A 255,555-nucleotide genomic window follows, 5' to 3' on the forward strand; every position below is an offset into this window, starting at 1 on the left:
TATAACAGACATTCTCTGCCCACAAGGAGTTTACGGCCTAGATTGACACAGGTACAGTGATTTTTCACCTAAAAGATATCACAGTCCAGGCAAGAAAGAACTTGGAGAAAAACTGGAATTATGATTCACCACACCAGCACTAAACTTCTTCAGTTCAAAAAGATCATAATGAGAGGTAACTGAACAGGCAAAGCCACTGCTTAAGAAAAATTTACAACTTGATCCTTTTTAAAGAGATGTTTGTTGTTTCTGCAATCTTGCAAATTAGCTCAATCGGGTAGTTTAAAAAGAGCTCCACAAAGGCGGGAGGAGTATCCATGCTGTGGCTTGTATTTTCATTAGAAGTTTAAAGTGTGACTTTTCAAAGTCTAGTTTCTTCGGGCTCCATCTGCTAGCTTGGAATCTTAGAATTATCGACCTAGTAAACCTTTTAAAAAACGATTCCTCCCCCACCACCCCTCATTCTTTCTTATTTATTGTCTTTTATTAGATACGCTAGAGTTACAGCTTCACTCTATTGCATCTTACAATCTCTCATTCGAAACAAAGAAAAATGATTAAAATGAAAGAAGTCCCCCAATGATAATAAAGAGAAAAAGGACCTAAGTCACACTAAGGGAGTCAGAAGGACACACCACATGTCTGCTGTGTACTTGGGTAAGTCACTTCACTTCTCTGAACCTCAGTTTTCTCATATGTTAATGGGGATTAAGACTGTGAGCCCCACATGGGATGTGGCCTGTGTCCAACCTGATTATCTACCCCAGTGCTTAGTGCAGAGTCTGGCTCCTAGTAAATGCCTAGCAAATATTTTTTGAAAATTGAGTCTATTCCCCTGCCTCCAGTTAGACTCTGTCTACTAGCTGAGCAGATGAGCAGCTTCGCTCTGTTGAAACCTGTCAAGCCCAAGAATGTCCACAACCTCTCACAGTAACTCGGTCCAGTGTTTTACAACCATTGTAATCAGGAACGCTTTTCTTAAGACTAACCGAAATCCTCCTTACTGTGACCTAAGTCCCTTTTCTCTATTCTCACTGGGGAATAGAGTTATTCGTTTGTAATCATTTTTCTTTGTTTCTAATGAGAAACTATAAGATGCAATAGAGTAGAGCTCTAACTCTAAGGTATCTAATAAAAGCAGTAAATAAGAAAGGATGAGGGGTGGTGGGGGAGGGAGGGTTTTCTCAAAGCAGGAAAAACTGAAGAATTTCCAGAAGGCTTTTTGCTTGCTTGTGCCTAACATCACTGAGTGGATGGTGGAAAGAGAAATGAACATTACTCCCCAAGGTTGAACTATAGGTTGAGGAACCCTGCTAAACTGAGAACTCGCCTCTAGACTGAGAGCTCGTTGTGGGCAGCGAATGTTTCTATTTATTGTTATCGTTGTACTCTCCCAATAATAATGTTGGTACTTGTTAAGCGCTTACTGTGTGCAGAGCACTGTTCTAAGCGCTGGGGTAGATACAGGGTAATCAGGTTGTCCCATGTGAGGCTCACAGTTAATCCCCATTTTACAGATGAGGTCACTGAGGCACAGAGAAGTTAAATGACTTGCCCAGAGTCACACAGCTGACAAGTGGCGGAGCCGGGAGTCGAACCCATGATCTCTGACTCCGAAGCCCAGGCTCTTTCCACTGAGCCACGCTGCTTCCCAAGCGCTTAGGACAGTTCTTTGCACAGAGTAAATGCCCCCTAATGCAATTGAATGGATGCACTACGAGCATACCTTATTTTTCTTCCATTTTTCGAGCCCACCAAGGTTGTTGGTAACATCCCCGGGGAACGAGGGAGCGGTTGACTTATTCCCCCTTTCACGACAGTTTGAAGTGAGGCTGTCTCTGGGAGGAGCAGGGGGACACCCTAATTTTTCCCTAGCTGAGAGCCTGGAGGTGGAGGTGGAGGAAGGGAGGATCTGGGGCTCTGGTGGCAGGGCTGGATGGATGGATGGATGGATGGATGGATGGATGGGTGTGTGTGGGAAGAAAGGTGGCTCCTCCTGGTGTTTTTCAAACGAATAACTTTCAGGGGCATTAGTCGGCGGAGCAGACTCCCAAAAGGAGGATAAGGGATAGAAAGATAGGCAAGTTATAATAATTGCGGTATTTATGAAGCATTTACTATGTACCAAGCACTGTACTAAACGTAGATCCGAGATAATCGGCTCACTCGTGGGACTCACAGTCTAAGTAGGTAGCGGGTATTGAATCCCCATTTTGCAGATGGGGGAACTGAGGCCCAGAGGAGTGTTCGTGGCTCAGTGGAAAGAGCACGGGCTTAGGAGGTCAGAGGTCATGGGTTCTAATCCCAGCTCCGCCGCTTGTCAGCTGTATGGCTTTGGGCGAGTCACTTAACTTCTCTGTGCCTCAGTTACCTCATCTGGAAAATGGGCATTAAGACTGCGAGCCCCTCATGGGACCCGATTACCCTGTATCTACCCCAGCGCTTAGAACAGTGCTCGGCACATAGTAAGCGCTTAACAAATACCAACATTATTAAATGTTCCTCAGGATATTACCATCAAGCGTGGTGGGCTCGAAGACCTTCTGATGGAAGAATGATAACGTATGCTTGTGGTTCATTCGTTCAGTTGCATTTAGTGAGCACTTACTCTTTGCAAAGAACTGTACTGAGAGCTCGGGACAGTACAGTGAAGGGGACTTGCCCAAGGTCACACAGCAGACAAGGGACAGAGCCGGGATTAGAATTCAGCTCTTCTGACTCCCAGGCCCGAGCTCTTTCCACTAGGCCACGCTGCTTCCGTCGATGCGTTGTTATTGTACTGAGCGGCTGGCAGCTAGGATTGGACTGGATCATCTCTTCAAATTTCTTCCAGATCTCAAAAAACAGATAAATACTTGAGATACTCTGTAGCTTGTAAACGACTTGTGGGCTGGAACTGCGTCTACCACTTCAATTGTACTGTACTTTCTCAAGTGCCCTGTAAACAGTAAACACTGGCCTGGAATGCCCTCCCTCCTCACATCTGCCAAAACAGCCCACTTCCCCCTTTCAAAGCCCTACGGAAAGCTCACCTCCCCCAGGAGGCCTTCCTAGACGAAGCCCCCTTTTTCCTCTGCTCTCCCTCCCCTCCCCACTGGCCTGACCCGCTCCCTTTTCTCTACTCCCCTCCCTGCCCTACGGCACTTGTCTGTATATGTACATTTTTATAATTCTATTTATTTTTATTAATGATGTGTATAGATCTATAATTCCAGTTATTTGTAAATGATGCTACTGATGCCTGTTCACTTGTTTTGATGTCTGTCTCCCCGCTTCTAGACTGTGAGCCCCTGGTGGGAAGGGATTGTCTCTATCTGTTGCTGAATTGTACTCCCAAAGTGCTTAATACAGTGGTGTGCACACAATAAGCGCTCAATAAATGCGACAGTGAATAAATACCACTGCTGGATTGAAACACTGGGCATTCCTTCACCTCCAGCATATCTTCCCCGCTGTGTTATTTTGAGAAAAGTACAGCTTAGAGAAGAGCATACCAAGAGTTAACAAAATTCAATTACCATTGTAATTGTAAGCTGTTCATGTCAAAGCATCCCTGAAATGTTTAGGGAGAGAGAGCCTTCTTTGTCTGAATTCCTATGTTACAGACACCGTTCAGATCATCATCATCGTCATAACTGGGGTATTTGTTAAGTGCTTAACAGGTACCAAGCACGGGGGAGATACCAGATCATCAGGTCTGACATAGACCCTGTTCCCATGGGGCTCGCAATCTAAGCAGGAGGAAGAACTGGTATCAGATCTCCATTTTACAAGATGAGGAAACTGAGGTACAGAGAAGTGAAGTGACTTGGAGGTGGGAAAGGCCAGAGCCAGGTACCGTTAGCTTGGGAGGAGTGAAGAGTGTGTGGGGGTGGGGGGATTAGGGAGTGAAGAGAGCAGAAAGCTCCTTGAAGGCAAAGACCCGGTCCACTTACTCTATTGTTCATTCATTCAACTGTATTTATTGAGCACTTTCCGTGTGCAGAGCACTGTACTCGGTGCTTGGGAGAATCCAATACAGCAGTAAACAGACACATTCCCTGCCCCGAACAATTGCTCTCTCTTAAGCAATTAGTGCAAAGCAAGTACTCGATAAATGCCATTAATCAATTGATTGGCAGTAGATATGTAATATGAGGCAAAGTGGTTGAGAGCCTTGAAGCTGAATGTCAAGAGTTTTTGCTTGGAGGTCAAGCAAATTGACCCAATTTACCCTTTCTCCATCCCTCCGCGTCCCCTTGCAGGACATTCCAATATGAGAAGACAGTGGACAGATAATCCTGGGCATAAAAAAATCTGATTTATGTTTTCAGTCCATCCTCGAACTGTATTCTCCAGCTTTCATTTTTTGAAGCTTCGTCTTCTGTTTTGTTTTTTAGCGGAAACGAAAAGTTCATTCTGAAAGCATGGCTGGCGTTGAGCTAACAAGGGATGTGCAGGTTGGGGATGGGATAGAGGATCTGGGCCCGGCGTGAGTCTCTGCGCGGCGGAGAGCCCATCGCTGATTAACGTGAAATAATAGCGTGGGTGGACAGATCATGAAAGCTCAGGTTTCACTACAGCTTTAAAAGGCTAGAGTAACGCCTGAGGTTGTGGCAGGAGGGAAGCATTTTCCCTCACAACGTCTGAACGGAACCTCTCGGGCAAGTTTCAGCTCTGTGGATTAAAGCAATTAATATTAATACGCTCCAAGGGCAGACGAGGCCCTCCATTAAGTCCCTCGCGTTTACTTGTCATGGCTGCAATTTGGTTGAACCACATTCCAAGAAAGTTTTTACTGAGGTTGATTTCGGGCTTGAATGGTCTGTGACTGCCTCTAGTCTGCAAGCTCACTGTGGGCAGGGATTGTCTGTTTACTGTTGTGTAGTACTCTCCCAAGCGCTCAGTACAGTGCTCTGCACAGCGTCAGCTCTCAGTAAATACGATCGAATGAATGCAGTATCGGTCCTCCTTAGACCGTGAGCCTTGTGTGGGTCAGGGCAGTGTGACCTAGTGGATAGAGCACAGGCTTGGGAGTCAGACGGACCTGCGTTCTAATCCCGACTCTGCCACTTGGCTGCTGTGTGACCTTGGGCAAGTCACTGAACTTCTCGGTGCTTCAGTTACCTCATCTGTAAAAAGTTGGACATGTCCTGTGTCCCATCTGATTACCTTGTATTAGCCCTGATTACCCCAGTGCTTAGAACAGTACCTGGCACATAGTCAGTACTTAACAATGAACATAAAAAACCCTAATTCACTCGTATCTACCCCAGCGTTTAGAACAGTTTTGCCACACAATAAGTGCTTAACAAATGCCATGAAAATAATGTAATAATAATAATAATAATGTTGGTATCTGTTAAGCGCTTACTCTGTGCACAGCACTGTACTAAGCGCCGGGGTAGATGCAGGACTATCAGGTTGTCCCACGGGAGGCTCACGATCTTAATCCCCATTTTACAGATGAGGGAACCGAGGCACAGAGAAGGTAAGCGACTTGCCCGCGGTCGCACCGCTGACAAGTGGCAGAGCCGGGATTCGAACCCATGACCTCTGACATGTACCGCTGGAGGTAGAAGTTTCTACTGTCCAGTTGGGAAGGCCTACACTGTGTTTCCGATTGCAGTTTTCTCTTGCCAACCCCTGAGGTTTGATTGTCAGACTATGGGAGATAAGGGCAAAGACCGAGGTACAAATGGGCCTAGGGACGTGGGGCTTCAGTCACACCGGCATTGATTTGAGCCCTGTGAGTCGGTTGTAAAGCTGAACAAGTTAAACAAGACACCCACTCACTTCATTCTTGCGCATGTTGCAGTGACCGTTTCAAGGTCACTATCCCCGGAAGTTCAGGGCTGGGTACTCAACCCTCTGAATCCATTGTGCCTAGCTTCCTTTCTGTGTCAGTAGTTTCTGAGCCACACAGGGAACTCTCTGTAACGGGGACAGTGTGTTCCCTATAGAACGCTAATCGATCACTGATACAGCGTTGGCTTGGAGCACAGTGAGGGCCAGGGGTAGGAGGTGAGAGGGCAGCTCCCTTGGAACTTGTGGGAGCGTGATGCAAGGGCATGAAAAATACGTGATTTGTCAAAATTGCATGTGAAATGGCCTCTGTGGAATAGAAGATACTAAGAGTGGAGATTCAAAACCACAGTTGGAAAAGCCGGTGAAAGAAACCCGCCCTTCACATCCAAGGGGAAACGGAGGTTCCGGCGGCTAGTTAGTTAATTAAACAACGTCAAAGCAGCGGTTGTTCCGATCCACTATCACTGGCTGGGGCATCAGGAGGATGGATAACAATGTTGTACCCTATAGTTTGCCTCTCAGGGTCCCACCTGGAGAGATTCCAGCACTCTGCCAGCCTCGACTACGGGAAGGAGAGTCAGGCAGAGGCCTGGCCATTCCGTTCCTAGCTTGGCCAGTGGCTAGCGAGTGGAAGGCCATCGGCTACGAGTCAAAACACCCCCGTGCTGGGCAGCAGCGGCGCGGGAGAGAGTCGAGGGTGGAGACTCAGGTTCAGTGGGCGGAAGGAGGCAGTGATAAACTGCTTCCGTATTTTTACCGAGAAAACTCTCTGGATACACTACCAGAAAGATTGCAAGTAACCTTGAGCAAGTCATTTCATTTCTCTATGTCTCACTCTGGTGTGTCACACCTGCAGCCCACCGATTTAAGAAGAAATCAGGGAGAGTGCTTGGACACAGTCCCCATCTCACTGTGGGGCTCACAGTCTCAATCCTCATTTTACAGATGAAGTAACTGAGGCACAGAGAAGTGAAGTGACTTGCCCAGCAGAAAAGCACGATCCCTGCCCTCATTTTCAAACTGAAGGGCGTGGATGTCTGTGAAAATTTATATATGTATGTATGATGTCATGTGAGTAGCACTTGGTACAGTGTCTTGCACATAGTAAGCGTTTAACAAATGCCATAATTAAATACCATAATTACTAGGCTAGGAGGATGTTGGGAGGGGGCAGGGCTGCGGATGCGGGCAGGGTAGGGATTTGGCGGAAGAAGAAGCCACAAGGTGAAGGGCAACATTTATGCTCTTTCTTCTCCCCCTCTCTCACATCTCCCTGCGGCGCAGCCGAAAGCCACACACCAACTCCCTCCCTAGTACGGGATTCGGCATCAAGATAGCCACATTTCTCCAGTGAACTCAACTCTTTGATCTGATGACCAAATGCATTAATACTCAAAAGCCCAGAGAGCGGCTGACAGTTTTCCTTGGGCTTTAAGAGATTCACTCTTTGATTTATAGCTGCGTCAGCACCAAAGGACCAGAAGCCTTTAGACGAAGTCCGGCACCACATTTTCAAACCGTTCTCCTCTCATCGACATCCTGACGTGGCCCGTCCTTCTGGGAGTGTGGGAAGATGTCGGATGTCGGGGGGGATGGGTGAGGACCAGGACCAGGAAAGATCAGAGGGGAAGGCGGTAGAGTGTAATTAGCTTCGGGCTGGGGGGATTGCTGACGACACGTGAAAAGAAAAAGTGGACAAATCTTCGCTCCACGTCCCCCAGTCAAGCCATTTGCCGTTCCGGCGGCTCATAATCTTTGGAGGACATTAAAGAAAAGGGAGGGGTGTGGAAGGAGGAGGGAAAGCTCTATAATTTTAAGAGAATTCATGAAGCGGTTACATCTCTTGGATTAATTGTTTCCACCAAAGCGATTATGCTGCAAAGTGAATCATCCACCTGAGCCTATGTTTGTGTTTCAGTGAGCTTTCGTTAAAGGAACATTAAACCGGAGAATCGCTTTCCCCTCCCTGGAAAGAATGAAACAGTTGAAATTGTCCTCATCCCAGCTTTTACATACAAAACTAAGGTCTCACACTTTTACCCTGCATTCATTCTCTATATGGGGCACAAACCCTATATGTGTGTGTGTATAAAATAATAATGCGTACTTAATATATATTTAATCTCACTATACAGAATCTCACTATACACACACAAACACACGTTAAATAAATTAATTTCTTGTGCCCTGAACAGTCTCTCTTTCTCTTCCTCTCTCCCTTTTTCTCTCTCTTCCTCTCTCACCTCCCTTTCCCTATCTCCCTCTCTCCCTCTTTTAGCTCTCTGTTCCCCTGGGTTCTGAGGACTTTAGCCAGAAAACGACCGTAGGTGTTGCTATTCTTGGAGATGGCATGGGTGACAGAGTGCGGAGAATAAACTGCAGAGTGAATAAAAGCAATTTCCAGGTCGGTCTTGATTAGGGCACGAAAAGGGGATGGTTTCTATGGTAACAAAGAATCGCAGTTCTGGGCGGGCGACGTGTGTAGGTGGAAGTGAAAACCAGCCTAACTCCCCGAGAAAGTGGTTAGTCGCTTTCAGATATGCTAACTTCACCTTAGATATCTTTTAAAGGGATCCTTGTTTTCCGGATGGAATGTCCCAGTTATTTTACGGCAGGTCCTGAGGGATGGAAACATATATAATAATAATGTTGGTATTCGTTAAGCGCTTACTATGTGCAGAGCACTGTTTTAAGCGCTGGGGTAGAACCGGGGTCATCAGGTTGTCCCACGTGAGGCTCACGGCTAATCCCCATTTTACAGATGAGGTAACTGAGGTACAGAGAAGTGAAGTGACTTGCCCACAGTCACACAGCTGACAAGCTGTGTGAACCCATGACCTCTGACTCCCGAGCCCGTGCTCTTTCCACAGAGCCACGCTGCTTCTCTGCCGCGCTGCTTCCTTTCAAGGGTGTGATTTGGACCCTTTTCGGGGGGACTCAGATGACCGTCCCCTGACATGTCTCATATTCATTCATTGAATTCTTTCGATTGTATTTACTGAGTGCTTACTGTGTGCAGAGCACTGTATTAAGAGCTGGGGAGAGTACCTTCTTTATTTGTAGATGATTCTCCAGTGGCATACGCCTAATGACTCGGGGTGGCCTCCTTCTTCCAAGGGGCCTTAACCCGCCCTCCTAAGGGAGTAGGGCTGCTCACACAAGACCCCTGAAAGAATCCTCTGCCCCCTGCTCCGAAGGCTACCGCAACCTCAGCCCCAGTTCTCCTCGCGAGAGCCGGAGTTCACCCGGGTCTTATAGGCAGTAAACCTGCGAGCAGGGAATGTGTCTACCGACTGTTCATTGGCCTCTCCTAAGCGCTAAGTAGAGTACTCTGCACCCTGTAAGTGCTCAGTAAATACCATCGATTGATTGACTGATGGCAGCCAGGTGTGATGGGACACGCCGAGGTGTAATTCTCATCCCCAGAAGTCGTTTTCAAACGGCTGCCCAATCACAAAACCCAGTAGGTCAGAAAGAGAAGTTCCCGGCCCTGTATTTTCATGCCTCCCTTCTCTGGTTTTCCTTTTATATTCTCTCCATCAGTTTCCCTTCTTTGCTTCAGGACTCATTCCTCTTCTTCCCCAGGATCCCTACATCCCATCCGCTCCTATCCTCCTGACCCCCTCTCTGTGACTGAGTTTGTGTGTGTGTGTCTTTGTGAGTCCAGGTGGGTGTCCTTGCCTACTCCTGCCAGCCTGTGTGCGCCTGTGTCTGTTCCTGGGAGTCTTCATGTCGTCCAACCCACCCGTGCAAAGGATGAGTTAACAAAATGTTCTGAGGTCATTCCTTAGTGAAATTGATCCGGAGCAGTGGTAGCAAATGCAGATTTCATGGCCAAATCCCCAGCTTTGGGAGAGGAAAGTCTCACTGGTGCGGTGAGGTAAAGATAGTTCTTGGCTGACTGTGAAAATGTTCTGACTGGTGTATCTGCCTGATGTGGCTTAGGGCCTAAAGTCATCACTAATGGACTCTGTCTTTCTCTCATGTTCTATGGGCAAACGCTGTTCTGTATTATCGAACGCCGCAGCACACGATCCATAATAATGGCCTAAAAATAAGGTCCCTAGCTGCCTCTCTTGCAGCGGTGTGCAATTTCAAAGGATGCGGCAAGAGCCGCATCGCATCCACACAAACCTCAAAAAGCGTGACAGTTTACCCCAAGGGTACGCCTGACTTCTCAGCAGTAGCCATCCCCCGGGTGGTTGATCTGACGATGGGATTTAATGCTGCCCCTCATTTTTGTTCCTTATTAATCTCGCCTGTTATCCCCATCCCCCTTCCCCCTCCTCCCCTCCTAGCAACTGGACAGCTGCCGTGAGGCTGCAGAATCCTAGCTTCGGCTCCACCCCCTCCGCTGGGGCCCCAGGAAACCAGGAGCAGCAGGCTGGAGAGGGGCATTTGTATTTATTGAGCGCTCGCTGTGTGCAAAGCACTGTACTAGGCACTTGGGAGACTACAAGGTAACAATAAACAGACACATTCCCTGTCCACAAGGAGCTTACAGTCTAGAGGGAGAAACAAGGTTGCCTGCAGACCTCCTTTTACCCAGCCCAGAGCCCCCGTTCTTCCCACTCATCTTCCTCCCCTCTTTGGGTCGGACATAATGCTCCAGATTAAGCTCCTCCAGCTAATGCTGATAAAAATTAAAAACAGCATGGCTTAATAATAATGGTAATTGTTAAGTACTTACTACGTGCCAAGCACTCTTCTAAGCTCTGGGTTAGATACAAGTTAATCAGGTCGGACACAGTCCCTGTCCCACTTAGGGCTTGGAGAATAGAGCCCGGGCCTGAAAGGCAGAAGGACCTGGGTTCTAATTCCGCCTCTGCCACGTGTCTGCGGTGTGACCTTGGGCAAATCGCTTCACTTCTCTGGGCTTGTTACCTCATCTGTAAAATGGAGATAAGAGTGTGAGCCCCATGTGGGACAGGGACTATGTCCAACTTGATTAACTTGTATCTACCCCAGAGCTTAGAACAGTGTTTGATATATAGTAAACACTTAACAAATATCTTAATAACAATAATAATAATTATTATTATGGCATTTATTAAGCACTTATTATGTGCAAATCCCTGGGATAGGTACAAGGCAATCAAGTCTGCCCCAATCCCTGTCCCACATGTGACTCCCTTTAAGCATCAGCCCTGCCCCTGCCCCATCACGACAGCAGCCTGTACAGTCTCTGTCCAGGCGCTAAGCTATTTGAAGATGGCGTCACTAAAGCACGGCTGAAATAGCAAGAAAACCAGATCACGCTAGAAGCAGCAGGACGCATACTCCATTTGCATACCATGATATAGGATTAGACAACATATTTATGCCCCTTAAGCTCAGAGACAGTAAGCTTAGCGAATGCTTTTTATAATAAAATCAGTAGTTATTTCATTGGATCGTCTTACTGCCATATTTCAAATTTCTGGTTGATCAGGTACCATACCTCTCGCATAGCACTGACAGCACATCTCTGCTCTCTCGACAGACTTAAATGTCTTCTGAGAAGCAGTGTGGCCTAGTAGAAAGAGCACAGGAATAAGAATCGGAGGCCTGGATTCTAATCCCGGTTCTGCCACTTCATTATCAGTGGTATTTTAATAATAATAATAATAATTTTGGTATTTGTTAAGCGCTTACTATGTGCCGAGCACTGTTCTAAGCGCTGGGGTAGACACAGGGGAATCAGGTTGTCCCACGTGGGGCTCACAGGCTTAATCCCCATTTTACAGATGAGGTTAACTGAGGCACCGAGAAGTGAAGTGACTTGCCCAAAGTCACACAGCGTGGCAGAGGCGGGATTCGAACCCATGACCTCTGACTCCAAAGCCCGTTCTCTTTCCACTGAGCCACGCACTGCTGCTATTTTACTGTGTGCACTTGGGAGACTACATTTCAACAGAGTCGGTAGACACGTAACCTGCCCGCAGCAAGCTTACAGTCTAGATGGGAAATAACTATGTTTTATGTTCAGGGCTTACTATGTACCAATCAGCGCTTACTATATACCAAGCACTGTACTGAGCACTGGAGTCGATACAAGATAAGTAGGTCCCCCATTTTAAGTAAGAGGGAGGATAGGTATTGAATCCCCATTTTGCAGATGCAGGAACAGAGGCACAGAGAAGTGAAGTGACTTGCCCAAGATCACCCATCGGGCAAGTGGAATAGCCGAGATTAGAACCCATGACCTTCTGACTCCCAGGCCCATGCTCTGGCCACTACACCTTGTTGTACTAAGCACTTGAGAGGACACTGTATAACAATCAGCAGATACATTCCCGGCCCACAACAAGCTTACAGTCTAGAGGTGGAGAAAGACATTAATATAAATAAATAAGTAAATACACGACAGATATGGAGTCTAATAGGAAAGAGTGGGCTCGCCGCGCTGATGCGGGAGTGGCTTTACTCTCCTTGAGGGCAGGGACTGTACCAATTCCATCGTATTCTCCCCAACGCTCAGACCTGTGCTCTGCACAGAGGAAGCACTCAATGCCCACCCCCCAGAGTGGTAGTTAGGGAGATATGGAGAGCTGGTAGGAATTGGGGAATGGCCCAGTAAACCGTAAAACAGTACAGAGGCGCAGAACACCCAGCACCAGGGCTACCAAAGGCAGTTCCAAAGGTTCGGCTAAACCGGGCCCTCCATCTGTGCTTCATTGTCTGCTTGATCAGTCGCCATTAGAGAAAAGCAGGACTGACCAGAGGGGACCAAAACTTGGGAGACCACAGGGTACCCAAGGAGGAATGCCAAAGATACCCCTCCCACCTCAGCTGTTTCCCCCATCCTTTCGCTTTCTGCCAGGAACAATTCCTTATAGTGGTTACAGAGCCTGTAAGGGGTGAAATCTATAGCTCAGAAGAGATCAAAAGGTCCACGAAGGCTGGGATAGCGTCTTTTACCTGTAATGCACTCCCTCAAGCACAGAGTACACTCAGTGTCGGTTGATTGTTAGACACACAGAATCTTCAGGATGATGGGTCAGGTCAGTTCACTTGCTTGGATAGAGTCCTATTTGGGGATTGACCCAGAAAACTGTAAATTCCTTGAAGGTCTGTTAGCTCTATTGCACTCCCCCAACCACTTAGTACAGTGTTCTGCACTCACGAAGCACTCAATAAGTACGACTGATGATGATGATGACGAGAGGTTTGTAATGATGATGGTATTCGTTAAGCACTTAACTCCGCTATGTGCCAGGCAATGTATTAAGCTCCGGGTAGATACAAGATAATCGGGTTGGACACGGTCCCAGTCTCGCATATGACTTCCAGTCTCAATCCCCTCAATTAGTCTCAATTAGAGAAGCAGCGTGGCTCAGTGGAAAGAGCCTGGGCTTCGGAGTCAGAGGTCATGGGTTCGACTCCCTGCTCTGCCACTTGTCAGCTGTGTGACTGTGGGCAAGTCACTTCACTTCTCTGTGCCTCAATTACCTCATCTGTAAAATGAGGATTAACTGTGAGCCTCATGTGGGCCGACCTGATGACCCTGTCTCTCCCTCAGCGCTTAGAACAGCGGTCTGCATATAGTAAGCGCTTAACAAATACCAACATTATTATTAATCCCCATTATACGGATGAGGTAACCGAGGCACAGAGAAGTGAAATGACTTGTCCGAGGTCACACAAGTGGCAGGGTGGGGATTAGAACCCAGGTCCTTCTGACTCCCAGGCCCATGCTCTAGCCACTATGCCTCAGAATGGAGTTCTAGAGGCAGGGCAGTGGCTGAAATCCCCACTTCTTCTCCTTTGGTTCCAAGGCAGACTGTCCCCCCTGTGCCATTACAGGCCTGGACAAGCCAAGCTGACAATCTGATCTTACCCTGGTCCCCAAGCCCTTTGTCTGTCTTCCTTTGTCTTATTGACCTCTTCCCCGAGCGCTAACTGTGGGCAGGGCCCTCACTGTACTAAGCGCTTGGGAGGGTAGAATGCAACAGAGTTGGTGGACGTGTTCCCTGCCCACAGCGAGCTTACAGTCTATAGCGTGTCTGATATATAGCGTGTCTCTCCCGACCGCTTAGTGCAGAGCTCTGCACCCAGTAAGCGTTCAGAAAATACGATCGATTGACTGAGTCTTTTCGGAGCATCTCGTCTGAACCTCCGCCTAGGACTGCTCCTGTCTGCTGAGTTAATCCCGCGGGAGTCCTAGGTTCTTAAATGCTCCCTTCGTGGTACTTCTGTAATTAGCCAGGATGCACTGAGGCAGGATTTAATTAGGTTTCAAGAGGCACACTAAAAAGGCAAGTGATTGGAATCATTCCAGGATGAGGGTCAGCCAGATAAAGTTAGGAGAGAGCGAGTCTCTGTCTCTGCAGGCCGATAGAAAACAACTCTTGTCTCTTCCAATTTTCAATCCATTAACTGTATTTATTGAGTGCTTACTATGCTCAGGAACTGTACTAAGCACTTGGGAAAAAAGCAGCATGGCCTAGTGGACAGAGCACAGGCCTGGAAGTCAGAGGGGCCTGGGTTCTAAAACCGGCTCCACCACATGTCTGGTGTGTGACCTTGGGTAAGTCATTTCACTTCTCCGTGCCTCAGTTGCCTCATCTAAAAAATGCGTATTAAGTCTGTGAGCCCCATGAGGGATAGGGACCGTGTCCAACCTGATTAGCTCGTACCTATCCCAGTGCTTACAGCAGTGCTTGACACATAGTAAGCATCTAACAAATACCATTATTATTATAATTATAATTACTATTATAATATGACCTTATAACAGAGTTGGCAGACACATTCCCTGCCCACAACAAGCTCATAGTCTAGAGGAATCTCTCCTTGACCTCCTCCCATTTATTCATTCATTCAATAGTATTTATTGAGCGCTTACTATGTGCAGAGCACTGTACTAAGCGCTTGGAATGTACAAATAGGTAACAGATAGAGACGGTCCCTGCCCTTTGACGGGCTCACGGTCTAATCGAGGGAGACAGACAGACAACAATGGCAATAAATAGAATCAAGGGGAAGAACATCTCATTAAAACAGTAGCTTCTGCTCCCTTCCTTCTATAGAAACTGCCCTCTCTAAGTTCACCAACGACATCCTTCTTGCCAAATCCAAGAATTCCTATTCCATCCTACTCCTCCCGGACCTCTGAGCTGCCTCTGAACTTGGAACTTTATATCTCGCTCCGGCTTCGCTAACACCGTCCTCTCCCGTTTCTCCTCCGAGCTCTCTGGCTTCTCATTCTCAGCCTCCTTCGCGGGCTCCTCCTCTGCCTCTCACCTCCTAACAGTGGGAGTCCCTCAAGGTTCAGTTCCGGGTCCTCTTCAATTCTCCATCTACGGCCACTCCCTCGTAGAACTCACTCGCTCCCACGGCTTCAGCTACCGTCTCTAAGTGGATGATTCCCAAATCTACCTCTCCATCCCTGACCTCTTCCCCACACGTCGCACCAACAGCTCAAACTTAACATGTCCGAAATAGAGCCCCTCATTTTCCCCCCAAACTCTGTCCTCCCCTTGTCTTTCCCATCGCTGTATCCCAATACCAATAATAATAATGGTATTTGTTAAGCGCTTAATATGTGCCATGCGCTGTACTAAGCGCTGGGGCGGATACCAGCAAATCGGGTTGGATAGTCCCTGTCCCACATGGGGCTCACAGTCTTCATCCCCATTTTATAGATATGGGAACTGAGGCCCAGAGAAGTGAAGTGATTTTCCCAAGGTCACGCAAGCAGACAAGCGGCGGAACCTGGATTAGAACCCATGACCTTCTGATTCCCAAGCCCGTGCTCTATCCGCTACGCCATGCTACTTCTCACTACTATCCTCTCTGTCCCACCAGCCCATAACCTTGGCATTATCTTCAACTCAGCTCTCTCATTTAATCCATCTATTCTGCCTGTCAACAACTGCTGTCTGTTCTGTCTTCACAACATCGCTAAAATCTACCCTTTCCTCTCTAACCAAACTGCTACGATGCTGATCCAAGCACCTGGGCTACTGTGCCTTGACAACTACATCAGCTGACCTCCCTGCCTACTGTCTCTCCTCACTCCAGTCCTTTCTTCACTCCGCTACCCAGATCATTTTTTCTAAAAAAAAAGTTCAGTCCACATCTCCACACTCCTCAAGAACCTCTTATGTTTGCCCATCCACCTCCATATCAAACATAAAATCCTTACTATGGGCTTTAAGGCTCTCAATCGTCTCACCCCCTCCTACCTTCCTCTCTGTTTTCCTACTGCAACTCACCTCATCTACTTCACTCCTCTAATGCCAACTTATTTCACCGCACCTCAGTCTCGTCTATCCCATCGCCGACCCCTTGCCCAAATCCTCCTTCCGGCCTGGAACTCTCTCCTCCTTCCTGTAGGACAGACCGCCACTGTCTCCACCTTCAAAGCCTTGTCTATCACTCCCTCTGGAATGCAAATTCCTTGTGGGAAGGAACGTGTCTACCAACTCGGTTACATCGTACTCTCCCAAGTTCCTAGTTCGGTGCTCTAAAGTTAGTGCTCAACAAATACCATCGATTGATTGTTGACAAGGAAAGCGCTGAGCCTCTAGAAGGGTCCTTCATAGGGGTTGTTCTGTGTGTCAAGGTGCTCAGGTACAAGTGCATTAACCATGCTTCCAGTTAGGTAGGCAGGGAGAAAAATCAGAGAACTAGACCTGGATCTCCTCTGGCCGGCGACCATCACTTTGGATTTGTGGGCAATCAATGAAGTCACTGTCCGGTGCCCTCTCTGGTTCACAGAAAGACTCCCACCTTCTGTACTTACTTATGAAAAAAAGAAATAATTGGTGTGGCGGTGGAAGGCAGTGATATCAGCCTTCCTACTTCATAGTAGTCCAGACAATTAACGCCTGAAATTCATAATAGGAAGAGGAGGAGGAGGAAGACTATTACATATATTCATGGAATGCCCTTTGGGTGTAACACACTGCACTAAGCACTAAACAGTCTCCTCCAAAAGGCTTACCTTGATTAAGCCCTCTTTTCCCCGGTTTGGTCTCCCTTCTGCATCGTCTCTGCACTCGGATCTGTGAACTTCGGACGTTCCCCACGACATTTATGTAACATATCTTTAAATTGCATATTATATATCAGAAATGAATTACTCATTCATATTAATGTCTGTCTCCCCCTCTAGACTGTAAGCGTGTTATGGGCAGGGAACGCGTCTGCTAATTCTGCCGTATAGTACCCTCCCAAGTGCTTGGTAAGTGCTCTGCACATAATAAGCACTCAATAAATACCACTGATTCATTGATTTGGAAAGTATAACAGCATGAGACAAGGTCCCTGCGCACAAGGAGCTTACACTCGAATGGGGGAGAGAGACAAAAATGTTTACAAATGAGATATTCAGAATAAAGAGACTGTAGAGTCAATCATAGGGATGTACCTAATCAATCGATCCATCAGTCATATTTACTGATTGCTTACTGTGTGTAGAACATTGTACTAAGTGCTTGGGAGACATAAGTATATATAAGTGTTGAGGGAGATTATAAATGAGTAAACATGAAAGCACCAGAAGCGACTGATGGATTGATGGGTTTGGGGAGTTAAGAGCTGGGATTGAAGAAGGTGGGATTTTAGGAGGGTTTTGAAGGTGGGGAGAGCTGTGATCTGTTAGATTATAGTGGGGTGGGGTGGGGTGGGGAGGGCTTGGTTAGGCCTCTAGATTTGCTAGAAAATTGCAAAACAATAGGGCAGTCTAAGAATAGCCCTGTTCAAAGCCTAACCGCATTCACTGAGGCAAGTTTTAAGTAGGCCTCCCCTGGGTTTGTCTTGCGGACTCTGTCTTTAGCGCTCCTTTAAACAAGCCTCTCTTTGTGAGTGGGACTTGTTTTCTCAGAAGATATTTCAAAACAGGATTGGGAGAGTAGTATGAGGGGGGCAGGGAGGATGGGGTAGATAAATAAGAGAGGGGAATGTTTCAAACTGCATGGGAAAAAGCAAGGGAAGGAGTGGGAATTGAAGTGTGGAGACTACTTCTGTGAAGGTGAGGCGGGGCGAGAGGAAGAAAATATGGGAAGGATTTAGGAAAGACATCCATGACTGATCCCTTTTGAGGGTTTCATGGAAATATTTATTCTGGTAAAAAAACTTAATCGTCACCATAATTGCTACCCTGCCTAGGGGGCCTCTGAAGAAAGCAGACACCTAAATCCCAGTAATGGGTGTTCGTGTAGACTAGGAAGACATTGTGGTTTGGTGAGGCTGAGAGTCAGGAGAACTGGGAACAACCCCACCTCCATTCATTCATTCAATCATATTTATTGAGCACTTACGGTGTGCAGGGCACTGTACTAAGCACTTGGAAAGCACGATACAGCAATAAAGAGAGACAATCTTTGCCCATAGCGGGCTTACAGCCTAGAGGGACTCCACTCCACTGACTTCTTGGGGCCCCTGGACACTTCCCTCTCTCTGGGTCTTGGTGTCTCCAGGGTGCATAAGAAAATGATAATGCCTAAAATCAATCAATCATATTTATTAAGTACTTATTGTGTGTGCAGAGTATTGTATTAAGTACTCGGGAGAGTACACTACAACAGTTGATAAAGGCTAGGAAAGACAGAAGGGAGGAAAAGGGAAAGGAAAGATAAGAAAGGGCAAGGGAAACTAGGGAAGAAAGAGAAAGCAGGAGGAACGTGGGTGAAAATCTGCTGCCTGATTTCCATTAAGCTCACGGACTGAACCGTGGCGCAGTCAGGAGTCATTTGTCTTGCTGCCAATATCTGTGTGGCCATGAGTCAATGATTGACCTGGGCCTCAGTTTCTCCATCTGTATAACAATAAGGGAACGACAGCCATTGCGGAACACACGAAGATTTTGTGACCATTCACTGGGATGGTATAATTGAAAGTGCTTTAAGTTCTCAGGAAAACAGACACTGAATGAATTGCAGATAATGATTGTCCCAACAAAAGACGGAGGGACCCTGTAGCTTTCAGTGTGGGGCTTTTTTTGGAGAGATGAAGGTAAAATTACTTCTAGAAAATTGCCTCTGAAACTTGTCCCCAGAGCAATGGTTCCATGAAGAAGTTCCAGTGAAGCTCACAGAAAGTTACATCATTTTTTAACAGTATTTGCTATGTGCTTACTATGTGCCAGACACTGTACTGAGCGCTGGGGTAGATACAAGGTAATCAGATTGGACACTGTCCACATCCCATATGAGGCTCACGGGCTTAATCCCCATTTTACTGATGAGGTAACATTTTGTCACAATTCCCCACCATATACCATAATAGTAATAATTGTGATTTTTATTAAGTATTCGTTTGTTCATTCACTCGTATTTATTGAGCACTTACTGCCTGCAGAGCACTGTACTAAGCGCTTGGAAAGTATAATTCAGCAATAGAGACAGTTCATTCACTCATTCAGTCGTATTTATTGAGCGCTTGCTGTGTGCAGAGCTCTGTATTAAGCGCTTGCAAAGTACAATTCAGCAACAGATAGAGTTAATCCCTACCCAACAACAGGCTCAAAGTCTAGAAGGGGGGAGGGCTTACGGTCTAGAGGTGGAGAGACAGACATGAAAACAAGTAAACAGGCATCGATATAAATAAATAGAATTATAGATATATGGATATATACATGTATACATAAGTGCTGTGGGGTGGGGAGTGGAGGGGAAGAGCAAAGGGACCGAGTCGAGATGATGCGGAAAGAAGGGGGAACTGAGGGAAAGGGGGCTTAAACACTTACCTTATGCCAAGAACTGTACTGAGCTCCAGATACTAGACATGATATAATATTAGACACAGTTCCCTGTCCCACACGGGACTTACAGTCTTAGAAGGAGGGAGAAGAAGTGTGTTATTCCCCATTTCACAGGTGACGAAACTGAGATCCAGAGAAGTTAGGTAACTTGCCCAAGGACACACAGCAGGCAAGTTGCAGAGCCATGATTAGAACCCAGGTGCTCTGACGCCCAGGCCAGTGACTTTCCACCGGGCCCTGCTGCTTCTCCACTTACATCAGCTAATGCTCCTAGATTAGGTAGATTTTTCTGAAGAGCCTCATGAATATTTTAAATGTAGAGTAATATCGATTTCACTTACCACCACCACCAAACTCAGTGAATCTCTCTCTGGCTTTACTTCCAGCTCTGATTACACTTAGGCGTCAAAAAAAAGACAAGCTCTCTACAGGCCAAAATCTTGACCAGCATTGAGGCTTAATCCCTATTTCTCAATAACTGCCAAATAAATGTAAATAATGAATTCTTCCCCAACCTCTCTGACGGGGACCTTTTTGCAGTGGAAAAAAACAGCTTGAATTCTCGAGGAAAATAGCACTGACGTCCTAAAAACAGCCTTAAGATCATCTGTGGGCAGGGAATGTATGGGTTTATTTTCATACTGCACTCTCCCAAAAGCTTAGTACAGTGCTCTGCACACATTAAGCGCTTACTATGAATCAGACCGCTTTATAGTCTCATCCTTGTCCTCACATGATGACCCTTGGAGATTTCCACGTTCCCTCTGATTAACAATGCCGAGCGATTGGATTCCAATGAACCCGTCTCTTCAAGCGTAAATTTCCTTAGCCTTCAGGTGGAGCCAACAGTCGATAGCTCAGGTCTGAAAATCAGTGAGACCCTTTTAAATTGAGAAGTCGAGAGGCTAGTGGGCAGAAGACTAAACTGAAATAATAATAATAATTCGGGTATTTGTTAAGGGCTTACTATTTGCCAGGCACTGTACTACGCGCGGGGGTGGATACAAGCAAATTGGGTTGGTCACAGTCCCTGTCCCATGTGGGGCTCGCGGTCCCCATTTTACAGATGAGGTAACTGAGGCCCAGAGAAATGAAGTGACTTGAAGTCACACGGCGGACAAGTGGCGGAGCCGGAATTAGAGCCCTTGAAAGTTAGCAAGTCACACAGCAGACGTGGTGGAAGTGGGATTAGAACCCATGACCGTCTGACTCCCAGGCCCGTGCTCTATCTACTAAACCATGCTGCTTCTGCGATAGGCCATGAACACAGCATAAGATACGAAGTGGTTTTGGCACTTAGCACTTAGTTGACTGTGCTGTATTAGATTGATAGAGTATTGGCTTACGTTATCAAAAGCTCATATTGAGAAAATTGAGTATCCCTACTTAAGTCCCATATTAATGGTTCTCCTCCAAGCACGTAGCTCAGTGCCGTACACACGGTCTTGTCTCATGCCGTCGAGTTGTTTCCCACCCACGGAGACACCGTGGACACATCTCTCCCAGAACGTCCCGCTCTCCATCCGCAATCCTTCTGGTAATGGATACGGAGACTTTTCTTGGTAAAAATACGGAAGTGGTTTACCATCCCTCCTTCCATGCCATAAATTCGAGTCTCCACCCTCGACTCTCTCCCATGCCACTGCTGCCCAGCACGGGTGAGTTTTGACTTGTAGCCGATTGCCTTCCACTCGCTAGCCACTGGCCAAGCTAGAAATGGAATAGGTAGGCCTCTGCCTCTCCCTCCCATAGCCGAGACTGATAGAGTACTGGAAACTCTCCAGGTGCGACCCTGAGAGGGGCCTGCACACAGTAAGTACTCAATAAATACGATTGAAAGAATTATTTTTTGTAACTGTTTCGGCAGAAGTAGGTAAAACTAAACTTTTGAATTAATTCACTGGATTCAGTAACTAAATGAAAGCTAGGAAATATCCAAATCCTTTCTTACATACCTTTTGACTTCATTTAGCTCACTTTCTTCTTTTAAGAGAAATGTCTCAGGGAATAAGAATTGGAAAAAGGATTGGAAATTGGATGATGATTCACTCACTTGTTCATTAAACTGTGAAAGTAGAGAGAGAATAATAAGTCTATTCAAATCACCTTAGCTCCATTTTTTTCACGCCTGTTTCTTTATCACTGGGCAAAATTTCATGTAACCCAGAGAGAAATCTGTTTTTCCTTTGTCTTGAAATTCCCCACAGGGCCACCCTGATCGTGGTTCAGAACAATTTAGTCCAATTACGTAAGACAAGCTGGGAGCGCAGTAATGATTCCAACCCGATTACGTTGTATCTACCCCGGTGTTTAGAACGACGCCCGACACATAATAATCATTTAACAGATGTCATCATTGTTATTAATATTATTAACGGTTTATTATCACAAAGCCGCTGGGATCAACTAGAGGATGGAATGTTCGATTTACATCCTTGGGGAGAAATAACTTCTCAATTATACAACACTGTGCCCAAAGAAAAACAAAACAAGAAATTTGCATGGAGCAATGGGAGTAGGAATTTGCAAATCAGCCATCTGATACCTGAATCAGGGAGAAGTGGAATTCTGTTCTCCAGAAATTCTTAGTGAGTTTGTCTTCTGGCAGGTTGATTTCAGTAGAAGCTGGGAAATCAGGGCTTCTGGAACCCAAACTGGCCACCAGTAGCCATCGGTAGCCACCCATCTCACCAGCCACAAGGGCTGGTTCTAGCTGTATTAATAATAATAATAATAATATTAGTGGTATTTGTTAAGCACTAACTATTTGCCAGGCACTGTATTAAGTACTGGGGTGGATACAAGCAAATCAGGTTGGACACGGTCCCTGTCTCATGTGGGGCTCACGGTCTCAATCCCCATTTTACAGAGGAGGTAAATGAGGCGCAGAGAAGTGAAGTGACTTGTTCATTCATTCATTCAACCATATTTATTGAGCGCTTACTGTGTGCAGAGCACTGTACTAAGCACTTGGAATATACAATTCGGTAACAGAGACAATCCCTGCCCAACAACAGGCTCACAGTCTAAACGGGGGAGATAGACAATAAAACAAAACAAGTAGACAGTCCAAGGCCACAGAGCAGGCAGGTGGCAGAGCTGGGATTAGAACCCATGACCTTGTGACTTCCACCACTGCAGTTTTGCTTGTACTGACAAGTTCCACAGCTCTGTTCTCGAAGAGCCCATAAACGTGTTTCAGCCTCCAAATGGATAAACACTTGTTTAGCAGGAAGATGTATTCGCTCATACTAATGCTCCTTCACCCCACCCATCACTTACGTGCATATCTTCAAACTCTGCTGCTTCTCTTTCCCGTAATTTACTGCAGCATCTGTCTCCCCTGTTAGATTTCAAGCTCCTTGAGGGCAGGGATCATATGTACCAATCCTAATATACTCTTCCACGTGCTGGTACCAATCTCTCGGTCGAATTCATCGAGCGCTTTTTGTGCACAGAGCTCTGTACTAAGCCTCGAGAGAGTGCAATCTAACAATATAACAGAGTTGGTAGACACGTTCCCTGCCCGCAGTGAGCTGACAGTCTAGAGGGGGTGATCAGTACAGTGCAGAGAGGAAACTCTGCTCAGTAAGTACCATCGATCGAGCCACTGATTTCCATTACCCTCCGTATCTCTGTGTTTTTCTTCGGAAGCGAGGATCGGTGAGGCAGTCTGCAAATCTGCTGTTATTTCTCATCCCACCCAATTCTCAGGGAGAGGTTCAGTTCTGACTCGGAAGAACGCAGCCTGCCGAATCATACCCCGACCGATTCCTTTCGACAGCTCTGTAGGTTTGGGGAGAATGGAAGCTTATCCCAGTGCCATTTGATCTGGGAAAAAGTAGAAGCGGCCAAGAACCATGTGATCTAAGCATCTCGGTTAAGAGGCGGGGCCTCGTTAACTGTCTTAATAACCCACGGGCTTGACAGTCAATTCCTAGAGAGAAAAGGAGGCTCTTAGGTTGCGAGCTTCCCAGCTGAGAAGCCGCTAGTCATCACCTCTATTATTTGGCTGCATTAATATTTATAAAGTTCCTAATGGGCTTTGGCTGTTATATTCAAATGGAGAATGTGCTTCCTTGAGATATTAAATATTAAATAAGTGACATCTAGATGCTTTAATTAGGATTCCTACAGCATCAAATACCGGAAGCAGCAAGGCTTAGTGGATAGAGCCCAGATCTGCGAGTCAGAAGGACCTGGATTCTAATCTCAGCTCTGCCACTCATCTGCTGTGTGACCTTGGAAGTCATTCGCTTCCCTGGGCCTCAGTTACCTCATCTCTAAAATGGGGATTGAGACGGTGAGCCCCCCATGAGATAGGGATTGTGTCCAACCCGATTTGCTTGAATTCACCCTAGCGTTTAGTACAGTACCTGGCACGTAGTAAGCACTTAACAAATACCATTATTATTATTTCTAAGAGTAATAGTATTTTCTGGGCCTCAGTTACCTCGTCTGTAAAATGGCGATGAAGAACGTGAGCCCCATGTGGGACAGGGACTGTCCATCCTGATTAACCCCGATGCTTAGAACAGTGCTTGGCACATAGTAAGCACTTAACAAGTACCATTATTATTATTATGTATTCTTCAAAGATTGTACTTGGATCCTAGCAAAGTCACTGTAGAGAAGAAACATCGCTCAGTGGAGAGAACAAGGGTCTAGGAGTCTGAGGAGCTGGATTCTAATTCTGGCTCCACCACCCAACTGCTGTGTGACCTTGGGCAAGTCACTTAACTTCTCTGTGCCTCATTTCCCTCACAAAATCAGGTTTCAATATGAGTTTCTCCTTCCTACTTAGACTGTGAGCCCCATGTGGAATCTGATCATCTTGTATCTGGCCCAAAGTGCTTGGCACATAGTAAACACTTAGTAAATATCATCATCATCATCATTATTATTTAATAGGCATTTATATGAGCTATATATAAGGCTTGGCTCAATTAGAAAAACACTGTCCCCTGGACAGATGGTTTCTTGATCAGAGTAGGATGTCTAAGTTCTATCTCCTATCTAAATTCTCTTTGGAAATATACCTAAAGAAGGGCAAATACCTCAGATGGTAGATTGCTGAAATTCAGGTTGACATTTAGGAAGTTAGGTTGACGGATCTGAATGGTCATGGTTTAATAAAGAAAGGTAAATACAATTTTTCTACTGGAGGATTTGTGAGACCTAGGAAATGACTGTCCCTTTACAATGAGCAGGGAAAAAATCAGGTAAGACAAGAGAATATTTGATGAATTTCATTTCAGCACTTCTGCACAGAAAATAAAGATCGCAAATAAGAGTGAAGAAGTTTGAGATTTCATGGCAACCTATTTTAGGTTACACATATAAAAGCACTTAACAAACAGCACAGAGTTTAGTGCTAACTAAACTGATTCACAGATATACAGAGAAGTTAAAAAAAATCAAGTAGGTCCTTTAGGAAACGGATAGAACTGGGGGACCTGTGGAATCAATCATCATGTCTGATTGAAGGATTACAGAACAATTTGATATTTATCTTTCAGACAGTTGTTAAGAAGAAACTATCACAGAGATCACATCTGACTTTTTCAGCATTTTCATCCGCATTGCCTCTATGCCAAAACAAACATATATTTGGACAAGGCAGGTTCGGAAACAATAGGGGTGTTGTAGGATAGCCAATCTGATAGCATCAAAAGACACCACAACAAAACTTCACTGGTTAGGCTTTAAGAAGATGAATGAACAGCAGGAAGGCCTAACACCTATCATCAAAAGGGAGGGGGGAAGGAGATCAGAAAGGAGGAGTGAGAATCTTCATTCTCTGAAAAAACCCTACAAACAAAGAAATTTAACCACGTGTAGCCATCCCTCTAGACTGTGAGGTTGTCTTGGCGAGGATTGTCACTGTTTATTGTTGTACTGTAATAATAATAATAATGTTGGTATTTGTTAAGCGCTTACTAGGTGCCGAGCACTGTTCTAAGCGCTGGGGTAGACATAGGGGAATTAGGTTGTCCCACGTGGGGCTCACAGTCTTAATCCCCATTTTACAGATGAGGGAACTGAGGCCCAGAGAAGTGAAGTGACTTGCCCACAGTCACACAGCCGACAAGTGGCAGAGCTGGGATTCGAACTCATGAGCCCTGACTCCAAAGCCCATGCTCTTTCCACTGAGCCACGCTGCTTCTCCAAGCACTGTACTTTCTCAAGCACTTAGTACAGTCCTCTGCCCACAATAAACGCTTAATAAATACGATTGATTGAATGAATGAATGTGTCCCAGCATAGGTAGGACATTTTTGGACTTTTTTTAAAACTGATCCAAAAATTTTAGAACGATATACAGATTTTCCAGAATTGGATTTTTCCCAGACAAACTAATCAGGCTACCTGGCACCAAATCTTGGCCATTCTCGTTGGCTTTAAACTCATCGATTTCCACCTCCCACTGGAACCGACGTGTGGGCTGCCGGCTCGGCACTCCTCGTCTTGGGCTTTAGCCTCCTCCCTAGCAAACCTTCTGGTTATTTCTTGACACTCCGGCTACTCCGGTCCATTACTCATTCCTTTCTCCCTGACTGGAATATCCTTCTTCCTCAACTTCGCCAGACAAGTGCTCTGCACACAGTAAGCACTCAATAAATACGATTCAATGAATGAATATCCCTCCCCTCTTTCCACTCCCCCTCAAAGAAAGTCACATACCCCAAAAGACATTCCTTAATGAATTCCCCCACCTAAGCATTTGCACATTTGTCTTTTCGCTTACTAGATACTGATATATTTTGTATCAGGCACTGACACCAATTTTCTCATTCATGTAATACTAATAATTAATAATTATGGTACTTGTTAAGTCCTTACTATGTGCCATGCACTAGGGTAGACCCAAGTCAATCAGGTTGGACACAGTCCCAGTCCCACATAGGGCTCACAATCTTCACCCCCATTTTACAGTTGGGGCCCTGAGGTACAGAGAAGTTTAGTGACTTGCCCAAGGTCACACAGCAGACATGTGGCAGAGCTGGAATTAGAACCAGATCCTTCTGACTCCCAGGCCCATGCTCTTTCCACTATGCCATGCTGCTTCTCATAACCAACATTATTACATGGACTGGGTCCAACCTGACTAGCTTGTATCTATCCCAGCGTTCCACACAGTATCTGGAATTTAGTGAAGAAAAGCAGCATGGCCTATGGCAAGAGCACGGGCTTGGGACTCAGAGGACACGGGTTCTAATCCTGGCCCCTCCACTCGTCGAGCGAGTCACTTTACTTCTCTTTGCCTCAGTTGCCTCATCTGTAAAACTGAGATTAAGACTGTGAGCCCCACGCGGGACAGGGACTTTGTCCAACTCAGTTACCTTGTAGATGTACCAGTGCTTAGAACAGTGCTTAGCACATAGTAAGTGCTTAACAAATACCAGAATTATTATTATTATAGTAAGCGGTGCTTAGAATAGTGCTTGTCACCTAGTAAGCGCTTAACAAATCTCATAAAAAAACTCCTGACCATCAACTTTAAAACACTCACTTAGCTCTCTCCCCATTACTTATCCTTACTCCTCTCCTACTACAACCAGCCCACTCGCTTTACTCTTCGCAATCCAACTGAGCCCGTCACTGGGCAGGGATTGTCTCTATCTGTTGCCGAATTGTACATTCCAAGCTCTAGGTACAGTGTTTTGCACATAGTAAGCGCTCAATAAATATGGTTGAATGAATGAATGAATAATAGTGGTCATATATATATTATCTTAAACTAGATCCCAGCACACTCCCCAATAACTCCATTTATTTCCTGTTAATCACAGAAATCTCTTTCTTTGAAAATCATTTTATTTTTACCTGTTTTTTAACTCTTTGAACCTCTCGGGGCATAGAAGGTAGCACTTTATCAGAGCATGGCTATGCAATAGTTTGAGCTACAGATGAATTTAATAATGTTGGTATCTGTTAAGCGCTTACTATGTGCAGAGCACTGTTCTAAGCGCTGGGGGAGATCCAGGGTCATCAGGTTGTCCCACGTGAGGCTCACAGTTAATCCCCATTTTACAGATGAGGGAACTGAGGCCCAGAGAAGTGAAGTGACTTGCCCACAGTCACACAGCTGACAAGTGGTGGATCTGGGATTCGAACCCATGACCTCGGACTCCCAAGCCCAGAGTCTTTCCACTGAGCCACGCTAATTAGGTGGAATTTCACCAGCTTGACCTGCATCTAGAATTTATACACATTTTCTATTTCCCAAGTATATTCTCCTTACCTCATTCAGGCATGCTTAATCTTTCTCCACAGGCTTCAGGTCCCAACCTTGCTCTGCCCTATCAACTGGAAATTCATAGCCGGGTCTCTGCGATATTGCTTTAGTTCTCAAGTTCTTTGTGCAATTAAAAAAAAATCAATTTATCCACTGATCAGTTAATCAGTTGTATTTATTGAGCATTTACTGTGTGCAGAGCTTGGCTTTCAATTCACCTGGAAACTTCCAGCACCTCAGGCCATGAACATCATTCCATTTTTGGAGAGGCATTCTGGAAATGCTGAATAATTACAACTCTCTCTGGATGCAAATATGCAAGGACACATGGAAATTATTATGAATCCTTTCACAGAGTCAGCACCATGCTAAAGACTGACAACAAGCCTGAAGAAAACCGAGATCATATCCGATCTATACACATCTCGAGGTATTTATTTGCCACAAGAATGGGACATTCATTCAGTTGTATTTATTGAGCACTGACTGTGTGCAGAGCACTGTACTAAGCGCTTGGAAAGTACAATTCAGCATCAGATAGAGACAGTCCCTACACCATTCATTCATTCTTTCAATTGTATTTATTGAGCGTTTACTCTGTGCAGAGCACTCTACTAAGTGCTTGGGAGAGTACAGTGTAGCAGTAAGCAGACATATTCTCTGCCCACAGCAAGCTTCCAGTCTACAGAGGTGCTTAAGGCCTGAAACTTCTGGCTGGAGAATAATAATAATGATAATGCTGGTATTTGTTAAGCGCTTACTATGTGCCGAGCACTGTTCTAAGCGCTGGGGTACATACAGTGAATCAGATTGCCCCACGTGAGGTTCATCCCCATTTTGCAGATGAGGTAACTGAGGCGATGAGAAGTGAAGTGACTTGCCCAAAGTCACACAGCTGACAGGGTGCGGAGCCGGGAATAGAACCCATGACCTCCCCCAGTTAGACTGTAAGCCCGTCAGTGGGCAGGGATTGTCCTTATCTTTTGCCGAATTGTCCATTCCAAGCGCTTAGTACGGTGCTCTGCACAGAGTAAGCGCTCAATAAATACTATTGAATGAATGAATGACTCCTAAGCCCGGGCTCTCTCCACTGAGCCACGCTGACTGATGCAGAGGAATTAATTCCAGTGCTGGTGGCTTGCACAGCAACACTCTCACTGTCTGGTCCCTGACAGCCATGTGGCCACGGGGGAATGGAGTGCAAATTAGCAGCACGCGGCCTAATGGATAGAGTACAGGCCTGGGAGTCAGAGGACCCGGGTTCTAATCCCAGCTCCACCACTTGTCTGCCATGTGACTCTGGGCGAGTCACTTGGCTTCCTCTACGCTTCGGTTACCTCATCTGAAAAATGGGGATTAAGACTGTGAGCCTCATGTGGGACAGGATCGGTGGCCAACCTAACTTACTTGCACCCACCCCAGTGCTTAGTACAGTGCTTGGCACATAGTAAACACTTAACAAATACCATAATGATTGTTATTATTACTTCCTCTATGCCTCAGTTACCTCATCTGGAAAATGGGGATCAAGACTGGGAGCCTCATGTGGGACAGGGACTGTGTCCAACCTGATTTACCTGTGTCCACCCCAGTAATAATAATAATAATAATGATGGTATTTGTTAAGCGCTTACTATGTGCCAAGCGCTGGGGTAGATACAAGGTAGTCGGTGGGACTCGCCGGTAGTCCCACGTGGGACTCACGGTCATAAATCCCCATTATACAGATGAGATAACTGAGGCACAGAGAAGTGAAGTGACTTGCCCAAAATCACACAGGGGATAAGTGGTGGAGCCGGGATTAGAAACCACAACCTCTGACGCCAAGCTGGTGCTCTTTCCACTAAGCCACGCTGCTTCTCACTGTACTTAGTACAGTGTCTGGCACATAGTAAGGGCCTAACAAATACCACAATCATTATTATATTATTATTATTATTAAGCCCAGAGGCTGGAGAGCAGCATGTGACTAAGGGTATATGGGGTCTTTGTCGTCGGTAGCCCGTTGTACACAGAACCAGGACTAGAAGCCAAACCCTCCTGTTGTCCGGAACTGGGCTCTCTCTTCAGGGCCAACAGAAGACCTCTAGCACAGATGTAACGTGAAGAGAGGGCCTCCCGATTCATTGTTCGGAAAGATGTTTTCCTGGACGTCCGTTTATCAGGCCAACCGCCAATTCCAATGGAGAGAGGAACAAACAGGCAATTAGCAAGTCTGTTTAACAATTCCGTGGAAGATGTCCAACGTAGCTCACCCCTACGTGGCCGGTTTGCCTCAGTGAGGAACTGAGACTGCTTTGAGAGATGTGTAAAAGATGGAGAAATGGCTGAATTTATGGTAAGGAACCATTTGGGAAAACTGGAGGCCTTCCGTGGATAACAGAGCAAACCATTCATTCATTTATTTTTTGGTATTTGTTTTAGCACTTATTACGTGCCAGGCACTGTACTAAAGGCTGGGGTAGATACAAGCTAATCACGCTGGACTCGGTCCTTGTCCCGCATGGGGCTTATAGTCATAATCCCCTTTTTACAGCTGAGATGACTGGGTCACAGATTAGTGAAGTGACTTGCTCAAAGTCACACAGCAGACAAGAGGCAGAGCTGGAATTAGAACCCAGGTCCTTCTGACTCCCAGGCCCTTACTCTATCCACTAGGCCATGCTGCTTCTCAATAAACCATCCTGGGCTTATTCTGGTGTTAATTCAGACGAAGAGATTTCTAGGACCTGGGTTCTAATCCTACCTCTGCCTCTTGTCTGCTGTAACTCAAGGAAGTCACTTAATTTTTCTGTACCTCAGATACCTCATCTGTAAAATGGGGATTAAGAGTGTGAGCCCCATGTAGGACGGGGCCAGTGTCCAATCTGATTAGCCATTATCTGCCCCAGAGTATAGTGCCCGGCACATAAAAAAAATGAGACGCTTGAAGAGTAACTGTACTCCTTTTCTACGTAGGGAAGCTCATTGTGGGCAAGGAAAGTGTCTGTTAATTGTTAAATTGTACTCTCCCAAAGTTCTTAGTAAAGTGCTTTGCACACAATATGTGTTCGATAAATACGACTGAATGAATGTATGTAGGTTGAATGTTCCTCATCAGATCCTATCATTCCAAAAATGAGAATTCAAAGCTACTCCTGAGATACTATAAACACTTCCTTTTAATCGAAAATGAATAATGTGCGTGAGAAGAAAGAACCATCGACCAAAATAATGGTTTGGAGACAACAATATTTCTTCATCATTAACACAGTTTTCAATAGATTTTTATTATTATCATCATTATTGTTGTTGTATTTTTCAAGCACTATTCTAAGCACTGGAGTAGTTACAACTTAATCAGGTTGGACACAGTTCCTACCCCACTTAGGGCTCACAGTCAAAATATGCGGGAGAACAGGTACCCTCATTTATAGTTGAGGAAACTGTGGCACAGATAAGTCAAGTGACCTACCCAAGGTCACACAGGAGGCAGCGACAGAGCAGGATTAGAACCCAGGGCCGATTCCAGCCGGGTTCTTTCCATTAGGCCACACCGCTTCGCAGTTTTCAGCGAGAGCGGGAGAGAAATCAGGGGAAGGAAAGGCGGTGATGGGGAGGGGAGGATATGACATACAGAACAGAGATATTCCTGCTGTCAGATTTCACCGGGGGTCATTTCAATCCTGAATGTAAATAAGCAGCCACACCTCAATCCCAGGGGCTAATAAAGGTGTACTTAAAGAAATAATTTTTACAACCAGAATGGAGTTGTTTTCTAAGGCTGTGCCACTCCTGAGCTAAGAATTCTAACTCCTTCCTCTTGCTTAGTGGATAAAGGTGGTCCTGGGTTCTAATTCCGGCCCCGCCACTTGTCTGCCGTGTGACCTTGGGCAAGTCACTTCACATCTCTGGGCCTCGATTACTTCACCTGGAAACTGGGGAGTAAGAGGGTGAGCCCCATGTGGGACAGGGACTAGGTCCAACCTGATTGCCTTGTATCTACCCCAGCACTTAGTACAGCGCTTGGCACTCAGTAAGCACTCGATAAGTACCATTCCTTTGTTCCTATTCAGTCTTTCTCTCCATCCAGTGTTCTGTGGCTTTCAAGGAACTAAGTACCAGAATAGAGAACTGGATCTGATGGTGAGACTTCCTGGTCTCTTCAGAGCCTCAGTTTTCTACTTGAAAACAATAAACAAGATTCCAGTCGGTTCACAGCTGCAGCTATTCCCAAATAAAGTTGAATTTAAATAGCTGCTGAATTTAAATAGCTGCTGACTAGAAGAGCTCTCTGAAAAGTAGGCAACAGCTCCCGCTAACTGTCAAAGTGATTTAGCGAACTCCCGAAGAAAACTGAACTAGACGATTTCTCAAAGTGGAGTCACTGAGCTTAAAAACCACCCAAACTTCCCTGTTTCTAGGCCACCTTGACCCTCCAGAATGAAAAACGACTTCAGAACTGTAGAAACACTGACCTCTGTGTGGATGGTAAAGGTTTTTCCCGCACAATTTCTAGTTTTAATAATAACAATAATCATGACTATGGTATTTACTGGACTGATATTTACTGGACTCCTCTCTGTGGGATCTATTGTGCGTGAAGGATACCTCAGATCAGATCAGCATCAATCTCTCAGTCACTATGGAAGTGGAATACGGTATAGCCATGCAGGTTTTCATGCAAATTTTTTATGGTTTTAAGTTAAGCATTTACTATGTCCCAATACCGTGCTAAGAGCTGGAGTAAATGCAAGCTCATTAGGCTGGACACAGTCCATGTCCCACACGGGGCTCTCAGTTTAATCTCCATTTTACAGATGAGTTGATTGAAGTGAAGTGGACTCGCCCAAAGTCACACAGCAGACAACTGGCAGAGCTGGGATTAGAACTCAGAACCTTCTGACTCCCAGGCCTGTGGTCTATCCACTAAGCCACTCAGCTTCCCTATGAGTTCACTATGCACTCCTTCTTCCTACATTCTGTCAGGCATGTGTACCACTGGGATAATGGGAAAACAGAGATCAGCCAATTCTCACCTACTCGGCGTCTAGTTTTCCTGTCCGTGGATTATCCGGTCCGTCGTTTCTCCTTCTGGTTAGCCTACCTCTTTCTGCTCACTGGTTCCTCCGTCAAAGGAAGGAAATGGACAAGAGGAATAAAAGAGGGTGAAGTCAGAGTGGTCAATTCAGCTTCTCAACAGCAGCATGGGAGGAGAAATAATAGTAATAATAGCGATGGTATTTGTTACGCACTATCTATGAGTCAAGCATTGTTCTACGCTCTGGGGTAGCTGCAACCTAATCAGATCATGCATTCGGTCGATCATATTTATTGAGCGCTTACTGTGGGCAGTGCATTTTACTAGGTGCTTGGGAGAATACAATATAACAATAAATAGACATATTCCCTGCCCACAACGAGCTCACAGTCTAGAAGGGGAGACAGACAGAAATATCAATCAGGAAATAAGCAGATAAATTAATAAACACATAGTCAGACTTATGGGTCAGTCATAGTCCCTGGCCCTCATCCCTGTCCCACATAAGAGTCCCAGTCTAAATAGAAGAGAGAACAAGTATAGAATCCCCATTTTACAGATGAGGATACTGAGGCACAGAAAAATTAAGTGACTGGCCCAACAACACACAGTGAGCAAGCGTCAATGCCGCCATTAGAATCCGGGTCCTCTGATTCCCAGGTCCGTGCTCTTTCCGGAATGGAAATCATTGACTAAAAGTTGTTGTCCGAAGTAGCAGTGGGGTTTGATTGTCCACATTTTCCCATGTCCTCTCTGTCTCCTATTACTATAGATAATCGCGACTGGCCAGCATTTGCTTCAGCAGACCACTGGTATTGGGATCCATTGAGCCCTTACTGTGTGCAAGGCACTGAACTCAGCTCTTCGGAGAGTACAGCTCAATCGAGTTAGTAGACGTGATCCCGGCTCTCTCAGATCTTCCTATCCAGTGGGCAGACAATTTTATATTAGTGATAGGTGTGGAGTATAGGATGTGGGCGGGGATGGGAGACTACATGAGAATTAGAAAAATAATGGGATTAATGGAAAATGTCCGGGGCCTTGGGGCTTGGCTAGTATAACGGCAGATCGTGAACAAATATAGGCAAAATTAAACTGATTATTAAGCAGAATATGAGTCATCAAGGACATTAAAGACTGCAACAACGTCAGTATACCGATTCCATTCAAATCCACTTCCTTTTTTCTGGGTGTTTTTGTTATAGTGAGCTTTCTATTGTATCAGTATGTCCTAACAAGGTTCTCTAACCACTAGTGCTAATATTATGACCTTACACCTTGCCATTTCCTTCTTTCCTCTACCTTCTACTCATCCTGTGACCTTTTTCTATCCTCCTTGTCCTTGTATCTTCCCCTCCCAACACCTCTCTCCCTTCTTCTCAAGTCAATCCTCTCTCCTGAATTGCACCTGAATCTAAATACATGAGGGGTGATGGATTTATGAAAGTGAAAGTAAGTCAGCCTTTCTTTCTCCTCCCTTCCTTAACTCTCTTTCTCTTTTTCTCCTCCCTTCCTCCCCAAATCGTAGTAATAACAATGAGTGGTAAATTAGGTGGTTACTGTGTGCCAAACATTTTATTAAGCACTGGAGTAGATACTAGATAATTAGGTTGGACCCAGTCCCCGTCCCTCATGGGGCTCATATTTCTGTTACATGAGTTCATTAATAACTGTGGATTTGTTAAGCACTTACTATGTGCCAGGCACTGTACTAAGCACTGGGCAGAAAGCAAGATAATTAGTTTGTACAGTCCCTGTCCCACATAAGGTTTACGGTCTTAATCCCTAAATTACAGTTGAAGTAACTGAGGTCCTGAGAAGCGAAGTGACCTGCCCAAGGTGACATAGCAGACAAGTGGCAGAGTTGGGATGAGAACCCACGTCCGCTGACTCCCAAGCCCACGCTCTTTCCACTAGGCCATGCTGCTTCTCTATTCCCATTAATCTTAGAAGAACCTACAGACTTGAGGTTCTCCAAAACTGTTCTTCTATAATTCGGGGCCAGATTGACAGATCATAAACCCAGCGTGGGCAGGGATTGTCTCTCTTTATTGCTGAATTGTACTTTCCAAGTGCTCAGTACAGTGCTCTACATGCAGTAAGCGCTCAATAAATACGATTGAAGGAATGCATGAATTTCTATGATATCTGTTAAGTCGGTAACTTTGTTGAGTTAGCTTTGTTAAGTAACTCGCCCAGGTTCACAAAACAGACAAGTGTGTGGCTTAGCGGATAGCGCATGGGACTAGAAGTCAGAAGGACCTCAGTTCTAATCCCGGCTCTGTCGCCTGTCTGCTGTGTGACCCAGCGTGGCTCAGTGGAAAGAGTCTGGGCTTCGGAGTCAGAGGTCATGGGTTCGACTCCCGGCTCTGCCACTTGTCAGCTGTGTGACTGTGGGCAAGTCACAACTTCTCTGTGCCTGTTACCTCATCTGTAAAAAGGGGATTAGCTGTGAGCCTCACGTGGGGCAACCTGATTACCCTTTATCTACCCCAGCGCTTAGAGCAGTGCTCTGCACATAGTAAGCGCTTAACAAATACCAACGTTATCATTATTATTATTATTATTTCACTTCTCTGGTGCTCAGTTCTCTCATCTGTGCAATGGGGATTGAGGCTGAGAGCCTCATGTGGTACAGGGATTGTGTCCAAACCGATTAGCTTGTATCTATCCCAGAGCTTAGTACAGTGACTGGCATATAGTAAGTGCTTAACAAATACCATTAAAAAAAACCCCACTTTCTATAGTCCCTCCAGACCAAGGTCAAAGGGTGGTAATTACAATAATAATAGTAATGATTGTGGATTTTGTTAAGCACTTACTATGTGTCAAGCACTGTTCTAAGAGCTGGGGTAGATAGAAATTTAGGAGCCTGGACAGGGTTTCTGTTCCACATGGGGCTCAAAATCTAAGTAGTAGGTAGAACAGATATCGAATTCCCATTGTGCAGATGAGGAAACTGAGGCCCAGAGAAGTTCAGTGACTTGCCCAAGATCACACAGCAGGCAAATGGCAGAGCTGGGATTAGAGCCCAGGTCTTCTGCTACCCGGGCTGAGGCTCTTTCCACCAGGCCATTCTGCTTCTCATGATAATAATGATAATAAATAACAATAATAATGGAATCTGTTAAGCACTATGTGCCAGGCACTGTACTAAGCACTGGGATGGATATAGCGAATTGGGTTGGACACCGACCCTATCCCACGTGGGGCTCACAGTTTCAATCCCCGTTTTATAGTTGAAATAACTGAGACCCAGAGAAGTGAAGTCACTTGCTCAAGATCACACAGCAGACAAGTGGCAGAGCCAGGATTAGAACCTATGACCTTCTGATTTCTCTATCCATTAAACCATGCTGCTTCTCCATGGGCCCTGGGCTCTAGTTACCTGCTTCAGAAAAAAGAAATACATGAGTGCGCGAGCTGTTCATCTTTAAGACAGTATTTTTTCAAGCGATTTAAACAGAAGCCTTTATATTTTTGAGAATCTGGAAGTTTTTTTTCCACCTCATAGCACCGCCCAATCAGGAACGTCTGGAAAAGGGCAGGCCTCGGAGAATAATCCCCTGTTATTTGAAGTACTCTCGGGGTAAACAAGAAGATATAAAAGCAGCTGTAACGGTAAAATATTTGAAAGCGGAGTCTCTTAGGACTTCACTTTCATAGTCTCTAAATAGAGTCTCTCTTATCACGTTCACCAGCAAATCACTCGTCTCTTCTGCTTCCCTCTGTGTGCCTAGTTTATCATTATCTTTTCGTCCCAGGTTAGCAGACTAGAGGGTTGGGGCCACTGCTGCCATCTCCAAAAAAATTCTGCTCCTCACTTATAATAAATGAGTTCTTTCTTTTAACCTTCCCCGGTGAAGCTTTAAAAAAACCCAACCTGGATAACTGTCTTTAATATCTTCCTCTGCTGTTTGTGAGATGCAGTGGGAGCCGGGGGGGCAGATCAGACGAACTCAAAATAAGAGCCCTTGCCGTTCAAATCCATATTGCCATATTGACCATTTCATGGCGTCTTCCCCCATTTTAATGGACCAGGGGACAAAGCGTTGACGGTGAGCTCGTAGTGGGCCGGGAACGTGTCTATCGACTCTGTTGTACTCTCCCAAGTGCTCAGTAAAGTGTCCCCAGACTACGCCCCCCTTTTCCTCCCAAACTAAGCCCCCCTTTACCTCAGCACCACCTCCTCTCCCCATTACCCCAAATCACCACCTTTGCTCTTCCCCCCCGTCCCGCTCCACAGCACTTGTGTATATATACACATAGATATAATTCTATTTATTTATATTAATGCCTGGTAATATATGTAGCTGTATAATTCTATTTATTTATATTGATGTTATTGATGCCCGATTACTTGTTTTAATGTCTATCTCCCCCCTTCTATGCAGCGTGGCTCAGTGGGAGTCAGAGGTAGTGGGTTCTAATCCCCGCTCCGCCGCTTGTCAGCTGTGTGACCTTGGGCATGTCATTTAACTTCTCCGTGCCTCGGTTTCCTCATCTGTCAAATGGGGGTGACTGTGAGCCCTACGTGGGACAACCTGATCACCTAGTATCTACTCCAGTGCTTAGAACAGTGCTTGGCACATACTAAGCGCTTAACAAATACCAACATTATTATTCTATGATGTGAGCCAGTTGGGGGCAGGGATTGTCTCTCTGTTGCTGAACTGTACTTCCCAAGCGTTTAGTACAGTGCCCTGCACGCAGTAAGCCCTCAATAAATACGAGTGAATGTTTGAATGAATGCGCAAAGTAGGAGCTCAGTGAATGCCACTGATTGTTCGGTCGACTGACCGACAATACGGACACTGCTGATTTTCCAACAGCTTAACCGAGACGGGAAAACTAGCACACAGCCCTATGTCTGGGGCCTAAACAGAATCGGGTAGCATTCGTAGCGACAATAAGACAGAGCTGCTTCTCCTTTCTCTGCCACCGACTTTCACTTTCTAAAATCTATACCTATATCTACACCTATGAGGATCAGTCCATACATGTGTTCGTTGCATGGTGAAAGCGTTTGGTTTCCCGGCCTAGGACAGGAATCTCAGACTCAAGATGGCCAGAGACTCAAGTCGCCTAGGATTCAACTTGGGATGGGGGTGAGGGCAAAATGGATGGGGCCAGAGAAGACTCCAGGGGAGGGGACGAGGGGAGGCTAAAGGAGAAAGAATAATAATTGGGGAATTGGTTCAGCGTTCCCTATGAGCCGAACTAAGCGCTGGGGTGGATAAGAGCAAATCAGGTTGGATACCGTCCCTGTCCCACATGGGGCTCACAGTCTCAATCCCCATTTTACAGATGAGGTAAATGAGGCACCGGGAAGTAAAGTGACTTGCCCAAGGTCACCCAGCAGACAAGTGGAAGAGTAGGGATTAGGACCTATGACCTTCTGAATCCTAGGCTCGTGGTCTAGCCGCTACGCGGGGGAAAAAGGACTGAGATGAAATAAGGTGGGGGAAGGGAAGACTATTTATCGTTGGCTGCTCCATCCTTTTCTGGTGTCTGGTGCTGCCTCTCTGACATCGCCCCCCAGCCCCCTCCCCCAGGCAGAAGCAACGTGGCAGAGAAGCAGCATGGCCTATGGGACTGGGTTCTAATTCCGGCTCCTCCACTTGTCTGCTATGTGACCTGGGGCAAGTCACTTCACTTCTCTGGGCCTCAGTTCCCTCATCTGTAAAATGGGGATTGAGACTGTGACTGTGAGACAGAGAATGTGTCCAATCTGATTTGCTCGTATCCACTCCAGCGCTTATTACAGTGCCTGGGACATAGTAAGCGCTTAACAAATACCACAGTTATTATTATTATAATTGTTTCTGGCTCCAGCCCAGCATGGGCCATCTGAGTCACGGCAGCTGCCAGTCGAGAAGCAGCATGGCGTGGTGGATAGAACACCGGCCTGGGAGTCGAAAGGTCATAGGTTCTATTCCTGGCTCTGCCACTCGTCTGCTGTGTGATCTTGGGCAAGTCACTTCACTTTTCTGTGCCTCAGTCTCCTCAATCTGTAAAACGGGGATTGACACTGTGAGCCCCACATGGGACAGGAAATGTGTCCAACTCGATTTGCTTGTATCCGCCCCAGTGCTTAGTACAGTGCCTGGCACATGGTAAGCGCTTAACAAACTACCATCTTTATTTGATTTGTGGCAGCAGAGGATAATAGCCTCAGTGCTGCACCAGGGCCCGTCTCGCAGGTCCTGGACTTCGCTTCTTTGCCATCTTCCCGCCTCTCCCTACCCCCTTCCACTCCTCCCTCCCACCATAGGCAGGGGAATCCATGCTGATGCATCTTCCCTTCTGTGCTTTCAGTCCATCCGTGTGGGCAGCATGGCTTAGTGGTTAGACTACGGGCCTACTCCGCCACTTGCCATCTCTGTGACCTTGGAGAAGTCACTTTAATAATAATAATGTTGGTATTTGTTAAGCGCTTACTATGTGCAGAGCACTGTTCTAAGTGCTGGGGTCGATACGGGGTAATTAGGTTGTCCCACGTGAGGCTCCCAGTTTATCCCCAATTTACAGATGAGGTCACCTAGGCACAGAGAAGTGAAGTGACTTGCCCGCAGTCACACAGCTGACAAGTGGCAGAGCTGGGATTCGAACCCATGTCCACTGACTCCCAAGCCCGGACTCTTTCCACTGAGCCACGCTGCTTCCCTTCACTTCTCGATGCCTCAGTTACCTCATCTGGAAAATGGGGAATAAGAGTAAGAGCCCCATGTGGGACATGGACTCCGACATGATGCGTATTTAACAAGGTGGGGCTGCTGAGGAAGGGGAGGGGGAAGCCCTGAAAAGTGTCTGGTCATGGTTCGTCTTGATAATATTTTTTTATTTAGCAATATGATCTCTTTAATTATGAAAAATAAAATGCTTCCTTTTTTGGTTTATAGAGATGTGTTTAAGGACGAGGACTGGAACTGGGAAGAAATAGAAAACAGATTGCGAATTGAAAGTGAAGTTCCTTTTGCGAAAACTTCAAGTCTGGTAAGAAAGGATCTTGCCCTGGAAACGGGGAAAAATGTGAGACCAATGTGAGTTTGACAGGTTAAGTAGAATGCTCGTAGTCCAAATGAAATTGGAAATTAGTTTTCGAGATGGTTTAAATGCTTTTCAATTGCAGCCTAGTGTGAAATAGCCCATTAATATCCTTAGATGATTTTCTGCATGAATGTCTTCTCTTTTGCAGTTGCAGCTCTTCTAGTGTCACATGATTTTCTCCTCCCTCCCATGACTCAGATATCTTAAGCGTCCTAAGATAATAATGAGTACGAGATTTATTAAGCACTTACGTGCTTAGCGCCGGGGCAGATACGGGTTCATGGGATCAGACACTGTCTTTTCCCACATGGGGCGTACGATCCGTCATATCCCCATTTTACAGATGAGGAGCCCAAGATTGAGGCCCAGAGAGATTAAGTAATTTACCCAAGGTCACCCACTTTGCAGTAGGCCATGTTGGGAAGGTGTTCTGTGAACTTGTAGGATCATAATTGTTTTTATTAGAGGCAGAGACGTGTCTTGAAAGATTTTCAAGAAGCAAAAAACCTTTGGATCCCACTGCACCTCCTAGCTATTACCCCATTTCCTCGCACCCATTCCCATCCCGACTTCTCCAGTATATCACATCTATCTAGGGGAAGCAGCTTGGCTCAGTGGAAAGAGCCCGGGCTTCGGAGTCAGAGGTCATGGGTTCGACTCCCGGCTCTGCCACTTGTCAGCTGTGTGACTGTGGGCAAGTCACTTCACTTCTCTGTGCCTCAGTTACCTCATCTCTAAAATGGGGATTACCCGTGAGCCTCACGCGGGACAACCCGATTACCCTGTATCTACCCCAGCGCTTAGAACAGTGCTCAGCACATAGTAAGCGCTTAACAAATACCAACATTATTACCATCTGGCTCCACTTCATCTCCTCCCATATCCATCTTGACCCACCGCAATCTGGTCTCCCCCCTCTTCCTTCCACTGAGACCACTCTTTCCGTCCTTGCCGCATCTAATAGACTCTAATAATAATGTTGGTATTTGTTAAGCGCTTACTATGTGCAGAGCACCGTTCTAAGCGCTGGGGGAGATACAGGGTAATCGGGTCGTCCCACGTGAGGCTCACAGTTAACCCCCATTTTACAGATGAAGTAACTGAGGCACAGAGAAGTGAAGTGACTTGCCCACAGTCACACAGCTGACAAGTGGCAGAGCAGGGAATCGAACCCATGACCTCTGACTCCGAAGCCGAGGCTCTTTCCACGGAGCCATGCTGCTTCCCCTCTTCTCTCCTACTCTTCAGCTGGCCTTTGACACTGTGGACCAATTACTTCCACTAACTCTTAGTATAGTACTAAGCACTTAGTGCAGTTCTAAGCGCTTAGCAGAGCGCTCTGCACACAGTAAGCACTCAATAATTACCATCGAATGAATGAGTGAAACACCATCGGGCCTTGGTTTCACCAACACAGTTCTCTCCTGCTTTTCCTCTTACCCCTCTGGCCGCTCTGCAGTGCATATGGAACGCGGAACTAGAAAAGCAACGTGGCTCAGTGGAAAGAGCACCGGTTGGGGAGCCAGAGGTCATGGGTTCAAATCCCAGCTCCGCCGCTTGTCAGCTGTGTGACTTTGGACAAGTCACTTCACTTCATCGGGCCTCAGTTCCCTCAACTGTAAAATGGGGATTAAGACTGTGAGCCCCAAGAGGGACAGCCTGATCACCTTATATCCTCCCCAGCGCTTAGAGCAGTGCTTTGCACATAGTAAGCTCTTAACAAATGCCATCATTATTATTAGTAAGGCTCTCCCTCCACCTTTCACCTTTAAATGTTTCTCCTGGCTCCATTCCGGGTCCTCTTCTCTTGATTTACATGTTCTCACAGTGAGCTCGTTCGCTTCCGTGGCTTTAATTACCAAATTAACCTTCCTAGCCCCAACCACTGGGCAGAGCAGAGCCAAGTCCTGAGTTTTCTTGAAGAGAGAAGCAGTGTGGCCTAGTGGAAAGAGTCTCCCAGGCCTGGGAGTCAAAGGACCTGAGTTCTAATCCCGGCTCCGTGACTTGTCTCCCAAGTGTTCTTTGGCAAGCCCTAAACTTCTCTACGTCTTAGGTCCCTCTTTTGCAAAATGGGGATTTTTCTGGTGTAAATCTTAGATTTATTTTCTTGCCTTTACAAGTGTATCCCTGATTAAAATATAATTTGTTAGTAGACATTAATCGTTAAAGTTTTATAATTCTTTGCAGTACTCAGGTAGAGTTCCCTTTTGGATCGTGGCCGGATTCTGCATCTCTTTGATTCCTTTTTAGTACCTACTTTGGAGAAGGGCTATTAATGTTGACATTTGAGGTATTTTAGAAAGGTGGCTCTTCTGAAAACACACCCTACTTCCTGCCTGGAACTTCTTCCCCACGTATTTTTGCCAAACCTCAGTTCTCTCCATCTTCAAACTCCTTCCGAAATCAGACCTTCAGGAGGTCTTCCCAGATTAATTTGGTCACTCTCCAGGTTTTTTCTCCCCAGTGACCACCCCAACACTTTGAACTAATCGCATTTATGTATTTGTGACCACCTTCGTACGTATCTTATTACTTGAGCCCTCACCTAAACATCCATTTTATTTTCTTCCTCTCTGTAAATTACATTAAATCTGCCTCCCCAGCTAAATTGAAAGCTCCTCAAGGACGGGGAACGTGATCTCTAACTTTACTCTTCGGCTCTGCCGCTTGCCAGCTGTGTGACTTCGGGCGAGTCACTTAACTTCTCTGTGCCTCAGTTACCTCCTCTGTAAAATGGGGATGAGAACTCTGAGCCTCACATGGGACAACCTGATCACCTTGTATCCCCCCCACAGCGTTTAGAACAGCGCTTTGCACATAGTAAGCACTTAACAAATACCACCATTATTGGTATTATTATTATTATTATTCCAAGTACTTGGTGATGTGTTCTGCATAGAATAGATTCTTCATACGTTTTCTTGATGGACTGATTGAAAGGAAACTTGTCAATTCAAAGCCCTGTATCTCAACAAAATAGTCATCATCATCACCAAAGGTAGTGTTTCATTTGAATGACATTTCTGGGGAGTCACGTCTGGAAACTTATTTACTTAAAAAAAAACCCCAAATATTAAGATCTATTAAAATTCCAATTCTTGGACTATGTACTAGGAAAATGCCGGGAACTGTGATCCACGAGAGGGCAGCAACACACACACACACACACACACACACACACACACACACACAAATTTTCTCCCTCCATCTCTCCTTCTCTCTCTCTCTCTCCCTCCATGGCACTGTAAGGGTATTAGAAGTAGGGGTGCTGAAAAGCTCTCGGGGGAAGACTGCGGTTTTATATCATCTACTTCTGGTTTGATCACGCTGGGGGTCATTCGGGAAGGCACCCTGTACTCGAAGATGAAAACCGTATTTTCCAAAGTGCACAGTAGGACGGAGCCTCTGGTACTGGGTTTCAGTGGAGACCCAGCTGATGTTCTGCTATTTGGGGTAAGAAAGAGGCAGGAGGGGACACACAGAAAGAGAGAAAGAGCTAGATGGGAAGAGAGTTAATGGAGGGAGTGGGAGAGGTGGAAATGGTAGAGAGGTGGGTGGGAGATGAAAATAGGGGAAAATGGTGCAAGAGAAAGGGGGGAAGAGTGAGACGGTGAGAAACAAGGAAGGAGGCAGAGAGGGAGAATGAAAAAGGCAAGAAAGGTGGGGTGGAAAGGTCAGGGCCCTCTCAAGGTCGCACCTGAAGAGTTTCCAATACTCTACCAGTCTCGACTACGGGAAGGAGAGTCCAGCAGAGGCCTGTCCATTCCATTCCTAGCTTGGCCAGTGGCTAGCGAGTGGAAGGCCATCTGTTACGAGTCAAAACTCCCCTGTGCTGGGCAGCAGCAGCACGGGAGAGAGTTGAGGGCGGAGACCCCAGTTTACCACGCAGAAGGAGGCCACGGTAAACCACTTCCGGATTTTTACCGAGAAAACTCTCTGGATCCACTACCGGAACGATTGCAGTTTGGAGGTGGGCCCTTCTGGGAGGTGATGTGTCTGTGGCGTCACTACGGATCGGAGACGACTCGACGACCTGAGACAAGACGAAAAGAGGTCAGTTCAGTGGTCCTTCATCAAATGGACCGCAGAGGCCATGGAAGGAGAGGAAGAGCCGAGGAAGGAGACAGGGAGAGACAGAGAGAGACGGAGAGAGGAGAAGAGAAAAAAGAAAAAATACACAGGGTTCCTCCGCCTCCAGCTCCTCAAAACAAGGTATTCACACTGAACTTACCAAAAGATAGTAGAGAAGCAAAGTGGCCTGGACGTCAGAAGGATCTGGGTTCTAATCTCGACTCATCTCTCTTGGGTGAACTTGGGCCAGTCACTTAACTTCTCTGTGCCTCCATTACCTCATCGGTGAAATGGGGATTAAGACCGTGAGCCCCATGTGGGACAAGGACTGTTGTCCAACTTGACTATCTCGTGTCTACGAAGAAGCAGCGTGGCTCAGTGGAAAGAACCCGGGCTTGGGAGTCAGAGGTCATGGGTTCTAATCCCGGCTCCGCCGCTCCTCAGCCGTGTGACCTTGGGCAAGTTACCTCATCTGTAAAGTGGAGATGAAGACTGTGAGCCCTACGTGGGACAACCTGATGACCTTGTATCTCCCCCAGCGCTTAGAACGGTGCTTGGCACACAGTAAGCGCTTAACAAATACCAACATTATTATTATCTGCCCCCAGCACTTAGTAGAGCGCCCGGCACATAGTAAAGCACTTTAAAAATATCGGGGGAAAAAAATAAAAGAAGTCTTCACTCACTGCCGGTAGCTGAACGAGGCAGTCGCTCTCACCCTTCCCCAATGGCCACTTCTCCACGGTAGCAGCACGGGTGACGTCCGCTTGGAGTAGACGGCCGCTGGGTTTTACCGAGGACGGTCCGATTCTCAGCCGGCCCGTCCCCCGCGTCCAGTGCCGAGATGGATGCTTTCTATCTATTTTTCTAACGTTCAGCACCTGGCTTCGTTGCCCAGCACGGATATCGCAGTCCAGTTGCTGCGAACTTCGGAGAGGAAAACAAGCCCAGAGCAAGTGGGAGATTCAGGGGGGATCGGAGAAACCAGCACACAGAACCAGCAGAACCCCCCCACGCACACCCCCGGCCCGCCCTCTAGACCGTAAACTCACTGTGGACAGGGAATGTGTCTGTTTATTGTTTCACTGTCCTCTCCCAAGTGCTTAGTACGGTGCTCTGCGCACAGTAAGCGCTCAATAAACACGACTGAATGAATGAACCGGCCTGGTTCCGTGAAACACCACGTGAGATATCACTTTCACATTGCATTCCCCGCCTCAGTGTCCCTTCATTCATTCAATTGTACTTATTGAGCGCTTACTGTGTGCGGAGCACTGTAGTAAGCATTTGGGAGAAGGACCGGCGCAGCTCCCGATCTAAATCTCCTCTGATTTTCACCCGGTCCCCGAAACCTTCCAGTGGAGTCTTAAAAGATCCCTGAGTGGAAGCCCATAAGACCAATGTTTTCAATCAATCAATCGATCAATAATATCCATTGAGCACTTACTGTGTGCAGAGCACTCTGCAAAGCACTTGCAAAAATACAATGTAATAGAGTCGTTATGGAGACTAATGGAGAAGCACGTAATGGAGAAGCAGCGTGGCTCAGTGGAAAGAGCACGGGCTTTGGAGTCAGGGCTCATGAGTTCGAATCCCAGCTCTGCCACTTGTCGGCTGTGTGACTGTGGGCAAGTCACTTCACTTCTCTGGGCCTCAGTTCCCTCATCTGTAAAATGGGGATTAAGACTGTGAGCCCCACGTGGGACAACCTGATTCCCCTATGTCTACCCCAGCGCTTAGAACAGTGCTCGGCACATAGTAAGCGCTTAACAAATACCAACATTATTATTATTATCGTTACACAGGATCCAGCCAGACCTACAGGAAGCAGTGTTTCCTAGTGAATAGAGTTCGGGCTGGGGAGTCAGAGGGATTTGGGTTCTAATCCCGACTCCGCCGCTCATCTGCTGTGTGGCCTTAGGCAAGTCACTTCACTTCTCTGGGTATCGGTTACTTCATCTGTAAAATGGGGATTAGGAGTGTGAGCCCCAGGTGGGACAGGGACTGTGTCCAAACTGATTAGCTTGTATTTACCCCAGCTATTAGTTCAGTGTCTGGCACATAGTAAGTGTTTAACAAACACCATAAAAAAAAGAGTTTACAGTCTACAGGGGGACTTTCAAAGCCTTGAGAAGGTCTCCATGTGCAGTGGGTAGAGCACGGGCCCGGGAGTCAGAAGGTCATGAGTTCTAATCCCAGCTCCGCCACTTGTCTGCTGTGTGACCTTGGGCAAGTCGCTTCACTTCTCTGGGCCTCAGTTACCTCATCTGAAAAATGGGGTTAAAAGTGTGAGCCCCATATGGGACAGAGACTGTGTCTAACCCAATTAGCTTGTATACACCACAGGGCTCAGTACAGTGCCTGGACGTAGTAAGCGCTCAACAAATACAATAATAATAAAAATAATAAGGCCTTACTCTAGAGCCAATTTGCACTCTCTAACTCCAGAGAGGAGTAGGTGGGGCTGAAGAGAGGTTCACTTGTACCCACTTCATTCATTCATTCATTCAATAGTATTTATTGAGCGCTTACTATGTGCAGAGCAATGTACTAAGCGCTTGGAATGTACAGATCGGCAACAGATAGAGACAGTCCCTGCCCATTGACGGGCTTACGGTCTAATCGGGGGAGACAGACAGAAACAGTAGCAGCGTGGCTCAATGGAAAGAGCCCAGGCTTGGGATTCAGAGGGCTTGGGTTCGAATCCTGGCTCTGCCACTTGTCAGCTGTGTGACTGTGGGCAAGTCACTTCACTTCTCTGTCCTCAGTGACCTCGTCTGGAAAATGGGGATTAAGACTGTGAGCCTCATGTGGGACAAACTGGTTACCCTCTATCTACCCCAGATGCTCTGCTCATAGTAAGCGCTTAACAAATACTAACATTATTATTATTATAACCAAACAGGTTATTTGTTGTTTAATGAAAGAGGAAGTAACTGGCTTGATGATCACTGAAAACATTCAACAGCTGTCATGCCTGGAGCTTTTTCGCTTAGGGACTATTTTGCTGAGGGCTGACTTGTTAAGGATTCACTGTTGCCAGATGTTTGGCTATTGGCTGTTTGGCCGGGGGCCGTTTTGCTGTTTTGCTGGAATGAGTAGCTGTATTGGATTATGTTCCCTGAAAATGTGTTCATTCCTTGGATGACAGTATTGAAGGTTTATATGGTATAAATTAGGAGACATTCCAGAACCTCTGCAAAACTACTATAAAATTCATTTACTTGCTATATTCCGTAATGAGCCGTGTCACTAAACTCTTGCTTAATCTTTATTAAAGTCACAGTGATAACTGTGCCATTTGTTAGGCACTTACTATGTGCCAAGCACTGTATTGAGCGCTGGAGTAGATACGAGATAATCAGGTCCCACAAGGGGTTCGGTGTAAGTAGGAAGGAGAACATGCCAAATCCCCATTTTGCCGATGAGGTAACTGAGAAGTGAAGTGACTCGTCCAAGGTCACACAACATGGACCGGGGCAGAGTCGGGATTAGAACCCAGGTCCTACTGATTCCCAGGCCCATCCTCTTTCCTCTAGGCCACGCTGCTCCTCCGGTTTAGCATCCGGTGAATCTGAAACACCTCTTGGAGCTGCTTCAAGGTCTAAAGGGGCCTTTGGGTCCTCTGAAGGTGCTAAATCTGTTGCTCTTGGACGGCTGAGAGATTGCACTGCTAATGAGAAGATTAGTTTAAGATTTCTCCCACTCAATCCTTACTGGTTAATTCTTGCTGGCACACTAAAGGGAATGTAAGTAAGTTACGAAAAGCAGTTTTATGTCACTTTTTCATCTCTTAATGGCAGGACCATGAAAGGCCTGGATGTCTTTTCTCCTTCACCTTAACTTAAATGAGTCAATAAATGGACTCTCATATTTATAAAGTGCTTTTGAAGCATTTTTTCTTAGCCACCATTCCAAACAAGTTCACAAGCTGTGTCACGGAATTATTTTCCCCTTGTAAGGAATTCACAACCTCCACGGCTCTATCTGATTTTCCTGAAAGGTCAACCTCTTCTCTTGCCAAATATCTGCCCCATTGCACCAGAGTCTTTTTGCTCCCCCTTTTCAGCCCTGTTAGGCTCACTCCGCTATTCTTTGGTTTGTAGCACTCTTTAAAAACTGCATTTCTGTAATCAGATCTCATAGAGAAGCTGCATGGCATAGAGGATAGAATCTGGGGCTGGGAGTCAGAGGAGCTGGGTTCTAATTCTGACTCTGCCACATGTCTACTGCGTGACCTTGGACGAGTCACTTAACTTTTCTGTGCCTCCAGTCCCTCATCTGCAACATGGGTGTTCAATTCCTGGGCTCCCTCCTACTTCAATTCTGAGCCCCATTTGGGACCTGATTATCTTGTATCTACCCAGGGTCTTGTTTGAAATTCAAGCAGCTGGACTATCGCTCCATTTTTATTTTTTTTTATGCTGGTCCTAGGAGGTAGATTTCCCTTGGTGAAATATGGAGCCGTTGCTAAGAGATGGGATGGGATTAGGGATGTCGCTAATCCATCCATAGCATTTACTGAGTGCTTACTGTGTGCAGAGCGCCGTACTAAGCGCTTGGGAGGGTGAAAAACAGCCGAGTTGGTAGAAACATAGCCTGCCCACAAAGAGCTTACAGGCTAGATGTAAAGTGTTCCAACCGAGGATGGCTTACCAAAACATTATTAGTTTCTGCATTCGTCAACTAAATATACCTGGAGACTTCAGGGCAAGTAGAATTCTATTCGCCTCTTGCAGGGAACGTCTACGGTTGAACACCATGTGGAGTCCTTGGGGTTTGGGCTACATTTTCTATAATAATAATAATGGTATTTGTTAAGCGCTTGTTATGGGCCGAGAACTGTTCTAAGCACTGGGATAAATACAAGGTTATCAGGTTGTCCCATGTGGGGCTCACAGTCTTTATCTCCACTTTGTGGATAAGGTAAGTGACTTGCCCAAAGTCCCACAGCTAAGTAGCGGAGGCGGGATTAGAACCCACGACCTCTGACTCCCAAGCCTGTGCTCTTTCCGCTAAGCCACGCTGCTTCTCACCATCACAGGAAATAATCAGTAATGTTTATTGAGAGCTTTCTAGGTGCAGAGCACAGTTGGAAACGCTTGGGAGAGTACGCTACAGAAGAATTAGCAGAGAATTAGCAGATATGCCAATACAGCATAATGAGCTTACAATCTTGAGGGGGTGACAGACGTTAATTGTGAATAAATCAGTAATTTATAATAAACCACTTAAAGATATTTACATCAGTGCTCTGGGGTTGGGAGTGGGGTGGCTATCAAATGGTCGAAGGTCACAGATCCAAGTGCATAGAGGATGAGGGGAGCAGATGCCAGTTGTGAGTGGCATTTATCTTAGGGGTGCCCAGTGGAGGAAGCCTCAGTTGTAAATGCTATGAGAAAGAAATACCGTTACCAGTCGTCGTACAAGCCCCAGTGCTTTATTATCAGAGAGAGGGTTGAGGGGAAGGGTTGGGCCCTTCTCACGGGGCCTCCATCTCGCCTGTCTCGCCACCGACCCCTGGCCCACGTCCTGCCTGTGGCCTGGAAGACCCTCCCTCCTCAAATTGTTTCAATGAGATGTTCGTCCCCTTGATTCTATTTCCTGCTATTGTTCTTGTCCCTCCGTCTCCCCCGATTAGACTGTAAGCCCGTCAGAAGGCGGGGGCTGTCTCTGTCTGTTACCGATTTGTCCATTCCAAGCGCTTAGTACAGTGCTCTGCACATAGTAAGCGCTCAATAAATACTATTGAATGAATGAATGAATGAAATCCAACAGACAATGACTCTCCCCCGCTTCAAAGCCTTATCGAAGGCCCGTCTCCTCCAGGAGGCCTTCCCTGACTAAGCCCCACTTTTCCTCATCTCCCATCCCTTCTGCATCGCCCTGACTTGCTCCCTTTGCTTCGCCCCCCCTCCCAGGCCCCCGGCACTTACGTATATATCTGTCATTTTATTAATTTGTACTGAGGACCGTCTCCCCCGCTCCAGACTGTAAGCTCGTGACGGGTAGGGAATGCGTCCGTTCATTGTTGTATTGTCCTCTCCCAAGCACTTAGTACAGTGCTCTGCACGCAGTAAGCGCTTAATAAATACGACAGAATGAATAAAATGAAAGAGCGAATGAGTGAGTGAGTGAATGGCGGGGACTGCCTGGTGATTCATTTCTCTCCTGAGCAAGTGGGCTTAGTCCTCCTAGAATTCAGGAGGGGCTGAGCTCTGGCCTGGGTATCTGGGGGGCGGCGGCGGATGGTGGTGGTGCCGTTTCCTCTCTGATTTTTCCTCAGACTTTCCTAGTCAGGTCATTCCATCAATCTCTTCAGGTCGCATTTGTCTATTCGTTTATTTATTACTGACCTTTTTATTCACTTCAAAGTTTTTTTAACATCTGAATCTATCGTCTTTTAATAAGCAACGTGGCCTAGTGGAAAGAGACAATCAGAAGACAATCAGAAGCCCTGGCAATCGGAAGACTTGGGTTCTAAATCTAGCTTTCATCTGCCTGCTGTTGGGCCTTGGGCAAGTAATAATAATGTTGGTATTTGTTAAGCGCCTACTAGGTGCAGAGCACTGTTCTAAGCGCTGGGGGAGATACAGGGTCATCAGGTTGTCCCATGTGAGGGTCACAGTTAATCCCCATTTTACAGATGAGGTAACTGAGGCACAGAGAAGTGAAGTGACTTGCCCACAGTCACACAGCTGGCAAGCGGCGGAGCCGGGAATCCAACCCATGACCTCTGACTCCAAAGCCCACGTTCTTTCCACTGGTGTGCCTCAGTTTCCTCATCTGTAAACCTGGGGTTAAAACCTACTCTCTCCTACTTAGATTGTGAGTCCTACTGGGCTTGGCGCCTAATAAGTACTTAAAGACCACAGTTATCATTCTAGTTATTGTGTGTATGGGTCAATTTATATCTTCCTTTTCCATTAGATTGTCAGCTCCTTGAGAGTGAGAATTTCCCTCTTCCACTTCTTTTATACGCTCCCCGGTGATCCAGCGCACGGCTCAGCACACGGTAGCTTTTTTAAAAATATGGTTGATCCTACTGGTTCTCATACAGACAGACAATGCCACTCCCTGGATAAGTCATTTATCCTGACTCAGTTGGGGCTGGAGCTGGAATTGGAAGCTGGGTCTCCAGCCCCTTAGTGCTCTCTGCTCTGAAGACCAATCATTCAATCAATCAGTGGCATTGATTGAGTACTTACTGTGTGCAGAGCACTGTATTAAGCTCTTGAGAGAGCACAATACGGCAGGGCAGGTAGAGATGTTCCCTACCTAATTCTCATAGCGGTCGCCAAGCAACGACTCCATACTGTGCTGACCCAATCAATCCATCACTCAATCAGTGGTATTTATTATCAATCGATCATACTCGCTGAGCACTTACAGTGTGCAGAGCACTGTACTGAGCCCTTGGGAGAGTACAACAGAGTAGATAGACACGCTGCCTGCCTAATTCTCACTGCTGTCGCCAAGCCAAAAGTCCAGAATGGTGCTGACCCAATCACTCGATCAATCAATGGTATTTATCATCAATCAATTGCATTTATTCAGTGCTTGCACTGTACTGAGCACTTGGGAGGGTATAATACAACTGAGTTGTGGGCAGGGAATGTGTCTCTTGTATGGTTTTATCGGACTCTCTTAAATGCTCAGTACAGTGCTCTGCACAAAGTAAATGCTCAGTAAATTTGATTAAATGACTGGTAGACACATTCCCTGGCCAGACAACATTTCCTCCCCTAATGACATTTGAACTTCCCATACATATGGCAGGATAATAATAATAATAATAATAATAATGATGGTATTTGTTAAATGCCTATGATGTGCCATGGAGAAGCAGCATGGCTCAGTGGAAAGAGCCTGGGCTTCGGAGTCAGAGGTCATGAGTTCGACTCCCGGCTCTGCCACTTGTCAGCTGTGTGACTGTGGGCAAGTCGCTTCACTTCTCTGTGCCTCAGTTCCCTCATCTGTAAAATGGGGATTAAAAGTGTGTGAGCCCCACGTGGGACAACCTGATTACCCTGTATCTCCCCCAGCGCTTAGAACAGTGCTCGGCACCAAGTAAGCACTTAACAAATACCAACATTATTATTATGTACTGTTTTAAGCACTGGGGTAGGTCCAAGGTAATCAGATGGTCCCACATGGGGCTCACAGTCTCAATCCCCATTTTCCAGATGAGGTAACCGAGGCACACAGAAGTTAAGCGATTTGCCCAAGCGGACAGGCGGCAGAGCCGGGATTAGAACCAATGTCCTCTGACTCCCAAGCCCGGGCTCTTGCGAGTAAACCACGCTGCTTCTCTGGATGCATGCAGGGGGGTCACGGGCCGAAGTCCCCTGGGTTCATTGGCTAATGAGAGGCCCTCAGTTGCTGCCCACTCCCACCAAGATAATAACAGTTAATATGATTATGGTATTTATTAAGCGCTTCCTATGTGCCAGGCAAGGTACTAAGTGCTGGGGTGGATCCAAATAAATCCGGTTGGACACAATCCCCGTCCTTCGTAGGGCTCGCTGTCTCAATCCCCATTTTCCAGATGAGTTAAGTGAGGCCCAGAGAAGTGAAGTGCCTTGCCCAAGGTCACAGAGCAGACAAGTGGCAGAGCGGGGATTAGAACCCATGACCTTCTGAAAGCCAACTTCCAGTGAGGTAGGACGCAGTATGGTCCCCCATCATCCAATCACTTCCCCACCTGCCTCAGAACCCCCTCCTCTTCCCTCCAGCTCTGTCCCGTTCCCTGGGGGAGATACAAGTTAATCAGGTCGGACACGGTCCGCGTCCCCTTGGCAACTCGCAATCTAAGTAGCAGGGAGAACAGAAAAGGAATCCCCATTTTACAATTGAGGAAACTGAGGCCCAGAGAAATTAATGACGATGGTGATTATGGTATCTGTTGAGCACTTACTACGTGCCAGGGACTGTACTAAGCGCTGAGTAGTGACCTGCCCAAGATCACACAGCAAGCGAGCGCAGAGCTGGGATTAGAACCCGGGTCCTCTGACTTCCAGACCGGAGCTCTTTCCTCTCGGCCGTGCTGCTCATTGATTGGGCCCTGCCCGTGTATCAGATCGTTTCCGTGTTTTAGCTCCGTTTTGCTCCTCAGTCTTTTCGATGGCCGTCCGAAGGGGCAGCCCAAATTTTGGAACCCACGGGCCGTCCGCGCATTTGCCCGACCGTATTCCCCGTTCCCTCATTTCCCCACTCTGTGTCAAATAGCATTCATTCATTCCATCGAATTTATTGAGCGTTTACTCTGTGCGGAGCACCGTACTAAGCGCTTGGAATGTACGATTCGGCAACAGATAGAGTCAACCCCTGCCCAACGACGGGCTCACGGTCTAAAAGACCGTAATGACATGCCACTTGGCGGTCTTCCCAGGTTGCTCTCCACGGCCCAGTGAACTCACGCAAGCCAGTGGAGTATCCTTCTGTTTGTGGCTCACCGCGGACCATCTCGGTGTGAATATCCTGATTCATCTTCCCCTCGGGCTGAACCGCGTTGCCTAATATACCCTCCTCTCCCTTCAAAGGGGATCGAAATGGGATGGTCAGAACCACCCCACCACCCAGTTACCTCAGACGCTGAGAAAATTCCCCTGGGCCGGCCGCCTCCGAGTCACGCGGCAGGACCGGAGTCGGCCGCGGGGTCGGTTCTGATCCCGGCTCCGCCACTGGTCTGCCGAGTGACCCAGGGTAAGTCATTTCACTTCTCCGGTGCTCAGTTACCTCATCTATAAAGTGGGGATTAAGACTGTGAGCCCCATGTCGGACAGGGACCGTGTTCAACCTGATCGGCCTGTATCTACCCCAGCGCTTAGAACAGTGCTGGATGCATAGTTAGAGCTTAACGAATACCATTATTATTCATAATAATGATAATGTTGGTATTTGTTAAGCGCTTACTATGTGCAGAGCACTGTTCTAAGCGCTGGGGTAGATACAGGGTGATCAGGTTGCCCACGTGAGGTTCACAGTTAATCCCCATTTTACAGATGAGGTAACTGAGGCACAGAGAATAATACTAATAATAATGTTGGTATTTGTTAAGCGCTTACTATGTGCAGAGCACTGTTCTAAGCGCTGGGGGAGATCAGGTTGTCCCACGGGAGGCTCACAGTCTTCATCCCCATTTTACAGATGAGGTAACTGAGGCACAGAGAAGTGAAGTGACTCGCCTGCAGTCACACAGCTGACAAGGGGCAGAGCCGGGAGTCGAACCCATAACCTCTGACTCCGAAGCCCAGGCTCTTTTCACTGAGCCACGCTGCTTCTTATTATTAATTAATAATAATAGTAACAAACAATGCTGAAAAGAGGGATATTTAGGAGCTAAATACTGTGTGGCAAAGACTGATAATATCTAGGCCCAGCACAGGTTTTTGGGTTTTTTTCTTAAATGGTATTTGCTAAGTGATCTCTATGTGCCAGGCACTGTACTCAGCGCTGGGGTAGATACAAGTTAATCAGGTTGAACACAGACCCTGTCCCACGTGGGGTTCGCAATCTTAACTTGCGTGTGACTGTGGGCAGGTCACTTAACTTCTCTGTGCCTCAGTTACCTCATCTGTAAAATGGGGATTAAGACTGTGAGCCTCCCGTGGGACAACCCGATCTCCCCCGGCGCTCAGAACGGTGCTCTGCACATAGTAAGCGCTTAACAAATGCCAACATTATTATTTTACAGAGGAGGTAACTCAGGCACAGACAAGTGAAGTGCCACCCCAAGATCCCGCGGCAGACGAAAGGTGCAGCCGGGTTTAGAACCCAAGTCCTCTGACTCCCAGTCCCTCGCTCTTTCCACTAGGCCAGCCTGATCTTATACACGCCATAACGCTTAGTAGGATGGCCCGTTAGAGAAACTCCCTGGAAGCTTTTTCCCAGAAGAGATTCTCACCCGAATCAACAGGGCAGGCTCCCCAGATGCTAAAATAAATGCTAGTTCTCAGGCCGCGACTGAAGAGAGTCAGGTCTCTGAGAGGATAATTCTTAATCTCGTGCGAGTCATTCGGTTTTCCAGCATCCCGATGCCTTCCTCCCCATTAATGGGGATGTGACTAACAGCCCCCCGTCTAATTCATAGTTAGCGGCCACTCGGGTTGGAGAGGGAAGGGAAGAGAAAGCTCTGGGGCCCTCGAAGGTGCCTAAGGCAGCTGGTAAACTGGGTGGAGCAAGGAGAGAGAAAAGTCACTAAGGTCGGGCACCGTGTACCACCCTGCTAGCGACACACCCAGGTTCCCGGCCGCCTCGGGCTTAGTCCGCCCCAGCAAGGGGGAGGGAATCTAGGAAAACGCATCATCAGCATCATCTGAGGAGTTAGTCAACATCCCCTCAGACGCCTGCCGGTCGAGTAGGCCTCTGCTCGGATCGTAAGTACATTCTCTCCGCTCTTAACGATTACGGTGTTCGTTAAGCGCTCACTGTGCGCCCAGCGATTTTCTAAACGTTGAGGTAGCTACAAGGTCATCAGGTTGTCCCACGAGGGACTCACGGTCGAAATCAGCGTGGAAAGAGCACGGGCCGGGGAGTCAGAGGCCGTGGGTTCAAATCCCGGCTCCGCCGCTGGTCGATTCTGTGACTTCACTTCTCTGTTCCCTCGTCTGTAAAATGGGGATTAAGCTGTGAGCCCCACATGGGACAACCTGATCACCTTGTATCCTCTCCAGCGCTTAGAACAGTGCTTTGCACAGAGTAAGCGCTTAACAAATGCCAACATTAATAAATCCTCATTTTCCAGATGAGGTAACTGAGGCACGGAGAAGTTAAGTGACTTGCCCAAGGTCACACAGCAGACAAGCGGCAGGGCGGGGATCAGAACCCACGTCCTCACGCTGCTTCTCTAAGGAGTCTCCTGGAGTGCGACCTGACCCATTTGGAGAAGGATAAAAATAATGATATTTATTAAGCTTTCGATGTGCTGAGCACTGAGCTAAGTGTGGGGGATGATACTAGAAGCAGCCTGACTCAGTGGATAGAGCACAGGTCTGGGAATCAGAGGGACCTGAGTTCTTATCCCGGCTCTGCCTCTTGTCTCTGTGCGACCTTGGGCAAGTCACTTCACTTCTCTGGGCCTCAGTTACCTCATCTGAAAAATGGGAATTAAGAGTGTGAGGCCCACGTGGGACAGGGACTGTGTCTAACCTGATTTGCCTGTACCCACCCCAGTGCTTAGTACAGTGCCTGGCACATAATAAACACTTTAATACCCTAAAAAAACTCTGTCATATTGTACTCGTCCACACGGTTAGTACAGCGCTCTGTACGCGGTAAGCGCTCAATAAATTCCATCGATTGAAAGGAGATGGCTTGGGAGGAGCCAAGTCGGGTTGTTGCAAGAGAAGAGAGAGCAGAAAGTTAAGAGGGGCCTACATGGGTGCTTTGAATAAGCCCATCGGTAGGCAGGGATTGTCTCTATCTGTTGCCGAATTGTACATTCCGAGCTCTTAGTACGGTGCTCTGCACGTAGTCAGCGCTCAATAAATACTATCGAACGAATGAATGAATTTGACGGTCACATACTTTTGTATTACGTGAGAAACGAATGAGCAGCCGTTGCACATTTGTCGGGAAAGACCGCGAGCGCCTCTTGGGCAGGGAACGTATTTACCAACTATACTGTGTCGACTCTCCCAACCTCTTAGTTCAGTTCTCATCCTACGGTGAGTGCTCAGTGAACAGCATTGACTGACTGAAGGAAGCCCTGAAAGGCACGTTAAAAACGTGGAAATGGCCCCTGCACTGAAGTGAAATTGTATGAGAGGAAGAACTCCTCAAGAAAGTGAGGGTAACTATAGGTCCAATAAGGGCAGAGAGAACTGTGTCTGGGGAATGCACTCAATCTAACAACCTCCAACTCCTGTGGGGGTATTTTCTGACTTGCTACCAAATATCGATGTCCACTCTACATGAACCTCCACCTCGACCCTCGATCTCGCCTGTCTCGCCTCCGACCTCTCTCCCACATCCTACCTCTGGCCTGGAACGTCGTCCCTCCTCATCTCCGACAGACAATTACTCTCTCCCTCTTCAAAGCCTTATTCAAGGCCCGTCTCCTCCAAGAGGCCTTCCCTTCCTCTTCTCCCTCTCCCTTCTGCGTCGCCCTGACTTGCTTCCTTCATTCATCCCACAGCACTTACATACATATCCCACCTCCTCACCGTCCCCCGTCCTCGCCCATCCCGCCGTCGACCCCCGGGCCACGTCCTCCCGCGGTCCCGGAACGCCCTCCCTCCTCACCTCCGCCAAACTCATTCTCTTCCCCTCTTCAAATCCCTACTTAAAGCTCCCCTCCTCCGAGAGGCCTTCCCAGACTGAGCTCCCCCCTTTTTCCCTCTGTTCCCTCTACCCCCCCTTCACCTCTCCGCAGCTAAACCCTCTTCTTCCCCTTTTCCCTCTGCTCCTCCCCCTCTCCCTTCCCATCCCCTCAGCACTGTACTCGTCCACTCAACTGTATATATTTTCATTACCCTATTTATTTTGTTAATGAGATGTACATCGCCTCGATTCTATTTATTTGCTATTGTTTTAATGAGATGTTCATCTCTTCGATTCTATTTGTCGCCATTGTTCTCGTCTGTCCGTCTCCCCCGATTAGACCGTAAGCCCGTTAAAGGGCAGGGACTGTCTCTATCTGTTACCGATTTGTACATTCCAAGTGCTTAGTACAGTGCTCTGCACATAATGTTGGTATTTATTAAGCGCTTACTATGTGCAGAGCACTGTTCTAAGCGCTGGGGGACATCCAGGGTCATCAGGTTGTCCCACGTGAGGCTCACAGTTAATCCCCATTTTACAGATGAGGGAATTGAGGCACAGAGAAGTGAAGTGACTTGCCCACAGTCACAGAGCTGACAAGTGGCAGAGCTGGGATTCGAACCCATAACCTCTGACCCCCAAGCCCGGGCTCTTTCCACTGAGCCACGCTACATAGTAAGTGCTCGATAAATACTATTGAATGAACGAACGAATGAACGAATATCCGCCATTAATTTCTTTATATTCTTGTCTGTCTCTAGACTGTAAGCTCATTGTGGGCAGGGAATGTATCCACTTATTGATGCACTGTATTCTCCCAAGCACTTAAAATAGTGATCTGCACCCAGAAAGCACTCAATAAATACAACTGAATGAGAGAATGAATGAACATCCCAGTGTGCACCTCCGGTTTGGGACTCGGGGCAAAATCCAGTAACGTGGGACAAGAAGAAAGGAGGTGTCTGGAAAAGGTCGACTGACAAAAAGCCCCGAGAGTAGCCGGAGAATCTGGGAAAAGGGTGGGGATGGAGCTCATTGGAGAGAGAGGGAAAAGACCGAAGGGGAATGGGACAAGGGGCCTGGAGAAAACCAGAATATGGGTGGAACGGAGACACACCGACACAGTTATTTCTGCTGTGAGACACTGTCCCTTGCTCCCGATTTGGCTGAAACATGATGGAAAAGTAGGGGAAGGCGGTTACAGTAACCTGCTGCCTGACAATTAACTGAGAACTGGGCTCTGTCAGCGCTAATGTTTCAGATAAATGTCCGAATTGTGTCTAAATACTTATTATTCTTTTGATTACATTTGTTAAGCTCCTACTCTGCATCAAACACTATTCTAAGTGCTGGGGTAGGTATAAGGTAATCATCGCCATCATCAGTGATATTTATTGAGTGTTTACCGGGTGCAGAACACTGTAGTAAGCGCTTGGGAGAGTAATAATAATAATGTTGGTATTTGTTAAGCGCTTACTATGTGCCGAGCACTGTTCTAAGCGCTGGGGTAGACATAGGGGAATCAGGTTGTCCCACGTGGGGCTCACAGTCTTAATCCCCATTTTACAGATGAGGGAACTGAGGCACAGAGAAGTTAAGTGACTTGCCCACAGTCACACAGCCGACAAGTGGCAGAGCTGGGATTCGAACTCATGAGCCCTGACTCCAAAGCCAGAGTTGGTAAACGCACTCTTCCCAGTCCCCGTCCCACGCTGGGCTCACCGTCTAAGTCAGGGAAAGGGGGATTGAATTCCTATTTGATAAATGAAAGAACTGAGCCACAAATAAGTTAAATGAGAAACCACTAGGGTTCAGTGGAAAGAGCCCAGGCTTGAGAGTCAGAGGTCATGGGATTGAATCCCCGCTCTGCCACTTCTCAGCTGTGTGACTGTGGGCAAGTATTAACTTCTCTGGGCCTCACTTACCTCATCTGTAAAATGGGGATTAACTGTGAGCCTCATGTGGGACAACCTGATTACCCTCTATCTACCCCAGTGCTTAGAACAGTGCTCTGCGCATAGTAAGAGCTTAACAAATACCAACATCATTATTATTATTATTATAGTGCGGGCCTAGGAGTCAGAAGGACCTGAGTCCTAATTCTGGCTCCCCTTCTGGTCTCTTGTATGACCTTGGGCAAGTCATTTAATTCTCTGTGCCTCAGTTATCTCATCTGTAAAATGGGAGTTAAGACCGTGAAACCCATGAGGGACATGGACTGTGTCCAATCCGATTAGTTTACTAACCCCAGAGCTTAGTACTGTACCTGCTACTTAGTAAGCACTTAACAGATACCAATTTTTTTTAAAATGGTAGAGTTGGGGTTAGAATATAAATCCTGACTCCTTCCACTGGGCCACACTACTTCACCCTCTCAGTTATCAGTCCATTAGCATTACAGAGGAACAAATTGTAAGTTTTTTAAATTTACTGTTTACTAAAAGTTGATTTTAAACTGTGTATATTTGTTCTCTCCAGTTGTAACTGTCTACTGATAAGTGTCGGAGACATTTCTGAGAAACAAGTGAAATGTAATACTTCAAGTTTTCACTTTAGAAAACTTAAAACAACCTTTTTAAGGTTCTTTATAATAATTGTGGTATTTGTTAAGCGCTTACTATGTGCCAAGCACCGTTCTAAGCGCTGGGGTAGATACAAGCTAATCAAGTCGTCCCACATGGGGCTCACAGTCTTCATCCCCATTTTACAGATGAGGTAACTGAGGCACAGAGAAGTGAAGTGACTTGCACAAGGTCACACAGCAGACAAGTGGCAGAGCCGGGATTATTTTATTCGACCTAACTGAATTTCAGTTTTCAAACAATCTACTACCTACTAGCTCTCTATTTTCTATAGTAGCAGTTATTGTTATTGACACAACACAATTTTGGGTGAAAGTGGGGTTTGCAGGACTGGAGCTACTGTGTTCAATCAATCAATCAATCAATAAATCAGTGGTATTTATAGAGTGCTTACTATGTGCAGAGCAATGATCTAAATGCTTGGGAGACTACAAGAGAATAAGCAGAAATGTTCCCTGTACATACTGACTTTACAGTCTAGAGTGGGAGAAAGACATTATTCATTTTAATAACAATTCATAGCCATTAATAATTTATTACAATCATATCGATGATAATTAATGTTCATAGTGATTAATAATACTATGTTCCAGAAGAAATGAGAAGCAGTGTGGCCTAGTGAATAGAGCACGGGCCCGGGAGTCAGAAGGACCTGGGTTCTAATCCTGGCACCACCTCTTGTCTGCTGTGAGATCTTGGGCAAGTCTCTAAACTATTCTTTGCCTCAGTTACGTCATCTGTAAAATGGGGATTAAGACTGTGGTAGGAATTGGGTATTTCCTAGTGACGAATAGAAGCTTAAGCTGGCCCACTGAGGCAGTGGTAAAATTTTGGGGATACCCCATTCTACCTGGAAATAGGGAAGCAGAATGGCCTCGTAGATAAAGCACAGATCTGGGAGCCGCAGGACCTGGGTTCTAATCCCAGCTCTACCACTGCCTGCTCGTGTGACCTTAGGAAAGTCACTTAACTTCTCTGTGCCTCCGTTTCCTCACCTGCAAAATGGGGGTTCAGTAACTAATAATAGAATAGTTTGGGCTTGTATTAAGCAGTTACTAAGTGCCAAGCACTGTACTAAGCGCTGGAGTAGGTACAAGATAATCAGGCCCTACGTGGGGCTCACGGTCTAAGTTGGAGGGAGACCAGGTGTTGAATCCTTATCCTGCAGATGAGGGAACTGAGGCAAACAGAAGTTAAATGACTTGCCCAAGGTCACATAGCCGGCAAGTAGCAGAACCAGGGTTAGGACCCAGGTCCTCTGAGTCCCAGGCCCGTGCTCCATCTACTAGGCCGTGCTGCTTCCCTGCCGGTTCTCCCTTCTACGCGGACCCTGAGTCCTTTGTGGGACGGGGACTGTGTCTGAGCCGATAAACTCTACCCCAGTGCTTAGAAGACAGCTTGACACATCGTCACCACTTAACAAATACCATACAGCTTGGCCTTGGGCAAGTCACTTCACTTCTCGGTGCCTCAGTTACCTCATCTGTAAAATGGGAATCGAGACTGTGAGCCCCACGTGGGACAAGGAACTGCGTCAAACCCGATTTGTTGGTAACCACCCCAGCCCTTATCACAGTGCCTGGCACATAGTAAGCGCTTAACAAATACAATTATTAGTATTATTACTACTAATAATAAATGTATTTAGTCTCGGGAGAGGAACTGTTTCCATCTTCATCCACTAGGGGGCAAACATGCATAGTAGCTGAAGCTTCAATAGGAGTGATCACTGTGATAAATGAGGTTAAAAATAATAATAATAATAATACTGGTATTTGTTAAGCGCTTACTATGTGCAGAGCACTGTTCTAAGCGCTGGGGTAGATACAGGGTAATCAGGTCGTCCCATGTGAGGCTCACAATTAATCCCCATTTTACAGATGAGGTAACTGAGGCACAGAGAAGTTAAGTGACTTGCCCACAGTCACACAGCTGACAAGTGGCAGAAACAGAATTCGAACCCATGACCTATGACTCCCAAACCCGTGCTCTTTCCACTGAGCCACGCTGCTTCTCTAATTATTATGGTATTTGTTAAGCGCTTACTAAGTGCCAGGCGCTGTGGATACAAGCAAATGAGGCTGGACTCAATCCATGTCCCAAATGGGGCTCCTAGTCTTAATCCCCATTTTACAGATGAGGTAACTAAACACCGGAGATTGAAGTGACTTGTCCAAGGCCACACAGCAGACAAGTGGCGGAGCGGGGATCTCAGTTTCATCTAAGGAAGGAAAGGGAGGAGAAGCTGGAAGAGCTGGGAGGTGCCCGATCAATAAGAAAGAGTCGAGTCCGATGCTTGGGCGGTAGAAGAAGAGAAAAGGAGAGAAAGAGACAGACAGAGAGAGAGAGAAAGAGGAATTAATAGACTAAAATGGGGAGCTGTAATGGCCCGAGACATCAGTGCTCTGTAATCGAGCTAATCTTTTCATGGGTTCACTCTCCCAGAGAGTGAGTCACCTCACCAGGAAGAGAGATGCTCCAACGCCGCCGCCTACTTTTCATCCCCACTCCAGCTGCACCTGAATTCTCGGGACCAGCCAGCAGTGACCGTAGCTGGCGTAGTGACGATGATCACGATGACTGTGGTATTTGATAAGCGCTGTACTAAGCACTGGGGGAGATACCGGTTAAGCAGGGTCCCGGTTGGGGTTCCCAGTTTGAGTGGGAGGGAAGAACAGGTATCGGATCCCCCATTTTGCAGATGAGGGGACCGAGGCCCAGAGAAGTGAAGCGACTTGGCCGAGGTCACGCAGCAGATAAGCGGCAGAGCCGGGATTAGAACCCAAGTCTTCTGACACCATGAAAGGTGTAGTTTCCCACCCTGCTTTAACGGGGAAGGAGGTCCCAACCAAAATCCTTTCCAAGACCCCAGATGCTGAATCTCTGGGATTTTCGCCCTTTAAAAAAAATTAGTATCTGTTAAGCACTTACTATGTGCCAGGCACTGTTCTAAGCACTGTGGTAGATATAAGACAATCACTTTGAACACAGTCCCTGTCCCACTTGGGGCTCACAGTCTTAATCCCCGTTTTACTAATGAGATGTTCATCCCCTCGATTCTATTTATTGCTATTGTTTTTGTCTGTCCGTCTCCCCCGATTAGACCGTAAGCCCATCAGCGGGCAGGGACCGTCTCTATCTGTTGCCTATTTGTCCATTCCAAGCGCTTAGTACAGTGCTCTGCACATAGTAAGCGCTCAAAAACTACTATTGAATGAATGAATAACCGAGGCACAGAGAGGTTTAGTGACTCGCCAGTGGTCACACAGCAGACAAGTGGTGGAGTTGAGATTAGAACCTAGGTCCTTCTGACTTGATGCTCTATCCTTTAGGTCGCACTGCTTCCTAATGGAGAAGCGCCTCAGCTTCCATCTCCTTGGGGGAGCGGTAACAAGGGTCCTGGCCTGTTTGTCAGCCAAGGGGCAGAGGAAGCGTTTTATTCTGTGTCATGGAGAGTACCGTAATTGTGACAGTAGAATTTGGCTGAACCTAGGCCAGAGTCCTGCCCTGAGGCCCTCACCTTTGAAGGGTGGGTGTCAGGCAGGGCAGAAAAAATGGGGGAAGGAGGGTCTTTCTTATTTTACATATTGCTGATGGAACCCAAAACTCCCTGAGGGATGTTCTCTGCAAGAGCTGAGTTTACACAGCGGAGGCAAGCTGATTATCCAACTACCGTATGGACTTGCCAGTTCAGACTGATCGGGATTGGACTTAAGATATCCAGAGACCCGGTAGTCCAGGAAGATAAATTTTAATGGACATCTATTTCAGAAAAATGGCATCAGGTCACCGAGTCAATCCCCACATCTGGGCTCCCCAAGCTCAACTCAGGGTGCTTTTCTGCTCCACCCTCTCCCAGTTTGGCTGCCCCTTTTCCCAGTACCGCCAGTAGCCCGTCTCTCTTCCCAGTTCGGGAGCCATACGAGCACACCCGCACGCTCGGCCGAGAACCATCGGGGTAAAACGGATCTGGAGAGGCTGGGCCCAGATAAACAAGGTTGGCCGGTAAATGGGACCCAAGGCCAGAACAAGGGCCGGGCTCAATCAATGAATATGTGCCCAGTGGGTTCGGTTATCTTGAGTTACCGGTTCTGTATCATTATTATCATCCTAAAATTTTAGATCATTATCCTACTACAGCCAGTCGGTTTGGATCGCAGAAGTCCAGCGAATCAGGTTTCCGCTGCGCACGGCCGGATGGAAATCTTCTGAGTGACGCACCTGGTACAGAATCCATCCGCCGATAAAAACTTGAATTCTTATTCATGGTTTTTGTTAAGCGCTTACTATGTGCCAGGCACTGTCCCAAGTGCTGGGGTAGATACCAGCTAATCAGGTTGATCACAGGCCCTGTCCCACATGGGGCTCACTGTCTCAATGCCCAGCTTCCAGACGAGGTAACTGAGGCGCGGAGAAGTTAAGTGACTCGCCCGAGGTCACACAGCAGACAGGTGGCAGAGCCGGGATTAGAACCCACATCTTCTGGCTCCCAAGCCCGTTTCACTTTCCACGAAGCCACGCTGCTTCTCGCACCCCCGCCTCTCCCCCCGAGCTCTTCTGAAGTTTTGCTTCCTCTCCGATTCGTCCTCAGACCTTCCTTGTCATGTTTGGGGATCTGGATGAAACTTTCATTAGCTCTCTCTTGTGAATTTTGGCAGGCCTATTGAGCGGTCAGTTTGGAAATCCAAGCCCCTGAATCTGGGAACAAGCCATTTCCAGAAGGGCGGCAGAGCTAACGGGCTTCGAAAGAGCTCAGTAGAGTGCCTGGCACATTCGTTCATTCATTCAATAGTATTTATTGAGCGCTTCCTATGTGCAGAGCGCTGTACTAAGCGCTTGGAATGGACAAATCGGTACCACAGCGAGCCCTCAGCAGATACGCCAGTTATTGTTATTAGCTCCCTTCAACTGGGTGGCTAAAGCCCTTCGCGGTGCTCGGTGCAGTGGTCTGCACACCGAAAATGCTTCATGGATATTGTTACTACTACGTCGACTGAGAAGCATCGTTGCCTAGCGGACGGAACAGGGGCCTGGAAGTCAGAAGGACCTGGGTGCTAATCCCACCTCTGCCACTTCATTCATTCAATAGTATTTATTGAGCGCTTCCCATGTGCAGAGCACTGTACTAAGCGCTTGGAATGGACAAATCGGCAACAGATAGAGACGGTCCCTGCCCACTGACGGGCTTCCAGTCCGATCGCTTGTCACCGTGTGACTTTGGTTAAGTCGCTTGACTTCTCTGGGCCTCAGTCACCTCATCTGGAAAATGGGGATTGAGAGTGTGAGCCCCGTGTGGGACGTAGATTAATGTCCAATCTGAGGAACTTGTATCTGCCCCAGCGTTTAGTGCAGTGCCAGATCCACAGTAAGCACTTAACAAGTACCATTAACAACAACAACAACAACAGCGACTATTATTCCTATTACTACCTTCTCCTCAGTCTCCTGGAGGGCATTCCCTCCCACGAACCACAAATACCGTGACTGCTGCCCAGCGCCGATTCTTCTCTTGGCTCTGTTGTGAAAGCATTTCTCGGTCGGTTCTGCGGTTCGGCGTGGGTGGAGGTGTATCTCTGGGCCTCGACAGCACCTTGTTAAAAATCTTTTGAAGTTGAGGTGTGGATGACGGGGCTGTCGGCCTGAATGGCAGAGCAGATTTCAGCCTCCTTTTTCCCAAGCTTTAACATCATCTTCCTCCCCTCCGCGCCTCCAGCGTCTCCTTTTCCTCCCGTCGTCCCCGGTTGGCTCGGTTGGTTTGTGTCCGGTGGCTCCGCGCGCTCGGAGATGTATTCCGTTTCTCTGTCTTCTCCTCCTTCCCCACCCCGGTTGTCCCAGAGAGGGTGACTCTGCTTGCCAACTGGTCTAATTTATTTTACAGCCCTACCGAGACAGTACCTAGAAAGTATTTACTTGCATTTGTTCTGGCAGCTCCCCTCGGTGAATTTCTGTTCACTTAGGAGCAGCCTGTGGCGCTTTGAGGAAATCATCCTGAAGAAGATAGTACACGAGGAGCCGAAAAAATGGGAATAAAGATTGTGAGCCCCTTGCGGGACAGGGACTGTGTCCAACCCAATTTGCTTGTATTTACCCCAGCGCCCCAGTGCCTGGAGCGTAGGCAGCGTGGTTCAGTGGAGAGAGCCCGGGCTTGGGAGTCAGAGGTCGTGGGCTCGAATCCCGGCTCTGCCACTTGTCAGCTGGGTGACTGTGGGCAAGTCGCTTCACTTCTCTGTGCCTCGGTTACCTCATCTGGAAAATGGGGATTAAGACTGTGAGCCCCACGTGGGACAACCTGATTCCCCTGTGTCTACCCCAGCGCTTAGAACAGTGCTCTGCACATAGTAAGCGCTTAACAAATACCAACATTATTATTAGTATCGTTCTTATCATTATTATCCCGGCTCCGCGACTTGTCAGCTGTGTGACTTTGGGCAAGTCACTCAACTTCTCTGTGCCTCAGTTACCTCATCTGTAAAATGGGGATTAAGACTGTGAGCCCCACGTGGGACCACCTGATTACCCTACCCCAGCGCTTAGAACAGTGCTCTGCACATAGTAAGCACTTACCAAGCACCAACATTATCATTATCATTATTATTATTATCATTATTATTAAGCACTTAACAAAAACCCCAATTATCCTCTAGACTGTGAGCTCATTGCGGGCAGAGATTGTCACTCTTTATTGTTGTACTGTACTTTCCCAAGAGCTTAGTACAGTGCTCCGCACACAGTAAGCGCTGAGTATATACAACTGAAGGAATGAATGAATGAAAACATAGTCAGTAGATCGTATTTAGTACGCGCTGACCGTGTGCAGAGCCCTGTACTAAGTGCTTGGGAGAGTTCAATATAACGGTATAACAGAAACATTCACTGCCCACAGCGAGCTTACGGTCTAGAGCTCCCAGTTCCAGAAGGGCAGGGATAAGGTCTTCTTACCCTATTGTGCTCTCCCGAGCATTTAGTACAGTGCTCTGCACACGATAAGGACTCAGTAAATGCCACTGATTCGATCGATTGAGAAAACTAGCGTAGGAATATACCAGAACCGACTTCTGGTACCCCTGTTAATGCATAACAAAAGATCACGTGTACGTCCTCGAGGACCGTCATCATTTAAGAGAAAGACGGAGGTTTCCTAACGATGATCGTGCCATAGCCACCGCCGGACAGCCGTTCGGCGTTCTCTAGGTCCAAAGACCGATATCGTTTTAAGTCCGGATCGAACTTGGAAGCTGATGAATCCTGGACCATTTTGGGTAAGCAAAGAAGCCCTGGTTCTTGAAGCTCACACTTCGATTCACCCCGAGAGCCACCGAGAAACACTTACGCATTCATTCATTCGATCATATTTACTGAGCGCTTATGGTGTGTGGAACACTGTACTAAGTGCTTGGGAGAGTGCAGTGCAACAATAAACTGACACATTCGCTGCCCACAATGAGCTTACAGTCTAGAAGGGGAGACAGACATTAATATAAATGAATAAATGACAGATATGGACATAAGTGCTGTCCGTCCTCACCTCCGCCAAACTCATTCTCTTCCCCTCTTCAAAACCCTACTTACAACTCACCTCCTCCAAGAGGCCTTCCCAGACTGAGCTCCCCTTCTCCCTCTGCTCCCTCTACCCCCCACTTCACCTCTCCGTAGCTAAACCCTCTTTTCCCCCCCTTTCCCTCTGCTCCTCCCCCTCTCCCTTCCCCTCCCCTCAGCACTGTACTCGTCCGCTCAATCTATATATTTTCATTACCTTATTTATTTTGTCAATGAGATGTACATCGCCTTGATTTTGTTTATTTGTTCTGTCTTAATGAGATGTTCATCCCCTGGAGTCTATTTATTGCCATCGTTTTTGTCCGCCTGTCTCCCCCGACTAGACCGTGCGCCCGTCGAAGGGCAGGGACTGTCTCTATCTGTTGCCGATTTGTCCATTCCAAGCGCTTAGTACAGTGCTCTGCACATAGTGAGCGCTCAATAAATGCTGTTGATTGAATGAATGAATAGTATTCTTGAGCATTTACCATGTGCAAAACGTTGCATTAAGCCCTTGGGAAAGTATAATACACTAGAGTTATACTGAAAAGTAGCGTGGCCTACTGGATAGAGGGCGGGAGTCAGAAGGACCTGGGTTCTAATACCTGCTCTTCCACTTGTCTGCTGTGTATCCTCTGGGAAGTCACTTCACTTCTCTGTGCCTCAGTTCCCTCATCTCTAAAATGGAGATTAAGACTGTGAGCCCTGTGTGTGACAGGGACTATATCCAACCTGATTATCTTGTATCTCCCCCAGCACTTAGAACGGGGCCTGGCACATAGTAAGCGCTTAACAAATACCACAATTAGTATTAGTACTAGTATTATTAGAGATTGTAGGCACTTTCCCCTGCCTAAAAGGAATGTAGAGTCTAGAAGGGCAGACGGACATTAAAATGAATTATGACCATGTACGCAGTGCTGTGGGGCTGAGGGTGAGGTGAATATTGAGTGATTAAGGGGTATAGATAATAATAATAATAATAGTGATAATGTTGATATTTGTTAAGCGCTTACTACGTGCAGAGCGCTGTTCTAAGCTCTGGGGGAGATACTGGGGAATGAGGTTGTCCCACGTGAAGCTCACAGTCTTCATCCCCATTTTACAGATGAGGGAACTGAGGCCCAGAGAAGTGAAGTGACTCGCCCACAGTCACACGGCTGACAAGGGGCAGAGCTGGAATTCGAACCCATGACCTCTGACTCCCAAGCCCGGGCTCTTTCCACTGAGCCACGTATAGATCTGAAGAAGCACGTATAGATTGGAGAAGCAGCGTGGCTCAGTGGAAAGAGCACGGGCTTTGGAGTCAGGGCTCATGAGTTCGAATCCCAGCTCTGCCACTTGTCGGCTGTGTGACTGTGGGCGAGTCACTTCACTTCTCTGTGCCTCAGTTCCCTCATCTGTAAAATGGGGATTAAGACTGTGAGCCCCACGTGGGACGACCTGATTCCCCTGTGTCTACCCCAGCGCTTAGAACAGTGCTCGGCACATAGTAAGCGCTTAATAAATAAATACCAACATTATGTAAAGGCGATGCAGAAGGGAGACTGAGTAGGAGAAATGAGGGCTTAATCGGGGAAGGCCTCTTGGAGGAGGTGTGATTTTAATACGGCTCTGCTCAGAGGTTGCGTAATAATTATAATTATGGAACTCGTTAAATGCTTACTATGTACCACCACTGGTCTAAGCGGTGGGGTAGATACAAGTCGATCAGGTTGGATACAATCCCTGTCCCACATTCGTTCATTCATTCAATAATACTTAATGAGCGCTTACTATGTGCAGAGCACTGTACTAAGCGCTTGGAATGGACAGTTCGGCAACAGATAGAGACAATCCCTGCCCAATGACGGGCCACATGAGAGTCACGCTCTTAATTCCCATTTTGCGGATGAGGGAACTGAGGCCCAGAGAAGTGAAGTGACTTGCCCAAGGTCACGCAGCAGACATGTGGCGGAACCGGGATTAGAACCCAGTGGCTTCCGACTCCCGGGCCCGTGGTCTATCCGCTGAGCCCACGCTGCGGAGCTAGTTCCAGCTCATCAAGGAGAATGAGGGTGGCCGAAATAGAGACAGCGGGGCCGGGCTTCTTCCCCCCTCACCCTAAAGACGCCATCTCGTTCCAGTCGAGACCATCGGAGGGGTCTGTGTCCACTGATGGGGACACTCAGCCCCAGTGCCTCTCTTCTTGCTCGATTCTCAGATCACTTATTCATTAACGTGGATCAGTGGAAAGAGCCCGGGCTTGGGAGTCAGAGGTCATGGGTTCGAATCCCAGCTCCACCGCTTGTCAGCTGTGTGACTTTGGGGAAATCACTTCACTTCTCTGGGCCTCAGTTACCTCATCTGTAAAATGGGGACTAAGACCGTGAGCCCCCCCCATGGGAGGGGGGTCTGTGGCCAACCCGATTTGTTCATAACCACCCCAGCGCTTAGTACAGTGTCTGGCGCACAGTAAGCGCCTAACAAATGCCGTAATGATTATTATTATTATTGTTTTAACGGGAAAAGGGAAAAGGTGGGGGAGAAACATGACCCCGAGGGTCAGGGTGCAAGGGGAGGAGGCTGGCTTGTGGCGATGACAGGGACGGCCAGCGATCGAAGTGTTTCGGTCCCCGGTGATGCCCGAACCACCCGTGTGTTTGTGTGTGTTTGTTTGTGTACGTGTGCGCCCTTGGCAAATGCCAAATTCTCTAAACCCTTGGCCTGGCCCTGTTCCCTTCGGTTAGGGAGGACCTCTGGGAGAGGCATTAACTCTTTCTGGCTCCTGACGCGGTGCTGCTGCGGGCACCTAAAGGGGTGAGCGTCCCTTCCGTCGGGCTTCACGTGCTCTCAGGGGAGACTGAGGCACTGGGAGAATCGGCCCCAGTGGGCGAGCGACTGTCTCAGCTGCAGGTCCCCTCCGTAGGTGCCGCGACGTGCACACTTTCGGCCCGGAGGAAGTCACAGGGGATCAGGAAGCTGGGACAATTCTATTTAATGCCATTCAGAGAACGATCCTTGGTAATAGTGGGACTCAAAGTCATTCATCCACTCATTCCATCGTATTTATCGAGCGCTTACTGTGTGCAGAGCACTGTAATAAGCGCTGTCATTCATTCAGTCAGATTTCTTGAGCGCTTACTGTGTACACAGCACTGTACTAAGCCCTTGGGACAATATAGTAATAAACAGGCACATCTGCTGCCCTCGGCGAGCTTACAGTCTAGAAGGGGAGACAGACTCTACTGTAAATAAATGAACAGATAACAGATGTGTACATACGTGCTGTGGGGCTGAGAGGAAAAAATGCAGAAAAAAGAGAAATCGGGAATTCCGAGAACCGCCTTTCCCGGACTCGCTACTGAGGGGATGGAGTAGAGCGAGGCCTGGGGCAGGTAACCCCTCCTCGACTCCCATAAATAAGCCCTCTGCGGGGCTCCTCTGCGTGAGGAGTCAAAGAGGCCAGGTCACACTGTTGGGCAAATACTAGCCCACAGAAGGGAAGCGGTGCATGTCACGTCATTGTCTCCACGGAGCAGAGGGTCCAGAGTCACACACAAAGCTGCGTCTGTATCCGCGTCTCTTCGGAGGCATAACTCTGGAGGTGTAGGGTGGGGCCCGCTCGGCTAGGCTTTGTTTGCCCTGGGATTATCCTGATGGGAAAGATGTTTGAGCCTGACACAAAATCCTCTCCGGATTCCTGACCGGTGCCAAAGCGGCCGACTTCATTAACTAGGTCTCCGCCGCCGATGAGGGCCGAGGGCGGTGAGATGGCGTCTTTCTCCGGGTAAAACAGCTGGAATCGCTGGAGAGTCCTGACCAGACCGGGCTGCACCCAAAGAAAGCACTGAGGATGACCGGGAGAGGGATTTCCTTTCTCTCCCGGAAAGCGACGAGGTCCCAGTTCGTCCTTTGTGACGGGACTGGTTTCAAAAACAAATACCATTAAAAAAAAAAAATGAGAAGAACAGTGGTATTTGTTAAGCTCTTACTAGGCGTCAAGCACTGTCCTGAACACAGGGGTAGATACAAGTTAATCGTGTTGAGAAACATGAAAAGTAGAAGCAAATTGGCCTGGTGGAAAGAGCTCGGGCTTGGGAGTCTTAGGACGTGGGTTCTAATCCTGGCTTCGCCACTCGGCTGCTGTGCGACCTTGGGCAAGCCACTTCACTTCTCTGGGCCTCAGTTACCTCATCTGTAAAATGGAGATGAAGACTGTGAGCCCCAGGTGGGACAACCTGATTACCCCGTATCTACCCTAGCTCTTGGGACGGTGCTTGGATTAGACCGTAAGCCCGTCAGAGGGCAGGGACTGTCTCTATCTGTTACGGATTTGTACATTCCAAGCGCTTAGTACAGTGCTCTGCACATAGTAAGCGCTCAATAAATACTATTCAATGAATGAATGAATGAATGGCACATAGTAAGTGCTTAACAAATACCATAATTATAATAATAATGATAGTAATTATTATTATTAAGAACACGGGCCTGGAGGTCCTGGCTCCACCCTTTTTCCGCTGGGTGACTTTGCTTAAGTCACTTCACTTCTCTGTGCCTCAGTTACCTCATCTGTAAAGAGGGGATTAGGACTGTGGGAGGGGACTGTGTCCAACCCGATTAGTCTGTATTTACTCCCGCCCTGAGTTCAGTGCTTGGTACGTAGTAAGCGCTCAACAGATACCGTAACAAAGGAAGCAGCGGAGAAGGAGGAGCAGGTGGGCAGGTTGCCCCCTTGCCACAGAACCTGCCTCCGCTGCTCTGAGCCGTCGACTGGAGCGCAGACAGGGCTCAAGGCCGAATATGTCTGCAACTGTCAGTCACCACCCGGCCAAAAACCAGAGCCAAAATACAGTGAGAAGCAGCGTGGCGTAGCGGACAGAGGACGGGGCTGGGAGTCGGGAGGTCGTGGGTCTTATCCCGGCTCTGCCCCACGTCTGCCCGTGGACGAGTCACTTCACTTCTCTGGGCCTCAGCTCCCTCATCTGTAAAATGGGGATTGTGACTGTGAGCCCCGTGCGGGACGGGGACTGTGTCCAGCCGCATTACCTTCTATCTACTCCAGTGCTTAGATCAGTGCTTGGCACATAGTAAGCACTTAACAAACACCATAACTGTTAGTCTACTGTTGAGAAGCAGCGTGGTGCAGTGGAAAGAGCACGGGCTTTGGAGTCAGGGCTCATGAGTTCGAATCCCAGCTCTGCCACTTGTCAGCTGTGTGACTGTGGGCAAGTCACTTAACTTCTCTGTGCCTCAGTTCCCTCATCTGTAAAATGGGGATTAAGACTGTGAGCCCCATGTGGGACAGCCTGATTCCCCTGTGTTTACCCCAGCGCTCAGAACAGTGCTCTGCACATAGTAAGCGCTTAACAAATACCAACATTAAATTAAATTAAATTAGTTCTATTATAGCCTGCCAAATCAAATTTGGGGGCAGGGTGGTAGTCGGAATTTCAGGACCATCCTGACTGCTGCAGGCATTTGATCAGTCCTCCCCCGTCAATGAATCAACCGATGGTATCAGTCGAGTGTCTGTTGGGTACAGAGTCATAATGTTGGTATTTGTTAAGCGCTTACTATGTGCAGAGCACTGTTCTAAGCGCTCTGGTAGATGCAGGGTAATCAGGTTGTCCCACTTGAGGCTCACAGGTAATCCCCATTTCACAGATGAGGTAACTGAGGCACAGAGAAGTTAAGTGACTTGCCCACAGTCACACAGCTGACAAGTGGCAGAGTACTGCGCTAAGCGCTTGAAAGAGTGCAATAGATTTAGTAGACGTGATTTCTGCCTTACAATTTAGAGGAGAAGACATACTGAAATCAATTAGTCTCTCTTCCCCCCCCCACTCCCTCCCATGCGCTTAATAAAAGATATTTATTAAGCCCTCTACTGTGGCCTTCCCACGTTCATATTTAGTCTTCCCAGCTAATAGCCCCTTAGCTACCACTTTTTTTCCATGGTATTTGTTAATCGCTTACTAGGTACCAAGCACTGTTCCAAGCACTGGGGTCAATGCAAGCTAATCAATTTGGGCACAGTCCCTGTCCCCCATGGAGCTCACGATCTTAACCCCCATTTTACAGATGAGGTCACTGAGGCAGCGAGAAGCGAAGTAACCTGCCCGAGGTCACACAGAAGACAGGTCACGGTGGAGGGGGGGATTGGAACCCAGGTCCTTCCGATTCCCAGGCCCGTGCTCTATCCACTAGGCCGGGATGCTTCTCCTGAACACTTCTGCTTCAACTAAGCACTTCCTTCTCAACCTCTAGTAGCAATGATGTACCCATTTTACACACCCCATGACCGAAGCCCTCACGTACACCTCCCCCTTTTCTGTCTTCTTGGTACAAGAGGTGTGCTTGCTTAGTTTTGTCTTTGTTTTCGTTGCTGCAACCTCCTCTGGACTGCCAACTCCTTCGGGGCAAGGATTATGTCGGCTAATTCTTCCGTGCTTTGCTCAGCTCCAAGCAGGCACTCTGTAAAGACTATCGATTGACTGATTGATTGATCGTTTAGTGAGAAAGAGTTTGGGTGTTCCCTTATGTCCTCATCAATAATCCCCTAGCTATTATTCTAGCCTGTGAGCCCGTTGTTGGGTAGGGATTGTCTCTATCTGTTCCGAATTGTACTTTCCAAGCGCTTAGTACAGTGCTCTGCACACGGTGAGCGCTCAATAAATACGATTAAATTGAAAGAATGGATGAATCATTACTATATATATGTGTATTGCAAAGAGTTTGGGTGTTCCTAATGTCCTCGTCAATAATCCCTAGTTATTTTTTATATATTATATTATAATATAATAATAATAATAACAATTGTAGTATTTGTTAACACTTTCTACAGGCCAGCCTCTATACCGAGCACTAGGGTAGATACATGGCGATCAGGCCGGACCCCATCCCTGTCCTACGTGGGGTTCGCAGTCCAAGTAGGAGGGAGAACAGGTATCGAATACCCATTAGACAGTTGAGGAAATTGAGACGTAAGGAAAGTAAGTGACTTATCCGAGGTCCCGCAGCAGGCAAAGTGGCAGAGCCCGGACTAATAATAATAAGGTTGGTATTTGTTAAGCGCTTACTATGTGCAGAACACTGTTCTAAGCGCTGGGGTAGACACAAGGGAATCAGGTTGTCCCACGTGGGGCTCACAGTCTTCATCCCCATTTTCCAGATGAGGTAACCGAGGCAAAGAGAAGTGAAGTGACTTGCCCAAAGTCACACTGCTGACAAGTAGCAGAGCCGGGATTCGAACCCATGATCTCTGGCTCCAAAGCCCGTGCTCTTTCCACTGAGCCATGCTGCCTCTCTAAACTAGAGAACTCCACTAGACCAGAACTCCGGGTTACGAGATCCCCATCACTGCAATAATTATAGACGTGTGGGACCTAGAAGGATCTCAGAGAAGACCAAACACGCCGATATTCGTTTTGAAGCAGAGGCCGGTGAGGGAGTTTTTAGGGAATTAGAGAAAAAGGTGAGGGGAAGAGAGAGACTGCCAGAGGGAAAGCCACAAATTGCAGAGGGGCAGACAGGAGCAACAGTGGAGGTAGCGGGGTGCAGTGGATGGAGCACGAGCCTGGGAGTCAGAATGATGTTGGTATCTGTTACGCGCTTACTATGTGCAGAGCACTGTTCTAAGCGCTGGGGTAGACACAGGGGAATCAGGTTGTCCCACGTGGGGCTCACAAACTTCATCCCCATTTGACAGATGAGGGAACCGAGGCCCAGAGAAGTTAAGTGACTCGCCCACAGTCACACAGCTGACAAGTGGCAGAGCCGGGATGCAAACTCACGACCTCTGACTCCAGAGCCCGCGCTCTTTCCACTGAGCCACGCTGTTTCTCTACACGGCCACGTCAGAAGGACGTGGGTTCTAATCCCGGCCCCACCGCTTGTCTGCCGTGTGGCCTTGGCCAAGTCACTTTACTAGTCTGTGCCTCAGTTACCGCATCTGTAAAACGGGGATTGAGACTGTGAGCCCCGCATGGGACTGGGAGTGTGTCCGACCCGATTTACCCGTATCCGCCCCAGCGCTTAGTACAGTGCCTGACACATAATAAGTGCTAAACCAATACCCGAATTATGATTATTATTACTATTATCTCCTGGTCCCCCTCCCACAGTCCAGCCCGGTGCCTCTGACCTCCCCGACTCTAACCCTAACCCCCCTCAACCCTGTCCGATCCTAAGGCCCCGCCCCAGCCTAAAGCCCTGACCTCTCCCTCCTTCCCTCGACCAACAGAGGCCTGACCCGCGGGCAGCCCGGTCCTGGAGCGGGCCCTCCGAACTGGGAGGGATGGGAGGGGCGAGGCGGGTAGGGCCGGGTGGGACCTGCCTTTTCCATCCCCTCCCTCTCACCCGCCCCCACCCGCGGCAGCTCCACTTTAAGGTCAAGGAGAGCCCTGCATTGGGCAAATCACGCAAACCCCTCCCTAGAAGCCACCCTTTTGGGGTGGGAGCCTGAGGAGACTGGCAGGAGCCAGGAGGCTCACTTTCCATCCCTTTGCTCTTCACCTCCTTCTCTGGCGGGGTCGAGATCAAGGATTTCAGGACCTCCGTGACCTGTAAAGAGAGGAGGAGGTTTCTGAATAAGGCTTGAGTAGCAGCCTGGAGATTTCAAGTTCAGCGTGCCGGAGTGGAAGGATCACAGGTCTGAGGGTCAGAGGACCTGGGTTCTAATCCTGACTTCCCCACTTCCTGCAGCGTGACCTAGGGCGAGTCGTTTAACTTTTCTTGGCCTCAGCTTCTTCATCTGTAGAATGTTACACTGTGGGCTCCGTGGGGGACGGGGACCGTGTCCGACCTGATGACAGGCAGGGAACGTGTCTATCGACTCGGTAGCGCTGTACTCTCCCAAATGCTTAGTACAGTGCTCTGCACCCAGTGAGCACCCAGTGAATTCCATTGATGGATTGATTGAATTTATTTTTTTTTTTAACCGTATACCAGGCACTATACTAAGAGCCGGGGTAGATTCCAGCTAATCAAGTTGGAAATAGTCAACAACCCCCATGGGGCTCACACTCTTAATCCTCACTTTACAGATAATAATAATAATAATAATTATGATATTTGTTGAGCGCTTACTGTGTGCTAGGTACCGTACAGGCAAATCGAGCTGGACACACTCCCCGTCCCACCTGGAGCTCACAGTCTCGATCCCCATTTTACAGGTGAGGGAACTGAGGCCCAGAGAAGGGAAGTGACTTGCCAAAGGTCATACAGCAGACAAGTGGCGGAGCCACGATTATAACCCACATCTTTCTGACTCCCGGGCCCGTGCTCTATCCACTAGGCCGCATTGCTTTTCGTGCTTGGCGTAGACTAAGCATTTGGCAAATGCCACCATTATTATTACCTTATTATTCGATCAGTCTTAGTTATTGAGCGCTTACTGTGTGCAGAGTCCTGTACTAAGCGCTTGGGAAGAGTACAATATAGTTAGCAGATCCATTCCCTGCCCACAAGGAGCTTACAGTCTAGAGGGGGAGACAGACATGAGTATTAAGTAAATTAATTACTGATATATACATAAATGCTTTGGGGCTGAGGGTAGAGTGAATAAAGGGTGAAAATCCAAGGACAAAGCTGATGCAGAAGGGAGCAGGGGGAAAGGAAATGAAGGCTTAGTCAGGGAAGGCCTTTTGGAAGAGATGTGATTTTTAGGCATGTATGGGGAGAATGGGGCTCGGGTAATGTTCCACCAGGAGATTCAGGAGAAAAGATCCCGATGTTTTTTTGTTTTGCTCTGTTTTAAGCATACTAAAATCTTGTTTCTGGTTGTCTGCTCATGCCCTGCCTGGATCCAAGTCAGCATTGTTTTCTGGGACACACATTATACAAGGGCCATGGCTATTTCAAAACTTTACCGTTTTTTCTGAATTGAGAAACAGCAACATCAGCATAATGAGAAGCTTAATATCTTACTATCTTTAATATCTTACCCTAGTTTCCTCCTGAGAAACAAATGAGCAAAATCGATCCTGAGCTGGCAGAGCCAAAAACACCGGTGAACATTTTCCACATCCACCGGAACACGGAACGCCATCCCGTTGGTATTCGATTGCGGGATTTCTGCACGTTGATCACCCTTTTGATTCCTCCTCAAATAAGTACCTTTTTTTAATGGCATTTTTTTAAGTGCTTCCTATGTACCAGGCACTGTACTGAGCGCTGGGGTAGATACAAGGTTTTCAGGTCGGACAGACTCTGGAGATGTCTCTGAACACTGTGCCTTTTCAGAAACTTGGTTTTTCTTCTTCACCTTTACCACGTCTCGTTGCTGAAACAGACAGTAAATAGATACCTTCTCCTTGTAGAGTCTGATATTCTGCCAAACAGTTAGGGGAGGGTTGGGAAAGCATAATAATAATTGCAGAGTGGGTGGATGGCAGGAATCGAGAAAGAGTGTATAATTATTTTGGCTTTCTTTTCTTAGAGCTGGAGCTAAGTTACGTCCTTTCTCTGGAGTTGTCTTAAAAAAAAAATCCAGAAGGGAGAACAGGTTTTTCCTTGAGAATCCAAGTTTCCAGAACAGGTGTTAATCAAGGTGCTGTATGTGATTTTTAAGAGTGAAGCGGGCAAGGTGAGCCTTGTTACCTGGTTCACTGGCAAAGGGGCAGAAAGAATTGAGCTGATGGAGTCCCTAAGCACCCTTCTGCTCAAACCCTCTCACTCTTTCATTGTGTATCCCCTGAAACACGGGCTCTGGCTTCGCTCCTTCCCCGGAATTTATTCCGCAGAGGAAACCGACGTGAAGTAATCTGAGTGGTAAAAAAAATGGTAATTCGATCATCCGTGTTGGGTGGGTTGGTGTCAGGTTTTATGGCAAAGTATTACAGTTTTAGTCAAAATGTTTTCTCCTGTGTTGATGGGGAATGCTATGTCTCCTGAATATTAAATCCCCATTTTTTTCCCTTAATAAGAAACAGACGAGGCTCTTTCATGTTTGACTTCTGATCTCTTAAGAGGGCCATGTTATCAAGCAGATGGGAAAAACCATCCTTTCAGAAGGCATCGGGGCCTAATAATTGTGTTTTTCGTTGAGCGCTTACTATGTGCCAAGCACTGTACTTAAGCGCTGGGGTAGATATAAGATCAGGTCCCACATGGGCCTCCCAGTTTAAGTAGGAAGAAGAACAGGTATTGACTCCCCATTTTGCAGATGAGGGAATTGAGGCACAGAGAAGTTAAATGACATCCCCAAGAACACAGAGCCGACAAGTGGCAGAGCCGGGACGAGGACCCGGGTCCTCTGGCTCCTAGGCCCGTGCTCTTTCCACTAGGCCACTCGGGGGACTTCAGTTCTAGGCCTAGATCTGCCATTTTGCTTGCTGCGTGACCTTGGGTGAGTCACTTAACATCCCCATTTCTCAGTTCCCTCGCCTGTAAAATGGGAATGAGATCCCTGCCTTTCCTCCGTCTTAGACTGCGAGCCCTGTGTGAGTCAATCTGTGTCCAATCTGATTTGTGGGTATCTACCGAAGTGCTTGGCACATAGTAAACGCTTCATAAATGTCATCATCCTCCAGCAAGAATAATCCTTTTCCCCAATAAACCACCTTCCTTGACTCTTTACCTGGCACGCTAACCTCCGCAGTGATCCTCAATGCGGTATTAGTCACTCCATTTTATAGTGGAGGATTGAAGCACAGTGACTTGGACAAGGTCATTCCCAGGAGTCAGAAACCTCAGCCAAAACTCCCTTCTCCTTTCTTATCCCCCATTTACTGTGACTCAATAAAGCTCACTGCCTCTGGGCTTCCTCTAAAGAAAAGCTTGCCATGTTGTTTATCCCCTTGAAATTGGATTACTTCCTTCAAGGTGAAACAGCCCTCTTATTGTCCTTTAAGTGAAATTAAATGCTTTCTTGACTTCTGAGTTATTTCTGGCATTTGTTTCCCTGGAGTTGATGCTAGCACCGCTTTTACGCACACAAATACACATTTTCCTTTAGTTTCTCACAGATCAGGGCTTGAGCTGTGAATATACCCCCACCGACCCTGTGATTCTGCCTTCACCTGGAAGGCCGGTGAAACCGTGCTTGGGAGTGCTTACTATGCCTCAAACGTTGTACTAAACGCTGGGGCAGATATAAGTTAATCAGGTCAGACACAGCCCCTGTCCCACATGGGGTTCACAGTAGGAGGGAGAACAGATTCTCGATGTATTCTGTGGGAAAAGCTGTTGGATTCCTATCTTTGCTTTCTTTCCTACACAGTCTCCCCAAAATGGTCACTGAGAATGGAGCAGGACAGAGGAACAGGGAGGCTTAGTGGATCGAGCATGAGCCTGGGAATCAGAAGGATGTGGGTTCTAATCCCCGCAACGTCACTTGTCTGTTGTGTGACCTTGGGTGAGTCACTTCACTTCTCTGTGCCTCGGTTATCTCATCTGGAAAATGGGGATTAAGACTGTGAGCCCAAAGGGACTATGTCTAACCTGATTAACTTGTATCTAGTACGGTGCCTGGCACATAGTGAGCATTTAAGAAGTGCCAGAAAAAAAAATTTGTATCCACCCTCAGAGACCAAGAGGCAGTTTCCAATGGTCCAGATTTCAGGTTTTTCAGCAGAGGCTAGGAGAGGTAACATTCCAGGGTTTGCAAGGCTATTCTCATCATTCATTCAATAGTATTTATTGAGCGCTTACTATGCGCAGAGCACTGTACTAAGCGCTTGGAATGTACAAATCGACAACAGATAGCGACAGGGTCCGCCCTTTGACGGGCTTACAGTCTGATCGGGGAAGACGGACAGACAAGAACAGTGGCAATAAATAGAGTCAAGGGGAAGAACATCTCATTAAAACAATGGCAAATAAATAGAATCAGGGTGATGTACATCTCATTAAACAAAATAAATAGGGTGAGGAAGAGATATACAGTTGAGTAGATGAGTACAGTGCTGAGGGGAGGGGAAAGGAGAGGGGGAGGAGCAGAGGGAAGGGGGGGGGAGAGGGTTTAGCAGAGGGAAAAAGGGGGGAGCTCAGTCTGGGAAGGCCTCTTGGAGGAGGGGAGCTTTAAGTAGGGATTTGAAGAGGGGAAGAGAATGAGTTTGGCGGAGGTGAGGAGGGAGGGCGTTCCGGGACCACGGGAGGACGTGGCCCGGGGGTCGACGGTGGGACGGGCGAGACCGAGGGACGGTGAGGAGGTGGGCGGCGGAGGAGCGGAGCGTACGGGGTGGGCAGTGGAAAGGGAGAAGGGAGGAGAGGTAAAAAGGGGCAAGGTGATGGAGAGCCTCGAAGCCCTGAGTGCGGAGGTCGATAGGCAACCCCTGGAGGTTTTTAAGAAGGGGAGTGACATGCCCAGATCGTTTCTGCAGGAAGAAGAGCCGGGCGGCGGAGTGAGGAATAGACCAGAGCGGGGAGAGACAGGAGGAAGGGAGCTCAGAGAGAAGGCTGACACAGTAGTCTAGCCGGGATATTACGAGAGCCCGTAGCAGTAAGGTAGCCGTTTGGGTGGAGAGGAAAGGGCGGATCTTGGCGATATTATAAAGGCGAGACACCGATCGGATGTGTGGGATGAACGAGAGAGCCCAGTCAAAGATGACACCTAGGTCGCGGGCCCGAGAGACGGGAAGGATGGTCGTACCGTCCACGGTGATAGGGAAGTCTGGGAGAGGACCGGGCTTGGGAGGGAAGATGAGGAGCTCAGTCTTATACATGTTGAGTTTTAGGTGGCGGGCCGACATCCAGGTGGAGACGTCCCGGAGGCGGGAGGAGATACGAGCCCGAAGGGAGCGGGAGAGGACAGGGGCGGAGATGTAGATCTGCGTGTCATCTGCGTAGAGATGGTAGTTGAAGCCGTGAGAGCAGATGAGTTCACCGAGGGAGTGAGTGAAAATGGAGAACGGAAGAGGGCCAAGAAATGACCCTTGAGGAGCTCCAACAGTTAGAGGATGGAAGGGGGAGGAGGAGCCTGCGAAGGAGACCGAGAATGACCGGCCAGAGAGATGAGGAGAACCAGGAGAGGAGGTTATATCATTAACCTTTCACCTCTAAAAATAATAATAGCTGTGATATTTGTTAAGCGCTTATTATGTGCCAGGCACTGTACTAAGCGCCGGAGTGGACGCAAGCAAATCATGTTGGGCACAATCCCTGTCACTGCCTGGGATGCCCTCCCTCCTCAAAGCTGACACAAAATTACTCTCCTCTGTCCAAGGCCTTATTGAAGACACATCTCCTCCAGGAAGCCTTCCCTGACTAATCCCTGTCATTCATTCTACAGCTCTCTTCCCTTTGAGAGTGCTCCTTCTGTCACGCTAGCTCACCCTATAGAACACCCCAATTTCAGGAGCTGGTTTATGAGGTCAAGAAAACTAGGGAAGCTCTTTGAGAGAAGACATTGAGGATTAGAAGCCAAGAAGCAGTCATCACCTTAGGACCGACCTTCATGCCGGTGGTCTCGACAAAGTCAGGGCTCAATAAAAACGGTGACGGTGATGATGGTGATGATGATGATGATGAAAGAAGGCCCAGGGCAGGAGAGAACAGAACTCAGCCTGCGGGCTGGATCTGACCCTCTGAGGAATTTAATCCGGTCCGTGAGTCAGCCGCTTTGACCTGCGGTGGCTTCTACTCAGCTGTGGTCCAGCCTCCAAAGACGCAGACTCCCGCATGTCGCAAACCCCAGACCCTCAGCGCGGGAGGGTTACGGGCTGGATCGGGAGAGGGCTCGGAGTCAGCAAGGAGCCACCACAGCCAGCAGCGGTTGCAAATTCCAGAGTTCAAACCCTGTTTCCCCATTGCGCCACCTCCCCCCCCATTTCTTTCTGGGCCAATCTGCACCCACTTACATAATGTGCTAGGTAGCCCGCAGTCCAAAATAATTGCCCTCCTCGGCCCAGCTGTGGGCTGGAGACCTGAAGTAGATCCACTGGGATGGGGCAAACCCCAACTGGGAGATTCAAAAGGTAGGGAGCTCTAGACCGTAAACTCGCTGTGGGCGAGGAACGCGTCTGTGATATTCTTATACTGTACTCTCCTTCGTATAACCACATCCACTAAAATGGGCGTGTACACGTGTGCGCAGCTCTCTGGTATTGAAGAGACGTCCCGAGGAACGTAGCTCCGATGGGACTGCCCTGAAAAGAGGATGGATGACAGCGGGATAACCCAACGGCTGTCCTAAGAGGAACTCCAAGGACACGCGTGCCAGGTCTCGGGGCCAAAAAAGCGATTTGAAAACTTCATCAAGCTCACCCTTAACCCGCCGTGTGACACCGCGGTGGACCGATCCAGCCTGCCGCACAAAAATCAGAAGAGTCAGTCGGTCAATCGGGAGTATTTATTGAGCACTTACTTTGTGCTGAGCACTGTATTAAGCTCTCGGGAGAGTACGATATATCAATATAACAGCCCCATTCTCTGCTCACAATGAGCTTGCAGTCTAGGGGGGAGAAAGACATTAATATAAATAAATAAATTACAGATATGTATGTAAGTGCTGTGGGGCTGGGATGGGGGCGGGGATGAATAAAGTGAGCAAGTCAGGGTGACACAGATGGAGTCGAAGAAAAGGAAAAGTGGAGCTTAGTCAGGGAAGGCTTCTTGGAGGAGGAGCCTTCTTGAAAGGCTTCATAAAGCTTTGAAGGTCGGGGAGAGAAATCGTCTGTCGGACACGAAGAGGGAATTCATTCGAGTTCAGAGGCAGGAGTTACTCTCCTTAATAGTAATGATAACGATGATCGTATGCCCTCCCCCACCCACCTCCGACACCCTGATAATCTCATCTCTTCTAGATTGTGAGCCTGCTGGGTAGGGATTGTCTCTATCTGTTGCCAAGTTGTACTTTCCGAGCGCTCGGTGCAGTGCTCCGCACACTGTAAGTGCTCAGTAAATACGATTGAATGAATGAATGAATGAATCTCTTCACGTTCCTTGGGAATCCATTCATCCTCACACAAGAGAGCCCGGAGGTTTTGTTCGTTCATTCAATTCACTCATATTATTGAGCGCTCACTGTGCACTTTATTAAGCACTTGGGAAAGTACAATAAGGAGACAAATTCCCTGCCCAAGACGAGCTCTTAAACTCTCAAAATTGTTCATAAAACCAATCAAACCCCACCTTCAGATCCTGTTATGCCAGGCATTAATCTAATCACTGATATTTGTCTCAGTCCAAAGAGATATGGTATCGAATAACCCATAATTCAATTTAATAATAATAATGTTGGTATTTGTTAAGCGCTTACTATGTGCAGAGCACTGTTCTAAGCGCTGGGGTAGATACAGGGTGATCAGGTTGGCCCACGTGGGGCTCACAGTTTTAATCCCCATTTTACAGATGAGGTAACTGAGGCACAGAGAAGTTAAGTGACTTGACCACAGTCACACAGCTGACTAGTGGCAGAGCCGGCATTCGAACCCATGACCTCTGACTCCCAAGCCCGGGCTCTTTCCACTGAGCCACGAATGAACACGAATTTCCAGGGTTTAAGGGTCTCTTCTCCCAACACAGTGCCCGAAATCTCCCAAGGCAGAAGCAGTAATAGTTATTAAGCACTTCCTGTGTGCAGAGCACTGTAGTTAGCACTGAGAGAGAAAACACAGGTAGTATTTTTGAGGTGCAAATTCTGTCGAAATGCTCATCACATAGTAAGCACTCGATAAATACCACAGAGGGATTGATTAAAGTGAGTTGGAGGGGAAAGACCACCGATTTTGTGAGTCTTCTATCCGCCAACGAGCGTCATTTTCTAGTCACGGTTTTGGGGTGGAGTGAGATTAAGGTGCCTCCTCTTAACTAGACTGTGAGTCCCATCTAAGACCTGATGATCTTGTGTCTATCCCAGCACTTCGTAGAGCGCTTGGCACATAGTACGCGCTTAACAAATACCACAATTATTATTATTATTCTGGAGGAACTACAAGGGATAACGTGGATTGCATTTAAACCCAACAGAAACACATAGATAATGCCTCCTATCCAGCATTTTTTATCAACCATGAGAATAATAATGATAATAATGTTGGTATTTGTTAAGCGCTTACTATGTGCAGAGCACTGTTCTAAGCGCTGGGTAGATACAGGGCCATCCGGTTGTCCCATGTGAGGCTCTCAGTTAATCCCCATTTTACAGATGAGGGAACCGAGGCATAGAGAAGTTAACTGACTTGCCCACAGTCACACAGCTGACAAGTAGCAGAGCTGGGATTCGAACCCATGACCTCCGACTCCCAAGCCCGGGCTCTTTTCCACTGAGCCACAGACTGTGAGCCAATCAGCATGGCCTAACGGATAGAGCACAGGCCTGGGAGTCAGAAAGATCACCTGGCTCCGCCACCTGTCGGCTGGGTGACCTTGGGCAAGTCACAACTTCTCTGTGCCTCAGTTACCTCATCTGGAAAATGGGGATTAAGACTGTGAGCTCCATGTGGGACATGGACTGTGCCCAATCTGATTAGCTCGAATTAGCACTTAGAACAGTGCTGGATACATAGCAAGTGCTTAACAAATACCATCATTATTATTGGAGAAGCAGCGTGGCTCAGTGGAAAGAGCCCACGCTTGGGAGTCAGAGGTCATGGGTTCGAATCCCACAACAGCCGCTTGTCAGCTGTGTGACTTTGGGCAAGTCGTTTCACTTCTCTGTGCCTCAGTTACCTCATCTGGAAAGTGGGGATTAAGACTGTGAGCCCCACGTGGGACAACCTGATCACCTTGTATCCTCCCCAGTGCTTAGAACAGTGCTTTGGACAGAGTAAGCGCTTAACAAATGCCATCATTATCATTATTATTATTATTCATCCTTACAAGGTTTATCAGCCTCTCCTTCCCCACCTCTCACACCCCATATCGACCTGGTCTTTCTGACGACCGCTCTTAATTCGAGAAATCGACTCAAGCCCGAACCGTACGTCTGCCTAAAACTGCCAGGCTTCTATCAGCGTCTCGACCCGCTCGGGGAGCCGGCGATTACAAACGGACTTTGCCGACGATTTTACGTGTTGGAAGAACTGGTTATCGCTCATGTCAGTCCTGAATTATTAAGGACGAGTTGCGGGACCGGCTTTCGTGAGCACAGTCGGTGTCTCTTCGGGGAGGCCGACAGGCCTGATCAACGGGCAGCAGAGCTGGAGACGGATCAAAACCCGAAAATCATCTCGGATCTAACCCTTCGAGTTGTGTCACAGTTGGGTGTGTCGCTTTTGGGTTAGTCGTGCCCAACTCACTCCCGGAAGAGGAAGGAGGCCTCTCCTTCCTGAAACATCGGGGTTTAAAGCGAAAGGGGAGGAAATCAAATAGCAAGTTGGCCTCTGTTTCCGTCAACTTAATTGCTTTTAAAGAGGGGCTGATGATTGCCTTCCCAATACACGGGGACAAAATGCATGCAGCTTCCAAACCAGGGCGGGTTCGACCTGAACACGTGCGTATGTGTAGAAATCAGTAGCTGGCCGTGGCTAATAATAATAATTATTATTATGGTACTTTACCAAGAAAACTCTGTGGATATACTACCAGAACGATTGCAGGTGAGATCGGGGCATTCTGGGAGAGACGCATCCATGGCCGCGCTATGGGTCGGACACGACTCGGCAGCATAAGACGACGACAAAAACTTATTAAGCACTTACTGTGGGCCAGGCACTGTTCTAAGCGCTGAGGAAGATACCAGTTAATCAGGTTGGACCCAGTCCCCGTCCCACATGGGGTTCACACGCTAAATCCCATTTTCCAGATATGGAAACTGAGGCAAAAAGAAGTTAAGTGGCTCGCTCAAGGTCACACAGCAGACATGTGGTGGATCCAGTAGAATCCAGGTCCTTCTGACTCCTGGACCCATGTTCTATCCTCTAAGCCGCACTGCTTCTCACTCTATTTTCTGAAGATTTTGGCTTTAGCCCTCTTGACTTCCCTTGAAGTAACAACGCTAGAATTGCCTCACCTAACTATTTTTTAATGGTGTATTTGTTAAGCGCTTACTGTGTGTCAAGCCCTGTTCTAAGCGCTGGGATAGAGGCAAGTTAATCCGGTTGGACACAGTCGCTCCCCTACATGGGACTCACAGTCTAAGTAGGAGGGAGAACAGGTGTTGAATCCCCATTTTTACAGGTGAGGAAACCGAGGCAACGAGAGGCTAAGTGATTTGCCCAAGGTCACATAGCAAGCAGTTGGCAGAGTCAGAATTAGAACCCAGGTCCTCTGACTCTTAGGGCTAGGCTCTTTCCCCTAGGCCTTGCACCTCCATCGTGTTGCAGCGTATTTTTGAGCAGGAAAGATTTTTCTCATCCCTATATATTCTTCCTGCATTCCAGCCCACAGTCAACGATCAGCTCCATGGACAAAAACCGAGGTGTCCCAAATGGGAATGGTAATAATAATAATGATAGTGGTATTTCGTAGGCGATTACTATGAGCCAACCCCTGTAGTAAGCTCTGGGGTGCTCGCTAAGTGCCAGGCACTGTAAGAAGCACTAGGGTAGTTACAAAATAATCAGCTTGGATAGTGACCCTGTGACATGGGGCTCACACCGAAGTAGGAGGGAGAACACTCCACCTCTTGTTTGCTGTGTGGCCTCGGTCGTGTCACTTAACTTCTCTGTGCTTCAGTTTAAGTTTTCAGTTTAAGACTGTAAACCCCAGGGATTGGGTCCAGACTGACCATCTTATATCTACCCAGCGCTTAGTAGAGCGCCTGGGACATAGTAGGCACCTCAGAAATACAATTTTAAAAAAGAAACATATATCGTATCTCCATTCTACAGATGAGGCAACTGAGGCACAGATAATTTAAATAACATTCCCCAAATCACGCAGGAGGCAAGTGGTGAAGCCAGGATTAGAACCCAGGGCCTTTGACTCCCCTGCCTGGGGTCTTTGGGAGATATTCTTTAGTTGACAGAAGGCAGGGTTGTGAAATGGAGCTAACCGTGTCCAGAGAGAAAATGGACTTGTGTCCCTTATGTTATTTAAGCTGATCCGAATAGTTAATTCATTCGATCGTATTTATTGAACGCTTACTATGTGCAGAGCACTGTACTAAGCGCTTGGAATGTACAATTCGGCAACAGATAGAGACAATCCCTGCCCAATGATGGGCTTACAGCTAATAAAAAAATAGTGAATAGACTGTGGTATTTGGTTGAATGAAGAGGTGATATCTGGGACGGGAAATAACCATTCTGTGCAATTTTAAGGCCAATCATCTGTTTCGTCGTCAATGCTTAATTTTTAATGAGTCTCAAAAAGTGCTTAACTCACCAGTACCATCTTAGTAATTCATTGATTTCCTGCCCAGTGAACAGAGGGTTGCTCAGTAAGGCTATATGTTCAGGAACTCTGCTAGTAGAACAAAATCAAATAAAGAAAATATATATGGTTAATGACCAGGAGAGAATTGTATATTCATCAATGAGCTGTGCAGAAAGAGCGAGAATGTTTTCTTCTATTTCGGAGGCACACAGGATTGGAAATGAGCTGCAAGCTCGTCTCTAGACTCTAAACTCGTTATAGGCGGGGAACTGTGCTAATTCTGTTGCACTGTACTCTCCCAAGAGCTTAGTACAGAGCCCTGCCCATAGTAAATACTCAATAAATACCACTGACTGATGAACGAAAAGCCTGCCAACCTACTTGAAGGCAGATCAGTGAACATTTACCCGATTACTGGTTGAAGACTTCTTTCTGGAGATAAAGCCCCATTCCTGCTAACCTTCCCCTCCAAAAAGTCTATTTTTCTTTCTTTGGTTCCACAGCAGACAAGTAACGGAGCCCCTGACCCAGAAGGGTGAGGGGATTTGGGGGCAGTCACAGATAGGCTGCCCAATCTCCTGATGCAGAATAAAGTACGGGTCTGGCAGTCGGAAGGTGGTGGGTTCTGATCCTGACTCTGCCACTTGTCTGCTGTGTGAACTTGGGAAAATCATTTCTCTGGGCCTCCGTTGGCCTCAGCTGTAAACTGAAAATTGAGACTGTGAGCCCCATGCGGGACAGGGACCCAATTTGCTGGAACCCACCCCAGCACTTAATACAGTGTCTGGAACATAGTAAGCACTTAATACCAGAATTATTATGATTGTCATCCTTTACCTACCTTTCCAATCACAGTTGACACTACCGTCAACCCTGTCATTACCCTCCACTCCTTCTTGTCTTTCAACTCCCATGTTGAGCGTTGCTCAATTCCGTCATTTTTTTCCTCCAAGACACTTCCCGGTCCTGCCCTTTCCTTTCCACCCAAACAACCACTACCTCGGTTTGGGTATTTGTCATGATCCTGCTTGACTACTCTATCGGCCTCCTCCGTGGTCTTCCGGCCTCCCACCTCTGCGGTCCGTACTTCACTCTGCTGCCCGGATCATTTTCTGAAATGTTGTTTGGCACACAACTTCCCACTCCTCAAAACCTTCAATGATCGCCTCTCTGCATCGTATAAAAACTACTGCCCACTGACTTTAATCAATCAATTGCATTTATTGAGTCTATTTTCGAGTCACCCCATGCTGGGAAGCAGCGGCAGGGGAGAGTCGAGGGCGGAGACTCAAGCTTACTGCACGGAAGGATTGCAGTGATAAACCGCTTCTGTAATTTTACCAAGAAAACTCTGTGGATCCACTACCGGAACGATTGGAGATGGAGAGTAGGGAGTTCCGGGAGAGATAATAATAATGTTGGTATTCGTTAAGCGCTTACTACGTGCAGAGCACCGTTCTAAGCCATGGGAGAGATGTGTCCGTGGTGTCGTAAGGATCGGAGACGACCCGCCAGCATAAGACATGACAAAGATTTTTGAGTTTAAACAATAAACATACATTTATTGTTTATTTATTATCCCCACGGCTCTAACGTACACATCCCTAATTTATTTACTTATTTTAATTTCTTTCTTTTTCTCTAAACTGCATGCTCACTGGGGACAGGGAACGTGACTACCCACTCTGTTAAATTGTACTCTCCCAAGCACTTAATACAGTGCTCGGCACATGTTTAGTGCTCGGTAAATACGATTGAGCGCTCACTGCGTGGAGAGGACTGTACTAAGGGCTTGGTAGGGTTCGGTATAACAGAATGGTAGCCATGTTTCAAGTGAATGCTTTAAAGTGCTCATTTCACTGACTTCCTTCTGATTTCCCCGATCTGTTTGTCCATCTCACATTATTCATTCTTTTTAAGCTAGTTCTCTAAAATACTAACTCACTAACATGCTAATCTACTAACTGACAATTACTTTCCGCCGCTTCAAAGCCTTATTAATAATGTTGGTATTTGTTAAGCGCTGACTATGTGCAGAGCACTACTCTAAGCTCTGGGGGAGACACAGGGGAAGCAGGTTGTCCCATGTGGGGCTCACAGTTTTAATCCCCGTTTTACAGATGAGGTCACTGAGGCACAGAGAAGTGAAGTGACTGGCCCACAGTCCCACAGCGGACAAGTGGCAGAGCTGGGATTCGAACTCATGACCTCTAACTCTCAAGCCCGGGCTCTTTCCACTGAGCCATGCTGCTTTTCTTATTGAAGGCCCACCTCCTCCAAGAGGCCTTCCCTAACTAAGCCCTCCATTCCTCTTCTCCCACTCCCTTCTGCGTCACCCCAACTCGCTCCTTTTATTCATCCCTCCTCCCAGCCCCACCGCACTTTTGTTCATATCTGTAATTTACTTATTTATATTGATTACTTATATCAATGTCTGTCTCCCCTCTAGACTGCAAGCTCACTGTGGGCAGGAAATGTGTCTGTTCATTGTTATAGTGTACTTTTCCGTGTGCTGGGTACAGTGCTCTGCACACAGTAAGCGCTCAATAAATACAATTGACCGACTCACCGACTACTCCTTTTTATTTTTCCTTTCTCCAACCTCTCCCTCACACCTTTCCCCTCTTGTCTGGAATCTACTTCCTCTTCAAATCCACCTGACCATGGTTTTCTCCACCTTCAAGGCCCTTCTGAAATCATATCTCCTCCTAGAAGCATTCCCTGATTAATTTTCTTCTCCCAGCTCACTTTCCCCCGACTACCACCTCAATCTTTCAGCACTTACTGCATGCTTATGTGTTGGAATCCCGGCTCTGCCACTTGTCAGCTGTGTGACTATGGGCAAGTCACTTCACTTCTCTGGGCCTCAGTTACCTCATCTGTAAAATGGGGATTGACTGTGAGCCTCACGTGGGACAACCTGATGACCTTGTATCTCCCCCAGCGCTTAGAACAGTGCTCGGCACATAGTAAGCGCTTAGCAAATGCCAACATTATTACTTCTGTACATATCGAAGCAGCGTGGCTCAGTGGAAAGAGCCCGGGCTTGGGAGTCAGAGGTCATGGGTTCGAATGCCGGCTCTGCCACTTGTCAGCTGTGTGACTGTGGGCAAGTCACTTCACTTCTCTGGGCCTCACTTACCTCATCTGTAAAATGGAGATTAAAACTGTGAGCCCCACGTGGGACAATTTGATCACCCTGTACCTACCCCAGCGCTTAGAACAGTGCTCCGTACATAGTAAGCGCTTAACAAATACCAACATTATTATTATTATTATTATATCGACTTTCATATTTATTATTTAAGCATTCATCTGCACATCCATTTCCCTTTTCTTCTGTCTGGAAATGGCTTTGGGTTTGTCTCCCTGTCTAGACTGTGAACTCCTTAAGAGTGGGACCCTCAGCTTCCAAAAATCCTACCTTCTTGTACCCCTGCACTTTCTTTGGGGAAGCAGCATGGCACAGTGGATACGGCCCGGGCCTGAGGAGGTCATGGGTTCTAATCCCGGCTCTGCCACTTGTCTGCCTGAATCTGGGAGTCAGAAGGATGTGAGCTCCAATCCCGACAATGCCACTTGTCTGCTGTGTGACCTTGGCTAAATCACTTCACTTCTCTGCTCCTCATTAACCTCATCTGTAAAATGGGGGTGAAGACTATGAGCCCTGTGTGGGACAGGGACTGTGTCCAACCCGATCTGCTTGTATCCACCCCAGCGCTTAGTACAGTGCCTGGCATATAGCCACAGGTATTTGTTACGCGCTTACTATGTGTCAGACACTGTTTTAAGCGCAGGGGTAGATACAGTTAATCAGGACAGATACAATCCCTGTCTCACATGGGGCTCGCAGTCAAGTAGAAAGGAGAATAGGTTTTGAATTCCCATTTTGCATTTAGGGAAACTGAGCCACAGAGAAGTTTAGTGACTTGCCCAAGGACATACAGTAGGCAAGGGCAGCATGGCTTAGCAGAAAGATCCTAGGCTTGGGAGTCAGAAGTCATGGGTTCTAATCCCAGCTCTGCCACTTATCAGCTATGTGACTTTGGGCCATTCACGTTACTTCTCTGGGCCTCAGTTACCTCAACTGTAAAATGGGGATTAAGACTATGAGCCCCACCTGGGACAACCTGATGACCTTGTTGCTACCCCAGTGCTTAGAACAGTGCTTGGCATATAGTAAGTGCTTAATAAATGCCATCATTATTTTTATTATTGTCATTAAGTGGCAGAACTGGGATTAGAACCCCAATCCTCTGGCTCCCGGGCTTGTGCTTTCTTCTTTAGGCCCCGCTGCTTCTCCTGCTGTGCTCCACTCATTCATTCGATTATATTTATTGAGCGTTTACTGTGTGCAGAGGACTGTACTAAGCACTTGGGAGAGGACAATGCAGCAATAAACAACAAGGATCACTGCTTTTCACAAAGTAGGATTAATTGAGTTCTGTGGCCACACTTGCTGAGCAGACCTTATTTACACTTTACACACATACTGATTTCATCACATTCAATTTAATGAATGAGGGGGCTTTGCTTATCTGAGCTCTTGGTTACATCTAGGGCTGGGGTTTTGTTTGTTTTTTTAATGATATTTGTTAAGCGTTTACTATGTGTCAAATACAGGCTAATCAGGTTGGACACAGTCCATGTCATTCATTCATTCATTCAATTGTATTTATTGAGTGCTTACTGTGTGCACAGCACTGTAATAATAATAATGTTGGTATTTGTTAAGCGCTTACTAGGTACCGAGCACTGTTCTAAGCGCTGGGGGAGATACAGGGTAATCAGGTTGTCCCACGTGGGGCTCACACACTTTTAATCCCCATTTTACAGATGAGGGAATTGAGGCACAGAGAAGTGAAGTGACTTGCCCACAGTCACACAGCTGACAAGTGGCAGAGCCGGGAGTCGAACTCATGACCTCTGACTGTAGTAAGCACTTAGAAGAGTCTCGTCTTGACTTATGCTGTCGAGTCATCCCCGACCTATGGCGACACCGTGCCATTTCTCCCCCAGAACTGCAGTCGTTCCGGTAGTGGATCCACAGAGTTTTCTTGGTAAAAATCCAGAAGTGATTTACCGTGGGCTCCTTCCGCACAGTAAACTTGAGTCTCCACCCTCGACTCTCTCCCGTGCCGCTGCTCCGCAGCACGAGGGAGTTTTGATTTGTAGCAGATGACCTTCACTTCATCATAGAGAAGCAGCTTGGCTCAGTGGAAAGAGCCTGGGCTTGGGAGTCAGAGGTCGTGGGTTCTAATCCCGGCTCTGACACTTGTCAGCTGTGTGACTTTGGGCAAGTTACTTAACTTCTCTGTGCCTCAGTTACCTCATCTGTAAAATGGAGATCAAAACTGTGAGCCTCACATGGGACAACCAGATCACCTTGTAACCCCCAGTGCTTAGAACAGTGCTTTGCACATAGTAAGCGCATAACAAATACTACCATTTATTTATTTTATTTTATTTATCATCACGTCAACTACCGTCTCGATGTAGATGATTCCCAGATCTACCTCTCCAGCCCAGACCCCTCTCCTTTGCAGTCTTTTATTTCCTTTTTTTCTCTTAATGGTATTTATTAAGCACTTACAGATGGGGATTACGAGTGTGAGCCCCATGTGGGACAGGGACTGTGTCCAACCTAATTAGCTTGCATCAACCCCAGCGCTTAGTATAATAATAATAATAATAATAATTATGGAATTTGTTAAGCACTTACCATGTGCTTAAGTGCTTAGTAAAGTGCTCTGCACACAGTAAACACTCATTACGTATGACTGAATGAATGAATAAATGAATAAATAAATACGATTGAATGATTTGAATGAAAAAATGTGTCAAACACTGTTCTGAGTGGTGGGGTAGTTATAGGATAGAGAAGTAGTGTAGCTTAGTGGAAAGAGCACGAATTTGGGAATCAGAGGACGTGGGTTCTAATCCCAGCTCTGCCACTTTCTGCTGTGTGACCTTGGGTAAGTCACTTTACTTCCCTGTTCCTCGGTTACCTCATCTGTAAAATGGGGATTGAGTCTGTGAGCCCCACGGGGGCAACCTGATTGACTTATATTTATCCCAGTCCTTAGAACACATAATAATAATTGTATTGGTTAAGAGTTTACTATGTGCCAAGCACTGGGGTAGTCACAAGGTCATCATGTTGTAATATGTAATAAATATGATTGAATAAATGAATGCAACTGTTGCTCAGTTGTACATTCCAAGCGTTTAGTCCAGTGCTCTGCACACAGTAAGTGCTCAATAAATACGACAGGATGAGGGAATGCATGAATGAGTGAATGAACGAGTGAATGAATGAATGAATGAGTGAGTGAATGAATGAATGAATGGACAAGTGAACAAATGAATGGACGAATGAACGAATGAATGAATGAATGAACGAACGAATGAATGAATATATGAGAGATGAATCAATATATGAGTGAAGCAGCGTGGCTTAGTGGAAAGAGCCCGGGCTTTGGAGTCAGAGGTCATGGGTTAACTCACCTCCTCCAAGAGGCGTTCCCAGACTGAGCTCCTCTTCTCCTTCTACTCCCTCTGCCATCCCCCCTTTACCTCTCCGCAGCTAAAGCCTCATTTTCCCCTTTTCCCTCTGCTCCTCCACCTCTCCCTTCCCATCCCCACAGCACCGTACTCGTCTGCTCGACTGTATATATTTTCGTTACCCTATTTATTTTGTTAATGAATTGTACATCGCCTCGATTCTATTTAGTTGCCATCGGTTTTTACGAGATGTTCTTCCCCTCGACGCTGTTTATCGCCATCGTTCTCGTCCGTCCGTCTCCCCCGATTAGACCGTAAGCCCGTCAAACGGCAGGGACCGTCTCTATCTGTTGCCGACTTGTTCATCCCAAGCGCTTAGTACAGTGCTCTGCACATAGTAAGCGCTCAATAAATACTATTGAATGAATGGGTTCAAATCCCGGCTCTGCCACTTGTCAGCTGTGTGACCTTAGGCAAGTCACTTCACTTCACTTCTGTGCCTCAGTGACCTCATCTGTAAAATGGGGATTAAGACTGTGAGCCCCACGTGGGACAACCTGATTCCCTTGTGTCTACCCCAGTGCTTAGAACAGTGATCTGCATAGTAAGTGCTTAACAAACACCAACATTAAATGAATATATGAGTGATGAATGAATGAATATATGAGTGATGAATGAATGAACAAATTAATGAATGAATATATGAGTGATGAATGAATGAACGAACGAATGAATGAATGAATAAATACATGAATATGAGTGATGAATGAATGAACGAACGAACGAATGAATGAATGAATTAACAAATGAATGAATATGTGAGTGATGAATGAATATGAGTGATGAATGAATGAACAAACGAATGAATGAATGAACGAACGAATGAGTGAATGAATGAATATATGAGTGATGAATGAATGAATATATGAGTGATGGATGGATGAATGAATGAATGAACAAGCGAATGAATGAATGAATGAATATATGAGTGATGAATGAATGAATATATGCGTGATGAATGAATGAACGAACGAATGAATGACTATATGCGTGATGAATGAATGAATGAACGAATGAATGAATATATGAGTGATGAATGAATATATGCGTGATGAATGAATGAACGAATGAATGACTATATGCGTGATGAATGAATGAACGAACGAAGGAATGAATATATGAGTGATGAAGGAAGGAACGAATGAATGAATATATGAGTGACGAATGAATGAATGAACGAACGAATGAATGAACAAACGAATGAGTGAATGAATGAATATATGAGTGATGAATGAATGAACGAATTGAATGAATATATGAGTGACGAATGAAAGAACGAATGAATGAATGAATATATGAGTGAGGAAGAAAGGAACGAACGAACGAATGAATATATGAGTGATAAATGAACACATGAGTGGTGAAGGAACGAACGAATGAATGACTAGGGCAGGAGGCAGGAGGGGCGCAGGGGGGGGGGGGGGGGGAAGCTTTTCGTGGACCGGAACTTCCGGCGGCAGCCGCTCGTTTCCCGGCCGGCAGGTGTTCGGCGGCGCTCCCGGAAGCGTTGCTAGGCGGCGGCGGCGGCGCAGGCGCAGGCGCGCGGGCCGCGAGGGCGGCCTAGGCCTGGGCATGGATGAAGAGGAGACGGTGAGCCGCCCCTCCGGGAGGGCGCGGGGGCACGAGGAGCGGCGGACCGCTCGGGCCGGAAGTCCCGGGGCCGGGGGAGCCTCGGCCGGTCCCTTCCGGTCCGGGCGGCGCGTGGCGCCTGGAGTCAGGCCCGTGACGTCACTCATGCCAACCGCAGAGGCCTATGGGAGCCCTGCCCTCCCTCCCCCCTCCCCCGCACTGGCCTCTCTTCTATACATTATTTATAACCTTATTTATTTTCTTAATGAGGTGCACATCCCCTTGCCTCTCTTCATCTTGATGATGTTGTCTTGTTTTGTGTCTATTGGCTCGGTGGAAAGAGCCCGAGCTGGGGAGTCAGAGGTCATGGGTTCGAATCCCACCTCTACCACGTGTCAGCTGTGTGACCGTGGGCAGGTCACTTCTCTGGGCCGCAGTGACCTCATCTGGAAAATGGGGATTAGCTGGGAGCCTCACGTGGGACAACCTGATCACCCTGTATCTACCCCAGCGCTTAGAACGGTGCTCTGCGCATAGTAAGCGCTTAACAGATACCAGCATTATTATTCATTCAATAGTTCATTTATTCAGTAGTAATAATAACAACGATGGCATTTGTTAAACGCTTACCATGTGCAAAGCACTGGTCTAAGCACTGGGGAGGATACAAGGTCATCAGGTTCCTTCGTCCCCATTTTACAGTTGAGGGAACTGAGACACAGAGAAGTGAAGTGACTTGCCCAAAGTCACATAGCTATTTATTGAGCGCTTCCTAGGTGCAGAGCACTGGACTAAGCGCTTGGAATGGCCAATTGGGCAACAGAGAGAGACCATCCCCGCCCAACCAAGAGATTACGCTTTAGACTGTGAGCCCATCATGGGGCAGGGATGGTCTCTCTCCGTTGCCCAATTGGACATTTCAAGATTGTATATTCTACAATTGCTCATATGTCTATATCTTTATTACCCTATTTATTTTGTTAATGAGGTGTACATCCCCTTGATCCTATTTATTGCTATTGTTTTTGTTTGTCTCCCCCAACTAGACTGTAAGCCCATCTATCTCTATCTCTATCTTCCTGACTTCCCTATCACCGTGGATGGACGACCATCCTTCCCATCTCTCAGGCCCGCGACCTCGGCGTCATCTTTGACTCGTCTCTCTCGTTCAACCCCGCACATCCGATCCGTCACCGAGACCTGCCGGTCTCACCTTTATACTATCGCCAAGATCCACCCTTTCCTCTCCACCCAAACGGCTATCCTACTGGTACAGGCTCTCATAATATCCCGGCTAGATTATTGTGTTAGCCTTCTCTCTGATCTCCCTTCCTTCTGTCTCGCCCCGCTCCGGTCTATTCTTCACTCCGCTGCCCGGCTCATCTTCCTGCAGAAATGCTCTGGGCCTGTCATTCCCCTTCTTAAAAACCTCCAGGGGTTGCCTATCGACCTCCGCACGAAACAAAAAACTTCTCACTCTGGGCTTCGAGGCTGTCCATCACCTCGCCCCTTCCTACCTCTCCTCCCTTCTCTCTTTCCACTGCCCACCCCGCACGCTCCGCTAATCCGCCGCCCACCTCCTCGCCATCCCCCGTTCTCGCCTATCCCGCCGTCGACCCCCGGGCCACGTCCTCCCGCGGTCCCGGAACGCCCTCCCTCCTCACCTCCGCCAAACCGACTCTCTTCCCCTCTTCAAAACCCTACTTAAAGTTCACCTTCTCCAAGAGGCCTTCCCAGACTGAGCTCCCCTTCTCCCTCTGCTCCCTCTACCCCCCCTTCACCTCTCCTCAGCTAAGCCCTCTTTTCCCCCCTTTCCCTCTGCTCCTCCCCCTCTCCCTTCCCATCCCCTCAGCACCGTACTCGTCCGCTCAACTGTATATTTTTTCATTACCCTATTTATTTTGTTAATGAGATGTACATCGCCTTGATTCTATGTATTTGCTATTGTTTTAATGAGATGTTCATCCCCTTGATCCTGTTTATTGCTATCGTTCTCGTCTGTCCGTCTCCCCCAATTAGACTGTAAGACCGTCAAAGGGCAGGGACTGTCTCTATCTGTTACCAGTTTGTATATTCCAAGCGCTTAGTACAGTGTTCTGCACATAGTAAGCGCTCAATAAATACTATTGAATGAATGAATCTGTTCCCCAATTGTCCATTCCAAGCGCTTAGTACAGTGCTGTGCACATAGTAAGCGCTCAGTTAATACTATTGAATGGATGAATGCAATCAATTAGAATTGTACAGTCCAATCACGGGATTAGAACCCGTGACCTTCTGACTCCCAGGCCTGTGCTCTTTCCAATACACCATGCTGCTTCTCAAGAGCACAGGCCTGGGAGTGAAAGGTCGCGGGCTCTCATCCCGCGCCTGCCACTTGTCTGCTGTGTGACTTCGGGCAAGCCGTTTCACTTCTCTGGGCCTCAGTGACCACAGATGGAAAATGGGGATTGAGACTGTGAGCCCCAAGTGGGACAACCTGATTACCTTGTATCTACCCCAGCGCTTAGAACAGAGCTTGGCACATAGTAGGCACTTAACAAATACCATGATTATTACTATTATTAAGTCACCAGATCTCTGGGTCTCGGGTCCCTTCAACTGTAAAATGGCCCACGTGAGGCAGGGACTGCAACCAACCAGATTACCTGGTATCTACCCCAGCGCTTAGAGCAGTTCCTGGCACATAGTAAATGCTTAACTAATACCATTTTTTAAAAATCAGGAAATACCATTGATGATGACGAAGCATTGGGGAGAGTGCCGTAACGATAGAGTTGCTAGCCACAATCTTTGCCCTCAAGGAGCTAACGGAGCTGTCTGGGGCCACCCTGAACCAAGACCTCACAGATCATTTGACTTCTATTAACTATCTTTTGCCAGCTGAGACTTGGGAAAACAATTGAGGCAGTAATATCTTTCCCAGCTATGTTTGGCTTCTAGCCTCCTCTCCCCTCTTGGCCCTCTGCTTTCTTCTTGTATCCAACTGAAACAGCATTTTATCTCTACTCTTTACCACCACCCGGTTTGTCTGTAACTCTTTTTCCCCCATCCCCTTCCTCTCCCTCTCTCCTCGTCTTCTCATTTGCTTCCGTCGTACCCTTTTTCTCCTCTTTTCTGTCTGCGCTTTTAAAAATATACTCCAGATCTTCCCATCCATCCACATCTCCCGCTTTCCCACCTCCATTTCCCCTATCGCCCATCAGTCGATCAGTCGGTGGTATTTATTTGTTCTTGATTCTATTTATTTGCTCTTGATTCTATTTATTTGCTATTGTCTTAATGAGATGTTCATCCCCTTGAGTCTGTTTATTGCTATTGTTCTTGTCTGTCCGTCTCCCCCGATTAGACTGTAAGCCCGTCCTAGGGCAGGGACTGTCTCTATCTGTTACCGATTTGTTCATTCCAAGTGCTTAGTACAGTGCTCTGCACATAGTAAGCGCTCAATAAATACTATTGAATGAATTTATCGAGCGTACCACAAGGAGCATACAGTGAAGACTCCCTTTCCTCCCATTGTCTCTCCCAGATGTCTCTGCCTTTGCTGCGGTGTCCTTATCTCCTGGATGTGACGATAGAAGGAGCGTTTATCAAAGATACAAGAAACTGCAGTATTATAATCGTTGCGTAGGCAATAAAAAGAGAGAGGGCAGAGACAGATAATAGAGATGTAAAGGCCTCATATGGCAAATGGACTACGTGCAGACATGACTTCCTGTTCATAGAATTGATAGCTGAACTATAAAATATGCTAAAAAGTTAGAAAATGTCCCCGTGATAATCCAACTCTATTGATTTTACTAAGGGGCGGTCTTTATACCTCTCTTTACTTGAGTGCTTGTCTTTCGATTTACCCCCATTTGTTTTTTTTGGAAATTTCATGGAATTTATCATTTATCTGGAGTTACACATGCCGCTTTCCTTTTCCTATTTATTTTTGTCTTTCTTCAACCCTCAGTCATATGAGGAAGGTATGGATTCCCCGTCTGCCGGCCGATACCTCCCTTTCTAAGAGAAATGCGTTTTTTAAGTTCAGTGTGTTAGATGCGATTGAATATTAACATTTTTCATTTTCTTCTCTAGAGGGACTACAATGAGCCGTGCACACAATGTGCCGCCGTTACGTGGGGCATTACAGAGGAAGGTAAATATTACTGTAAATCCTGCCTTAATGTTATAGAGGTAAGTAGCATGAAGTGGCATATTTTCAAAGTCATTCAATCCATGTTATTTATTGAGTGCTTACTGTGTTCGGAGCACTGGACTAAACCCTCAGGGAATTTCATTCATTTTACTCACATTATGAGTAAGAGGCCTAAAAGTCGATCGACAAACACATTTAGGCAGATAGAAGACATTTGGGTCAAGTCAGACGAACCTGGATTTTTAACCACGCGATTGTGCTTTTCCTCATGCCTCCTGATTGATTCAGAGCACTGTCTTCCTGACAGCTGCCCCACTGCCCCCTGGAAACTGCCCCACACTCTGGATTATCCTATTCCGAGGCCTCTCAGGACAACAGGACATTTGAGGACAATTTCACAAAGAAATTCCTTTCCAAGAAATATATTTTTCTCCGTGGAGACACAGCCACTAACTTTGGGCTATACAGTGACTCTTCTGGGATAGTTACAAGTGTCGGGCTGAACTGGCAAGTTCGAAGAGTTTTAACTGTTTTTCCCATTTCTGTTCTCCAAGAAAGGGATAGGCAATTATTTGGACTACAGGCGTTTCAGAGGTTTCAGAAAGCTGTTATCGCCATCAGTGGTATGGAGCGCCGACTATGTGCAGAGCACTGGACTAAGCTCTTGGGAGAGTACAATACAACAGAGTTGTCAGACACGTTCCCTGTCCATGAAGATTATGGAACACACCCAAAATATTTGGTGTTCCCAGTAGCTCAAAATGATGTCATTTGTCAAATAAAGAATCCTCAAGCCATTTCCACCCAAACATGACACACAAGCATATTTCAAATCTTAATACGGGTATTCTAATGTGTAGTTAAGATTATTATATATGTATGTGTGTGTATTTCATTCAAATTTAAATTGAATTATAGCCCTAGCTTCCATTTGGAGCTTCAATCCTCCTAATTCTGTGATAGCATTATAGAGTATAGAACAAATTGTCCAAATTCGTTGGAATTTGATCACCTGGCCGACATGGAGAGTTGAACTCATCTTTTTATCCATCCGTGCCTTACAGAAGTCCAAGGAACTTGTTACTTCTGAGACCTTTACTCCTAAAACCAAGATTCAGGCCATCTCCAGAGGGATTAGAAAAAAAAGAAAATTTGGTATGCTGTTTTCTCATATGCACCTTTACTTTTTTTCCTCAAGGTTTTTTTTTCCTAGTGGAATGCCGTCATTTATACCAAATAATATAAAACCAAATTTATGCGGATTGCATGTCTAGAAGTTACTGGCCCGAGATATTTCCTTTTAAGCTTGGTTTTGTAGATCATTAATTTTCAACCAGCAGCTGAATATGCACATAGTGTAGATGATTCTGTACTGTTTCTCCTATTCTTTTAATTTTAGTCATTTTAAGAGTGTCATTTATTTTCTCTATTAAAATGTATTATAATGTGTATCAAGTCAGACAAAATACTGGACTGTAAAAGTCCTAACACTGAATTTCCAACATACTGTGCTAAAATGTGAAAAATAAGTTCCTAAGAAAAGACCTAGCAAGGAAGGGTTTAATATAGAGTTACAAAGTCAGGTTAAGGTCTTTGAAACCACCCACATATTTTGTCAGGAAAGAGGATCAAATAAGAAAGATATTGGTTTTTTGCTGTCTTATCAATTATCAGTGGCCTAAGTCTCCCCCAATTTGTTTGAAACCAGTAAATAATTAATGTCTTCTGTACCGCAGAGGGGAGTTTTGAGGTTTGATTTGTTAATTTCTGAAAAATACCTTTAAATACCTATTTCCAAGAGTATGTGTATATTTTGATTCCCAGCGTTTAGGTATACATTTTAATATCTTGGGTAATCCTTCACTATCAATTTTTTCTTCATGTTTTTTAATATTGAGATCTGTAATCTCTAATTCCATAAAGTTAACCCCAGCTTTGTATGCCACTGGCCAGGGCCTGCTTTTCTCTTCTTGCTATTCCCAGGCTCTCAAGACCAGTTCCAGAGGAATAGTGCAATTCCACGCTTGTTTGTCTATCCCTGGCCTCCTCTTGTATTTCTTGACCTCCTCTACCCAATCTTAGCATCGTTCTGCTCAATTCATTGCCAGTTATAGCAGAAGCGGGATAGAGGGTGAAGCGGGTACTTAAATGGCTCTACTTTGTGCAACCATCTATGGGCGAATACCTTTTTGTTCCGTCTTCATTTTATCCAAAAACCATTCTTTTCCCATTGTCTTTCTTCAATCTGCTGTTTGAGAGAAATGAATTCTCCCGTTGGGGAGAAAAGATATATATATTTAAAAGCAATTCTGGAATGAAAAAAGTTTCTTTGGGCACCCTGCCAAAAAGAAAGGTAGAGAATTTGGGAAAAAGAAGACCTGTTTGAAGGTAGAAAGGATCCACATCTGAGATGAAATACCCAGTGAAATTATACTGTTATGCATGTAATAATATTTATTACCAAATGTTACTCAGTTGGGAAACAAGTTATTAAAAAAATATTATTTGTTGCCCCTCAGAAAAAGGCTGGGAGTGGTACATCTGTGAAGGTTTTCAGTACATCCTCCTTCAGCAAGCAGAAGCTCTACTTGCCCTGGGCGTATGTCCAGAATTGAAGGTAAATCCTGTTATGTGAATTATTTTCAGACTTTTGTTTGTCATGAGGGGAATTAAAAAGTTGAGAAGGATTTTTGCTTTCCTGGCCTTGCGTGACATGAAATTAGTTTAATTAAAAAAAACTGTTGCATAACCAACCCATTGTTGAGAAGGTGGAAATAAGAGGTTCACACCTGATTAGAGTGAAAGCATTGTCATAATAATCCTCAGTAGTATGTTTGAGCACTTTCTGAGTGCAGAGCACTGTACTAAGCATTTGGGAGAATACATTAGAGGTAAAAGACCCATTCCCTGCCCTCAAGGAGCGTAAAACCTACTGGGGGAGACTGGAACCCCACCAAATTATTTACAGATAGTGGGAGCAGGGGTGGAGACAGAGTTGCAGCTGGAAATAGCCAGAGTGTGGAAAGATAATTGAATAAATCAGGAGAGTACATGACTCACTCTATGATTAGGATGATGGAGCCTTCTGTCGAGAAGTAAGGTCGACTGCTTATCCCTAAGCGTTAAGGGTGGATGTTGGAATGACACAACCTGGGGTGGGAGAAGTGAATCGTGCCTCCTGGAGAACATGGAGAGAGCTGTTGGCTGGGTGGATGGAATTTCAGGCAGGGAGAAGACCACAGGAAGTGCAGAGAGGAGAGAGAGGGAGGCCCGGTAAGAAGTTTAGCTTGGGAGGAATAAAGAAGGAGGTGGAGAGAAGCAGACAAAAAGCAGGAACCGTGAAGCCAGCAGTCAGGAGGATTGCTTGATAAGCTCTTTATGGGCAGGGAACGTGTCCGCTTGTTCCCTCGTACTCTCCCAAGGGCTTAGAACAGTGCTCGGCACCTAGCAAGCACTCAATAAATACCATTGATTCATCGAGTGATGTGAAGAGAAATGGGTTCGTCACTAGAGATTTTTGAGAATGCCTCAGCCTGTGCCAAAAAAAGTCGTAGGAAGATGATCGGGGCAGCTGAGCGGATTGTAGACCGAGGGGAAGAGAAGTCGGAGAAAGATAGACCAGTGAGAGGAGGCTAATTCAGAAGTCTAATTAGGAGGAGACGAGAGCTCGAACCGATATGGTGGCTGTTAGAGTGGAGAGAAAGGAGCAGATCCTTGAAATACTGTCAGAAGGCGATCATGTAGGAAGGGAGAGTGTCTATCGTTATAGTGTACTCTCCCAAGCTCTTACTACAGTGCTTCGCACACGGTAAGCGCTCAGTAAATACAGCCGAATGAATAAAAAGCAGGGAGGAATTGACAGTGACTTCTAGGTTGCCAGCTTCTGGGACACGAAGAATGGCGGGGTGAACTCTGATCTGTCTCTCATTAATAAAATGTGTGGAAGTATTATAGTTAACACCAAAGACATTTCATTAAGCTCATAAAGCACCCTATGACATTAACATTAGTTCCCATGACAAACATCAAACATTAGACCAATCAATCGTATTTATTGAGCGCTTACTGTGGGCAGAGCACTGTACGTGGGAGAGTACAGTGCAACAGAATTAACAGTCACGTACACTGCCCATAACAAACGTAGAGTGTAGGAGGGGAATTGAACATTGAAGTGTAGTTCAGGAAAACTAATCAGTTCCCCCGTAGTCTATTTCATGGTATTTTTTCACTCTCTCCTAAAGTGCTGCGCTGCCGATGAATATTTATAATTGTCAGGACTAACAGCTAATTTTTTATTCTCTCAGGATGATGTCTTATACAACTTTTGGAGACGCTACCTTCAAAAGAGCAACCAGGCTTATTGCAAGGACTCAAAAAGGGCCAATATGCGGAATAGTATAGTAAGTGTGAAGCTCTCTTGAACTTTTACTCTTTTTGACCACTTGACCTTTAAAACCATTGCTACACTAGCACATTAAATGGTCCTTTACTGGTCTGAAAGAATTAACACTCCCAAAATGACTAACATTATCAGGAAGTTGCGTTTTGTGATTGGTTTGTTTAAAAGAAAAAGACATGCCATGCTTTTCTCTCTGCTGCCCAGGTTTCACTTGTTCCCATTTGAAAACATTTCTCGGTTTCTTCTTATGTAAATCCTCCTCCGTGGACCTGCTGTCACTGATTCTTTACAATTTTATATGTAAAAATCTAATTGCTCCAGGTCAGTCCTCAGTATTTCTCACTGAATGATTATTTTGGTAACTTCTCTACTACCGTCTCCTGGAGTTTCTTCTATCTCCTTTCTCCTTTTCAGCAAAGCATCCCCGCCGTTATTCCGTGTTTGGAAGGCGGGCTTTCAAACTCCATCCCCACTCTATTTCCACTGCAATTTTATGAAAGCTAAAATGCATATAACTCAAACCACAAGAGACGTCCCCATTTCTTGTTTCATAAAGGCGGGTTTTCAAACTCCATCCCCACTCTACTTCCACTGCAATTTTATGAAAGCTAAAATGCATACAGCTCAAGCACAAGAGACGTCCCCATTTCTTGTTTCATAATGTCGATCTCGCCTCCCCACAGGATGTAAAAAAGAGACCTTTAACAGCCGTGCTAAAGGCTCAGACACTATCCATATGTGCCCAACTTACAAAGCTTGGAATTAAAAATTTCTTGCCTAGCCACACTTTTTAGGTGATCGTTTTCACAGTTAGGTAACCAAAGAGAGAGTTGGGGACCTGTGCTACATTAGCTGCCTCTGCTCTGTCTCTTTTTTATATTTTATTTCATGTAGCCGTGAGGGTGTTTCCGAGAGAGAATAACCAGACTGTGTGTGTGATTATGTGTGTGCATGGAAAGAGAGGCAGAAGAGGAGTTGTGTCAGCTGTTTTTACTTGCGAATTAGGGTGTTTGTAAAACGCATTTATGCTGCCTCGTAGGTCCCTACTTTGTTGACTCTTGTTAGAGGCTCGGTGGAATCGTTGCTTAGCCCCACTAGGACTAAAATGGGGCTCAGTATTAATCAGCGGTATTTACTGAGCACTTACTGTGTGCAGAGCACTGTACTAAGCTCTTGGGAGAGTACATTAAAGCAGAGTTGATGATCCTGCCATGTTCCCTGCCCACAGTCTGGAAGCGTTAATAATAATAATAATAATAATTGTGTTATTCGCTAAACTTTTCACTATGTACCAAGAATTGTAGTAGGTGGTGGATACAAGCTTGTCATATTGGAAACAGTCCCTATCTTATAAGGGGCTTGCAGTCTAGGTAGGCGGGAGAGCGGGTATTGAGTCCCCATTTTACAGATGAGGAAATAGAGACAGAGAAAAGTTGAGTGACTAGCCCAAGGTCACACAGCAGGCAAGGGTTGGAAGTGGGATTTCTTGCTTTCCCTTGTTCTGCTGTAGCCCAGAAGCACCGTGGCTTAGAGGAAAGAGCACAGGCTTGGGAGTCAGAGGTCGTGGGTTCTAATCCCAGCTCCGCCACTTGTCAGCTGTGTGACTTTGGGCAAGTCACTTCACTTCTCTGGGCCTCAGTTCCCTCATCTATAAAATGGGGATTTAAGACTGTGAGCCCCATGTGGGACAACCTAATTACCTTGTATCTATCCCAGCGCTTAGAACAGTGCTTGGCTTATAGTAAGCACTTAACAAATACCATCATCATCATTATCATTATTATTATTATTCCTCCCTCCCCCTCTCCCGAGACCTATTGTGAATGCGTGAACGTGTGTGTGTGTATATCTGTGAGTGTGAGGGTGTCTCTGAGTGTGTGTATAGGCGCACACACACACACACACAAATGAAGACAATTTTTTTTATGAAAAGAAAAATAACTTCGAATTAGGAAGAATAGAAGAATAACCCAGGTGACAATCAGGTATTTTCACTTGTCCACCTTATTAATAATCAGAAAAGAACAGACAAGTGTCAGTATTTGAAAATGAGTTCCTTAAAGTGTTCTGGAATACACTCATTTGCCACGTATAACAGACGCGAACGCCTTTAATAGCTGAAGGAATTAAACTTAATACTCTTCGTTAATGCTTGACCGGTGGTTTTGGTTTTTTGTTTCCAAAACTAGGCATCTGACAGTGAAGCGTTCTCAGACTGGGACAGCGAAGCCGATCTGTTTAGTGAACCTTCTGTTCTTTCCTCCAAAAGTGAAGCGGAAGCCCCCCCTGAAGTCAGCATCAGTCAGCTTCTTTCCAACGAGAAAGACATGATAGCAGGTAGGAGAAAAGGAAAATGATAATAATAATAATAATAATGGTATTTGTTAAACGCTTACTATGTGCCAAGCACATTTCTAAGCACTGGGGTAGACACAAGGTAATCGGGTTGTCCCACATGGGGCTCACGGTTTTAAACAGATGAGGTAACTGAGACACAGAGAAGTTAAGGGACTTGCCCAAAGTCACACAGCTGACAAGTGGCAGAGCCTGGATTAGAACCCATGATCTCTGACTCCCAAACCCGGTCTCTTTCCACTAAGCCACGCTGCTTCTCACGGTTGAAACGAGCCTTTTAAAATGCTGAGTAGAATAGGAGAATTTGCCGTGTAGATTTGGGAGTCGTGTACTACATTTAATTCCAACCCGAGGGAAATCCTCCAATTCCTCCAAAGGAATTGATAAAAATGGGCAGACGCTTGTGATTCTGCTTGGCATCCGTTGCTCTCATTCCGGCCATTTTCTTCCATCTGGTGCTATTTGCAGCCTTGGGCCCTGGACGTGCTGCAGTGATTGGATTAGATCCCCCTCCTCTGCCTCGGACCACCCCCTTAGGGCAGTTCTTGGGGATCCAGCACCCAACTGGAATTTCTGGACTATGGCTGACGTGTTTCACGGTGGATTCATGCCGCGTCAGCCAGGGTTTTGCATCCGTGGCCTGGAATCCCATAGTAGTTAGTTACTTTAAATTGTATACTCTAAATTACTTGTTTGTATAAATGTCAGTCTCCCCCTCTAGACCGCAGGGAACACAGTAAGTGCTCAGTAAATGCCATTGATTGGAATGAGCAGAATTTGACCCAATTGGTCCTAGTCTCCGTGTTCATTAAGCCATATTTATTGAGTGCTTACGGTGTGCGGAGCAGTCCCCTTTAGCCACTGCATCTTGCTTCTTCCCTTTGGCTGTCAGTAAGAGCGCTGTAGGTGAAGCAGCACGGTGTAGTCGATAGAGCACGGGCCTGGGAGTCAGAAGGGTATGGGTTCTAATCCCGGCTCTGCCACTTGTCTGTGTGACCTTGAGCAACTCGCTTCTCTTTGCTTCAGTTACCTCATCTGTCAAATGGGGATTGAGACTGTGAGCTCCACGTGGGATGGGGACTGTGTCTAACCTGACTTACTTGTATCCACCCCAACGCTTAGTACTGGCACATAGTGAGCGCCTAACAAGGGCCACAGTCATTATTAATATTAACTCTGCACACCAAATGCGTGAGGAGAGGATCAGTGCCACAGCGATGGGGTTTATTCCCTTGAGTTATGTCCCTCTCCCACCACGTCAGGATCTAACACCCTGGGAGAATGGAAGAGATGAAAGGGGGGAATCGCTGGGAGAGGGGCTAGCTGGGTAAATGACGTTTTTCCATTCCTTCCCCACCCCCCCGCTCCTCCCACTCTCCGAGTGTCGTGCAGTGCCACAATCTCCCCCCAGATCACACCTGTGTGGTATTCGATTTTCCTTTTCCGAAGCCCCTCGGATAAGGTACGGTCCCTGTTGTCCGGGCCTCGTGCTATGAGGAGAATGCAAAAAAGCCAGATTTTCTCTACTTTTCCCATAACCATACGGGGCTCCCTCGATGTTATTAGAAGGAGGACCGCATATAGTTGTGCGAAAGTGAAAATAATCCTACCAAATGGTTGAAAAGGTTTTCGGCGAATGCAGATTCTTGGGTAATTAGATTGTGTATCACGTTCCTAATTCAGCGATTTCTAGTGGAATTACTACCAGTGTAGAAATGGAAAATGCAAGCTGGCTGTAAAATGTCCGTCGGGGGAACAGGGACGGAATAATTTCAATAGAAATGGAGGTCGGTTGTATTATCGTGGGGAGATTTAATAATACCTGCGACCTAACTGAAATTAGATAAAATGAAGAGAGTTTTCGACGAGCCCAGTAAAGATTGAAGTGAAAGAGAGGAGGGGGAGGAGAGTTAGGAAGGAGGAGAACGGGTGACTTCTCTCCTCACGTCTGCTAATTCTGTTGTGTTGTACTCTCCCAAGTGTTTAGTACAGTGCCCTGCACAATCAATACTAGTGATTGATTGATTAGGAGAGTAGCCATGGCCCCAGTAGTTAGCCCAGGATCGGACATCTCAACCGGGGCTGCCCCCTTTCCTCAACCATTTTGTAAAATCTGCTAAAGAACGTAGGGGGTCCAGGTACCACCATTTCTGCGCTAACACGTGTTTCCTTCCAGAATCGGGTTAGAAGGCGATGGGAGGGAAGGGGAGCGGAGCCGCCACATGCCCCGGTGGGGAATCGGCTGAAAGACCCCGGGGGCGATCGCGTCACCCAGCGCCTGGGGCCCTCGTCATCGCTCGAGGCCCCGGTGGGCCGCGCAGCGTCGTCGTGGCGGGGGCGGGAGCCCAGAGAGGCGGGACCACAGAGCCAGAGCCCTGGGAAGCAGAGGGTGGCTGTGTCGCAACTGCCCATAGCTCGTGCCAGACCCTTTAAATAATTAAACGCCTTTGTGTTTTCTATAAATGGGCCTCGGGCGCCAGGGGCCAGGTCGGTTGGCCGATGGAACCGGGCCCAGAGGGGTCACGTGTCCCTCCCGCCACAGCCACGTGATCCCGGGAGTTCCAGGCTCCGGTGCCGTGGAAATGGTTGGGACGTATGAGCCGGGCTTTGGGGCCGCACCGACCGATTCGTAATAATAATCATTATTATTATGATGATGACATTTGTGAAGCACTTACTACGTGCCAGGCACTGTACTAAGCACTGGGGTGGATACAAGCAAATCGGGTTGGACGCAGTCCGTGTCCCACATGGGGCTGAGGCCCGGAGAAGTGAAGCGACTTGCCGAAGGTCTCACGGCAGACAAGTGGCAGAGCAGGGATTAGAACCCAGGTCCTTCTGACTCCCTGGCCCGGGCTCTATCCATTAAACCGTGCCACTTCCCTGCAATCAATCAATCAATCATTCATATTTATTAAGTGCTTACTTATCACCACTTCAAGTAAGGGCTCCACAACCCATTCCCCCCCTTACCACCCCACCACCCCATGCTCTTAAACTTGCACGGAGGAGCAGCGTTGCCTCGTGGATAGAACACGGGCCTTGGAGTCAGAAGGACCTGGGTTCTAATCCTGCCTCTGCCACTCTTCTGCTGTGGGACCTGGGGCAAGTCTCATCACTTCTCTGCGCCTCAGTTACCCCATCTGTAAAAGGGGATTAAAATTGTGAGCCCCAAGTGGGACAAGGGACTGTGTCCAACCTGATTTGCTTGTATCCACCCCAGCGCTTAGAACAGTGCCTGGCACATTGTAAGCGCTTAACAAATACCCGAATTATTATCATTATTAAAACAGCGTTTGACCCGTAGTAAGTGCTTCACAAATGCCATCGGTAGTATCACTTATTTCCCATTGAAAGATTTTTCCGTATTAAAGAGGTTTCCAGAAACACCTACTGTTGTCTTCTGCAGAACTGGCTGATATATATATAAACTGTCTAAAACAGTCAACTATTTCATTAATCAGTATCAGCAGTCTTTTTTGAGTATAGTTTTACGCGAGGCACTGTATGCTAGCCACTTACAAAACCAAAGATTAAAATACATAATCTCTGCCCTCAAGGAAGTTTACAGTATAATGGGGGAGACAGAAGTAATTGAACAAATATACCAAAGTTAAGAGAGATTAGATACGAAGACTTGACGAAAGAAATAATAAATAGAAGGTACAGTAATGTGGCTTAATGGGTAGAAGAACATGGGCCTGAGAGTCAGAAGGACCTGGGTTCTTATTCCAGCTCTGCCACTAACCTGCTGTGTGACTTTGGGCAAGTCACTTCACTTCTCTGGGCCTCAGTTGCTTCATCTGTAAAGTGGGAATTAAGATTGTGATGCCCCCGTGGGACACGGGCTGTGTCCGACCTGATTATCACGTAGCTACGTGCTTTGTACGGCGCCTGGCGCATTGTAAGCGCTTAATAGATACCATTAAAAGTAGGAAGTGACCGAGTGGGATGGCATAAATACGAAGTGTCGAATGTTACTCAGGGAATGCCTTATAAAGGAGGTGATTTTTGTAAGGAGATCTGTGATTTTTAAGAGAACTTTGAAAGAAAGGAAGACTATAAATTAGCGTTCCGGTTTGTGAGTGAGACATTATGCTTGGCGGAGAGCAAAATTCAGTTAGAAGATTTGCTTGGGAGGAGCGAGGGAGATGAGTTTGGGAGGGGCTAGGTAAATGTGAGCAAGCCCATGTGTGGATCTTAGCAAGAAAAAGGATTTATCTAAACGCTGAAAGTAAAGTGAACAAAGTAGCATGCACCTCAAGGCCTTCTTTTGGATTAATTTCAAATGGCAAGAAGATTGCAGGCATTTAGTGATGATAATGTTGGTATTTATTAAGTGCTTACTATGTGCAGAGCGCTGTTCTAAGCGCTGGGGCAGATACAGGGTAATCAGGTTGTCCCACGTGAGGCTCACAGTCTTAATCCCCATTTTCCAGATGAGGGAACTGAGGCACAAGAGAAGTTAAGTGACTTGCCCACAGTCACACAGCTGACAGGTGGCAGAGCCGGGATTCGAACCCATGACCTCCGGCTCGCAAGCCCGGGCTCTTTCCACTGAGCCACGCTGCTTCTCATGTATCTGTCTCCCAAGTCCACGTGTCTTCTAGAGTTATTTTAGGATAGTGCTAACGGTGAATGCCTCGCTTTTACGGAAGCAGTGGGTTTACGTGGAACTAAGATATAACTGCGTGTTTAGCCGCTCTGATTACGGTGCCTCTAAATCTCTCGAGTTATACCCCCATCCCAGTAGGTGGCATAAAAACCCAGTCGTATTACAAGTTACAGATCTGATAGTTCCTTCTGCCCTCATGGTTTTCTGCCTTTTATTCTCTGAAGATAGATCGGCAACCATTTCAGAAGGAGACTGGAAACACAGTGAAATATTTCTTGGGGATGTGTATGCAGTAGATGAAGTCATTTTGGCCGAGCATGACGGAACCCGTATCTTCCTCCTGACTCCACCCTCAATCGGCTTGCGGGTGGACCTTAAATGAAGATGTTGCGAACATTTCTAGAATTGCCTTGTTTCAGCTGTACAATACACAGCTTTTTGACTTGTAGCCCAGTCAATCAATCGATCAGATGTATTTACCGAGGATTTACTATGTGCAGAGCACGGTACTAAGAGCTTAAGAGAGTTCAGGACAACGGAATTAGCAGACAAACGCCCTGCCCAGAACAAGCTTACAGTCTAGAGGGGAAAACAGGCATTAATATGAATAAATAATTTATCATATGTAATTTAAAGATATATATCTTTATAAGATATATAAAGATATATATATAAATGTATATATAGATCTTTAAATATATATATAAAAGATGTATATATATATAAAGATTAGATATATCCTTAAAGGTATATATAAAAAGATATATATCTTTAAATTATACGTGATAAATTACTGATTTATTCATATTAATGCCTATGTATATATATGTGTGTGTATATATGTATATATATATATATATATGCTGTGGGATTAGTGGGGCCGAATATCAAATGTCCAAAAGTCATAGATCCAAGTGCACAGATGATGCAAAAGGGAGAGCGAGCTGAGGAATAATAATCATAATAATGTTGGTATTTGTTAAGCGCTTACTATGTGCAGAGCACTGTTCTAAGCGCTGGGGGAGATACAGGGTGATCAGGTTGTCCCTCGTGAGGCTCACAGTCTTAATCCCCATTTTACAGATGAGGTAACTGAGGCACAGAGAAGTGAAGTGACTTGCCCATAGTCACACAGCTGCCAAGTGGCCGAGCCGGAATTCGAGCCTATGACCTCCGGCTCCCAAGCCCGGCATCTTTCCACTGAGCCACACTGCAAAGCGGGCTTAATCAGGGAAGGCCTCTTGGAGGAGATGTGGCCTTAATAATGCTTTGAGGGTAGAGAGAGTGGTGGTCTGGTGGATTTGGAGGGAGAGGGAGTTTCAGGCTAGGGGGAGGACCTGGGAAGGGGATCGGCGGTGAGGTAGACGAGATCGGGGGCGCTCTGTGTAAGCGGGCGCTAGAGGAGCGGAGTCTGCGTTCCGGGCTGCGGGAGGAGACCGGTGAGGTGAGGTAGGGTGGGGTGAGTTGAATGAGTGCTTTAAAACCAATGCTGAGGAGTTTCTGTTTGACACGGAGGTGGTTGGGCAACCACTGGAGGTTCTCGAAGATTGGGGAGACGTGGACTGAACGTTTTCATTGGAAAATGGATCCGTGCAGCAGAGTGAAGTACGGACTGGAGCGGGGAGAGACCGCGGGCCGGAAAATAGAGAAGGAGGCAGATGCGGTAGTTTAGACGTTCCCTTTGCAGGAAACGTGCTCCACCCCCTTCCCCACCCCACAGCACTTGTGTCTATTTCTACGCATTTTTATTCTATTTATTCTATTAATAGTGTGCATATTTCCGTAATTCCATTTGTCTGATTTGATGCTGTCGATGCCTGTCTACTTGTTTTGTTTCGTTGACTGCCTCCCCCTTCTAGACTGTGAGCCTGTTGTTGGGCAGGGATTGTCTCTATCTGTTGCCCAATTGTACTTTTCCAAGCGCTTAGTACAGTGCTCTGCACACAGTAAGTGCTCAATAAATACGATTAAATGAATGAATGGATAGCAACTCTGTCATACTGTACTCTTCCAAGTGCTTAATTCAGCACGCTGCACACAGTAAGCTCAATATACATGATCGATTGATAGCTCTGGAGGCATGGGTGGAGGTAAGGAGGTTCTGGGAATCAGTCAATCCGTGGTACGTATTGAGCGCTTACTTAGTGCAGAACATTGTACTAAGCACTTGGGAGAGTACAGTACGACAGAGTTGGACGACACGTGCCCTGCCCACAACAGAAATGGGGAAATGATTTTAAAAGCCACGTAAGGGGAGAAAAATGGGTGGAAAGATTAAAGAATGACGTGGGGAAGAACGGGAGAGGCAGGGAGTGAAGTGGTTGCCTAATTACCAGACAGAGTCACCGGGAAGCAGCAACATGGCCCTTTCACTTCCCATGAAATCAATCAATCAATTGTATTTATTGAGCGCTTAATGAAATGGAGTCTATCAGCGTGAATACAAATTCATCAATGGAATAGAAGGGGAAATAGGTTTTGTGGAGCACCCGCTGGCACAAGGCACTGTACTAAGCACTTGAGAAATACCAAATAAAGAAACGACAAGTTCCGTGCCCATAAGGAGTTTCCACTCTAATGGGGGAGACAGACATAAAAATATTTACAAATTGAGAAGTCAGAATAGTTGAATGTGCAGTTGAATAAACAAGTATGGATTAGTGCTGAGGATGGAGGTAGATAAGTACCTGAGTGCTGGAGATGGCCGAAGGGTTTTTATTAGAAGTAGTAATAATGATAATGATGTGGTTTGTGTAAAGCACTTACTATGTGCCAAACACTGTAATAATAATTTTGGTATTTGTTAAGCGCTTACTATGTGCAGAGCAATAATAATAATGTTGATATTTGTTAAGCGCTTACTATGTGCAGAGCACTGTTCTAAGCGCTGGGGTAGATACAGGGTAATCAGGTTGTCCCACGTGAGGCTCACAGTTAATCCCCATTTTACAGATGTGGGAACTGAGGCACAGAGAAGTGAAGTGACTTGCCCACAGTCACGCAGCTGACAAGTGGCAGAGCCAGGTTTCGAACCCATGACCTCTGACTCCCAAGCCCAGGCTGTTTCCACTGAGCCACGCTGCTTCTGTACTAAGCACTGGGGTAGATACAAGATCATCGGGACCCACATGAGGCTCTCAGCCTAACTAAATAGGAGAACAGGCTGTAGACTTTAAGCTCGTCTAGACTATAAGCGTACAGGGAATGTGTCTCTTTATTGCTGTATTGTACTCCCAAACACTCAATACAGTCCTCTGCATACAATAAGCACTCAATAAATAAAATTAAATGAATGAACAGGCACTGGATCCGCATTTTGCAGATGAGACAAATGAGAGGCACAGAGAAGTGACTTACCCAAGGTCACACAGCAGACAAGTGGCAGAGCCGGGATTAGAACCCACGACCTTCTGACTCCCAGGCCTGGACTCTTTCTTCTAGGCCGCACTGCTTCTCTAAAATATTACAGAGGAGGCCCTAAGGAGATTAATAATAATAATAATAATGGTATTTGTTAAGTGCTTAGTATGTGCCAAGCACTGATCCAAGCACTGAAGTAGATACAAGGTAATCAGGTTGTCCCACGTGGGGCTCACATTCTTAATGCCCATTTTACAGATGAGGGATCTGAGGCCCAGAGAAGTGAAGTGACTTGCCCAAAGTCACACAGCTGACAAATGGCGGAGCCGAGATTAGAACCCACAACCTCTGACTCCCCAGCCCGGGCTCTTTCCACTGAGCCACACCTCTTCTCCCCTCCAACTTGGGTGGCTGGAAGTCAAGCGGGGAAGAACTTGATGGAGAAACTGGGATTTCTGGAGGGCTTTGAGTATAAGGGAGGGCTGAAGGCTATCAGATTTGAGGAAGAAGAAGGGAGCTCCGAGCTGGGCAAATAGCATGAGCGAGGGAATGGAGGTGGTGAAGTCGAGAGCAAGCAAATGTTAGAAAGATAGTGTGGGAGGAGCAAAGAGGGCCAGTCGGGGACCAGCGGGTGAATCGAGCGGATGTGTAGGTTGGGGTGGAGAGCCTGGGTACGTGGGAAGCCGGTAGAAAATTGGAGGAGTGGAGAGGACGTGCGCTGAGCGAAGCTTTGAGAAGATGATTCAGGCAACAGCGAATAATATATATCGAAGCCGGGGGAGGGTCTGGAGGCAAGGAGGCTAATAGACTGGACCAGCTGCAGTAAGACCAGAATATTTTCCAGGGTGGGAGCTATTTGGATGAAGAGGAAGAGACTGACACGGAAGATGTTACGGAGGGAAAACCAACAGGATTGGCAGTAGATTGAATTTAAGAGTTGACAGCGAAGAGTCGGGGATGACACCAGGGTCTCAGGGTTCCGAGACGGGAGAAGAGGAGGAGGAGGAGGAGGAGTCTCTCCCCCGATTAGACTGTAAGCCCGTCGAAGGGCAGGGACTGTCTCTATCTGTTACATTCATTCCAAGCGCTTAGTACAGTGCTGTGCACATAGTGCTCAATAAATACTGTTGAATGAATGAATGAACGAATGAGTGGTTCGGTGGACGAGGGGTGGCCGAAGAGGAACCAGCGAGCAAAACGAGAAGGTGCTGCCAGAGGAAATAGGAGAATCGGGTAGTAAAGAGTCAGAAAAACTGAGGCGTGGGGGAGTTTCGAGGAGCACGGAGTGATCCACCAGGGTCAGTGGCAGCAGAGAGGTCAAGAAGAATCAGGATACACTCATTCAATCGTATTTATTGAGCGTTTCCTGTGGGCAGAGCACTGTACTAAGCGCTTTGGAAAAAAGAGGAGGGAGAGGTCATCTATGGTCTTTGCCACAAAGTGAGGAAGACGGCGTAGTCCATTTGAACCGTATAAGCTTACGTGATGAGCATGCGGTGAGAGGCACATTAAATTGATTGTGTATACAGTTCTCGGGAATTTTGGTAAAAATGGAGAAACCGATCTTTAGAATCGACACCCCATTTATACTACTGTTCCTAGGAGAAAAGTGATTCCGCCTGAAGCATTTCAATTAATGATGCAGTTCTCAGTAACCAATTGCGCTGTAAATCAGAGGACTGACTGCCTGTACTTATTTATTGGTATGCCCAGTGAAGAGCTGGGTTCTAAGCTCTCGGAAGGAACGGAAAGAGATAAAACACACGTTCCCGGCCCTCAGGGAGTTTACAATTGAATGTTAAAGTTGTTTACAAGTAATGGGAGCCTGAGGAGTTACAGTAAATAGAGCAGGGTGAAATATCGGAATGAATAATTAAATATATTGCTTCTCTAGCGACAGTATCCTACAGATCTTTGGGGGGTTTTTTTCTTTATCGAGCAGTGGCATTTACGAGGGCTTACTATGTGCAGAACACTGTACTAAGCTCTTGGGAGAGTACAGTACACCAGAATTAGCAGAAATGTGTCCTGCCCATAGCGAGCATGCAGTCTAGAGGATAAGCTTACAGTCTTTATGGAGTTTAGAGTCTCTCCCTTTTTCTTTTTAGACTGTGAGCCTCGTGAGAGGCAGGGACCGTGTCTTACTCTCAACTGTGTATTCTTACCCTGCGCTTAATACGGTGCTGTGCACACAGTAAGTGCTTAAAAATACTATTATTATCACTATTACGATTACTTCATGAAGTGCTAAGGATAGGTTAAATATGCAAGTGCTAAGGATTGCTATGGCTTGGGTGTTGAGAATTATCAGAGCAGGCTTCCTGAGCTCCATGTGGTCAGGGAGCAAGTTTACCAACTCTGTTACTGTGTATTCCCCCAAGCACTTAGAACAGTGCTCTACACACAGTAAGAGCCCAATAAATACCATTGATTAGTTGATGGAGGGCCTTGAAGGTCTTTAAAGATGGGGAGGGCTGAGGGTGGTGGTAGACACGGTTGACTTTTTTTATTACAGTTTTAAAGGGAGAGGAGCGTCTTATGTATAGGAATGAAGACAGGTAAGTAATTCATTCAATAGTATTTATTGAGCACTTACTATGGGCAGAGCACTGTACTAAGCGCTTGGAATGTACACAAATCGGTGACAGATACAGGCTCTGACGTAATGTTCTTTTGCAGGTCATATTGGGATTTTTTTTGACCAGAAAGTGATGAAATGGCCTCAGATTTGCAATTGAGCTTTTGTATTGTTACAGTGTCTCCATTTATCAGATTTTTATTGTTTTGTTTTCCTTAATTTATAACCAGTGTTTTAGCCAAGAGCTATCTCTATAACCAATTCTAATTCTCAACAGAGTATTCTCTCCCAGTGCTTAGTTCAGGCCTCTGAATTCAGTAAGCACCTAATAAATGCTATTACCGTTACTACCGTCAAGGCTTTTAATTCATCTGTATGTTTGAAAAAACAGTAAATGGACTAAAATAAGGCAGAATGTTGCAGTGGAATGGGCAGTTTTGGTTGAAGTAATCATTTTACATAGAACATTTTATTTTATAATAGACTACATTCAATTGAGAACCACAGCTGGTATATTCAGGGGGAGCAGCGTGGCTCAGTGCAAAGAGCCCGGGCTTGGGAGTCAGGGGTCATGGGTTCGAATCCCGGCTCTGCCACTTGGCAGCTGTGTGACTGTGGGCAAGTCACTTAACTTCCCTGGGCCTCATCTGTAAAATGGGGATGAAGACTGTGAGCCTCACGTGGGACAACCTGATGACCCTGTATCTACCCCAGCGCTTAGAACAGTGCTCGGCACATAGTAAGTGCTTAACAAATACTAATAAATACTAACATTAGACTAAGCACTTCTGCACCACCTAGATAGTTATTCAGTTTATATAACCTCCGCTTTTTGTGCGCACTCATCTACACACCCATTTCCCCTCTCTTTTATCTGCAAATTATTTTGGGTGTCTTCCCTGCTAAACTGTAAGGTCCTCAAGGGCAGAAATTGTGTGTTATCTCACCCTGTTGCACTTTCCCATCAGTTGGCCTTTAGAATTGCTTGATCAATCAAGTGCTTAGTATATTCTCTGCACACACGTGCTCAATGCATACCATCGATCGATCAACCAGTGGTATTAACTGAAACGCTTACTGTGTGCAGAGCGTTGTATTCATTGATTCAGTAGTATTTATTGAGCGCTTACTATGTGCAGAGCAGTGTACTAAGCACTTGGAATGTACAGTTCGGCAACAGATGTACTAAGCGCTTAGTACAGTGCTCTGTACTGTATTAAATTATTTATATATTTGAAAGCGTATTGTTTTCCCTTTGTGTTCTACATGCCAAAAAAAAAAATCATTGTTCCCTGAAGACTTTTCTCTTGGTCATCTTTTCCAGTCCTGTAATAATCTTGTCCTCCAAAACGTTTCCAAATCACCCTCTTCCTCCCTGTAAATTGTGTAGCTCTGAAATGGACCCAGAAGAGCCACGTCTAGGGCGCGGTGACATGGAAGGCTTATTTTTATGGTTCCTGGCTTCCGTAATCCTATTTCTGCACCACAGTACCGTGAGACTGCCCCTTTAGAGCAGCATTATTAAATCGTTGACTAGCACTCAGGAAGAACTACCTGAGGCATCTTGCAAGGCAGATCGCACCAAAGGGATCCTCAAAACAACTGACTAATGTGGTCGGAGAAGACGCGGCAACTGCCGAGATGGTAGGCTGGCAACCGCCTGCTAGTCTGCGACTCTACACGATAGCATCAGCGCTACACGATAGCATCAGCATTGCGCTGTGACCACGGGCCGTAAACGGGTATCGAACGTAAAATTCTCGCACGCGCGCGCTTTGAAGTGGGTTGGACCCCCTGCCCACTTGCTTGTTCATTCAGTCGTATTTATTAAGGGCTTACTGGGTGCAGAGCACTGTACTAAGAATTCACCACCCCAGCGAGAACACGACAGGCGGGGATGAAAGAATGCAAATGGCACTGGGCAAATCACTAGCACTGTAATCAATTCCTTCATTCAGGTTCTCGTCAGTTGTATTTATTGAGCGCTTACTTTGTGCAGAGCACTGTGGAAGTGCATGGGAGGATACAATAGAACAATAAACAGACACATTCCCTGCCTACAATGAGCTTACAGTCCAGAAGCCCTTAGACTAGTCTGAGGCCCATATGTTGTTTATGATGGGAGACCATCGCACCATCTATATTCTGATCTCTAGAACTGTTTTATCTATAAGTGAAACAATGCTATTTGGGACAATATTAACCACGTTCTGCAACAAAGCACTGATGCGCGTCTTCTCTCGTCGGTCAAAACAAAACATTTTTTTTTTCCTTGTGTTTTCAACCACTGAAGAAACGGCATCTATCTGTTCTGGATCGGTTGATGGAGTTTATTATTCACGTCAGAAGAAAAAGGGAATGGTGAAGATGACTCTTCCAGTGACACTGGCTTTCTGCTATATGTCATTACTTTGGCAGAGAGAAACAATCACCCTCTCAGATCTCTTAAGGTAAAATCAATCCCGAGTAAACACTTGTTATTGATGATTGTCAGCACTAATTAGGGGGTAGCTAGTACCAGCCGTGCTGATCTGCATAGGATTGGAAGGTGGTGGGGAAGGGCTAAGTTCTCATTTTAACTCTGACACTTGATACCTTCTGGGCAAGTCCCTTAATCTCCCCTGCCTTGGTTTCTTTATTTATGTAGTAGAGATAATAATACTTACCTCATAAGGGTGTTGAGAAAATTAGCTAATGGGCATGAAGTGCTTTGAAGATGAAAAGTGCCATTTAAGTGCTAAGTATTATTATTAAGTATTATTAATTCCTCAGAGAAAAGACAAACAGCTGGGCTTCAAATCGGGTACCCGATTATTAGTAGTCATACTTTGTGTTAAGGGCTAAAACATGGGTTATCTTCGTGTCTGGTGCAAAATGAGCTTTTAAAATAATAATATTTGGGAAAACCTGTTATGCAATCGATCATGCTTTCTTTTTTTTTTTCCCCAGTAAGCCCTAGAGACTTTTTGTTGGATGAACAGATTTTCAAGCTATATATTGGAATGCCCCAAATAGGAATTGAATGACAGGCCCACTTTGGGGGAATGTTGGAATATTTCCCATTTCCTTTTCTGTCTCCTTGAATTAGCTTGCTAAATTTTCCTCTCGAAAGCTGCGATTGGGTCTGATGATATTACAGCTTCCTCTGAGGGATGTGTTTCATTATTAGACGAAGTCCAGTATAAAATAAAGTGAAGAGCAGAGATCATTTTATTTATATTTTAAATCTCAAATGATAATGGTAAAGAAAGAGGTTCCGAATCTGCAAGCGAGCATTCCTCTCCACCCTCCCCTCTGCTTTCTGCTGAGCCGACTACACATCCTTGAATGCTGCGGCTGCTACTGTAAAATCGTAATCCTGAAAGAAATTTACAGTTGAACCAGAGTCAGTTTGAGTTCAGGGAGTAGTTAAAATAGAAAGAAAGAAAATCATACTTCAAGAACATAGCTACTTTCCGTCGAATCCCACTGTCTCTTCAAAAAGGTTGTGTTAGTGCCGCGGGTATGGACTCAATGAAATGAATGCTGACAAAAAAACCCTCACGATAGCAAATGCAGGTTTAGAGAAGCAGTATGGACCGGCAGATAGAGCACAGGCCTGGGAGTCAGAAGGACCTGGGTTCTAATCCCGACTCTGCCATCTTTCTGCTGTGTGACCTTGGGCAAGTCGCTTCACTGGGCCTCAGTGACCTCATCTGAAAATGGGGATTAAGACTGTGAGCCCCACGTAGGACAACCTGATCACCTTGTATCTACCCTAGCGCTTAGAACGGTGCTTGGCACATAGCACGCACTTAAATATAATAATAATGTTGACTGTGAGCCCCAGGTGGGACAGGGACTATGTCATTCGTCGCAGTGCCCAACACAAGGTAAGCGCTTAACAAATGCCACAGTTATTATCGTTGTTATTATTTTCACAACGACAGACTTTGGAGTCACCTGAATAAATCCATGATCTGTGGCCCCGCTGTGGATCCAGTGGATAGAACACTGCTCTGGGAATCCCAAGTCCTGTGTTCCAGTCCCGGTTCTGCTTGGGGCTGGCTCAAGTGGGCAGTGTGTCGCCCCCGTCTACCGACGGGGCTAGTTGCTCGCTGCCGTCCGGGCCCCAGCGAGAATATGACTACCAGGGTTGAGGAAGCGCATGGTGTCCTGAGCGATCCACTTGCCGCGCCAGCCATCCCTCTGCCAAGTCCCGGTTCTGAGGCTCAACTGTCATCCCTCCATCAAATGCAGGATTTGCCTCACTTCATTCTTTTTTAAACGCAGGCTTGTCGAAGATGGTCATATTCCGTACATGAACGCTTTCCTGAATTTTCCAGAGGAGATGAAATTATATGGCTGTGACATCAAGATCTTTGTTATAGAGGTAATTTTTCTTTTGCTTTCAGTCAATCAGTGATATTTATTGAGTGCTTGCTATGTGCCGAGCACTGTACAAAGCGCTTGGGAGAGTATCCTACAACAGAATTAGCAGACATGTTCCCCGTCCATAATATGCTTAGGTATTTTACCTCCAGCATTCATTCAGAAGTATATTTTGAGCCCCGAGGGATAATAAATGTATTTCCAGGGCCACAGGAACTCCCAATCTAAAACAGGGGGGAAGGAGGGTTGTGATGGGCAATGGAGAAAAGATTGAGAAGCAGCGTGGCGTGGTGGAAAGAGCCCGGGCTTGGGAGTCAGAGGTCACGGGTTCTAATCCCGGCTCTGCTGCTTGTCAGCTGTGTGACTTTGGGCAAGTCTCTTCACTTCTCTGGGCCTCAGTGACCTCATCTGTAAAAATGGAGATTAAGACGGTGAGCCCCACGTGGGACAACCTGATCACCTTGTATCTGCCCCCCCTGCGCTTAGAACAGTGCTTTGCACATAGTAAGCGCTTAACAGATGCCATCGTCATTATTATTATTATTATTGAAGTGGTAAGTAGGAAGCAATATAAGAATACAAGTACGGGAGTGACTACAGAGGGTTGCAGAGCACTGCAACTAAAGTAGCTGTTTTCAGGCTTCTTCCCATTTCAGATAAGGCTCTCCGGAGTCCAACGTTCACAAGAGCCGCAGCCTTCCAGATGTTCTAAAGTTTGGGTAGACAGTCAGCTTCTCCCTACCCTGCTCCAAAAAAACCAGGCTGCCTGAACCCCCTGGATGCCTTGGGGGTCAGGGGTGGCCCGAGGGAGGGCAGGGACTCAGGGGATTCAATGGTGGCTAGAGAGCGTGCTCGGGAAATTACCTGGCAAAGGGATGGGAGAGACAATGTGCTCTCTTGATCCAGCCGCCCTCGCTGGATGGCATTTTTTTTTAATGGTATTTACTAAGAATTTACCATATGCCAAGCACCGTTCTAAGCATTGGGGCAGATACAAGGTAATCAGGTTGGACACAGTCCATGTCCCAAATGGAGCTCACAGTCTTCATTTTCCAGATGAGTTAACTGAGGCCCAGAAAACTGAAGTTATTATCACTATTATTATGATGATATTTGCTAAGCACTTACCATGTGCCAAGCACTGTTTTAAGCACTAGGGTAGATACAAGGTAATCAGGTTGTCCCACGTGGGGTTCGCAGTCTTAATCTCCATTTTACAGATGAGGTAACTGAGTCCCAGAGAAGAGAAGTGGCTCGCAGAGAGACACACAGCAGACAAGTGGCAGAGCCGGGATTAGAACCCACGTCCCCTGGCTCCCAAGCCCGTGCTCTACCCACTAGGCCACCCTGCTTTCAGAGGCAGCAGCAGGCCATGCGGCTGAGGGCTGCCCAGACAGCTGGGGCAGCGGGGTGCGTGACTGGAGTGTCCGCCGCGATGGAGACACGCCAGCCGTTCCGTGCGTGGTGCTATTTTGAATAATCTTCCCTGCAGCTTTTGGACATAATGTCGGGGGAGATACTCACATTGAATCCTGGGGTGCCTCACCAGTTAATACAGACAATCAGTCGTATTTATTGAGTGCGTCCCGTGTGTTCAGAGGACTCTGCAATGAGATTACAGTCTAGAGGGAGAGACAGACATTAATATAAAAAAATTAACTACGGATAAGGACATAAGTGCTGGGGTGAATAATGGGTGCAAATCCAAGCACGAGGACGACGCAGAAGGGAGTGAGAAGAGGAAATGAGGGTTTAGTCGGGGAACTCTAAATTTTACCTGTTGCGGGTGTTTGGAATCGACCCCCAAATAAAAGTCCCCCAAAGAAATTTGAAAGGAAAAAAAATAAGAGAATATGTGGCCCTTCCCTCTTGTCTCAGTAAATTACGACGTTTAGCGATCGGGTACTTCTGTATATTGTCTTATAATGTTCACATTGGGAACATTTGACAGAAATTATCCACATTCCCCGTACACAGTATATTCAGCTAACTTGGTGCTCGTCCACATTCTGAAAGCTTGGAAGATCCATTTACTTAAATGGTCATTCATAAGGTAAACACAAATGTCCTTGGTAAATATGACCTCTTAAATATACCTCTTAATTTAAACTCTCTTTAAAGTTGTTGCCGTAAAATAAAGGTACGCCATTAAAATGGTGATGGGTGCATGAATTCGGTATTGTGTGACTTGAGGAAAAGTCATTTTGTTTTGTAAATCTGCTGTCGAGTTTTGTGTAATGAAATCAGTGAGAGTGTTGGTCTCAGGAGCGGCCAATTACCCTGAAGGAAAATGCTGAATATAAATTTTCGTGGAATATGTAGAAAGGCTTGTGCAAGGGTTGTGATATCGAGTATTTTATTAAAACTAGGAATTGATTGTGCAAGTAATCCAACTAAACAAGGCTCCGATCCAGATAGAAGTTTAAAACCACGCTATTCACCTTAATTTTTTTTCCACCTTTCCCGATTAGATCAGGATTGTGGGGTATGTCAGAAAAGATTTGGGAAACCCTTTAATTTCAAGGAGTATGCCTTTTACACTGCCTAGCCAAACGAACAACATCTTATTTTCAAGTAGAATACGGCGACTTAGACACTCCTAATGTTGAGCCTTGCCTGATTCGAAATGCCAGGGCAGGACCTGGCCCAAACCGAGCCCCGCAATTAAGGGCCCGGTCCCAGTTTGAAACCTAGCCAGGCCCAGCAGGACTTGACCCAATTTGTTTTATGGCAAGAAAAAAATTCCAGGAACAAGCAACAAGCCTTGCAATTAACTCCACCTCCACCCCAAGACCTGAAAAGAAATCAGGTGGTATACAAGTAAGAATCGGTAAACACGTACAACCCCAATACTGTCTTTTTTCCAAGAGGTGGATGTTTGCAATTTCTCAAGCGCCTCACCTGTTTGACCTCACCTCCCTCCACCTCCGCTGACCTTTGGAGACTTCGACATCCAAGTTTATAATCCTCCAGGCACATCTCTCACTTTCAACCAGTCGGTTTCTCCAACCTCCAGCTTCGCTCTCCTCCAACTCGACTCCTCCAAGAGGCCTTCCCCGACTGAGCCCTCATTTGCTCTTCTCCCACTCCCTTCTGCGTCGCCTTTGTGCTAGAATTCGCACCCTTTCTTCACCCCCTCCTTCAGCCCCAGAGCACTTATGTGTATATTAGTAATTTCAGTTATTTATATGAATGTTTGCCTCCTCCTCTAGACGGTAAGCTCGCTGTGGACAGGGAACGTTTCTGTCATGTCTGTTATATTGTACTCCCCCGCGGGCTTAGTACAGTGCCCTTCACATAGTAAGCGCTCAATAAGTAACTCATCTCCAAGAGGCCTTCCCCGACTAAGCCATCATTTGCTCTTGTCCCATTCCCTTCTGCGTCGCCCCTGCGCTAGAATTCGCACCTCTTATTCACCCCTCCTTCAGCCCCATAGCACTTGATTACATGTTAGTAATTTCAGTTATTTATTTGTATTAATGTCTGTCTCCCCCTCTAGACTGTAAGCTCAATTCTGCTAGATTGTAACTTCACGGTTACCAAACGCTGCTCCACCCCTGATTTCACAGGATTCTATACTTCGTAGCTCCAGCCTTGAATTCCTTTCAGACTACATCCTCCTAAGACACATTTTGCCCAGACTTCTGCTTCCTCTAAGAAATCTAGTCTCCTAACTATCTCCTGGGATCCCAAACTCTGTTCCCGCCTTCGCTAGTGGCCCTGTCTTTTGTAAATTTGAACCCCTTCCCAAATCCCCCTTTCCCTCGAATGTCCGGCTCTCTCCCATTCCTCTTTTCCCATCATCCTTTGGCTTGGGATCTCACCCAACATCTACTGTACTAGTACAACAGAGGGTTGTTGGTGGAAATTCCCAAACCACACTAAATTCTGCCTCTGCAAATTTACCCTTTTATGTTTTGACTCATCCCTTTCACTGGCAAAACAGTATGATTAGTCCTCCCTCATTGGCTTCCTTGCCCATTATCCTCTCTGGCCATTCCAGGTCTTCAGCTCTCTTCTGTCGCCTCCAGCTTCTCCACCTCCTCCTCACTAACTCCAAGGCCTAAATAAATATTGCAGCAAGAGAGAGACCATCAGATATGGCAGGAGGGAGAATAGGTTATATAGTCCTGATTCTGAGCCTGTCTCCCCTTCTCGGTTTCTTTTGCTGCAACTTCTTCCTCTTTTCACCTTCTAATATGGCTGTCGCTCTGGTGAATACTGGGTTACCTCTCTCTTTGCATTCACGCCCTTGGCGAGTTATTGGTCTCATTGGGCTTCTTCTAAGCAAACGATCCCTAAATCTATATCTCAGGGATCTCTCCCCTGCTCTACCATTGTGTATTTCCTCGTACATGTAGGGCATTGCCATCCCAGTAACTCTTACTGGCAACTTAAACTTAATGACTAAGAATGAATTCCTCCTACTCTCTCCTAGCCTTCTCCCTTTCGCTGGCAACCACACACCACCATCTCTCCTGTCCTACAAGTTCCCAATTTGGGTGACATCTTGGTCACCTCTCCCCACCGTCCTTCCTCCCCACCCCCATATTCAGTATATCTCTTAAGCCCTGCTTCCATGACTGTGCCCAGCCTCTCCTCTCTTCTGTGTGTTTTACAGCGTGGCTCAGTGGAAAGAGCACGGGCTTGGGGGCCCAGAGGTCATGGGTTCGAATCCCTGCTCTGCCACCTGTCAGCTGTGTGACTGTGGTCAAGTCACTTCACTTCTCTGGGCCTCAGTTCCCCCATCTGTAAAATGGGGATTAAGACTGGGAGCCCCACGTGGAACAACCTGATTCCCCTGTGTCTACCCCAGCGCTTAGAACAGTGCTCTGGACAGAGTAAGCGCTTAACAAATACCAACATTATTATTTACGTCATCTGCTGTGGAAAACGTCCTTCTAAGATGTTGATCAGAGCACATCGCTGCTCGATTCAAAAACCTTCAGTGGTTCCCCGTTGTGTGATGCAAATCAAAAGTCGCGGAACATTAGTTTCAAGGTTCTTCATCAGCTGGTACCTAAGGCCCTCTTCTACTCATCCAGCTTGTCCTCCCAACTCTTCCTAAGCAAATGGTCTAGTCCTCTAGGCCCTAAGCTGGAAGCTTATTATGGTCAGGGAATGTGATTGCTGTTCTGTTGCATTGTACTCTCCCAGATGCTTAGTACGGTGCCCTACACGTAGCAAGTGCTCAATAAATACCATTGACTGATTAATAATAATTATGGTATTTGTGAAGCGCTTATTATGTGCCAAGCACTGTTGTAAGCACTGGGGTAGATACAAGGTCATCATGTTGTCCCACGTGGGGCTCACAGTCTTAATCCCCATTTTACAGATGAGGTCACTGAGGCACGGAGAAGTGCCGTGTGCCCAAGGTCACACAGCAGACAGGTGGCGGAACCGGGATTAGAATCCACGTCCTCCGACTCCCGAGCCCGAGCTCTTGCCACTAAGCCACGCTAATTAATCATCCTCGCACTGAACTCTCCCCCTTCCAGCTGATCACTTATGCCATTTCCCCTGTTTGAATTGCCCTCCCCGCTCAGTTTTGCCAAATCACACTCCTCTTCTCCTTTAGGACCCGTTTTAAAAAATCACTCCTCTATGAAGCCTTCCTTAATTAATCCCCCTACCATCTTGGTCATGCCGTCTTCACCTGCCACATCTCTCAACCTTCGGTGTCCCACCTTACATAGCTTATCAGTTTATCTGTGCAAGCTGAGAGACAATCCTGAGCTGTAAACAAAACTTCTAACACCAGTCAATTTGGTGGGCCCGATTTTATCCTTGACTGGAAGCGTACATGTGGAGGTGTGAGAAGATTCCGTCCCAGAAGGGGAAGTAAAATGGTACACAAGTGCTCTGAGAATAACAAATGCAGGGGAAAGTCTTACCCTGTGGAACTGCTTGTCTGTTCCTAAGCCTGAGAGCCCCATGTGGGACATGGACTGTGCCCAATCCAACTGACTTGGGTCTATCTCAGTGCTTAGTACAGTGCCTGGCACGGATTAAGCGCTTTAACAAATGCCATAAGAAGAGAAAGAAAAAAGTTCCTGATCGATTTCTGATCGCATGCTCTGATAAGAATCTTGCCATTAGTGCATAATCTTCAACCCCCAAGGTCACCGACCCAAAAAATACCCACAACGTGCAGAGCACTGTACCGAGTGCTTAGGGAATTCTGAAAAGGGAGATGTGTAAGTCAGTCCTTTACATTTGCAAGCGCATAGACGCTCATTAACATGTAATGGTCAAGAGGACCGAAGCGCAGAAAAACAGAACAGTAGACAAAAAACATAATAAAGTTTAAACTTCATTATTTCATTGTTAAATATATTCAATGCAAGTACAACCAGCCCGCCATTAAAATGCTCTTATAATGACCCTTTAGAATTTTTTCCAGTAATACTATTGAATTATGATATTTCTAGTTCCTCTAGTACTGTCTCATTGAGTTTATGCACCTCCCTTCCCCTCCTCCTCAATCTTTGAAGTATTTTGACATGAATAGAGTGATTAAAGCCCATTTCAGTTTAAAATTAGATGATGGCAGGTCTATTTATCATAGATAGCAGATCTCTTGAGTATTAGTACAAAATGGCTTTTGCTTCAGGGTGTGAAAGAAAACAGATTATTCAGTATTTGCATAGGGACAAAAAATAGAATTCATAATATATTATCGATGCAAGCATACACTGGTAGGTGATCATCTAATTGTGTGATTTATCATTTTCTTAACTCTTTATATTGTTTGGCCCCTTGGGAGCTTTGGAAATTGCACAGATGCACTTTACATTATTTCTTTTTGGAAAACTATACTTTTCTTTAGCTTTCTTTCCTTGGAACAATTCAGAGCTGTAATGGATTACCACCTTATCCGTAACACTTTACACGATTACTACACAGTGAGCAGTCTGGAGGTTCCATTGCTAAGGAGTGTAGTGGAGGTCTCACGAATGAGGCCATTAAAGATGTTGATTTAGGTTATTTGCTCTGGGGTCCCGTCATCTGTAGATATCGTGTACCTCAGTCCTATTATGTCTTGGTCTAGATAATTGTGTGTTGTCATTTAGATTGGAAACTCCTTATTCATTGAGTACTTACTGTGTGCAGAGCACTGTACTAAATGCTTGGGAGAGTACAGTATAACAATAAACAGACACATTCCCTGCCCACAGCGAGCTCTACTAGTCATTTACTACAGTAGGTAGTATAAGGTATAAGGTAGGCTTGTCGAGTCAATCAAAAATCAAAAACTGAGTTCCTCATTTTCCCTCCCAAGTCCTCTCCAGTTGATAATTCCACCATCCTTCCCATCTCTGATATCTGCACCCTTGGCACTATTATCTTTAATTCCTCCCTCTCTTTCAACCAACCCCCGTATTCCATCTGTCGCCAATTTCTCTCCATTTTTCCTCCGTGACATTTCCAAGATGCGAACCTTCCTCTCCGCTGAAACAGCCACTTATCACTCAACTCATCATCTTTATTGAGTACTTAATGTGTGCAGAACACTGTACTAAGTGCTTAGGAGAGTACAGTCTAACAGATCTGGTAGAAATGTTACCTGCCCAGAGGAGTCTGCAAGTCTGGAGGGGGCGAAGGACATTAAAAGAAATTACAGATATGTATGTAAATGCTGTGGAGCTGAAAAGGGGGTGAATAAAAGGTACAAATTGAAGTGCAAGGGGATGCAGAAAGGAGAGGGAGTAGGGGAAATGAGGGCTTAGTGGAGGAAGACCTCTTGAAGGAGATGTGATTTTAATAAAGACTTGAAGGTGGGAAGTGTGATCGTCTGTCGGATGCGCAGTGGGAGGGAGTTCCAGGCCAGAAGGCTGGATGTGGGCGAGGGGTCATATCCAGGCTTGACTACCGCAGCAGCCTTTGGGCTCTTTCCTTTCAAGGTCATACTTCCCTCAGGTTTGTTTTTCTAAAATATCGTGCTGCACGTCTCCCCACTTCTCCAAGCCTTTCCGCCGTTACCCAATCTCTTCTCCGGCAGAAACACCTGACTGTTGGCTTTAAGGTACTCTCAATCGGCTCTCTTCCGCCTACTTACACACTGCCTTCTCCCACTGGGGCTCAGCAGGCATTCGTCATCTCAAACTCACCCACTCACTGTGCCTCATTCCCGTCTCCTGGCTCTGACTTCTTGCGCCTGCCCTCCCACTTGCCTGGAGCTCTCTCCCGCTTCGGATCCCCCAGACCACAAGGTTTTCCTCATCTTCAGAGCTCTTCTGAAATGACATCTCCTCCCGGAGCCCTTCCCCAATTCCTTTCTGTCCTCCCCAGATTATATCCTGCCAGTTATGAATGTGCATACTCGCACGACTCATATTCGTATTCACTTCCTCCTCTCTCACGATCGTTTTAGTGGCACTCTCTCCCCCTGGATTGAAAGCTTCTCGAGGGCAGGAATCTTGTCCACCAACTCTCTCAAGTGCTTAGTACAGTGTACATTTATGTACTCTCCCAAGTCCTTGTATAGTGCACAGTGTGCGCTCAGTAAATGCTATTGGCTGATTTTTTTTTTTTTACTCCATTACTAAATTTTATCTAAATTTAAAGCTTTTTGGAGAGAATGCTGAAGTGATATCTGAATATATAGGTGATAAAGCACTGTATTAGCCATAAAAAGATTATTTATTGTTTAGCAGGAGTCCGTGTTTCAGGACAGATGGTTTCCAAATCTTATCTCTCATCTAGCCTACAATACATTTTCTTGGGCCTCAGAGACCCCCCACTTGGATGTCATGTCAGCACCTCCAACTTAACATATCCAGGAAAGGCCTTGGAGATTGGGAGAGTGCTGATGATGATGGCTTACTCTGTGCCAAGCACTGTTCTAAGCGCTGGGGTAGATACAAGGTAATCAGGTTGTCCCATATGGGGCTCACAGTCTTAATCCCCATTTTACAGATGAGCTAACTGAGGCACAGAGAAGTGAAGTGACTGGCCCAAAGTCACACAGCTGACAAGTGGCGGAGCCAGGATTAGAACCCAAGCCCTTGCTCTTTCCCCTAAGCCACGCTGCTTCTAGCAGAGTGGTGGTCTGCTAGATGTTTAAGAGTTTTCTACGCAGTTCCTATTGATATCTGTGGAGGAGCTACTGTGAATTTTCACCCCTCCTATTAGTAACAGTACCAGAACCATTCCTGTAGGAGAAATAAAGGCCCGAATACATTTGACGCTTCAGCAGCGAAGTCTAATGTAAGATACAGAACAGAAGAGGCAAATGAATTATTTTGCTTGTCTTTATTATGCAGAACTAAATAGGTAATTAATGGTCAAAAACTTCGGTGACTCATCAGTCACTCCCAGAAAAGTGCTATAATTAGGAAAACTATATACACCCCTACTATTAAAGTGCCAAAGTTCTTTTTCCTTCTGTGTTGTCATTTAAATATTGCACAAATAGTTGCTATTTAGTGGTTCACTTTTTTCAAAAAGACCCTGAGGGAAGGATGATACATACACAAATAATAAGACAATTCTGCAATGGCCACCTGTTCTTAGACAGGGCAGTGCCTGACCTGATTGTCTTGAATCTACCCTGATAACAATAATAATAATAATGTTGGTATTTGTTAAGCACTTACTATGTGCAGAGCACTGTTCTAAGCGCTGGGGTAGACACAGGGAATCAGGTTGTCCCACGTGGGGCTCACAGTCTTAATCCCCATTTTACAGATGAGGTAACTGAGGCCCAGAGAGGTTAAGTGACTTGCCCACAGTCACACAGCTGACAAGTGGCAGAGTAGGGATTCAAACCCATGACCCCTGACTCCAAAGCCCATGCTCTTTCCACTGAGCCACACTTACAGTGCTTGGCACGTAGTAAGCGCTTAAAAAAATGCCATCAAAATCCGGCCCGGCACATGTTGGGTCGGGAAGTAACCTGCTCTTCTGGCATGTGTCAGGGACACATATTCCAGGCATAATTAATTGCTCCTTTACATATTCCAAGCATAATTAATTGCTCCTTTCTTTGTTGTATGGTATTTGTTAAGCACTTACTAAGTGCCAGGCACTGTTCTAAGCGCTGGGGTAATCAGGATGGACACAGTCCCTGTCCCACGTGGGGCTCGCACTCTTAATCCCCTTTTTATAGATGAGGTACCCGAGGCCCAAGGAAGCGAAATGACTTTCCCAAGGTCACACAGCAGAAAAGTGGCAGAGTCGGGATTAGAACCCAGGTCCTTCTGAGTCCCAGGCCCATGTTCCGTCCGCTACGCCATGCTGTTTCTCAGGTCCCGCACTCCACCCGAAGGCCAGAACCGGTCCGGGCAAGCTCCACAGGCTGGAGGGGGAAGAGGGCAGGGAGGAGGTTTGGTTCATTGCAATAGTCAGATTCAGCCTGGAATTCTGGCTCCCTCGGAGAAAACTTAAAAAAAAAAAAAGATTTTTGACATCCGGAGACTACTTTGTGCAGCCAAGGAGGCAGGAAAGTTAAAATGTCGAAGGTGAGTCAGATATGATAGATGGTGGGCAGGAGGGAAAGAGGGAGCCAGGAGAATGAGACATTTCCAACGTAGGGAATTCACGAGCGATTCTCTGGAATCGCCAAGCCTGAATAGCAAGAAGCTTTGCCGAACCCCAGTGAATTGCATGAGCTTGGGTGTAGTGAGCCACAAGGGCGAAACTCTTGTGGTTTAACCGGTTCGGCCACACCGGGGCCCACACCTTCTGGTCTTCCAGAGCAGCCGGGTTGGAGGTTCTGACTCTTATGTGGCCTAGAAGTATTTCAGTCGGATGCCAGTCCCCTGGGCGACACGAGGAGCGTAACCTCGGGGAGGCCGTGTCCCAGAGGAATGGGGAAGCGCATGACCCGGTTATCCTCAGCGCTCCCCTCGCTTCTCCTGGGCCCCCCTCGGAGTGATTCCTAGCCCGGCACCGACCGGCCAGAAGATCCTTAAAATAGCGCTCGAGTAAGAAGGCGCTAGCCGGTCGGTGAGGGAGGTGAGGAGTTGTGACATTCTGCATCGAAATCCTCCTCCCCTCCCCACCGCCGATGGGAATGGAAGGGAGTCCACGGCCAGAGCCCTGCCGCAAGACCTATAATTAAATTGTGCCATTCTCGGCGAGAGATAAAAGCAGGGTGGAAGAGGGATGGGGGGCGGCGTTTGATGGAAGGCCAGTAGACGATGGATTCTCAAGGGGCAGATGATCGTCCAGTTAGAGGGGCTCCCAAGGCTTAGCTCTGCAGAGGAAAATGCTCCCATGTGGGGTGACAAGTCCCTTGGTGGAGAGACGATGCTCCCTTTTTTTATTTTTACTTTTTAATGGTATTTTTTAAGCACTGTTCTTAGCTAATAGTAATAATTAATAAGTATGGTATTTGTTAAGCACTTCGTGCCAGGAACTGGACTAAGCACTGGGTTGGAGACAAGCAAATCGGGTTGGACACAGTCCCTGTCCCACATGGGGCGCTCAGTCTTAATCCCCATTTTATAGATGAGGAAACTGAAGTACCGAGAAGGGAAGTGACTTGCCCAAGGCCACGCAGCAGACAAGTGGCGGAGCCGGGATTAGAACCCATGACCTCCTGATTCCCACGCCCATGCTCTATCCACTACACCACGATGCTTCCCTCAGGTCTGGGGTGGGGTGGGTACAGGTTTATCAGGTTGGACACAGTCCCTGGCCCAGATGGGGATCGCAGTCTAAATTGGAGGGAGGATTGAATGCCCATTTTACAGCTGAGGCACAGAGAAGTGACTTGCCCAAGGTCGCCCTGTAAACAGTTGGCAGGGCCGGGATTAAAACCCAGGTCCTCCGACGACGGATGAGGAAACTTAGGCAGAGAGAAGTTAAGGCACGGTCAGGTACCCTGTCCACCCTGAATATCTCGTTTCTTCCCCGGCACTTATCACGGTGCGTGGCCCGTAGCAAGCGCTTAACGAGTACCATAATTATTTATCTCCCAGTGCTTAGATCGGTGCTGGGCACCCGGTGAGCGCTTCGTAAAGGGTATCGCAACTACTAGGTGTGTCGGGTAATTGGGAATCTTGAGAGACCTTCTCAGAATTATAGTTCCTAAAATTTTCATTGCTTAACTACCTTGTAAGCCTAGCCTAAGCCTCCAGCTAAGATTTGCACTGCCCTCCAATGGACAGGGCAATAAGGAAACGCCTGCCCATTTTCTAATGCAACTTTCAAAACGCAAATGAACTTAGAGCTCTTATACCCTACTTTTGTAAAAGATGACTCAGGGTTTCGGTTTGAAATATGTTCTCAGCGCTCTATCTTTTAAATCTAGACTCTTCACGCCCGTAAAATTGTGTGTTTGATTAATTCTGATCATCGTTTCATCGATGTAGGATTTGCAGACGAAAACGTGAAGTGTATTGTATTATTTAATAATGTTGGTATTTGTTAAGCGCTTGCTACGTGCAGAGCACCGTTCTAAGCGCTGGGGGAGATACAGGGTCATCAGGTCGTCCCACGTGAGGCTCACAGTTAATCCCCATTTTCCAGATGAGGTAACTGAGGCACAGAGAAGTGAAGTGACTTGCCCACAGTCACACAGCTGACGAGTGGCAGAGCCGGGAGTCGAACCCGTGACCTCTGACTCCGAAGCCCAGGTTCTTTCCACTGAGCCACGCTTGTTGTCATTTTAGTTTCATGTAGAAGGCATTAAAGTACCATTATCGTGTTTAAGTCTTTGGAAATTAAAGAGATGTATTAGGAGTCCTAAATTTCAAATGAGGGTGAAAAATAGTTTCCCAAACGCTTAGTGCAGTGCTTTGCATCCAGTGAGTGCTCCATAAACACCACTGGTTGATTAAAGCCGCTCTTCCTGTGCCTAACCCTAGATATTTTCTATCAAACAGCTGGTTTAATTTGGGGGTTCCTTCCTGTTCTGTGAAAAAAGGGGTAGAAATATTTGTTCATCAAAAGCAATAAAAGGAGGGACCCCGAAATCAATCTCACTGTTTTCTGTACTGCTCCTCCTTATACCTGATTTAGCAGGAATTTTCTGGGTTAGCCTTATGAAAGTATGGGAATTTCTACTGTTCTAATTAGAGGGTTTTGCATAAGAATGAATGGAGAAAGAAATAATCTGGCCTTGTGAGTTGGGAATAAAGCAGATTGCCGTCACCCAGGTGTTGGCAAATGTTGGACTCATTTCCAGGTCACTGCAACACCCAAGTGTGGAAGGAAGTGGAGGGACTCCTGGAAAATGCGATTTCTTTTTTATTAAGTATTACTGATAGCTTTAGGATTTGAGAAAGCCTCTTCACATGCTGATACGCTTCTCATAAGCTGTATCTAAAATATGATTTACAAGTTTTAAAATAGAAAGTTTGCAGTTATAGATATAAATAAGCTTTATTTAATAATTGGGATGTTGTTTGCAAGTGGCTATAGGGTCTTGCTTTACTCTTGTTTCTAGATTAAATAGGGGATCTGGAGAAAGGGGAAGAAATGGTAGTGAAAAATAATGAGAGTGACATCAGTAGAGAAGAAAAAGGAAATCATTGAATATCGGTTTGAATTGGTCCCATGAAAAGAGTGTTAAGCAAAAGTGATAGCAAAATATGGTTTCCCAAAAGAAATAATGAGAAAACGCATTAATCATACCCCAAATCCAAAAGATTAGCCAAAACAATATAAAGACACTTTTAAATAGAGAAAAAACATCATCTGGCTACATGATCAAATAGCAGGGCAAATGTGTATCAATAATAAAAGATTCTAAATGCAAACAATTAAGTTCTTACCAAGTTTTTTCTCTGCGCTGGCAGCACCGGTTTTGGTGTCATGCTTGGAGGTCAGGTGCAGCACTGAGATTTTTGAGGGGTAACTTCAGTGCAAAACATAACAGATGCCTGTGTTGGTGCCCATGATATTCAACCCACAGAATGCACATATCCCACCCAAAAGGGTTAGCTTAGAAAATCAAGCCTGTTTGCTTTTTTCCCTAGAAAAAAAAAAGTTTTATAACTCCCTGTGGAGTCTGAATCCGGGAGGGATGATCAATCATTCGTTCAGTGGTATTTTGGAATGCTTACTATGTGCACACAGTAAGCACTCAATATATGCGATTGAATGAATGTACTAAGCGCTTGGTAGACTACGATATATCAGAGTTAGTAGATCTGCTCCCTGCCCACAATGAGCTTACAGTCGAGAGGGGGAGATAGACGTTAATATAAATAAATAAATTCCAGATATGTACATAAGTGCTGTGGGGCTGAGGGTGGGATAAATCAAGGGTGCAAATCCGAGTGCCAGAGGGACAGAGAAGGGAGAGGGAGTAGAGGAAATGAGGGCTCAGCCGGGGAAGAACTCTTGGAGGAGATGTGATTTTATTAAGCCTTCGAAAGACCGGTCGAACTTGTTGCAATCAACTAATCACTAGTATTTACGGAGCTCCTCTCGTGTGCAGAGCACTGCGCTAAGTCATTGGGAGGATGAAGTAGAGTTAGAGAACGTGATATCTGCTCTTAAACTTAAAAACCAGCGGGAGGGAGCGGAACAAAATAGGGAGAGTAACGGATGATAAGAAATACGCACGTAAGCCCCCGCGGGAACTGTGGGAATTTTAGTATTTAGATGGCACCTAAGGACTGAAATGACAGGTGGGGTGTATGAAGCGGGAAGATCAGCGATGACCTGGGGAAGACCTCCTGGAGGAGATGGGATTTCAGAAGGGCTTTGAAGCTGGAGAGGGCTGGAGACTGCTGCATAAGAAAGGCGAGAAATTCCAGGCAGGGGGAAAGACGTGAACAAGAATTTGGCAGTGGGAGAGATGAGAGCGTGGCACCGTGAGTAGGTTAGCTTGAGAGAAATGAAGATTGCGATCTGGGGTGTAGTGGGAGAAGAGAGTGGATAAGTAGCGGGGGAGATTGCTGATTGAGGGCTTTAATGCCGGTAGTCGGGAGTTTCTGTGTGATGAGGAGAGAGGAATGGACAACCACTGGAAATTTTTGAGAAGTGGGAAGATGTTCGCCGTTGGATCTCCGCTGCGATCCGGGCAACAGAGAAAAGGGTGGATTGGCTAGGAGAGAGACCCGGGGGAGGTCAGCGAGGAAGCCGACGCGATAGTCGAGCGGGGATGCGAACTGTGCCGAGACCAGCGTGATGGAGAGAAAGCGACGGACTCTGAAGACGTGGGGTTGGAAGAGCAGGATAATGACGTTGGTATTTGTTAAGCGCTTACTATGTGCAGAACACCGTTCTAAGCGCTGGGGTAGATACAGGGCGATCAGGTTGTCCCACGTGGGGCTCACAGTTTTTTAATCCCCATTTTACAGATGAGGGAACTGAGGCACAGAGAAGTTAAGTGACTTGCCCACAGTCATACAGCTCTGGTGACGGGCCGAAGGTGACCCGTCGAAAGAGAGGGAGGAGTCAGAAAGAACGTCACCATTGTGGGCGTGAGAGACGGGGGGGGGGGGGGAGACGATAGCGTTTATCGACTACGATGGTAAAGTGATGTGAGAGGAGAGGGTCTGGGGGAAGGTGGGATCGCTTTTAAACACGCGGAGCTTGAGGTGCCAGTGGGGCATCCGCTTAGAAGTTTCCTGGAGGCAAAAGGAAATAGGAGATTACAGAGAAGGCGAGAGATCAGGACTAGTGAGGTAGATTTCTTAGTCATCTGCATCGAGGTGGTAGTTGAAGCTGGGGGAGCAGAGGAGAGGAGACGGGGACCAGGAACAAATCCTGGGGGACACCCACTGTTAACGGAACGGGAATCCACGGAAGAGCCGGCCACGGTGACCGAGAAGGATCCCTGCCAGAGAGGTGGAGGAGAAACGGGAGAAAACGGGCAGAAAAACTAAGAGTAAATAATATTTCCGGAAGAAGGAAACGGTCCTCGGTGCTGAGAGCAGCCGGGAGTCGAGGAGGATTCCCACCGAATAGAGTCTAGGTCTTTAGTGACCTTGGAGAGGGCAGCCTCAGTAAAAGGGGGCAGAAACTGGATTGTAGAGGATCTAGAAACAGAGCGAAGCGGTGTGGTCCACCGGAAAGAACACGGACCCGGGGGTCAGAGGACCTGTGTTCTGACCCCGGTTCTACCGTTTGTCTGCTGTGTGACCTTGGGTAAGTCACGTGACTTCTCTGCGCCCCAGTTTCCTCATCTGTGAAATGGGGATTAAGACTGTGAGCCCGTCATGGGACAGGGACTGTGTCCAACCTGATTATCTTGTATCTCTACCCCAGCACTTAGAATAGTCCCTGGCATGTAGTAAGTGATTAACAAGTACCATTAAAAAAAAAAGAAGGGAGCTGAGAAAGAGCAAGTGGAGGTCATAAATAATAATAATTATGGTATTCGTTAAGCGCTTACTATGCACCGGGCACTGTACTGAGCACTGGGGTGAATACAAGCAAACCGGGTTGGACAAAGTCCCTGTCTCATTCCCCATTTTACAGATGCGGTAACTGAGGCACAGAGAAGTTAAGCGACTTGCCCAAGATCACACAGCAGACATGTGGCGGAGCAGGATTAGAACCCATGACCTTCTGACTCCCAGGCCCGCTTTCGTTCCACTGAGCCATGGTGTGATCAACCCACTGGAGGAATTCGGGCAGGAATGGGAGAAGGGAGATAGGGACGGTGTCAGGATGGGATCGGGGGTTCCGAGAAGGGGTTTTTTTAATGTAAGGGGAGACGCGAGCAGCTCATCGTGGGCAGGGAACGTGTCTACCAACTCTGTTACAGTGTATTCTCCGAAGCACTTAGTACAGTGCTCTGCACCCCGTTAAGCGCTCAGTACACACGAATGATTGATCGATGGGAGTGTGTGTCCCATCGTCAGTTGCATTTACTGAGCACCCACTCTTTGTAGGACGTTACTGGCCGCTTGGGAAACAGCAGAGGTGCACAACGGGATCCCTGCCCTCAAGGAGTTTACCATTTCAGAGGGAGGAGTACCTGTACAGTAATCCTGCTACGGAACTTCTAGACTGTGAGCCCGTTGTGGGCGGGGATTGTGTCCATTTGTTGCCGAATTGTACTTCCCAAGCGCCCAGTACAGTGCTCTGCGCTCAGTAAATACGATCGAATGAATGAACCGTCTTCTCCTCCGATTCAAACATCAGCGAGGGCAGGAGAGCCCGATTACGTACAATATACGTGCATAACTAGGAAGGCATTTTCACTCCCTTGGTTTTGGGACCAATGTGTTTTCCTCAAGAAGCCTAACTTCAGTGTGTGCACAAGAAATGATTTCCCCTCAAGATCCTCTGAAATCTCAACTTGGAGGGCATTAACGATAAATCGGAGATGCGCCGCAGTAAAACCCGTCTTTGTCACCGCTGTTCAACTGAGTCGTAAAACTGCCCCTCGTTTAACGTGGCCGACTGTCTCAGACTGTTTTGTGAATCATAATTGGAGAGTTCATTTTGCCCTCTGCTCATAAAGATATCGGAGCGCTCGGCATTGCTGCTAAGATTTTGATTCTTTTATTCATTTTGTTTTGCTTCCTAAAAGCCTCCTGTCAGGGTGGATTAGCAGGTGCATGTAGAATTAGATTTTTCTCTCTTGAAACTTCACTTCAAAACAACAATAAGAATAAGCAAGGGTGAGGTGCAGCTGCTTGCCTTTTTTTTTTTTAATAGCTGAGCAGGAAGTTAACCTCTGACAGAGGTATTGTAATCAGGTTTATCACAGGGTTGTGCTGTTGTGTAACAGAAACTCTAGCTTGCCCTTACCTGTCTTAAAGCATTGCTTCACCTAGGAAAATAAACTCACTGGAATATTTGTGAAATTCAATAAAATGTGTTCCCATTCAGTTTTAACGCTCGTTGGGATCATTTATTATTGTCGGGAAGATTTTAAGCATACTGAACTTAAAAATCCTTCATCGTGGCCTTTAAACTAACCCATATCATTCGTATTAGTTTTGGGTGTCGGGTTCATAGAAACTTTTAAACCGTGTTTCGGTCAAATGTAGTAATGTTCCCTCCACACCCTCCCTTCGCTCTTTTTTTCAGGAAAGGGCACAGGTTTGGGATGTCTTCACCTAGCTGTTTGTTTAACTGACAGGCAGCCATTCTTTATTGTGTACTTTGCATTTGCTCACAAAAGTGCATTCACTATTCTATAGCCTATGTTGAAACTTTTAAATGGAAAAGGCTTTTCAGTAACAAAGAGAGCATTTTCCACCCTCCCTCCCATGTCTTAGCTTTCTCCACCAAGTCTTGGCTTCTTCAGCAGCAGGTACCTCCAACCAGATATGACAAAAGGTGCAATTGTTTTAGGAGATGGAGATGGAGATAATGCCAATGCAGCCCTATTTTGTGTGTGTAGGCTGCTAGGTACTGTTTTTCTGCTTGTTTAGCTTTCTTTGTACCATCCCAGAAATCCGAGCACAGTTTGGGGGGTTCTTTGTTTTTTTCAAAACGTTCAAGGCCTATTTTTCAGCCTCTGTCAGAGGTGAGAAATTATGTTTCCATTAGAGGGTTTCATATGAGATTGTAGTTCTCAGCCTCTCTAACATCAAACGTACGGAATGAGTGAGCTCTTTAAATCTGGGGAGCTGGAGGAATCTGTTTTTCTTTTTGGAAGCAGGACCACGGGGGATCAAGCATTCCTTTCATTAAGCTTAAGAGCAATCGCTCAGGCTGCGAAGCAGGTGTGGAAGTGAGGTTTTAGCTATTTCCTCCCATCTCTGACTCTGCTGTCATTTTCCCCCTCAGGCTCATTGCCTTTTGCTTGTGACACTCAGACTTCTGGAGTACAGTGATCTAGTGTGAGGCCATCTTGTTCTCAGCCGAAATCTGACCTTTGTGCAATTTCGGAATGGCGTCTTCGGGGACACCTCTCCCATAGATATCATCCCCATTACACTCACTTCTGCCAGAACCTGTATTTTGGGTAAAATGCAATGGCAGAATTAGGGAACATCCTTGCAACAGTGAGTCTGCCTCGGCCCAGCAGGATGTGGTGTCGGAACAGATGTCGGTATGAGTACGTGTGGCTTCGGACATGGGACGCGTCCTACAGAGGCGAGATTTCCTTAATTTGGGGTTCCACAAGAATGTGCGCACGCATAAACTTTCCACCCACAGGCACGTTATGGAAGAATTAGGTGCAATTGGAGAAGCGGCGTAGTTTAGTGGATAGTTTAGCACAGGCTGGGAGTCAGAAGGACCTCGATCTAATCCCGGCCCCCGCCACCTGTCTCCTGTGTGTGAGCTGGGGCAAGTCACCTCACTCTTCTGGCCCTCAGTTATCTCATCTGGAAAATGGGGATTAAGACTGTGAGCCCCCGGTGGAACAGGGACTGTGTCCAACCTGAATAACTTGTATCTCCTCCAGTGCTTAGAACAGTGCTTGACACATAGTAAACGTTTAACAAGCACCGTAATTATTAATTGACTCAACTTTTCAAGCACTAGATCACACATGTCACGCTCATTTGCTCTGTCGTTTGCTGTGTTAGCAATCCTAGTATTATCCAGCATATATGTGCCAATTTTTTCATTTTGAGGGCGGGGGTGACAAGGAGATTTTTTTTTTTTGAGTGATCAGGACTAGGGAGTGATAAGCTTCAAGGACCCAAGAGACCAGGAAACCACTCCATTTTTCATTCTAATTGTTGTCTCGGTAACCCTTATGTATTTGCCAAACACTATATTCTAAGTGCTGGGGTAGATAATAGGGTTTCAGGACAGACACAGTCCCTTTCCCGCAGGAGGTTCACACTTTAAGGGAGAGAGAGAGACTAGGTATTTAATCCCCATTTTTCAAATGAGGAAACTGAGGCACATTGAAGTGACTTGAGCAAGCAAGTGGCGGAACCAGGATTAGAACCCTGACTGCAGGCCCATCCACTTTCCTCTAGGCCCAGAAACCCCGTTTGGAAACTCTACGGTCTTGTAGGATGAGTGAGCCCTTTGCCCCCAGTGGAGTTGACACGACTTATTTTCTCTGGTGTTATTACTCTTCCGACTCTGAGGTCCCTAAACAGGTAAAGAGATACGGGACACTTACTCCATTTACTAGACCGTAAAACCTGTAGAAGTATTTGGGCCGGAGAGTCACTTAATGACTTTTACTGACCTATTAAGCGGCACACGGACTTCTCCCCCGTCACACCGGAGAGGCAGAAGCGACGGTAATTCCGCCTGCCACAGCCCCTAAAGCTGCTAGAAGTATTGGAGACCCCGACCGTACTTCGCCTACACCTCTTCTGGAGTCTGTTGTTTGAGCATTCCTAAGATCCTTCTTGTAAGAATTAGAGATTTCATCATCATAAACTCTTATTTCTGGCTAAAGGGAACCCAGAGGAAGCTGGAAATTCATCCAGAGGTAGCAGATTCACAGACTTTTAAATGTTGGTCAGCAGCATTTTGATCTCCTCGTTGAATGAGTAATAGGAAAAGATGTGATGTTGGTTCAACCCAGCCAGGAACGCGGCACTTTGCCAAGGTGATTCATGTTGGCTTGAAGCAGTCTTACACCCTTTTGGAAAACAGGTCCCTCTTCACTGCCAGGCTCTTCTCAAGGTGTCAAAATTACCCTTAGTTCTGCCATAATGTGTTTTTTCCACCTGTATTTTGTCTAGAAAGTTGTTAGAAAATTGGGGAACCATTGACGAATCTTCCCGGTAAGGTGAGCCTCTTCGGGTTCAGCCTTCTGTATTATCGGGAAAAACTTCCTTTGCGTGTGCATGTGGTGTTGGAATGGATAAGTACTGCAGTGGGAGTTTTCCTTAACGTGAGCTTGAGACTGCAACCCTCAGGATGTAAAAGAACTGGCTGTTAAAAAAAAATGCTGACTCGAATTTTAACGATAATAATAATAATGATGATGATGATGGTGTTTATTAAGCGCTTACTCTGTCCCAAGCACTGTTCTGAGCACTGGGGTAGATACGAGCAGCGTGACTTAGGGGAAAGAGCCCGGACTTCCATTCAATAGTATTTATTGAGCGCTTACTATGTGCAGAGCACTGGACTAAGCGCTTGGAATGGACAAATCGGCAACAGAGACAGTCCCTGCCCTTTGACGGGCTTACAGTCTAATTGAGTCAGAGGTCATGGGTTCTAATCCTGGCTCTGCCACTTCTCTGCTATGTGACCTTGAGCGAGTGACTTGGCTTCTCTATGCCTCAGTTGCCTCATCTGTAAAATAGGGATTAAAACCCTAGCCATGTGGGACAGGGACTGTGTCCAACCTGACTACCTTGTATCTGTCCCAACGCTTAGAACGGTGCTGGGCACATAGTAAGTGCTTCACAAACACTATTATTATTATTATTATTATTATTATTATTGAAACAATGGTATTACACCATACTAATTTTGTAAGTGTATGAAGAGGGGGCAGGGTTACATCTTATTCTGCTTAATATCGGTGACCGATCAGTCGGCGGTAGTTATGGAGCGTGTACTGTGTGAGCATGGAGTAGCGTGGGCCTCAGTATCCTCACAAGACTTCCCGGAAATACGACAGTAGGGACCAGTGGGGGGATAAATTCCAAGAGAGTCTCCTGTTGAGAGGGCAACAGATGGGAACGAGATTTTAGTAAGAACCTCAGTGGGGGTAGTCGGTCGGAGCCCGGCAATAACTCATCTCACAGGAGTCAGGCCCACATATGAGAAGCAGCATGGCGTAGTGGACGGAGCACAGGCCTGGGAGTCAGAAGGTCGTGGGTTCTAATCCCGGATCCGCCACTTGTCTGCTGCGTGACCTTGGGCAAGTCACTTCCCTTCTCCGAGCCTTTACCTCCTCTGTAAAATGAGGATTGAGACTGTGAGCCCCTCATGAGACAGGGACTGTGTCCAACCCGATTTGCTTGTATCCACCCCAGTACTTAGTACGGTGCCTGGCACATAGTAAGCACTTAACAAATAAAAATAGTAATAACGATGGTATTTGTTAAGCATTTACTATGTGCCAGGCACTGTACTTAGCCCTGGGCTGGCTACAAGGTAATCAGGTTGTCCCACATGGGGCTCACAGTCTTAATTCCTATTTTACAGATGAGGTAACTGAGGCACAGAGAAGTGAAGTGACTTGCCCGGGGTCACAGAGCAGACAAATGGCGGAGTCGGGATTAGAACCCACGACCTCTGACTCCCAAGCCCGGGCTCTTGCCACCAGGCCACGCTGCTTATCATTATTATTATTATCATCATGGCTCAGTGGAGTCTGATGGAGCGGGGGAAACCCATAGGCTCCCATGCCCCACATCTGTTCCTTCCAACCATCTCTGAAATGTGCTCATCGTCTTCACTCCGACATCACAGTTATAACTTCCCACCCCCTAGCTGTGAGAGGCCCTCAGCGTTCAGTTCTGGGTCCCCTTCTGTTCTCCATCTACACCCACTCCCTTGGAGAACTCATTCTCTCCCATGGCTCCAATTACCAGCTCTAGGAGAACCATTCCCAAATCTACATCTCCAACCTTGATCTCTCGCGCTCTCAGCAGTCTCACATTTCCTCTCGCCTTCTAGACATCTGTACTCGGATGTCCTGGTGACACCTCCAACTTAACAGGTCCAAAACAGAACTCCCCATCTCCCCATCCAAACCGTGTCCTCCCTGATTTTCCCATCACTGCAGACCGCACAACTATCCTTTCTGTCTCACGAGCCCGTAACCCTGGCGCTATTCTTCACTTGTCACTCTCATTCAACCCACACATTCGATCCATCACCGAATCCTGTCGGTTCAACCTTCGCAACGTCGCTAAAATCCACCCTCCTCTCTCCGTCTAAACTGCTTCCGCGTTAATCCAAGCACTTATCCTGACCCGCCTTGATTATCCTATCGGCCTTCTTGCTGACCTTCCTGCCTTCTGCCTCTCCCCACTCCAGTCCACACTTCATTCTCCTGGCTAGGTCATTTTTCTACAAAAACGTTCAATCCTCGTTCCCCACTCCTCAAGAACCTCCAGTAGTTGCCCCTCCACCTCTGCATCAAACGGAGCCTCCTTACCGTCGGCTTTAAAGCGCTCAAATCACCTGGCCGCGTCCTACCTTACCCCGCTGCTCTCCTACTACAGTCCAGCCCTCGCACTTTGCTCCTCTGATGCCAACTTACTCACTGTACCTCTATCTTGTCTATCTTTTTGCTGCCCTCTCGCCCACATGCTGCCTCTGGCCTTGAACTCCCTCCCTCTTCATATCTGACAGACGGTCACTCTCCCTAACCTCAAAGCCTAATCGAAGGCCCATCTCCTCCATGAGGCCTTCCCTGACTAAGCCCTCATTTCCTTTTCTCCCACTCCCTTCTGCGTCGCCCCGATTTGCTCCCTTTTTCAACCCCTCCTTCGGCCCCCCAGCGCTTACGTACGCGTCCGTAATTATTTATATTAATGTCTGTCCCCCTCTGGGTTATAAATTCATTGTGGGCCGGGAGTGTGTCTACCAACTCTCTTTTATTATTATATTGTACTCTCCCAAGTATAGTTCTCTGTCACAGTAAGCGCTTAGTAAATGCGATGGATTATATATTTATCCAGGATCAGCTGTCGTGGGAGAGATACCAAGGGAGAGGGGAGGGAGAGGAGTGTGAGCAGGATATTCAGGATGGCTCCCCTCTTTGTTGAAGGGCGTCTCTCTCCCCACCCTCGTCGCTGGAAGGAAGTGGTCGTGGAATAACCGTCCCTTTCCCTGCTGGGACAGGGATGCCATACGATGGAGTTTGAGGGTTTGATATTGTCTGGTTTCCTGAATTATCAATCAGTCAGTCATATCTAGAAGCTTCTGAGGTATAGAGAAGCAGCGTGGCTCAGTGGAAAGAGCACGGGTCTGGGAGTCAGAGGTCATGGGTTCAAATCCCGGATCTGCCACTTGTCAGCTGGGTGACTGTGGGCAAGTCACTTCACTTCACTGTGCCTCAGTTACCTCATCTGTAAAATGGGAATTGACTGTGAGCCTCTCGTGGGACAACCTAATTACCCTGTATCTCTCCCAGCGCTTAGAACAGTGCTCTGCACATAGTAAGCGTTTAACAAATACCAACATTATTATTATAATCAGCAGAGCTAGACAGGGTAGAAACCTCCTTACAGAAATGAATCACTCATCACTCCCCAGGTTTGGGCCTCCTTAAGCAGCGTGGCTCAGTGGAAAGAGCCCGGGCTTGGGAGTCAGAAGTCATGGGTTCAAATCCCGGCTCCGCCTCATGTCAACTGGGTGACTTTGGGCAAGGCACTTAACTTCTCTGGTCCTCAGTTACCTCGTCTGTAAAATAGGGATGAAGACTGTGAGCCTCATGTGGGACAACCTGATGACCCTGTATCTTCCCCAGCGCTTAGAACAGTGCTCGGCACATAGTAAGCGCTTAACAAATACCAACATTATTATTATTAATGCAGTTGTAGCGTGCCCTTCCAAGCACTTAGTGCTCAGCATTTGGCAAGCGCTCAAGAAATATGACCGATGGAGGTATTCTTTTTTAAAGGGAAAGCTTCCTGTTCCAGTGCATTTTGCAAATAAAACTTCCACTCTAACTGCAAGTCACTCTGACACTCCCATTGTACGCTGACTTGCCCCTACCCAGATCTGTCCCTCAGCAGAAAGTGAAAGTCTTCCTAAAAAAGCTTCCTCCTCCTTCTGCAGACTTTTTCCACTTGATCCCCACCTCCCTGGTCATCAGCTCTCCTTAGCAATCATGCTGGCTTGTTGCCCTCTTTTATTTATTTACCTGCCTACTTTTGGCCAATGTGGGCAGAACCAACCGTTGTTGGGTAGGGATTGTCTCCTTTTGTTGCCGAATTGTACTTTCCAAGCGCTTAGTACAGTGCCCTGCTCACAGTAAGTGCTCAATAAAAATGATTGAATGCATGAACCAAAGAAAAAATTATAGAAGCCTAGTGGTTTGGCCCTTGTAAGCAGCTGAATTAAAATCACATTTTGTAAACCTCTTTTGTTTTTCAGTCTTGGCCTACTTATGAAAGCATCTATTCAAGGATGATCAAACTTGCCACATTTTTAGACTTGCCACGTTTTCCAGATATTACTGAAAACTCTTTTCTCCATCCAAATATCCTGTGTATGAAGTACCTGATGGAAGCCAATTTGCCTGGTAAGACTAGTTTGCGTTTGGGCTAATTTTGTGACAACAACCTGAAATGGTAGCACTAGGATCCCAGGGAGTGTAACATTTATATCCTATTCCTCCGGTGATATCAGACAGGCAATTTACGACAGCCAAATTCTCCCAAAGCCATGTGTAATTTTCGGTTCACGTGGAGAGGTAATTGGGAATATTTTAGAACATCTATCTTGTCATCGTTTTTTCACTAATGAATTCATAAAAATTTGCAAAATAATCTCTTTTTACTTTCACTGAGTGCCTCCCCCATTCCTTGTAATATAATGTTTCTGCCCAAGCACCTAAATTCTGGCCAGAGGACCGGTTATATTTTAGAGAAAAGAACGGAATGGAATTGATGAAATCTGTCTTGTACTTGTGCAAGTTTAAACTTTGGCCCCTTATCAAATACAGCTACACTTATTTTGTTTAGCATCTCATTTTAACGCACTAAGGAGAGAATTCAATGTTAAGGCAAATATGAGAGCTTAAATTCACTTTGTTGTGGCTGTGGATTGCTACATTTATTCATTCATTCCGTTGTATTTATTGAGCACTTACTGTATGCGAAGCACGGTACTAAGCACTTGGGAGAGTACACTCTAACAACAGACATATTCCAGCCCACAACGAGCTAAGAGCCTAAAAGGAGAGACAGATATTAATATAAATAAATAAATAGATAAATTACAGATATATACAGATATATTCACACATAGAGACCATCCTGCACTATTTTGAAACGGGGACTGTGATAAATTAGTGTACTATGGTTTGATCCCATATCGCTTACTAGTTCATGCTCACATTTTCATATCGAGATCACTTAGTTCCTTTAAAATATTTACATTCCACCGTTAGTTGGCAAAAATACAATAGGCACATGTATTCCTTCCTGACCAAAATCTTTCAGTCGTGGAAATGAGATTATTATTTTTTAAGTGATGAAGAAGATTGCCGAAAACTAAGTGAATTATTAGAACAGTAATGACTTGTGATGGGTGGAGGGTTTTTTTTTCTTTTTTACAGTTTAAATATGATAAAATATGGTTATCAGATCACGAAATTCTAATAAAAGAACAACATTAAAGTGATACTGTATAATGTTTCTGTTGTTAGGCTATTGCAAATTCAACTCAGGGTTAACAAGAATCGCATTAACTCCTTGAGGCAATTGGCATAGTGAGGCATAGTCTAAAAAGTATTCACTTTAGACCTAATTCAAACTAGAGCTAGACCCAGGAAACGTGGTTGGAATCTGCTGATGCAATCGATTCCTGAGTTTCTTGCTAAACTGGAAATATGGGAAATTCAGGACTTCTGTACCTGAAAAAGTACCGTGCTGATACCCAAATAAACATTCTTAAAGATGTGATTTTCCTTTGAAATCCATAAAAGGAAAAGCAGTAGGCCATTTCTGCTGGGGTCTCATACCAAGTTTCAACCAACATCACCTCCAATTTAAATTTATCCCCTAATCCCAACAACCTGTCAGGACAGAACTGGTCCTGCGGGCCAAACCTCATAAACATCAACAATACCTTGCCGCTCCTCCTGATCGTAACAAAATGAAGACCCACAGAAGCCTTTCTAGGGATTAGAGATCAAGCAGCAGGGTCTAGTGGGTACAACATGGGCCAGAGAGTCAGAAGGACCTGGGTTCTAATTCTGGCTCCACCACTTCTCTGTTGTGTGAACTTGGGCGAGTCGCTTCACTTCTCTGTGCCTCAGTTTCCTCAGATGTAAAATGGGGATTAAGATTGTGATCCCTATGTGGGACAGGGACTGTGTCCAACCTGATTAGCTTGTATCTACCCCGGCTCTTGGTACAGTGCCTGACACATAGTAAGTGCTTCCATACCATACAAAAAAATATCAAACAAAAAGAAGCACGAAAAAAACAACAAGCAGGGGAGAGTTACCAAGGCTGCATTACAGGGGCCGCCGCCAAACTAAAGACTTTTAGTCATCTAGACACTAAGCTTGGCAAGGTCAGGGAATGTGTCTACCAACCCTGTTGTACTGTACTCTCCCACGTCCTCAGTACAGTACTCTGCACACAGTAAATGCTCAATAAATATCATCGATGATCATCTCCAGAAAAGCACAGTGGCTCCATAGAGGTAGCGTAGCCTCATTGAAGAGTTCAATGGAACCACCACATCATCACCCGAAGTATCATCACCCATCACCCATGACAGATCCATCATCAAGGAGGTGGCCCTTCAAGACACAAAAAGCTGGCCAAAATGAGCAACGTGGCCTTGTGGCCTTGTGGAAATGGGGGTTTGTTGCCTGTACCCTCCTCCTTGTGAACCCCCTGTGGGACAGGGACTGTGCCCAACCTGCTTAACTTCTATCTACTCCAGGGCTTAGAACAGTGCTTCACACATAGTAAACACTTAACAAATATACTAATAATTATTATAATGGCTTTAACTCCAACTTCGCTGTGCAGCAAAGGCCAGGATAAATAGAAACCACTCAATTTACTCAGTCGTATTTACTGAGCGCTTACTGTGTGCAGAGCACTGTACTAAGCACTTGGAAAGTACAATTCGGCAACAGAGACCATCCCTACCCAATAATGATGGCATTTGTTAAGCGCTTACTGTGTGCCAGGTACTGTACTAAGCGCTGGGGTGGATAGAAGCAAATCGGGTTGGATACGGTGTCTGTCCCGCATGGGGCTCACACTCTTCATCCCCTTTTTCCAGATGAGGGAACTGAGGCCCAGAGAAGTGAAGTGACTCTCCCAGGGTCACAACCAGCGTACAAGTGGCGGAGTTGGGATTAGAACCTATGACTCACAATCGAAGTTGGAGGGAGAACAGATATTGAATCTCCATTTTACCGATAAGGAAACTGAGGCCCGAGAAGTTAAGTGACTCGCCCAAGGCCGTACAGCAGAGAAGTGGCTGAAGCGGAATTAGAACCCAGGTCCTCTGACTCCCGGACCCATACTCTTCCCAGTAGGCCCTGCTGCTTGCCCTATTATGCTAAGAGGTGGCAAACAATCAAATGTTAGCCCGGTTTCCAGCAGGCTGCAAGACAGAAGGGGCTACAGAAATATTAACTATGGCGTTTATTAAGTGCTTAATATGTGATAAGCACTAGAGTAGATTCGAAGTGATGTGATTGGACACGGGGCTCATAAAACTCAATCTTAGCTCATCCCCATTTTACAAATGAGTAAACTAAGACCTCCCCTATAACCTCAAGCAAGATCCATACCAAATTGAAAGACAGTAAGCCTCTGAATTTTTTTTATGGTGTTGTATTGTTCATGTAAGATTATGAGATTATTATTTTTGAATATCCTGGTTCTTAAAGTGGCTGTAACATTTTATTTTTATCCAGTGAAAATCAAGTTTAAGAATCTGGAAAATATTTTTCACCACATTGCCCTTCCAGTAATGCAATCCTTCTTGCCTTAAAATCTGGCCTCCACTTTTTGTACTTTTTTTTTTTCCATCCACATTGTCGACGACATTAACGGCAGAGTTGATTTATAATAAGGAGTTCTGATACCTTAGCAAGTTATATGCCTATTTTGATTTTTTTCCTTCGATAAAGCTTTTCCGTAATGTTGTTTTAAATACCGTTTTTCTAATTCAGCATATTCAGATATGCTAGATAAGTTAATATGTTTAAACTTTTTAACCCTCTAACAGATGAACTGCATGACTGGACCTGCCAAATTGTAAAGATTACCAATATAGGAGATGTGAATTTTTTGACGTTTGATCCGATAGCAAAAATTGCAAAGACTGTGAAATACGATGTTCAGGCTGTAGCCATAATTGTAATAGTGTTGAAAATACTCTTTTTATTGGATGATAAATTTGAATGGTGAGTATACACCTATCTTTTGTTCGTATTTTGTTGGGTTTAAGACCCTCACATGCTAAATTTGTACACCTACACTTGAAAATCTAAATTAATTGAAAATATACGACTTTCAAGGTGTAGCCGGCCTTATAGTAGTGTTTAAAATACTCTTTTTACTCGATGTTAAATTTGAAGGCTGAGCATACACCTATTTTTTGTCTCTATTTTGTTGGGTGTAGTATTTTATCATGCTAAATCTGTACACACACACTTTAAAATCTAAATTAATTAGAAATGTATTTTTGCTGATTACGTACACTGAACGGAAACCACTTTAGGCTAAAAAGACAAAAAGGGAATCTGATTTACCTTACAGCACTGAACAGCATTGAAAGTCGCTGCTGTTAAAGATTTTACTCTGGCTTTCTAATGTATATTTTTGGCTTCTAGTTATTAGAGATATTAGAGATTAGAGGCACTCTTTCTCTATAAAGCAGAAAATGACTGCAGTCGATCTTAGGTATATAGAGTGAGCAGCGTACACCCCAGTGAAGTGCTTTGGTTTCTCTTTTCGAATATATATTTATAGTTTTAGGAAAGGACATTTTACAAAAATGAAGAGGAATTTTTATCAGATAGGGTGTCAGAAGTTTTAGGCTTGCATTTTTGTTTCAGAATTCTTCAGCCTCTAAAATAATAATAATGATGGTATTTGTTAAGCACTTACTATGTGCAAAACATTGTTCTAAGCGCTGGGGGGATACAAGGTGATCAGGTTGTCCCACGTGGGGCTCACAGTCTTAATCCCCATTTTACAGATGAGGTCACTGAGGCACAGAGAAGTGAAAGCGACTTGCCCAAAGTCACACAGCTGACAAGTGGCGGAGCCGGCATTAGAACCCATGACCTCTGACTCCCAAGCCCGGGCTCTTTCCACTGAGCCACGCTGCTTCTCTAATAATAGTAGTGATGGTATATGTTAAGCTATTTCTATGTGCCAAGCACTGTTCTAAGCCCTGGAGTAGACACAAGATAATCAGGTCGTCCCACTTGGGGCTCACAGTCTTAATCCCCATTTTCCAGAGGAGGTAACTGAGGCCCAGAGAAGTGAAGTGACTTGTCCAAAGTCACACAGCTGCCAAGTGGTGGAGCCGGACTTAGAACCCACAACTTCTGACTCCCAAGCCTGGGCTCTTTCCACTAAGCCCTGCTATTTTTGCTGGGTTTCCAAATGAATGGCAAATTTCATGATAATATATTTTCAGGTCTCTATCCAGGATTGCTTCCAAAAGAAATGAAGAGAACAAAACAGGTACTGGACCTCGCTAGGGGTATTTCTTTTATTTTTTTTCTTTAATTGTTTGGTTAAGCACTTACTATGTGCCGAGCACTGTACTAAGCTTGTAGTAAGTGGGGTAGATTCAAGCTAATTCATTAATTCAATCAGGTAGATACACTCCGTGTCCCACATGGGGCTCACAGTCCTAATCTCCATTTTACAGATGAGGGAACTGAGACCCAGAGAAGTGAAGTGACTCGCCCAATGTCACCCAGCAGACGAGTAGCAGAGCTGGAATTAGAACCCAGCTCCTTCTGACTCCCAGGCCCGGGTTCTTTCCACTAGGCCACGCTGCTTCTCACACGAAATCCTAATTTTAGAACTGGGCTATCTCTACGAAAGTTTACATTCCCTCTCCAAGAGTTCGTATGAAGATTAATAGTAGTTTATCACATTGTATCTGAGACCGATCCTGAATACGGGGGCACGGCTTCCTGATTTCACACTTAGGACAAGGTTGCCATTTTGCAACCTGCCACCAAATGCACACAGTAAGCGCTCGATAAATATGACGATGGTTATATTAAATGATTATGAATTGTTATGAAATAAATATGTTTATTAATAATTATTTATATTAATGTCTGTCTCCCCCTCTAGACTATGAGCTCATTGTGGGCAGGGAATGTGTCCGATAGTATATCGTACTCTCCCAAGCGCTTAGTACAGTAAGTGCTGAAAAATATGATTAATAATAATAAAGTGGCAGACATTTTGCGCACTTTCCCCTCCCCCACCCCATTGCAAGCCCCAACGAGTCCAACCCATAGTAACATCCTTTTCCCAGAAGGAAGAAAGGAAAAGGAGAAAGCAGCCTACGGTTTTATGGCCTGCCCAGTCCCCAGGAGGAATGAAAGCTTCTAGGGACAGTTCTTGGGATACCTGGTGGTTCAGCGACACCACAAAAGGCTCCCCGTCGCCGAACTCTCGCCCACATCCTGCCTCTGCCCTGGAATGTCCGCCCTCTTCATATCCGACAGACAATTATTCTCCCCGCCTTCGAAGCCTTATTAAAGGCACATCTCCTCCAGGAGGCCTTCCCCGACAAACCGTCTTTCCCACTTCTCCCACTCCCTTCTGCATCGCCCTGACTAGCTCCCTTTATTCATCCCCCCACTCCCAGCTCCACAGCACTTACATCCATATTTATTTATAATATGTCTGTCTTCCCCTCTAGACTATAATCTCATTGTGGGCAGGATTGTGTCTATTGTACTGTTATATTGTACTCTCCCAATTGCTTAGTAGAAGCTCTGCACACAGTAAGCGCACAATAATACAGTTGACTGACTGACATTAACAAAAAAAGATGTTTTGACGAGATTGGGGTGCTCATCTTGATTCTTCGGGAAGGTTTTATAGCAGACTCCGTTGACTGTTTTAACTTCCCCTTCTGCAGTCGCGCCTCTTCTCCTCCAAGCATATGGATGTCGAGGCTATTCCAGGTTCAGTGAGTGCAATGAAAACTGAAAACAGCTTTCCATTAAGTCAGAAGCTTTCTTGGAATTGATAAACATGAGATCTCAGTATTTTTTTGCTAGCCACACAGAGGATATTTAATTTAGGGAAGCCCCATTTCAAAGAGTCTCCCCCTGTGTGAGGCGTGTATATGCGGTGATTTCTGGGTCACTAATCTGGGATGTATTTTCTTTCAGATAAGCCTTGTTTCGATTTCAGAAAGTGGTACAATCTTATGAAGAAAACGATCGACGAGAAACAGAAAAAGAGAGAGGAAGCCAAGGCAAGGTACGTGGTCTTTTCTGAGGCACTCTTTCTGGCTTTTATGTAGAGATATAGGTCATATATATGGATGCTAAAATTGTATATGTTTTATACATTTAATTAATACGGAGAGTAGCCTTTGAGCAGAAACATTAGCTTACCATATTTCTGTTTACCTCGTAAAATTTTCATCAGCCTCATCCACATATACCAATGTCAGTTCCTCCCCCACTCTCTTTCTTCACCTCCCGATACCACAAAAAACACAGACTTTGGCTTCGGGTCTTCCGTAAACAAAAATGGAAGTAGGTATCAAATTTACTTTGGAGCTGCTGCTTTATATTTCTAAGGTTTGCTGCCAGATTTTAGTTAGAGTTTTCTTGGTACCTCTTAAGACTGGTTATATGCTTATTTTTGCATATTCACCTGCTTGTACATTCTTTGGGCCATATTAAAGCTCAGGAGGACCCAAGGTTATGGAAGCCTTCTGGGCTTATAAAGCCAAAATTCACCTCCTTATGCCCATCTCAGGGAGGATTGCAACTCTACCTCTGCTTGGATACTCTCTTACCCAACACTACTGAGACTGCTTTCTGATCAGCAGTAGGAATGATGAAAGTGAGACAGGGAAGGGTGAGATGCGGAAAGGAGGAAAAAAGCACCGATGAGACAGCTGCAGTGAAATCTTCCTGATTGTTGCAGGTAGGGGATCTGAAGTAGCAGAAGTAATAGTAGAAGTAATCATATTTATTGAGTACCTGGGAAAATACAGCCAGAGCAAAAGATGCGTTCCCTGAGACGGAGAAGCTTACAATCGAAAGGGCGAAAGAGTCAGACGGGATGTTTACAAATAGTGAGAATAGCAAGAAGAACAAGGATCTGAATATGCATGGGTACACAGGGTGGGTAGAAATACATAAATCCTTGGAGTGGCTGTTGAGTTAATGTATTGGATATTATTTGGGAAAGACCCGCTGGAGGAGATGGAATTTTAGGAGGCCTTTAAAAATGGGAAGAGCTGCGATCTGGTGGAAATGAGAAGGGAAGGAGTTCCAGGCCCAGGGGGTCAGTGGGAGCAAGGGTTAAGATGTGGTTGAATCAGGAGCAGGGTACAACTAGAAGATGATCTTGGGAGGAACAAAGAATGCCAAGCAGCCAAGTCGCAGGTGAAGAGCACCGATACCGGTGCCCCACAGAAAACTGGCCATTGCTAAAGTTTTCTTTGGCGCGGAGGGAGATGGGCAGTGATCGGACATCTTTGGGAGATGGAGAGCAAGATTGCAGGAAGATGATTCAGGGAGCGTTGTGGAGTATGGACTGATGGAGGAGAGGCTGAAGGCAGAGAGACTAGTGAAGAGGGCCTAGGGCCTATCGACGAAGTGGCCCTTAGGACCGTTGGATTGTAAGCTCTCTGAGGGCACGGATTGAACCTAGCAACTCTTTTATCTTCTCCCAACAGCGTAGTACAGTGGTCTGCCCACAATAAATGGTCAGTAAATACCATCGACTGATTTACTGGGGGAAAGCAGCGAGCGAGCCTGACAGAAACGGGAGGTAGGGTGGTAGTTGGACGACTACTCGCTGAGGAGCATCAGATGGGGTTTGAGGCCAAGGCCTGCAGGATCACGTACCTCGCTCTCCTCTTTTAGCAGTGGGGGTATCTCCAGCTGACTGAGTCCTTGCCACATGGACGACACTGAAGGCAGGAGTGGATCCAGTGAGTCTTATCTAGCTACACCTGGACTTAGCAGTCAGATTGGACGCTAGAAATTCGTTCCAAGCATGAGCCGCTGCATAGATCATTAAGCATTTCTAGTAACATCCCTAAAATTGTTCAAAGCGAACAGGTGGATGCCATCGGACTGAGCGGCGTGGCGTACGTAAAGAAGCAGCCCGGCGTAGTGGATGGAGCACGGGCCCGGGAGTCAGAAGGTCATGGGTTCTAATCCCGGCTCTGCCACGTGTCTGCTGTGTGACCTTGGGCAACTCACTTCATTTCTCTGTGCCTCAGTGGCCTCATCTGTAAAATGGGGTTTGAGACTGTGAGCCCCACGTGGGAGAGGGACGATTTGCTTGTATCCACCCCAGTGCTTAATAGAGTGCTTGGCCCATAGTAAGCGCTTAACAAATGCCACGGTTATTATTAGTAGTATTCCTTTTCATCATATTGATTTTCTTTTTTTTTTTTACCTAAAGGCACCTATGGAAAAGTGAAAAGCCTTTGTATTACTCAGCCAAGGAAAAAGCAACAGTTTACAAAAGGAAACGTGAGTAACAATAACAACAACAGTAGTGATCATTTGGGAAGTTGTTAAGTGCTTATTGTGGGTCAAGCACTGTGCTAAGCACTGGAGTAGATCCAAGAAGAGCAGGTCAGTCACAGTCCCTGTCCCACATGGAGCTCTTACTCTATGTGGGAGGGAGACAGCTAGCCCCATTTTGACAAATAAGAAAACTGAGGTACAGAGAAGTTAAGTGTCTCATAGCAGGAAAGTGGCAGGGGCAGGACTCAGGTCTCTGATTCCCACTGGGCCATATGAAGTAGTCTGGGGGTTTTTTTGGAGCATTGAGCCAAATTTCCTCCTTACAAATCTAAGATGATGCCTTTTTCTTGTCATTTTTCCCATTTGAAAGTTTTAATGTCCAATCAAAAATGCCCAGCTACAGAAACAGAACTTAACTTGCTTTATAGAAAAAACACGATTTGGGAGATGGGCAAGTTTAAGCACAGATGACTCTGCAGGGCAGATGTCTGCTAAACTTAAAGATTTTGGGTAAACTACACCACAGACTCATTTTCTCTCTAGAGTATGGGAAGAAGCAAACTTGTTACCACGTTAGGAATGTGACTGCGCTTTGCGGTTTAAACCTTGGGTTTTTTTTCTTCCTCCAGAAATGATAATGAACCTTCAAAAACAGTTTAGCACACTTGCCAATTCAACGCCAAGGGCTGAAAAGAATAGCCCTTCAAGCTTCCAGTTCAACTGGACAAAAGACAATGCAGAGGTGCCCTGTTTTCATGGGCATAGCCTTGAAGTAGTCCTGAAAGAGAAAGACAAATCGTTGGTAACTGTGAACTCGCTGTACTGGCTTAGTACCCAGAAATTCTGTAGGAGGTATGTAGTAGTTAATAGTAATTGTGGTATTTGGTCCGTGCCTACGATGTGCCCGATCACCGTACTAAACGCTGGGGGAGATACCGGATAATTTAGTCAGACGAAGCCTCTGTCCCACGTGAGGCTCACTGGATGGGGGAAACAACAGAGTAATAAAGTAGTGGAATATTTGATTTAACCTAAAATGCTTTTCCCTATTTTTTACAAAAAGAATTTTTCTGATTAAAAAACGTGGGTAAAATTTAGAATAGCAAGTAGAGTAAAATATAAAGGACAGTGTTCATTAATGGGTGATGGGACATTTGCTGCTAAAATATGCAGTGACCCTGACAGGGAGATGGTTCTCAAGAGGGAGGGTGTGTAGAATTAAACCAGAACTCTCCATTAACCTTTCCTTACTTTAGCTAAGCAGTTCTATAAAGAAGTTCCAATGTAGATAGAAAAGTGCATTTCAAAGGCATGATAATAAATAAATAGGTGAAAACCCTCACTGTGCCTGTATGCGCGGGCGTATTTTTTTTTCACCCATCTATACAAATAAATCTAACACCCGGCACCTAACAAAACTTGTGGAGAGGACCACTTGCAGAAAAGAGACGTGTTTGTAGAATCCCACACCCCTAGTTCTGTCTTCCCAAACTGTACTATAAAATGTGATGATTCTGTTCAAGTGAGACTCAGTGCTGGAATAGAGGTCATATTGCAGTTTAGGATTCAGGTATATTGGCAAATCCCACTAAACCCATTCCCCTTCCCAACTTTCCCATCTAGTCAACACCACTGTCCTTCCTATCCCGGAAGCCCACAACTTGAGAATCTTCCTCCACTCTTCACTGCCTCTCAGGTCTCACATCCAAACAAACAACTGCTGAATCCTGCCTCTTCTTCCTGGACAACATTTCCTGGATCCGCCCCCACTTGCCCTCCCCACAGACAACCACCACCGTGGTTCAGACAGTCCTCATGTCATGATTCGATTGGTGAATCAGTCTCCTCTCTGGTCTCCCTGCCTCCAGCCTCCACCCTCTTCAATCCACACTAGAAGTTGCTGCATGAATCATCGACCTGAAATATCACCCAGCCCAAATCACACCTCAGAAGTCTCCAGTGACTACCCACCTCACTCTGCCTCCAGCAGAAACTTCAAGGCTCTCCACCATCTTCCTCCATCTTAGAATCAACTCCCCTCACCCATTTTTCAGCCCACACTGGTCACTCCTCCCAAAGTCACCATTTTACTCTTCCTTGCTCTCAATTTTCCCTCCTCTGACCCTCCATTTACACTTTTCCCTAAGCCTGGGACTTCCTCCTCTCCCAAATCTGCCAGGCCACAGTTCTTCCCATCTTCAGAGCTGTCTTAGAAGCCCATGTCCTTCTGGAAGCCTTCCCTGATTAATTCACATCTATTAAACATCACCTTTAGCAATTTTGTACCTGACTCCTATCCTCAGCATTTATGTATATTTTTCTTTTTCTTTGAATAGTTATTTGTATGTCCTTATTCGAGTGTTTATTCAGATCTTTTATCATCATCACCACTGTGGTATTTGTTAAACCGGTGTGCTAAGCACTGGGATATTTACAGTGCAGTCAGATCAGACACAATCCTTGTCCTCATCCTAATATATTTGTACTGCATCCTGCTCTGTCCCTGTTCTTCCTTCTCCTCCCATTATTTGTAAATAATGTGTATGTGTGTGTGTGTGATTAGAGCTCCTTGAGGGCCAGAATGTGCTCAGCACTTAGTAGACACTTAATACATGCAATTAATTAAATTAATTAATTGTGGAATTTACTAAGTGCTTATCGTGTGCTATGCACTGTAATAATAATAATAATAATTATGGCATTTAAGTGCTATGTGCCAGGCACTGTACTAAGCACCGGAGTGGATACTAGCAAATCGGGTTGGACACAGTCCCTGTCCCCCATGAGGCTCACAGTCTCCATCCCCAGTTTACAGATGAGGGAACTGAGGCCCGGAGAGGTGAAGTGACTTGCTCAGGTCACACAGCAGACACATGGTGGATCTGGGATTAGAACAGCGTGGCTCAGTGGAAAGAGCACGGGCTTTGGAGTCAGGGCTCATGAGTTCGAATCCCAGCTCTGCCACTTGTCGGCTGGGTGACTGTGGGCAAGTCACTTAACTTCTCTGTGCCTCAGTTCCCTCATCTGTAAAATGGGGATTAAGACTGTGAGCCCCACGTGGGACAACCTGATTCCCCTATGTCTACCCCAGCGCTTAGAGCAGTGCTCGGCTCATAGTAAGCGCTTAACAAATACCAACATTATTATTATTAACTCATGACCCGCTGACTCCCAGGCCTGGGTTCTATCCATTATGCCATGCTGCTTCTCAAGTGCTGGCGTAGATACAAGATAAGCAAGTTGCACATAATCCCCGCTCCCCATGGGCCTCACAGTCTAAGTAGGAAAGAGTAGGATTTAATTCACGCTTTACAGCTGAGGAAACGGAGGCACAGAGAAGGGAAGTGCCCAGGGTCGCAGGAGGCAGGTTGGAAGAGTCAGTATTAGAACCCATGTCCTCTAACCCCCAGGCCCGTACTCTTTCCACTAGGCCATGCCACTTCCCATTGATTAACTGATTCATCATGAGGCATGGAAGGAGAATTGATGTCAAATATATGTACCTTGACTTATAAATTAAGTCCAGTAAAATAAGTTTCGTAAATTATTTTGAGAAGATTGGAACTGTAGAGTCAACCGATTTATCATTCATTCAAAAGATACGCTATTGTTAATTCTTCCTTTTTTTCTTTTTAGCTTATGTGATCATGTGACAGTCTATGAAGACTCAAATTTTTCCAGGAGCTACCAGTTTGTACTAAATATTTTCTCCTACTTGTTGAGGATAAAAGCTTCCCTTCTCCATGAAGAGGTGAGCTTGATTGAACGGAGACTTTTTAATAAAAAATTTGAGAAACGAAGGACAACCCCTTAAATCTGAGCAGGTGGGAAGATCCTGAAGTGATCAGCTACGTCACATTTGATCATTATCATTGCCTACCTTCGTATTTCAGAAGACTACCCTGCTCTGTTTCACCGTGCTGTTTGTGTAAAATCGGCCTAAAGCATTAAAGTCAAAAACTAGATTAATAAAAGGATGCGGGAAAATGAAACGTCAATAGGATAAAGCTGAGATTGTGTTTTCATTTATTTATGCTTCTTCCTAAAGAGGTACGTGAGAGAAATGCGAGGAAAAGTGACTGCCAAGAATGACTGTTATAGGTGATTACTAAAATTTTCTCATAAATGTTGAATCAGAGCCAGAAAGAAACCTTTTTTGGCATTCAAAAGAAAAATCTCATCGTATGTTTGAAATACAGTGGTGTGACAGGTGAATAATTTTCACAAAACACTCTGTAATTCAAAATACAGCTCTTATTTAGGGAGGAATTGAAAGCCTGAGAATGTGAATTCATTATATTTTTAATACATGATTAAACTTGTTTCTGAAAGAAAACGGGTAGCTGCTTGGAGCTGCGATTTTCCGGGGTTGACCCGCCGATTTGAAATGAGCTCAGTGCAGTGGGACTCACCTGCGGGGCCCAGGACACAGTTAGGTGGGCCTTCCCTGAGCCGTGGAGTTGGAGTCCGAGACACAAGGGAAGAACTTCAAGTCTAAGGTCGGGCCGGGGTCACGAACCCTGATCGAGGCAGAAGGAATGGGAAGCGCAGAAAAGGAGACAAAGTACGCGGCTATGAAGAAATTCCAGAGAGCCTGAAATCAATCATTCTGCGTCACCGTGGACGCTCGAACAAAGGAACACCGGCGGAAAAAACCTCTTCGTGCCATCGTTGATGATGCTGGTGCGTAATGATAGGTGAGGCTAGCGAAAGAGCCGTGCTTCATACAGGGTGACGGTCAGGAACCAGAGTAGAGAAATTGGGTGGTGAGGTGGCTCTAGAGACAAGGAGAAAAACAGCCCACGTAGGCTTACTCTCACAAATACACATACAAACACACACATGCTGCTGAAAACGTATTTAACCGACTAAACACTCTTGGTACAGAGCGGACCAAAGCCTAATCAGTGACAAGAGAAGGTAAATAAAAGTTGTTCCTGCTACTGTTTTTGCTAACCGGCTAAAAGTCCCAGGAAGGACCCAGCGTAGCTTGTTCTAGCGGACCGAGCACGGACCTGGGAGACGGAAAGACCTGGGTTCTAATCCCGGATCTGCCCCTTGCCTGCTGTGTGACCTTGGGCAAGTCACTTCAGTTCTCTTCACCTCAGTATCGTCATCTTTGAAATGGAGATTAAGACCGTGAGCCCCGTGTGGGTCGTGGACTGTGTCCCACCTGATTATCTTGGATCCACCCCAGCGCAAAGTACAGTGCCTGGCACGTACTGCTTAACAAGTAACATTTAAAAAAAAAATAGTCCTGCTAGCAGTGGAGATGGGAAACCTGCTATGGAGTTAAGATATGAACTCTAGCTTCCCACTAGATGCAGGGAGTGGCCGCCAGCCAGTGACTAGTGACTAGAGAAATGGTTGTAGCTGCTCTTCTTTCGCTGGATCTTTTCTCAGAACAACCACGTCGGCTACCTAGCCGGGCCAGGAACAGGACGGAGGTGTCCACCGTTTTAGTTACCGAAAGTGGAGTAAGGCCTCAGATTGGGAAGGCCAGGAACAAGACGAAGGTGTCCACCGTTTTAGTTACTGAAAGTGGGAGTGAGGCCTAAGAGTGGGAAGATGGGGAGAGGACAGAGAGAAGGGAGAATAAAGGAAATAGAGGGAGAAGGAAAAATTGGAATCAGTTTATGACACTCAAGGGATGCCAGGCACCCCTTTCTGACCCCCTAAATATGTCAAGAAATAATGGCGTGAGGAGGACGCCCACCAAACAGGTTCTTTGCAGAAGCTTAAGGAAACTTTATAGTTGTCGAACAGGTCTGCGTATGGACCTAAAGCCCTTCTTTTGCTCTCAGGTCCTTATAAGCATGGGTGCCATTTTCCAAGTCTCAGGACTCAATGGCAGGAACCAAGACAGACATTGATTCATTCATTCGATCGTATTTATTGACCACTTATTGTGTACAGAGCACTGTATTAAGCTCTTGGAAAGTACAGTTCGGCAACAAATAGAGTCAATCCCTACCCAACAACGGGCAGGCATAATATAGGCATCCAGGGCTGTGTCACTGAAAACCGGATAAGTGGAAAAGGGGAAGAAAATAGTGGTGAGCCTCCTCTCCCTTAATAATGTTGGTATTTGTTAAGCGCTTACTATGTGCCGAGCACTGTTCTAAGCGCTGGGGTAGACATAGGGGAATCAGGTTGTCCCACGTGGGGCTCACAGTCTTCATCCCCATTTTACAGATGAGGGAACTGAGGCCCAGAGAAGTGAAGTGACTTGCCCACAGTCACACAGCCGACAAGTGGCAGAGCTGGGATTCGAACTCATGAGCCCTGACTCCAAAGCCCGTGCTCTTTCCACTGAGCCACGCTGCTCTCCCTTCTGGCACAATGGTGATGAGTCACGCAGGAGAAATAATCATAATTATGGTACTTGTTAAGGGTTTACTATGTGCCAAGCACTGTTCTCAGCACTGGGGTAGATACAAATTCGTCAGGGTGGACACAGTCTTAATCCCCATTTTCCAGATGAGGTAACTGAGGCCCAGAGAAGTGAAGTGACTTACCCAAGGTCCCACAGCAGGCAAGCGGCAGAGCTGGGATTAGAACCCACGTCCTTCTGACTCCCAAGCCTGGGCTCTGTCTACCATTGCCCATAAAGCTGTGGTGATGAAGCTGATGACCCAGGGGGAATCCCAAGAGTTGATGTCCCACAGATTTGATGACCCTGCCTGGTTTGCATTTTTGAATGAACCAAACATTTATCACTGCAGCATCATATCATTTGGTTGTATTCTGTATTCGGAATACATGGAAAGATGATATCAAGGCATAGACTCCTTCACCCAGCCTTTTAGAAATGGTTAGGTATTAGTTCTTTCGTTTGATTCACATTTTTCAGAACAATTTTCTTCCCTGTTGCCAATGGCTAGTTGAAGCGTCACCCCAATCAATCAGTCACTGCTATTTACTGGGTACTTAAGTGCAGAGCACTGTACTAACTGCTTGGAAGAGTACCGTGCAACAAAATGAGCAGAAACGTTCCCTAGCCATAACAAGTTTATAGTGTAGAGACAAACTTTCAGTGTAGAGACAAGCTGCCCTAAAGATAATTTGGCAGAGAGATAAAGGAGCAAAAGAGAGGGTTTTCAGAGGTGGAATGCAGGTCTCATTCACTTTGAGCCTAAGGGCAAAGTGGTATGAAGGGGAAATAAGTGAAATCTCACTTTTATGAGCGCCAGTATTTTTTTTTCAGTTAGAGCAAGAGGGCTACCGATAATCTCTTAATGGCATAGGGCAAAGAGCAAGGGGCTGGGAGTTAGGAGACAGGGGTCTTAATCCCTGGTCGGCCAGTGCTTTGTGAATGTGGGCAAATCATTTCAGCTCTCTGGGGCACCGTTTCCTCATCTGTAAAATGGTAACTATGTTGGTATTTGTTAAGCGCTTACTATGTGCAGAGCACTGTTCTAAGCGCCGGGGTAGATACAGGGTCATCAGGTTGTCCCACGTGAGGCTCACATTAATCCCCATTTTACAGATGAGGTAACTGAGGCACAGAGAAGTGAAGTCATTTGCTCACAGTCACACAGCTGACAAACGGGAGAGCCGGGATTCGAACCCATGACCTCTGACTCCCAAGCCAGGGCTCTTTCCACTGAGCCACGCTGCTTCCTAATTACAAATAGGAAGAAGTAATACAGCATATGAAGCATGTTAATACCGGCGGGTGTGTGTGAATACTTTGGTCCGTAGTGCTTAATAAATCCCATCATTCAATCAATCAATCAATCAATCATATTTATGGAGTGCCGTGTGCAGAGAACACTGTACTAAGGTGCTTGGGAGAGTACGATATAACAGAGGTGGTGGACCGTTCCCTGCCCACGACCAGCTTACAGTCTCGAGGACGGTTATCGTCATTAATTGCATTAAAGTATTAAATGGAAAAATGTATCTTCCTCAGAGCGTAGAACAGTGCTTGACACCTAGCAAGCACCTAAAGAATACCACGGTTATCATTATAAAAAGCCAAAATTAAAAAGTAATGGGTAAGGATTTTTTTCTCTCATGAATCCTACACAGATCTGGCCAACCCCCAAAATGGAGAAGGCTTCATCTGTACTAAATATAAGCAAAGCTTGGTTCAAGATCCTTTTCTTTTCACTCTGAGAAAGTCAAATTGTGTGTTAATCAATTTTGCCTTCCTTCTTTAGACCGCTTGGGCCTCCTGGCTATTTCGAGGAAGAAAGAGTCAAGGTCAATCAATCATATTTATTGAGCACTTAGTTTGCGCAGAGCACTATACTGTATTCACTATACTGAATACAAGAGTTGGTAGACACACTCCCTGCCCTCAGCAAGCTTGCAGAAAAGCAGTGTGGCTCAGCGGAAAGAGCCCGGGCTTGGGAGTCAGAGGTCATGGGTTCTAATCCCGGCTCTGCCACTTGTCAGCTGTGCGACTTTGGGCAAGTCACTTAACTTCTCTGTGCCTCAGTGACCTCATCTGTAAAATGGGGATGAAGACTGTGAGCCCCACATGGGACAACCTGATCACCTTGTATCCGCCCCCCCAGCGCTTAGAACAGTGCTTTGCACATAGTAAGCGCTTAACAAATACCACCATTATTACTATTATAATTACGGTCTAGAGAGGGAGTTAAAAAAACATGTTTTTAAAGTGTCACAATTTGCCTAACGGGCAGGGAACGTGTCTAACCAGTTTTGCATCGTACTCTCCCAAGCACTTAGTACAGTGCTCTGCACACTGTAAATGCTCAATGAAGAGGATTGATTGATTTGCTTGGTTTTCTGCCCCTCTAGACTATTAGCTCTTTGTAGGCAGGGAAAGTGTCTGTCTATTATTGCAGTGTACTCTCCAAGAGAGTAGCACAGTGTTCCGCACACAGTGGGTACTCGATAAATATGACTGAATGAATGAGTGATTCCCAGGATTTTCATCAATCAACACTACCATGTCAATGTGCTGAGAGTTGAGTAAGTTGATGAACCCCAGGTGTGCCCTATCTCACTGACCTGGAGCTCTTCTCTCCTGAGGCAAAATTCATCTGGCCATTGCTGCACTAAATTGAGGCTTGGAGAGCTGAAGCCTGGGGAGGCCTCTCCTTGTGTATCCTATCTGAAGATCTTTGTTATTTGCGGGATTTATTTTTTCCTTCAGTTGCCAAAAGCTTTCAGAGAAAAACCAGTGTTCTTCTACATTAAAAGTGGTGAGGAGCCATTATTTCGTGGCTATTTTAAGAAGACGAAAACTTTAAAATTCATAGTTTTGACCTCAAACTTATAATCGTTTGAATGATTGTAAAATACAGATTGTGAGCCCAAATGTTACAGAGTTAGCCTTAATCTGTGAAGATGACAGCTCTGTCATTAAAGTTTACCTGTAGATGCCAAATGCGGCTGAAACAGCCAATACAAAACTGATAATCCTGACCACTCCACGTTTTCCCAAAAATTCTTCCTTTCACTGTCAAAAGTTCTTGAGATTTATTTCTAAATCAACGCCTAGTTTATTTAAAATACAAACACTTTGCATTCCTGAAAGTCTGTACTGTATAGTATTTAGTATATTTGGCATATTGCCTTTAGTATATTAGTATATATGCCTTTAGTATATTTTTTATATTTATATAAAATTTATATTTTTTAAACTATATATATTTTGTTGTTGCCTTTAGTATATTGCCCTCACTGTAGTCTTTTTTAAAAAATTTAAATATATTTTATAATGTAATCCTATTTAAATATACTTGTTTCTTCAAGTATATGAAATTTCGTTGGGTAAAAATCTTGAAAACTAACTAGAATGTAGTGGTTGGGTGGTTTTTGACACTTTGGTCCGAGGAATTCACAGCACTAAATTTACAGCCCTTCAATATATAAATCTACTCCCTTTCGAAAATAAAAGATTTGAACTCAATGTGATTTTTATCTCCAAGCTCCCCTGATCCTATCTGTTATAAGGATTTGCACACAGTGCTTTAAGAGGAAACCATATTTAGGGGACGTATAGTAAGCTGGGTGACTTTTATAGATAAAGGGATTTAAAAAAGAAAACCCTTCCTAAATGCAATCCCCATCTCTGTTACTCCCAACAATAGCATATATCATTATTTCAGTTTACATGCATCACCTAAAATGACTAGCATCCTTGCCAGTGAACAAACCTCCCAACTATTTTTGAAGAAACTCAAGTGAAAAGAAGCAGGCGTTTTCAAGCCCCACCGCCAAACTCCTACATTATTGTAAGGGATTATCGGTGTTGATTATGGCAGAGAACCATCGTGGAATAAACCCTGGACACTAACCAGATCTCTCCCTTTGAAGCTAGGCTCTCTGAGCGGTTGGAAGCTCTTTGATAGAGTGAATAAATCTGCATCCCTATCGCCTAAGGGGTTTCTCTAGGCAAATAATCTCTATTTGTTTGGCCCTGTTTATTGACCAGAAAATACCCCCACCATTTCTCCTTCCCTGCTATTTGGAATTTCAGAATTAAAAACTCTGTTCAGCTGATGTATATTTATGTGTTTATGGCATTCTGTTCCGTATCTGTTTGTTGTTGTCATTTAGTTTGCAAATGTCCCTACTTTGCAGATGCCTGGAGCCCCTAATAACGTATTCTTCAGCCAGTAGTGAGAGCTCCAGGAAGTGCCGTTTTTGATAATGGAACCGATTTATGCCCACATTAAGCTTGTTAGTGTGCTTGCATTACTTCACTGAAATGCTCTGAAAGTACAGAATGGCATTACCTAAATAATAATAATGATAATTTTGGTATTTTTAAAGCACTTATTATGTGCCAAGCACTGTATTAAGCTCATGTTTGGCACATAGTGAGCGCTTAAAAATAAGAAAATTCAAAGCAAGATAGCCAGGGTGGACACAGTTCCTGTCCCATATGGGATTCGATCAATCCATCGATTGTATTTATTGAGCACTAATTGAATGCAGAGTGCTGAATTAAGCACTGAAAGAGTACAGTGTAACAATATCACCATCTAAGTAGTCACATAAAGTCACAAATATCCCTGCAGTGAATAGAAGATGTTCAAATATTGCTTCCTTAGGATGTACCCCAGTTCACTGCATTATGTCTGTCACCCTTATGACGACTTCAACGTTGCCGCAGCTCAATATTGAATTTTCTAAGAGCAGCAATCCATTAAGAGAATTCCTGGTATTTTCGAGAGATTTCCTGCCAGACAATGTCATTCACATGAAGTGCAGTGATCACCCTCTGATTTACTCAGCAACTGAGGCACTGTTATTTAGGAGTAGACCTTATAACCAGGACTTCCCCTGGGGGGAAAAGAAGGAGCTCTTGGTTCAAGCAGGGGGGTATGAATTCGGCCAATAAATCCCTCTTTCAACAAACTGATTCATGTTATTTAACCAAGTGTCTGAGTCCCCTCTAGACTGAGTTTAAGCTCCTTGAGGGTAGGGATCATGTCTCTTGGAGAAGCAGCGTGGCTCAGTGAAAAGAGCCTGGGCTTGGGAGTCAGAGGTCATGGGTTCGAATCCTGGATCTGCCACTTGGCAGCTGTGTGACTGTGGGCAAGTCACTTCACTTCTCTGGGCCTCAGTTACCTCATCTCTAAAATGGGGATTAAGACCGTGAGCTTCACGTGGAACAACCTGATGACCCTGTATCTACCCCAGCGCTTAGAACGGTGCTCTGCACATAGTAAGCACTTAATAAATGCCAACATTATTATTATTAACTGTACTGTACTCCCTCCGGGGCTGTCCAGAAGCCCCTTCCCGCAAGGTGGGAGATCTGGAAAATTGTTCTGGCTTCAACTATTGAATCCAACTGAGAGAATGAATCTCCTCCATAACCATTCATTCATTCGTATTTATTGAGCGCTTACTGTACGCAGAGCACCGTACTGAGCTCTTGGGAGAGTATGTCAATTAACAGACTCATTCCCTGCCCACAACGAGCTGACAGTCTAGAGACGCAGTTGAGGGGTAGAGGCTCTCTCTCTCTCTCTCTTCAGTTATAGGACCTCCTCAGGTCAACACAAAGCTAGTCCTTCCCTATTCACTGGCCAAGGCAATTATTCCAAACCTGGGCTGAAGTACAATAGATTGTTTGTAATGGGCGATTGCAGTTGACTGTTAAAATATTGCCCTTTGGCACTTGGGTTTAGCCGTTGTCAAGCCCGAGTTGGATGGGCCCGGGAGTCAGAAGGACCTGTGTTCTAATCCCAGTTCCACCACTTGTCTGCTCTGTGACCTTGGGCAAGTCTGGATTGGATGGTGGCAAGGATCAGAAATGCTCCCCGGCCCTACTTCGTCATCCAAAAAACATTGACTGAGCATCTCCTCCAAGCACAGTATCATCTCGTCCAGCCAGAAGGGTTTCTTTTATATAGTTACCTCAACTGTGCCGAGCAGAAATGATGAAAGCAGAATGATAGTGGAGTGGAGAGAGAATTGGATGGGAGTTGATAATCATGGCCCTAAGCAAATCTTTTAACTTACTATCCCTGTTTCCTCATCGATAATATCTGCTCCCTCTAACCTCATAGGAGTACTAGCGGTAACGTTTATTGATTGCCCACTTTATGTTCTGTGCTGTGAAAGGTGCCTGGAAAGTGCGGAATGAAGAAGTGACACGGGATTTTGTGCGGTGCACTTTACAAAGGGAGATTTGTATAATAATGGTAAGAAAAATAGAGCTGTTGGCACTTTAAAAAAAGGTTTGCCAAACATAAGATCAGCTTAACCTCTGATGCCTAATTCTACCCCTTTAGTTGTAGAAACAGTAGGTAATGAATGGGTATTGTAGAGTTAAACAAAGAATATTATATGCAAAAATAGTGACACAATTGGGCACCTCACTCACTGGGGAAGGTAAAGACCTTTTCTATCCTTCTCTACCTTACTGGTTTTTCTAAAACAAATCAAGTCTATCAAATGACGGGGAGAGATGTGAAGTTAGTGAGATTCCTGAGAGCCGTAGTGAAATAAACCAGAGACAGCCAGCCCAGGGACTAAAGGTAAGAAAGTTGTAGAAAGTTGTTATGGAACATAGACTGGATCTAATCTAAGTAACAATAATAATAATAATATTGGTATTTGTTAAGCGCCTACTATGTGCAGAGCACTGTTCTAAGCGCTGGGGTAGATACAGGTAATCAGGTTGACCCACCTGAGGCTCACAGTTAATCTCCATTTTACAGAGGAGGTAACTGAGGCACAGAGAAGTTAAGTAACTTGCCCAAGGTCTCCACCAACTAAGAACGGCCATGCACCACCACCCACAGAAACGGGAAAGAGTTATCGATCTGTCAATCCTTTCCATGTCTGGGTAGTATATCTACCCCAGCGCTTAGTTTAGTGCCTGGTACCTAGTAAGTGCACAACAAATACCAAAAACAAAACAAAAAAGACCAAGCAATCAAACAAGCAAGTAGAACTTCCCATCACTTCATCCTCAAGCTTCTTTGGTCTGGCTCTCTCTCATTGCCTCCTCTCCCTGGTTTGGCAGTGCAGAATAGGCTGTCCTTAATAGGGCCCAGACAGGAGAGTCAGAAAGACCTGGGTTCTAATCCCGACTCCACCACTTGTTTGCTGGACACTGGACAAGTCACTTCACTTCTCTGTACCTCGGTGACCTCATCTGTAAAATGGGGATTAAGACAGTGAGCCCCATTTGGGACAGAGACTGTGCCCAACCTGATTTGCTTGTATCCACCATAGTAAGTGCTTCATAAATACGACCCCTGTGGTTCATCTACAGAGAACAGAATAGATTTCATCGGTCAGATTACTGAAGCCTGCGTAAGACTTCCTGATAATTAATCAATCAACGGTATTTGAGGGCACTTTACTAAGAACTTAGAAGAGTACAATAGAAGACATGATGCTTGGCCTCAAGGTGTATACAGTTTAGTGGGGGAAACACACAAAATAATTAATATATAGAAGAGAAAAATGGGGATGCGGATGAGTAAGGGTTTAAAATAGTCAAGCATTCATTCACTCAATCGTATTTCATTCATTCATTCAGTCATTCAATCGTCTTTATTGAGGGCCTTCTGTGTGCAGAGCACTGTACTAAGCGCTTGGAATGTACAATTCAGCAACAGATACAGTCCCTGCCCAACAAAGGGCTCACAGTCTAGAGGGGGAAGACAGACCTTGAAACAAGTAAACAAGCGTGTAAATTGATATGTAGAGAAGTGCTATGGGTGGGTGTGAGTCCATCAGTGCGTAATTGGCCAAGGAGTGCTGAGATGGAAGTTGGGGAATATGACCTAGTGAGAAGAGAAATTAATTAGGGAGGAGATTGATCTCAGAAGAGTTTTGAAGAGGGGGAGAGCTGAGGACTGATGGATTTGAAAGAGGAGGGAGTTCCAGGCAAGAGGAAGGTTGTGAGCAAAAGGTTAGAAGTGACCGACAGGAACGGAGATTGCGAGCGGTTGTAATGGGGGAAGAGAGTGGATAAGTAGGAGGGAGAGAGCAGATGGAGGGCCTTAAAGCTAGCGGTCAGGAGTTTCTGCTTGAGGTGAAGAGGAATGGGTACAATTGACAGTTTTTGAGGAGAGGGGAGATGTGAGCAGAATGATGTTTTAGAAAGATGATCTGGGCAGCTGAGTGAATTAGGAATTGGAGAAGGCAAAAAGTGGAAGCAGAAGAGCAGGGAGAAGGTTGATGATGTCAGCCAGAAACGATGAGGACTTGAACCCCGGGTGGTGGATGGAGAGAAAGAGGCAGATCCAGGAAATATTGTGGAGGAAAAGCCAAGGGGATGTATCAACAGACCGAGTAATTCTTCCAGTCCCGTAGGACATATTGATGAAGGCCGAGAGGCAGGGGATGCTGAGGGGTGGAAGCTGTGACAGTCAGTAGCTGGTCGAGTGGTGGACTGGCCGCTCAGTAATCAACCAATATCCTCGCTGGGTAAGTACGGCAGATGCTATTAAAAACTCAGCCTCTCGTATTTCAGGCCTTAAACGGGATTAGATGCAGAAATAAAATCCATTCTATAAATGAATTGGTCAATTTTACTTCCTGGGTTCAGGGCCTTTCCTAGAAGAGGATGAATGAGGACAATCGTTCTGTGCTTTAAAGAGTCCCGTCCTTTGCCACTCTAGTGACAGGGATAATTAGTGTAGGAGACTCATCCAACGCGGCACCAAAATGGGCCACAGAACCAAAGGCTGATGGGCTCCTTTGAGCGTGCTTTTAGGAGAGAAACTACTGAAGACTACTCCGCTGGTAAGTAATCGACTCAATTAATCAATCAATCAGTCAGTAATATTTATTGAGAGCTTTCTGTGCACAGATCACTGTCTTAAGAGCTTGGGAGAGCACCCGATGACGGAGTTGGTAATCACGCTCCCTGGTTCGCAACGACCTTAAATTCAACACTCCCTCTCTTTCCCCCTAAGCCAAAACGAAGACCAGAGGGACCCCAACCCCTTACAAAAAAACTGAGGTCAGAGGGGATAGTCCCAGCTGCACTCACACCCACCTGATAAACTTCTTAATATCTAGATTAACATCCTCTATTATTTAAGCCCTTAGCCATTAATGTAGAACGATAATAACTGTAGCATTTGTTTAGCACTTTCTAGGTGTCGAGCACTGTATTATTCATTCATTCAATTGTATTTATTGAGCGCTTACTGTGTTCAGAGCACTGTATAGAGAAGCAGCGTATCTCAGTGGAAAGAGCCCGAGCTTGGGAGTCAGGGGTCATGGGTTCGATTCCCGGATCCACCACTTGTCAGCTGTGTGACCGTGGGCAAGTCACTTCACTTCTCTGGGCCTCAGTTCCCTCATCTGTAAAAGGGGGATTAAGACTGTGAGCCTCACGTGGGACAACCTGATTACCCTGTATCTCCCCCAGTGCGTAGAACAGTGCTCTGTAAGTGCTTAACAAATACCAACATTATAATTATTATTATTACTAAGCACTTGGAATGTACAATTCGGCAGCACATAGATTCAATCCTTGCCCAACCACGGCTGCATCGGGGTAGATTCGAGATAATCAGGTCACTCACGGGGCTCACAGTCTAAGTAAGGAGGAGGACAGGTTTTGAATCTCCATTTTGCAGATGAGGGAACTGAGGCCCAGAGAAGTTCAGTGACTCATCCAAGGTCACACAACTAGGATTAGAACCCAGATCCTTGGACTTCCAGTCCCATGCTCTTTCGATTAGTCCACTCTGCTTTCTTGTCCTCTCCCCGGGCTAGTAGAGGGTAAATTCCTCCCGGCCAGGGATCCTATCTCCTAACTCTCTTGTACTCTCCCAAGCCGCTCAGTACAGTGCCCTTCGCACAATAAGCACTCCATAGATACCACTGACTGTTTTTACCTGCGTGTCAGTACAGTGTCTTTTTACTTCTTCCTAGGGAGAGAACTCCACTCTAGCCTCAAGAAATCTGGGCCTTTGTCACCCTCAAAGAGCCCTCTTTTCGGGAACGGCTCCTCGACTTGAAAGAAATGAGAGGGTTTTCTCCCTTTTGTTGGTAATGAATTCAGCCTTGGGGATGCCTAGATATTCCACGGTGATAGGGCCTTTGTAAATTCTTCCCTAGGTAGATTAAAGTGGACCCTGGGTTCTTTAAGCTATTTACCGTAGGCCTTAAGAATGTTTTTCTTTTTTGTTTTTGTGAATTGATCTCCCGCAGCAGCAGCCGGTGGCAACAGCTGCCTGGATACCCCAGCACTGAGAGGCCGGGAGGAGTTGGGGATGTTGCAGAGACCCGAAGGAAGGCTTTTCACATGTGGGGCTTCGATTTTGAGAAGCAGCGTGGCTCAGTGGAAGGAGCCCGGGCTTGGGAGTCAGAGGTCTTGGGTTCGAATGCCGGCTCTGTCAGCTGTGTGACTGTGGGCAAGTCACCTCACTTCTCTGGGCCTCAGTTCCCTCATCTCATGGGGATGAAGACGGTGAGCCCCACGTGGGACAACCTGATGTCCCTGTATCTCCCCCAGCGCTTAGAACAGTGCTCTGTACATAGGAAGCACTTAACAAATAGCAACATTATCATTTTAAATCCTGGAGAGTAGCGGGGAGGCAGGGGCGGGAGGAAAGGAAGGGGGAGTGAGGGTAGAGGGGCGGGAGACCACCGGGGAAGGGGAGAGGGGTGGCGGGAAAGGGAAAGCAGGCCGGCCCTTGAGAAGAAGATTGGATCCAAGGGTCATAATCCAGAATCTCTGCACTTGAGGAGAAAGGGAACCCTTCCATGTCTCTGATGGAGCACGGTGTAGTGACTAGAGCCCGCGCCTGGGAGTCAGGAGGCCACGAGTTCTAATCCCGGCCCCTCCTCTTGTCCACTATGTCACCTGCGGCAAGTCACTTCACTTCTCGGGGCCTCAGTGACCTCATCTGGAAAATGAGAATCGAGACACGGGACAGGGACTGTGCCCAACCCGAATGGTTTGTATCCACTCCGGCGCTTAGTACGGAGAAGCAGCGTGGCTCGGTGGAAAGAGCCCGGGCTTGGGAGTCAGAGGTCATGGGTTCGAAATCCCGGCTCTGCCACTTGGCAGCTGGGTGACTGTGGGCAAGTCACTTCACTTCTCTGGGCCTCAGTTACCTCATCTGGAAAATGGGGATTAACTGTGAGCCTCACGTGGGACAACCTGATGACCCTGTATCTACCCAAGCGCTTAGAACAGTGCTCTGCACATAGTAAGCGCTTAACAAATACCAACATTATTATTATTATTATCATTATGAACGTCTAAGTCCCCCTTTTCCTCTGCTTCCCCTCCCTATCGCCCCAACTCTCTCCCTTCGCTCTACCTCCCTCCCTGCCCCATATCACTTGTATATGTATGTACATTTTTATGATTATGATTCTACTTTTTTATGAATAATGTGTATATATCTATAATTCTAGTTATTTATGATAATGCTACTGATGCCTGTTTACTTGTTTTGATGCCTGTCTCCCCCGTTCTAGACTGTGAACCCGTTGAGGGCAGGGATTGTCTCTATTTGTTGCCAAACTGTACTTCCCAAGTGCTTAGTACAGTGCTCTGCACACAGTAAATGAACAGCGTGGCTCAGTGGAAAAAGCCCGGGCTTGGGAGTCAGAGGTCATGGGTTCTAATCCCCGCTCCACCACTTATCAGCTGTGTGACTCTGGGCAAGTCGCTTAACTTCTTCGAGCCTCAGTTCCCTCATCTGTAAAATGGGGATTAAGACTGTGAGCCCCATGTGGGGCAACCTGATCAGCTCGTATTCCCCCTCAGCGCTTAGAACAGTGCTTGGCACATAGTAAGCGCTTAACAAATGCCATCATTATTAATAAATACAACTGAATGAATGAATGTTTCCCCTTTATTGTTATTAATGTCTGTCTCCCCCTCCAGACTGCAAATTCCTTGAGGGCAGGGAATGTGTCTGCTTACTGTTGTATTGTCCTCGCCCAAGCGCTTAGCCCAGTGCTCTGCACTTGGTCAGCACTCAATAAATACGAATTAACGAATGAATTAAATAATTAATTACTCCCCCTTATTGCTATTAATGCCTGTCCCCACCTATAGACTGTAAGCTCGTTGGCGGGTAATGTGTCTGCTTATTGTTGTATTGTCCTCGCCTAAGTGTTTAGCCCAGTGCTCTGCACCCGGTCAGCACTCAATGAATACGAATGAATGAATGAATGAATGTCTCCCCGGAGAAGCAGCGTGGCTCAGTGGAAAGAGCACGGGCTTTGGAGTCAGGGCTCATGAGTTCGAATCCCAGCTCTGCCACTTGTCGGCTGTGTGACTGTGGGCAAGTCACTTAACTTCTCTGTGCCTCAGTTCCCTCATCTGTAAAATGGGGATTAAGACTGTGAGCCCCACATGGGACAACCCAATTCCCCTGTGTCTACCCCAGCGCTTAGAACAGTGCTCGGCACATAGTAAGCGCTTAATAAATACCAACATTATTATTATTATTATTATTACTATTAATGTCTGTCCTCACCTATAGACTGTAAGCTTACTGAGGGCAGGTAATGTGTCTATTTACTGTTCTTTTGTCCTCACCCAAGCACACAGTGTGGCTTAGTGGAAAGAGCCCCGGCATAGGAGTCAGAGGTCCTGGGTTCCAATCCCACCTCCGCCACTTGTCTGCTGTGTGACCTTGGGCAAGTCACTTAATTTATCTGTGCCTCAGTGACCTCTTCTGGAAGATGGGATGAAGCTTGTGAGCCCCACGTGGGACAACCCGATTACCCTATATCTACCCCAGTGTTTAGAACAGTGCTTGGCACATAGTAAGCACTTAACAAATGCCAAACAAAACAAAAAAAAAGGTCAGTGCTCAATAATAATACTAATAATAATGATGGCATTTGTTAAGCGCTTAATATGTGCCAAGCACTGCTTTAAGCGCTGGAAAATATGAATGAATGATTGAATAATAATAATTATTATTATTATGGTTTTTGTTAAGTACTTACTATGTGCCAAGCACTGTTCTAAGCACTGGGGTAAATTCAAGGTAATCAGATTGTCCCACGAGGGCCTCACAGTCTCAATCCCCATTTTACAGAAAAGGTCATTGAGGTTCAGAGGAGTGAAGTGATTTGCCCAAGGTCACACAGCAGACAAGTGGCGGTGGCAGCATTGGAACCCATGACCTCTGACCCGCAAGCCCAGGCTCTTGCTACTAGGCCATGCTGCTCCTCAGTGAATGAATAATGAATGAGTGAGAGAATGAGTGAATGAATGAGTGATTGAATGAGTAAATGAATGAATGAGTGAGTGAGAGAATGAGTGAATGAATGAATGAGTGCGAGCATGAATGAGTGAGAATGAGTGAGTGAATGAATGAGTGAGTGAGTGAGTGAATAAATGAATGAGTGTGAGAATGAATGAGTGAGAATGAGTGAGTGAATAAATGAATGAGTGTGAGAATGAATGAGTGAGAATGAGTGAGTGAATGAATGAGTGAGTGAATAAATGAATGAGTGAGAGCATGAGTGAGAGAATGAATGAGTGAGACAATAAGTGAGTGAGAGAATGAATGAGTGAGAGTGAGCGAATGAATGAATGAGAGTGAATGAATGAGTGAGTGAATGAATGAATGAGTGAGAGAATGAATGAGTGAGAATGAGTGAGTGGATGAGTGAGTGAGAGAATGAGTGAATGAGTGAATGAGTGAGAGAGTGAGTGAGTGAGAGAATGAGTGAATGAATGAATGAGTGTGAGAATGAATGAGTGAGAATGAGTGAGTGAATAAATGAATGAGTGTGAGAATGAATGAGTGAGAATGAGTGAGTGAATGAATGAGTGAGTGAATAAATGAATGAGTGAGAGCATGAGTGAGAGAATGAATGAGTGAGACAATAAGTGAGTGAGAGAATGAATGAGTGAGAGTGAGCGAATGAATGAATGAGAGTGAATGAATGAGTGAGTGAATGAATGAATGAGTGAGAGAATGAATGAGTGAGAATGAGTGAGTGGATGAGTGAGTGAGAGAATGAGTGAATGAATGAATGAGTGAGAGAGTGAGTGAGTGAGAGAATGAGTGACTGAATGAGTGAGAGAATGAGTGACAGAGTGAGTGACTCAATGAGTAAATGAATGAATGAGTAAATGAATGAATGAGTGAGTGATGAATGAATGAATGAGTGAGAGAATGAGTGAGACAGTGAGTGACTGAATGAGTGAATGGATGAATGGGTGAATGAATGAGTAAATGAAGGAATGAGTGAATGAGTGAATGAATGAGTGAGTGAGTGATGAATGAATGAGTGAGGAGTGAGAGAGTGAGTGACTGAATGAGTAAATGAACGAATGGGTGAATGAATGAGTAAATGAGTAAATGAAGGAATGAGTGAATGAATGAGTGAGTGATGAATGAATGAGTGATGAGTGAGAGAGTGAGTGACTGAATGGGGAAATGAATGAATGAGTGAATGAATGAATGAATGAATGAGTGAGGAGTGAGAGAGTGAGTGACTGAATGAGTGAGTGAATGAATGAGTGACTGAATGAGTGAGGGAGTGCGTGAGAGCGCGCGCGCCTGCGCGGAGGAGGCCCCGCCCCCCGTCCCCGCCCCCGGCCCCGCCCTCCGACCCGCCGCCTGTGGGCCAATGGGGAGCCCCGCCGGCCGCGCCTCGGGCCAATGGGCGTGCGAGGCTGGGCCGGGGCCCCGCCCCCTGTCCCCGGGGTGGGAGGGGGGAGGGAGGGAGGGAGGGAGGAGCCTGCGCAGAGCGGACCGACGCTCAGCGCCCGCAGCGCTGCTCAGCCCCGCGCCGGCACCATCGCAGCTCCGCTCCGCTCCGCTCCGCTCCCCGCACCGGACCGCCCGCCCCGGACCGCCCGCCTCCTCCTCCACCTCCTCCGCCTCCTCCTCCCGCCCCCGGGGACCGGGGGGCCGCTGCGACATGTCCCAGGACTACGACAAGTGAGTGCCCGACTCCCCCCGCCCCCCAGCAAGTGCAGCGGGCAGGATTCGAACCCAAGCCCCGCTCCCTGCCACCGCCGTCCCCAGCCTGGGGTGGAGCTCGGCGCTTAGCGGGGAGCGGGCACTGGGCTGAGCGTCGGGGTGGGTAGGAGTAGATCCATTCAGTCGTCTCTCTTGAGCGCCTACTGTGTGCGGAGCACTGGGCTGAGCGCTTGGGATGGACAGTTCGGCCACAGAGACCCTCCCTGCCCAAGTAAGGGGGATCGGGCTGCCACAGTCATCAGCATCATAATTAATGCTATTTGGTAAGCGCTCACGATGGAGCAGGCGCTGGACTGAGCGTTGGGGTAGACAATCATCATCATAATTATGCTATTTGGTAAGCGCTCACGATGGAGCAGGCGCTGCACTGAGCGATAGGGTAGACAATCATAATTATGCTATTTGGTAAGCGCTCACGGTGGAGCAGGCGCTGGACTGAGCGTTGGGGTAGACAATCATCATCATAATTATGCTATTTGGTAAGCGCTCACGATGGAGCAGGCGCTGGACTGAGCGTTGGGGTAGACAATCATCATCATAATTATGCTATTTGGTAAGCGCTCACGATGGAGCAGGCGCTGGACTGAGCGTTGGGGTAGACAATCATCATCATAATTATGCTATTTGGTAAGCGCTCACGGTGGAGCAGGCGCTGGACTGAGCGTTGGGGTAGACAATCATCATCATAATTGTGCTATTTGGTAAGCGCTCACGATGGAGCAGGCGCTGGACTGAGCGTTGGGGTAGACAATCATCATAATTATGCTATTTGGTAAGCGCTCACGATGGAGCAGGCGCTGGATTAAGTGTTGGGGTAGACAATCATAATTATGCTATTTGGTAAGCGCTCACGATGGAGCAGGCGCTGGACTGAGCGTTGGGGTGGATGCAGATTAATTCATTCAGTCGCATTTATTGAGCACCTACTGTGTGCGGAGCTCTGGGCCGAGCGCTTGGAATGGACAGTTCAGCCACAGAGACCCTCCCTCCTCAAATAAATGGGGTCGGGCTGCCACAATCATCATCATCATCATCATAATTACGCTATTTGGTAAGCGCTCACGATGGAGCAGGCGCTGGACTGAGCGTTGGGGTAGACAATCATCATAATTATGATATTTGGTAAGCACTCACGATGGAGCAGGCGCCGGACTGAACGTTGGGGTGGATGCAGATTAATTCATTCAGTCGTATTTATTGAGCGCTTACTGTGTGCGGAGCGCTGGACTGAGCGCTCGGAATGGACAGTTCGGCCACAGAGACCCTCCCTGCCCAAGTAAGTGGAATCGGGCTGCCACAATCATCATCATAATTATGCTATTTGGTAAGCGCTCACTATGGAGCTGGCGCTGGACTAAGCGTTGGGGTGGATACAAGTAAATTCAATCGCCTTTCTTGAGCGCCTACTATGTGCGGAGCACTGGACTAAGCGCTTGGAATGGACAATTCGGCAACAGAGACCCTCCCTGCCCAAGTAAGTGGGATCGGGCTGCCACAATCATCATCATCATCATCATCATAATTATGCTATTTGGTAAGCGCTCACGATGGAGCAGGCGCTGGACCAAGCGTTGGGGTCGACACATTCAATCGCATTTCTTGAGCGCCGACTGTGTGCAGAGCACTGGACTAAGCGTTTGGATTGGACAATTCGGCAACCGAGAGAGACCCTTCCTGCCCAAGTAAATGGGGTTGAGCACAGTCCCTGTCCTGGGTGGGGGAGCTGCCACAATCATCATCATTATTATGCTATTTGGTAAGCGCTTAATATGGAGCAGGCACTGGACTAAGCGTTGGGGTGGATACAAGTAAATGGGGTCGGGCACAGTCCCTGTCCCGGGTGGGGCCGCCAGAATCATCATCATCATAATACTAATTATGCTATTTGGTAGGCGCTTACGATATAGCAGGCACTGGACTAAGCGTTGGGGTGGATGCATGTAAACGGGGTCGGGCACAGTCCCTATCCCGGCCGGGGCTGCCAGAATAATCATAATCATCATAAATACTAATTATGCTATTTAGTAGGCGCTTACTATGTAGCAGGCACTGGACTAGGCGTTGGGGTGGAACAAGTAAATGGGGTCGGGCACAGTCTCTGTCCCGGGTGGGGCGGCCACAATCACCGTCATCATCATAATTGTGGTGTTTGGTAAGCGCTTACTATGGAGCAGGCACTGGACTAAGCGCTGGGGTCGATACGGGTGAATGGGGTCGGATACTGGCCCGGGTGGGGCTGTCGCAATCATCATCATCATCATTGTGCTGCTGGCTAAGCGCTTACTATATAGCAGGCACTGGACTAAACGCCAGAGTGGATATAAGCAAATCGGGTCGGACACAGTCCCGGTCCCGGGTGGGCCTGCCAGAATCATCATCATAATCATAATTGTGGTATTTGGTAAGCGCTTACTACGTAGCGGGCACTGGACTAAGCGCTGGGGTCGATACGAATACATCGGGTCGGATACTGGCCCTGGTGGGGCTGCCAGAATTATTTTAATAATCTGAACATTTAAAATATTTAATTACATCATCATAATCTTAATAATTGTGGTATTTGGTAAGCGCTTACTATGTGCCAGGCACTGGACTAAGCGCTGGGGTGGATACGGGTAAAGCGGGTCGGGCACAGTCCCTGTCCCGGGTGGGGCTGCCAGAATAATCGTCGTCGTAATTGTGGGCTTTGCTAAGCGCTTACTATGTGCCAGGCACTGTACTAAGCGCTGGGGTGGATACAAGCAAATCGGGTCGGACACCGTCCCTGTCAGTCAGTCTCAATCTCCATAAGCCTGGATGGACTCTATCGGTTGCCGAATTGTCCTTCCAAAGCGCTTAGTACAGTGTCTGCACACAGTAGGCCCTCAATAAATACGACTGAATGAATGATTTTTTACAGATGAGGGAAGTGAGGCCCAGAGAATAATAACGATGGTGCTTGTTAAGCGCTTACCATGTGCTACGCACTGTTCTAAGCGCTGGAGAAGTGAAGTGCTTCGCCCAAGGCCACACCGCAGACACGTGGCGGAGCCGGGATTAGAACCCCTGACCTTCTGACATCCGGGCTGCGGCCACTCTGCCACACCGCTTCGGTCCTTGTTAGGCGCTTACTATGTGCCAAGCACTGCCCCGAGCGCTGGGGCGGATAGAAGTTAGCCAGGTTGGGCCCAGTCCCGGTCCCACGCGGGGCTCCCAGTCTTCATCCCCATTTTGCGGATGAGGGAACTGAGGCCCAGGGAAGTGAAGGGAGTCGCCCGAGGTCACGCAGCAGACACGTGGTGGAGTCGGGATTAGAACCCAGGACCTTCTGACTCCCAGGCCCGGGCTCCAGCCACGTCGCGAGACCCCTTCCCTCCTGAGAGCTCCCCTCCTCCAGGAGGCCTTCCCGGACTGAGCCCTCCCTTTCCTTCTGCTCCCCCTCCCCTCCCCAGTTCCCCTACTTCCTCTCCTCTACCCCCTTCCCCTCCCCACAGCATTTGTGACTATTCTATATAGTATTTATTACCCTATTTTATGAATGATGTGTCCACATCTATAATTCTATTTATCTATTTTGATGATATTGATGCCTGTCTCCATGTTTTGTTCTGTTGTCTGTCTCTCCCCCTTCTAGACTGCGAGCCCGTTGTGGGGCAGGGATGGTCTCTATCTGTTGCCCAATTGTACTTTCCCAAGCGCTTAGTCCAGTGTTCTGCACACAGTAAGCGCTCAATAAGTAGGATTGAATGAGTGAGTGAGGACCCCGTCGCCTCCCTTTTCTGGTTTAATTGAAAGAATTAGCGACGAGACACTTGGCGTGGGGGAAACTCGACACCCGGGAGGCGGTGATCCTCCCCCTTCTCTCCCTCTCCTCCCTCCTCTGCCGCTCCTCCTCATCCTTCTTCAAATGCACAGGGTGGAGAACAATCAGTCAGTGTCAGGAGCACCTTTTTGCTTCCTTTTTTTTTTTAAATAAAACCAGAAACCCAGCCCATCCTGACCTAGGGGCTGTCACCCGGCTCAGTTCTGCTTGTGGGTCTGTGGCTTTTCTATGCGGGATCTTTCTACGCTTCAATTTTTTTTTTCCTCCCATTTTCCTACTAAAGGATTTCAAGACAAGGTCTGGAGAAGTGGAGGAAAAGGCAGGGGCGGGGGAAGAAAAGCATCTCTCCCCTTCATCCCCCTTTAAATGCCCAGAGTGGAAAGCAATCAGTCAGTGTCAGGAGCACCTTTTTTCTTTCTTTCTTTTTTTTTTAAAAAAAAAAACACAACCAGAAACCCATCCCATCTTGACCTAGGGGCTCCCACCGGCACAGTTCTGCTTGTGGATCAGTGGCTTTGCTATGCAGGATCTCCCTACACTTCTATTTTTTTCTCTCCCTTTTTCCTACTAGAAAATTTCAAGACAAGGTCTGGAGAATCGGAGGAAAAGGCAGGGGCGGGGGAAGGAAAGCATCTCTCCTCTTCATCCCTCTTTAAATGCCCAGGTGGAAAACAATCAGTGTCAGTAGCATCTTTTTTCTCTCTTTAAAAAAAAAAAACACAAAACCCACAGAAACCCATTCCATCCTGACCCAGGGGCTCCCACCATCTCTGTTCTGATTGTGGGTCTGTGGCTTTCCTCTGCAGGATCTTTCTACACTCCTATTTTTTTCTCCCTTTTACCTACTAGAGGATTTCAAGACAAGGTCTGGAAAATCGGAGGAAAAGGCAGGGGTGGGGGGAAGGAAAGGATCGTTTCACAAGGGCACACCTTGTTTTGTGTAACTTTTTTTTTTTAACCTTAATGACTTGAGTGTCGTGGAGCTGTCGGGAAGAGATCTTGTTGGGCCTTGGGAACATATGATCTTTGATGCCCAAATCACAGAAATTCGAAAGCCGTTTTGTGTTCGGGAACAGCTCATGGATTTCTTTGACACGCACCTGGGCTGCAAAGGTGGACTTCTCCAGGTAATCTGATGTCGCTAAGCAATGTCACTTGGCCCATCTGACAAGGAAGAAAGAATTCTAGATGTTAGGTCCTGGAAGCCTCTCTTTTTAACTGTACGTGCACCAAGAAAACGTTTAATGGCACCTTCTTAAAAAAAAGAAAATGAGAAATTGCCCTGGAGTTTCTTTTGCCACTTACATCACTGATGGTAATTTCAGATTACTCTGTTTCCAGTGTTTCGCATTATCAAAAGCATAAAGTGACGTTAATCAAAAAACCTCTGAAGATGGCTTTGTACTTCCATCCAAAGAGTGATTTGAAAAAAAAAAAACCAACCTAGAGTCGAGGAGTTTTTAAAATCCAGATTATCTGTTTCTGAGAGAGGTTTTTTGAGGCTTAGTGTTTGATAGAACACCAGGTTTGATAGTGTTTGAAGCCTGAGTTAATTTTTCTAGTTGAATGTTTTGGGTTTTGAGGGATAAAAGAGTTGGAATTCAGTATTAGGTTTTCTAAAATTGGATGGTTGTTTCTCGCAGGTTGGTAGTTACATTTAGAAGTTGTTTTGAAGGTTTTTGGGAGGTCTTTCTTAAATGTCTTCAGACATACCTATGGAGTGGGCAACATGAACTACTTGACTTTCAAAGAAGAGTAGTAATAATTTGAGAGATAATTCTCCCCTTTAGGTTTTTCATTGCCTCTCCTAGATTTAACAAGATTATTACAGTTTAAACTCAATGGTGAATGTTGTTGGTTGCTATTTGAAAGCATCAAAGACCTTTGCTCCGGCACAAGAATCTAAAGCTACTTGCATAAAATATCTTGTGTGTATTTTACGGTTTGAACAAATTTGGGGAGGGGATGAAAGAAGTGAGGAAGTTGAAAAACTAGCAATACAAGACCCAGACAAAACAGATCTTGCGTTGTTAATAAAAGGGTTCAACTGCATAGTATGCTGGTAGTCACTGCAGCGAACCCCGGATTCAGTAGTTATCACTTCTGTAATAACGTTGTGGAAATACCCAACCTTGAACTTGATATTTTTTTTAACTTGCCACTTTGCGCAAACTATGTGTTCGGAACCTCTTTTGTTGTTGTTAAGCAGGAACCCCAAAGCAGTTCTTTTCACTGTGTCTGGTGAGGAAATAAACGTGACTTTATAATTTTGGATAAATCCTAAATCTGAAGTACACTTTTTTTCACCCCATCTTCAAAGATGTTCTCCTTTTCTTAAATGATTCTGTAGCTCTGTTTTTAAAGGGTTGGGTGACTGCCAAGCCCTCCACTTTGTTGATAGCTTTAAAAGATAATTCTTTCTACACTCACTCTTTGGAGTAGGTAGGTTACCTTCAGGCCATTTACACATTTCATTTGAGTGTTGCAATGAGAAAGGAGTTTTATAAACACCTGCAGTTCTTAAATTTGCTGGTTCCCAGATTAGTGGTTATTCAACATAGTTCTGAGCATTTTCAGTTTTAAGTGCTATGTTTTGTCTTTTTTTCAAGTAGGCTCCTGGCTTGTTGTTCCACTTTTCATATCTTCTCATTTTGTTTCCATTACTAAATAATGCCAACTGTACAGTAGTTAAGGCTGTTTACATTTCAGATTTTTGGAATCAGTGGTGTTTGTTTTAATCTGTTAAGAGAAATTAAAATCTACACCCTAGCTCTTCGCGACGTCAGTTGGTTTTCTGGCAAATTCCCACCATCTATTAAAACTAGTGTTGCAGATCTACAGAGAACCTTTCTTTTTTTCTCATTCCCCCCACCCCAAAAAAGAAAAATCAATTTTCACTTTTTGAAATCATTCAGTACTTGGTGGCTCAGAATACATCATTGTGGGATACTGAATGTTTATCTCCAAGATAAGCAGTTAGATTCTCTTGCCAGAATATTACACTGCTTTTGTTGATTTATAGTCCCCTTTGGCCACATTCCATGCACAATCTGCAGGTAATCAGCAATTTATTCTAAGTTTCTCATATACCACCCCTCCACCTCCCAGAAATTAAATGCTTTTCCCTACATTTCCCTCGCTCCTTCTGGGGGTTGGTCGTGACACTTATAACAGCCATTTAAAATAGGAAATTATTCTGCTTTCAATCAATGGGTATTATAGAGAAGCCACGTGACTTAGTGGAAAGAGCCCGGGGTTGGGAGTCAGAGGTCGTGGGTTCTAATTCCGGCCCCACCACTTGTCAACTGGGTGACTTTGGGTAAGTCACTTCACTTCTCTGTGCCTCGGTTACCTCATCTGTAAAATGGGGATTGAGACTGTGAGCCCCACGTGGGACAACCTGTTTACCTTGTATCTACCCCAGTGCTTGGCACAGAGTAAATGCATAACAAATACCATCATTATTATTATTATTATTATTATTATTATTATTATTATTATCATTGATCCCTTATTGTGTGCAAAGCACTCTACCAAGGGCTTGGACAGCACAACAGAGCTGGTAAACAAGAACCCTGCTAAATCTTCATATTTTAAGACCTAGGAGAGTATGGATGAATGTTCTGTTATTATTGCTATTCAGGCAGGTCTTTGGATCAGTAGTTTTGCCAGACTACTAATATCAGGTCCCAGTGGCACATTAACTCTGCTATTCCCCATTATAGGCAGCCTGGATGGCTTCAAAAAGGGCTGCATTTTAAGTGGCCTGCCCCGTTGGTTACCATCAGGCCTTAACTTTCTGCGGCTTATGATCCACAAAGCAGGCTGCGATATCGGTCACCGGAATTGACTGAGTGCCTACTGTGTGCAGAGCAGCCCGTAAGCGCTTGGGAAAGAACAACAGAGTAGAGTTAGTAGACACAGCCCCTGCCCACAAGGAGCTTACAGTCCAGAGGGAGAGACAGACATAAAAATAATCCCTCGATGGTTTTTACTGGGCACTCGCTTTGTACAGAGTAGTGTACTAAGCGCTCGGGAGAATACAGTTCTCAAGGTGCAGAGAGGGGAGATAGCAGGGTATAGGATTGTGGACGTACGTGTTGGGGGACTGGGGATGGAGTAACTGACTCCTTTTTAGTGGATGTTAATTAATGCTTTCAACAAAGATATATGGTGTCTTTTTTTTCTTTTTCCTTTTAAAGCAAAAGGCCTGTGTTGGTTCTTCAAAATGAAGCTCTGTATCCTCAGCGACGCCCCTACACCAGTGAGGATGAAGCCTGGAAATCCTTCCTGGAAAACCCTCTCACTGCAGCCACCAAAGCGATGATGAGCATCAACGGGGATGAAGACAGTGCAGCCGCTCTCGGCCTGCTCTACGACTATTACAAGGTAGCTCTCCCGACTTGTTAACGCTTAACAACAGCCTGGGATGCACTTGATTCAACAGCATATAAAACAGTAATTTGCTGGAGAGTGTAATGCAGGTTGTCTCTGTAGTGGCTATAAATAGTCTAATGAGTACTTTGAGTTAACATGGTTCAAAGCTGAAAATCTGCCATCAGAGAATCAAAGGATTGTTTTAAAAAATCCATGTGAAGTATCTAGGTGCTCGAAAAAAGTTCAGGCTCCTGTGAAGGGTTTCAGGGAGACAACTCCCCTTCCCCCTCCCCGGCACATCACTGAAGTCATTGTTTAGCCGTGGTAGGGTTTAGGGCTCACCATATGTAATTTTAACCTACTCTTATTCCAGGGGAGGAGGACGTGATCTCCATCCCAACATCCTGTCCCATGAGTGATGTAACTGTATGCCGCGTTTAGGGGAAATGTAGGTTAAGTCCGCTGAGGATTTTTCGCCCCTTTTCTACTCATTCCTAGTGCCCTAGGGTGGATTATACCACTCTCCTGTAAAGATGTGGGATCTGCTTAATCGGCGTCATATAGACTTGGAAACTGTCAACAGCTTCCCAGAGTTACTAAGAAGCAGTGGGGCAGAAATTATTTGGTCTGGGTTAGTTTCCGAGCCCCTTACCTTTGTCTTCTGACCCTAACTCTCACACTTAGTTTCTTTATCAAAAAGGGTTAGGATGATAGAAGGATCATTAGAAGAAGCTTAGATCTGAAATGCACTGATATGTTTGATCAGTAACCATTTAAAAATTTGAGGGTTGTAAATGTTTAATGTTTAAATGTTGTCAATCATTTGGATGCCTTCTTGTCCTGTCGCTGACAAGCAGAACAGTGGGATTCCGGTTCTTTTGGAGCTGGATTGTGTCGTTTTTATTGTGGGCTGCGTACCTGCACGGGGCATTAGGAAACTGGGTTTTATTTGGGCGGACTTAACCTTTAACAGTGTTATGTCAGCTGACAGGGAGCTTCATTTTGTTCCTGGCACCATGCATGCGTCTGTTTCCCTGTGTCTTAGGTTTAGTGGTTATAGTTAGGTTGTCCCTTTTGATGTGAAGCTATCTCACTGCAGTTTGTGATCCTAAAAGAGTTTCATACAAAACTTAGCTCAGATTTGTTTAAGGTTAAAGTCAAAGTATGTTCATTCTCTGATGGGTTTTTTTTTCCCCCACTTGATCTGGTCAATATGAGAAACATCAAGATTAAGATGTTAATTGAAGGACTTTAACATTGAAATAAAAAAATACTTTGGCTTCAGAAGTTAAATGTCATTAGTTTTTTTTGAAAGTCCCATAATTAACCTGAAAGCAATTATAATAGCATTTGAATCTGCGAGTTTGTCAGGGAGGGGTGGGTCTAAAGGAGTCCTTAAATTAGCAGGATTCTATAGTAGAAAATGGAGAGCTATTTTTTGTTTTATGAATAAACTTGTTTTCCATTTTTTAAGGAGATGTCAATCAGTGTTATGGAACATCTCCAAAACTCTATTAGAGAGGTATTCTAGAGTATGATTTGGGGGGGAAAATAAGTGTAAACATCTTGTGATGTCCAAATAAAACAAGTATGCATTTTCTTTTCCTGGGAAGGAAGGATCCTAGAAATTCTGGATCGTAAAATAAAGGACTTCCTTTTTTAGCAAGCGGGCTTCAAATGTCTTGGTCCAAATGGAAGGAGTTTTGAAACTTCTCAAATTAGTTTAGAAGGACCCTACAGCCATGATTTCAACTTTATTTCACTTGTCTTTCCTGGTTGCAAAAAGAAGCTGGATCAAAAGAGGAGTGTCACAAATTCAAGGCCAGATGTCACAGAGATGCCCAAGGAAATCAGACAATGAAAGTTAGTCTGCCTGTGAAGAATGTGGGATGGATTTTAATGCTGGATTTCCATTTTTAAGTTCCTCTTCTTGGAGAAAGAGTACAGTGCAAAGAAAGAGCATTTTATAAGGCAGTTAAGAGCTATGTTTGGTAAAGTGCTACAGCTTTCCTGCAAATTAGCATAATTCCCACAGTTTACACTGAGGAAAGTTATTTTAAGAGGAAAAAAGGCAGTCGGAGGGTAGGTAATCTGTCTAATAGATTTTGCTCCTCAGGGTAGGTGATACTTAATGAAAGACTAAGAGGGAAGGTTGAGGAGTGAACCAATTTTGTCAGAATAAGAGTAATTGAATTATCCTCTCATATCATAATTCTCAAGGTCCCTAGAGAAAGAAGGTCATCAACAGCAAAACCAGATGTGGAGCACCCTGACCCAGATCACAGTAAAAGGTATGTTGTAAGTAAATGCACCACTATCTGGAATTTTTAAAGGAAGCTGATTACGTAGAGCTTTTTTTTTTCTTTTTCATTTACCTGAATACTGACACCTATTTTGTCATCCTAGAGAAAGCAACTTCCAGGCTTTACCTCAATTGTGTATGTTAAATCGGATAAAGTTATTGTACTTTTCTCAAAGGGCTATTTCAGGAGAGGAAGATGATTAAGTGGGGTACCTGCTTTTTCAACACAGAGACCTGAAACCTTTTATAGGTGCTTTTGATCCTTTCAATCTTCATTTGAAGATTGGGGGAGGTCATCCTGCATTTGTGTTGGACTGTCGGTCGATGCCTGGAAACCGAAGAGAAGTGCAAATTTATATCGTGTCTTCCAGTTGTGGAATCCGTTCAATTGAAAGCCATTATGAGCCTGTCAGTACAATTCAAAACTTAGGCAAGAGTGAAAGCAAGGCAATGGGAATGCCAGTATGAAAACCAGGGAAGCTGTAGGTGTTATGACAGGGATCGGGCCTACACCTTGTGATCAAATAGGCTCTATTTGCAACTGTGGACTAGATCATTACTAGTCTAGAGGCTCCATCAAATAATGGTGTCAGCAGTTGGGGATGAGAGGAATCCCTGGCAACTGTGGCAAAGGAGACCGTGACTTTTGAAAAGGTAGTAGAAGAGGTGGCCAGAGAGAGCAAGTTCAGGACTCATTCATTATGTGAAGGGCCAGTGAGAGAGGAAAACTGGCTTAGCTGACATCTCTCTGGATTCCCCGGTGAAATATTTTTCCCTCGCTCTTTCCCTCTCTCTCTTCTCCTCCCTTCCTTTCCTCTCCCTCTGTTCCCCAAATATCTCCAAAGTCAACTCTCTCTCTCTGGCTCTTCTAATCAGTCAATCATTGGTATTTAGTGAGCACTTACTGTGTGCAGAGGACTCTATTAAAGCGCTTGGGAGAGTACAATACAAGAGAGTTGTTCGACATGTTCCCTGCCCACCACGAGTTTACAGTGCAGAGGGACTAAGCCAGGTATCTCTTTCCAGCTGTCCCCCGCTACTTAAGGGGCTTCCAGGAGGAGAGCTGATTGTTGATCTGAGTTCCTGATGAGTTTGGAATTATAACTAGCTTCTTTGATAGCCAAACAACATCCTTGCTATGTTAATAGAATGTGAGTTTTTTTTAATCGAGACAAGCATTTGAATAACAGAATAATAGAAAGGGGGGCTACTTGAAGTATTTAGCAGAATTAGGCACATATTCACCTAGTACTTGTATAAATCACGTAGCACAGGAGGATTTCTTTTTTTTTTTTTTTTTTAATTCTTTGGCAATAGGTTGTTTGATCATTTCTGTTCGATGCAGTGTGACAGTTTTGAGAATCTTCATTTTTTAAGTGTTGCCTCTCTGAGTTTCTTATTAAGAGCCTTCAGGATTCCTTTAAAATGTTGTACCAAATAAAATTGGAATCACCCAAGCAACCAGTGGTATTTATTGAACACTTACTGTGTGCTGAGCACTGTATAAAGTTAACTAAGATCCTCTTTGTTAAAATATTTCCAGGAAACTTGGCAAAGAAGCAAAATTACCAGCAATGAGCTTCAAAATCGTTTGTGTTTTTGTTTTAATTTTCTTAAAGAAACAGCATCCCGAATGTGAGCGAACAGGCCCTCATTTCGGCTGGCGAAAACAGAGTGCAGGTCCTGAAAAATGTGCCATTTAACATCGTCCTTCCCCATGGGAACCAACTGGGCATCGACAAGAGAGGCCATCTGACGGCCCCTGATACAACAGTCACTGTCTCTATAGCGACGATGCCCACACACTCCATCAAGACGGAGACCCAACCCCATGGCTTTGCTGTCGGGATCCCGCCGGCAGTGTATCACCCTGAGCCGGCCGATCGTGTAGTTGTGTTCGACCGCAATCTCAACCCTGACCAGTTTGCTTCAGCCGCTCAGCCCCCAAACGCTCAGAGGCGCACACCGGACTCTACCTTCTCAGAGACCTTCAAGGAAGGCGTGCAGGAGGTACGGGAAATGACTGTCCGTCTTCCTAATTGGGCTGCGTCTGAGTATCGGGTTTTCCCTTTTCCTTGTTATGTAATTTTGAAACCTCCATCCAAGGTGGATTAGAAATAGAAGATTTAAAATAAAAAAAAAAGAGAATGGCCTGGGGTATAATTCAACTAAAGCTTATAAAACCAGAAATCATTATCAAAAGCACATGGCTAATATTACCAGTGGCAAGGTAGAGAGCGTGATTTCGGGTAAATGGTTTGCTGAGGAGGAGGAGGAGGAAGAAAAAAAATCCCCTCATATAATCTGTCATTGACAACAGGAATATTCAGAAACTGTTTTGTTCAGCTCGCTGCCTTGGCTAAAACCAACAAACTTCCAAAACATGAAACTGCTCTTAACTTGAGGCACTTAACTATTTAGTATGCTTTTTAACCACTGGGTTCCCGAGACTTAGATTTAGTGGGCTGTTCCGTTGCCACCCATCCCAAATTGTAAATTTCCCTGATTCTTTAAGAGGTAAGCAGATCCTCGAGGATAAATTCAAACCCAGGTGTGAATTCCGTATCACAGTTTGAATGGATTATTAGTGTTTCCGAAAAGTCTGTGCTCAACCTGCCAGTGTGAGTTTGGGGACTAGAGTGCTAAGTACAGTGTTGTGCACCAGTAAGTGCTAAAATACGATTGGTTGATAAAATAAGGAGAAGCCCAAAGAGGTCTGCAGTTGAGCAGCCTTCGGGGAGAGATGGAAGAGAAGGGTGCTTTTGGACCCAATAGTGGATCACGAAAAACAACCCCAAATCCATCAAAGTCACTATATTAATTTGATGCAGTGACTCAGACTTGGCAAAACAATCTGTCTCTTTTTGGAAGATACTTAAGGAAGATGAATTTTTGTTGCAGGCATAATTAATTTAGCCCCCCCCCCCCAAAAAAATAGATCGAAAAACGTGTGAGAGGTAGAAAAACAGGAAACAGCTTTTCACTAACATTCTAGGACCGTTTCCGGCTCGGTTTTCTTTTCCGTGGGACTAGATTATGGAACAGGTTTGCGTGAGGAGTCTTGGAAGCCACTTCCTCATATCCAGGTGAGGCAGATGCAGATTCCGGCTCAGGCCCTGGGATTCGCAGTTTTGTTTTATGGCTACGTTAACCCTGAGGAAGGACTGTGGGAGTTGCAGGAATTGTGTATCGGGACTGAGAGACACAGATACACACACACAGACATATACACACACACACCCCCTTTTGTGCAGAGTTTCAGGAGTGGCAGGGGCCTAAGGGAACGGAGAGGACTTCTGCCTGGAAGCCTGGAACCATAAGATAAGACACTGACGTGCCAGCCATCAGGGCTTGTCCGAGTCAGTTCTGTCACTCATCACACTCCTGACGTTTCAGGTCTTCTTCCCCTCGGACCTCAGCCTGCGGATGCCCGGCATGAATTCAGAGGACTATGTATTTGACAGTGTTGCTGGGTAATAAATCACGTTGCCTTTCTCCCTACTCCTTTCCTCCCCTACCGCCTCAACTTCTACGTCGTCTTCTTCTCGCTAACTTATTCCGATGGACTAGGGATGGCTTGCTTGGGTTTTATGTACACATTATCGTACCGATACAGTGTTTGGAAAGATGGAAACTGATTTCATTCATTCGATCGTATTAATTGAGCGCTCACCGAGTGCAAAGCACTATACCAAGCGCTTAAGACTTGATCTGATATTCGCTGTCTGGGGTTCCTGCGTACCTGGCACCAGTAGTGGTGGTGATCACGCTAAGAGAAAAATCTGTTACTTTAACATCCTCCCTTTGGAGCTGGTTTTTCAAGTTCCTTTAAACTCTAGCGTCAATGCCTTTTGCCTGCTCTTTTCCCTGTGGTTTCTTTTCATGGTGAGTGTGGTGGTGGTGTGGAGTTGGTAAAGGGGAAATCAATAGAAGAGAACATTTTGAAGTAGTTGGACTTGTGTCAATTCTTACCAGATAGTATTTCTTCTTAACCAGCGTACCTGCAGTAAATTTATATAAAATCAGCTGGCTTTGTAAATCGTTACTGTCCTAGGGAAATGTTTTTTTAGAATTCTGGCAGAGACCAAAGATTCTAGAATTTTAATTGGAAGGTAGCTTTCTCTTGGACTGGAGGGGTATGAGGAGTATTAGAAGTATTTTGCAGGTTTCCTCCATAAAGTATTTTGCACTTAGAGTTTCAAAAAACTGCGCGTGTTAATCTTCACAGACTGTTCAATGGATAGGTTAGAACTCCAATATCCGAGTGGCCTTTTCCCTTTCAGATAGTTGCTTTTGGTGTGGAAAGCATTTTGGGTTAAAAGATTTTTTTTTCCTCATGGAAGGATTGTCACAAAGCTCTTAAGATGACAGAGCCTGTCCTATTTTTCCAAGAAGTTTAGTGTTTAAGTTGATCCCCTGGAACCTCTCCAAATCAAACTTTGATAGCCATCCAGGAGAGCGCCTTTTGTGATCAATGCTGTTTTTGTCCAATAGGAACAACTTTGAGTACACCCTAGAAGCCTCAAAATCCCTTCGGCAAAAGCCAGGAGACAGCACTATGACGTACCTGAACAAGGGTCAGTTTTATCCCATCACCTTGAAAGAAGTGAGCCACAACGAAGGGATCCATCACCCCATCAGCAAAGTCCGGGTCAGTGAATGCTCTGAATCCAGCTCTTCCCTGACTAACAGAGAGTCGGGGGAAAGGCAACGGAGGAAAGAATTTGCATTTCTACTTGGGAGATGGCTCTGAAACTACAGTCTTCAGGCTCGAATCTAAAACTTGATGTGCGATAAGGCTTCCGAGACAGATTTGCCTGACCGTGTTTGCATTCCTTTAATTCTTTGTCTTCTCCTATTAAGAGCGTGATCATGGTCGTGTTTGCTGAGGACAAAACCAGGGAAGACCAGCTAAGGCATTGGAAGTATTGGCACTCCCGGCAGCACACTGCTAAACAAAGATGCATTGACATAGGTAAGGAGTTTGTTGAGCCTTCTCCCATTGCCAGCAGCCAACTTTCTCAATCCAATTTTCGTTGGCAGTCGTCAACTTCCTGCTGAAATTGAAAAACATTCGCATGCCAACTCTTGATCCACTAGAAACATCATCTTTAGCCTTCCGAAGCCCGCTCTCCCCCTGCCCTTTCTCCACGAGGGTCCATAGGATGCCTATAAACCTGCGTAGGGATGTTTTCCTTCCTCAGCCATTGGGAGAGTTTTCACATCCAGGACAAGGACCGCTTGGGGTTATTACCGAGTCTCCAGAGCAAACCTCGGTTCAGTGTGGATTAGGGTAAAAGCCGGCAAAAATGCAGTTGATCGACATTTGCCTGCTGACGAGACAGGGATGTGACCAAATTCCTGTCTTCTCTAGCTGCACTCCCAGCCCTCGGTGGCTCTGAATAAAAACAGGGATTAGTCACCTGGCACTTAGAGCAGACACACATGCATAACCATGTTTACTGAAGAAGCCGTATCCTTCTCTTGTATGTTACACTTCCCATATTTAACTAGAGTGCTTAGCCCAAGTAGCTGTCACTCAACCTAACTTTTTTAAAGAAAAAAAATATTTTCATGTATCACTCCGTAATCCTCTCTTCTTGGACCATTTTTCCCCTCATGATTCCACTCAACTCAGCGTATAGATATGCATCTGACGCTTTTAAACCCTTCAAGGTTTAGCCAAACTGTATCTTCTTTAGACTGACTAGGGTGGCGTCTCAGCCGCTGACCTGGAATTCTTGTTTCTTTTCCCTGGTAGCCGACTATAAGGAGAGCTTCAATACCATCAGTAACATTGAAGAGATTGCCTACAATGCCATTTCCTTCACTTGGGATATCAATGAAGAGGCAAAGGTAACCCCTGCAGGTCCTCCTGCCCTTTAACTCAAAGAAGAGTCGGGGGGGAAAATGGGGGATGGGGGTGGGGAGAGTCTTGTGATCTGACTGCTGACATTTTCTTAAGTGTTTCATTCCTGTATTAAGAAATAGAATTGTGTTGGCTAAGAAGGTAATTTGTATTTGTGAGTCAGGAAGGTTGAAGAAAGGGGTGGTGGATTAAGAGGCAAGAGCAGGATTGTTCTCTTCATTATGTTTTCTAGCTTTTTTTTTTAAAAAACCCTCTAAATTTGTCAAATAGACGCCGCCTCCTCGATCTTAAGAAATCATTCAGCACTCCATTATCTCTTTCCTGAAAGGGATCATTCCTCCTCCATACCTTGACATAGCTGGATATTGAGTCTCTGACATTAAAATTAATTCAGAAATGTATATGACTTTTTCCTCTGCCATTGTCACTGTCTCTACCCCCCACCCCGCCCCAACCACCAAATCACTGCCTGACCTAGTGTGGTCTGACTCAACCTAACTCTGCCTCCATTTCCTCATCTTCAAATTGGAGATAATACCTGCCCTCTCCCTCCTTCCTAAGACAGTTTGGAGGATTAATTAGACAATGTCTGTTAAGCTCTTGGGTTCTTTGGAGAAAGGCTAAACAGAAGTGTCATTACTACAGTCATCCCAAGCAATCTTTCCTCTTGATCTTTTATAATTCCCAATGGGTTAGCCCCAATTCACACTGTCATTTGACTAATTCTTTACAGAGTTCTTGCAGCCCACAAGGTAGTTCCTCTCCTCGGAACAATTTCCCACCTTCCCCCACCCAAACCTCAGCTTGTGTATACTTTGTGCTGCCTACTTTGTTTTTGAATTGCATCACTTATAGAGTATTCCTTGTTGGGAATTATCCCGAGAGCAAATTCAAGAAGTTCGTTTTTAAAATGATAAAGGATATGTACTTTTGTGGATGGAAAACTATTTTGATGTCAGAAGAAAACTTGGGCTCTCCACCTTCCATTAACCCTGTTAACAAGAATTCTGTCCCACTGCAGTTTTTTGTGGTATTAATAATAATTGTGGTATTTATTATGATTATGGTGTTTGTTAAGTGCTTACTATGAGCCAAGGACTGTTCTAAGCGCTGGGGTAGATACAAGATAATCAGGGTGCCCCACGTGGGGCTCACAGTCTTAATCCCCATTTTACGGATGAGGTAACTGAGGCATAGAGAAGTGAAGTGTCTTGCCCAAGGTCAAACAGCAGGCAACTGGTGGAGGTGGGATTTGGTCAGTGCTTACTATGTGCCAGGCACTGTTCAAAGTGCTGGGGTGGATTCAAGTTAATCAGGTCGGACACAGTCCCTGTCGGACATAGGACTCCCAGTCTTGAGGCTGAAGGCTATAGGTGAGCCCGTTGTTGGGTAGAGATTATCTCTATCTGTTGCCGAATTGTACTTTCCAAGCGCTTAGTATAGTGCTGTGCACCCAGTAAGCGCTCAATAAATGCGATTGAATGAATGAATGAATATAGGTATCCTAAAGAGGCCCGTGTAGCTCTCTTCCTTAGTGTGACAGCCATGTTTAATACGGGGTGCGGCTCGAAGGCTGCAGGACCTGGCATGTTGGGCTACCCAGCTTAGGGGAGCTTTGTGTATGATGACTCGCAACCTCCAACTGGCTCCCGGTTGGATGGGTGAGGGCCGCTCCTGCTTCGGAGAACTCCTCGAGCTTTACTCCGCTGTCTCGGCTGGCACGCGGGTGGCCTCGCCACCTTGCTCCCTCGGAAGTTTCTTCTTCCTCCGGTGGTCCCCCCAAGCATGTGAAAAGCAAGGCACCTGGATGGCCTCACACTGTCTAAAGATGGGTCACTAGAGAGCACAGATGAGGAGAAGCGATTTAACCTCCTTCCCCTCAGGGGATGCTCTGTGCTTTGAAACTTTAAACTCTGATGAGGTGACTAATTTATTATCAGGCACTCTGAGCTGGATGGAGAGGGTGTGAGGGAGAAAAAGCCTTTCCGTCGTGGGAAATGAGTATCGCTATTATTTTTTTAAAGAGTATTTTTAATAGTATTTGTTAAGTGCTTGCTCTGTGTCAAGCACTGTAGATACACGGTTATCAGGTTGAACACAGTCCCTGTCGCACTTGGGGCTCATCGCACTTGGGGCTCACAGTCTGAGTAGAAGGGAGAACGGTTATTGAATCTTCATCTTACAGATGAGGAAACCGAGGCACAGAGAAATTAGGTGACTTGCCCAAGGCCACCTGGCAAGCAGTTGGCAGAGCCAGAATTAGAACCCAGGTCCTCTGATTCCCAGTCCCATGCTCTTCTAGGCTGCCGCAACTCTTGATCTCAGTTCCCTCTGATCATCTCCTCCTATCCACAAGGGTGATAAGGTGAATTCATTCACACCCGAGCCATTTAACACAATCTCTGTCAAATTCGGAGGGCTCCGTATTTAATGTAAACTGGAATCACGCTTCTTATTTATCATTAAAAGGCTAGAGAGGGGGTTTGGCTTTGGGGTTCCAGGTGCCGAGTGGGAGTCTCTATCTGTTGCTGACTTGTTCATTCCAAGCGCTTACTACAGTGCTCTGCACATAGTAAGCACTCAATAAATACTATTGAATGAATGAATGAGATAGAAGTTCTGAGTTTTCTTCCCTGGCTCTGCTCCTGACTTGCGTTATGAACTTGAGAAAGTCTCTTAGTTTAGTGGTTCGGCTATTTTCCACTCCCCTAGATTTAAAAAAAAGGTTGTTTTAGCCGCCTACCTGTTTGAGTGGGGAGTTGTCTGAATTAATAGGCATTTGTCAAGGTGCTTGGAGGTCATTGGCGGAAAGGGACTGTGGGAAGACAGCTTTGTTTGTTTGATGTGTCACTGTTTAGGGTGGGGGGAAATGAAAGTCAAGATGACGGACAGGGATAATCACTCGAGTTTCATTCAGAAGGTCTACAGCAAACTTATGCTGAAAAGTAAGGGAGGGCTATTGGGGGGTGTGTCCAAATGGTTCCAAGAGCGCAGTTAATATTATGGAAAAAATGTGTTTGTGCCTCGTTCCTAGACTCCTCCTCAGCAGTGATTTGTTTTAGGCCTATTACCTTCCTAAAGGGTGTTGTCACATAATTGAGCTGCCATCTTTTGAAGCTCATATCAGGCATCAGCTTGATAGTGTGTTGGATCAAGCATGTAATCTTTTACCTTTCTCTAGCCAAGCTGATGTTTTCTGTTTATACTCTCAAAGTAATTAATGCTTTCAGGGCAAGCGGAGATCACAAATCCCACATGCAGGGTCTTAAGTGTAAATTTTTCCTCTGTGTGTGCTTATAATGAGAGAGAGAGAGACAAAGGGAGAGAGCGCTGTCCTTTTGTTTTCAAAGGTGATTCTACTTCTAGTCAGGCTTTTTGCCTATTGCCTGCTTTTAAGGGTGCTGTTCCCTAACTAAGCTGCCATCATTTGAAGCTGATATCAGGCATTAGCCTGAGAGTATATAGAAATCAAGAAAATAGTCTTTTCTGTGTAGCTGATACACCCTGACACATTATTGGCACTTAAGCAGAGATCCTTCTTGCCTTAGTAAGTTTGCCCTCTCAGGACATGCCTTTGTTTTCTAGCGTGGTATCCCGACTTGGTGAGGCCCTTATTCAAGAAGAACAACTCCCTTCTGAGCTGATCTATCTACTGTAAAAGTCTCCTCAAATCCACTGCTCTTTCTCACTGAGTGAGGCACACTTCACTATGTCTTTAAATTACTTTTTCTGCCCTGCTGCATTTCCTTATTCCCCCTTTCAGTGCACCATTAAACAACTCCTGTTGCCCTTCGCACACGTTGGTCCAGTGCCTGTGGTTTCCCCCTATTTCCTTACCTTTTTCCATCAGGAATCTCCAGCATTCCAATCAGGGAGTGAGCTTTTCAATTGTCATAAGCCAAGGAGTAGGTTGGATCATTGTGCAGCAGTAAAATTTTCAGTAACATTATTATTGCTAACATTTATCAAACACCTACTATCTGCAGAATGTCACATTAAGCTCTGGGCTAAATATATATGTATGTATATAATGGTATTTGTTAAGTGCTTCCTATGTGCCAATCACTGTCCTAAATGCTGGCGTAGATACAGGTAGGGCGCACAATCTTATTCCTCATTTTACAAATGAGGTAACCAAGGCCCAGAGAAGTTGTGACTTGTCCAAAGTCACACAGCAGACAAGTGGCAGAGCCGCGATTAGAACCCACGACCTCTGACTCCCAAGCCTGGGCTTTCCACTAAGCCACGCTGCTTCTCTATACAAGATAATCAATTAACCCGTCACTGGCCTCAAGGGACTCCTATTCTAAGTCAGGAAAAGGAGGCACGTTGATAAAAAAGAATATGTTATAAATAACAATTTGATGTTATCTTTTTTTTCTTTACTTATTTGTTAAGCATTCACTGTGTGCCAGGCACTGGACTAAGCACTGGGATAGATGCAAACTGTTCAGGCTGGACACAGACTGTGTCTCATGTGGGGCTCACAGTCTTAACCCCCGTTTTGCAGGTGAGGCACGGGCAAGTTCAGTGACTTGCCCAAGATCATTCAGCAGACAAGTGGCAGAGCCAGGGTTAGAGCCCAGGTCCTCTGCCTCCCAGGCCCTTGTTCTTTCCACTCCTCTGCTTCTTATGATCCCAGTTCCCTATCCTCATCCCCTTCTATCTACAAAGGATTGATCCTTCAGAGAGGTGTGGAACAGCCATTTTCTCCAGCACTCTGAAGACCCACTAATCTTTTGTCACCAGAAGACAAACTTAGAATCCTACAGCTACTCCTTCCTGCCTTTAGGACTGATGAAGTTGAGTCCTGTGCCCCTGGCTAATACTCTTCTCACATGCAGTTGAAAGTCTTGACTATTTCCTAAGGGATATAAGCAATTCTGGAATCAGCTAAGTATATGAAACAAGATTTATCATTCATCTGCAGTTCTAGAATAACTGGGGTCCTGTATTCTGTCTTGGCAAAAGCTTATAAAAGAGATTGTAAAGGGACTAAAGGTCCAACTGCCATGTTGCCGTGTATTTTTTGCACTAGCTGTTGCTACCTTAGGAACAGTGGGCAAGGAAACAAACAGCCAGACCCCGAAATGGGGAGGATTTACTCTTGTGGATGAAATAACTCTGAGGGGTTGAATCATAAATTCAGAAGGAAACTGTGGCCTAGGAAGCAGTGAATTACACCTTCATTTTCAGTACACTTGTATTTTCATTAAATTTTTCTTGCTTCCAGTTTTCCCTCCTCCACCACCTAAACACACGGACATGCCACCCCGCTAGCCGCCTTTTTTCCTGTGTAATACCAAATCAGCTCCCACCAGCCTTTCCGTGTGAAGCTGGGCTTGCCCCTCAACTTCTCCACTGCTCAGAGACGATGGAATCCAGTCTACCAATCCCCAGGAGGTAGAGTTCTCATAAAAGTTTAAATCATATGATGATGAATCTAGGGAGTAATGGCCCCTCTGTGGAAGCCTGGACTGATTTGTTTTTACAAAACTTTAGAAATGCCATTTCTTCAGCTCCCGAAGATGGGCAGAGGGAGAGTGTGCTCTAAGGACATACCATGTCTTTGTTTGAATGCCAGAGGTAGGGGTGACTTCATCTCCCCAACGTTTCCAGGATCTCACCTTCTCCTTGTCCCCATCCAGCTCCCGCTAGCTGGTCTGGACTCGATTTCTGCTTTAACCACCAGTTTCTACCCTTTCGAGTCCATATGCCACTCTGCTGCATGGATCACTTTTCTTACACCTTTTTCTGCACGTCTTATTTGTCACAAACCTCAAATGGTTGTCCGTTCCTCTCCGCACCTAGCAGAAACTCTTGGAAATGCCTACTTTATCCACTCTCTTCTCCTGCCGTACCACAGCTCTCATCGTTCATTCCCCTCAAACTAACCTACCCCCTATGCCTCATTTCTATCTCTTCCCACCACCAACTCCGGCTCTTGCCCTTCCTCCTGCCTGGAACTCCCTCCTCCTCCTTCCTATCCAACAGGCCACAGGGCCCTCCATCTTCAAAGTCCTTCTGACTTCATATCCCTTCCAGGAGGCCTTCCCTGATTAATAACTAATCTCCCCCGATTTATTTCCCTCAAACTGCCCCTTGCACACTCCTACACCAGCACCTACGTATGTATATTACTCTGTCATTTCTTCTTATATATACTTAATTTTAACATCTGTCTCCCTTGGCTAGACTGTAAACTCCTTGAGGGTAGGGAGAGTATTTTCTGATTTTATTGGCCTCTCTCTAGAGCCTAGTTGAGTGCCTCTAGACTCTAAGGCCACTGAGGGCAGGGAACATGTCTCCCAACTCTGATGTATTGTGCTCTGCATACAGTAAGCACTCAATAAGTGCCACTGATTGCTCAGCTCACAATAGGCCTCAACAAGTTCTATAAATGGATTTACACAATCTACCTAGCAGTATAGGAGCCTTAGTGTTACTGCACAGATGATTAATTCTGTCATTCAGTCATATTTATTGAACACTTACGTTTGCAGAGCACTCTACTAAGCACTTGGGAGAGTACAATACAATGATAAATGGACACTGTCTCTGAGCCCTTGAGAGACGTGAGAAACTATTTGCCCGAGACCAAGGCTTAATTGTGAGGAGAAATTCTTGGTTACCATTCTGGATTTAGTTTCCGATGAAAGGGGAATGAAAGGACTCAGCTGGAGCATGACCTAGAGGATAGAACATGGGCCTGGGAGTCTAAAAGACCTGGGTTCTAATCCCAGCTCTGCTACTTGTCTGCTGTGTGACCTTGGACAAGTCACTTCACTTCTCTATGCCTCAGTAACCTCATCTGTAAAATGAGAAATAAGATTGTGAGCCCCACGTGGGACAGGACTATGTCCAACCCAATTTGCTTGTATCCTCTCAGAGCTTAGTACAGAGCCTGGCACGTGGTAAGCACTTAACAAATACCACCGTTATTATTATTATTTCAAGTGCTCAGGAGAAAAGGAATCTGAAAGGGTCAGCATCACATTTTTCGATTCGATTTTTGCGTAATGAGTTTCATATTGGGAACTTGGGGAAATACAAGCTGATGTTCATTAAAACCTTCCCACAAGTCACTGCGTCTGATGGGAGAATCTGTTCATTAGATCATTTTGGAAGCCAGACCTGCCTCAACCGTGTAGCTGAGGAAATGTTCTTGTGCCAGCCCGAGCCGTGAAGCCCACCAACAAATCAGCAGCGTTAAACCCCCTCCAGTTTATTTTTTAATGCTACTTTTTGGCTGGAGACAAACTGCATTAAACCTGAAAACAGACTCACTGAGATTTCCGACCAGCCAAATTAGAAAAAGAATGATGATGGTACTTATTAGGCGCTTAGTGTGTGCCAAGTGCTGGGGTAGATAAAAGATAAGCAGATTGGGCACAATCCCTGATCTGCAGCCCCGGTCTCGCAAAGGACTCCCAATCTAGTAGGGAGGGAGGATGGCTCTCTTATCCCCCTTTTACAGATGATGAAACTGAGGCAGAGAGAAGTGCCGTGACATACCAAGGTCATAGAGTAGGCCGGTGGCAGATCTGGGACTAGAACCTCAGTTGCCTAACACCCAGTTCTCTTTCTAGTAGACCACCCTGACTAGCAGCCCAAGCAACGCCATGACTGGAAAACTCTCCTGATTCGCTTCCGCTTGTTTAAGTGGGTGGTAAAATATCTCCTTAGCAAAGCAACTGTCATCTGAAGGAAAGCCCATATAACTTTTTACTGTGACTCCCTTGGATCTCCTCCTAAAACTGAATCAACAACCTTATGTTTGAAGGGACCAGAGAGGACAAAGACTCTTTTCCCACTAGTCTCTCTCAGCCCATTTCACCCTCGGTTGAGACTTCGGGGCACTCTTGCATCCACATTCCCATCTCTGCAGTTGACAGAGCAAATATGGACACTTGAGGCGTGTTAAACTATAAACCGGGCGAGTAGTTCACAGAAGTGGGGCCGAGGAGAGGATGGTCGGCTTAGTCCGAGGTCTGGTTTCTCGGACCGAATAGCAAGATTCAGATTGGCTCGTCGCGTGGCTCGGTTGGAAAGGCGGTAGCCTGTTCCCAAACCTTCATGAGACTGCGCCACTGAGATTCACGATCAGATTACTCACAGACAGATAGAACCGCGTCTCTTTCCCGATGGTGTGATGTTATCTCCGAAGATGACGGAGCCAATTTCAACAAACTCCTTTTCTCTTCACGGTTCAGTACCCTTGCATACCTTTTCCCCTTTCCTCCTCCGGCACATGACTGTATGGTCAGATCTGTGGAGATGAGGGAAAGTGAGGTGGAGGGGTGGGAAGGAGAAGACCAGGGCACCTTGTCCCCCCGGGGGGCGCGGGGGGAGGGGAACTGCTGTCAAAAAAGAACGCCTGGTGCTTTTGTTTTTAAACCTAATCCACCAGGTAGGAGAAGGAACTCCTAGGCTCTCTGTGAAAAGCCGTGCCGCCGAGCCAAACGTTTTGTGTGTCGTGGCCAGGCTCGTGTTACAAAAGAGAAGGGATTAAAGTGGGGTTTGGAGCCAGACTTGAGTACCGGGGAGCATTATCGGGAGGGATTCCGACATTCGGATGGAGTTTGGGTATCTTTCCCCTTTGTCTCCTTGTCTCGGCAAAAGTATACAGAGTTCTCGGTGAGGGATTACGGGGGCTGGCTGAGCCCATTCTCCAGAGAAGGGGCGGAACCATTTGGGTCACTTGAACTTCCGACTTCGTTTTTGGGGGAGGGCTGCTCGTGTGATGCAGGTTTATGATTTTAATGGCGGTTGGTTGTTGTGTCTAAGCGTACCGTATGTATGGAATTGGTTGCGAGAGCCATTTTTAATTGGTTTGGTCGGAACATATTGCTCGCATTTACAGGGATTCCATTCTAGTGAAGCATCAGTTAAACACTCCATTAAAATGAGGTGTTGCCACGTTTGGTTGCATTAAACAGGGACAGGTTTGGTTTGTTTCACAACTTAAATTTCCAGTGTGAATGGGAGGGAGGCGAGTCGAACATCTTTTCGCATTTGCGATAGACTGCAGACGTGAGAGTAAGGCTGCAGAGCCCCAGAGAGCAAGCGCATCCTAGCCCAAGTGCAGTTCTTTGTCTAGGAAGAGAGCGTTACTTTTTAAGTGCTCGGGAGATGGCATATTTGGGTGTCTACACAATATGCCCCAGCCAAATGAGCCGGTCAGCCAGGGAAGTTTCATTCCTTTCCCTGTCACTTAGAAGCCCCTGGTTGAAGTGGGGGCATTTTAAAAGAAAGGGATTTTTTTCCTGAATCTGGTTTAAGAAGGAAGAAAAATGGTACAGACAAATACAAAGGTAGAACGATATTTGGAGCTGGGGTGTGATTAGAATCGGGAGCAGCCAGGGATATTTATTTTTTTGCAGAAAGTGTCCTCTTCATGTGTTTACTTGCGGGGAACAGGTGGAATAATCGTGGTGGTGATAATAGTAATAACTGTGGCATTTGCTAAGCGCTTACTACGTGTCAGGCACTGTACTAAGCCCTGAGGTGGATACAGACAAGTCGGGGTGGACACAGTCCCTGTTTCGGCAAGGGGCTCGCAGTATTAATCCCCATTTTGCAACTGAGGTAACTGAGCCACAGAGAAATAAAGTGACTTGCCCAAGGCCACACAGCAGACCGGTGGCCGAGGTGAGATTAGAACCCAGGTCCCTGTGACTGTCCAGGGGGCCTCGCTGCTTCCCCTGGGGGTGGGGAAAGCCATTCTGTAGGAATTGGTGCGGATGTACGAATGCGGGGATTCTCCTGTAAACCTATCCCGGATTTCGAGTCAGATTTTATCGGACACTGACCCGCTAGTATTTTGGGGGTCGAGCCGCGCGTGGGGAGTCCGAGCAACAGCGGTTGCCCGGATTTCGAGGCCACCGAGCCCACGTGGCCCGTCTGGCAATGGTGGCGGCGCTTGAGGATCTCCGGGTAACAATAGCTTGCATTTATGACACTCCTTGTGTTTGGAGCCTTTTGATTGGCCAAGGGAGAAACTTGGCAAGTGGAAAAGCCTCCGTTTGCTAAAGAAACTTGCATCATGCAGAACAGGTCGGTAGCCGTCATGGCAGCACAGTCACCCTTTAGGTTTCTACTTGCAAATTAGTTTTGCCTCCTCCCCACCCCCCCCCCCCCCCGCAACACTCAAACAACAAAAAGCTCAGTGGAGTGCTCCTCTCTGCAAGCTTATTACCTTAACCTTCTTCCCCTCGGGTCCTTCCAAGAAATTCTGTCCGAGGTGGTTTTTCTATTCTGGCACTTGATCCAGTTCTACAGCTCTAAAACTGAATCAGAGAGTCGGCTGATCTTGTGTCTTTGGTAACCCAAATGGGTATTTTTCTCGGGGGAGAGAATCCACGGAGAAGCTTTGGAGTTCACATCTTCTACCCGGTAACCAAATCAGCAAGAGCCCTGGTGTGATGACACTTGAATCTCTCAGTCCACATCACCGCCATAGCCACAAGCTGTTTAATGTCAAATAACTTTGCATTTCAAAGATCCATTTGAGAAGATTGGGGGATGAAGGGAAAAACCCTAGAAGGTGGAGCTCTGGTTGGCTGTTGGCATGTGGGTCAAGTTCATCTCTTTGCAACACACCTGCTTACCTTTCCTTCTTCCATACTTGGGGTGGAATGTGGTCTGTGTTTGCCTTAGGTTACACCTGCATTCAGTTCTGCCGATTTCAGAATAAACAAATTCCACCTAGTTGGGCAGGCAGGTGCCAGGGTGGTGTTCCTGCCAAGCTATCCTAAATTTTACAGGTCAGTTTCTGTTCTCAGGATATAAGGACCCACACAAAATGCATGCTTTTGTTGCTCTCAGTCTGTCTTTTTTTTTTTTTCCTCTCCTCTCAATCTCTGTGACTTTTCCCCTGGCTCTGTTCAGTCTAATGCAGAAACTTCAGAGGATGTGTGGGAGGTGTGGGAAGAGAGCTCTGTGGTAACATCCAGGGTGATGACTAGCTCCTTGTTTCTTCTTGAGGGAAACGCCCATCCATAAGAGAAAAATGTTTCAAGCCAGAGCTCTCCTTTCTCCCGACTTCTTACTCCGTGTAGCAAATTACCACTGAGAGCCTGAAAAAATAGCACTTCCAAGGCACGATGTAGTCCTTAATTAGCCCTCACTGTAACTGCGGGGAAGAGTATAATTACCTGCGTATTATGGAAACTGAAGCCCGAAGAGGGAAACCGAGTCACATTAAGGGAAAGCGGCCAAACGGAATGGCTGCTGTTGTTTTTTGGATCTAATATCTTAATTCTTTGACTTTCTAAAGGTGTTTTCTTGTGTTTGAGCCACTGGCTTCTAAAGCAACCACAGATGAAGTGTGTGGATATCCAGAACAATTAGTACTGGAAACCAATTCATCAATATAGGAGGGAAAGGAATGATCCAATGCAAAACCTAGCCCCAGAATGCTCATTTAAATTTATTTTGTTCAAGATTCAAGTTCCTGTTTGATCAAATAGTCTAATTCTGGATTCTATCGGTGTCTTAGCCATGCATTAAATCACAGTTTTGTGTCTGAAAAGCAAACATCCAAATGCTTTCCCCTCTCCCCCCCTCACCCATCAACTGGCTCCAGCTCATTCTCTGTGTCTTTATCAGTTGTAAATGTGGATCTTTGAGTTTTACGTTAAATCATCCTGTTTTTTTTTTCTTTTTGTCCTCACCCCAAAGTCTTTCCCATGCCAAGTTGTCAGTTATCCTCCTCTTAAATCCTTCTCTTCTGCCTTTTTACAATCCCATGTTTCTCATCTGAAACAGCAGCCAGCCAGTCAGGACTTCACGAAGTAGAGGTGTGTGGAGGCCTATTATATCGATAATGACTCACCCTTCTAGAACTTCTTTTCTTTTTAAACTGATCAGCCACGCTGTAGAAACTTGTACGGGTGTTTCACTAGGATGAATCTCAAAACTAGCGTGAGTTAAGGAAAGAGAGGTGAAACAAAGATAAAAGAGAAACGGGAAAGGGGCCAAGGGGTGGAGAAGCAGTGTGGTTTAGTGGAAAGCCCATGGGCTGAAGTCAAAAGGACCTCAGTTCTAATCCCGGCTCTGCCACGTCTGTTGTGGGACCTTGGGCAAGATACTTCATTTCTCTGTGCCTCAGTTACCTCATCTGTAAAATGGGGATTAAGACTGTGAGTCCTGTGTGGGACAGGGAGAGTGACCAAACTGATCATCTTGTATCTCCCCCAGCGCTTAGTATAGTGGCTTTTACAGTACAAATGCCGTAAAAAAAAAATACAGGGCATTTAGTTATATGGGAAGAATTATTGGCGTATGATGGAAAATGAACTTTCTGTTCTCAATTTAATTGAGCATCTCAACGCAGGTCACTTCTTTCATAAATTTTCCCATCCATCGGGCAATACTTTTCCTTTAGCTATTTCTCCATTGTGTATTGATGTAGAAATGTTGGTGTAGAAATGATATTTACTGTCAACTCTTAATTATCCCTGTTAAGGAGGGGGAGTAGTAGTTTAGGTAATAATGTTGAAAAATCAGGTCATCTCCCAATCACCTACAATCTAGCAGCGGCAAGCCTGGAATATGGGAGATGGATTAAGGCCTAAAATAAGTCCTGTGTAAACACTGTGGAGAAAGGGGGGAGGAGAAGGAGAAGTAAAAATGGACCTCGGGCTCTCAGATATAGTTTAGGTAGAGAATTGACTTGGTTCTAAAGTTGCCTGTTTGGTCTCCACATGAGGCCGAGTATCCAGCTTCTAGAACCATCTTTTTAGCTCATTTAACATTTGTGGTTTGTCAGGGAGCCCTGTCTTGAAACTGAACTCAGGAATTTTTCTTTTGTCAAACATTTCAAATGCTTCTTTTTCCTTCCTCCCATAGAAAAGTCTCCATAAATCCTAAGCATGACAAAATTTCCCGTAAGCACCCTAAGTATACTCAGATTTGGGCAAAACCAGTGTCGTGACCTCCGATCTCAAAATAAGCTCTTTGGTCGTAAAGACATTTACCAAGCCCCCCTTGCGTGCACTTCTCCGTTCTTAGTGCTTGGGGAGAGCTGCTCAGTGGAACGCACTGACATTTGCAAATCAGTTTGCATTTAGCTGGCTACCTGACAGAAAAAAGCATCTTGTGCTCTCATGGACTTTTCTCTTCGTGAATTTGTTGGCTAACTGAAAACCAGTTTTTGTAGCATCCTTCCAGGAAATTCTCCGCACAGTCGTTCTCTGACTCTGCTGCTACTATGTGGCAGAACGGGTTGAGGCGTTCATGTGGTAAAGAGTTTGATTTTCCAAGGCGATCTTGGAATAAGTGAAGCAGCCATAGCCCATCTGCAGCCAAATCATTCAAGAGAATATGTAAATTATTAGTCTAAGATTCTTTTACCTGATCTGGCTTCCTCCCCCATCTTTTCCCCACTTCCTCTCTCCATCTCCAGGATTTCTGGTTTGGGTTTAGGATTTTTATTCCTGAAATCTCCCAGATAGCTCTCCTCCCATGCCAGCGAAGAGTGTGCTATGATTTTAATTGTCCAGGAATCAATGAACCAATAAATGGTTTGTCCAGGACCTTTCCCATTTCTGTTTTATTTTTCTTTCACCTCCCTTTCTTTCCCCTAATGTATCTTCCAAGAGGAAAAGGAAATCTATTATGCTACTTGCACACAGCTTGAGTTTAAAATCAGCAACAAAACCCAGTTTGTTTGTTTTGTAAATCTGTCATCATCCTCTCTGCTTAATGGAAGAGAAAAGCCTCAAGTTTTGAAAAATGTTTTAATGCTAATGATTTGAGCATTGTGTTTGTAAATAGGATAAAAGGTAACTGTTTTTACAAAAACTATGGGAAAAGTGTGAAAGAACGGAGGCCTGACTGAAACTTTAAATGGGAAGAAATTTAGCATGGCCCAGTTTGAAAGAGGGATGTGTCAAGTTCATTTTTCCAATTAAATAATGTGGATAGAACAAAACAAGATTGGATTACTCGTCAAACTGAAAAACATATGTAATATTTTCAGGAACTGATCAAAATGTACCTGGGTCAGGAAGCTTCCAAACTTCAGGTGACTCCTCCAGTCATGGATAATGGTAGTTTAAAAAGCATCTTTCTTCTGAAGAAATCAAAGTGTTTGATTTAGGGGATGCGGGGAGAGAGACATTGGTCTTTCCATTTATTTACCTGTAGGTAAACTGAGGGCAGAGTTACTATCTTGCTCCAGGTTGCACACCTGAACTTGACTTCTTTCCCTTGGATTACATTCTCAGTACATTACTAGAGTGGTTTGTGTCACTGAGGAGAGGACTGACCTGTTTAAAATAACCATCTTTCCTGTAATCCTGGGTCGTGCTTCAGGTATACGAAGTTCCTTTCCCTTTCCCCTATTCCTCCTTGCCTCTGTAAGCAGTAATAGTGGAGAAAAGAAACAAATTGCAAGAGCTATTATAGGGCTGCAGTGCCACTTCCTGAAATGGCCATTATAAATTAGTTCAAGATCTGATTTCTTGTTGGTTTCAGGAGGCGGTGAGCACTCTGTCGTAAATCTTATAAAACTTAATCCCTTAATAAAGTGAGCCACATTTATGGTTTTTAAGTTCCCTCTTTCGCCAACAGACTTGGGAAGTAAAATCAAATCTTTTGAAAAAGAAGGGAGTACATGAATTTGTAGCCAAGAATGAGGAACTGTACCTAGAAAAATGGGTTGGACATTTGAAGAGGAATCTCGCAGGGCATCTTTATCCTGTTGAGCAGCTTTTGTGTGTGTGGTGGGGGAGCGGGGTGGGGTGGGGGGTGGACGGTTACATTTTTTTCTTCTAGCAATTTTGGAGTAGGGACAAAGTCGGTAAGTTGCTCATCTTTTGTCATTTAAGTCTGAGTCCTTTGTGGTTTGAGTCAAGTCTTCCCTTAAACAAAACAAATAGAAAGTTTCAGTTTTACCCTGAAAAAACAACCGTCATTTTAAAAATTTTGTTCGTGTTTATGTGAAAGCTTTTTGATAATTTTGTACTTTCTGTACTTGAATACGTGTCCCCTAAGCATTTATTCATTCGTTCATTCATTGTCGTATTTATTGAGTGCTTACTGTGTGCAGAGCACTGGACTAAGCGCTAGGAAAGTACAATTCCAAGCAATAGAGACAATCCCTGCCTACAACGGGTTGGTAGTGCCCCCCACTTTCACAGCATTTATATGCTTGGCCTTGTGGAAATTGCATAGGCTTAGGAGTCAGAGGACCTAGTTTCCAATCCCAGCTCCACCACTTGCCTGCTGTGTGACTTTGGACGAGTCCCTTCCCTTTTCTGTGCATCAGTAAAATGGGGATTAAGACTGGGCCCTGTGTGTCTGACCTGATTATTGTCTATCTCTCCCAGTGCTTAGTACAGTGCCTGGCACATAATAAGAGCTTAACAAATACCACCATAATTATTATTATTATTATTCTCAGTTGCCTACCTTACCTGTAATTTATTTTAATATCCGTCTCCTATACTGGATTGTAAACTCTCTGAGGACAGGGATCATGCCTACTTATTTTGCTGTACTCTCCCAAGGGCTTAGTTTAATTCTCTGCACACAGTAAGTGTTCAATTAATATCATTGGTTGATTGGCCAAATCTCTAAACTTCTCTGTGCCTCAGTTTTCCTCATTTGTAAAACGGGGTTGAAATACATGTTCTCCGACTCTTAGACTATGTATAGGACAGGGACTTTATCTGGCCGGATTATCTTGAATCTACCCCGGTGCTTAGTACAGTATTTGGAACAAAGCGCTTAACAGATACTTTATTATCATTTAATAATAATTGAGAGCTATGTACCACTGCCTCCAGTGACTGATGCTGCCCAAGGTCAAACAGTGAGCATGCTTGTGTTCAGTCTCTCTCTCCCACACACGTGCGTACACACACACACACACACACACACACACACTCTCTCTCTTTCTCTTTTTTCCTTCTGTTTTTATATTTCCCAAAGTTGGCTTCAATTTTGATGTCTGTTTCAGAGTCCACAAGATTGTGGATAGGACCGTTCACTGATTTTAAATTGCAATTTAGGGATAGGACAGAGCATGTTGGCAGGGAATGTTTCTGTTGTACTCTCCCAAGCGCTTAGTACAGTGCTCTGCACAGAGTAAGCGCTCAGGAAATATGATTGAATGATTTGAATGGATGTATGAATGTTAGTAAAATGTTTCTTGTAGTAGGAACAGGAAACACGTATTCTTGATGCTTCTCAGGGACTTCAGCAGGAAAATAAAAATTTCTTACTTAAGTACTTCTCCCTTTGGAGCTGGTCACTGGACATTAAATCTAGGGTGATGAGGTAAGAGGAAATAAGAGTCAGGAGCACCGATTTAGTAGTTTCATACTTGAAAACAATAATCTCTGGTTTCTGGTTCTCTCTCTCCCTCCCTCCCGCTGTTTCCCTCTCTTCTTTCATGGACTAGGGTATCAAGCACACGTGGCTTAGGGTAGCTAGTTCATGAGCAGAGAGGAGACAGCAGAGGTTGGATTAAGAATTAGAAGACCTACATTGTCTTCCCAGCTCCACTCCTTTAAGAATGCCACTTGTCTGCTGTTGTGTCCTTGGGCAGGTCACTTCACGTCTCTATGCCTCAGTCACCTCATCTGTAAAATGGGGATTACGACTGTGCATCCCACTGGGGCATGGATTGTGTCCAACCTGACTAGCTTACATCTGTATCAGCATATAGTGTAGTGCCTGACATATAGCACTTAACAAATACCCATTTTAAAAAAGAAAATGCTTTGAGAGCTGGTCTGTGTAAAACATTAGTGTCGCCGGGCCCCCAGACCTCAGCTCTTTTGTACCACAGTTAAGTTACAATATTCATTCATTCAGTAGTATTTATTGAGCGCTTACTATGTGCAAAGCACTGTACTAAGCGCTTGGAATGTACAAATCGGTAACAGAGACAGTCCCTGCCCTTTGATAGGCTTACAGTCTAATCGGGGGAGACGGAAAGACAAGAACAATAGCAATAATAGCAATAATAATAGCAATATGAGGAAAGATCATGTCCTCTGAAATCCTTGCTATCACAAGGATTTATTAATAGTAATAATAATTATTATTATGATATTTGTTAAGCACTTACTGTGTGCCGGGCATTGTACTAAGCGCTGAGGTGGATACAAGCACATCGGGTTGGACACAGTTCCTGTCCTGCATGGGGTTCACAGTCTTAATCCCCATTTTACAGATGAGGTAACTGAGGCCTAGAGAAGTGAAATGACTTGCTCAGGGTCACACAGCAGACACATGACAGAACTGGGATTAGATCGCATGACCTTCTGACTCCCAGGCCTATGCTATATCCACTTCACCATGCAGGGAGAGGCAGCGTTCAGTAGATTTTTTTTTCTTTATTCAAAATTTCCAACTTTCTCTAGGTCCTTGGCACCTTCTGATGTGCTTGGTTGTGCTCATTTGCTGTGTAACCTTGGGGAAGATGCATTGGATAACATCCGGGTCAATTTCAATTTCAATCTAAAATTACACTGGATAGTATGAAAGTGGATGTGGAAATGTTTTGCATTCTTCAGAGGAAAGGCACTTTGTAAATGTGAGAGAATGTATAATAAACTAAGTGAGAGCGTGCTTGGCAACTCTGTTATAGTGTACTCTCCCAAGCGCTTAGTACAGTGCTCTGCACATAGAAAGCAGTCAACAAATGGCCTGGTGGATAGAGCATGGGCCTGGGAGTCAGAAGGACCTGGCTTCTAATCCCGGTCCTGTCACTTCTCTGTTGTGTGATTTAGGTAAGTCACTCAAGTTCTCTCTAACTCATTTGCTTCATCTGTAAAATGGAGATTAAGACTGTGAACCCTATGTGGGGTAGGGACTGTGTCCAACCTGATTAACTTGAATTTATCCAAATGCTTAATACAGTGCCTGGCACATAGTAAGTACTTAAATCCCATTAAAGATAAATATGATTGATAAACTAAAGCTATTATTTGATGCCTGGGCAGAAATTCCATGGCTAATAAAGCAATTCGAAGCATTCTAATTTTAGAAATGGGAGGACAAAATTTAAAACACGCCGTCGTGGAGAACGAATGCTGGGAGTTAAAACTTTCTGAAATGATCGTGTTCGCTCAGATCCTGGGACCTGGCCTCAGGTTTGCTTCTGTTTTGACCCTAAACAGAAAATTCCAGCAAGGTTGGATAAGGATGTGGTTTAGATTGGATTGTCATGAAACCTCCATGCAGAGAGGTAGCACTGATAGGAGATTCTCTTGTTTAGAGACTTTCTGGGCTCAATGGGACTGAATAACTTCCCCACGAAAACCTGTTGTATGTGTTTGGGAAACTGAGCCAAAGCCTTTTCTGAGGCGATAGGTTCATTTATTTTCTGTTAGAAAATCTGGACTGGGCCCATCTGCAGTGGTGGCTGTATCTCTTGTGTACTGCGTGAGCAGTGTGCACAGACCACACTGGCATTTCCTTTATTGGAAATCAAAAAGTGGACTGGAGCCCAGGTATCTGAAATGGTCTCGAGCCTCTTGTGTGTCCCCCGGGTGCTTGTGTTAAACTACCAGACCAAGAAGATTGCTGTCTATCAGATTGGAGTGAGCAAATGAAACACAGTTCCAAGCCTCCTCAACCTGCTAGCAGAGAGGTTGGTTTTTAGACTCTAAAAGCTCCTTATGTAGTTCTTTACAAGCCAGTCCTTTCTAATAATCTTGACTCTTTCATTCAGTTCACTCAGTCGTATTTATTGAGCGCTTACTGTGTGCAGAACACTGTACTAAGGCTTCCAACCCTTTCGAACAAAAACAGCTATCTGTCTGGGGAGGGAGACTCTGAGGGCTAGGGACTTGCCTCAGGGCCCTTTTGAGGTCTGGGGACACCGATATTTACGATCGGTTGTACCTCCTCCCGAGATGTCTCTGTATGTCCCCAGCTACCCCCAAAACCTGTGGTCCACCGTTGCCGTGCTGGAAATCGGACGGGAGGGGTGGGCAGGGGAGGTGGAGAGCGAACCCCTGGAGCCGCAGGGAGTCTGTCAGTTCTTTGTCCCGTTTCCCAATGGCCGCGACAGGAGAAAGGTGAATGTGGCACACGAGACGTTAAGGCTGCGCCACCAGCCCCTTCCCAAATCGATTTTATCCGGTTGCAAAGCAGGAAGAAAAGCACGTGTACGGCAGCTGGCGAGGAAAGAGGAGGCTTTAGACCCGCAGGTGATAGATGGATGAACCTTTCAGATTTTTTGATATTGGGGCTCCAAGCTCAAGTAAGCAGCATGGCGCAGTGGCTAGAGCACGGGCCTGGGAGCCAGAAAGTCATGCATTCTAATCCCAGCTCTGCTACTTGTCCGCTATGTGACCGTGGGCAATGAGCAAATTAAACATACTTCCAGATCGCCTCAAACTTCTAGCAGAGAGGTTGGTTTTTAGAATATAAAAGCTCCTTATGTAGCTCTTTACGAGCCAGTCCTTTCTAATAATCCTGACTCTTTCGGTGAATTCATTCAGTCATATTTATTGAGCACCCAGTGGCTTCTCTGGGCCTCAGTTACCTCATCTGTAAAATGGGGATTAAGACTGTGAGCCCCATGCTGGACAGGGACTGCGTCCAACCCGATTTGCTTGTATCCCTCCCAGCGCTTAGCACAGTGCCCGGCACATAGCAAGTGCTTAACAAATACCACAGTTATTATTATTATTTTTATTAAGTAGTACTTTGAAAGCTGCAATACCAGTATTGTCTGTCGAGGGGTCTTGTCTCAGTGGTTGGTTCTGTACTGACGTGGAAGGGAGTTGACAGTGAATAGTACTGTTAAGGTTCAATGAACTTTAGAATGATGTGGAACAGACAGTCTGGTTTAATGCTCTCTAAAATGTCTTTTTTGCATCTGGATTCACCAGAGTACAGGAGTGTATGAGTTGGGAAGAGGTCAAGCGAGGAGATGGGAAATCACATTTACTGCTTTGAAAGAAAGGGGCGTATTCTAACTGGTGGCTCTGATCCTTTCCCTAGACTACAATCCAGCAGCAACTTGGTCCCTCTCTGAGGCTGACGACAAGTATAACTGGAGTAGTTCATCTCAACCGATGAAAGGCAGCCTTTGAGATTTTTTTCTTTTTTTCTGGGAACTAGAAGTGAATCAGCACACTTTCCTCCTAGCATCCATCTTCCTATGAGCTCTATTATTGCTCTAGCACTCACTGTACCTCGATGTCATCTATCTCACCGCCAACCCTGTGTCCTGGAACTCCCTCCCCTATCACACTTAACAGACCACCACTCCCCGCCTTCAAAGCCTAACTGAAATCACATCTCCTCCAAGAGCCCTTCCCAACCCGGCCCTCTTTTCCCTTACTCCCTCTCCTATTTTCACTGTCTGCGCACTTGAATCTGTACTCTTTCGGCACTTGATATTCACCCCACCCTCAGCCCCCTAGCACTTAAATATATATCTATCATTTATTGTAAGCTTCTTGTGGGCAGGGACTGTGGCTTAGTAGATAGAGCAAGGGCCTGGGACTCAGAAGGCTTCTAATCCTGGCTCTGCCACTTGTCTGCTGTGGGACCTTGGGCAAATCATTCAACTCCTCTGGATCTCAGTTCATTCATTCAATAATATTTACTGAGTGCTTACTATGTGCAGAGCACTGTACTAAGCGCTTGGAATGTACAGTTCAGCAACAGAGACAATCCCTGCCCATTGACAGGTTCACACTTCCTTGTCTAAAATGGGGAGTGAGAGTGCGAGCCCCATGTGGGACAGGGGCTGTGTCCAACCTGATTGACTTGTACTTGAACAGTGCTTGGCACATAGTAAACACTTAACAAATGCCATTATTATTATCTACCAACAATGCTGTATTGATTTCTGCCAACCGAGCATTTAGTACAGTGCTCTGCACCCAGTGAGTGCTCAGTAAATACCATTGGTTGATCGATTGATTACATCTAGGGGAGCTGTCTCCAATTGTTGTTTTCTTTCTAGGCCAGTAAGTCTGTCACTTGTTTAACAACTCATATATGCGCTGTTGGTCAAGTAAGATGAGATGCAGCACGGCTCAGTGGAAAGAGCCCGGGCTTGGGAGTCAGAGGTCATGGGTTTGAATCCTGGCTCTGCCACTTGTCAGCTGTGTGATTGTCGGCAAGTCACTTAACTTCTCTGTGCCTCAGTTGCCTCATCTGGAAAATGGGGATTAGCTGTGAGCCTCACGTGGGACAGCCTGATTACCCTGTATCTACCCCAGAGCTAAGAAGAGTGCTCTGCACGTAGTAAGCGCTTAACAAATACCAACATTATTATTATTATTAAATAGTAGGGGGGAGACCACAGTCCTGGGAGTCAGAGGCCCTGAGTTGTAATCCCAGCTCTGCCAATTGCTTGCTGTGTGATCTTGGTCAAGTCACTTAACTTCCCTCATCCATCAAATAGATTAAATCCTCCTCCCTCCAATTAAGATTGTGAGCCCCATGTGGGACAGATACCATGTCCGACCTGATAAACTTGTATCTACTCCAACATTTAGAACGGTGCTTGACACATAATCAGCACTTGACAAACACCCTAAAAAGGTGCTTGACACATAATCAGCACTTGACAAACACCCTAAAAAAAAGGTAAGGGAAAAGACACATAGTAAGCACTTAAATACCATTTTAAAAGAAAAAGAGCAGGAAAGTACTGATTCAGGCTTTTCGATTGATTACCTGGGTGTGGGGATGTTACCATCAAATGGTAAAGATTGCAGTACTCATGTAGCATGACAGAGGTATAGTACCAGCCTAGCTTTTTTATTATCTGGAAGGCAAGATGGAAATGGTGTTGCTACAGGGGAATCAGGTTGTCCCACGTGGGGCTCACAGTCTTCATCCCCATTTTACAGATGAGGTAACTGAGGCACCGAGAAGTTAAGTGACTTGCCCAAAGTCACTCAGCTGACAAGTGGCCGAGCCGGGATTTGAACCCATGAACTCTGACTCCAAAGCCCGTGCTCTTTCCACTGAGCCACGCTGCTTCTCTGTGTCTACCCCAGCGCTTAGAACAGTGCTCGGCACATAGTAAGCGCTTAACAAATACCAACATTATTATTATTACCCTTTTCATAATGGGAGAGTAAGTCATGCCTAAGTGGCCTGCACGGGGACCAGAATGAAAACCCTCGAGCTGTTTCGAACCTCTCCAGAAGGTCTGAATTCAAGGCCCAGTCTTGTGGGCAATGCTTTATGCAACTGAAAATGCTTTTCTGATTTGCAACAAATACTTTGTTCAGGGTCTGTGACCTACCAGGAAACAGTCATCTTCAGACTGAAGCTCGCTGTGGGCAGGGAACAGGTCTACCAACTCTGTTAACTGGACTCTCCCAAGCGCTTAGTACAGTGCTCTGCACACAAGTAGTGCTCAATAAATACGATTGATAATAAATATGACCGATTGAGCTTAACTCCCAGAAAACTCTCCCTTGAATCGGTCGCCCTGCGAAGGGATATGGCGCCTGTTTGTGTCTGCCCCTCCTCTCCCTCTCTGCCATCTCTTTGACCAAAATTCAACTATTCCTCAGGTAACTTCAGAGAAACGCTGAATGTGATTGCCACTTGGCCTACTTCGAGCTAGCCACAAGTCTGCACTTTCGATGACCTCGTGTGATTGTGTGGCTTTGCTATTGACAGATGCTTTCTTTCCCTTTGCAGGTTTTCATTTCTGTGAACTGCCTAAGCACGGACTTCTCCTCTCAGAAAGGTGTTAAGGGGCTGCCCCTGAACATTCAAATTGACACCTACAGCTACAATAACCGAAGCAACAAACCGGTGCACCGAGCCTATTGCCAAATTAAAGTTTTCTGTGATAAGGTAAAGTCAGATGTGAGGGGAGCATAGGAACTTTATCCCTTGAGCTCTTTTTGTTCTGCTTATTGGTTCTGGTCTTATTCACCTACTAATTTGTCTTTTGAAGAAAAATTGGTGATACGTTTGATGCCGGAAAGAGGTCTGAGAACAGCAATTCTCAGACCGAGAACAGCCTGAGAAGCAGTGTGGCCTAGTGGATAGAGCCGGGGTCTGGGGGTCCGAAGGACTTGGCTTCTAGTCGTGGCTCTGCCACTTGTCTGCTGGACAAGTCACTTAACTTTTCTGGGCCTCGGTTACCCCATCTGTAAAATGGGGATTAAGACTGTGAGTCCTGCGTGGGACAGGGACTGTGTTCAACCCGCTTGCCTGGTATCGACCCCGGCACTTAGTACAGTGCCTGGCACATAATAAGCACTTAAAAAATGCCATTAAAATCATTATTAATTTTACTTGGCACGAAGATTAGGCCCTGGAGTATATCAGGATGCTGGAGCAGGCAATGAAAAGATCACGCATCCGATTACCCTGTCTTGTTCATCCTGCATTTATGTCTCGCAAACCCTAGTGGTTTTTAGGGCTGTGTGAAAATTACGGCTCTCGAGTGTGTCTTGAGAAATATCAGAGAAAGCCTAAGTGTCTCAGTCTGGCTTGGAGGTTTCCTTGGGCTTGGTCTAGTCGAGCTCCCTGTTATCTCCCAAATCCCCCAAACCCCCTAAGCCCCTCGGGAAATTGGGTCAGTTCTAAGGCCTCCCTATAGGTTGGATTGCTGTTTGACAAAATTGAGAATTTCCTCGAGGATCCTGGTTAGAAGAGGACCTACTGGCCTGCCAAACTGTGATGCAAATCACTGAGAGAGTTGGGGGCTGGGGGAGAGAGAGAGAGTGAGAGACTCCAAACGTGACCCGAGGCTCTTGGTGTAGGAAGACTGGAGCCAATCCAGACCCTGGTATCAGGAGATCAGGCCCCGGGTGAAACCCAGGAGTCTGGCCAGAACTGTATCAACCTCGAGAATGGAGTGAGTCAGCCGTCCACCAGCTAAATTCTGCTACATGCTGGTCAGAGAGGAAGCCGCGTACGAGGGAGAGAGCAACCGGACTTCAGACCAACAAGGAAGATCCGGGCAGCTTTTAGTGTCTAAAATTTTCCTCCAAAAAAAGTTGCGATTTTACTGGAAAAAAAAGCATGTACTCTGGGTAAAACAAATGAGTTGCATGTGTAACTCTGACTTTTTCACTTCCCATATTCCACTCCAAAGAATTTCAGTCTTACATCTTGGGTAGCAAATATTAATTCCATTCTCCTTCTCTACTTTTCTCTCCCCGACTGAAACCTGGCGCAGAATCCAGTGCGGAAGGACAGTGGTGTTTCATCCTTTGTAGACCTTTGCTGACATCTAGTGGCACCGTGTACTATCTCCACGCTCAGAAAGGGTACAGTGCTCTGCACATAGTAAGCGCTCAATAAGTACGATTGAATACCAGGTTACCCAAGTTGCACCAGCACGTCAGTAGTCTAGTTGGCCGGCAGCTGGGTGAATTTTTTTTTTTTTCTTTTTTGGGAAAAGCCCTCTTTTGCCAGAAATCCACTGGATCAGTTTCTGGGTAGGGGGGAGAAACTCAATTGGAGTGTCCACCATTTTGCAGGGAAAGTAGCAGGTTGGTGAAATCGCCTACTACTCAATCAGTTAATCATATTTTTTATGGTATTTAAGTGCTTCCTACGTGCCAGGCACTGTTCTAAACGCTGGGGAAGATACAGGAGAAGCAGCGTTGCTTAGTGGCAAAAATAGGCGCTTGGGAGTCAGAAGACGTGGGTTCTAATCCCAGCTCCGCCAGTTGTCTGTTGTGTGAGCTTGGGCGAGTCACTTCACTTTTCTGTGCCTCAGTTCCCTCATCTGTAGAATAGGGATTAAGACTGGGAGCCCCAAGTGGGACCACCTAATTAGGTAGTATCTACCCCAGCGCTTAGAACAGTGCTTGGCACATACTAAGCAGTTAACAGATACCTTCATTATTATACAAGATAATCAGGTTGGACACAGTCCATCTCCCACGTGGGGCTCACAGTAGTAATCCCCATTTTACAGATGAGGTGACTGAGGCACAGAGATGTGAAGTGACTTGCCCAAGGTCAAATAGCAGACAGATATATTTATTGAGCGCTTACTGTATACAGAGCACAGTAATAATAATAATGTTGGTATTTGTTAAGCGCTTACTATGTGCCGAGCACTGTTCTAAGCGCTGGGGTAGACATAGGGGAATCAGGTCGTCCCACGTGGGGCTCACAGTCTTAATCCCCATTTTACAGATGAGGGAACTGAGGCACCGAGAAGTGAAGTGACTTGCCCACAGTCACACAGCCGACAAGTGGCAGAGCTGGGATTCGAACTCATGAGCCCTGACTCCAAAGCCCGTGCTCTTTCCACTGAGCCACGCTGCCAGTACTGAGCGCTCGTGAGCGTACACTATAACCAGAATGGTAGATATGGTCCCTGCTCAGAAGGAGTTTACAGTACTCTTCCTTTTTATTCTCTCCCAGTGCTTAGTATTCAATCGTACTTATTGAGCGCTTATTATGTGCAAAGCACTGTTAAGTTCTTGGTACAGTGTTCTGAAATGCTATTACTACTTGTCCTACCTCAACATGTCCCTTGATTAACAGATTATTTCCTCGCCCCAAATCCAAGCAGTCCCAAATCCAGACTGGCAGGAGATTGAAAGGAGCAGTGCGGCACCACACCTACCCATCCCGTCCCTCTCCCCCCACCCCACCCCAACTGTTGTGCTCCAGGGGGTCTTCCCCGGGCGGGAGATGTCCCAAGGGGCTCAGATAACATTTCGTGGACATTGAGAAGCAGCGTGGCTCAGTGGAAAGAGCCCGGGCTTTGGAGTCAGAGGTCATGGGTTCAAATCCCGGCTCCGCCACTTGTCGGCTGTGTGACTTTGGGCAAGTCACTTAACTTCTCGGTGCCTCAGTTACCTCATCTGTAAAATGAGGATTAGGACTGTGAGCCCCACGTGGGACAATCTGATTCCCCTGTTCTACCCCAGCACTTAGAACAGTGCTCGGCACATAGTAAGCGCTTAACAAATACCAACATTATTATTATTATTATTATTGATCAGCACTGGGAATTTGAGCGAGAACAATCAAAATAAGAAGGTGCGGTTTCTCCGGACAGTGGTTCATCCCCAGCTTAGGGATCCCCGTGGAGGACCTCAGAGTCTGCAGTGAGCCAGGGACTCTGTTAGCCTCCTGAAGGTCCCCAGGGGAAATCCACATTGGGCTGGGGTCCCCCAGGACACCGGAATTTCTAGGGAGCACACTTAGCTCTCCCCAACCTCCATCGCTGAGACCCACTGCGTAAAGTGTTACCCAATGGCTTTTTTTTTTTCATTTTTGACACTGCCCCCTTAAGAGATTCAAAGAGTAGCCACCTCATGGCAGTGTAGGGGGATTTGGTGAACAATTCCATGCGTGCCCTGCTTCTTCCTTTCAGAATTTCCCCATTTGTTAAAACTTCTTCAGGCCGTTTTTTCCCCCCTTTATTCACTGCTCCGGTCAAATATCCACTCCTCCTTTCCTGCTCTCTTTGGATCTTTGTAGGAGATGTTGGTATATCATTTGGCAAATCCTCAAAACAAACATTAATTGACGCTTTTGATTGCTTTCTTCTTTCTAGGCTGAGCCTCCTCACTTCCGTGGACCATTTCTTCTGCCTCCTTGACTCTGTCCTTTCCTGAGATTTGATTCCAAATTCACCTCTTCCCTGCTGCATTGCCTGGGTAACCTACCTCCTCATGTTGACTCTATACTTTTTCAAAATTGGCACTTCTGGCCTCCTTTCACAATGCGATATGATTTAATGAGGTGTAAATCTGCTATTCTCCAGCAATGATATATTTCCATTTTGCGCTGTAATGAAATGACCACGATTTTTTTGTTGTTGTTCTAGGAAAAAAATAGCCCGGATTTATTTTCATGGTATTTATTAAGTGCTTATTATGTACCTATCACTGTGCTAACTCTGGTGTAGATACACAATAATTAGATCAGAGTCCCATCCTTCATGGGGATCATAGTTTAAGAGGGAGGAAAGTGTTTTACTCCCATTTTACTGATGAGGCAACTGAGACACAGAGAAGTGAAATGACTTACCCGTGGCCAAGCAGCCAGCGAGCGGTAGAGCTGAGACTAAAACAGCGATCTCCCGACTCCTATTCCCATGCTCTTTCCCCTAGGCCAAGCCACCTCCCCAACTGTTAGAAGTTGGGTCATTGGAGAGCTTTTTGTCTTGCATGGAAATCCACCACCACCTTGGCAATCCACCTTTTGACTGAAAGACACTTTGGCTCTTCAGTGCTATATGTCTTTCTTCCTAGTAAGATGCGACTCACTGTCCTCGGAAAAACAAAAGCAGCAGACGAAGATCCAGCCAGTGTAAACAGATAGGCAATTTCTTTTTGTTTTTTCCATCTGCATTTCTCTCTCTCTCTCTCTCTCTTTTAATGGAGATAAGATTTAGTGAATTTCATTTGCCAGCAATGACTCTCCCTGGAATCCAGCTGCTACTGAAGAAAGAAATCACTAACCTCTTAGGCCGTGGTATTTCTGAGAAAGGCTTGGGCCTGGTTACCTGAGCCTGAACTGTGCATTTGGCTTCTATTGAAATTAGATGGTTGGGGAGATAGATGAAGTTTGTCTCTGCTCCTTTAAGGATCGCAGTTCCTCTCACACCCTTCTTCACGGCCTCCTCGCAGCCTCCCCCTTCCAAACACACTGCCGATGGTGAGGCAGCCATTTCTTTTCCTTCAGTAGTTCTTCTCTCACCCCAGGGTGCAGACATTTTTACTCTCTGTAGATAATGGCTGTTTTTGAGGGAGAAATAGGCCAAGAGACATTCCTTCTTCTGAATCTTTGGGAGAGTTCAGGCTTTGGAATCATTAGATTGAAAGTGTTCTTAGGCCCCAACCTTTGGAGAAGAGGAAGAGGAGGGTCATGTTTTGACAAGGGGAGCAGAAACATTGAGTTCATTATCATGATTTTTCTTTCTGATGGCCATCTCCCACCGAGAGATCTTTTCTAATCATCTTGACAGTTAATTCTGCCTATTCTCTTCACCCTCCTGCTCCTTTTATCTGGAGGGGGAGGGCTAGAGAAAATAATATTAAACGACTGCTGTCCCCTGGCACGTATAGTTAAGTTCGTGATGTGATTTCATCCATTGTTAATTGGAGATTTGGCTTTTTTTCATGTTTTATTTTTGATCTGCTCTTCAAAAATGGCAAATCAATAGACTACCTTCTCTTTTTGGCTCAGCTTGGGACCAGTATTGCCAAACTCTCCCAAGGAAATGGTCTTCATCGATCATGAGTAGTTTGTGTATTGGAACTTGTTTCTACAGAGGGGACCCGGGTTTTTCATTGGCCAAGACCTCTTTGAAGGAATGAGTTAGGGACACCCAAACAATTATCTTTTTTTTTAATCTCTTGACTGACAGGGAGCTGAACGGAAGATCAGGGATGAAGAAAGAAAGCAAAGCAAAAGAAAAGGCAAGTGTACTGACCCCAGCTCCCAGTTGAATGCCTGTAAGTAGAAATGTTTTCACCAAGTGTTTAAAATCTTCATTTACAGTGCAGATTAGTGGCTCGTGCCAACCCCAAAGCATTTATGTACATATCTGTAATTTAATGTCTGTTTCCCTCTAGACTGTAAGCTCACTTTGGGCAGGGAATGTGTCTGTTTATTATTCATAGTAGTAATAATGGCATTTGTTAAGCGTTTACTGTGTGCAAAGCACTGTTCTAAGCGCAGGGGAGGATAGAGTGAGATCAGGTTGTCCCACGTGGGGCTCACAGTCTTCATCCCCATTTTCCAGATGAGGTTACTGAGGCATAGAGAAGCTAAGTGACTTGCCCAAAGTCTCACAGCTGTCAAGCGGCTGAGCCGGGATTTGAACCCATAACCTCAGACTTCCAAGCCCATGCTCTTTACACTAAGCCATGCTGCTTCTCTGTTTTATTGTTTTATTATATTCTCCCAAGCATTTAATACAGTGCTCCGCACACAATAAATGCTCAATAAATACGATTGAATAAATGAATGAATGAATAGTACTGGAAATGCAATTATGGGTGGTTTTTGTTGTCCAGGAAGCAGGAGGATGGTAGAAGCATCTCCTTCTAGGAGAAGCAGCCCGGGCTTGGAAGTCAGAGGTTGTGGGGTCTAATCCCTGCTCTGCCACTTGTCAGCTGTGTGACTTTAGGCAAGTCACTTCACTTCTCTGGGCCTCAATTACCTCATCTGTAAAATGGGGATTACGACTGGGGAACAACCTGATTACCCCAGTACTTAGAACAGTGCTTGGCACATCACGTAAGCGCTTAACAAATGCCATCATTATTATTATTAATTACTTTTCTAAGTAAAGAAACGGAGGCCCCGAGAGGCTAAATAGCTTGCCAAGGAATGGTAAAAGGAGCTTTATGTCTGAATTACTAGTAAAATCAAAGAGTTCTTGGTTCCCTGTTGTAACTCAGATCCGTCTCCCACTCCTCCAGACAGTCGAATGTGAAGTTGGGGTTTTTCTCAAATCAACCAGCTTCTTTAATTCAGAAAAATTAAATTGGAGTTTCCAGTGGGGTTTAGGTACTGACATCTGTAGTATTCACGGGTCTTGTGTTTGGGCATTTCCCGGGCCTGCCCCTTGTTTAGTTTTGACTTGAGCAGGACGTTGGGGGAACGATGGACGAGTGTGGCTCTTTGCTGCTTGCAGAGTTCCAGCTGCAGTACGTGTGCTTCTGAGCATCCGCTCTTGGAGCAGACAGGCTGGCTGGCAGGCTCGGCAGACATTGGCCCTGCAGCGCATGAGTCAGGGTTTTTTTTTTTTTTCCTCTCCGCATCCTAGAATGCAGAATCCCGATGCTGCTTCAGAGGTCAGTAATGCAATTGGGGAACTTCATCACTAAGGAGCTCAAGGCCAGATGACAGGAGAAGATGGAGTCTGTAATTTCATGTAAAAAAGGAGGCAGAAAGCAATTGCTCAGTCCTCTTCTCGTGTGTTTCGGCTCCTCGGGGCAACACGAGGGTAAAAAGCAGACTGTGGGATGTCGGCGCACCACGGCTTCGAAGCCATTTTCCGACGTTTACAGCTGTGATCGCTTTGGGGCTGAAACTCTAGGGCTGGCCTCCGTGCCGATGATTTATAGGATAATGCGTTTCACTCGCCTTTTGGGGGGCTGGTTGTGCATGTGGCCCATTCCCATGTCTACCAACTGATTTCTCCCTCTGTCTTTGTGCAGCACTGATCTCATTTCTTAAATGTGACAGCAGCCAGCCCGGCTGAGTGTATATCAGTATTTTTCCTCACCTTTTTGTCTTTCAGTTTCTGATGTCAAAGTACCTATGCTTCCTTCTCACAAGCGAATGGACATCACCATTTTTAAGCCCTTCATTGATCTGGATACCCAACCGGTCCTCTTTATCCCTGATGTGCACTTTGCCAACCTCCAACGGGGAGCTCACGTAGGTGACAACTGTATTTGGAACCTGGGAAGGGTGGCGGGCGTTCTTCTCGTTGACGTGCAAGAAGGGCACGTGCAGGCTCACGTGCCACATGAGAAGCGGCCTGGCCTAGTGGATGGAGCACGGACCTGGGAGTCAGAAGGAGCCGGGTTCTAATCCCGGCTCCGCCACTTGTTTTCTGCATGACACTGGGCGAGTCACTTCACTTGTCTGTGCCCCAGTGACCTCATCTGTAAAATGGGGATTAAGGCTGTGAGCTCCATTTGGGACAGGGACCGTTTCCAACCCAATATGTTTGTATCCAACCCAGCGCTTAGTAGAGTACCTGGCCCACAGTAAGCGCTCAACGAATGCCACTGTTATTATTATGCCACCGGCCTGATTTGACAGGAGAGAGTTGCGATGTGTACGAAGTGTTAAGGCCTGAGTCTCAGTTTGTAAAGGTAGCATCTGGAAAACGTTCTAAAGCACAACCCTGCTGTGGTCCTAGCCTGTGTGGGAGAACCGAGTGGGTTTTGAAGTGCAGCCCAGGACTCACTTTCCATCAGCTTGACTCTCTCAAGGCCCACCTGGAATTCCAGTTTTGTTAGAACTGTAGTTCCGAGCAGCCTATAGAGTCACGGAATTAACTAACTTCCCGGGTGCCCTACTTCCCCAAGCCTGGGTCGCCAGGTGAGTGGGCAGTGATGGGGGGCAGTGAAGCCAGTCGGCCTCTGGGATTCAGAGACGTCAGCCGTGTTTTGCGGCACCCGGAACTGACGAACAGTGCGCATGGCTGTCGGCTGGGCGTCGGGGACGTGGGTGATCACGGCAGAGGAACCTTTCAGGCTCGGCGCCAACAAGCACCGTAGGCATGTGCTTTTCTGGCACTGTAGCCAAATTCCCAAAGTTCATTCTCTGAAGTCAGAGAGTCACTCCGGGCTGTCTATTTCGAGTTTGGGTTGATCATTTAGAGCTCTTGGGGCTCTATGCTCATTCTCCAGTCCTTTCGCTGATAGAAAAGTGGGGGTTCAACTTGGCTGAGGACTTTGGGTAAGGTGAATGGAAAGCAAATTTTGTGGATTTTGAGAAGGAAAGATAAGAGGGGGCTCTGAAAAGCAGGGGAAGTATGAATGGGCTAATCGGAAAGAGAGTTCCAGACTGGGTAGGTGGTAAACCCGCGAACACCATAAACCCCGTGTATCGATCCTCATGTACAAATTTAGAATCAAGTCTAATTTACATTTTAGTATATTTTAAAAGTATCCTTTTTTTTTTTAAAGGTTCTTCCTATTGCATCGGAAGAACTGGAGGGAGAAGGGTAAGCATTTTGTTTTGTATTCTTCTCATTTGCTTTTTTCCTCCTGGTCTACTTGTGAGTTCAGCCTTCCTAAACAACTATGAGAAGCCGCATGGCCTAGTGGATAGACCACGGGCCTGGGAGTTAGGTCGTGGGTTCTAATCCAGGCTCCACCGCTTGTTTGCTGTGTGACCCTTGGCAAGTCACTGCTCTTCTCTATAGCTCTGTCCCCTCATCTGTAAAATGGGAATTGAGACTGTGAGCACCATATGGGACAGGGACTGTGTCCAACACAATTTGCTTATATCCACCCCAGCGCTTAGTACAGTGCCTGGCACACAGTAAGTGCTTAACAAACACCACAATTATTACTACTATTAATAAATCAGAGCAGTACAGTTGCCCAGGATGATGCTCCTTTTGACTACCAGCAGTGAGGTTTCTGACTAGCTCTGCCTGTTGGGCAGGGGATTTAGACTGGCTCAGGCACAGAGACGCTATTCTCGGTTTTGCCAGGTGTGAAGAATAACAGCCTCAGCCAAACTTTCTACATAAGTGCACAGTCACAGTACCATTCACGGTACACAGCCGCTGGGTGATTCAGGTGCTGGAGAAAAATAGCTGGTTTTAATGAACTTTCACAATAACTTGGGACGAGAATACGATGTATCATTTATCGTGGCCTTATTACCACAAAGCCCTAGAATGTAAGCTCGTTGTGGGCAGGGAATGTCAGTTTATTGTTATATTGTGCTCTCCCAAGTGCTTAGTATAGTACTGTGCTTACAGAAAGCATTCAGTAAATATGATCGAATGAAGAATAACAGCAGTAAAGCAGAGGTACTCTTCCAAATGCTTAGTACAGTGCTCTGCACATGGTAAACACTCAAGAGATGCCATTGATTGATTGATAGGCAAGAGTGCTAGATGTCCTCTCCACTTTTTCCGTTGCCTTCTCCCCTGTTCTGTAAGAGAAGCCATTTTCCAATTGGAGTGACACCGTCACAGTGCCACTAACAGCGCGTTTGGGCCCTTGCAGGTCTAACATGAAAAGGGGGCCGTACGGAGCTGAAGATGACTTTGCTGCTCCACCTCCTGCTAAACTGACCAGAATAGAGGAGCCGAAAAGAGGTGAGTTGCATCCAGATGCTATTGTCAATTTCATTAGGTTAGAAAGATTAGACTGTAAGTCCGTCAAACGGCAGGGACTGTCTCTATCTGTTGCCGACTTGTTCATCCCAAGCGCTTAGTACAGTGCTCTGCACATAGTAAGCGCTCAATAAATACTATTGAATGAATGAATGAAGAAAGGAGGCAAACCAATTGTGATTTGGGCTTTAAACTGGCCGGCAAGCGGTGTTCTACCGTCATCTTCCAATTTAATATTTCTCATCGTCGGCAGCCCACTTCGAAACTCTTCAGATTTCTCTGTCTTTCCATTCCGTGTGTCAACCAACCCTACCCTCCCTCCACAAGACACCCCTTCCACAGTTAGTTGTGTTAGAGCCCAGCAGCAGTGGGACATTGCTCATCTCTGAGCTCCGTTTCTTGACTCGTCCTTGAGCTGTGAGTCCTTCTCCATTAATGGGAGCAATAACTCGTACCCAGTGGAGACTCCATTTTCTGAGTAACACAAAGTGCTGTATTGATTCCAAGTCAACTGTGTACACTTGGAGATATCTAACAAGTCTCCCACATGTCTACCATGTAGGAGAAACAGCGTGGCTTAGTGGAAAGAGCATGGGCTTGGGAATCAGAGGATGTGGGTTCTAATTCCACCTCTGCCACTTGTCTGCTGTGTGACCTTGGGCAAGTCACTTAACTTCTCTGGGCCTCAGTTACCTCATCTGCCAAATGGGGATTAAGACTGGAAGCCCCCTGTGGGAAGGGGACTAAGTCCAACTTGATTACCTTATATTTATCCCATTTAGCTTACTATAGCAGGAGAAGGAGCAGCAGCATGGTCTAGTGGAAAAAGAGTGAGCCTGTAAGTCCTGGGACCCGGGTTCTAATGCTGACTGCCACCTGCCTGCTGCGTGACTCTGAGCAAGTCCCTTAATTTCTCAGTACCTCGGTTAATCTCATCTGTAAAATGGGGATTAAATCCTCCTCCCTCCAACTTAAACTGTGAGCCCCTTGTGGGACGGGGACTGTGTCCATTTTGAAAAGATTGTATCTACCCCAGTGCTTAGAACAGTGCTTGACACGTAGTAAGCACTTAACAAATACCATTTAAAGAAAAAAAAAACCCAAAAGAGACAGTGACTCGGGGAAAATGGAAAAGTGTAGAGCCAAGAGAGTTTTTGAAGGAGACATGTAGCGCAAATTGTTTTACTCGGGACCGTATTTAGCCCATCCCAGACTTGGTAAAGATCGGAAAGAAGACATTTCTGCAGTACTTCAGTCCGGTGGGTTTAACAACCATCACTGACAGGAAATTCTCCTGCATTACGTTGTAATAATCAAAGTAATTAATTTCTCCCCTCGGAGAAAACAAAGCTGAAAACAAATACGGTCATGGGTGTGAAGTCTCTGTTTTGCTATTGACAGTACTGCTGTGTCCTGTGAATTTCCCATGGGGGACATGAATTAAACTGCCCATTTCTTTTCTCCCTCCACCCTCTCACCACCCCCGCCGGCTTGCATTCAGTGTTGCTCTATGTTCGAAAAGAATCCGAAGAAGTCTTTGATGCTCTGATGCTTAAGACGCCGTCTCTGAAAGGCCTGATGGAAGCTGTGAGTAACCTTTACAAGAGACTCAGAACTGGAGTAAATGTGAAAATGGCAGCCTCGAGTCAGGGACTTGCTAAAATTCGGCCCGGATTGTGACACTGGCTTCTGTGAAATGAGTCTTCAGTTTAAACCATGGGAAGAGTTGTCCCTTCTGCCAGGGGGCTGCATCCGGGCACGGCTCATGGCCCTCTTCTAAGGCCACGTTAAGGGTCCCTACCTCACCTTGGGTTCGGGACCCATAAATGGCTAAAAATGGAACCGCTTGGGAGAAGACTGTCCAGCCTCTGCCCCACGGGCCCTTGCTTTATGACCGTAGACTTTATCCCCTGCAGACTCTAAGCTCGTTGTGGGCAGGGAATGTGTCTGTTCTCCCTGTCTCCCAAGCGCTTAGTTCAGTGCTCTGCCCAGAGTCAGTGCTCAATAAATACGGTCAACTGACTGAAGGTTTTAGGTGATCAGTGCTGCCTTAGTTCTTCAGGCCCAAAATTTCTCAGTCATTCACCGAACGACATCTGGTAAATCGTGTGAGACAGAGACGGTGTCCAACATGATAGACTTTTGTCTACTCTGGCATTTAGAACAGTGCTCGACACATAGTAAGCATTTGACGAATGCCATAATAGGAATAATAATTGGTGCCAATAATCTGGTTTGAGACATTTGGAAGATAGGCCCGTTAGTAATCACACAAGTGCCACACAATGTGACGGAAATGTATAAAACATTTCCGTGGCAACTTGTGTAGGGCAAAAATGTCGATAGGTTCAAGAAGGCTCTGGACAGATTTGTGGATGAGAATACTCGGGTGGGGTTTTGGAGGGATTGGGAAGTAAGGAGGCCCCCTGATCCCCACAATTTGAGAGTAGGGAAGAAGGCAGAGCAAACAAAAATAGCTATATAGTGCAATATTTCTACTATTAGTGTGTACTAATAATGTTGGGGAAGTGGTGTGGATAAAGGATGGGAATCAGCATGGCCTAGTGGAAAGAGCCTGGGCCTAGGAGTCAGGAGGAACTGGGTTCTAATCCCACCTCTGCCACTTGTCTGCTGTGTGACTTTGGCCAAGTCACTTCACTTGCCTGTGCCTCAGTTCCCTCATCTGTGCAATGGGGATTCATTCTCCTGCCTACATAGACTCTGAGTCCCAGGTGGGACCTAATTATCTTGTCTCTACCCCAGCACTTAGTACAGTGTCTGGCACATAGTGAGTGCTTAAGGAATACCACAATTTTTGTTTTTGAGTGATCAGAGTAACTGGAGCTGGGTGACATTTATTTGGGAAAGTTTGGAAATTGATGAAAATATTGAATACAGTTTGCAAGGAGTAGGAAGATGTGGTTTGGGGGAGAGGAGCAGGGAAGACGTTCCAGATAGGGGGAATACGCCTCAGAAATGGAATAGGTAAAGATTGGGGATGAGGGGAAAGAGGAAAGTAGGATTACCAAGTAGCAGCTTTGCATATCTGAGCTTTTGAAAAGTCAGAGCTAATTATCAGACATCTATTTTCTTCATGGTTGGGGTGAATGTGGGGATATTGCTGACTTGAGGTTTCTGTTTACAGGTGAGGGTTCTGTTTTGTTTCTGTCTTGGTTGCTTTTGAAAATGGACTTTTGGAATGGGTAGGCAGGGATAGGAAAAATCCCTTTTGGTATGTAGGAGGAGGATGTGACCTTTTCCTCGATCACCTCATTAGTGCCAAAGTGTTGAGCCCGATGAAGATTTACTGCGATCCCTCTTCAGCTGTCCTGGATGAGCATGTCTTCCTTGTCTTTCATTCTTTGGGGAAGAAGTGTCCATGAGTGATTTTTCTCTAGAGCCAATAAGATGATGTTGAGTGTATGCAAACATCAGAAAATGGTGTCAAAATAGCCAGGCTCCCATGACTGATGGCTTATTGTGTCTATTTTTAGATATCCGATAAATATGATGTTCCTCTTGAAAAAATTGGGAAAATCTTCAAGAAATGTAAAAAAGGGTGAGTACTATCTAATCTCTTCACTAGTAACATGAAATAACAGTATGTTTAATTTTGTATACCTACATTAAAGCACTTGTTCAGGCATCCTAGACAGTCACTGAAACATAAACAGCCGAACTATCTTTTTTCTTTCCAAAGGAGTGTCTAAAAGTTATCCTCCCCCAGCCCCGACATCTGATAGCCCTCATAGAGAATTTAAGGAGCCATTTGGGTTTTTTTGGTTTTTGTTGGTGGTGAGTTTTTTTCCAAGCATTCCCTCACTTCCAGGAACCTAGCAATACGTTTCTGATGACACTGAGCTTCAGTAGTCCAGAGTGGAAAAGTACCAGTTTGTGGATCGCACCTTCAGTAGAGATGATTATCCGCTTGGCCCTCTTTGTCCAGTGGAAACCGCTTTTGAGTGAAATACGTTTTCCCAAAGACAAGCAATAATGCTGTCGTTTTTCAGGACTTGAGCCTCCTTGCTGATTGGCTTGGCTAATCATTGAAAACTCCAGCCGAGTTTTAGGAAACCAATCCCCATCATTTCCTAACCGGCTCCTATGAAATGTTGCATATACTCTTGAAACGAGAGAGTCCGGTGATAACTCATCACAGCTGAACTGGCCAGAGTTTCCTCCTATTCTCCCTCGGAGACTGCAGAAGCAATTTTTGGTTATGTGCTTTCTATTGATAGATTAGCAGGGCTCGCTTTCATTTTTGGTGTTTTAATATCTGGGGGTCATCGAAAACCCTGTGAATGTGACTTTGTTCCCATCTTCCTGTCTCAGAATCCTGGTGAACATGGATGACAACATAGTGAAGCACTATTCCAATGAAGACACCTTCCAGCTACAGATTGAAGAAGCAGGAGGATCATACAAGCTCACCCTGACAGAGATCTAAAGGCAAGCCAACTCCGAACCTCACGAAGGCTTTCAATGAAGGTGCCGAAAGGACGTTTCTGTCTGTCAGAACTGAGGGTGAAATATGGACCACCTTTCTGGGAGGGAAGAGGGAGAGGAGGTTTCGTTTGAGTTCTCGAAGAGAATCGCAGCTACATTTTGGAGCCGGAAACGTCGTCTTTTCTCCGCGATGTGGCAAGGCACCCATAGCATCATTGTGGAATAAATTAATGACTAAGGCGTGTAGGATTTAAAGCAATGGAAGGTGTTTACTGAGCGTTTACTGTGTGCGGAGCACTGTACTAAGCGCTTGGGAGAGTACCATGTAACAATTGGGAGAGGCGCTTGGGAGAGTACAGTATAACAGTTGGGAGACGTATTCCCTAAACTCAGCAAACTTACAGTCTAGAGACTTAAAGAAACCAAACTGCTCCCAAGTTTTAGCCAATGAATCAAATGTCACCATTTGCTTACTAAATGTGAATAGGGCCCACGGTTCATTAACCAAGAGGGGATGGGGTAGGGCTTCCCCGCCTCCACCTGCCTGCCTAATGGTTATGGAAGTTGCCTCTGAAGACCAAAAAAAAATAAGATTTCTACCCCCTTTTCCCTTCCCTTTTTGCCTCCTACCCTCTGCCCCTCCCCACTGAGCGTCTACTAGCAAAGCGTGTCAGTGAAATCCTCCGGGGTGATTTTCTTGGTAAGATAAACTGCCTGCCTTATGAAGAACATAAACGGACTTAGTATGAAACCAGTTAAGATAAAGCTGTATTGTATATAAGTGCAATATATTTTTGAAGGTTTGTGTCTGTAAATGTGTGTATATATGTGTCGTATATAAATATATAATATATAAATACGGTGTTTGTGTATATACAATGAGTATTTGCTATGAAAGCGACCTTAAAGGAATGCCATTAAAAAAAGGCACATTTTTGATAGTATTTGATCTGTTTGATGTATACTCTCTGTTCAGGGGAAACTACTGAAATGCTGTTGAGTGAAATGTGTTTTCCCAAACACAAACAGTAATACCATTGCATAGCAAAATCTTCTCAAGGGAAAAGATCGTATTTACCGGAAGGTGAAGGGATCTGATTTCTGCACTACGTAAATGAAGTCCAAGAACTACTGCATTCAGATAGAGGTGTATACTGGTCAGATGTAGCTATTGAAGTGAATAAAAACTAATACGCCGTTTGGGGAAGCCTTAATGCTTTTGAGAATAAGTCAACTATGGCAAGGGAACTTTCTATCTACATATATGCATCTTCTGAAATGGAAGTTTTATGGCAGAACTACAATCACGGGTATCTTTTAGTTTCAGGGAAATAGAAGGGGTCCTTTGTACAAGTAGAATTGATAGATTGTATCTTTCTTTTTACTGTTGAAAATGTCTTCTAATGAAGTATGTGAACTGAATCTCTGATTTTGTTTTCCAAACGAGATACAATTGGACACGGGTCGATAACACTATTTTATATGCGTCTCATGGAACCGATTTGTGACTTACCGGCTGTTTTTAATTGTATCACTGAAGATGTATTTTAAGCCAAAGGGATTAAATTTTATATGTCTGTTTCTTAATATGGTTTCCTTTTCTGTAACTTCTCTGATTCAGAAATGTGCAACCATCTTTACATCATTGTGAGACCGAGTCGATGGGAGGGGGGCAGAAAAAGTGGGGGAGAAATCACTGTCCCTTATTACTCCAAAAGTTATCCCAGTGGCTAAATCGCAGAAAAATTCAGAATGGCTCATTCAGGACACAAAGGGGTTTTTGACCTCTTTTTTTTTCTTTCTTTCTCCACTTCTCTGACCAGCTTGAAGTAGAGAAAAGTGAGGAAAAGAGGCCAAGAGGTTCTGTGAGCGGCAAAAGTCGAATTTGGCCAGTCCCTTGCATCTGTTAGCATATTTGCTCTCTTACGTACAGTTGAGCATCATTGCAGACATGATTCTGTTCATCTGGAGCCTTGTTGACACAGTGCCCTGAATGGGCCACTGGATTTCATGATTTCTGGCAATTCTCTATTGGTCTTGCTCTTTGGCTGCTGCTGAGGTCGAGCTATTTCCTAAGTTACAACTCGCTGAGGAAAAGCTGTAAAATTACCCTCAGGAGGAGGATAGGGGTCAGGTGGGTGAGTTTTCATTCCAGGGTCAAACCCCTAAACGATCAAGAAATACCAATTTTGGTCTTCATACCTGCAGCCCCTACAGGGTTTCCAATTAACTTCATCGTGCTTTGCTAAATAAAATTAGGAAGGATTTCTTTCGGGGTTTGTATAGCCTTTCCTGGAGGGTAATTTTAAAGGAGCTCGTTGTTCTCCGTGAATCCTACACTTTTAGCTTCAGACTTTGTTATGCTGCTCTTTGGAGGAAATAGAATCAGCAAGTCCAAAGGAGGTCATGTCTGCATATCCAGGCTTTTGGCCAGATGCAGCTAATCTTGATCCGGTGGGGTAAACAGACTAATAATAATTCTGATATTTAAGCGCTTACTATGTGCCAAGCACTGAACTAATCCTTGGGGAGAGATAATCAGGTTGGATACATTCCCTGTCTGAGATGGCCCTCAGTGTAAGGGAGAAAGAAGAACAGCTATTGAACAGTGAGGAAACTGAGGCACAGAGCAGTTCTGACTTGCCCAAGGTCACACAGCAAGCAAGTGGCAGAGCTAAGATTGGAAACCAGGTCTGCTGGCTTCCAGGCCCTTGCTCTTTCCAGTAGAGCGCACTGTTTTCCAGTTCCTTTGATAAGTTCAGATTCTTTGCTGAACTGATCACAGTTGGCAAAAGTGTTTTTTCTATTTTTCTTTTTTGTTTTGGGTTTTTTTTTGGGGGGGAGGTGTTTTAAGTCTTGAATTTATCAATTGCTTGAGTGATATTGTTTTAAGTTTTGTTGAATTCAACCTGAAGACTCTGAGGTTTGGCTCAGTGGAAAGAGCACGGGCTTGGGAGTCGGAGATCATGGGTTCGAATGCCACCTCTGCCACCTGTCAGCTGTCTGACTTTGGGCAAGTCACTTCACTTCTCTGTGCCTCAGTGACCTCATCTGTAAAATGGGGATGAAGACTGTGAGCCTCATGTGGGACAACCTGAGGACCCTGTATCTACCCCAGCGCTTAGAACAGTGCTCTGCACGTAGTAAGCGCTTAACAAATACCAACATTATTATTATTATTTATTTGCCTAAATGCAGACCATAACTTCCATTAATGGACATGACAATTCTTAGGTGTGAAAAGTGAGTGGTAGCAGTTCAGCCATCACTGGGGAGAGACCCTTTTGGGATCTTTTCATATTGACCATATTTTTCCTCCTCAGAAATCAACAGCCCCCATTGCTCCCCAAAGCCATCCTTTTCACCTGGAGGATGAGGAAGGAAAACAGACACACTTTCCCCTTCGGCAACCACTCACGAATAGCTACTGGTAGAGCTGCTACTTCGGCTCTAAAAATAAATAAATAAACCAACGTTCGTAACCGGCCCCGGAAACAGGCTCAAGAGATTGGTAATCGCAGACACTAGTTCTGCCATCAATCGTCACATAGACCACCGGACTAAAAAGAGAGCCAAGAAATTGGGTCTGCGTCTGAGCCTGGCTCTGGGTCGCCGGGCGGACCCAGAATTGTTTTTGTGACGGGACTGAGAGGTAAAGACTCTGGCTTAGTGTGTGATGTTTGGGTATCACAAATTTGGGCATTGTTACCCAATGCCACTCCTCACTGCTCTCCGGCCCAGGCGGTGACAAAATAATGAGGATAATAATATTGATATTTGTTAAGCACTTACTATGTGCAGAGCAGTGTTCTAAGCGCTGGGGGGATACAAGGTGATCAGGTTGTCCCACGTGGGGCTCACAGTCTTCATCCCCACTTTACAGATGAGGTCACTGAGGCCCAGAGAAGTTAAGTGACTTGCTCAAAGTCACACAGCTGACAAGCGGCGGAGTCTGGATTAGAACCCATGACCTCTGACTCCCAAGCGTGGGCTCTTTCCACTGAGCCACACCGGGCCCAGAATGCAGTGATGGGGCAAGATGGCAGTCAGGGCGGACGGTGGCACGAGCAGAGGAGGAGAACCTGCCTCCCTTCGGGTCGGTAAAGCCCTGACACGTCTCCGTCTCCCACCAAGGCAGCGAGTATCAGACCTGTGAGATCCCAGCACTGTCCTCTCCTAAGCGTTTAATACAGTGCTCTGCACGTAGTAAGTGCTGAATAAATACCACTGATCGATTGAAATCGGGGCCAGCGAGCCCGCAGGGGCCCAGCGGCTGGATGGAGCCGGTGACGGGAAGTGGGCCTATTGGGAGCTGAGCCGGGGGTGGCTGGGCTGGCAAGAGAAGAAAGAACCCGTTGTTGGGCAGGGATGGGCTCTTTCTGTTGCCGAATTGGACATTCCAAGCACACAGTACAGTGCTCTGCACATAGTAAACGCTCAATAAATACGATTGAATGAAAAGACGAGGCCGAGTTCACCCAGTTGAGTAATGAGTCCTCCTCCAGTCTGGTCGAATCTGCGTCGATTTCGTAGAGCCGATATGTGTTTTCTGGGGGAGGCGGAGGGGGAGCACCGTCCTCAAGTGCATTTTGGAATGGACGGAAGGGACATCCTGGGAACCCACTCCTCTTGCCGCACCACAACCGTCACTTTGAATAATATCTGGAAGGGAAGGATGGAGAGGCGCGGACTGGGGGTTGGGATGTTTGCCACTTTTTTCCTTGTCATTGTGGGGGGAAGGGGGTGGGAAGAATGATCTGAACCCATTCTTGGGAGCTGGGAAACTCCAGAGCTGCCTCCGATTTCCTGTGCACCCCTGGGGAAGTCACCTGACCTCTCTGTGTCCAAGTAAAATGGGAGCGATCCTCCCCAGCCAGCTAGGAGTGGGAAGCCAAGGATAGGTCAGGAATCCCTGTGGAACGGTGAGGGTGAGGGCACGAGGGAAGAGAACAGAGCATCGCTAGGCCAGTCTTATATTCGATTCTCAAATTGCTCCGTGCACAAGATTTAGTAGCTTCAGAGCTCGTGGCCGAGAGGGCTGTCATAGGAAGATTCCCTCTGTCCTCTAGGACTTTATCTCTAGACTGCTAGCAGTTTGCGTCAGTTTTGACTGTGAATTAGCACTCTGCATTTTCACCTGGGTTCTCTGTGATAGGAGGCAGTGCGGTCTAAATGAAAGAGCCTGTGGACTTCCCAGCTCCGCTGCCGGTCTGTCTGTCGTGTGATCTCGGGGAAATCACTTCACCGCTCCGTGCTTCAGTTTCCCCATCTCTAAAATAGGGATGAGAACTGTTCTCCTGGCCTCTTAGATGGTGAGCTCCAATCCATAATCCCTTTTTTTTCCTTTGTTCCAACTCTAAAAGCCCATCACCCCACTCTCCGTTTCGGCCAGCAAATCCGAGAGGGGGTGAGTCGGAGTGCCATTTTGAGAAGTTACGTGGCGTAGTGGATAGCGCGCAGAAGGTCATGGCTTCTAATCCTGGCCCTGCCACCTGTCTGCAGTGTGGCCTTGGGCAAGTCACTTCACTTCTCTGGGCCTCAGTTTCCTCATATGGAAAATGGGGATTGATATTGTGAGCCCTACATGGGACAGGGACGGTGTCCAACCCGATTTACTTGTATCCACCCCAGTACTTAGTACAGTGCCTGGCACACAGTAAGCGCTTAACAAATACCACAGTTAGTAGTAGTAGTATTGTTGGCTTGTGTGCCTGCCTGACTTTAGGCTGGGCCAAGCCCAGGGGGTCCCCTTCCGACGGCTGGCAATCCAGGGCCCGGCCCTGGCCTCCTCGTTGTGAGGAAGCCCCCGTTCCACCCGCTCCCTCAGGGCGGCTTGGGAAGGTGGGGATAAAGAGGCAGGATAATAATAATAATTGTGGTATTTGTGAAGCACTCACTCTGTGCCAGGCACCGTACTAAGTGCCGGGGTAGATACGATAATAATTATGGTATTTGTTAAGCGCTTACTGTGTGCCAAACACTGTTCTAAGCACTGGGGTAGATACAAGGTAATCAGGTTGTCCCATGTGAGGCTCACGGTCTTAATCCCCATTTTACAGATGAGGTAACCGCGGCACAGAAGAGTGAAGCGGCTTGCCCCAGGTCACGAAGCAGTCAGGTGGCGGAGCCGGGATTAGAACCCACGTCCTCTGACTCCCAAGCCCGTGCTCTTTCCGCTAAGCCACCCCCTTTCCCCCCACCGCACCATCATCAACGTGCTGGCGCCCACGACTCGGGCCCAGATTAATTTTGGTCAGCGGGAGTGACATCTGTTGCAGGACTTCACTCTCCGCTCGCTCCTCCTTCCTCTCCTTCTCCGGCTTCCTCCGTTCCAGGAGGGGCGGCGGAGGTGCTGCACTGATGTTTGCCCGCTGTGTTTAGTTAAGGCCAAGCAAACAGCACGCTGTCCCATCCTCCCCGCCACCCCCACCCCGGAGTGCCGTTGCCGGAGTCCTCTGCGTGTCTAAAGTCACGTGACGTAGAGACATATGGTACCTTTCTTCGGTAGCAGTGGAAAGAAGGGATGGGGAGAGGGGCTGGGAGAGGGCAGCTCTCCCACCTTTTGGTTTGTTTGTTTCTCAGGCAGGTTGGAGTTTCTTAATGGCTTGGTCCACACGGGAGCAAACAAGCCCTTTGATAGTGAATAAACAGCTGCCCGCTGAGCTTGCCCAAGGCAGAGCAGATGGCTGCAGAAGGCCGAGTTGTCTCCGGGAAACCGGTCCCGGCCCTCCGCTTGTCCTGCGTCGCTGCGCTACGGAGAGGTGTTTCCCAGCCAGAGCCTCCCGCCTGGCTTTCAAGATGCTCACCCCGTCTTGCTTTCACACCCGCTCTGGCCCCGGACAGACGACGATCCCGTCTCCCCCAGCACCGGGCCTTCCCCATCTCCGGGCTCTCCACTGAGCTGCCTAGAGAGCAGACCGTTGTAATAAGGCAAAGGAAGGGCAAGGGGATAAGATGAGTCTTGTCTTAGGCTGTCGGGTCGACTCCAACCCGTAGCGACTCCACGGACGCATCTCTCCCGGAATGCCCCCCCTCCCTCCGCCATCGTTCTCGCAGTGGGTCCGTAGAGTTTTCTCGGTCAAAATCCGAAAGTGGTTTACCGTTACCTTCTTCCGCGCGGTAAACCTGAGTCTCCGCCCTCGACTCTCTCCCGTGCCGCAGCTGCCCAGCGCGGGTGAGTTTTGACTTGTAGCAGATGGCCTGCCACTGGCTAGCCACTGCCCGAGCTAGGAATGGAATGGGTAGGCCTCTGCTTGGCTCTCCCTCCCAGACTGATAGAGTCCTGGAAACCCTCCAGGTGTGAACCTGAGAGGGGAAGAAGAAGAGTAATGAATCATTAATAATTCCGGTATTTGAACTATACGTGCCAAGCACTGTACTAAGTGCTGGGATAGATACGAGATATTCAGGTCAGACACGGTCCCCGTCCCACAAGGAGTTCGCTGTCTGAGGAGAGGGAGTAGGATTTAATTCCCTTTTACAGATGAGGAAACTGACACACAGAGAAGTGACTTGCCCAAGGTCATACAGCAGACATGGCAGAGCTGGGATGAGAACCCAGGTCCTTCTGACTCCCGGGCTCCCGTTCTTTCCCCTGTGTCCCGCTGCTTCCCACTGTGGCGGGTGTTGAGTACTTACCGTGGGCCAAAGCACTGTGCTGAGTCCCGGACTAGATTCAAAATAATCAGGTCGGACACAGTCCCTCTCCCGCACAGGGCTCACAGTCCGTTCATTCGATTGTACTTATTGAGTGCTTACTGGGTGCAGAGCACTGTTCTAAGCGCTGGGGAAAGTACGATACAACAAAAGAGGAAGGTGAACGGGTGTGGAGTCCCCATTTTACAGATGAGAAAACTGAGGCCCAGAGAAGTCAAATACCTTTCCCACGGTCACATAACAGGTAAGTGGCAGAACCGGAATTAGAACCCGGATCCTCTAACCCACCGGTCTCGTGCTTTTTCATTAAGCCCCACTGCTTTCCACATCCTGATCCCTTGGAGGTGCCTTTCTCTCTTGAAATCCTGGGCGTGCCAAGATTTGGCATGGAAATGGAAGGAGGTGTGTCTGCCCCACTTGCATCTTTTAGACTGCGAGCCCGCTGATGGGCAGGGATTGTCTCTCTCTGTTGCTGAATTACATTCCAAGCGCTTAGTACAGTGCTCTGCACACAGTAAGCGCTCAATGAATACGACTGAATGAATGAAATCGGGCAGCTCACTGGGTACCCAGCTCCTCATGGACCCACAAACTACCAAGAAAGCAGGTCGGGCCAGGGACCCGCCTATGGGGCCTGCTCTTGGAGAAAAGCCAGGACTGTTTGAGTTTGTTAGGCCTCACTGACACCTGAGCATCTCTGTCTGAAAGACAAACGAGGCAATAAGTTCATCTCAATCGTTGACCTAGCCGTCATAACAATGTTGGTATTTGTTAAGCGCTTACTACGTGCAGAGCACTGTTCTAAGCGCTGGGGGACATACAGGGTCATCAGGTCGTCCCACGTGAGGCTCACAGTTAATCCCCATTTTACAGATGAGGTCACTGAGGCACAGAGAAGTTAAGTGACTTGCCCACAGTCACACGGCTGACAAGTGGCAGAGCCGGGAGTCGAACCCACGACCTCTGACTCCGAGGCCGGGCTCTTTCCACTGAGCCACACTGCTCCTGTGGCTCAGTAAGGTAACAGCCCACCAAAATGTGAACATCTGTGACCCGCCCTGGTCCTGAACTTGAACTTTCACACAATGCATAGGTGCTGGAGGTCCTGGCAAGTCGGCCATTCGTTCGTTCAATAGTATTTATTGAGCGCTCACTGTGTGCAGAGCACTGGATTGAGAACTTGGGAGAATATAATGTAAGAATAAACAGACACATTCCTTGCCCACAACGAGCTTACAGTCTAGAAGGGCCCCTTGGGGGTTCCTTGTCTTATGCCGTCGAGTCGTCTTCGACCGTAGCCACGCCATGGACGCGTCTCTCCCAGAACTCCCCATCTCCACCTGCAATCGTTCTGGTAGTGTAGCCGTAGAGTTTTCTCGGTAAAAATACGGAAGTGGTTTACACCTGCCTTCTTCCGTGCGGTAAATTTGAATCTTCGCCCTTGACTCTCTCCCATGCCCGTGCCCCGGCTGCCCAGCACAGGTGAGTTTTTCCTTGTAGCCGATGATCTTCCACTCTCTAGCCACTGGCCAAGCTAGGAGTGGAATAGACAAGCCTCTGCCTGACTTTCCCTCCTGTAGTCAAGACTGGTAGAGGACTGGGAACTTTCCAGGTGTGGAGGGGGTGGGGGAACCTAGAGGGACCCATTCCCTGATTCCCCCAGCTGCCCCGTTCCCCACCCTGCGATGGGCACCGATTGTGCTTGGGCTCCTGCGGAAAGAGGAGTCCAAGCGCCTCCTGATGCAGGACGCCCGGGGCAGCCCCGGGTTGTAGAGGGAGCCTGGGGCACAGGGCAGAGGCAGATGGCAAGTCGGATGGCATTAATCTTGCTTTCTTCGGCCCGTAAATTCATCTCTAGACTGTAAGCTAGTTGTGGGCAGGGAATGTGTCTGTTTTTAATTACATTATACTCTTCTAAGCACTTAGTACAGCTCTCTGCACACTGTAAGCGCACAGTAAATAAGATTGACTGATTCTTGTGGCCAGTGGTGAGAAGCAACTTAAGTGCATCGTGGCCTAGTGGATAGAGCACAGGCCTGGCAGTCAGAAGGATCTGGGTTCTAATCCCGGCTCCGCCATTCGTTTGTTGCGTGACCTCGGGTAAGTCGCTTCACTTCTCTGTGCCGTAGCTCCCTCATCTGTAACATCGTTTCCCCCGATTAGACTGTGAGCCCGTCATTGGGCAGGGATTGTCTCTATCTGTTGCCGAATTGTACATTCCAAGCGCTTAGTACAGTGCTCGGCACATAGTAAGCGCTCAAAAAATACGATTGAATGAATCGCCACCCTGCATCCCCTGACCTAGGGAAGGGCTAGTATTGTCTGCCAGTGGCTCATATGGCACCAGAAGTGGTGGGCAGAGCAGACCCCGCAGTAGGCAAGGGAAGTAGCCCGGCCTAGTGGAAACAGGCTGGGCCTGGGAATCAGAGGATGTGGGTTCTACTCCTGGCTCCAGCCCTTGTCTACTACGTGACCTTGGGTAAGTCATTTCACTTCCCTGTGCCTCCGTTACCTCATCTGGAAAATGGGGATCAAGACTGTGAGCCCCATGTAGGACAGGGACTGGGTCCAATCCGGCTATCTTGTATCTATCCCAGAGCTTAGTAGAGTTCCTGGCACAGAGTGCGTGCTTAAATCCGATTAAAAGAAAAACAAAATGCAATCATCGGCCGAGGGAGGCCATCTCCTCCCTCTCCACTTGCTCCTCCTGCTGTAAAAGTTCGGTGTCCGATAAGCGTCACTCTGCGAACCAGCAAAGGGGCTGGGAGAAGAGATGGCCCGACTGAAAATTGCAGGAGCCCCTAACCCATGCCCTCCCCGACCCCGCGAGTGTCATAGAGAAGCAGCATGATGTAGCGGATAGAGCGCGGGCCTGGGACTCAGATGGTCATGGATTCTAATCCCTACTGCGCCGCTTGTCCGCTGTGTGACCTTGGGCAAGTCATTTCACTTCTCTGTGCCTCAGTTCCCTCATCTGTAAAATGAGGATTGAGACCGTGAGCCCCATAGGGGATGGGAACTGTGTCCAACCCGATCTGCTTGTATCCACCCCAGGGCTTAGTAAAGTGCCCGGCGCATAGTTAAGCACTTAACAAATACCATCGTTTTTATTATCTGTCCGCCGGACAGAGGTACTGGGAACAGGCCTTGGAGCCAAATCTGCACCCTGCCCTTGGGTTTGGGGCAGACCTCCATCCGAGAAAGCAAATGGCTACTCTTCCAAGTCCCAGAACCCACGGCTCCATTCCCTGCCCCACCATCCCCTTTTTCCCCCTCCCTCCCCCAGCCCCGCCCGACCCCACCATCCAGTCGAAGGCATCTAGGGAAAATTTGGCCGACCTAAGCCCGGTTCCAGTTTCCTAGAAAGGCAAGTGCGATAAGCGCCAGCCAAGGCCTTTAGAAAGTTCGGTCCCAGCTCCCTTGGCCCGCTTCCACCTTGGATTTAGGGGGAGAGGGAAGAATTCCAGCTCCGGGAAAGCCAACGGCGGAGAGTGGGCAGAGGGAGCCAGCTGTCTGGCCTGGAGCCCAGCTCACCCCTGGGAACCCTTTCAAGCAATCTCATTCTCCCCTTGGCTCTGCCCCAAAGTCACTCCCGTGTGTCCCACCCTGCATGGAGGAAGTAGCCTCTCACCTCCGGTCCTTGCCAGGAGGACAGGGGGATGGGCCGGGGAGGGAATGAGAGAGGGGAGGAGAATGCCAAATTGTTTTTCACTCTTAAACTCCGGCCCCTCGCTGTGATTCCGGAAGCCTTCTGTCCATCGTGGGGGCCCTGGCCGTCCATCCAGGCAGGGAGGTGGAAGCTGTGAGCTCTAACTCCCAAGGAGGCCGGGCTGGGTGGGAGGTGCCAGCCTCCCCTATGGGAATCCAGCCCCTTAAACGGTCACGGGTCAGGTGCCAGGTGGCCGAGTTGAGCCCGCCTCATACCGGGCATGAGGGACTGTGCCCGAGCCCCACCCGCGCCCCCAGAACCCGGGGGTTGAGGCGGCTCCACAGGCAGGCCTTCCTCCAGCTGCTCCGGGTGCTGAGCCCCTGACTTGACCAGTCCTAGCTGTGGGGGCCGGGGGGGTTAGTGAGCGTGGAGCGAAGAGCACGCTCTGCAGGGCGGGGAAGCCACCTGGCTCCTACCGGGAGAGGGCTGGAGCCTGGCTGAGGAGGAGGAGGTCGAGGAGGGTGAGGTAAGGCCGGAAATCTCAATCCGGTTCCCTCCCCCATGATTCCCGTCTCCTCGACCGCCACCTCACCTCCCCCGGGCTCCCTCCGGAGTGAGTTCTTTTCCCCTTCCCCCCCCCCCACCCCCATCCCAGGTCCCAGGAATCCACCGCAGCCAAGGTTCTGCTTTCAGGTCCCTGAGACAGCCCCTCTCTTTGTCCCTCCCTGGCCCATTTCCAGAGGAATGGCTGTGTCTTCGAAGGCCTCTGGGGCTTCCCTCAGTGAGGGGTAATAATAATAATAATAATTATGGTATTTGTTGTGCTTACTCCATGCCACCCACTGTTCTAAGCGCCGGGGTGGATTCAAGGTGATCAGGTTGTCCGACGTGGGACTCACAGTCTTAATTCCCATTTCACAGATGAGGGAACTGAGGCACTGAGAAGTGAAGTGGCTTGCCCAAGGTCACACAGCAGACAAATGGCAGGGCCAGAATGAGAACCCACATCCTCTGACTCCCAAGTCGCTTTAGGAGCCAGGAGCAACTGATTATGGTGATAATGTTGTCTTGTTTTGGTTTTGTTCCGTTTTGCTTTACCGTCTGTCTCCCCCGATTAGACTGCGAGCCCATCATTGGGCAGGGATTGTCTCTATCTGTTGCCAAATTGTCCATTCCAAGCACTTACTATGTGCAGAACACTGTAGTAAGCGCTCAGTAAATGCTACTGAATGAATGAATGAACTGTAGCATCCTTCCCTTGGGCCTGCCAAAAAAGCCGAGGAACCGTGGGGCAGTCGGTACAGGACAGGGGACCCCGAGAGTGGGAGCAGAGGGTCAGTCAATCATTTTTATTGAGCGCTTATTATGGGCAGAGCACTGTATTAAGCACTTGGAAGAGTACAATACAACAACAGACACATTCCCTGCCTACAACGAGCTTACAGTCTAGAGAGAGGGGAGGTGAGGTGAAGTGAGGGGTCCCAGGCTCTGCATTTCATGCTACTCACCCAAACTGTTAAGTGGAAGCTCCTTCTGGACGGGGAACGTGTCTACCAAGTCTGTGGAGTCGTACTCCCTCGAGCACTCAGCACAGTGCTCTGCACACAGTAAGCGCTCCATAAAGCAGGGAGGGACCGGAGAACAAGGATGGGAAAGTGGTACCCGACAGGAAGAGGGTTAGGAGTGACTCCCAGGCAGCTGAAATTTGGACTTGGGGGCAGGTGAGTGGGCCCCTCCCTCTCTGTAAACCTGTAGTTAAGCAGCTGTCCTGGCCCCTCTACTCCCGGGTGTGCAGTGCCCCTGAGGTACCCATGAAAACTTGAACGAGCATCGGGCCTGTCCCAACAAATCTAAATGCCTCAGATGAAAAACCTGTTGTAGGCTCTAGTGTCTCAAAAGCCGCCGGCAGAAAAAGCTCAGATTTCTCACACACACCCCGTCCCCGCCCCCCCCAACCCCTAGCCCCAGCCCCCCCCCCGGGCTCTCCTGGATCCAGGGTTAAGCTGCAGGCTGAGGGAGGCCCGATGCAATGATAGAGTTGGGGGGTGGGCTCCCCATTGAGCCCAGAGGGTCCCCAGCCGGTCTGATCGGCCCGAGGTAAACCCGGCACGCTTCCAAACAGCTCCTTCTGGGGGGATTATAATAATAATAATAATTAAGGTACTAGTTAAGCGCTTACTGTGTGCCAAGCACAGTTCTAAGCACTGGAGTAGATACAAGTTAATTAGGGTGGATCCAGTCCCTGTCCCACGTGGGGCTCGCACTCTTAATCCCCATTTTACAGATGAGGTCACTGAGGCCCTGAGAAGTGAAGTGCCTTGCCCAAGGTCACACAACAGACTTGTGGCAGGGCGGGAATTAGAACCCAAGTCCTTCCGACTCCCAAGCCCGTGGTCTGTCCACAAGCCATGCAGTTTCTCAACCAGATGGGCCCAGGACCTGCTTCCACTGACCCAGCGAGGCTGCACCGTGGCCACAGTCCAATACTGGTGTCCCTAAACTATATATTGTGAATTATTTATTCATGCTGATGTCTGGCCTCTGCTCTAGACTGTAAGTTCGTTGTGGGCAGTGAACATAATAATAATAATAATGTTGGTATTTGTTAAGCGCTTACTATGTGCGAGCACTGTTCTAAGCGCTGGGGTAGATACAGGGTAATCAGGTTGTCCCACGTGAGGCTCACACTTAATCCCCATTTTACAGAGGAGGGAACTGAGGCACCGAGAAGTGAAGTCACTTGCCCACAGTCACACAGCTGCCCAGTGGCAGAGTCGGCATTCGAACCCATGACCTCCGACTCCCGAGCCCGGGCTCTTTCCACTGAGCCACGCTGCTTCTCTACCAACTCTGGGGAACTGTACTCTCCCAAGCACTTAGTACAGTGTTCTGCACCCAAGGACAACAGGATTCCTATTGAGGTGGACTGGGCAGAAGGGTGCACGGGTAGGCCTGGGGGTGTGTGTGTGTGGGTTTGTGTATGATTTCATATATGCCTGTGCTCTCATGGACCTAGAAGTACGCACAGCTATGTGTCTGTCTACGTCTGTGTGTGAGCGTGCCTCTTTCTGTGTCTTTGTCTCCATCGCCTCTGACTTCCCTCTCTTTTCCTGCCGCTCTTTTCCTGTCTGACCTCCCTGTCCTCCCTTCCCTCTTTCTGTCTTACTCCCTTTGCCTTTCTCTCTTTCTCTGTCTCCTCCTTCCCTCAGGCACAGTCAGCCTCATCTCTGGAGATCCAGCCCTGCTAAGTCCACCCTTGGCCCCCTCTGAGGGCCCAGTGTGCCGATCCTGGACCATCATGGAGCTGGTCTTGTCCAAAAAAGGTATGTGGTGGCCAGGGACAGGCCTGCCTGGTCCAACTCCAGCCTGACCCTGTATGAGTTGACGCCATCAGCCCGAGGGAAGTCAGCGTTGCCCCGAATCCTTCTGCCTCCCCCCTTCCCACTTGCACCAGGGCGGAAACCATCCCGTCCGTGTCCCAAATAATAATATAAGAATTACGGTACTTGTTAAGGGCTTACTGTGTGCCAAGACGGTGCTGAGGTGGATACGAGCTAATCGGGTCGGACACAGACCGTGAGTCTCATGTGGGACAGGGACTGAGTAGGGGGGAGTGGGATTGAATCCCCATTTTACAGATGAGGTAACTGAGGCACAGAGAAGTGAAATGATTTGCCCAAGGTCACCCAGCAGACACCCACCAGAGCCTGGATTAGAACCCAGGTTCTCTGTCTCCCAGGTCCTTGCTCTTTCCACTGGGGCCACGTGAGCAAAGACACAGAACGGAGGAATCAGGGCTCCCATTTTAGGTAGAATTGTTCTGCCCCGGGCGTTCGGTCCACGTCCCGACCAGGTTGGGGTGGGACGCAATCACTGGTATATTTTTAGGGTATCTGTCAAGTGCTTACTTTGTGCCAGGCACCGTCCTAAGTATTGGGGTAGATGCACACTAATCAGGTTGGACAAAGTCCATGTCCCACTTCGGGCTCACGGTCTTAATCCCCATTTCACAAATGACTTGAGGCACAGAGGGGTTTAAGTGACACAGAGGGGTTTAAGTGACCTGACCAAGGTCACAGAGAAGACAAGTGGTGGAGCTGGGTTTAGAACACGGTTCCTCTGACTTCCAGGCCCACGCTTTACCCATTAGGCCACGCTGCTCCTTTGAGCGCTCACTCTGTGCGGATCGCTACACTAAGCACTTGGGAGAGAACAAAAGAGTTAGTGGACACATCCGACGGCTGCCCTTGAAGAACTTCCTCGTGAGGGGTCGCGCTTCGATCCGGGGGATCCGTCTGTGGCGGGACGGGCGGCGGCAGCAGCGGCTGCGGGGATCACTGTCCGAGAGCTGATTTAAGGCCCCCCCAAATCCCGTCGGCGGGGAACCAGCCCATCCATTTCCTCCCCAGCTTTCCCAGCGAGGTTGGGCTCCGAGCTTGGGTTTCAGAGCTCGGGATTTGAAGCCGGCTTTTCTCCTGGCCCATCTAGTTCCGAGGTGCCTCCTTTAGCCCAAGAGAAGCTCCGTTCTCCATTCCCGGCCCTGAAGCTGGTGCCGTCCACCTCTTGGCCTTGGCCTTTTCCCCAGTGACCTTCTCTGAATTCCCTCAACCGAATGCAGAGTCCCACGGCCCGTGCAATGACCTTAGTGGAAAGAGCCCGGGCTTGGGAGTCAGAGGTCGTGGGTTCTGATCCCGGCTCTGCCACTTGTCAGCTCTGTGACCTTGGGCAAGTCACTTCACTTCTCTGGGCCTCCGTTACCTCACCTGTAAAATGGGGATGAAGACTGTGAACCCCACGAGGGACAACGTGATTACCTTGTATGTATGCAGGTACTTTGTACCTGCTTGGAGAAGCAGCGTGGCTCAGTGGAAAGAGCACGGGCTTTGGAGTCAGAAGTCATGGGTTCGAATCCCGGCTCTGCCACTTGTCAGCTGTGTGACTGTGGGCAAGTCACTTAACTTCTCTGGGCCTCAGTTACCTCATCTGTAAAATGGGAATTAAGACTGTGAGCCCCACGTGGGACAAGCTAATTCCCCTGTGTCTACCCCAGCGCTTAGAACAGTGCTCTGCACATAGTAAGCGCTTAACAAATACCAACATTATTATTATTATTATGTATCCCAGCACTTAGAACAGTGCTTGGCACATAGTACGTGCTTAACAAATACCAACATTATTATTATTATTATTGTTATTATTGGTAATTCTCTGCCCGTGCCTCTGTCTCTTAGGGTCCAGGAAGAGGAGTAGCACAGAACAGAGATGAGAACTATTGATTAAGAGAAGCTGCCCGGGATTTGTGGCCTATTAAACAGTTTCCAGGCCAGCGCCTATTTCTATGTTACTTATTATTTATATTAATGTCCCTCTCCCCCTCTAGACTGTAAATTCCTTGTGGACAGAGAACGGGTCTACCAACTCTGTTGTCCTCTCCCAAGAGCACAGTACAGAGACGGTAAGCACTCGATAAATAGGACCGAACGAATGAATGAATGCACAAAGAAAGCGCTCAATAAATATCATTGATTGATGTAATAATAATAACAGTAATGATGGCATTTGTTAAGTGCTTCCTATGTGCCAAGCACTGTTCTAAGCACTGGGGTAGATACAAAGTAATCAGGTTATTCCACATGGGGCTCAGTCTTAAATCCCATTTTACAGATGAGGTGACTGAGGCACAGAGAAGCTAAGTGACTTGCCCAGAGTCACACAGCTGGTAAATGGCAGAGCCGGGATGAGAACCCACGACCTCTGACTCCCAAGCCCGCGCTCTTTCCACTAAGCCACGCTACTCTATCCAAGCAGAGATACTATCGGGCCCACCTGACATTGGGGTGGGAGAATTTCTGGAGAGGGATTCTCCCGTCCCCCCAGGAAGATCAATCAATTTTATTTAAATGATTGATTGATTGACTGATTGGGAGACAAGTTCCCTGAACACAGTGAGCTTATGGTCTAGATGGGTGGGGGAATCACCTCATCCCAGCCCCACAGCACTTGAGACGTAGCATGTTCTAGTGGATAGAGCATGGGTGGACCTGGGTTCTAATCCTGACTCCATCATTTGTCTGCTGTGTGACCTTGGGCAAGTGACTTCTCTGTGCCTCAGTTACCTCATCTGTAAAATGGGGGTGAAGACTGTTATCCCCATGAGGGACATGGACTGTGTCCAACATGATTAGCTTGTATCAACCCCAGCGCTTAGTTATTACTGTGCCTGGCACATAGTAAATGCTTAAATAATACCACTAAAAAAAACAAAAAACAACCCAGACTCCTGACTCCCAAACTTTGAGGAATTTTTGGCGGTTGCCCTGGTCTCACCCCTCACTATGTCCCACTTTAGTTGAGACCCAAGCTGACCACTGCGATCTGTTACTGATCTTGCCAGCGTTTCTCTGAGCATTCCTAAACCAGGCTGGATTGGGAAAGCATTGAGAAAGCACATTCCACTGGATCGTCTGGAAACAGTCCACCTAACTGTAGCACGTAGAGTCAATCTTCAATCCCCGTCACTGGACCAAGGTTGTGCAGCTGCGACAGTGACATTGAGGCTGATTATGGGCAAGTCACTTCACTTCTCTGTGCCTCAGTTACCTCATCTGTAAAATGGAGATGAAGACTGTGAGCCCCACGTGGGACAACCTGATTACCCTGTATCCACCCCAGCGCTTAGAACAGTGCTCTGCACATAGTAAGCGCTTAACAAATACCAACATTATTATTATTATTATCGGGACATAAATTGGGCTCAGTACTAAGCGCCTGTTCAATTTTATCCCTTCCCACCAGTCCTACTGGTAGTTTCACAGAGAGTTTGCCAGGTCTGCTTGTATGACTGTGACCCCCATATGGGACGTTAACCGTGTCCAACCTGATTAGGTTGTATCCACTCCAGCGGTAAGTACAGCGCCTGGTACATAATACACTTTTAACCAATACCATTAAAAAAAATAGCCTTTTGGATTTCGGATCTTACTACCCCACTCTGCCCTTTAGGATCCCTTCTCCTGGAACCCCAGCATATTTGTGTCTCTCTTTTTTTTTTTTAATGGTATTTGTTACATGCTTACTATGTGCCAGCCACTCTACTAAGTGCCGGGTTAGATACCAGCTAATCAGGTTGGACACAGTCCCTGTCCCACGTGGGGCTCACTGTCTTAATCCCCATTTTACAGATGAAGTAACTGAGGCCCAGAGAAGTGAAGCGACTTGTCCAAGGTCACAGAGGAGTCAGGTGCTGGAACAGGGATTAGAACCCAGGTCCTTCTGACTCCGAGGCCCGTGCTCTATCCATTAGACCACTGCTCCTCTCTGGCAGCTCCTCTCGGAGATGATCGGGATTCAGACTATGAACTACCTCCCCCTCTTTGATGGAGATGATCAGGATTCAGACTATGAACTACCTCCCAGGTCAGGGACAGGGCCTTATCTTCCTGAGTAAATCTCTTGAGTAGTGGATGTTAAAAAGAGAAACAATTCCAGGGAAACCTGGTATCTTTCCAGGAAGGCAGCCTTTAATCTGCTTCTGGTTGGCTCGTCCCCAGTGCAGACACACAATAACTATCTCTTACTCTGCTGTGGAAATCACTCTTTGCAGGGCCTGGTGTTGCTCCTCTATTTTTTTTTAAATGATATTTAAGCGCTTACTATGTGCCAGGCACTGTACTAAGCACTGGGGTAGGTACAACTTGCTATGGGCAGGGAACAAGTCTACCGACTTTATATTACCAAGCAATTAGCACAATGCTCTACACACGGTAAGAGCTCAATAAATGATAAATGATGATACTTATTAAGGGCTTAGTATGTGCTTAGTATGTGCCAAGCAGATAAGCACTGGGGTATTAAGGAGTCATTCAGGTTGGACACAGTCCCTGTTCCCCCATGGGGCTCACACTCTTACTCCCCATTTTACAGATGAGGTAACTGAGGCTCAGAGAAGTGAAATGATTTGCCCAAGATCACACAGCAGACATGGGGCAGAGCCGGGATTAGAACCAATCGATTGACTGATTAACAGATTAACCAAATTGGACCCAGTCCAAGTCCCACACGGGGCTCACAGTCATAATCCCCATTTTCCAGGTGAGGGAACTGAGGCCCAGAGAAGTGAAGTGCCTTGCCCAAGATCACACAGCAGATAAGTGTGTGTATATGTATGTATTTATACTTATAATTCTATTTATTTTTATTAATTATGTGTATATATCTATAATTCTATTCATTTATATTGACGCTACTGATGCCTGTTTACTTGTATTGATGTCCGCCTCTCCCCTTCTAAACTGAGCCTGTGGTGGGCAAGGATTGTGTCTATTTGTTGCTGAATTGTACTTCCCAAGCGCTTAGTAGAATGCTCTGCATACAATAAGAGCTCAACAAATACGATTGAATTGAATGAATGAATAAGTGAAGGAGCTGGAATTAGAACCCAAATCCTCCGACTCCCAGGCCTATGCTCTTTCCACTAGGACACGCTGCTTCCTTTTTTTATTGCTATTATGTTTGTAATGGCTTATTATGTGCCAGGCACTGTACTAAGCATTACAGTAGATATAAGTTAATCAGGTTGGACCCAGTCCCTGTCCCACATGGGGCTCATACTCTTAATCCCCATTTTCCAGATGAGGTAACTGAGGCCCAGAGAAGTGAAGCGACTTGCCTATGGTCACACAGCAGGCAACGGCGGAGCCGGGATTAGAACCCAAATCCTTCTGACTCCCAGACCCGGGCTCTTTCCACTAAGCTATACTGCCAACGTGCTCCTCCGACAGTCGGCTGCAGCAAAGTTAAAACTCCTGACGTCTTTCCTCTTCTCCTTGCTTCAATCGCCCCACTTCAGTTCACCATTCAGCAGCTGCCTGGAACCTCGAGGTGCTTTTGCTGCGAATCTTGTCTTCCAGTCTAAGCTCGTCATGGGCAGGGAACATGTTTATCATCTCTGTCGTACTGTACCCTACCCAGGGCTTAGCACAGGGCTCTGCACCCCGAAAGCGCTCAGTAAATATCCCTTGACCGCTCGACCGATTGACCGGTTTGGTTCTGCCGGTGGCTGCTTCATTCATTCATTCATTCTTATTTATCGAGCGCTTACCGTGTGCAGAGCACCGCACCGTACTAAACGCTTCAGGCTCCCGGCGCCGGGGTGGCGTCCATCCGGCCCGGTGTGGGTCAGCGGCGGAATCAGCGTCCGGTCACCTCGTGGAGTCGGGCCTGCAGGCCCCGCCATCCCCGGAGCTGGTGCCCGGGCGGCGGGCTGGCAGAGGGAGCCCATCCGACGCGTTCTTGTCTGTCGTCCGAATCGCTGGCAAGGCCTCAGACCGTACAGTGCCGCCGCAGTCTTTCCCAGTGACGCGCTGGCCTCCAAGTTCATTCTTCTCGTGTCTTTCTCAAGGCCGTCCATGTTGCCAAGGCGTTATATAACCCTGGCAGGAAATGAAGCGACGCTCGTGAGGGATAGTATTGCTAGAAGCCGGGAGAAGCAGGGGTTTTCTCAAGTCACGTATCACAGTTGCTTCACATGTACGGGCCTTTATTCTCCATTTGACACCCAGGGCTGGCATTTTCCCCTCTCTGGAGGCAGGAAGCGGGATCGCTCCCGAGGGGGTTCCATCACCCCGCGCCTTGGGCTGTTCCCTGGCAGTGACCCTTGATTGTAGAAAGCTGATTCCCAGCGGGGCAGTAGATTCTAAAATACCCCCAAAGGGGAGAGCGTGAAGACAAGACCCCTGGGCTCTTATCCTGTCTTTCCCTTCCCTCCCCTGAGCTGAAAGATTTCACCCCGCTTCCTGGCACTAGCTCTGTATTGCTCAGCCGCTACCCATGCTACCAAATAAAATAATAATAATGTTGGTATTTGTTAAGCACTTACTATGTGCAGAGCACTGTTCTAAGCGCTGGGGTAGACACAGGGTAATCGGGTTGTCCCACGTGAGGCTCACAGTCTTGGTCCCCATTTTCCAGATGAGGAAACTGAGGCACCGAGAAGTGAAGTGACTTGCCCACGGTCACACAGCTGACAAGTGGCAGAGCTGGGATTCGAACCCATGACCTCTGACTCCCAAGCCCGGGTCTAAGGTGGGTAGGGTCTGGGTCAAGCAGGAGATTTGCCCTTTAAGGAAGAGGATTCCAGATAAAAATAATAATAACGATGGTATCTGTTAAGTGCTTACTATGTGCCTGGCAGTGTTCTAAGTGCTGGGGGAGATACAACCTGAGCTAATCAGGTTGGATGCAGTCCCTGTCCCACATGAGGCTCCCGGGCTTTGTTCCCATTTAACAGATGAGTCAGATGAGGCCCAGAGAAGTGAAGTGACTTGCCCGAGGTCACATAGGAGGCAAGTGGCGGGGCCGGGATTAGAACCCAGATCCTTCTGACTCTTGGGTTCTTGCTCTATCCACTAGGCTCTGCTGCTTCTCTGTTGATTAAGCTCTTACCATGTGCCAAGGCTGGGGAACAGTGTGAATTAGGGATCAAAGGTATCAGAATCAAGAGTCCCGAGAGTAGATTTATTAATAGAATATGGATTTTTAGGGGTTTACTTGATTGAAACTGATTTTTGTCTCCCCAAATTGTTAAAATTAGGTTTAACCCCTTCCCCCCAAAAAACGATTTTTAATTTTGAAATGTTACATGTTTCTTAACACTTTAACTGCCCCAAATGAAGGTAGATTTATGAATCCATCCAAACTGTACTTGGCCTACCTAGTGTCAGTTTAGCACGTTTGTATGAGCCGGGAGCGGGAGCTGGTCAGAAGAGAGTGGGCCAGAAATGTGTCTGTTTATTGTTCTAATGTAATAATAATAATAATAATGTTGGTATTTGTTAAGCGCTTACTATGTGCCGAGCACTGTTCTAAGCGCTGGGGTAGACAGGGGAATCAGGTTGTCCCACGTGGGGCTCACAGTCTTAATCCCCATTTTACAGATGAGGTAACTGAGACACAAAGAAGTTAAGTGACTTGCCCACAGTCACACAGCTGACAAGCGGCAGAGCTGGGATTCGAACTCATGACCTCTGACTCCAAAGCCCGTGCTCTTTCCACTGAACCATGCTGCTTCTCTACTCTCCCCAGCGCTTAGTACAGTGCTCTGCACACCGAAAGACCTTCATAAATACGATTGACTGGTCAGCTCGCGGAACCGCGGACCAGCTCCGGGATTTCTATTTCAGGTAACCACGGTGGCGCAATCAATCAATCAGTGGTATTTCCTCGGTGCTCACTGTGCGCAGAGCCCTGTGTTAAGTGCTTGGGAAAGTACAATACGACAGAGGGGGTAGATGGATCCCACAAGGAGCTTACATTCTCCAGAGGGTGACGGACATTTAAATAATTCTATTGCCGAATTGTCCATTCCAGGCGCTTAGTACAGTGCTCTGCACATAGTAAGCGCTCAATAAATACTATTGAATGAATGAATTAATTTAAACAGATTAGGGATCAGTCGATCAATCATATTTACTGAGCGCTTACTATGTGCTGAGCATTGTACTAAGCTCTTGGGAGAAAATATAATAATATAACAGACACGCTCTCTGCCCAAAATGAGCTTAGAGTCTAGAGGGACAGGGGGAAATAGTAGAGTATAAACACTTAGTACAGTGCTCTGCACACACAGTAAGCAATTATTTAATACCAATGATTGAAGAGAAGGAGCATGGCCTAGTGGATAGAGCACGGTCCCTGACGTCAGCAGGTCATGGGTTCAAAACCCGGCTCCGCCACTTCTCTGCTGTGTGAACTTGGGCAAGTTACTTCGCTTCTCGGTGCCTCGGTTCCCTCATCTGTAAAATGGGGATTAAGACTGTGAGCCTGACGTGGGACAGGGACTTTGTCCAATCTCACTTGCTTGTACAGAGCCTGGCACAGAAGCAGCGTGGCTCAGTGGAAAGAGCACGGGCTTGGGAGTCAGAGGTCGTGGGTTCGAATCCCGGCTCTGCCACTTGTCAGCTGGGTGACTGTGGGCAAGTTGCTTCGCTTCTCGGCGCCTCGGTTCCCTCATCTGTAAAATGGGGATTAAGACTGTGAGCCCCACGTGGGACAACCTGATTCCCCTGTGTCCACCCCAGCACTTAGAACAGTGCTCTGCACATAGTAAGCGCTTAACAAATACCAACATTGTTATTATTATTAATAAATACTATCATTATTGATTGATTGAGCAGGTGCCCCCAGGCGGGACAGGAACAGTGCCCAAACTAATTAACTTGGGCCTTCCCCAGTGCTTAAAAGAGTTTTTGACACATGTTAAGTGCTTATCAAATATCATTAAAGAAAAATATATCAGGGTCTCAGCGGCTATCTTCCCTCCCAAGGGTGACTGCGAAGGGAATCCAATCTCCCTCCCACCGGCATCCCTCGGTTCCTCCGAGCTACCTGCACCAGAAACACAGACAGACACGAGCGTTACCACTCTCGACGGGTTTCGAATGAATGACTCGGAAGTTTATTAACTTGTTCATTAGGTAACAAAGAGAACGTTTCTTGGTGTGGCAGCGGGGTTGAGCGAGAAGCAGCTGGTTTAGTGTTGGGTTCTCATTCTGCGTCCACCACATGTCTGCTGTGACCTTGGGCAAGTCACGGGAAGCAGCATGGCTTAGTGGAAAGAGCCTGGGCTTGGGAGTCAGAGGTGATGGGTTCGAATCCCAGATCTGCCACTTGTCAGCTGGGTGACTTCCCCCCATTTCCCTCTGCTCCTCCCGCTCTCCCTTCCCATCCCCTCAGCACTGCACTCATCTGCTCAACTGTATATATTTTCATTACCCTATTTATTTGGTTAATGAATTGTACGTCGCCTCGATTCTATTTAGTTACCATTGTTTTTACGAGATGTTGTTCCCCTCGACTCTATTTATTGCCATCGTTCTCGTCTGCCCGTCTCCCCCGATTAGACCGTAAGCCTGTCAAACGGCAGGGACCGTCTCTATCTGTTGCCCACTTGTTCATTCCAAACGCTTAGTACAGTGCTCTGCACATAGTAAGCGCTCATTATATACTATTGAATGAAAGCACGGGCTTGGGAGTCAGAGGTCATGGGTTCGAATCCCGGCTCTGCCACTTGTCAGCTGGGTGACTGTGGGCAAGTCACTTCACTTCTCTGTGCCTCAGTTCCCTCATCTGTAAAATGGGGACTAAGACTGTGAGCCTCATGTGGAACAACCTGATGACCCTGCATCTACCCCAGCGCTTAGAACAGTGCTCTGCACGTAGTAAGCTCTTAACAAATACAAACGCCAACATTATTATTAACCTGATGAGCTTGCATCCCCCCTCCCCAGCGCTTAGAACAGTGCTTGAATCTATTTATTGCTATTGTTTTTGTCCGTCTCCCCCGATTAGACTGTAAGCCCGTCAAAGGGCAGGGCCTGTCTCTATCTGTTACCCATTTGTCCATTCCAAGCGCTTAGTACAGTGCTCTGCACAGAGTGAGCGCTCAATAAATACTATTGAATTGAATGATTAGACTGTTAAGCCCGTCAAAGGGCAGGGCCTGTCTCTATCTGTTACCCGTTTGTCCATTCCAAGCGCTTAGTCCAGTGCTCTGCACAGAGTAAGCGCTCAATAAATACTACTGAATGAACGAAAAATATTATTGAATGATTTCACCTCCCACCCTCCCTCACCAAAGGCCTCGGGGACGAAGCAGATTCCTCTTCAGCCCATCAAAGGGCAGGGCCTGTCTCTATCTGTTACCCATTTGTCCCTTCCAAGCGCTTAGTCCAGTGCTCTGCACATAGTAAGCGCTCAATAAATACTACTGAATGAATGAATG

At 46.4% G+C, this 255,555-nt stretch overlaps 2 protein-coding genes and 2 non-coding genes across 7 annotated transcripts; 3 read left to right on the forward strand and 1 right to left on the reverse strand.

Annotated features, from left to right (window-relative positions):
• Positions 1-21,145: 21,145 nt before the first annotated feature.
• On the reverse strand, positions 21,146-21,279 carry LOC114806991. The gene has a single exon (XR_003755044.1). It is a non-coding gene; the product is annotated as a small nucleolar RNA SNORA7 (small nucleolar RNA).
• A 22,186-nt stretch (positions 21,280-43,465) lies between these two features.
• Positions 43,466-43,603, forward strand: LOC114806743. The gene has a single exon (XR_003754805.1). It is a non-coding gene; the product is annotated as a small nucleolar RNA SNORA7 (small nucleolar RNA).
• Positions 43,604-95,486: 51,883 nt separating this feature from the next.
• Positions 95,487-159,551, forward strand: TAF1B (TATA-box binding protein associated factor, RNA polymerase I subunit B). 3 transcript variants are annotated; one of them, XM_029051808.2, is made up of 15 exons: positions 95,487-95,576; positions 99,639-99,737; positions 100,764-100,854; positions 102,219-102,316; positions 104,004-104,099; positions 106,288-106,435; positions 119,300-119,456; positions 121,279-121,378; positions 146,227-146,374; positions 150,058-150,235; positions 151,480-151,526; positions 153,209-153,299; positions 155,472-155,542; positions 156,169-156,391; positions 159,176-159,551. In XM_029051808.2, the coding sequence occupies exons 1-15, from the start codon at positions 95,559-95,561 to the stop codon at positions 159,351-159,353; spliced, it is 1,743 nt and encodes a 580-aa protein (XP_028907641.1). In that variant the 5' UTR covers positions 95,487-95,558; the 3' UTR covers positions 159,354-159,551. The 3 variants fall into 3 exon arrangements, with proteins under 3 accessions (XP_028907641.1, XP_028907642.1, XP_028907644.1); XM_029051809.2 differs by having other exon boundaries at positions 99,639-99,699; XM_029051811.2 differs by lacking the exon at positions 100,764-100,854 and having other exon boundaries at positions 99,639-99,699.
• A 17,259-nt stretch (positions 159,552-176,810) lies between these two features.
• On the forward strand, positions 176,811-232,057 carry GRHL1 (grainyhead like transcription factor 1). 2 transcript variants are annotated; one of them, XM_007673332.2, is made up of 16 exons: positions 176,811-176,877; positions 184,924-185,110; positions 187,319-187,389; positions 189,020-189,410; positions 190,797-190,873; positions 191,895-192,051; positions 192,264-192,375; positions 193,162-193,256; positions 215,914-216,072; positions 221,573-221,660; positions 223,457-223,596; positions 224,859-224,896; positions 225,915-226,006; positions 227,526-227,611; positions 229,519-229,583; positions 230,357-232,057. In XM_007673332.2, the coding sequence occupies exons 1-16, from the start codon at positions 176,858-176,860 to the stop codon at positions 230,469-230,471; spliced, it is 1,893 nt and encodes a 630-aa protein (XP_007671522.1). In that variant the 5' UTR covers positions 176,811-176,857; the 3' UTR covers positions 230,472-232,057. The 2 variants fall into 2 exon arrangements, with proteins under 2 accessions (XP_007671522.1, XP_028907901.1); XM_029052068.1 differs by having other exon boundaries at positions 221,573-221,624.
• The last annotated feature ends 23,498 nt before the right edge of the window (positions 232,058-255,555 follow it).

Source organism: Ornithorhynchus anatinus, chromosome X1 (assembly GCF_004115215.2).
Source record: "Ornithorhynchus anatinus isolate Pmale09 chromosome X1, mOrnAna1.pri.v4, whole genome shotgun sequence".
In the NCBI taxonomy this organism is placed as follows: domain Eukaryota; kingdom Metazoa; phylum Chordata; class Mammalia; order Monotremata; family Ornithorhynchidae; genus Ornithorhynchus; species Ornithorhynchus anatinus.

Bases quoted from the DNA above. Each gene is read 5' to 3' on its own strand.
- TAF1B (XM_029051808.2), top strand. The intron at 99,738-100,763 runs GTAAGTAGCATG...CGTGCCTTACAG, and splicing joins CCTGCCTTAATGTTATAGAG to AAGTCCAAGGAACTTGTTAC. The intron at 100,855-102,218 runs GTATGCTGTTTT...GTTGCCCCTCAG, and splicing joins TAGAAAAAAAAGAAAATTTG to AAAAAGGCTGGGAGTGGTAC.
- GRHL1 (XM_007673332.2), top strand. From the start codon at position 176,858: ATGTCCCAGGACTACGACAA. The intron at 185,111-187,318 runs GTAGCTCTCCCG...ATAATTCTCAAG, and splicing joins TGCTCTACGACTATTACAAG to GTCCCTAGAGAAAGAAGGTC. The intron at 227,612-229,518 runs GTGAGTAACCTT...GTCTATTTTTAG, and splicing joins TGAAAGGCCTGATGGAAGCT to ATATCCGATAAATATGATGT.